The sequence below is a fragment of the Triturus cristatus genome, chromosome 3_1 (genome assembly GCF_964204655.1).
Source record: "Triturus cristatus chromosome 3_1, aTriCri1.1, whole genome shotgun sequence".
Classification (NCBI taxonomy): Eukaryota; Metazoa; Chordata; class Amphibia; order Caudata; family Salamandridae; genus Triturus; species Triturus cristatus.
In genome coordinates this window covers 369,550,724-369,839,081 of record NC_140583.1, presented here as the reverse complement: position 1 = coordinate 369,839,081, position 288,358 = coordinate 369,550,724, and the positions used below count along the sequence as shown (strand labels likewise).

The window sequence follows — 288,358 nt, the reverse complement described above, 5'->3', positions numbered from 1 at the left end:
GGCATTATGGAGGAGTATCTCACCGCACAGGCAGAGCAGGGGAAGCCGATGGTCTCCCGACGCCCAGGAGCTGCAGAACTGCCGCAGGGCAGCAGCAGGAGGTCTTCTTGGGTGTAGTGGGAGCAGCGTCAGCACAAGCGCTGCTCCCCAGATGGCGATCTGGGTGCGACAGGATTCCCAGCACAGACTGCATCATGGGACAAACAAGGAAGTAGTCCCTACAGGAACAGATAGCGCCGAGCAGCGGAACAAAACTATAGTTGGTCGGTGCTGCTTCCAGCCGAAGGGAAGCAAAACGGAAGTGCCGCATTGGACCGCAAGCCAACCATAAGCCCGCTAACAAAATAAAAGCCACAGTTAAGGAATGGCAAGCAGCAGGAGAAACTACCGGCAAAAGGCGGAGTTTCACCCAAGTATACAGATTACGTAATGCCTCGTAGAGGCAGCGCATGCGCTGCCTATATGCGAGACCTAAAAATGAACACACACTACCAATGATTCTTTGCAGAGACAATGTGATGGCACACAGATACCATGGTCCACCTCATGACCATCATACAAAAACATTTCTCAGAGCCCTAACACATTACCAGAACACCAACTCCAGGAGCCTCAGCACCAACATCAAGTACCTAAAATGCAATAGTGTTGAAAGTAAAAATAAAGGCTTTATTCAGCACAAATATTTTTTAACAAAAATAGACTATTTACAGAGGCCAATTGCCAGTCCATACGGAAAGTCCAAGGGGGGACGTAGGGGACCGCGTCTACCCCTAGCTTGCCTGCACAAATGAACCTCCAGGTTCGTCGGCGGGGGCGCATCATCTGTGGCAGTAACAGGCACCGCAGGGACAGGAGGGGGAAGGGTAGGTGTGGTGGGTGCAGGGGTGGACGTCTCCACCACAGGGGGTGGGGCAGCGCCGAAGGTGGAGGTGAGCTCGGCACTGCACAGTACCTCCATCCGAACCCCTGCACCTGAGGATTCCCCTAGGTCAAGGGAGGGTGTGGTGGGTGAGGGATGGGGTGCAGCGCTCCTGGGGGAGGGGGTTGATGTTGTGGGGGACACAACTCCCGTGCCCGGGGACTTCCTCGCCCGCTTGTGGGGTGGTGGCTCAGCGGGGGCGAGGTCCAGCACACCCAGAAAGTGCTCCTTGGGTGACCGTTTCTCAGGGGAGCCAAAGGGAGTGGTTTTGGAGGGACAGGGTTGTGAGGACTGCGGACTGCGACTGTGGCTGCGTGTATGTCGTCTGTCCTCAGACCCTGTGGGTGTGCCTACATCCCCCTGAGTGTGCGTGCCAGGAGGTGTGCGCTTTGCCTTACTTGGGGGTGTGCTGCCTGTGTCTGGTGGGGTGCGTGATAGTGACTGTCTGGGTGTGCGTTGGACAGGTATGGGAGAGGGAAGTGTGGATGGGTCTGGGGTAGGGGGGACGGAGTGCTGCAGGAGAGTAACTGCTGCCGTCAGGGAAGAGTCCATGGACCGCAGAATCCTTCGTTGGTCAGACATCGTTGCTGACATGCCCTCCATGAACGACACCATCTGTGTAAGCAGTTTAGTGTGGCCATGGAGGACATTCAGCACTGATGCCTGCCCAACCTGCAACTGCCGCAGTATGTCCACAGACTCTTCATTGAGGGCAGCAGGGGTGACAGGGGCAAGGGGTGCGGTGCCTGGGCCGAAGGAGACATGGTGGGCCTCTGCACGGACAGAAGGGACGGGAGCAACTGGGAGGGTGGAGATGGTAACGGAGGAGGCGGGGACAGATGTGGGGATGCTGCCAGGTGGTGTTGAAGCCTCCCCCTCCTCGAGGAGGTCAGCGTCGGACCCGTCGGCGTCGCAGCTGGTATCGCCTCCAGACAGGTCCTCGGACTGACTCCCCTCGCCCTCCGTGCCACTGCCTCCTTCTGACTCTACAGCACTGGTGGCACTGTCGCTGGGTCCCTCCTCCAGGTCCGTGCAGGTGTCTCCTTCGGTGTACGATGATGATGCTGTGGTCAAGGAGAAGAAACAGAAATGCATCAGTCACCTGTATACGTCTGACACATGAGCACAAAAACAATAGGTCACAGTGCATATCAGGCAATGCATCATGAGTAAAAGCTAGATTACTCCGCACATATGTAAGCCCTGTACTGCCCAGTTGGTAGACCCACTATGCCACTTGGACACAAGGAAAAAAAGAACGCACCAGGCCACAACTTGAATGAGAAATACACTGAGAAGCTAGTGTCTGTGAACAGGTGAGCACAGCAATACAATGAAGTCATGCCACCTCTTGTTTACCCTGAAAGAAACAGTAGTGGTGCACCCAACGTAAACTAATACAACTCACTACTCAAGGTGTCACCACACTCAGAGACCTGTAAGTACTTTGGAACACAAAACAGAAAAATGTTGTTACCATGGGACGCTCAATACTTTACACAATCGACATGTATTGAATGTGGCAATTCGCAATTTCGTGAAAAGAACACTCATGTGCCTGCATGAAAGATATCTCCCAAGGAAGTGCACACAAAACTACATTTACACTGTCATTGAAGAAGCTGGCACCTTTTTCAAAGAAGCCACTGTTAGAAATAAATGGTGTTGCAGAAAGTACATATACATGGGCCCACGGAGGTCTTGATGTCTTGACACACGTTAGTTTGTATCACCAACAACAAAGCAGTTTCACAAAATCAAGACCACTGTGGGAACATGTATACGGAGAATCTGCAACACCATTTAATTCTAACAGTGGCTTCTTTGAAAAGGTGTCAGCGTGTTCCATGAAAGTGGAAATGTTGTTTGGTGTGCACTTCCTTGAGAGACATCTTTCATGCAGGCACATTAGTGTTCTTAACACAAATCATCAAATTGCCACATTTAAAACATGAAGAACTGTCGACAAGTGCTGTGAGTGCCAAGGTACAAACATTTTTGACTAACAACTTGAATTATGTCAGTTGTCACATGGCCATCCGTTACCTGATGACACAGTTGCCTACACATATGACCCACTGCCTGTCATGTAGAGTGGCACACATGTCCAAACCCAGGACAATGCATAAGCTAATGGGCTTGCAATTGTGTTGTAAAAAAACATCGCTGTACTGTGGAGACACCCTCATGGCAAGCCAGAATGTCCACACAGATGCCTGCACACAAAGACCAAACTGCGTTGCATCTGAACCACACACATGTGCCAATAATTTATGAGCAGTATTCATGTTGTTAAAAAAATTACACAGGCTGCAAAGCATGAACAATAAGCACTGGCCACCATCACAGGGGCACTGCACGGTGATTCTTTGTACAGCCAATTCTCACACACAGGTCAGACCTGGCAAGGAGAAATCTGGGGTGCCCATGTAGGCCTCTTCCGCACAACCCCCATACCTAAGTCAATGTGATTGATACAGATCAAGAAGTGACACCTCTTAATCAGGGTTTCAAAAACTGTGCAGCAACAATTGCTAAATTGACACAGCATCACCTCATGGGGCTGCCAACACATATTTGTGACAAACAACCATCAACAGATTGTTGTGAATAGCCACACAGGCACTGCCCAGTGTGAGTATGCACAAGCCAAATGGTGTATCCCTGTCCAGTGGACACATGTAGCACACATTGGAAATATACAAACTAGGCCAGGGAACAATGCCACAGAGGCAGACCTATGCTGAACCCACAGAGAATGTGCACAGTGTTGGATGACACACATGATTAGGAGGCCAGGGTGTCTCAGGGGATTGTAGTGGGCACACTGCTCCGTGTTCCTGGAATGAGCTGACTGTACCATGAGCAACCGTCATGGCACTATGCATATCTCCCACTCATGCACATCATGTCTGAGGCCACAACATTGGTCATGCATGCTGCAAGGGTGTTCAGTTGAAACCTCACACTCCTATGTTGAGACTCTTCATCAGTGCCAACAAATATGGACACCCAACATAGTGGACAGGTCATGGCACAGGCAAGGTACCAGCACATGTCACAGACCACCCTCCCACATGATGCGGAAAGCAATGTGCACTTTGATTTTCTGGCACCCTAGATGACCATGTGCAAATGTGATTACACACAGACCAGGGGACACATGTCAAGGAGGGGAAGGGATGAAAAAGAGCACCAGGTGACACTGGAGATTAGAAAATGCACTGCACACATAAACTCTGGGAGTGTATCCAGGCTACAGAGCACTTCCAAAAGCTGGTGACACATAACACAACAAACAGCCATGTACCTACCCCCTCGTTGCTGCAGTCTCTCCTGTAACTGCCTATCGAGGTCAGGGAAGACCACCGCCAGGACACGGGTCATGTGGGAGGTCAGGCGTCGGTGCCCGCCGTGGGGGCGAGGAGTGTCGAGCCCCAGCTGGACCCGGACGATCCGCCGGGTCCAGCACCGGATGTCCTGCCACCGTTTTCAGACCTGTGGTAGGCGCCGACTGCGATCCCCCGCCAATCTCACGGCCCTGACGATGTCCTGCCAGATCGCCATCTTCTCGTAGGCAGTTACCTGTCAGGATGACAAAGTGAGACAACATCACTACACCTGCTCCATGTCCCAGAGACACACATTTGAACATCTTTGATATGTTGAACAGGGCATAGGATGCTGACAGGAATGGCATCATTCTCAATGAGAAATTTGCCTGTGTGCAAGCCCCAATGCACTACATGGCATTGAAAGTCAACAGGTGGCATAAGGGGTGCGACACACTCACTGATCATGGCACACACTGTGCAGCACATGCAACAGCAGGCAGATGGACAGCACGTGCCAAGCAGTCACATGTCCCACTCCACTGACGCACCCTCAGCAGACGAGACAGACACACCCAGGCACAGATCACTCGCCTGTCAGTCACAACAGCGGATACAACCCTCACTCTGCACATGTGCCACTTGCCTGTGGGGTGTCACAGGTGTTGTGCTAGCTCTGCAAGTCAGACACACAACACGGCTTACTTGTCACATCAGATGGGTGGAGCTGTTTCCTCCTCCATGCAGCTGTGGTGCAACACTTCACATAGACACTCACCCACATGACAAGGAACATTCACACACATCAATGTCCATGAGGTCGTACACATCATTTGGACACTCTCACCACAGGTCCACTCAACTCATACACATCTGTGGGTACAGTCACCTGTCACACCGGGGGGGACCACTGAATCACCTCAGGACAATGGGAAAAAAGCCACCAAGGATTTGCCAGGCTGAATGTGTCATGCACTATGCAGTGAATGTCACAGTAAGCACAATGCAAGTGAGGAGTGCACACAGGAACTACCTCATGCTCTGCATGAGAGATATAAGCATGTCCCCCCGGGACCCACTCTAAACAACATTGCATGTCTGTCATACCTGGACACAATGCCAGAAGTGACAGTCACACAACAGGTGCATAGGGAAAGGTAGTGGAGTCAGCACTCACCTGCTCCCCTGGTCTCCTATACAGCTTGGGGTACTGTGGGAGGAGGACGTCCAGCAACGCCTCATTCTCCTCTAGGGTGAATGGCTGGGCCCTCTCCACAGTACGCGTCATGGTCCAGAGGAAGCAGAGACAGCAACAGTGTGGTCGACTGGAAAGTTGTGCAGGCAAGTGCCCTCTCATGGGTTCTGGCTGCCTTATATCTGTCTTGCTGAGGGGCATTCATTTAGAGGAGTACATAATGATTGGTCAGACTCATTCGCATCATATGTTTACTCCAATCCCTTTAAACATACACCAATGACTTTAAACATACACCAATGACACGCATTCGCATCGTTCAAATTTTGAGCATCATGTCAAGTCAACAACCACTTTGCAACATTGTATTATTTGGCCAACTGACTGTTCCAGGACACCTGATGGACACATTGCAAATGAAAAATCTGTATCCATGACAACCAGCATGTATTTTGGGCTTAATACTTGTCCCCTATGTGTCCCCTATGTAATTTTGAAATCCACACATGTACGGTGCGTTTCACACGTACCCCTACGGCACTAGTAGAACAGTGATACGGACCGTACACACGCAATGAATGCGTGGGTACGGTGCATTTCACATGTACCCCTATGGCACCAGTAGAACAGTGATACGGACCGTACACACGCAATGAATGCGGGTGTACGGTGCGTTTCACACGTACCCGTACGGCACCAGTAGAACAGTGATACGGACCGTACACACGCAATGCATGCGTGGGTACAGTGCGTTTCACACGTACCCCTACGGCACCAGTAGAACAGTGATACGGACCGTACACACGCAATGAATGTGGGTGTACGGTGCATTTCACACGTACCCGTACGGCACCAGTAGTACAGTGATATGGACCGGACACACGCAATGCATGCGTGGGTACAGTGCGTTTCACACGTACCCCTACGGCACCAGTAGAACAGTGATACGAGGCGAACACACGGCAGGAATGGAGGGCTACGAGTCGCACAAGGATGTCCATCAAGTACTTGTCATTTCATACTTTCATGTGCAGGCCCTAGGTGTGTCAGCCAGTGATATTGCACAGGTCCACTCATCTAGTTGCACAATTGATGTGTGATGACCTGTGTAGACATGTCATGTGTGATGGGGCACTATGTGGCACACATCACCTTGACACTTGCCACATGTGTGTCTGTAGTCCAACTGGGTCATGCACAGCAGCAGTGGGATGGCACAGTCATCACCACCCACAACTGTCTCCTGATGCCAGGGACAGGGACACTCTATCAACTGACATGTCACGATCAGCGTGCCCCTATGTGACTATGTCAGGTGTGTGTCATGTGTTCCCATGAGCTTGCTGTTAGTGTTCCGTCAACTGCATCTGCTGTTGGTGCATCCAACATGGGTCTGTGTGGAGATGGGCATGGCACACATCTACGCAGACCATGCCACATGTGGATTCCCACGGCTGTAGGGTCTGTGTGCATTGGATATCATATTTTCCCAGGCATACATGACTGCGTCGTCTCAATGGCTGTGTTTATTTGTTGTCACGTGTACCCCTTCATCGCAATGTGTTTCATATGTACATTTGACATTCCATGTGACCTGTGCGTGTGCCTTGCAGTCAACTGTCTGGATGAGATGACATCCTTCCAATGCTGCTATGTGGATGTGTGTCACTCCGGTGATATCACTGGCTGTTCACTCAGACTTGCCCCCAGCTCATTTCAGGGCATGTCATGTAGACTTGACAATCAACAGGTGTATCTGGATTTTCGTAGGAGTGCCAGCAAGCTGGCATATGTGTCCTGGATGAATTGCACACACCAGACTCCATAGTTACCTGATGTTTAGTAGCAGTTTAGCATGTGCTATGTTCATTGACATTGATGTTGGCAGACTCTCAATCTTCATTATTCCTACCAATGTCTTGCAGGGCACCGCCTGTCCCAAGAACAATGCCAGACTTGGCTGCCATGAGGGAACGTGCCTGCATCCGACGTTATAGATTCACTCAACAGTTGATTGAGGACTTGACCGACAAGCTGGTACCACACCTCCAACTGCGACACAGGTATCCTTCTGCGCTGACCCCAAAGATGAAGGTGATGGCAGCCCTACATTTTTTTGCCACAGGTACGTTTCAATTGACCATAGCTGATGTTGGTGGGATGTCACATACAATGTTCAACCGTGTCCTGCGTGATGTTTTGGCAGCCATGTTGGAGCACCTTGATGAATTCATCAAATGTCCTACTCCTGAGGAGTTGACAGATGTGAAGGGTGAGTTCTATGCCCTGGGAGGGATGCCCCATGTCATTGGGTCCATTGATGGGACACATGTGGCTTTGGTACCACCACAGGCACAGGAGCAAGCCTATCGCAACCTTAAACATTACCACTCAATAAATGCCCTTGTGGTGTGTCTTGCTAACATGCTGATTTCCCATGTCTGTGCAAGTTTTCCAGGATCAGCACACGAGGCCTACATCATGAGGCGTAGCAGGGTGCCACAAATGATGCTGCGGCTGCACAACGAACGAGCATGTCTTGTTAGTGGGTATACTCTGTTGGTCCTGTGTGTTGCGGTATCTTTGGCTCTTACGGCATCTCCTGACCAACTTATTTACATGATGTTTCCATGTAGGGGACTCTGGATATCCCAACATGCCATGGCTAATGACACCTCTACGCAACCCAAGAACAGCTGCAGATCACAGGTACAACAATGCACACGGGCAGACCAGGCGAGTGATTGAGAGGACGTTTGGCCTCCTGAAGAGCCGATTCCGGTGCCTTGACAAGACAGGCGGGTCCTTCCCATATGCACCGGAGAAGGTCTGCAAAATCTTCATTGTGTGCTGCATGCTGCACAACATGGCTGTTGAAAAGGCAGTGCCACTCATCCTTGATCCTGATGAGCAGCAACACCCACCCGTGGAGGATCCAGGGCTTGGTCACGAGGCAAGTGATGAGGAGGAGGAGGATGATATCCGGAGTCAGCTCATACGCAACTTCTCATAATGGTGAGTCACTGGGTATGAGTGTGCAAGCTTGTAGCATTGAGTGGCATGTGTTGCAATGTGTGTGTCCAGCTGACTGAATGTAAAGTGACTTTGATGTGTGTACTGATGTGTCACTTGAGTGATGATGTCATGCCACACAGTTTTGCGGAGATACTTTCTTTGAAATGTGCATGTGTCCAACATTGTTCATGTTTCGTAACTGACCATGTGTGCGGCGAGATTTGTTTTAGGTGACTTCTTGTGTGTCTGTCATTCCCAGGTTTTTGCGCCTGTTGTCTGCTCGTGTCATCTTTGTCCTCCTGCTATTTCTCATGAGGATTGCAACGTGTGCTGAATCAGCGTTCCATGCACGGACATGTGGAAATGTCAGTTTGGGTAAGGATTGCAGCAAGGCTTTTTGGTGGTGGTACGGGTTGGGAATGTGTGGGGACTGCTTCTATGTATGTTGTGGTACCATGCATACATGTCTTCTCACCATGGAGCATATAACATGTAGCATCACTCCCATGACATGATAGTCACCCTTCTTGACTATCATCTGTAGTGGAGTGTGGAGTCTGATGAAGGCATCAATGTGCGTAAACCTTGCCTCTGAAACATTGCTGATGCTACGGGTGGACATAGTGTGGGACATCACAACAACAGGCTCTATGGTGATTTGCAGCCTCTCCGTGTGCAGCAGGATGTGTTTGGCTCATCCCCTTAACTTTTTGCCTAGTTTCTCACCCCTTCTGCCTGCTGCTGCCTCACCTGCGGCACCGCCCCACCGAGTGCCCTGATTCTGCAACCCACACGCCTCCAAAATGCTCCTCCCGTCCCCCTTTCACCCAGCAGCCAGCAGCTCGTCTGTGCCACTGTTGTGTCAACGCCGTGCCAAAGGCAGGACCGTCTGTGCCTGCAACATGCACAGTGCATGACCCACTGGTCCTTGCATGACCCACGTCACACAACAGGCCCATGCTGCAGCCATCCCTCCAAGCAATGTCCACCAGACAAGCAACCACCTGCTATCAGGCAACCCCTAAGCGCACACACAACACCTTTGCATGCTGAGTGTGCAACTCCATCTACCTACACAGTGCTGCCCCACCTACCAGATCCTGTCATGTGCCTCCTACTCCACACCCGCTTCGTCCACCTGCATGCCATTGGACTCTGTTACCTCCTCAACACAACAGCCCCACACATCACCTTCATGACAGTAACCTGGATAAAAGCATCCTCAGCACACAACTTCTTCATTGCCATCTCTGACGGATACAAGATCACCCGTAGGGACGGCACCAACAATCCCGGCGGATGACTTGCAATTTATTCACAAGTACACCCTCGGAGTCACAAATCCGGTTTTGCACCAACCCCCTGTCAACCCTCAGAGTAACTCTCATCTACAGATCTCCAGACCTACATCCACAAATCCCCAAAGCCATCAACACGTATATCTGCACGCACGCCACAGCCCTGGAAAACACCACACACAGCCATCACCATATCATCAGCAAGGACAAGTGGAGATCCTTCAGATAGGACCGAGGCACCACAACACACGACATAAAGGAGCTCATCAGCATTGTGAGTGGACTGACAGCAGCTCTCCATCCAAAAGACACCCCATCCTTGCAAGGCAGATCAAATCCCTTGCAACTTTCTACCACTGCAAGCTCATGGACATACACGACAGCCTTGGCACACAGAGGCAGACAGCACTATTATCCGCGGGACAAACCCCCCTCAGGTTCTGGACTCCCGTCAGCAGCAAATACACCACCTGGCTTATGTACACCATCTACTCTGGCTCTCCATCAGGCCCCTTCCCAGACAACATCTCAACCACATCATTCCCCATCCTTGAAGCCCACATCCAGCACATCATGAATGTCTCCTTTGAGTTTGCAACATTCCATGGGAGCTGGAGGCACGCAGAGACCCAGGCCCTTCTTAAACAACGGACGGCAGTACCGCCGGAACTCCTGGAACATCACCCTGCTTCCCTACCCAGCAAATGTCATCAGGAAGACACTTAACGAGCAACTGACAAACTTCGTCCATGCAAACAGCTCCAGGCAACCGGCACCAGACCATCTTCCACAGTAATCACACCACTGCAACCAACAAAATTGCCACGACCAACGACAACTTTGCCCGCTCAACAATGGTGAGACACCCCTCTTGACCTCTCAACGGCATTGTACATCATGTGCTACCACACTGTCAGCTCACACATCTCCAACACTGGTATCCAGAGGAGGGACCAGGATTAAATCAACAAGTAGCTCACCAGCAAGGCCCAGGGAGTCGGCCTCCACCCTTCCGCATGTGGTACACTGGGGTCATCTGGCCCATGCCACAGGGCTCATCTCTCAGCGTGACGATCTTCAATGTCTCCATGACCCCCCTCTCCACCATCACATGCGCACACGTCCTCATCATCATCTCTTATGCCATTGACACCCAGCTGCTCCTCACCCTCACCAAAGACCCAGCCATTGGCAGATCCAACCTTCAAGAAGGCATGAGATCCGTTGACGAATGGCTGAACATCAGCCACCTGAGGCTGGACTTGGACAGGACTGAGGTCATCATGTGAGGATTGTCCCCTTATGGCTGGGTCAACTCCTTGTGTCCCACCGGCCTGGGCACCGCACCAGCACCCAGTGGCCACGCACGCAAGCTGGTGTTCATCATGGACTCATCGCTCACAATTACCATGCAACTCAACACCATCTGTACCTCATGCTGCAACACCCTCCGCATGCTGCAAATGATCCACAGATAGATCCATTCCAAGGCAAGACAGACCGCCCCCCAGGTCCACGACACCAGCCGGGTCAACTACAGCAACGCCCTGTACGGAGGGACAACAGCAAAACTGCAGTAGAACTTGTCCACATCCAGGGTGCATCCGCACACCTCATCCTCAACATCCCCCACCCCAGCCACATCACCGTCCACCTGAGATAGCTACAATGGCTCACTGTCTGCTGCAGGATCACCTTCAGACTCCTCACCCACACTCAAGAGGCAGTCCACAACTCCAGACCCAAAACCGACCTTGGACGTCTGTCAACCAACACCCCGTTGGCCCAACTCCGTGCAGACAACCTTACCCTGGCCACCATTCATCACATCCACAGAACAACTGCATGCAGCAGATAGTTCTCCCACCTCGCCAAACAGACCTGGGACTCCCTACCCGGGCACCTCAACATGACCCATGAGCTCTACGCCTTCATGATGCTCTTCCAAATTGGTCTGTCCGAGCAGTATTGCAAGCCCCCCCTCAGCAGCTTAAGGCCATCACGGGTGAGTATTGGGCTCCATGTCTGTATTTGATGATACATTGTGACCCAGGTGTGTCCTCGATACCAGTGTATGGATGGCTGGAGTTAGTTCCACACTAAGGCATACTTTGACATATCCCCACACTTATGTTGTGGACTCATGCGAAATGACTGCAACATCAAATTATTTTTTTTTGTTTTTATTATAGGTCTGGTCCGTGATTTGTGCAAGAAAAAGGTGCAATACAGGGACCATAGAATCCAAAGTTCCCAGGGGGAGGTGGGATCCTTGGCATTTGAAAGCAGCAGAGTCCAGACCACAGTGTTTGGTATCATTGGTCAGACTGTGACCAGCAAGTCCATGTGGCAGAGAATGTCTATCAATGAGGTGATGCTGTTGCACATGAAGGCCAGGTGCCAGGCCAGGTGACCTGGGAGATGTGGATGGCCCGCTGCCTCTCACGGTCTTTTCCATGGACGACCCACCTTCCTCAGGGGACCCTCAGATGCAGGCCTTGACGATGCTTGGGACGCTCCGTCGGACAAATCATCCTCCTCCTCCCTTCCTGTGGCTGGTGGTGGTCTTCGCCTGGTGGCACAGGGAGGGTTGCCCATGTTGTGTGCGATCCGACAGAGTGAATGGCTTATGTCCCTTTGCATCGCCAGGAGCTCAGCCAGTCTTGCCTCCATCCATCCTTGGTGTTCTTGTTGACTGGCGTGTTGCTCGGCCTGCTGGTTCTTCATCTCTGTGATGGTCCCCTTTATCTCTGTGAGTGTCCCAACTACCTGGCTGATCTCCCTGGTGCCACGCCGGTATGCCTCCATGATGTTGTGTATGTGTGACATACCGGTCTCTTCAGCTGGCTGGTCAGGTTCTCGCCTCCGCCTGCCTCCACTCCCACCACCCCTGCCCACACGAGCCTGGCCTGCCGTTGTGGGTACATCGGGTCTACGGGACCCCTGAGGGATGGCAGTGGTGGTGTTGTCTGCCTCCTCCTGGGTGCCCGGCGAACCTTGTCCCTCCTGGTCAGACTGGCTCAGTGGTTCACTGCGGGCAGGGCTCCTCGGTGTCTCCTGGGATGTGGCAGGAATGGGGGGGTGATTGGCACAGATGTTCCTGAACCAGGTGCTGCAGGGGCTTGGACAGCAGAGGGTCCAGGTCAGTCAGGGTCATCCGCAGAGTGTTGAGAGGCGTCACTGCCGGTGGGATCAGGTTCCTCTCGAGCCTAGGACTGTGATTCTTCACCCCCATTGTTGGGGGGAGATTCCTCATGTTGCCCTGTGTGTGAGAGACAGTCAATGTTAATGCTGTTTCATGCAACATCCATGTTTCATACACATTCTAGTTGACACTGGTCCTCCAGGTAGTTGTATGAGCCTAGCATTCTACTCAATGTTCACTTGTGAATGGGTTTGTTGCGGGGGACAGATTGATATGTGTTCCTGAGTCTTTGACTTGTTGATTATTTGCTTGGATGCTTCTTCGGCTATGTATTGGTCTTGTTGTGTTACATGTCCATTGTGACAGTGGGTAAATCCATTGCCTGTCCCGGGGGTGTCTGCTTGTGTAAGGGGTGTGTGTGACAGGGCCGGCTGGTGGGTGTAGTGTGATTTTGCACTGGGGCTCCCAGGTGATGTAGCTGTCCCCCCATGGAGCATGCTGCCATGACAGTGAGTGTGAGTTCCTGTCCTAGATATCTGTCCTTGTTGTCTTGGTGTTTGTGTTTGCACTGGTCACAGGAGGGCCTTGTGCTGCCTACACCAGGGCCCAGTGTCAGCTATCTTGTCAGTACTTTCGCAGTCCCTGTGCATTGAGCATGGTGCATGGGTATGTACCTGGGCCATATGGGATGAGGGCAATTGTGTCTGATTTGGAGTTCAACAATGCGTTATGTGACACCCACCCTCCCAGCGTACCGGACATCCATTCTTGGGTTAGTGCTTCGTGTATCATGGGACATAGCATGGTGTTGCTTTCTCAATGGGGCATACACATGTTAGTGGCATTGGCGTTGTTTTTGACTATGTTTCTGGCCAGTGAGTGTTTGGAGGTAGTTGCGTGCATTTTGTGTAGTTGGGGTGTGGATGCCATTACCCTCATGTTACATAAGTTGTTTGTGTACTCACCAGGCTCTGGAACTCCTTGTAGTCCATGTACTCCCACCTGCGGAAGCAGGGCCATCACCTTCTCCTCCCAGGGATGGAAATGTACTGGTCTGCGGGGCTCACCACCTCCAGTGATGTTGCTCTGGGCGTAGTCGTCATTCATTTTTCGCTTGACTGCCCTCCGCAGATCGTACCACCTGGCTTGGCATTCAGTCCTGGTCCTTCTGATGGGTGCAACAGCATTCACCCTATCGACGATCCTCTGCCACAGGCGTGATTTTTCGGCTATGCTGGTTTGTCTGACCAATGTTCCAAACAGCTGTGGCTCGACTCTGATGACTTAATTGAGAAGGATCTCCAGCACCTCCCTTGTGAACTTTGGATTCTTGTCTGTGGGCATGGTGTGGGGTGAGGATGGTTGTGGGTGTGTGGGTCTGAATGTGAAGTTGTATGTCTGAATGTGAAAAGGGGGTATGTGTGAAGGAGGTTGTGTGAAGGTGTATATGTTAAGGTGAATGGGAGCAGTTGTTGGTGTGTGCTCTCTAGCTGCAGTGAGTCTTTTGCAAAGGCTCATGGTTTGTGTGTGTGGGCCCTTTTTATTGGCTCATTTGTGGGTGGGCCTCAGTTTCAATTTTTGGTGGGTGTGTTATAAGGGGTGGTTGTGAGTTTGGCACACTGTTCGCCTGTTTGGATGTGGCCAGGTCAGTCATTTCCATGTTTTGTGCACTGTAGACGTGTTTTGTGGTGTTGTGCGAGTCAAATAGACTCTGCTTGTGCTGTTTTACATTGCCAATGTACGGTGCGTACATACGGGATGTTGTTGTGAGGTGCGTACATACGCGATATTGGGGTACGCACCGTACATACGCGATGATGTTGTTGTGGGGTGCGTACATACGCGATGTTGGGCTACGCACCATACATATGCGATGATGTTGTGAGGTGCGTACAAACGCGATGTTGGGGTACGCACCGTACATATGCGATGATGTTGTTGTAAGGTGTGTACATACGCGATGTTGGGATACACACCGTACATATGCGATGATGTTGTTGTGGGGTGCATACATACGCGATGTTGGGGTATGCACCGTACATACGCGATGATGTTGTTGTGAGGTGCGTACATACGCGATGTTGGGGTACGCACCGTACATACGTGATGATGTTGTTGTGAGGTGCGTACATACGCGATGTTGGGGTACACACCGTACATACGCGATGATGTTGTTGTGAGGTGCGTACATATGCGATGCTGAGGTACCAGTGGCGTAGCTAGAGCTTGTGGCGCCCTGGGCTATCCCTCAGATGGCCGCCCCCACCCGCCCAGGGGGGGGCATGCACTTCAAAGAGGTCCGAGAGACACGTAGTATCGCCCCTAATAGTTACCTTGATCATGCAAGTTACATGCACATACATGACACGGTCCAAGGCTACACAGTTGAATACACCGGTGACTGGCAGTACAAAAGAGAACACTGCATGATCTATCTGGGGACTCAGAAAAACTGCATGTGACATCCATCAGAGAGCTGTGTGAACAATTACCTGGTAATCCCCTCAACACAATGCAAACATGCACATACATGACACTGTTCATGTAACCTTCATCTACAGCTGTCATTAAATGACCATACATCATGGTCCCCCCCATTAAAGCAGTGGGGACCTGCACAAATGTGATGTGCTCTGTGGACCCAAAACCAACTTAACAGTGTCGAAGCCTGTGATTCTTTATCTTTCAAAAACAGCAAATTAATTATTCACAGGGAATGACTCACTGTGTGCCCTTAAAACTAAACGCAGCACAAAGGGGTCAGTCAGCTCCACCTTGCCAACACAGACCGGATACAAAGCCCACTCTGGTGGACCAAAGGCAACAACCAGGGGTCACTCCCTGTCAAGCAGCAGCAACCAACTCCCTGGGAATGAAAAGACATGTGCTCTTGGTACCCAAAACCAGGTTGTATCTCTCCTTCACAGCAGCCTCAGCACACACATGGTGCACAGCCTGCCTGGGGGCCCAAAGCTAAAATACAGGGAGGGGCGACACATTATGATCACAATCCTTAAACACAGTTGTGGGGGCCATGGGAACTTGTTCAACTCTATCCAAGACCCGGGAATAACTGTTCCGGCGCTGCGGCACTCCTTGAATATTCAGAAGAAACAAGAAAAATAGGACCAGTAAAACTCACTCTTTTCCAAATCTCTTTCTAAATATTATCACTTTCCATGTAATGTTCCTTTGATGGGAAAATGAGGTTTCTGAAGTGGGAGTATCAGGCAAGTGATACTACTCAGGCTCCATCTGTTCGAGCCTTCATGGAGGATCCCTCTTCATTACTACCTCCACCTGACCCCGGACTCTGCAACGCACTCCCTTACAGGCTCCCTCTGTGCGAGCCTTCAGGGAGAATCCCTCTTCATTACTACCTCCACCTGACCCCGGACTCGGCAACGCTCTCCCTTACAGGCGTGATTATCCACTCCTCTCTCCAGTGCACCTTATCTCACAGCTGACCTTGGGCCCCAGCCCCATATCAGGCACCATCGGGCCCCACTTTGCTTTTTCCCGGTAAAAACATTAGTAAAATCACCTTCAAACTTAAAACATTGAATATAGCAGTAAATATAATTAGCATGCACTTTAAAGTATGTTCCACAGTAGCCCTTATGACCCGACTGCTAATTAAATAAACAAAAACAGAAAGGCCATGACAGGGCCGGCTTTAGCGCTGATGCGAAAGTCTTTTTTGGCACCACACTAATAACCTCTTTCTCCGTAAATACCTTTACTACCACCTTCCAACAGGGCCCCTCATCGCTCTATGGCCCCCCTAGTGACCTCCTCCTCAGATTCCCTCACTGCCTCACGCCACAAGTGCCCCTCATCTCCCCATAGCCCCTCCCCCTCATGACCTCCTCCTTGAGACTCCCTCACTGCCACCATCCACCAGTGCCCCTTATCTCTCTGTAGCCTCTCCCCCTCATGACCTCCTCCTCAGACTCCCTCACTACCACCCTCCACCAGTGCTCCTCATCTCACCCTAGATCCCCCTCCACACCATGACCTGTTCCTCGGATTCCCTCACTGTCACCCAGGGCACAAGTCCTAAAAAAAGAAGTGGGGGACGCTGACGTCACAACAGCAAGTGATGTCACGAAAGGTGGCTTGCACCATCAGACTCATTGCCTCCCCTCGCACACCCCTTAGATGCCATTGCATCAGAGAAGCCAGCGCGTGAGCAGCGTTCTGAATGAGCTCCGATCTCGCCCCAGAGAGGCCAAAGAGTAAATGTGTGGCTCCATTTGCTCCAGTAATCGAGCTCCCGTTAAAATAAGTGAGGGGACGCCATCCACCCGCCTGGTACCCCGACTCGAGCCCTGCCGTCACCCTCCACCAGTGCCCCTCATCGCTCCACAGCGCCTCCAACTACCTCCTCCTCAGATTCCCTCACTGCCACCCTCCACCAGTGCCCCTCATCGCTCCGTAGCCCCTCTCTCATATGCATTTGTTGTTTAGCGCTACACATATCAGTGTAGTGTGTCAGCACTTTACACCACGAACACATTATACAGAGACAATGAATCATACAAGTATGTAAATCAGTCTACAGGGAATGTCACATAAGCCAATGAGGATTACAAGGTGTAGGAATCACATGTCATCCATACTGGTGGGCAGTATATTTTGAGAGGGTTTGGTCTGGGGAAACACAACCTTAGGATTTAAAAGAGTATTCCATGGGGGTCAGCTTTACTGTTAAAAATGTTCTCTGCCCAAACATACTCATTTTAGCAACATTAGAATGATGAAAGACTGAGGAAGTTCTAACTATATCACAAAACAAATCTATACCATTCATGTTTGTATGCAGCTCTTTGGTGACAGTTCATTGGTCACTGTCCTATGTTAGGATTGTAACTTCTGAACTGCAAGTAACACAAGGATCTCTGTGGCAAAGGCAGCAACCCACTGAGCTTCCACACAAAATACAGTTCATCTGTATTTAAAAACTACTAACAGACAAATAATTGCTCTCCAGCGGATCATTAATCACCAGCGTTATTGGGGCATCTTTTATTGTCTTATTGTTGTCCTGCATCGGCCATGATAATGATAAAAACTATTTAAATAAAGCGCACACGAAGTACGTGTCCTGCTGGACCTGCGCATTTTTTTTAAAAGAAAAGAAACACATTCTCTTACCTACTACTGCACTAAAACGAATTATCCACGGAGTCGGACGCAGCAGAGCAGACTCCCCCAGGCCACAAGGTCCTCACGAGAGTGCCTAGTGGTGAAGCGCGTGACGCGTCACCGCTACGTTCTCATCGCGAGGGCCGGGCAAAAATGTAGCCCAGGGCCGTCATTGGTAGCGCTGGCACGCGCTCTCCAAAATTGACAGCCCTGGAGCAGGCTGGGATGGGACCAGTATATGCGGGCGGCGCCGCGCCGGCAGATTAACGGTCATCAATCATCATGGTGGCAATTGCAACAGCAGGCGCTGACGCACTGGCACACTCAGCACTACAACCAAGTAGGTCAGTGTGCGCAGTGCGCAGCGAGCTGCATGCACTCAAACTGGGCCGCCCGGCCGCGCGCGCCGTTGCGGCCGCGGCGGACTTTATAATTTATTTAGTGACACTGTGTCCCTAAATAAATTATAAAGGCCGCCGCAGCCGCCCTAAATATAGTGTCGCCTGGGGCGGTCCGCCCCCACCGCCCCCCCTAGCTACGCACCTGTGAGGTACGCACCGTACATATGCGATGATGTTGCTGTAAGGTGCGTACATACACGATGTTGTTGTGAGGTGCGTACATATGCATTGGGGGCCTGTACGACTCGTACCCCTGTACGACTCGCACCCCGGGAACTACTTTTCCCGGGATACGAGTCGTACAATGTTTGCTTTGTAGCGGGTGAAGTCATTCTCCATGTACGGGACGTTTTCCACACGAATCCTAAATCGGTAAGCCGGTCCGGATCGTACTTGTATGGTCGAACTGTATTTTTAGGCTTCGTACCGAAAAGTGTCCGGGTCCGTCTCGTACAACTTTTCCCGATCGAATTCATACGGATCGGGCCGATCCGTATGTATTTTTCCCGTACGAATCGTACTTCATGGGTGGGACGGGACTTGTACGATTCGTACGGGAAAACTTACGGATACGAGTCGTATGGAGAAAAAAAAATACAGGATCGGAATCGACCCCCAAATGTGCTTTTTCACTTATACCAGTCTTGTATTACACATTAAATATATGTTATGCAGAGGTAACCATCATTATTATTGCTTTCAAAAAATGAACCTCTTGCTTTAAATGTCTCTTGGGGGAGGTCAAGAAATCACTCTATAGAAGTAGGCTTCCATATTTTTCACTTTGCCCACAATATGGTTTCTGATTCAAGTCTGCACTCCCCAAGTTTATTTGTCAACGTGTTTCGAACCCCTTCCTTGTTTATGGGTTCTCCTTCGGACCCTGACTGGTTTATCTTCTCATTTTTCTTATAGTTCACCTTGCGTATTAGGTTTCTTCAGTCATGATCTACAAATTTTGACAAGTTATTAACAGTTTGGTTATTTGCCCGGAAACCCCGAAAGGCGAGAGAGCACCTGCCAGAGAGACGCTGAACTTGACCCAAAGATAATAAAAACCATGACAGAAGTTATTAACTATTTGCTAAAATTGAAGAAGATGGATGACTGAAGAGACGAGGGACCCCACTGCGTGACTGGGACCAAGGCAGCTGCTCCTCGACCTCGGCGCATTCTTCGGAAAGGTACTGTTGTCAGCGTGCCTGCATGGCTTCTGTATCAGATCTACTGGCTTCATTGACAAGGTTGCCCGATTTCAGCTGAACCCTGTGCTCAATGTTTTCAATAAATATAAGCAGGGCCACAGGAATTATGTGGCAGGGGAAGGCCAGATTATGCGACAATGTCCTTTAAATCATGCAGCACTAAAAGGTAAATTATAGGGAGTAATCTGGCACAATTTGTGATAGTATTGCTTCATTATTTCGTCATTTTTACACTTGTTGACACTGTCTGAGCATCAGCTGTACTTCATTAGTAGCAGTTGAGCACTCGCATTTAGCAAAAAGCAACAGAAAGGTGACCAGTCAAAATTTGGGAAGGGCCTTCCACTGCGCGACAACGCCTGTTGCTTCGTTTTTTAGTAACTTTTTAACTGTTTGAGCTAGAAACTAAAACGTTGCGTGTTAAAATCTGCAAATTATGCTGCAGATGATGGATTGAGCGTCAAATCCATAATTCCAAGAGAAACGCCGCGGCCGCACTATCCCATAATTCCAGTGGCCCTGGGAGAGAATCCGCGTCCGGCTCTTTGTCAGGTACGCCACATTTTGTCTAATAATTGGTTCCATATTTCGCTCCTGGTGCTCATGATCTCGAAAAAACAGCATTCTTGCTCTTCAGAAACCCGTCATCGGTTTTGAAAACGCAGTCCCCTCTGAGTTTCTTTTTAAAACCAAAATGATTTCTTTAGTTATTAAAGGAGAACGATCAGCAATTATTTTCCCTCGCACCTTGTGCCCGGCTCCGAGAAGCCTATAATAATCAGAACGAGATTGCGCGCGTGGCTGCAGGCCACGGCGCCACCGCCTTCAGCCCGAGTCAGGCTCGTGGCGTCCCGAAGCTAAAAGCGATCAGAAAGGGAAGATGAAAGGCCTCATTTCTTTGACGTTTATTAATGGTTGTTTATGCCGGAAGGCAGCCGGCTCGCATAGTTCCGGATCAACCCTTCACTGTCCAGGCAGGGGGCGGCACTGACAGGTTTTTTCCTGGTTTGTGAGGTGATGAAGACGCCTGGACCCGTGGGGCTTTCTAAAGACATCAACCCATGTGGGAAACAGGGAACCGAGCTGACAAGGGTGGCTGCTTCTGTTTGCACTTTGAATATTGCACATGGCACTGCCACACTACACAAGAAACGATATGAAAGCAGCTGCGTATTCGGTGATTGTCGAATGGATGTTTCTGTGTTTATGGTATTGTAGCACTTACATAGCGCTTCATAGCCCGGTGAGGGACGCCAAACCTCGTTTTCAGATAGGTAGCACACTCAGAGAGTAAGAGAGTGTTTTCCAGAGTGTTACTTTTGTTTCGAACTCATGTGGGAAGTGTTTTGGTGTCAGACCTCATAGAGTCAAGAGGTGCATGTGTCTCGTTTTAGCCCAAGTCTGCAGCAATTACTGTGACTCCGCGGCCTGTGCTGCCATCTGTTGGTTGTAAGCCTTCTCTGCAGGTAGAAATGTGCACTAAACGGTGTATTTGCAGCCCAGCAGAATCTAATATGCTATTCATTACCATTGTTGAGTGTGGGGAGGGGCCCTGACTCAACAGAGGTGTAGCCCGAGTGATGATGCCCCCCCTCCTTCTATAATGCTAACAATAAATAGCATTTTATACTCTGTGGATCTGCATATATGGTGTATAGCATGGCACTGTTTATGTGCATTTGCTTTATCGAAAGGTATTTAACAATAACCAGGATTCAGGGGGGTTACATTTGTGCAGGAAGAGGCTATTAGGGGAGGCATTTCCAGTGTAAAGTAATTGTAAGGTGCAATCAGAGTGGCAGTAAACGGTGTTTTCCTAATGAAAATGTTGCTATAATGTCATGATTTCAAATTTGATCTGTGCACTGTAGTAATGAAGGTGTTATTATTAGTACGGTTGCTCTAAATAACGTGTCATTGGAATAATGTATTTTTACTACCATGGCATAAACACGTGTATTGTCACTGGATGTCATGCTGTCCCTACAGTGAGCCTACAGACACCCGAGGGTATGTCTGGTAGTTCATCTCCACATTCGGCTACTGTGCCCCTCCCCTGGTCTGGAGTAGATGTTCCATCTGTGCATTTTGAGAGTCCAGCTAAAGTGACCATCTGATACTTAGACTTCAACTTAGATGGTGGTTTTGCAGCAACGTTGCTTTCGTAGTATCAGTTTGTTGGTCGTTCCTGTTTCTCTGCTTTATTCTATACAATATTTACCCAAACAGTCACATTTTCCCTGCAAGGTTTTCCTGGGAGCATAGTGTTTGGGGTTTACTGCTGATTTTTTTTTTTTTTACTTCATTGCTGTGAAACATTGGCGTTCTAGTCCTTGACTGTGGCAGCAGACCTAGGTGTAGCCCTCAGGGAGAATTATGCATGATCAATCCAGTAGGCTAAAACAACAGTTGATGAATAGAATGCAGAACAATGTCATACATTCACCCCAGTACAGCAATCTGGGCCTAAATCCATCGTTTTTTTGCTCACCATGCCATTCCAGTTTGAACCCAGCCATATGCAAATCAGTCTTGACCCTGTGCCACAAGGGACCAGTCCAGTCCGAACTGCCAAGCCAGGTCCTCCCTGGACTGGAAACAAACATCCTAGGACCGATTTGAGGGTTTCACCCCTTTTCAGCCAGGATAGCTTGATTCCAGTGGCATGGAGAGCACGAGACCCACGTCTGGGCATACCCGTCCCACTCGGGGTGACAAATGCAAAAACAACAGCTGATGGACAGAATGCAGAACAATGTCATATATTCACCCCAGTACAGCGATCTGGGCCTAAATCCATCATTTGTTTGCTCACCATGCCATTCCAGTTTGAACCCAGCCATATGCAAATCAGTCTTGACCCTGTGCCTCATGGAAACAGTCCAGCCCGAACTGCCAAGCCAGGTCCTCTCTGGACTGGAAACAAGCATCCTAGGACCGGTTTCGGGGTTTCACACCTCTTCAGCCAGGATAGCTTGATTCCAGTGGCATGGAGAGCACGGGACCCACGTCTGGGCATACCCGTCCCACTCGGGGTGACAAATGCAAAAGCAACATTTGATGGACAGAATGCAGAACAATGTCATACATTCACCCCAGTACAGCGATCTGGGCCTAAATCCATCGTTTTTTTGCTCACCATGCCATTCCAGTTTGAACCCAGCCCCCGGTCCCAGGATGCTTGTTTCCAGTCCAGGGAAGACATGGCTTGGCTGTTCGGGCTGGATTGTTCCCATGAGGCACAGGGTCAAGACTGATTTGTATATAGCTGTGTCTGAACTGGGGTGGCAAAGTGAGCTGAAGAACGATGATGGATTCAACCCAGATCTGTGACTGGGGGTGAGTGTTTGAAAAGTTTCAGCACTCCGTCCATCATCTCTTTGTGTTTACTTTGTTTGCCGTAAGTTGGCAGGGTATTCCCAGACGTGGGTCCCTTACTCACTTTGCCACTGGATTCAAGCTAGCCTGGCTGAAGAGAGCTGTTAGCCCGAAACTGGGCCCAGAATGCTTGTTTCCGGTCCATGGAAGACATTGCTTGGCAGTTCGGGCTGGACTGTTCCCATGAGGCACAAGGTCAAGACTGATTTGCATATAGCTGTGTCTGAACTGGGGTGGCACAGTGAGCTAAAGAACAATGATGTATTCAACCCAGATCTGTGACTGGGGGTGAGTGTTTGAAAAGTTTCATCACTCCGTCCATCATCTCTCTGTGTTTTCTTTGTTCGCCCTAGGTTGGCAGGGTATGCCCAGACATGGGTCCCTTGCTCACTTTGCCACTGGATTCAAGCTAGCCTGGCTGAAGAGGGCTATTAGCCCGAAACCGGTCCCAGGATGCTTGTTTCCCGTCCAGGGAAGACATGGCTTGGCAGTTCAGGCTGGACTGTTCCCATGAGGCACAGGGTCAAGACTGATTTGTATATAGCTGTGTCTGAACTGGGGTGGCAAAGTGAGCTAAAGAACGATGATGGATTCAACCCAGATCTGTGACTGGGGTTGAGTGTTTGAAAAGTTTCAGCACTCCGTCTATCATTTCTTTGTGTTTTCTTTGTTCACCCTAAGTTGGCAGGGTATGCCCAGACATGGGTCCCTTGCTCACTTTGCCACTGGATTCAAGCTAGCCTGGCTGAAGAGGGCTGTTAGCTCAAAACCGGTCCCAGGCTGCTTGTTTCCGGTCCAGGGAAGACATGGCTTGGCAGGTCGGGCTGGACTGTTCCCATGAGGCACAGGGTCAAGACTGATTTGCATATAGCTGTGTCTGAACTGGGGTGGCAGAGCTAAAGAACGATGATGGATTCAACCCAGATCTGTGACTGGAGGTGAGTGTTTGAAAAGTTTCAGCACTCCGTCCATCATCTCTTTGTGTTTTCTTTGTTCGCCCTAAGTTGGCAGGGAATGCCCTGACGTGGGTCCCTTGCTCACTTTGCCACTGGATTCAAGCTAGCCTGGCTAAAGAGGGCTGTTAGACCGAAACCGGTCCCAGGATGCTTGTTTCCGGTCCAGGGAAGACATGGCTTGGACGTTTGGGCTGGACTGTTCCCGTGAGGCACAGGGTTAAGACTGATTTGCATATAGCTGTGTCTGAACTGGGGTTGCAAAGTGAGGTAAAGAACGATGATGGATTCAATCCAGATCTCTGACTGGAGGTGAGTGTTTGAAAAGGTTCAGCACTCCGTCCATTATCTCTTTGTGTTTTCTTTGTTCGCCCTAGGTTGGCAGGGTATGCCCAGACATGGGTCCCTTGCTCACTTTGCCACTGGATTCAAGCTAGCCCGGCTGAAGATGGCTGTTAGCCCGAAACCGGTCCCTGGATGCTTGTTTCAGGTCCAGGGATGACATGGCTTGGCAGGTCGGGCTGGACTGTTCCCATGAGGTGCAGGGTCAAGACTGATTTGCATATAGCTGTGTCTGAACTGGGGTGGCAGAGCTAAAGAACGATGATGGATTCAACCCAGATCTGTGACTGGAGGTGAGTGTTTGAAAAGTTTCAGCACTTCGTCCATCATCTCTTTGTGTTTTCTTTGTTTGCCCTAAGTTGGCATGGTATGCCCAGACGTGGGTCCCTTGCTCACTTTGCCACTGGACTATCATTTCTTTGTGTTTTCTTTGTTCACCCTAAGTTGGCAGGGTATGCCCAGACATGGGTCCCTTGCTCACTTTGCCACTGGATTCAAGCTAGCCTGGCTGAAGAGGGCTGTTAGCTCAAAACCGGTCCCAGGCTGCTTGTTTCCGGTCCAGGTAAGACATGGCTTGGCAGGTCGGGCTGGACTGTTCCCATGAGGCACAGGGTCAAGACTGATTTGCATATAGCTGTGTCTGAACTGGGGTGGCAGAGCTAAAGAACGATGATGGATTCAACCCAGATCTGTGACTGGAGGTGAGTGTTTGAAAAGTTTCAGCACTCCGTCTATCATCTCTTTGTGTTTTCTTTGTTCGCCCTAAGTTGGCAGGGTATGCCCTGACGTGGGTCCCTTGCTCACTTTGCCACTGGATTCAAGCTAGCCTGGCTAAAGAGGGCTGTTAGACCGAAACCTGTCCCAGGATGCTTGTTTCCGGTCCAGGGAAGACATGGCTTGGACGTTTGGGCTGGACTGTTCCCATGAGGCACAGGGTTAAGACTGATTTGCATATAGCTGTGTCTGAACTGGGGTGGCTAAGTGAGGTAAAGAACGATGATGGATTCAACCCAGATCTCTGACTGGAGGTGAGTGTTTGAAAAGGTTCAGCACTCCGTCCATCATCTCTTTGTGTTTTCTTTGTTCGCCCTAGGTTGGCAGGGTATGCCCAGACATGGGTCCCTTGCTCACTTTGCCACTGGATTCAAGCTAGCCTGGCTGAAGAGGGCTGTTAGCCCGAAACCGGTCCCTGGATGCTTGTTTCAGGTCCAGGGATGACATGGCTTGGCAGGTCGGGCTGGACTGTTCCCATGAGGCACAGGGTCAAGACTGATTTGCATATAGCTGTGTCTGAACTGGGGTGGCAGAGCTAAAGAACGATGATGGATTCAACCCAGATCTGTGACTGGAGGTGAGTGTTTGAAAAGTTTCAGCACTCCGTCCATCATCTCTTTGTGTTTTCTTTGTTTGCCCTAAGTTGGCATGGTATGCCCAGACGTGGGTCCCTTGCTCACTTTGCCACTGGATTCAAGCTAGCCTGGCTGAAGAGGGCTGTTAGACCAAAACCGGTCCCAGGATTCTTGTTTCCGGTCCGGGGAAGACATGGCTTGGCAGTTCGAGCTGGACTGTTCCCATGAGGCACAGGGTTAAGACTGATTTGCATATAGCTGTGTCTGAACTGGGGTGGCAAAGTGAGGTAAAGAACGATGATGGATTCAACCCAGATCTCTGACTGGGGGTGAGTGTTTGAAAAGTTTCATCACTCCATCCATCATCTTTTTGTGTTTTCTTTGTTCAATCCAGTAAGCTGATATAAAACTTGTGAATGGACTAAGATACACAAAATCAGATAATGATACAGAGAGTGCTAGTAGGTACCCTGACTATGGTGTCGGGGTAGTAGATGGAGCCTTTGTGAATCAAAGCCAAAATGGTTGTCCCATAGGGTTTGCTTCTAAGCATTCTCGGTGGCTTAGTGGAATAATACCTCCACTGTAAGGGTCTGTGTACGACCTCGTGGTCACAGGTTCAAATCCCTGTTGGTCCACTTAGCCTTTCCTCCTTCTGAGGTCGATAAAATGAGTACTATTGTCTTGGGTAACAATCACCATCTGTTATTCAGCGCCAGGAGGCCTACGAGGAAAATGTGCTTTACAAATACACTTTATGTAAATCTCACTTCAGTATGTTTGGAAGATGAGGGTGAGTAAGAGTGGTTGGAAATGTGGGATCTGAGAACAGGAAGGCTGAGCGCAAAGTTTGTTGCGGGCAAGCAAAGAGATTGAAATATAAATAGCTCTATCTTTACTATGGTAAATCTTGAAAGTGCAGTCTTACACAAATGTAGTTCCTATACGTTCAACCATTAAAGCCAGGCCTATTGGCCTTGCCAAAGGTTGTCCTTTGATGTAATTTTCTCTAATATACCCTCATTAGAAGTAGGGACTTTGGTACTTTTTGCTTGGTCTGACCATCACCTAGTACCTTTTACTTACAGTTGTCCCTCCCTCAGGGTCCCAAGAAATAGAGGGCTTCTTTTTTTATTTTTTAGTTGGCTGTGGCATTCCATCTCTGACTTAGCCCTGATTATGGCTTGCATGCAAGTTATGGTCGATGAGTCAGTAGATATAGATATGGCAGTCACATCATTCAGCTCAGACCTAAGTCGAATTTTGATAAAATAGTGCCCTTGAGAATGAACAACAGTAAAAGGACTTCCACCTCAGCTTCGTGGTTCTATGCCATGCCTAAAGCTGAAAAACTGAAGTGCAAAAGGCTACAGAGGAAATGGTAACATAATTTCGCTGAAGTAGAAAAACTTACTTATAAAGTTACACTCAAACAGTTCAGGAAAAAAACATAAAAAGGCTAAAGTCTACCTGTTTGTAAAACAAATTGATGAAGCTGAAAACGCCCCTCGAACAATCGCCAACATTAAAAACTCCTTTCTGAATTTCATTGCAGGAAATCAATCAACCATGTCATCACAGGAGTTTGTCAACAATTTGCCAGAATATTTTCACGACAACGTTTTTAACATTTATTCTAAATTTAAAAACAACAAAGAAGACGTTCCCATTATGCTTCCACCGAAACTTCAGAGAAATTTCCCTCAACTAACTTCCTTTGAGAAGATTTCTTTGAAGGACTCTTATGCCTCTATTCTAAAAGCCCATTCTGGTTCCTCACTGGACAAATGTCTGCCGCACATTCTCAGACGGGCAGCCCATTCCATAAACCAGTAGATCAATTCCCTATTCAACCTCTCCCTCTATTCTAAATCAGTTCCCACATGTTGGATAAAGGCCTTAGTACTTCCTCTCTTGAAAAACCCAACCTTGATCTATTTATTGTTCCTGGGTAACTAGACCCATTTCTTTACTTCCTGCTTTAGGGAAGATGCTTGAGTCTCTGGTTAATCAGATTACAAGATTTAGAGGAGGCTAATGCTTTACATCCCTCGCAGTCCAGATTCCATGCTGGTTTCAGCACTTAGTCAGCTCTCTTAGAAGTGACTGATTTCCTTAAAACCAAACTTAACCTAGGAACAAACTCTATAGTCATTTTGCTTGACTTATCTGCCGTAATTGATACGGTGCCTCTTGACATCTTACTACAGCGACTGGAAAAAGCTGGTATTGTTGACACCATTTGGAAATGGCTTAAATACTTCTTCTCGAACAGAAAGCAAGCAGTACATTTACCTCCCTTTACCTCAGGCAATCAAGAGGTCAACTATAGAGTGCCACGTGACGCGGCTCTTTGCCCCATTTTGTTTAACATATATATATGGCCCCCCTTTCTTCCATTGTACAATCATGGGGTTTCAATGTGGTGTCCTATGCAGATGATCTCAGCTGATGTATGCTTTCAACCATCTGGATGATTCTGTCATAGCCAACTTCCAGGGCTGCCTATTGGCAGAAGCTGAGTGGATGCATAAAAGCTTCCTCTGCCTGAACTCGCAAAAATCTGAGATTTTAGTATTTGGCACATCTTCTACAGTTGACTTGACCAGAATGTGGCCTACAGAATTGGACAACCCACGGCCCTCACAACCATTGCAAACAAATCTAGAGATAAAAATAGACACTGAATTTTCTTAGAAGCCAGATGTGAAGGATATTGCAGTAGTTTCCCAACTGAAATCCTTGAGAAAGACAATTACATTTCTGCCTGGACACACGTAAAAGATCATCACCCTTCCTCTAATCACACCAAGACTTCATTATGCAAAAGTTCTGCTTCTTGGATCTCCACAAGAGTTGATCAACAGACTACAGCGGGTACAAAACGCAGCAGCCAGACTAGTCTTGAACATTCCAAAACGCCATTCAATATGAAAGGGCTTGAAAGCACTCCATTGGCTTCCTATTAGCCAAAGAATAAAATTAAAAACTTTCATGATCACATTCAAGGCGGCTCAACAGATGGGCCTGGCCTACATCCACGACAAGATTAAAAAGTGCTGCCCCCTGAGAGCCCTTCGATCCATTAACCAAAATGGGTTATGCATCCCTGGGATTCATAAATCAAGAATAGGGGGCGATCTTTCACTTTATTAGCCCCTAAGTTGTGGAATTCTCTCCCTGAACATCTTCAGAGCGTATCATCAGAAGCCACCTTCAAGGCCCTCATGAAGACACACCTCTGTAAAGAAATATGATCTAGCCTGATGTATTTTCCCCTAGCACAATAGTCCAGGATGGTACTAAATCTTTTGTATCTACTACGACCTAGCACGGGGCGCTCCTGTTTGGACCAGCTGTTGCACTGTGTAAAACCTGCTCATTCATTCATGCATTCATGCAATTCACTTCTGAAGTTTATGCTTCCTCCGAAAGGATTCTGCATACTTGCCTTTCACCATCAAATAGCCCAGTAAGTTTACTGCTTGCCACTAAAAATTGCATCACTTTAAAAGTCCTAAACTCCCTCATGGAAAGGCAAATTCAGCCTTTCATCTATCCAAAGTCAGTGAATTAAATACCATAATTATATATATGATATACAATGAAGGGGGAACTTATGGGATCCAATAGGGACAAACCTGCTAACAGCACATGGCTTAAACCTAAAAATGGATTCTTTAAATGTACAAGCTGCAGGGCATGCAAATTCGGTCAAAACACCACCGAATATCGTGTACCCTTTAGCCCCACTGTAAGACAAATCAAGGGCCACTATACATGCAAGTCAGAATTCGTGGTTTACGTCCTAAACTGCACATGTGGGTTAAACTATATTGGCAGTACAAAACTCCAAGCCCACACCAGAATCCTTCAGCACCTAAGAGCAATTGTCAACAATGACTCAAGCTACCCCGTAGCGCGACATTTTAAAAAGTATCACAACAATGACCTGAATTGTCTCAAGTACTTTGTTATTGACCATATTCCTGCACAACGCAGAGGGGGCAATAGAGAAAAATCGTTAAGACAGCTCGAAACAAGGTACATCCTTGAGTTCGACAGTAAGGCCCCCACAGGACTCAATAATTATGAGGACTTGTACAATTGTATATGATAGTATCAGATTGTATTTACGTGAACATACACATATACATCCTTTCAGACCAAAATCTGAAAGAGTCAAATGAGACATCCATCAACATCTGTTTTGTGTTTGGTCACCTGTTCCTTGATTTTAGTCTCCTTTATGCTATTTCAAATTTTAACCATAAATAGTTGGTAAAACAAGGAAGTAACATTACTTATTACTGTCCAAACATTACAATGAGGGTTTATAATTGATGGACCATTTACTAATTTTAAATGCGTATTTGTTTCTTGTTTTTTGGTTCTTTTTCTCCTGCCTCTTTCCGCCTTCTGTTTGGTTACTTTTGCTCAGTCTACTGCCATCTCAACTGTCACCCATATTCCTGCTGGAACCGATGTTTGCAACATCTTCAATGGAAAATACACCCAATGTAGCCTCTACAAAGTCCATAAGCCATCATATGTTTGGGAACGTCGCGACTGAAGAAATTCACATCACAATTTTGATGCAAACGCCCATTAACCTATCCCTACAATTTGAAATTGGACTTTGATTTTGGACTTATTTGATATTCAGGCCGGGACATTCCATGAATTTCCATTGCCAGACACATGTAGGTTCCTTTCTCGTGTTCTCCTATTCTATCACTTTGACACATTTTGCACTTGTTTTGAAAATCAGGATTCATATGAAAAATATATTGTCATTAGTCTTTGAATTTCTATTTTTTGCTTGTCAATTATTGAACCTTGTACCCATGATCATTTGTAAATTAGGTTGAGAGTTCCTTTTTTTTGATCAGTGTGGATATAATCATTGCGTATTTTGCACATAAACATCTTGATATTGTTTTATAAGCGATTAAATTCGAGGGCTATTATTAAATGTATTTTATACTTTTAAATAGTTTTATAGCTACCCCCTATTTATAATTAAATATCCTATGCAACTATTTGCAGTTTACACTTTTCAGCATATTTTGCACATAATTTGCATTTTGCACTTCAACCTATGCACTTTAAATAGCTAGTATTTGCACCTTATTACTGATCATGTATTTGTACACCTCCATCAGGCTATATAATGACAAACAAATCACGAGTATCTCTTCCATATCGTTCAACACCAATCATCACGTGACTTTAAAATGCTGTATAAAAGGATGTTCAGTATGGTTGTTACTTTATGTGATCAAGGCCACCTGGTGGCCGAAACGCGTAATGACATGCCTCGCCGTTACCAACCTTGAATAAATCTTTATGAAGCACGTCTGGTGTCCGTGTGCTTTTCCTCCTCGCCCGCTGGGAAGTGGAAGGATGCGCTTGATATTCATATATATATATATATATATATATATATATATATATATATACATACATATATATATATATATATATCAATATATATAATAAAACTAATGATCATTCTTTACAATGCTTACCATTCTTTTGAGTTTCGAAAAATGTTTTGTTCAGTTAATTACAACCATTACAATAATACATTCAATAATTCAATCAAGATCGATATATAGTTAGTAATCATAGAAACATGGGTGCATATAATAAAAAAGGTATATGAAAACTAAAAAACAATCCTATGCAAAATTGCATATGTAAACATTCATGGCCAGCAGGCCCAAACCTCATGTACAGGTTTCCATTTCTGGAAAGCTCAACACTAAGGCCAGTCCCATCATAGTTGTTATGTTATATAATCTTATGTTATTCCTTCTTATAGTGCACGTGTTCACCAGCGGTTTTTTGGCACTTGATTCTAAGCTATCCTTGACCTGTAGAGCCAGGCCACAAAATGTAAAGCTACTTATCAACTGGGCTTGACGTAAAGCTGCTCCATCGTATTTGTGTCACGATTAACCAAAAACAGATAGTATTCAAATATTTTGGGAATATCAGGGCCGGCTTTAGGGTGGTGCGACCAGTGCAGCTCCTCGTGGCACTGACTTTGGTTCAGGACACTGTGTTTAAACATAGATTATGGGTTTAAAAGCACTGTGAACGTCCTTGTACGACCAGCAGTTTTAAGGCAACAATAAAAATGTCAATATAACTCTGATGATTAATGTTACTGCTGGTGAGTGATCGGAATTATGTCTAGTGACAGTTTTTACTCATCATAAAGTTGTTCAGAGGGCTAATGTGCTTGCTGCAATGAACGTGTACTATTCAGATCACAAAACGGTGTGAGTGAAATATGGGTACCGCTTTAAAAAAAAATTAAATGTATGTCAGAGAGGGGCTATGAAGAGGTGAGGGGCACTGTTGGAGAGTGGTTGCGAGGGAATTTGTGAAGAAGGAGGTCATGGCGGGGTGCAAAAAAAACTGTCGCACTAGGCGCCACCAGTGTTAAAGCTGGCCTTGAGGAATGTGTGCCAAACGATAGCCATTCAAATAGAGATTGAGTTTCAAATGGTGGCATTGTCCTGCTTTTGTGTGGTTAATAGAGCTCATGAAGCATAATCCATACATTTCACCAAATTACAATTCTCTTGTTTATGCATGCTATCAGACATTATATAACTGCTTGTCTACAAGATCTTATTTGTATAGATAGAGAACTAAAGAATCTTCCAAGCAGTTTTCTTCTTATGGGAGTCAAATTGGAGGAGAATCTCATATATAAAGTAGTGATTTCTCTTTATATCGCAAAACATGCAGTTCATAGTAGTCTACATTTGTTTACACCATAGAGTTAAGTCCTGCATTGTGCAGCACACATAGAAGTTGCAAATTGTGATTTTTCTAATGATTGTTTATGTGCAGGAAGGTTTACCTTCCTGCACATAAACAATCATTCATGGTGATTTTCTGTTTCTATGTGTGCTGCACAATGAGCACACATAGAAACATCAAAAACTAGGAGAAATTAAAAATTTCTCCTCATTTCACCATGTTGAGACCTGGCTTTCCCTGGTCTTAATTTTGGCGTTGCCCCATATTTACGCCAATCTTGTAAATAGAGGGCAGCATCAAAATGTATGATTTACACACAAAAATAAGATTAATGTGTATTATAATGTAACATATAAATATAAATGAAACTAAAATAATTAATATTAACATAGACCTAATAAAATAAAAAGTGACAGCACTTTATCTCCTCAAATAATTTTGTTTATCAGATTTTAGAATAAATAAACATTAATTTCATTTATAAATTCTTGGGGCCCGATTCACAGAACTAACTTAAGACAAAATCCTAAACTTACTACCATTTTGGTATTCACAGAAGACACTTACTCATTTTGGTATTCACAGAAGGCACTTACTCATTTCGGTATTCACAGAAGTTAGGAGTCCTAACTTTAGGACTCCTAAATGCCTTCTGTGAATACCGAAAGTCTTAAAATTAGGATTTTTCTCAATTTAGTAGTCCTAAATTTAGTAGTCCTAAGTTTAGGACTCCTAAATGCCTTCTGTGAATACCGAAAGCCTTAAAATTAGGATTTTTCTCAGTTTAGGAGTCCTAAGGTTAGGACTCCTAACTTTACAACTACTAAACTGAGAAAAATCCTAATTTTAAGGCTTTCGGTATTCACAGAAGGCATTTAGGAGTCCTAAATTTAGGACTACTAAATTGAGAAAAATCCTAATTTTAAGACTTTCGGTATTCACAGAAGGCATTTAGGAGTCCTAAAGTTAGGAGTCCTAACTATACAGATAGTATTCAAATATTTTGGGAATATCAGGGCCGGCTTTAGGGTGGTGCGACCAGTGCAGCTCCTCGTGGCACTGACTTTGGTTCAGGACACTGTGTTTAAACATAGATTATGGGTTTAAAAGCACTGTGAACGTCCTTGTACGACCAGCAGTTTTAAGGCAACAATAAAAATGTCAATATAACTCTGATGATTAATGTTACTGCTGGTGAGTGATCGGAATTATGTCTAGTGACAGTTTTTACTCATCATAAAGTTGTTCAGAGGGCTAATGTGCTTGCTGCAATGAACGTGTACTATTCAGATCACAAAACGGTGTGAGTGAAATATGGGTACCGCTTTAAAAAAAAATTAAATGTATGTCAGAGAGGGGCTATGAAGAGGTGAGGGGCACTGTTGGAGAGTGGTTGCGAGGGAATTTGTGAAGAAGGAGGTCATGGCGGGGTGCAAAAAAAACTGTCGCACTAGGCGCCACCAGTGTTAAAGCTGGCCTTGAGGAATGTGTGCCAAACGATAGCCATTCAAATAGAGATTGAGTTTCAAATGGTGGCATTGTCCTGGTTTTGTGTGGTTAATAGAGCTCATGAAGCATAATCCATACATTTCACCAAATTACAATTCTCTTGTTTATGCATGCTATCAGACATTATATAACTGCTTGTCTACAAGATCTTATTTGTATAGATAGAGAACTAAAGAATCTTCCAAGCAGTTTTCTTCTTATGGGAGTCAAATTGGAGGAGAATCTCATATATAAAGTAGTGATTTCTCTTTATATCGCAAAACATGCAGTTCATAGTAGTCTACATTTGTTTACACCATAGAGTTAAGTCCTGCATTGTGCAGCACACATAGAAGTTGCAAATTGTGATTTTTCTAATGATTGTTTATGTGCAGGAAGGTTTACCTTCCTGCACATAAACAATCATTCATGGTGATTTTCTGTTTCTATGTGTGCTGCACAATGAGCACACATAGAAACATCAAAAACTAGGAGAAATTAAAAATTTCTCCTCATTTCACCATGTTGAGACCTGGCTTTCCCTGGTCTTAATTTTGGCGTTGCCCCATATTTACGCCAATCTTGTAAATAGAGGGCAGCATCAAAATGTATGATTTACACACAAAAATAAGATTAATGTGTATTATAATGTAACATATAAATATAAATGAAACTAAAATAATTAATATTAACATAGACCTAATAAAATAAAAAGTGACAGCACTTTATCTCCTCAAATAATTTTGTTTATCAGATTTTAGAATAAATAAACATTAATTTCATTTATAAATTCTTGGGGCCCGATTCACAGAACTAACTTAAGACAAAATCCTAAACTTACTACCATTTTGGTATTCACAGAAGACACTTACTCATTTTGGTATTCACAGAAGGCACTTACTCATTTCGGTATTCACAGAAGTTAGGAGTCCTAACTTTAGGACTCCTAAATGCCTTCTGTGAATACCGAAAGTCTTAAAATTAGGATTTTTCTCAATTTAGTAGTCCTAAATTTAGTAGTCCTAAGTTTAGGACTCCTAAATGCCTTCTGTGAATACCGAAAGCCTTAAAATTAGGATTTTTCTCAGTTTAGGAGTCCTAAGGTTAGGACTCCTAACTTTACAACTACTAAACTGAGAAAAATCCTAATTTTAAGGCTTTCGGTATTCACAGAAGGCATTTAGGAGTCCTAAATTTAGGACTACTAAATTGAGAAAAATCCTAATTTTAAGACTTTCGGTATTCACAGAAGGCATTTAGGAGTCCTAAAGTTAGGAGTCCTAACTATGCTACTACTAAACTGAGAAAAATCCTGAGAAAAATCCTAATTTTAAGACTTTCGGTATTCACAGAAGGCATTTAGGAGTCCTAAAGTTAGGAGTCCTAAATTTAGGACTACTAAATTGAGAAAAATCCTAATTTTAAGACTTTCGGTATTCACAGAAGGCATTTAGGAGTCCTAAAGTTAGGAGTCCTAACTATGCTACTACTAAACTGAGAAAAATCCTGAGAAAAATCCTAATTTTAAGACTTTCGGTATTCACAGAAGGCATTTAGGAGTCCTAAAGTTAGGAGTCCTAAATTTAGGACTACTAAATTGAGAAAAATCCTAATTTTAAGACTTTCGGTATTCACAGAAGGCATTTAGGAGTGCTAAAGTTAGGAGTCCTAACTATACTACTACTAAACTGAGAAAAATCCTAATTTTAAGACTTTCGGTATTCACAGAAGGCATTTAGGAGTCCTAAAGTTAGGAGTCCTAACTATACTACTACTAAACTGAGAAAAATCCTAATTTTAAGACTTTCGGTATTCACAGAAGGCATTTAGGAGTCCTAAATTTAGGACTACTAAATTGAGAAAAATCCTAATTTTAAGACTTTCGGTATTCACAGAAGGCATTTAGGAGTCCTAAAGTTAGGAGTCCTAACTATGCTACTACTAAACTGAGAAAAATCCTGAGAAAAATCCTAATTTTAAGACTTTCGGTATTCACAGAAGGCATTTAGGAGTCCTAAAGTTAGGAGTCCTAAATTTAGGACTACTAAATTGAGAAAAATCCTAATTTTAAGACTTTCGGTATTCACAGAAGGCATTTAGGAGTCCTAAAGTTAGGAGTCCTAACTATGCTACTACTAAACTGAGAAAAATCCTGAGAAAAATCCTAATTTTAAGACTTTCGGTATTCACAGAAGGCATTTAGGAGTCCTAAAGTTAGGAGTCCTAAATTTAGGACTACTAAATTGAGAAAAATCCTAATTTTAAGACTTTCGGTATTCACAGAAGGCATTTAGGAGTGCTAAAGTTAGGAGTCCTAACTATACTACTACTAAACTGAGAAAAATCCTAATTTTAAGACTTTCGGTATTCACAGAAGGCATTTAGGAGTCCTAAAGTTAGGAGTCCTAACTATACTACTACTAAACTGAGAAAAATCCTAATTTTAAGACTTTCGGTATTCACAGAAGGCATTTAGGAGTCCTAAAGTTAGGACTCCTAACTTCTGTGAATACCGAAATGAGTAAGTGCCTTCTGTGAATACCAATATGAGTAAGTGCCTTCTGTGAATACCAAAATGGTAGTAAGTTTAGGATTTTGTCTTAAGTTAGTTCTGTGAATCGGGCCCTTGAACACTAATTTAAAAATAAAATGTCCTTTCTTACATTTTTTATTAGGTCGAGCCTAGAAGCAGTGCGCATGCGTTGCTTTGCGAGGCATACTGTAATCCCTCTGTGGAGTTTAACACACACTTATCACATGCCCTCAGCTTTCCATTGATTGCTTGGTCCGCCTTTATAAATTCCATACTTTTAGTTTGTGAATAGAGTACATTTGTCCCACCTTGTGGCTGTTTTGCCCCTTCTACATGGATGCTTTCAATCTAGACCATATTTTTGGGTACGCACACTACTTTTTCTTTTGCCTCGGCATGTTTTGTAACTTTCCTGTTCATGTTTCACTTTGCTGCCGCCCCCTTCCGTAGTCCGTGTTCAATATGCTGCCACCCCGTCACGTTGTCCATGGTCACTTTGTTCTCGCCCCACTCCCACTGTATTTTGTGTTGTCTTTCGTTCCTCCTCCTTCCTGCCGTAGTTTGTATTGTCTTTCTTCCCGCCAGGCACCATGATCTAGCTGGGGAGAGGAGGCCGGGCCACATGTTGAGTCTGCCGTACAGGCATATTTAATGAGTGGTAACAACTCGCGACTTGTTTTCCAGTCTTATCCAAGTTGCATGGAAATTGTATTTATATACCCCTTACTACCGCTGACGTATTTGAAAGATCAAAATGAGCAAAGATCATTCCTTGTTAAAATGAAGAAAATTTTGAATCATCCCAAATTCTCAAAAGCCTTGCCCAGTCCAGTACGAAGTATGACCCATGTCCTACGTTTAAAAACAGGCTGCTTGGCACCTAGATTTAATCAAAACAGTTGAGGCAGGTCCAACCGGACAGTATGGGGCCAGGAGTAAATTCCCTTCCCGACAGAAGAAGCACTGCAATCAGCATAGACCCTGCAACGGCATCCAATCGGACTCAGAGAATGACTCTGTCACCCAATCTCTGACTGGCCATAACAAATCCTGTTGTCCCACCCTACTGTGCTTGGAAGGCAGCGACTGCAATACGTCTTTTGACTGATTGTCCCCTATGCAGTATTGGTTCATGGTGATTTCTTTCTTTTGGCAGAATGAGCTCCCTGGATTCTGCAGGTTAGAGTTGCTGATTTAGCGTCAGCTTGGCATACCCCAAAGCCCTCCCAATGAGGGGGAATATTTTGGATAGTTGCAGAAAGACAAAAAATGCAACGACGTTTCTGCTTCCACTGCCGCCAAGTTTCAGACTGTACACACAGTGGGTTGTGATGTTTTAGTTGAGTGTTTCCATGTCACTAGTGCACCACTAATAGATTTTACATATCGCTATTAAGTGGGTTAGTACAACTGGCTCAATTAAAATGAACCAAGACTACACTATCAGAATCCATTGATATATTAAACTAAGTTCAGGAATGGTAAAAGTGATGTCCTGGTGGCATGAAGTTACCCGGTCACTATATAGCTGCTCTGTTCCTGCTTTTGGACTGATAAAACTTTCTCAAGGTTATCCTGTGCAAATGGACGTTGAGCAATGTTCTCTATTTTGTGTATCAAATTTTACTTCTGATTGTTCAGCGTCCAGTTATATATATATTGTGTAAGAAGTACTTGGTATCTTTGTTTTTCATTCAAAAGAGGTTGATATTTACAGATATGGCTACAGCGTTATGCTTTGGTCACACTGTATTGAAAGTGCCTTAACGGTGCGTGGAAAACACATTTGTAAAATACATTATCCGTTACAACTCCAATAGTTCTAACTCTCACAAGTGCAAGACCTACTGTATTGTAAATGCTTGTTTAATTTGCCCCAAACTTGGTTGAACATTGCATTTATTCAATTATAAAATATTTTATTTGTAAAAATAGTTTAAAACTTCAAATTTGTTTTTTAAATTAAGTCTATTATTACAAGTACTTAAAAATACATTTAATAAACAAGTATACTTAATTTTTACAGCTAATCAAAGTTTAAAATGAATTTAACATTAATTTCTATGAGTTGTTTGATTTATTTCCTGCCTCCAATGTTTTATTTGGAAGCATGTTGAAATCAAACTGGTTTGCCTTGTCTGGTGATTGGCATACTTCAAGGAAAGGTTGGAGTGCATTTAAAAATGTTTTAGCATTAGTTGGGCTGTTGTAAATTTAGAAGTGTATTTTGTGAATTGCAATGGTTTCATACCTTTGTGTGGGTATGTTTTGTATTAGTATATCCTTCTCTAAACCTCTCCTTAAATTCTCCTAATGCCCCACCCACTAAGTAGTATTTATTCTTCATTTCTCTACCACTTCTTCTTCTCCTACATTTGCTTCTTATACATATACCTATGTGTGTAGAGATCTCCAGTCCTAGGTGTGTAAATTTCATTTTGCATTGAAGTAATAATACTAGCATACACCTTTATGTACTCCAAAAAACGTTTTGTGAAATGGCCCCAAAATATTTATTTCCCCTTCAAAACATTCTGCCCATCTCTGTGTTTGCATATAGATTGGGAAATCAACTACAGATAAAATGTTCATAAATGTTGGTCTTTGCTTCAAAGACTTGCTCTTGTCTATGTAGGTGGTACATAAAGCTATGGTTGTCACTTTTAAGAAGTCCCTGTTTCAGCAACTGATGATTGTTGCCAAGAATTTATAGAAAGAAAGCACTGGAAATGTAATCCTCTTTGCCCTCAGTCACTAAGGGTCATTTTTACTAGGATTTAAAGCTGCTGTGGTGTCTATTTTTTTTTGCTATAGCAGCTTTTTTTTAATTGCCATATGTACAAGTTACCACAAAGCCCAGTTATCTGCATTTTTTAAGCGTTAACGTCAAATTTTCAAAGCGCCACTTCGCTTAGCGTGACTTACTGAAAATGAGTTGCAAGGTAGGCGTTCCCGCGAAAAACTCCAGCGAAACACACAACCCGATATTTACCAGGATTTCCTTGTACGTTGCAAAAATAGAAAAACTGCCGCCAAGTCACATTAATGGCAGGTTCTTACTGCTAGGAATTACCTGGTCTTTAAAATGACGCTAACACACATGTATAATGCGAGCCTCATTTATGAGGTTGTGGCGTTAGGCAGTGCCGCAAGGAATCATGCTGCTCTGTCCTACCTCAAAAGGAAAGGGCAGGAATGCACTGTATCTACAAGATATGGCACATTCCTGCCCTTTTCCCCAGAGATGGCGCACAATGGGATGCCATGCGCCAGCGCAGGCCCCCTTGTACTATGGTACAAGGGTGGCTGCGTTGCTGAGCTGATTGATTTTGTGCAGGCAGGGACACCTCTCTGCAGAAAATCAATCACAAGAGGCGATTTTCTCTTTCTATGTGTGCTGCAGAATGAAGCACACATAGAAAAAGGAAAAAATTATGAGAAATAAAAACATTTCTTCTTGTTGCGCCTCTCTAACACCACCCCAGGGGTGGCGTTAGATTCTGACGGATTCCCAGGTGTGCGATTTCTCATAAATCTGGGAATGCTTCAGATTCCATGGGTGTTGCATGGGAACCAAAGCAACACCCATGAAAGGCCCATTTCACGCAGTGTTCTGCGTGAAAGGGGCACATATTTGCAAGGCTATGAAAAGCCACGTAAAGTGACTTTACTTGGCCTTGTAAATATGCTGTGGCACATTGCGCCACTGAAACATCAGTAACAGGAACCTGGAGACAGGGAACCACAGAAAACAAGAGACTCTCTGGAGCTGTTGGGAACTGTGGAAGAAGGTGAGATGCACAATCAGAAACCGTTGGGGGAGCAGAGATGCCCAGCTTGGAAGATCGACGCTGAAGACAGGAGGCACTCAGGTAAGGTAGCCCTGACGAGGACAAGCGCATGCAGATAGTTTGAGCGTCTTTTATAGCCTCGCACTCGAGCTATTGCACGTAGAGGTGTGCTGACAAAGTGTCACCATCAATTAGCCCATGTGTGCGTGTGTATGGTTGGGTGGACACCTCCCATGGTTGCATATGCAACGTGCTTAATGTCTTTCGGGTAACTAATGTTCCTCATGTATACAATCATTGTTGGACATATCCAGAGTGAGAAAGATTGCTGTAATTGATGGAACAACCACTGTCACCAGGGATTACTCAGTTCAGTAACACACATGATACATTGGGACAGTTAAACTACCAACATGCGGGACAGTTCCATAATACTAGCACTATTTACCCTCCAGGTTGGACAAGTGTGAGTGTGCACAATGTGCAAAGACAGGGGGAAGCAGGGTCATGGTAACCACCACCACCACGGCAGTGCCGTAGAAGGGAGCGGATCTACCGTCAAAGGATCACCCTCATTCAACTCTGGCAAGAGGAGGTCATTGTCCATTACATGTTTAAGAAGGGTTCCATTGTCCGCCTCCTGAACCAGATAACCCCTGTCCTGCAGCCCACATTCCAGCGCTGCACCAACATCCCTACACAGACCAAGCTACTCGCTGTCCGCCACATGCTGGTTTCAGGAACTTTTCAATCTACCACCGCCAGAGTGGCAGTAGTATCACAGGCATCCGTTTCCAGGTTCCTCCCCACTGCCCTGGATGCCAACATTAGACTGGCAGCTAACAACGACGTCTCCAAGGGCATATCGTGTGTGTCATGGAGGAAATCTGCACTGCTATAGCCAGTGCAGACACACAATGAATGGATACCAAATACTGTCAAAGCTATGGCCTACACTGGCCCCAAGGTGTCTTGCATTGCAGTGTACACAGGATACTTGTTCAATGATACTCTGCAACCTCACAGCACATCTACTAACTTCTGTATAGTGCACATTGTGCACCACCATGTGTCGTAAAACATATCACAGGGCCACATACATCCCCTTTCATGTCTAACCCTCACACATTGAAACAACAAATTCCCAACCTGAAATGTTAGGGGTAATTTATGATGAAAGGTCTGAGGCTGGTGCTTTGCAAAAAATTGTAGCACAGCGCTTTGTCTTGTCGTGACACACAGGGATGAGGCATATATACCATATTTATGTTGCATCCCTGTGCATGCCCTTGCTCTGGCGCCAACAAGTATGGGCAGTGCCAGTGCTGGCACACTTGTGCCTTGTGGCAAGGGTGACTGCATTGCATGGTTATTTATTCTGTGCATGAAGCGACACCTTACATCACAAAAATATTCTAGAAAGGTGGTTTGCCTCATCCATGTATGCTGCAAATGCACGAGAACTAAATACATGTCTCTTAGTCTTGCCTGTCTAACGTCACATTTTCAGAGCTGTCAAATTTGACACAGCACCAGATATGTGAGCCTGGAGCTGCATCAAAAGCTATGGAAGTTGTGGTGAAACGTCCAACCCAACACCAATTGCCCACCCCTTTGCTGTAGAGGACTGCTGTAGTAAGGCCAATATGAACAAGGTGGCGTAAATCAAGTTTAACTGGTTTTGCTCAACCCTGTAAATCTGGGGATGTTTTTAACATCACAAGAACATTAAAAAAAGTGACGTCCCATTGGCGTTTGTGCCTTGAGTGCATATCCCCAAATCTCTGACACAAGTAGTACATGCTTGGTTGAAACATATGTGTGTGTCTCAACCCCATGACACCTTACTGGAATGCGGTAAGTACTTCCCATATATAGGGCCATATGTAGGTAAATATATTTTACCGATTCTTAAATACCGAATTTTACCGAATCGGTATTTATGAATCGGTAAGTTACATGTAGGTAATCATTCGGTAATAATTACCGAATCGGTAACATTCGGTATTCAAGAATCGGAAATTACCGATTCGGTAAATACCGAGGTGGTATTTAGCGAATCGGTATATTTCGAAGTGGTATATACCGATTCGGTAAATACCGAATCGGTATTTACCGAATCGGAAAAACGAAAACACATGACTGGATGAATCAGCCAATCCTGTGCAACCAAACCCCACCCAACCAGGAAGTGGCCACACCCAGGCAGGTTCACACAATCAACAGACTCTGGAGAGGCTGGGAGTGCAGAGGAGAGGCAGGGAGCCAGTGCCTGATTGTGCAGCTCAAACTCACAATGTACAGCCAGGAGACACACAGAGATGGAGGGGAAAGGAGGAGAAAGCAGAAATTTAGCCCCAAGGAACTCCAGGTACTAGTGGAGGAGGTGGTGAAGCAGCACCAGAAGCTGTTTGGGAGGCAGTCCCTGCAAGTGCCAGAGTCGGAGAAGCGGAATATATGGCTGGGAATCCAGGCGCAGGTCAATGCTGTTGGAGTGACCCCCAGGGACATTGAGGTACTTAAAAAGCGCTGGTACGACCTGAGGATTGTCACAAAGAGGAAGATGGGGGAACTGCAGAAGGAGGCCAGCCAGACAGGAGGTGGAAGGAACAGGGCACCTGCCCTTACCGAACTGGAGGAGCTGGTGGAGTCCACAATAGAGCACGAGAGTGTCGTGGGGCTTCGGGATGCCGACAGCTCTGCCAGAGCCGCCACCCAACAAGGTAAGACGAATGCACAGCAATGTAGCCCCCCGACCCCTATCCCACATCCCCCATTGTGAAATGAGTATCCCACTCCAGTCCATGTGTTAGTGCAGACTGGTAATGCATTATGGGAGATGTAGTCTGGGAAACCCCAATCATGAACTGAATAGCACAGAACAACAAGGCATGGTACACACATTAGTGAAAAGCAGGCAGAGGACAATGTGAGAGTGTTACAGAAATTTATTGTGATGCTTGCAATGCAGGCCTTCAGGTACACTGAGCTGATGTTGCATTTCTGTCCACAGATGTAACATCGCGCAGGACTGCACATGCAACAGGAGAGAGGGCACACCGGCAAGACAGTTCAGGGCTGGCCAGCACAAGTTCTGCCCAGAGATCATTGCCACAGCCAGCATCACCACTACCACAGCCAGCATCACCACCACAGCCCGAATCAGCACCACAGCCAGCATCACCACTCATGCTTGAGTCACCGGCCACATCACCGCCTGCATTTGTGAGGTCGAGGAGGCGCGCTGCTGCCAGGTTGCGAGTGTTCGAGACCTCATCTGACGACAGCAGGGGCCCGGAGCCAAACACTATGCCCCAGGATGGGAGCCACGCCACTGTGCCCTCCACATCAAAGGGAGCACACACAGGTGCCAGACGGCACCGCAGGTCTCGGGTGCAGAGTCCACCAGCACACGTTGACAGCCATGGGGTGTTCTCGGGGCTCGAGGGCCACATGGTGAAAATACAGCGCCTACAAACAAAGGCAGTGATGTCAGTTCAGCGGCAAATGCGGGGACTGAAAGCAACTTTTGACAACATGGACAGGGGCATCAGCGCTATGGCGGTGGGGATGAGTGAGATGGCTGCGGGCATGCGGGACATGTCCCAGTCCATCAAGCTGTTGTGCAGCAAGTATGATGCAGACAGAGCTGCACGGCGCCGGGAACGGCAGAGGAGAGACAGTCACACCAGGGCACTCAACCGGCTGGCAACTGCCACTTCACTGCTCTGCAGGCGCTCTGTTGCTATGCAGGAGGGCCTGACACACTGCAGCAGCGACGTTTCTAGGGGGATGGTGCAGGTCACCAGTGCACTGGAAGTGCTATTGACAAGCCAGGCGGCCACAACTGGTGCTGGGGATGCTGCGGAAAGCATTGAAACCAGCAGCAGGAGCAGCATAACCCCCCCGTCCCAGATACACGCAGGAGCAGCAGGCGGCATGGGGCTGCCACTAGTGAGGAGGCACAATCCGTGGCATCCCACACTGTAGCGCGTGGCCGCAAACAGTAATGCTGCACGGCATAGCATAAGACAATTGGGTGACGTAACCCTGGACTTGCTAGTAGTCATTACGCAATGTTGCCAGAATGGCATTTTCTTGGTGTTGTGGCGTAGTGCCGCATTATTAAACTTCGTCATGACATCCAACAAATGGCTGTGTCCCCTTACTTACTCAGAAATAGTTGCATGTGATCTCTGCCCGTCTCTCTCTCCCATCTGTTGCTGTTGGCACTCCAGCTGCGTTGGCCTCTGGCTGACCTGACTCATCCTCATTGTCCTCAAAATCTGTTAGTTCCACCTCTGTACCTCTCTTCGTGGCAAGGTTGTGCAGCATTGCACAAGTGGCAATGATCTTGCAACAGATGATGGGTGTGTACTGGCGTGCGCCTCCACTTTTGTGGAGGCAGCGGAACCTGCTTTTCAATAGTCCAAACGTGCGCTCCACCACGTTGCGTGTAGATTTGTGTGCCACGTTATATCGTCTCTCACAGTTCAGGGCTGGCCAGCACAAGTTCTGCCCAGAGATCATTGCCACAGCCAGCATCACCACTACCACAGCCAGCATCACCACCACAGCCCGAATCAGCACCACAGCCAGCATCACCACTCATGCTTGAGTCACCGGCCACATCACCGCCTGCATTTGTGAGGTCGAGGAGGCGCGCTGCTGCCAGGTTGCGAGTGTTCGAGACCTCATCTGACGACAGCAGGGGCCCGGAGCCAAACACTATGCCCCAGGATGGGAGCCACGCCACTGTGCCCTCCACATCAGAGGGAGCACACACAGGTGCCAGACGGCACCGCAGGTCTCGGGTGCAGAGTCCACCAGCACACGTTGACAGCCATGGGGTGTTCTCGGGGCTCGAGGGCCACATGGTGAAAATACAGCGCCTACAAACAAAGGCAGTGATGTCAGTTCAGCGGCAAATGCGGGGACTGAAAGCAACTTTTGACAACATGGACAGGGGCATCAGCGCTATGGCGGTGGGGATGAGTGAGATGGCTGCGGGCATGCGGGACATGTCCCAGTCCATCAAGCTGTTGTGCAGCAAGTATGATGCAGACAGAGCTGCACGGCGCCGGGAACGGCAGAGGAGAGACAGTCACACCAGGGCACTCAACCGGCTGGCAACTGCCACTTCACTGCTCTGCAGGCGCTCTGTTGCTATGCAGGAGGGCCTGACACACTGCAGCAGCGACGTTTCTAGGGGGATGGTGCAGGTCACCAGTGCACTGGAAGTGCTATTGACAAGCCAGGCGGCCACAACTGGTGCTGGGGATGCTGCGGAAAGCATTGAAACCAGCAGCAGGAGCAGCATAACCCCCCCGTCCCAGATACACGCAGGAGCAGCAGGCGGCATGGGGCTGCCACTAGTGAGGAGGCACAATCCGTGGCATCCCACACTGTAGCGCGTGGCCGCAAACAGTAATGCTGCACGGCATAGCATAAGACAATTGGGTGACGTAACCCTGGACTTGCTAGTAGTCATTACGCAATGTTGCCAGAATGGCATTTTCTTGGTGTTGTGGCGTAGTGCCGCATTATTAAACTTCGTCATGACATCCAACAAATGGCTGTGTCCCCTTACTTACTCAGAAATAGTTGCATGTGATCTCTGCCCGTCTCTCTCTCCCATCTGTTGCTGTTGGCACTCCAGCTGCGTTGGCCTCTGGCTGACCTGACTCATCCTCATTGTCCTCAAAATCTGTTAGTTCCACCTCTGTACCTCTCTTCGTGGCAAGGTTGTGCAGCATTGCACAAGTGGCAATGATCTTGCAACAGATGATGGGTGTGTACTGGCGTGCGCCTCCACTTTTGTGGAGGCAGCGGAACCTGCTTTTCAATAGTCCAAACGTGCGCTCCACCACGTTGCGTGTAGATTTGTGTGCCACGTTATATCGTCTCTCACTCTGGGTTGATGGGTGTAGGTAGGGAGTGAGGATGAATGACCGCACGGCACATGCACTGTCGCCTAGGTGAGTATGAGAGAACCATCAGTCATATGCCTCAATACACAATGATTTGCACTTCGTAGAATGGAGCGTCACTGTTACTTACCTAGCAGGTATCCTTCTCCAAATTCTCCGGCAAGCAGTCATGTGTAGATCCCACTGTTCTGGAAGATGTAGGAGTCGTGGGTGCTCCCAGGAAACTTAGCTACGACATCAGTGATGATGTTCCCTGCATCGCAGATCACCTGCACATTTATGGAGTGGGTGGACTTTCTGTTCCTGTAGATGTGCTCAGTGGCAGCTGGTGGGCAGATTGGAATGTGTGTGCCATCAATACAGCCTATGACATGGGGGAACTGTGCCATGTGATAAAAGTCTGTTTTGGTTTTCTGCAGTTCAGCCTGTGTGTTTGGGAAGCTGATGTAGTGGTGCATTCTCTGCATCATGGCATCCAGGAACTTCCTGAAGAAACGGGACAGGCAACTCTGGGATACACCACCCACCGCAGCTATCACCCCCTGGTAACTGCCAGATGCGAGTAGATGTAGGCTGCAGAGCACCTGCACATGTGGTGGTATGGCATGCGCCCTTCTTGTTGGCTGGTCCAGGAGTGGGTGCAGGTCCCTTATCAGGTCCATGATGGTTTGGGGGTGTAGCCTGTACCTTTCATGTATCTCAGCGTCAGTCTGTTGAAAGAGTGTGATGCGCTGTCTGTAAATGCGTTCCTCCCATCTCCAAATCCTCAGACCTGCTGCCTGTAGACGTAGGCGCCTTGCAATGACATACAGAGCGGCCATGTTGTCCACGCTGTTGCATTTTGGGATTGCTTATATGCACTGTTGATGCTTACCACCTGCTTTCAATCTGTGTTAATTACCGACTCTTAATTACCGAATTTCATGGATTTCTTAATTACCGAATTTACCTACATATCTTTTCCCGTTTTACCACTTCATATTTACCACTTCATATTTACCGATTCGGAAAATATGTATTCGGTAAATATGAATCGGTATTTTAGAATTCGGTAAAAATGAATCGGTATTTACCGATTCATATTTACCGAAAAGTGGTTTTTGGCCTCCTACATCTCACTTGACTAAATACCGGTCGGTAACGGGATATTTACCGAATTTCGGCCATTACCGACCGGTATTTAGCTACCTACATATGGCCCATAGAGTCACATTTGGAAAACAGAGTCCCTTTTACCATTGCATGCATTGCCAATCAAACATTGTGAAGTATGGCACAGCATGCATCTTTGAAGGTATGCTTGTTGAGAGCCCAGGCACATTTTGAACCAAAGACATCTGATCAATGAAAGCCACATACACAACATATGTCATATGCCGTAGCCATTGACTGTTGCCAGGCACAGCAAAACAAATGGACCAAATACAGATCAGATACGACTTAGGTGCCGATCACGATCCGGTAAAAAAATTCCCCGTACGACTCGTATCCGGTCTTTTTACCGTACGAATCGTACAAGTGGCGTACAAACTGGCAATCACGATTCGCATGGGAAAAAGTCCATACGAATCGCATTGGGAATCATTCCCCACACGTCCTCGGGTCGGAAAATGTGTCCGACACGTCCCCGGACGATTTACCGTACAAATGTGAAAAGTGAAGTCCGACCGCGGAATTACGATCCATCCCGTGCGTCCGATGTTACAACCGTATGGAAAAAACACCGTCCGCACCGAACTCCCATAGCAACCATGGAGACATGTGCCCGCATACTCGCCCAACACCCCCCCAGCCCTCCTGTGTACGAGTCGAATCCCCACCCGTGTATGTACACCCGTGTATGTACGAGACGTACCCCCACCCGTGAATGTATGGAGCGTACCCCCACCTTGAATGTACGCCCCGTACCCTCACCCGCGTATGCATGGAGCGTACCCCCACCCCAACCGTGTATGTACGACCCGTACCCTCACCCGCGTATGCATGGAGCGTACCCCCACCCCAACAGTGTATGTACGACCCGTACCCTCACCCGTGTACGTATGGAGCGTACCCCCACCCCAACAGTGTATGTACGGACTGTACCCCCACCCCAACCGTGTATGTATGACCCGTACCCCCACCCGCGTATGCATGGAGCGTACCCCCATCCCAACCGTGTATGTACGGACCGTACCCCCACCCCAACCGTGTATATACGACCCGTACCCCCACCCGCGTATGCATGGAGCGTACCCCCACCCCAACCGTGTATGTACGACCCGTACCCTCACCCGCGTATGCATGGAGCATACCCCCACCCCAACAGTGTATGTACGACCCGTACCCCCAACCGCGTATGCATGGAGCGTTCCCCCACCCCAACCGTGTATGTACGACCCGTACCCTCACCCGCGTATGCATGGAGCGTACCCCCACCCCAACCGTGTATGTACGGACCATACCCCCACCCCAACCGTGTATGTACGACCCGTACCCCCACCCCAACCATGTATGTACGACCCTTACCCTCACCCACGTACGTATGGAGCGTACCCCCACCCCAACAGTGTATGTACGACCCGTACCCTCACCCGCGTACGTATGGAGCGTACCCCCACCCCAACAGTGTATGTACGACCCGTACCCTCACCCGCGTACGTATCGAGCGTACCCCCACCCCAACAGTGTATGTACGACCCGTACCCTCATGGGCGTACGTATGGAGCGTACCCCCACCCCAACAGTGTATGTACGACCCGTACCCTCACCCGCGTACGTATGGAGCGTACCCCCAACCCAAGAGTGTATGTACGGACCGTACCCCCACCCCAATCGTGTATGTACGACCCGTACCCCCACCCGCGTATGCATGGAGCATACCCCCACCCCAACCGCGTACGTACGGACCGTACCCCCACCCCAACCGTGTATGTACGACCCGTACCCCCACCCGCGTATGCATGGAGCGTACCCCCACCCCAACCGTGTATGTACGGACCGTACCCCCACCCCAACCGTGTATGTACGACCCGTACCCTCACTCGCGTATGTATGGAGCGTACCCCCACCCCAACAGTGTATGTACGGACCATACCCCCACCCCAACCGTGTATGTACGACCCGTTCCCTCACCCGCGTATGCATGGAGCATACCCCCACCCCAACATTGTAAGTACGGAGCGAACCCCAGGCCCCAACACCAGCACCTTCACACAACATCGCGCATGTACGAGTCGTACCAAGCCAGACACAAAGACAGCACTGTACAACAAAATTCCCGAAGTACACACCGTACACACGCTAAAAACGCACGTACACAACCAGGACAAAGCAAAACAACACAAGAATACACCATTCGAATGGCACAAAGCCACAAAACATGTCCAACAAGCACAAAAACAACACATTCACTGACCTGCAACTGCCAAAATCCAAAACAGAGGGCCAAAACACAACCACTCCTTATAACACACCCACCCAAACTTCAAACACAGCCGCACCCACCAATGGACCAATAAAAAGGGCCCACACACACAAACCATGAGCCTTTGCAACAGACTCACTGCTGCCAGACCCCACAGACAACCTACAGCACCATACTAGAACCTTTACTACACCTTACACTTGCACACCTTCACACACACACCTTTACAAACACCCCCTCATCACATTCACACACACACCTGCACAACCACACCCACACACCCACAACCATCCACACACCCCCCCCATCCACACCCACACCCCTCACCATGCCGACTAACAAGAATCCAAAGTTCACTAGCCAAGAGTTGGAGGTCCTTGTCGACGAAATCCTCAGAGTCGAGCCACACCTCTTTGGAACATTGGTCAGACAGACCTGCATGACCGAAAAAACAGCCATGTGGCAGAGGATTGTTGATGCTGTCAATGCTGTTGCGGCCACCAGAAGGACCAGGCATGAATGCCAAGCCAGGTGGTACGATCTGCGGAGGAGGGTCCGAGCCAAAATGACCGACGACCACAACCAGGCCAACGTCACTGGAGGAGGGCCGCCCCGCAGACCCGTACACTACTATCCCTGGGAGGAGAGGGTGATGGCCATACTGCCGGTGGTGTCAGTGGACGGATTAGACGGACTCCGAGACCCGGGTGAGTACACAAACAACTCACCTCACATGGGGGGAACGTCATGCACAACCAAACTCACAAACAGGCACGCAACCACCCCAAGCTATCGCATGACTCAACCACACTCCATGAACACGCACATGCCACTGGCGCCACCATGCCCCATGCACCCAGCTGGACAATGCAAAGTCACAGGCCACAGAAAACACCAAAACAAGACACGGTAACCCGGATGGCGGGAGTGTGGGCCACAAAAATCGCATAGTGCAACTCAGAAGCAGACAACATTGCCCCCTGCCCATATGGCCTAGGTCACAGCCAGACAAACAGTGTGTCCCCACACAGGAAAGACTTGCCAGCAAATGGCGGACGCCTTGCATTAACACATGGGGGGACGGCACGTTTTTGCACATGACAGCAGCTAATGATGAACAGCCAACACTGTGAAAGAGTGGCAGCACACACCACCACAGCAGCAGCGCAGACACAGACACTACACCCAATGGGTGCCTGCTAATCAGAAACAAACTCACATCAACAAGCCAAGGGCCAGTCAAAGATCTGCAAAAAGTGTGTGCCTAGGAAGCTGGGCTGAGGTGACAGAGGGTGACACACAGAGGGAGGGAGAGGGGGAGAGAGAGGGAGGGAGACACAGGGAGACGGACAGAGGGAGGAGGCTGACACAGGGAGGGAGGGAGAGTGGGACAGAGAGGGAGTGAGTAAGGGACACACAGGTAGACCAATTCAGCCGTGGGGGGTGTGGGAATGTGCTCGTCAGCAGGTGGACTGCGTGCATGTAGACAAGGGTGGCCAGTGCCTGAATCCTCCCTCTTCTCCATGGCAAAACACTGGGCCATGTGTCAACCTGTGCACGAGCACAACGCCAGCTACCTGCATTATCTAAGTGTGTGGAACAACTCCATGTGCCCACGTACAGTGCAACACGGAAGGCGCCAGTGCATGGCTCGCCACACCTGCTCATTCCACTGCTGACTGCAGTCACAATTGACGCAGCAAGTAAGACTGTGCCACACATAGGTAAAGTCTCAAAAGCTGTGGCCAAGGGACATACCCATGCACAAGTGCACTGTGAGTGGAATGCAAGACATATCCAAATTCCCAGAGGGAATGTGCCAACTTAGAAACGAATGAAACATGGATATTGCATGGAACAAAAATAACATTGTCTCTCTTACACACAGGTCAACGTCGTGGATCACAGGACCCGGCTCGGCGGGATGACGGACCCACCGGCAGCGACGACTCTCACCACTCTGTGGACGAACCCGACCCTGACCAACCTGGCCCCTCTGGTGTCCAACCACCTGCAGCACCTGCGTCAGGTACTACTGGGCCAACCACCCCCCCACTCCTGCCACATCCCAGGAGACACCCAGGATCCCTGCCCCGCCACCACAATGCAGCCAGGCTGGCCAGGAGGGACACGGTGTACCGGGCACCCAGGAGGAGGCAGGCGACAACGCCAATGCCACCCCTCAGGGGTCCCGGAGACCCAATGTGCCCACAAGGGCAGGCAGGTGCAAGTGGGCAGGGGTGGTGGGAGTGGAGGACGGTGGAGGCGCGAGCCTGACCAGTTGGCTGCGGAACCGGTATATTCCCATGTCAGAAACATCCTGGACACATACCGGCAGGACACCACGGGCATGGCCCAGGTTGTGTCCATCCTCGAGGAGATCAAGACCCAGCAGGCCCAGCAACATGCGGAGCAACATGCCTGTCTACTGCGACACCAACGGCGGATGGAGGACAGACAGGCTGAGCTCGTGACGGTGTTCACGGGAATTCACAGTACACTCCGTCGGATAGCCGACAACATGGGCAACCCTCCCTGTGCCAGCAGGCGTAGAACATCACCACCCACAGGGAGGGATGAGGAGGAGGAGGAGACATCCGATGGAGCATCCCAAACATCGTCACGGCCTGCTTCGGAGGGTCCCCGCAGGAGGGCGGGTCGTCCACGGAAAAGACCGTGAGGGTCAGCGCAACAGCACCTTCTCCCAGGACACCTGGCCTGGCACCTGGCCCACTGGACCAACAGCAGCACAGCAGCAAAAGACATTCTCTGCCACATGGACTTGCTGGTCACTGTCTGACCAATGTTGACAAAGACTGTGGCATGGACTCTGAGGATTTCAAATGGCAAGGACATCTACTCCCCTAGTGAACTTTGGATTCCACACACCCGGAAAGCCCCTCATGTCATATCCCCCCCGTACCCCAACCAAAATAAAAAATTACACCATAAAGAGAAGATGCCTACATATTGCATTATTACCTTACATGTGTCTTGTAAAGTCTAACCATGCCTGAATTCTCATTTGACTTCAACCATCCACACCCTGGGGCCTGAGTCTGGCACAGGACACACATGGGTCACATTGTATTAGGCAAGACAGACATGGAGCACCATACACACCCGTGATGGGCCCAACCAGCTGAGGGGGTGGCCGCACAACCGTGCCGACAGACATATTGAGTACAGCGACAGCCATGCGCAGAGGTCAGGGATCATGTGGAGTGTCCTGGGGGGCACCCAGGTATGTTTGGACAGGTGGCAGAACCATGTCCTGCAAGCTTGAGTCAGGTGGATGCAGAGAATGGTGGCCTGGCCAACGTTGGATGCATGGGGATGGCACATGTCACATACCCACACAGTCATGGACATCATGCACAATACACAGTCTAATCCCACACAAACAGCTTGCATCTTGCTACTCTACACATAGACACATAGCCACTATCACGGAAAACCATGCCAGACATGCCGGATGCACCGTGGCAACACACCAGCATTGACTGAGAAGAGGCACCTTTGAGGCATAGGGACACCTTTATTAGTCATGTATTCGGGATTGCAGAGGCAACTCGGAGTACACATGAACGGGTCATGTGGAGTAACATGTGGGTCCAACACTGGAACCCCCCTTCTGCAGCACAAATGCGTGATAGCCATGGAACTGGCACACAAGTGTCGGCTAACAGCTAAACACCCCCTGCTGCTCACGGAGAGGCTGCCATACACCATTGATCCGCTGATGTGGAAGTCCCACACCATGTCAAGCCAATGCAAACCGTATGTGTCCGAGGGCAGTGTAACACACATTGATGCCATCATCACAATCCCCAATCCCATCACTGATGACTGTCAACAAGTCTGACCATCCATTCAGGTGTACCCAGATGCATGTCATGTGTCCCATGGTGATGCGACATGTCTGCAGAGGAACCAAACATCGACAGGGGCAGTGTGCACACATCGTAAACAACTGCCACACCCAATACACCCCTGATGCATCCCTTACCCTAAGGAGACTTCCAAACTTGTCCGTGCGTGTAACGCTGAGTCAGCACACGATGACGTGTCCATGAGGAATAGCAGTGCCACAACAATGCAACCAGCAGACGGCATGCGCAAGTACCTGGGGATGGGAGACACACAAGAAGTCAGCCACAAAAAGCACAGCCACTTGCATGTGCATGTACTTGACACATGTAAGGATGACAACATGCTAGGTCACAATTATGACTGGGGAAAAACACCCATCACTGGCACCATCATTCCAGTGACACATCCACACACACCTCTGACTCACGTGCCATACATGCAGATGGACACACACATGGCAACACATGGCACATGGGGACCAATGCGTGCACACACAGACACTGGTACTCACCACTAAGCAAAGAAGTTGCGTATGAGCCGACTCCGGATGTCCTCTTGCTGAACCACATCCTCCACATCACTAGCCCCATTGCCAAGACCTTGGTCCTCCACAGGTGGATGGTCCTGATCATCTTGATCCAGGATGAGTGGCACAGCTTTCTCAACTGCCATGTTGTGCAGCATGCAGCACACCATGAAGATTTTGCAGACCTTCGCCGGGGCATATGGGAGGGCGCCGCCGGTCTTGTGGAGGCATCTGAATCGGCTCTTCAGGAGGCCAAATGTCCTCTCTATCACTCGCCTTGTCCGGCCATGGGCGGTGTTGTAGCGGAGCTGGGCCGGCGTGATGGGGTTGCGGAGAGGTGTGATCAGCCACGGCATGTTGGGATAGCCAGCGTTCCCTACATGGAAACCACATGGACATAAGTAGGACAGGCGAAGCGGTCGTGCTGGAAGTCTACGCAAAATACAGGACAGACAGAGTGTACCCACCAACAACACATGCTCGTTCGTTGCGCAGCTGCGTCATCATCTCAGGCACCCTGCTACACCTCATGATGTAGGCATCATGTGCTGATCCTGGAAAACGAGCACAGACATGTGAAATCACCATGTTGGACAGACACACCACAAGGCATTGATGGAGTAGTAGTGCTTGCGATTCCCTTACGCTACCTCCTGTGCCTGTGGTGGTACCAAAGCCACATGTGTCCCATCTATGGACCCAATGACATGGGGCATCCCTCCCAGGGCATAGAATCCACGCTTGACCCCAGTCAACATTTCAGGGGTTGGGAAATGGATGAACTCATCCAGGTGAAGCAACATGGCCTCTAAGAAATCATGCAGCACACGGCAGAACATGCTCTGGGACATGCCACCAACATGAGCTATGGTATTTTGAAAGGTACGTGTGGCAAGAAAATGTAGGGCTGCCATTACCTTCAGCTTGGGTGTCAGTGCCGTAGGATACCTGTGCAGCGGTTGCAGGTGTGCTGCCAGCCTCGCCGTCAACTCCTCAATCAACGGTTGTGGGAAGCAGTAGCACCGGATACAGTCACTCTCCCGCATGTCAGCCAAGTCCGGAATTGCTCAGGGAAGAAGCGGCGCTCTGCAGTAATTTGGAAGTGACAAGGAAGAGTGAGTGCACTACAACAACAATTTTTTGGTGCTGAGCACATGTTAATCTGACAATACACATATGCGACATACGGAGTCAGGTATGTGCCACATGCCCTGGACACGTATGGCTGCCAGGTGACACTCCTACCAAGACCCAGCTACACACGGAGATTGTGCACCTCCACATGCCATGGCATGGGATTAACTGTGTCCCAGTGTAAGTGAACAGCCAGACGCAACACAGGAGTGACATACATCAACACATCATCTGAAATAGGCAGTCGATTTCAGAGACTGGTAGCGGAACACTAGAGCCACAGGTCACATGACATGACACTAGGACAGCCCACACACCTTGCCAATAAGCTGTACATGTAATGACTCCCCACACATTCATAGAGAGGATGCAGACATGTCCTTGTTACGCTACTCCGTGTCCCATGCATACATACGCACCTCACATCCGATACCACGTGTGGCCTGGTGTGCGTAACAGTGTGCCATGTCCATCGACACACAGACACATGTTGGTTGCTGCAACAGCTGATGCTTTTGAGGGTGCACCAACATCAAGCTAATGGGGACACCCCACACATACATGACATAGTCACATCGTGCACCGTGGGTACTGACATGTCTGGTGTGGTAACCCCTGTAGCGGGCATCAGGGGACACTTGCGTGTGTTGTTGACTGTGCCATGCCAGTGACGCTCATCCCAAGTGTGCAGTACGACATGCACACATGTCAAAGGAGTTAAGGGCATGCCTGGCACACATTGCACCGTCACATATAACATCTGTACACATCTCATCATACATCTGGTGCCTTCTCGACTCAGGAATAATGTGCCACATCACAGCCTTTCACACCTGTGCCCCACATATGTAGTACTGCCCAGACAATGCCTTGATGTCCATCCATGGACAAGTATGTCAGCCCTATTCCTTCCGGTGTGCTGCCTGTCACCATTGTGATGTGTGAAAGGCACCGTACATTCGCTCAGAGGGCCTGTGTACGTTCCCTATCACTATGGGAGTGCTGCCGTATGTGTACCCATAGTGATAGTGAGCGTACGCACGCTTGTACGGTCCGTATCACTATGGGTACACAAACGCGAGAACACCCATAGTGATAGTGAGCGTACAGGCGTGTGTACGGTCCGTACCACTATGAGTACGCATACGCGAGCACACCCATAGTGATACGGACCGTACACATGCCTGTACGCTCACTTTCACTATGGGTGTTCTCGCGTATGCGTACACTAAGTGGTACGGACCCGTACACACGCCTGTACGCTCACTATCACTATGGGTGTTCTCGCGTATGCGTACTCATAGTGGTACGGACCGTACACGCGTGCGTACGCTCACTATCACTATGGGTACGCATACGCGAGCACACCCATAGTGATAGTGAGCATACAGGCGTTTGTACGGTCCGTACCACTATGAGTATGCATACGCGAGCACACCCATAGTGATACGGACCGTACACACGCCTGTACGCTCACTTTCACTATGGGTGTTCTCGCGTATGCGTACTCATAGTGGTACGGACCGTACACGCGTGCGTACGCTCACTATCACTCTGGGTACGCATACGCGAGCACACCCATAGTGATAGTGAGCGTACATGCGTGTGTACAGTCCGTACCACTATGAGTACGCATACGCGAGCACACCCATAGTGATACGGACCATACACACGCCTGTACGGGCCGTTGCTATGCATTTGTGGTGCCCTAGGGCCCCGGTACGCACCGTACCTGTGTGTGAAACTCCAAATTACATAGGGGACACATGAGGGACAAGTATAAAGGCCTACATGCATGCTGGTTGTCATGGAGACCAAGTTTAAAGTTTGAATTTTTTTCAGCAGGTGCACAGCAGTAGTCAGTTTGAATGAATCTACTTTGTTGCAATGTGGTTCTGGAGTTGACATCATGCTCAAGAAAAAAACACAATAAGAACCCTCTGACTGTGCTAGGTTTGAAGGGATTGGAGGAAACATAGGATGCAAATGTGAGTGACCAATCACTCTGTACTCCTGTGCATGAAACAGGCCAGCAAGGCAGATATAAGGCAGCCAGGTCCCATGAGGGAGCACTTGCCTGCACATCTTTGGATTCGACGACCCAGCTGCTGCTACTGATTCCCTGGAACCATGTCAAGGTCTGTGGAGAGGTCACAGCCTTTCACCCTGGAGGAGAACCTGGCTTTGCTGGATGTGATCCTCCCACAGTACCCCCTGCTGTATGGGCGACCAGGGTATCAGGTGAGTGCAGAGTCTACTAGCACAGACTGTGTCCCTTGTTTGTGACTGTGACTTCTGGCATTGTGTCCAGGTGTGACACACATGCTATGTACTGTAGAGGGGGTCCCAGGGGGGGGAATGCCTGATGTGTCCCAGCCAGTGCATGCTGTGGTGCATGTCTGCCGTCCTCACTTGCATTGTGTTTACTGTGACAATCACTGCATGGTGCATGCCACATTCTGCCTGTCTTGTCCTCCTGGGAATGTAGCCTCTACAGTCCTCATTTTATTATGTGGTCAGCCCAGTGTGACAGGTGACTGTACCCACAGATGTGTGTTAGTTTTGTGTACCTGTGCTGAGAGTGTCCACATGATGTGTTCGTACCCTGGACATCGGTGTGTGTGTAAGTCCCCTGTCATGTGGGTGGGTGCATATGTGGAGTGTGGCACCCGGGCTGCATGAGGGATATACCCTGCCCATGTGATGTGAGCAGGGAGTAGTGCTGTGTGTCTGACGTGCAGAGCCAGCCCCACACCTGTGAGCCCCCCCCCGTCTAGTGGCACATGTGCAGAGTGAGGTTTGTCGCTGCATTTGGCAATGGCAGGTGAATGTCCTGTGCCTGTGTGTGTCTGTGTACTCTGCTGCGGTAGCGTCAGTGGCCTGTGGCATGTGACTGCTTAGAGGTGCTGCACATTATCCTGGTGTACCTTGTGATGCACAGTGTGAGCCTGGATCATTGATTGTGTCGTTGCCCTCATTCCACCTGTGTACTTTCAATGGCACGTACTGTTTTTGCCCTTCCCCAGAGGATCATGTCCCTATGACAATGGTGCAATGTGTTGGATGCATACTATGCCTTGTTGTAACCAGCAAATTTGTTCTAATATGTCTCTCTGTGACATGTGCCTGGTGTATTGATGTAGTGTCACTTGTTGATCCTCACAGGTAGGCGCCTCTGCCAAGAAGCAGATATGGATGACCGCCGTCAGTGCCGTGAGGAAGACGGAGGGTCGCAAGCGGCGCCTGGCCCAGGTGAGGAAACGCTGGTAGGATATCCGGTGCTGGACGCAGAGGATCGCACGGGTCCTGCTGGGGGACTCACCTGAGACCATAAGAACCGCGGGCGCCGCCGTCTGACCCACATCCACAAGCGTGTGCTGGCGGTGGTATTTCCAGACTTGGACAGGCGCTTACAGGAGAAGCAGCAGCAGGAAGGGGGTAGGTACATGTGTGTTTGTTGTGTGTCACCAGCATTTGTAAGTGCACAGTTGCATGGATACACTGCCAGGGTTTAAAGGTGCTGTGCAGATCCAGTTACCCACAGTATAGCGGTGCTCTCCTGCCTCCCTTCCCCTCCTTCCAATGTGTTCCCTGGTCTGTGTGTAGTCACTCCTTCACAAGGTAATGTAGGCTGGCGCTTTCTCCACGTGAACTATGCCTGTAGCATCATGTGTGGGGGTGGTGTGTAACAGGTTTTGGGACCTTGCCTGTGCCCTGTCCGGTTCAGTACATGTGGGTTCCATGTCAGTTGGCACTGATGCTGAGTCCAGACATGGGAGTTAGTCTCTCAAGTGTCATGCCTTACAGCACGCATGTCCTATGTTGTGGCCTGTGACATGATGTGCATGAGTGTGCGATACGCATAGTGCAGGGATGGTGGCGTGTGTTGCAGTCATTCCCATTCAGGACCATGGAGTTGTGTGGCCACTACTGTCCCCTGGGGCATATTTTCATAGGTGTCATGTGTGTCATCACAAAACGTGGACACTCTCAGTGTCTACAGCATAGGTTGTGCTCTGTGCCATTGTCCCCTGGCACCATGTATATTGACGTAAAATGTAGTACAAGTGTCCACTGTACAGCCTGACCTGATTTTCCTTGTTCATACTCATGGTGGCCAGTGCCTGTGTGTCTTGTTACAATCATCTGATGATGACCATTTGTACATGATTATTTGGACAGGCGCACCTTGGGTATTTGGCGTCCAATCTTGCATTTATGCAGCCCCTGTGTATTTCACCCAGACTAAGAGATGTAAGTGCTTCCTGTGTCTCAACAAATTGTCTCATGTAGGGGGTGGTTGGTGCGGGCAAAGCCTACATGTCAAAACCTGAAATCTCCTTGCTAGGTCTGGCCAGTGTGTGATGTTTGTCTGGACATACACTCAAGGTGCAGTGAGCCAGTCATGTTGGGCATGTTTTCAGTATTACCTATGCAGCATGTGCCTCAAGTTCATGGATATGGTCCCTGCTCATCCCTATTTTCGGCAACGCTGTGTGGTGCAGATGCAGTGCTGGATTGTCCCCAGGGCCTGGCTCCTCTGTCAAACTCCATTTCATGTAATTTGCTATTGTGTCATGCTCTCCATGGATTTTCAGTGGCATGGTGGGTCAACCAACTGTGTGTTGCATGCCCTACATCTGTACCTTGTTTTGTAGATGTTACTGATCTTCCTTTTCAGGCTATGCACTGTAACCTATGTAGATTGGACTCATGTGACATATGAATACAGGTGTGTGATTAATTGCTGTCTCTTCACCTTGCCCACAGCATCGTCGGGGGACACGGAGGGAGACATGAGCACAGACGGAGCGGAGGGACCGAGCACCAGTGCCAGCGTTGACATCGTGGCTGGCACATTGAGTGGAACTGAGGCGGAGGAGAGTGAGGCCGAGGACCTGTCCACTGGCATGACAGAATATGAAGCTGACGGGTCCGAGGATGATCTCTCTGAGTGGACAGAGGCTGCACCAGCAGCCGACAGCGGCACAACATCTCACCCCGCCCCCTCCATTGCCATCAGCCGCCTCCCACTTGCTCGTGTCGCTTCCCAGCGTGCCCGGTCACCACATGTCTCCTTCCTGCCAGGCACCGCACCCCCTGCCCCTGTCTCCACTGCTGCCGCCAATGCCGAGTCTGTGGACATCCAGCGGCAGTTGCAGGTTGGTCAGGCTGCGATGCTTAATGTCCTCCATGGCCACAGCCAAGTGCTGAACAACATGGAGGCATACTTGGAGAGCATTTTTTCATCACAGGCTGACCAACGCAACTTGCTGAGGTCCATTGACTCGACACTGACTGCAGCAGTGGGTCTCCTGCAGCGCTACGTCCAACCCCCTACCCCTGACCCATGCACACTTCCCACTCCCATGCCTGTCCCAAGTACACCTACATCTGTACCTTGTTTTGTAGATGTTACTGATCTTTTTTTTCAGGCTACGCACTGTAACCTATGTAGATTGGACTCATGTGACATATGTATACACCCACGACGCCTACCCTTCACCCTCATGTCCCTGCGGTGCCTGGTCCTTCCCCCCCACATGATGCCCTCCCCGCTCTGGAAGATGAAGGAGTGTGACTGTGCAGGCAAGCTAGGGGACACGCGTCCCACTGTGTACCCCACCTGGATTGGAACTTTGCATTGCCCTATGGGCATTGTACTTTTTGAACTGTCAATGGACAAACATATTTTTGGATGCTGATTAAAGCAATTTATTTTTCCTTAGTACACTACTGTCTGTCTGGTATTGCTGTTGGTCGACCTGCCCTGGTGGTGATTATGTGTTGGGTGTGTGGGAATTGTCGTCTTGTGCTGGTCATAGGGTGGATCCTGGTATCTGTGTGCCATCACAAGCTGTTGGCTACATAACTTTGTTCATGTAAGCTGTTACTGCATGGTGACATCGTCCCAAGGTGTGTTCCTTCCTCTGTGTAACCTGACTTCTTCCCTGCAGGGTATTTTCAATATGTGGTGCTGAGCTGTGTCTACATTGGCTGGGTGTGTGACGGACTCGTTAGACTTGGCCCATGCATGCTGAGCGATGTCTCCACCTGCATCATTCGTGGCGTCCTTGGTGGTTACTGTACTTGTGTATGTAGACTGTTGCCATGACTTCATGTGTACATGTATTCTTTTAGGCGCTATGCATATGTATACTTCCAGCCTCGCACACATGTGGTACATGTACTGCAGGATCTTTGTGCACCTGACTGACATTTGTGGGCGTTGGATCTGTGGGTACTCCACCCTTTTCTTTGCAGGGGCACTGCTGTGAGTGTTAGGCACCCACCCCTCCTGTGTCTGGGCACTGCTGGGAGGACTCTGCACCCACCCCTCCTGTCTCTGGGCACTGCTGGGAGGACTCTGCACACACCCCTCCTGCGTCTGGGCACTGCTGGGAGGACTCTGCACACGCCCCTCCTGTCTCTGGGCACTGCTGGCAGGACTCTGCACACACCCCTCCTGCGTCTGGGCACTGCTGGGAGGACTCTGCACACGCCCCTCCTGTCTCTGGGCACTGCTGTGAGTGATAGGCACACACCCCTCCTGTGTCTGGGCACTGCTGGGAGGACTCTGCACCCACCCCTCCTGTCTCTGGGCACTGCTGGGAGGACTCTGCACACACCCCTCCTGCGTCTGGGCACTGCTGGGAGGACTCTGCACACACCCCTCCTGCATCTGGGCACTGCTGGGAGGACTCTGCACACACCCCTCCTGTCTCTGGGCACTGCTGGGAGTGATAGGCACACACCCCTCCTGTGTCTGGGCACTGCTGGGAGGACTCTGCACCCACCCCTCCTGTCTCTGGGCACTGCTGGGAGGACTCTGCACACACCCCTCCTGCGTCTGGGCACTGCTGGGAGGACTCTGCACACGCCCCTCCTGTCTCTGGGCACTGCTGTGAGTGATAGGCACACACCCCTCCTGTGTCTGGGCACTGCTGGGAGGACTCTGCACCCACCCCTCCTGTCTCTGGGCACTGCTGGGAGGAATCTGCACACACCCCTCTTGTCTCTGGGCACTGCTGGGAGTGATAGGCACACACCCCTCCTGTGTCTGGGCACTGCTGGGAGGACTCTGCACACACCCCTCCTGCATCTGGGCACTGCAGGGAGGACTCTGCACACACCCCTCCTGTCTCTGGGCACTGCTGGGAGTGATAGTCACACACCCCCCCTGTGTCTGGGCACTGCTGGGAGGACTCTGCACCCACCCCTCCTGTCTCTGGGCACTGCTGGGAGGACTCTGCACACACCCCTCCTGCGTCTGGGCACTGCTGGGAGGACTCTGCACACACCCCTCCTGTCTCTGGGCACTGCTGGGAGTGATAGGCACACACCCCTCCTGTGTCTGGGCACTGCTGGGAGGACTCTGCACCCACCCCTCCTGTCTCTGGGCACTGCTGGGAGGACTCTGCACACACCCCTCCTGTCTCTGGGCACTGCTGGGAGTGATGGGCACTCACCCCTCCTGTGTCTGGGCACTGCTGGGAGGACTCTGCACCCACCCCTCCTGTCTCTGGGCACTGCTGGGAGGACTCTGCACACACCCCTCCTGCGTCTGGGCACTGCTGGGAGGACTCTGCACACGCCCCTCCTGTCTCTGGGCACTGCTGGGAGTGATAGGCACACACCCCTCCTGTGTCTGGGCACTGCTGGGAGGACTCTGCACCCACCCCTCCTGTCTCTGGGCACTGCTGGGAGGACTCTGCACACACCCCTCCTGCGTCTGGGCACTGCTAGGAGGACTCTGCACACACCCCTCCTGTCTCTGGGCACTGCTGGGAGTGATAGGCACACACCCCTCCTGTCTCTGGGCACTGCTGGGAGTGATAGGCACACACCCCTCCTGTGTCTGGGCACTGCTGGGAGGACTCTGCACACACCCCTCCTGTCTATGGGCACTGCTGGGAGGACTCTGCACCCACCCCTCCTGTATCTGGGCACTGCTGGGAGGACTCTGCACACACCCCTCCTGTCTCTGGGCACTGCTGGGAGGACTCTGCACACACCCCTCCTGTCTCTGGGCACTGCTGGGAGGACTCTGCACACACCCCTCCTGCGTCTGGGCACTGCTGGGAAGACTCTGCACACACCCCTCCTGTCTCTGGGCACTGCTGGGAGGACTCTGCACACACCCCTCCTGCGTCTGGACACTGCTGGGAGGACTCTGCACCCACCCCTCCTGTCTCTGGGCACTGCTGGGAGGACTCTGCACACACCCCTCCTATTTCAGGATATGTACGCTTAGAACATACATGGGTGTGGGTTCGCTCCATGCATACGAGGTGGGGGTAGGGTCCGTACATACACGGTTGGGGTGGGGGTACGATCCATACATACGCGGGTGTGGGTACGGGTCGTACTTACACTGTTGGGGTGGGGGGTACGTTCCATACGTACGCGGGTGTGGGTACGGGTCGTACTTACACTGTTGGGGTGGGGGGTACGATCCATACGTACGCGGGTGTGGGTACGGGTCGTACTTACACTGTTGGGGTGGGGGGTACGCTCCATACGTACGCGGGTGGGGGTACGGGTCGTACTTACACTGTTGGGGTGGGGGTATGCTCCATACGTACGCGGGTGGGGGTACGGGTCGTACTTACACTGTTGGGGTGGGGGGTACGTTCCATACGTACGCGGGTGTGGGTACGGGTCGTACTTGCACTGTTGGGGTGGGGGGTACGCTCCATACATACGCGGGTGTGGGTACGGGTCGTACTTACACTGTTGGGGTGGGGGGTATGCTCCATACGTACGCGGGTGTGGGTACGGGTCGTACTTACACTGTTGGGGTGGGGGGTACGCTCCATACGTACGCGGGTGTGGGTACGGGTCGTACTTACACTGTTGGGGTGGGGGGTACGCTCCATACGTACGCATGTGAGGGTACTTGCATACGGGGTGGGGGTACGGTCCGTACATATCCGTCCCCACGCTATGTGATGCTTGTGCGGCCCTTACCCAGGCCTTTGCCACGTGGGTACAGCCGTCCCGCCATTGTTGGGATGACGTAGGTGTGGGCGTGGTACGACTCGTACCCACGCTCTTAAGGCGTGGGTACGGGACGTACCTGTATTGTTGTGTTGCCGGTTCGCGTCGTCAAGCACTTCCGTTGTGGCGGACGCTGGCTTTGCTGGACACGCCCCCACCCCCTCGTAGTGACCAGGGCCTGGGGGTCAGGTATGTCCAGGGCATGTGTGCTGTGTGACTTTGGTGGGGGTTTTGTGGCCTGCCCCTGGTCCTGCCCCCCCCTTTCCCCCCTCCCTTTGTTGTTCTGACCTTCTGCGGCGTCTGCGTCGTAACCTGTAGAGGAGGTCGACTGCTATGAGGGCTGGGATGACACGTAGGTTCGGGTCCATGTCTGTCTGTCGCGTGCAGGTACTCCTTGTTCGCGTCGTCCTGATATCCCGGCAGTTTTTGGCTGCCGGAAAATATTCACCGTGCGGGATGACGTCGGTGCGAATCGCAATTCCTGGTTCGTGAATGGCAGGCTGCGTGCGTCCCGACGTCACGTCGGCGCTTTCCCGGATCACATTTGTATGTTTATTTTCGTCGGTCGGGGTTTTGTACGATTTGTAAGGAAATGGTATTTCCGTGCGAATCGTAATTCCATGTTTGTATATTTTTTCGACCGGGTACGCGTCGGACGGAGAATATGCTCCGTCCGACAGTTCGTACCCGGTTTTTGCAGGATCGTGATCGGCACCCTGGTATTATTCTATTAACCGCATTACATTTTAGCGTGAAGTTTTCATAACCGTAAAGTACATAAGTTGTCAATGGAAATTCAACTCTTAACCGTTTGCGACACAAAAATTCAAACAAGCTACACTTGACTGCCACCTCCGGTCTGCAATGCTGCCTGTCGATTGCACACCAGTCTCTGCTTAGTTTGCACTTGGCATCATGCCAGAGCTTCTTGTAGTCCGTCACTGTCCTCCTGACTTCTGCAATGGAGTTCAGTTTGTCTTCAATAGACTGTCATATAGCGTTTGTGGTCCCCAGTGACACCTTGGAGGTGACGAAGGACTGGTGTTGATGTACTGTTACCTTCGCAATCAGGATTTCATTCTCTGACTGACTGTGTCTGTTTTCTCTTCCTCTTCCCCAGGGATTCTGGCTTGTCATCCTGGCTTGTAGGAAGAAGGGGGGGCATAGGAGGTGGTTGTCCTGTGCTGAACTTGGTCCTGGCTGCTACAATCTGCATTCGGGTCATATAAAAAAAAAAATCGTTTGCGTCGTATTTGTAAGCTCATTTTGCCACTAGACACTAAAAAGTGACGTTGGGCTGATTAGCCTGAACTTTTTCACCACTATTTGGTCGTCCATCATTTTTTCACAATAGCGTGCATTTTTATATCACCGTGAAACTAGCCTTAGCGTTAATTTTCAAGGCCGCTAGTTGATTCTAATGCCATGTAGCAACGTATTGTAAATACGTCGCAAACATATCGTTAAGATTTGGCGATCAGCAGCAATAAAAAGTTGCCGCTAAACAGCATGAAAACTTAGCAGCATTTCTTGTACATATAGCCCTAAATGCTACATCTTTTACGAAACAATTGGCGAAACAATGTGGGCAGTCCATGAACATTATTAAATCAAGAGAGAGAAGATTATTTGCACTCTTAATAGTTTGTAAGTGGTGTATAATATTTATCCAGTGTAATGTGTGGAATTTTCTTTTTTTAGCATTTGTTGTACACAGAAATATTTTCTTTGAAATGAATACTTGCATATATTATAGAACATTTACACACTTATTTGCATTGTACTTCAAGAAAGCATTTGGTAATAAAACAGAATGTGTTGCTTTTCTAAGGGAAAGTCTTACTTTCTAGAAAAATTCCGAATTGACCAATTAGTCTCCCCAAAAAGGACATTTGTGATTATGCTTACTTGGTATTGTTGTTGGTAAAGTCAAAGACAATCAAGGAAAATGATGAGAAGGATCATGGAGTCCGGGAGCAGAAATATTATGAGCTGTTGTCATAGTAGTGAATCAGACTGTGAGGAAAAGTGCGCAAAAGGTTAGATTATGGCAGACTAATATTGAGAGAGGCAGGCAAAGAGAGGTCCATAGGTATGACGGTTGTTGAGGGCACATAAAACTAGAAAAGTAAATAGAAGGCATAATATATAAAATGATTACATTGCTAAAAGGAACAAATAGCAGTAAGAGAAACAAGAGAATAAGAAAAACACAGAAAAGATTAAGACACTTTATTTTAACCTGCCATTTGTGGCTAGTCCTCTGCATGTGGACATTTAGGAAGAGAAGAGGTTCAAAGGTAGACATATTTGTATTTTAATTTTACTTGTGTTCACTGCCAAATGCAGACAGGTTGCAGGAACCAGCGTCAATGTAGGTGATGGGTGAGAACCCACATGCAGGGTCACACTGTTTTAGACTCAGCCCTCTCTGCAAGGTCATCCCCAAACATTTTACCTTCACCCTCCCGTTTTCTGAACCCGTTTTTGTTGGTTTTTAGGATTCTCCACACTTTATTATTGCTAAAGTGGTAAAGTGCTTGAGCTCTCTCCCTTAAACATGTTAGAGTTGGCTTACACCCAATCGGTGTATTAAATTTACTTGTAAAACCCTAGTAAAGTGGTACTACCTGTATCCAGGGCTGGTAAATTAAATGCTTCTAGTGGGCCTGCAACAGTAAGTGTACCACCCACTTAAGTAGCGTTTTAAACATGTCTCGGGCCTGCCATTGCATCCTGTGCGTGCAGTTTAAACTGCCATTTCGACCTGGAAACAAAAGCATTTTGTTTCAATAATATGTGTATTGTGCACTCTCTTCTTGTCAACTTTTTTGAATCAACAATGTTACTTGCTTATCAGTTGCATGCTTGACTGAAACGTATGCTGTCCGCCATATGTATGTCAAAATTACTCCATTAGACAAGAACTACTGGCATCCTGGACTCAGTCAGCAGTGCTAAAGGAATTTATCATTCAATTCACTTGAGACTTTGTCCCGGTCCGGCGCAACCAGATATCTGCAGTTGGTACTTCGTGCATTTTGAAGCTATTTTCACTAAAAAATTTCAAATGGCATAGCTGGTGTTTAAACCTATGCCAGTTAGGTCAACCCATACATCCAAAAATGACATCTTGGTCAACCCTAAATTAACCTGTGCTCCACCGTCTGGTGGCTTATCAAAGAGCAGTCAGGCTTAACTTAGAGGCAATATGTAAAGTTTTTGTGCAACACTTCAAACAGCAATAAAGTGAAATCACCATGCAAAGAGGATCCCCACCAAGTAAGAAAAATAGACCTTTCTTTAATTAATAAAACAAGACCAAAATGACAAAATTCCAATCAGTTGAACCGGAGCTATGCCATTTGAAAGCTATTAGTGAAAATAGCTCCAAAAAGCACAAAGCACCAACTGTGGATATCTGGTTGTGCCGGATGGGACAAGTTCAGGCCTATGCAACAGAGTGTGGGCTGACTGCAGGGTCCCAGTGAGGTCTGCTGAAAAGAGTACCATAAACCCTAGTTTGCAGAGCATTCTAAGGATCTGCATCACTGCTTCGGTTCTGAGATGCGGCGTGGCTGCAATTTGAGGGCCTGCTCGTTGTCAAATATCTCCTCGATGGGGCTTCTGATGCGAAGTCCAGCATTGAGCATGCAGCTGAAGTCAGGGTGATGCTTCAGTTCTGAGAAGCTGCAAGGCTGCGTAGTGTAGTCTGGTGATGTTGTCAAGGCTGTCGTCGATGAGGCATGTTTCGCATTAAACCGAAAAAATTTCCCAGGGCTCAAAGTTGTGCTGAGGAGGGTGTCGTAACTGGTGAAGCGGTAGATCCCCCTTCTGGGGTCTCTATTTATTCTGCGGATGCTGTTCCAGCGGTTTCGTGCTCCAATAGGTTTGCACCATTATTAAATGAGCTAGGGGAGAATAATGTTGATCCTATTGCCTCTTCCTTGTCCGCACTACCAAGCCCCTCATGTAACATTGCTAAAGTGTATGATGATCCTCTTCAAACTCTTGTGCAGTTAGTTTATTCACTTCAGGAGGAAGTGAGCGCTTTGAAAGTTGTGATTAATACTCTGACTATTGCTGTTGGAAAATGTACTTTAGAGCAGCCTCCTCCTCCTTCTATCCCTAAGAAAGTTTTTAGGCCAACCGGGGATGCCAGGTTTCACCCCCAGGGTACTTCCTTGGGATTGTTAAATACAGGCAATCAAGGGAGAAAGGAGGTATTGTACAGTGATGTGGTTAGGGGGGGGAATGCACGTCGCCCTGGGGGTATCCTTGCTGATGCTCCGCAGTTTAATTCGCATCACATGAGGAATGAAGACATGAGAGGGGTCCCTAATAATATCCACCAGAGACCGTGTGTAGAAAGAGAGTTGTGTGACGAGCAGCCCACGATTACTGATAGCAGCTGTACAAACAATAAGATTTTTATGACCAATGTCCCGAAATTGTGTCATAATCAGGGCTATGAGAATGCTGACTCGTTGAAAAACAAGGCGATCCATTGGCTCAGGCACGTCAGAGGTTGCCGCTCTGTTATTAGAGACGACATTATTAGAGCAACTAAATTGTCCTCCCCAGTGTCCCCTACTGATTGTATTGAATTAAGGTTAAATACTACCGAACTTGTGGAGAATCTTTTTACCCTGGAGTTTAGGACGTGTCCCCCTAATGGCTCTCCTATCCAGTTAAGGAAATCTATTCCGTATGGCTCAGGGTGGGTAAAGTGGGATCAACAGAGTAGCCATAACAGAGTGGCTGGGTCTGCATTGGACAGTGTTGATTGACTGAATGCCTTGGAAGATACAGATTTTTGTTGCCCTACCCCATGGGAATTAGTCGATGGGACACTTTGCACAGTACTAATAGCTCTTGTACTGGTTCTTGCAATTTCTCTGCCCCACATATGGTTTCAGGTTCTCATATCTGCTCCTCAACTATGGTTCCATAGCAGACCTTGGACCTTATTTTTCCGACGAATACTGTTAGATTTGCCCCCCCACCCTCTACTCCTATTAATACATTTTAATCAGTGGAGGGTGGTTCATTATTATCCTGGAATTTAGCGGGATTAAATGCTAAGTTGTCCATTGAAGAATGGGTTGCATTTGTTAATAATATGGATATTTGCTTATTCTAGGAGACTTGGTTGCTGGAACCTAGGTTTTGTGTAGGTTACTTAAACTACCATATTCCAGCTATAAAAGGGGCCCATGGCCATCCATAGGGGGGATTAACGATATGGCTTCGACAAGCTTTAAATTTAAATAGTAAGTCTATCCCTACTGGGTGTTCTGATATACAATTGCTTAGATTAGAACTAGCAACTGAGGGTACAATTGATATTTATAATATCTATGCTAGGGGTTCGGGTGGGGCAAGATCCCCAGTTTTTGATGAGCTATTGAGGTTGCTTGATTTCTATTCAACTGGTTCGCAGGTGATGGTAGTACGTGATTTTAATGTTACCTTTGATCCTCTGGTACTATTTGCGGGAGACGATTTTGAGAACGAAGGTGCATTTTGGGGAATCCCCACATTAAAATTGCCTCCTGTAAAAAGATGGACGGAAATAATAATTCAGATCAACTCTTTCTGTATGGAAAAGAGTTTGAGGCCACTGAATGGCAGGATGCCTAGTGATCGTGACGGAGCATACACATTTAATAATGGACAAAATAGGAGTCGCATTGATTATATACTTGCGGCTGTGAGTTTGTGGCATACTCTTGCTGACATGAAGGTCTTTGAATTGCCCGAAAGTGACCATAACCCCCTTTGTCTATCCCATAAGTGGTGGAAGGGAGATTCTGTTGTTCGGGCGGTTGGAGAGTTGTCCGCCTCGAATATCGTGCTATCTAATGATGTGCGACGCCTGAGGTGGTCTTGTATACTCGAGAATTCTATTACTCTCCAGAGCATTTCTAGAGAGGTCAATAGTTCTATTCAAGAAATGGAACAGATTTTTTCCTTAAATGGGGAGATAGGGGACATAACAATTATTCAAACAAGTCTTTTTGCTTCCTTAAGATCTTATTTTATAAAGAAAAGGATTCCTGGCGCAAAAGCGCCCTTGAGGCGAGTCAACTGGTATAATGAGGACTGCAGACAGTCACGACTACTGCTGGGGAAAACTTTAAAGGAAGGCGATGTAGGCGCTGTACGCGTTAGTAGAAATAACTATAAAAGCAGTATTACTAGGGCTAAACGTCAATGGGATGAACTCAAGTGGTTGGATTTATTGGAAGCAAGCACTAAGAATAATAGTAAATTGTTTTGGGGTATTGTGAAATGGGGGTATGGTGGCCAACCAGAGAGACCGCAGAACAATGTTGCTCCGGAGCGGTGGGTAGAGTATTTTAAACCTCAATATGCTTCCCACCAGGTTATAGCAGCTAGTGTAGATACTGCTGCTGTGATTTCCTTAATACCTGAATTCAGTACTGCGGAAGTGACTCTGGCTCTTACAGGTGTAGCTCCAGGAAAAGCCCCTGGTCCAGATGGGGTTCTTGCAGACCTCCTCTTGAGTGATAAAGTTAAGTGGGGGAGATATATCCAATTGGTTGTAAATGCCTTGGTGTATGGTGCTCCTATTCCCAGTGCGTGGAAATTGGCGGAGATAATTCCGGTCTTCAAAAAGGGGGACCGATCGCTGCCGGAAAATTACAGGCCAATTAGCCTGATTGATGCTACCCAGAAGATTGTAGGAAGGCTGATTTTAAACCGTGTCCATCTGTGGGTAGCCTCAAACAATATTTTGTCTCCATTTCAAGCAGGTTTTCATGAGCATATAAGTACAGTTGACCAGGTATTTCGCTTTGTCCTCGTATACTGGAAGATTGTGATTCTGGGAAAGGGGAGTCTTTATGCGGTCTTTGTGGACCTAAGGGCAGCCTTCGATTTAGTCCCTCGCCTTAAATTATGGAAGGTCCTGAAAGATCTGGGACTTCATCCAGGACTGCTATCTTTAATACAGAGGCTCCACGAGGATAATTCCGCTAGAATAAGGTGGGGAGGGCAGGGCGAGATAACGGAGGCTTTCCCGGTAGAAAGGGGGGTTCGTCAAGGGTGTGCAATGGCCCCTACTTTATTTTCTCTATACATTAATGGCATCGCTGATCGTCTTTTAGCAGAAAATATTGATGCTCCTTCTCTTGCGGGTGATAAAATTCCGATTCTAATGTTCGCGGATGACACGCTTTTAATTGCTAAGTCTCCAAGCGGTCTACAGCGAGCGTTAGGTATTTTTTTGAGTTTTTGTGAGGAACGGGGACTTGAAGTAAATGTCAAGAAAACCAAGTTCATGGCTTTTAATACTCACCGGCATTTTAAAAATTCGTTTTCATTGTTCAACCAATCCTTAGAACAGGTACAGACTTTTACTTATCTAGGGGTTAATATCCAAAATAATCTTAAATGGACCAAACAGAAGGAATTGGCAGCTCTAAAACATAGACAGCTCACTGGAGTAATAAGTGGCGAATTTAAGAAATCATTAACTAAACCAATCAAGCCTGTACTCCAGGTTTATAGTGCTAAAGCAGTTAGCGCATCATTATATGGAGCTGAATTGTGGGGCTTTGAGGGCTTGTCCTCTTTAACCATCTCGGAGAACAGATTCTTTCGAGGCATTACATCACTTCCCCAGAGTACGCCTCTGGTCCCTCTTAGACATGATTTGGGAAAGAGTTCCATCGCTGATGTAGCTAGATTAAGACCAATTTTATACTGGCGTAGACTGTGGACTACCCTGGCATTATCCCAGTATGCAGCAGGTTTTATGGATGTTCTGTCCATGGTTGGATCTCGTAATATTGGGTGGTTTAAGGATCTTAGAAAAACCCTCGAGGCGCTGGGTATGAGTGATCTATGGGAAAAGCCCTCGGTTGTTTCTTTTCCGTCAAAATCTTTTTTGAAAGAAAAATACTGGGAGATGATTAATTCAAAGATAATGATCGATTGTAAAACCCCTTCTTTAACTGATGATTTTCTGAATATAAAATCTGTCCCAAGGCTGGAGATCTTTTGGGACTTTGTTACCAAAGTATTAGACAGAAAGTTGTATTTCCAGTTGCGGGTGGGATCTTTGCCCTTAAATTCTTTTACTGCTCGGTGGTCTAAAGCCCCCATGAGCCAAGCTAACTTATGCCCATTGTGCATGTCTCAAGATGAAACAATAAGCCATATGCTTTTTGTATGTCCCGCATATTTATCTCCTAGGAGGGTGTGGTTGAGACCAATCTGCAAGCAATTGGGCACTAGGTTAAGTGGTGAGGCAAGGAGGATCCTATGTACTAGCACATCATCGGTTATTGTTGTAGCTGTGGCAAAGTTTCTAGTATGGGCCTGGATTATAAGAAAACGCAGCATCTGTGACTAATGTGTTAGCGGTCCCTGGATATGAAGTAGTATTTACTGTGAGAGTGTTGTAATGTAAATTTTTTAACCCATGTATATATTTTAAGGATTGCTTTTTTAAACTTAAATGTTAATCAAGTTGTTTTTAGGGACTTTTAATGATTATGACTTGTATTTATGTTGTTTTTGTACTTGTTCTATTGCTTTTATGACAAATGTCGAATAAAGCTGTTTTTGGATTGGATTGGGAAATATATTTTCTATATTAGCAACATTTGAGTCTGTCCTAAGCATAGGAACAAAAACTGTATATTTAATTTAACAATCAGCAAAAGGAAAATTGGGACATTTCGGTCTCTGTAGTGATGAATCTGTGATACCATATTCAGGACAGTTGGTTCAATTGAAGATTCAAGATCCCCTAGAAAACATATTTAAGAATACAGATAGTCAAAACATAACCTACAATAATTAATTTAAAATAGAAGAGAGACACCTGACAGAGGTGACGAAGGTCCAAATGAAATATGAAGTATGTAGGAGTGGTTCAGAATTTTAAAACTAACAGGCGGTAAAAGGATGAAAGAAACATTGCAAATAATTAATCCAAAACCAAAAAAGGGATATACATTCCAAGGAATGAAAAAGATAAAAAATGCTTACTAGCCTGTGAGTCTCTCTCTGTTCTTGTAAAGTATAACACTTCTAATATACATGGAACAGAAAATCTTTAAGAATCCCAATGAGAGACATTAGGCTAATCGTTGCATGTTACTATGATGTGTCATAAGGAAATACTTACATAGATGGTATTAGAGTTAAGATAATTTCAGGGAGAACATTTCATGACCTCTCCTGTGTAAGAAGAAATTAGTTAAACCTATACAAACTTGCTGTAATAAATGTGTAAGGGGGATCAAATGAGCCCAGTATGTAAACGGATTACTTAAAAACTACGCTGCCTTTGATGTAATCAAGTGTGATATTAGTATAAGAGTGAAGAAAGGAAAATGGATATCATCGACAATATACACAAAAAAAGAAACATATTATATCCAGTTAGGGCACCTTTACTCCTTTCAGCGAAAGAGACATTAACAAGATTCTTCAGAGTATCAACCCATCCAATCATTTTACCACCCTCCGTCTCCAAAGATATCAAGGAAGTCGTCACCCCCCTTTAGACAAATATTATCAATGCTTCACTGTCTCAAGGTACGATCCCTGATTGCCTAAAAGCAGCTCAGGTTTAACCTATTCTAAAAAAAACTAGTGCTGACTTTAACAATTTCCGCCCCATCTCCAACATCACTGTTCTGGCCAAACTCCTTGAAAAATGCGTCCAATCACAACTTTGCGCTTACATTGAGAATTTCCAACTCCTAGACCAAAACAAATCTTGTTTTCGGAGTGGTCACAGCACTGAATCCGCTCTCATTCATGTTATCGGTGACATTTTAAAAATGCTCGATGTTAGACCCGGCCTCGTAGCATGGCTCTTCCTGTCCTCGCACTACCTAACCTGGTACCTGGGACCCCAAGCACACGGCCCAGCCGATCCTTCCCACCAGAACACACACGCGCGACCCGGGCATCGCCGTCCATGGGCTCTCTCCTTTCGGCCACCCCGGGCACGCGTGCCCACTTCATGCACCAAGATGGCCGCCCGGCCCCAGCACAACCCGGACCTAGAGGCGCCACTCCGGCTGGAGGACATCACGCTTCCAGGGGATGAGAGAGGGAGGAGCCGTTTCTATCGCACCTCTGAACTCCCCTGGGACGATGGGTTTCGATGGGCCCTCCGGCCTCCCTGAGGGCTGGCTCCATGCCTGCTGGGTGTCTGGGACTCCTCCCGACCCGGCCCTGAAAGGATCAAAAGACAATGGCAGGAAACCCCGACAAGCGACCCCCAGGTGACAAGACCCCTGCCTGCACAGACTCCGGACATCAAAGAGGGGTCGACCTATAACAAGGGGTGCTCTGGGACTGTCCGGCAGATTCGCCTTGGAACATCTGAGCCCTGCTGAGTGACTCGCGGCTCCCTGAAGATCGTAAGACCTCCGAACTTGTGCTTGAGCCCTGCTGAGTGACTCGCGGCTCCCTGAAGATCGTAAGACCTCCGAACTTGTACCTGAGCCTGCTGAGTGACTCGCGGCTCCCTGAAGATCGTAATACCTCCGAACTTGTGCTTGAGCCCTGCTGAGTGACTCGCGGCTCCCTGAAGATTGTAAGACCTCCGAACTTGTGCTTGAGCCTGCTGAGTGACTCGCGGCTCCCCCAGACTCTCTTTGGTCCCGCCGGACCCCACGACGACACGCGTATCCCCCAGCTCGAGGATTGTGAGCTGTGCGCCGGGTACGCTCCTGCATTTGATCCATATCCCCCAAAGACTGTCCCGCTACCTCCTACCCCCGCCAAGACTCTGTGAGCCCACGCTCTGCTTGTAAATATCTGCCTTGCTGATCATAAAGATCTTACCACTTCGATTTGATAAAGCTTGAATCCTAAGAACCCTCGGTGTGGTGTCTCTTTGTCGTGTGGTGCCGAGTGTACGATCCTAGATACGAGATTCCTCCCCTGCGGAGTCTCCCGCCAGTGCCCGGCTATGATACTTTGAGGGTGGGTCTCAGGACAGTCAGGGCCCCCTCCGGGCCCCTCTGAGGTCGCCTTCTAACATTGGTGGCAGCGGTGGGATTCGGGCCCATAACCTAGAGATCGTACCGTGAACGACTGACGCACTACCGACAAAAATGGCAGAAGGAAGCGCCATGAGCCCCGCAGAAACCAACGCCAACAGGGTGTTCCAGGTGGAACAACTAGAAGAATACACGCACAAAGAACTGAAGCAATTCTGCAAAGAACTTAAAATCGCTACCACCGGTCTCAACACCAAAGAAGATTTGCAGAAAGCACTGAAAGCTTGGGTGGATGCCGGGGCCTCCCGCCCAGAAGGCATGGGGGAGCGACACGACGAAGCAGAACCCCCCCAAGGCGAAAGCAGCAGCAATCAGGTGCGAGGCTTCGTGCCAGACGGGGGCCTTTCCCCGGAAGAACTCGCAGACAGAGAGAGAAGTCGCAATCACGAACTCGAGTTAGCCAAACTCAAAATCGAAGGCGAATTGAAATTAGCGGAAAAAAAGCTAGCAGTAGAGCAAATGCGCGTACAAGGCGAATTGGAAGAGAAGAAGCTCCAACGGGAGCACGAAGGAAGGAAGCTCCAACTAGAGCACGAACGCAGCTTGAAGGAGATCGAGCTCAAAGCCAGAAACGAGGAAGGGAGGCCCCCGGGAAACCGAGAGGCGGCCTCCCCGGCGGAACAGAAGGTCCACATCCTCAAGGACGTGGTCAAAGAATATTATAAAAATGATGACATTCAACAATGGTTTAGGGCCTACGAGGTCGCCATGACCTCTCATCGGGTCCCACAGAAGGACTGGGGGGCAGGGCGGTGGGGACGGTTTCTGAGCGAAGGAAGGGACACCCTGCTCGACCTACCCATCTCCCTGCAGACCTCCTACAGCCACATGAAAGAGGCTCTCCTCACCAGGTACGGCCTCACCCCAGAGATGTACCGTCAGCGATTCCGGGACTGCAGGAAGATCCCGGGCACCACCTGGGTGGAGTATGTAAACTTTTTCAGTCGGGCCTTCGATGGGTGGATCAAGGGCAGCAAGGTCACCACCCTCGAGGAACTCACCGACCTCCTGTTGTGGGAACACCTGGCTGCGAACTGCTTTGTGGAACTACGCCAGCATCTGCTCGACAGCAAACTCACCGATCCCAGGAAGCTGGCTGTGGAAGCAGACCGCTGGACCAACACCCGGGTCCCCCGGAGCATTGTAGGAGAATACCCCCGAGCCAGTCAGGGACCACCCCGCCAGAGAGGGGGAGGGAACCAGGGAGGGCAGAGAGAGTCCCAGTCGAGTCCCCCGAAGACCCAACCTCCACCTTTCCCGGCGCCCCCCCCCACCAGTCTCCGGACCCCCCGGGAGACGGGGGCACCGGGTAACCATCACTTGTTTCCGTTGTCAGAAGCCCGGGCACTACGCCAATGACCCGGAGTGCCCCATGGCCCCCCAGGTCCCCCCTGCTGCAAACCCTGCTAGACAGATAGCCAACGTAGCCCTGGGGGAGGAGGTTGAGGACACCGGGGAGTGGGAACCGGCAGCTATGGCCCTAGTATCCCTGGGAGATAGAGAGATGGTCCCTGGTAGCCTCCTGCCCTCCAACACGAAGAAATACGGGCAGCTCGTGAAGATCAATGGCCACCAAATAGAAGCCCTGCGAGACACCGGGGCCAGCATCACCGGTGTCCTCAGGCACTTAGTCCCCGAGGAGCAGATCCTACCCAACGTCTTTTGCCCCGTAATTTCCGCAGATAATAGAGAGAGTATGTGTCAGGTAGCCCTGGTGCCGTTTGAGTGGGGAGGGGTGATAGGTAAACTGAGGGTTGCCGTAAGAACCTCCCAGCCGGTCGACTGCCTCTTAGGGAACGACCTGGAGAGTTCTCCCTGGAAGTACGTCGTCGCAAGGCCCACCTAGGAATGATGGGACTCCCCGAGTGGGTGTGCGCCACCACCCGATCTATGTCCGCCCGACTCACCCCCCTGGGGGAAGTCGAGGACACCCCGACCGAGGGAGTCAGAGCAGTCCCCGCCGAGGGTCCTCCCGTCCCCCCATCGGGAGGGTCAGTCGCCAGCGACGAACCCTCACCGTCCGACACCTCCCCGGTCCCCGAGTTAGGCGACCTGCCCGAATTGGCCCCGTGGCGCCACGAGGGCGGGCCCAACCGGGAGGAGTTCTGCCGGGAGCAAGCCACCTGTCCTTCCCTGGTCGGACTGCGGCACCAGGCCGGGGGCCAAGCCGCAGGCGACCAAACCGGAACGCACCGAGTTTATTGGGAGAATAACCTCTTGTACAGTGAGCAGAAGTCGGTGGAGCTAGGATCCGGCCGGGTGCTGGTGGTACCCCTACGCTTCCGAGACTTTCTCCTGGGCTTGGCCCACGACGTCCCCCTCGCCGGCCACCTGGGTCAGGACAAGACCTACAGCCGTCTCGTGACTCACTTTTACTGGCCTAGAATGAAAGCAGCTGTAGAAGCCCACTGCAAGTCCTGTCCCTCGTGCCAGGCTAGTGGGAAGAGTGGGGGGAAGCGCAAGGCTCCCCTCCAACCCTTCCCGGTTGTTGGACCCGGCCTCGTAGAATGGCCCTACGTGCCCCCGCACCCCCGAAACCTGGTACCTACAGCCCAAGCACACGGCCCAGCCGACCCTCCCCACCAGGACACACGCACCGACCCGGACGTCCCCGTCCATGGCCTCTCTCCTTTCGGCCACCCCGAGCCCGCGTGCCCACTTCATGCACCAAGATGGCCGCCGGCCCCAGCACGACCCGGGCCTAGAGGCGCCACTCCGGCTGGAGGACATCACGCTTCCAGGGGATGAGAGAGGGAGGAGCAGTTTCTATCGCACCTCTGAACTCCCCTGGGACGATGGGTTTCGATCGGCCCTCCGGCCTCCCTGAGGGCTGGCTCCGTGCCTGCTGGGTGTCTGGCACTCCTCCCGACCCGGCCCCGAAAGGATCAAAAGACAATAGCAGGAAATCCCGACAAGCGACCCCCAGGTGACAAGACCCCTGCCTGCACAGACTCCGGACATCAAAGAGGGGTCGACCTATAACAGGGGGTGCTCTGGGTCTGTCCGGCAGATTCGACGCTGGAACAACGAGAGCCTGCCGACGTGGTCGCGGCTCCTGGAACTTGGACCCTCCTGAGCCCTGCTGAGAGACTCGCGGCTCCCTGAAGATCGTAAGACCTCCGAACTTGTACCTGAGCCTGCTGAGTGACTCGCGGCTCCCTGAAGATCGTAAGACCTCCGAACTTGTACCTGAGCCTGCTGAGTGACTCGCGGCTCCCTGAAGATCGTAAGACCTCCGAACTTGTACCTGAGCCTGCTGAGTGACTCGCGGCTTCCTGAAGATCGTAAGACCTCCGAACTTGTGCCTGAGCCTGCTGAGTGACTCGCGGCTCCTTGAACCTCGTAAGACCTCCGAACCTGCACCTGAGCCCGCTGAGTGACTCGCGGCTCCAACGGACTCTCACGGTCCCGCCAGACCCCGACTACAACCACGTAGCCCCCAGCTCGAGGATTGTGAGCTGTGCGCCGGATACGTCCCTGCCTTGAACCTTTACCAGAGACTGTCCCGCTACCCCCTACCCCTTCCGAGACTCATTGAGCTCGTGCTCACCTTGTACATATTTGCAGTGATAACCTACTTGATAAAGATTGATTTCTAAGAATACCCGGTGTGGTCACTCTGTGTCGTATGGTGCCAGAAGTACGATCCTAGATACGAGATTCCTCCCCCTGGGGAGTCTCCCGCCAGTGCCCGGCTGCGATACTTCGAGGGTGGGTCTCAGGGTAGTCCGGACCCCTTCCAGGCTCCTCTGAGGTCGCCGTCTAACACCGGTCGTCAGTACCCCATTCGAACGAGTCGGGATCGACATCGTGGGGCCCCTGGATCCCCCCACCTCCCAAGGTCACCGTTTCATCCTGGTCCTAGTGGATCACGCCACCCGATACCCTGAGGCTATCCCCCTACGCACCGTCACGGCTCCCGTGGTGGGCCGAGCCCTGATGGGGATCTTTTCCCGGGTGGGTTTTCCCCGCGAGGTCGTGAGCGATCGCGGCACTAATTTTATCTCAAAATACATGACGTCCCTGTGGCAACAATGTGGAGTGTCCTATAAGTTCACCACCCCGTACCATCCCCAAGGGAACGGCCTAGTAGAAAGGTTTAACCGGACTCTGAAAGGGATGATCAACGGCCTAGAAGAACCCCTCCGGCGTAAGTGGGACGTCCTGCTCCCCTGCCTCCTGTTCGCTTACCGGGAAGTCCCACAGAAGTCCTTGGGGTTCAGCCCGTTTGAATTACTCTATGGACACCCCGTCCGAGGTCCCCTCAGCTTGGTTAAGGAAGGGTGGGAGGCAGCACCCCAGACCACCCCACGAGATGTGTTCCAAAACGTTCTGGCCCTCCGGACCCAGACCAGGAAGTTCCGAGAGCTGGCCGAGGCCAACCTGGAGGCAAGCCAAGAAGAGATGAAGCGCTGGTACGACCAGAATGCCACTCTGGTCGAGTTCCAGCCGGGCCAGCAGGTATGGGTCATGGCCCCCGTGAAGCCTGGCGCCCTCCAGGACAAGTGGACCGGGCCCTTCAAAGTGATTGAGCGGAAGAGTCCAGTCACGTACTTGGTGGACGTCCAGTCGCCCCGGGATCCCCTGCGGGTCCTACACGTGAACCGCCTCAAGACTCACTTCGTGCGGACAGAACTGAGCCTCCTGCTGGCCACCGATGACGGGGCCGAAGATGAGTCCGATCCCCTCCCGGACCTCCTGTGTGTCAAGGAGAAGGATGGCTCCGTGGAAGGAGTGAACCTCTCCCCATCCCTCACTGACCAGCAACAAGCGGACTGTCGCCAGCTCCTAGGACAATTCTCCGACCTCTTCTCCCTGATCCCCCGAGTCACCGACTGGTGTGTCCATGACGTGGACACCGGGGACAGCCCGCCAGTAAGACACCGAGCCTACCGAGTCCCTGACCGGGTCCGGTCCTGCATTCAAGCTGAAGTCTCGAAGATGTTGACCCTGGGGGTGATCGAGCCATCCGATAGTCCCTGGGCCAGCCCCGTGGTCCTAGTTCCGAAGGCAGCGGCCCCCGGTGTCGGCCCCGAGCTCTGATTCTGCGTGGACTACCGGGGGCTCAATGACGTCACCCGGGCCGATGCCCACCCCATTCCCCGAGCCGACGAGCTCATTAACCGACTCGGGGCGGCCCGGTTCCTCAGCACATTCGACCTCACCTGCGGATACTGGCAGATTGCGCTCACAGAGGAAGCCAAGGAGCGGTTCGCCTTCTCCACCCCAGATGGGCATTCCGCGTAATGCCCTTCGGAATGAAAAATGCCCCGGCCACCTTCCAGCGACTGGTGAATAGGGTCCTGGCCGGGATGGAACAGTTCAGTGCGGCCTATCTAGACGACATCGCCGTTTTCAGTTCCGGATGGAGTGAGCACCTCCAGCACCTCCGGAGGGTGCTAACCGCCCTGCGCCAGGCAGGCCTCACAGTAAAAGCCAGCAAGTGCCAGATTGGGCAAGGATCAGTCGTCTACCTGGGGCACCAGGTCGGGAGCGGTCAGGTCGCCCCTCTACAGCCGAAGATCAACGCCATCCTAGCCTGGGAACCACCCACCACCCAAACGGAGGTCCGAGCCTTCCTGGGCCTCACTGGCTACTACCGAAGATTCATCCGGGGGTATGGCAGCCTGGTTGGCCCCCTCACCGAACTCACATCCAAAAAACAGCCCAAGAGGGTGCAGTGGACGACTGCCTGCCAGGAAGCGTTCGATGCCCTAAAGAAGGCCATGTGCACGGCCCCCGTCCTCCAGGCTCCCGACTACTCCAAGGAGTTTGTAGTCCAAACCGATGCCTCCGAGCATGGCATTGGAGCCGTCCTGTCCCAGGTGAATGACCAAGGCCTAGACCAGCCCATCGCCTTCCTCAGCCGGCGGCTGTTGCCCAGAGAACAGAGGTGGAGCACCATTGAGCGCGAAGCATTTGCCGTAGTCTGGGCCCTCAAGAAGCTGCGCCCTTACCTGTTTGGCACCCATTTCAAAGTCCAAACCGACCATCGGCCCTTGCGATGGCTCATGCAGATGCGAGGAGAAAACCCCAAGCTACTGCGGTGGTCAATCTCCCTCCAGGAGATGGATTTCACCGTAGAACATCGCCCTGGTACGGACCACGCCAACGCTGACGGCCTCTCCCGGTTCTTCCGCCTCAGCGAAGAGAACCCCCCAAGATGATGGGTAGTTCTCTCCGGCTTTCAGCTGGGGGGGACGCGTGTTAGACCCGGCCTCGTAGCATGGCTCTTCCTGTCCTCGCACTACCTAACCTGGTACCTGGGACCCCAAGCACACGGCCCAGCCGATCCTTCCCACCAGAACACACACACGCGACCCGGGCATCCCCGTCCATGGCCTCTCTCCTTTCGGCCACCCCGGGCACGCGTGCCCACTTCATGCACCAAGATGGCCGCCCGGCCCCAGCACAACCCGGGCCTAGAGGCGCCACTCCGGCTGGAGGACATCACGCTTCCAGGGGATGAGAGAGGGAGGAGCCGTTTCTATCGCACCTCTGAACTCCCCTGGGACGATGGGTTTCGATCGGCCCTCCGGCCTCCCTGAGGGCTGGCTCCACGCCTGCTGGGTGTCTGGGACTCCTCCCGACCCGGCCCTGAAAGGATCAAAAGACAATGGCAGGAAACCCCGACAAGCGACCCCCAGGTGACAAGACCCCTGCCTGCACAGACTCCGGACATCAAAGAGGGGTCGACCTATAACAAGGGGTGCTCTGGGACTGTCCGGCAGATTCGCCTTGGAACATCTGAGCCCTGCTGAGTGACTCGCGGCTCCCTGAAGATCGTAAGACCTCCGAACTTGTGCTTGAGCCCTGCTGAGTGACTCGCGGCTCCCTGAAGATCGTAAGACCTCCGAACTTGTACCTGAGCCTGCTGAGTGACTCGCGGCTCCCTGAAGATCGTAAGACCTCCGAACTTGTGCTTGAGCCCTGCTGAGTGACTCGCGGCTCCCTGAAGATCGTAAGACCTCCGAACTTGTGATTGAGCCTGCTGAGTGACTTGCGGCTCCCCCAGACTCTCTTTGGTCCCGCCGGACCCCACGACGACACGCGTATCCCTAGCTCGAGGATTGTGAGCTGTGCGCCGGGTACGCTCCTGCATTTGATCCATATCCCCCAAAGACTGTCCCGCTACCTCCTACCCCCGCCAAGACTCTGTGAGCCCACGCTCTGCTTGTAAATATCTGCCTTGCTGATCATAAAGATCTTACCACTTCGATTTGATAAAGCTTGAATCCTAAGAACCCTCGGTGTGGTGTCTCTTTGTCGTGTGGTGCCGAGTGTACGATCCTAGATACGAGATTCCTCCCCTGCGGAGTCTCCCGCCAGTGCCCGGCTACGATACTTTGAGGGTGGGTCTCAGGACAGTCAGGGCCCCCTCCGGGCCCCTCTGAGGTCGCCTTCTAACACTCAACCACAATCAATCTTGCCTCCTAATCCTCCTTGACCTTTCCTCTGCAGTTGACACTGTAAATCACGACAACCTCTTATCTATTTTGGTGCACAGGATGGGCCTCTCTGGTCTGGTGTTGCAATGGTTCAAGTCCTTCCTCCATCACAGATCCCAAAGAATAAAGGTGAACAACTCTCTTTCCCAGCCCACACCAGTATCCATGGGGGCCCCACAAGGGTCCGCCTTATCCCCCATACTATTTAACTTATTCTTGGAACCACTAGCCAATGCACTAGACTCAATGAGCATTCTCTTCCAGATGTACACTGATGACACGCAACTTTACCTGAAAATCTCCTCCCCTGAACATTTTATATCACTCAACACTACCCTCATGAATACTCAAAACTGGCTAACCGAGAAACACCTCCTTCTCAACACTTCCAAAACCGAATTGCTGCTCATTTCTCCTCCGAATCATACCCCAAGGTGGACCTCTCAATGAACCATCTCACTGCCTTCAACTGCCCCCCCCTCATTATTGATTCAGCCAAATCTCTCGGAATCACCCTGGACAAGCATTTAAATATGAAGAATCATATTGTAATTGTTATTTGTAAAGCGCGTTATCACCGTAAGGTCTCTAAGCGCTGTGAGAGGCTGCTGCCTTAGCCCGGGTGGTAGTGGAGTAGGTTACCATGTGCCCCAAGTCTCCTGAAAGAGTACTGTCTTGAGCTTTTTCCTGACTGGGAGCAGAAAGTGTTCCTTTCGTACATTCTCAGGCAACTTGTTCCAGATTTGAGGGATGCAAGTGGAAAACGCTCTTCCTCCAATGGAGGACAGGCAAGAGTGGGGGCAGACCAGCAGACTGGCCTCCGATGACCGTAGCATTCTACTTGGGTTGTATTTCGCTAGACTGTCTTTAATATATCTCGGGGCTTGGCCATAGATGGCTTTATGTGCGATGCAGAGGCCTTTAAACTTTGTCCTCTGCTTGATTGGGGGCCAATGTAACTGGCGAAGGAGAGGTGTGGCATGCGTTTGTCTGGGCACTCTAAAGATCAGTCTGGCGGCATCGTTCATTACTATCTGCAATCTTGCCAGTAGCTTTCCCGGGAGGCCGAGGTAGAGGGAGTTGCCATAGTCTAGTCTTGCTATAATTAGAGCTGATACAGCTAGTCTAAGGGTGTCAAAAGTGAGAAGGGGGGCCAGTTTACGTAGCTGTCTCAGCAAGCCTATACAAGTGCCCACTATTGCCGACACCTGTTGAGTCACGGATAGCTTGGCATCGATTTTAATACCCAGGCTTTTTACAGCCAAGGCTGGCTCTGGGTATTTGCCTAGCTCTTGTGGCCAAAAGAGATTGCTCCAAGGGTTGGCATCCGTGGTGATGGCCAGCACCTCTGTCTTATCTGGGTTGATTTTCAGGGAATTGGCCGTCATCCAGTTGACTGTGAATTTAAGAGTGTTCTGAACTCTTGCATGGGCAGTTGGAGAATTATCAATCTGAATGATAATTTGGGTATCGTCAGCATAGTTGTAAATCTGGCACTCCGTCTGATTCAGTGTGGCTATCAAGGGTTGAAGATAGGCGTTGAACAGGAGGGGTGACAGTGCCGACCCCTGTTGGACCCCGCATGGAAGTGTGCCTGGGCTAGACACAGCGCCAATCAGCTGTACTCTCTGGGAGCGGCCATTCAGAAAGGACGTGAGCCATGCTAGCGCCTTGCCCTGAATCCCTAGATCAGAAATCCACGACAGGAGTAGGTCATGATTGACCGTGTCAAATGCCGCGGATAGATCTAGCAGAATCCGGGCGCATGTTTTTTTTGCGTCTGCCTTCAGTCTTAATCCATCTAATACCGAGAGCATAACCAGTTCCGTGCTGTGGTGGGCCCGAAATCCTGCCTGGTTAGTTTGTAAGAGATGATTGACTTCCAGGTGATGTGATAGCGAGAGTAATACATGCTGTTCTAGAATCTTTGAAAGGAATGGGAGTTGGCAGATTGGCCAGAAATTCTTCAGGTTCTTTGTGTCGACCCCAGATTTTTTTAGGAGCCGAATGACACGTGCCTCCTTGAAGTCCCTAGGGACTTGTCCTGTTTCTAGGGATAAGTTGAGAAGTGATAGGATCTCGGCTTTTATCCCAAGGAAAGCCATCCTAAAGATCCTTGGGGGGCAAGGGTCAGCAGGTGAACCTGATTTCACACGCCCTATTAGTAGAGCCAAAGAGTCAGGTGTAAGCGTAGGGAAGGAGGTGAGGGGTTTGTCAAAAAGGGGAGGCTGGGGTGTCGGTTCTAAAAGGCAGGGAAGTATGGGGGTGCGCTGGATTTCAGTCAGGAGATCCTTCACTTTTGATGTGAAAAAGGCTTGAAATTTAATGCTATCTTCCCTACAGAAGGAAGGCTTCTGTTCCTTCACTTATATTAGTTCTTTCAGGATCTTGTAAGTCTCTTTCTGTGTATTTTTAGCAGATGCGATCTTGACTTCATAGAATTCTGATTTTTTTGTTAAAATTGCTTTTTTGTACGCAGAAATTTTTGCATGGTATTCTAATCGAGCGTCGGGGTCATAGGCTTTCCGCCAGGCTCTCTCACTTTGGCGAAGCTCTGGTTTCATACTTCGTAGGGCGTCACTAAACCAAGGAGCCCCTTTCCCTTTGTCCCTTATTCTTTCCCTTTGTGCAGGTGCGAGTATATTGATAGCGCTATTCAGCTTTTGCACCAGGGTGATACTTTGTACATTGGGGTCTCCTAAAGAGGGACTGCGGGGACTGGATTTAATGAGGTCCTCAGCTCTGATTTTATTCCAGCTCCTAAGAACTTTCCATTCTGGGGGTGGACGGGTTTTAGTGGGAGACGGCCACTAATGATATAGTGGTCAGACCAAGAACAGGGCCTGATGACCGAGGGGATTGGTATGTGGCTGGGAGGTCCAAACCAGGTCAAGTGTATGGCCTTTCTCATGGGTGGGACCTATCACAATTTGGTGGAGTTCCAGTGCGGTCAGTGCCTCATCCATTAGTTTAACTTGGCTCTCTTTGGGAGATTGCGCTCAATGGAAGTTGAAGTCTCCCATTACTATTATACATTGGTATTGTGAGCGCATGTCGTGAGCCAGTTCCATCAGACATTCGACGAACTTGGGCGATGTTCTCGTGGGGGCGGTACACAATCAGCGTGACAACGCAAGCCGACTGAGAACAGAACTTTGCCCCTAGTACATCCACCCCTTCAATGCTCTCTGCAAAGAGCGTCTCAGCCTTGAGGAGGTGATTGTAGAGCAAAGCGACCCCGCCCCCTCTAGTGCTACCGGGTCTATTGTGATAGAGAGCCGCGTAGTTTGGGGGCATGGTGGCTACCAAATCCGGAGTTGAGGATTCCTCAAGCCAGGTCTCGATGACACCTAAAATAGCTATGTTGCCATCTTGCAGTAGGGAGAAAACCTCTAAGTTGTGTTTTTGCAGAGACCGGGTGTTCAGGATGGCAAATCTAAGTCACGGGGGGGTTAGGGGGCCCGAGTGACCTTGGAGAGAGATTTGCGTAATTGTGGTACACCGTATGTTTTTGTGGCCTTTACAGCCCTTCTGATTTAAGTGTGGCTGCTACTATGTTGTCAAGCGGCACTATATCATGATTTAGGCGATGGAGTTCTGCCAGGGAATAAAGGTGGCCAGGGCCAGCTGGTCCCGGTCGGGCATGGACGGGCGCAGACGGGCTTGCCCTGCGGCGTGCCCACTGCGAGCGCGTGCTGCGCGCTAGCTCCAGCTTGGTAAATATATCCTGAGGCTCCACCCACCCACCACTCAGCCCTGCTGTGCAGCGGCTGGCTATTCTGTGCACTAGACCGGAAACAAACCGGAAGTGCTTGAGCAGGAAGTGGGGGCGCGCTGTGGAGCGGAGATCACCAAATGCAGGATACAATCAGTTAAAAATTGAGCAACACAGATTAAAAATGCTTTTAAAATTTTCCTTTTTAAAATGAATCAAACAATGTGCAAAGAAGCGGTATTTCAGTATTACAAGAGAAAAGGCGGCAAGCGTGGCAGCGTTGCAAGTGACCCACCATAGACCTGGGCAGGACTCTATTACCAAGTTGTGCAAGGGAGCGAATCACCAGATGAGATTACTCAGGAACCTCACACCTTTCCTTCCACAAGCTAACTTCAAGCAGGTGGTCCAAGTGCTGGTTTTGCCGAGACTTGACTGTGGTAATGCTATGCTCTGTGGCCACCCGAAATATACTTTGGCCCCACTTAGGGCTTCATTGAATGCTGCGGCCAGACTGTCCACGGGCAAAAAAAGAGATGCGCACATTTACCCAGTCTTTAAATCTCTAAATTGGCTACCTTTTGAAGCAAGGATACAGCTAAAGATTGCCTGCCTGTCTCACAAAGCTCTCCATTTCAAAACCCCCAAGTATCTAGTCCAAAAGTTAGAATTATATGGAGGTGGTAGACCCTCAAGAAGTGCTAACTCCTTCCTCCTAAAACCACAGATCTTTCGCAAAAAGTGAACTTGACAAAGAGCTTTCTCTGGCTCTGCCTCGAGGATCTGGAACTCTCTCCCTCCTGAAGCTCGCAGACTCACCTCCACGGTTGCTTTCAAACTGGAAGTAAAAAGATTCCTTATGAGCAAGTTCTTACCTTAATTTGGGTTTGGATCATCTGCTGTAAGATACTGGACTTACACCTTCACGTCTGGTACTGATTTGCTATATTTCCTTAATTAATCTTTTCTTCCCCTCCCAGATCCGCTATTCTTGCAACTGTGATGTTTTGATGCACCCTTTGTAACTGTTTAGTTTGTTATATATTTGACGCCTGTACATTCCTGATCATCCTCCCTCCCGTAATTGTGAAGTGCTCTGATATCTCTTAGGATCATGTTTGCGCTATATAAAACTTTATAAATAAATAAAAATATGACTGGAAGGCCTAGACTGTCGGCTGTGATACTTACACTTGATCTATGCCTTATTTACATTGGGATATTTACTTTTTGTTATTGTAGATGACAGAAACTTACGCTATCTGATATAGATATACACATTGCATGGGCATGAAAATATATATATTGAGGAAACTCGAATCTGGAGGCTTCATATAAGTGCAATATAGAGATCATAAGGTGACATCGATAAGCTTCCCATATTCATTATACTTATACTTTATAAATGTATCACAACATTCTAAAATTAGGCTTTAAATGTGATACTATTGTTACACAGAATACGTACTAAAGGGAATATCCGTGCAGTGTTTGCCGGGACGGAAGTAGAACTAGCGTGGAGGTAGGATTGTTTATGAGACTTACGGCATATTCTTGTGGTTTAAGCTTTGGGAGCATTTGGAGTTGATAAACTGACTGAAAGTTGCTCATTTTACAATCTAGGTATAAATAAGCGATATTCCAGGAAGACAGATACGCGCTGCATTCTTTTAACATACTGCTTGATTGTACATCACTAGTTCATACTTTATGGGAGACTGCATTGACCTTTACAGAGAGGCGTAAATAGTCACCTATTTAGAGGTATGATTTCACTGCACCACGTCCCACTTCACTCCATCGAAACACTTGATTTCAGTTTTGATATTGTATAAAACATGCATGCTTATATACAGCTTTTAAATGTGGTGTAATATGTTCTATGGATGTGACAAAGAATTCATTTGATTTGAATTTCGCAGCGCACCATTTACCATGTACTTGTAAGGAAGGTTTGGGTTTGCTCAAAGACAAACACATGTGTATAATGTGTGGTGTTCTCACACTACACTACAACTAAATGTTATTTTCCAGCCCTGAGGAAGTTGTAGGGAACACCCTAAAATGACGAAAAACATTTTGGCTGGCTGGGCAAAAGAGAAAGAAAATTAAAGACCAACAGGATATACAAGAAATGTGTCATAATAATTGATCTGTTTGATTGGACTTAGTGTGTAATTGGGCAATGTATTGTTATTACGGGGAGACCAGTTATGGTCTCATATAAGGGGGTTTGGTGAACCCCCCTTCCCTTGGAGCACTACTGTTCAATCGATCTCTTAGATGGTTTAAACACATCTACTACCCACCTGGTCATCTGCTTTTCTGAATGTTTATGTTGTACATAATGTCCAATCAGTGGTGCATGCTCAACTTTGCATCAAATTCTTGATTGATGCTGTACAATGCATTTGCGTGTCTGTTGTGTGGTTTTGCCTATATAAGGCAAACCTCAAGGGCAGACAACACAGTATATAACATTATGCGTATTACAGTAGTAGTAAGTTTTCACTACAAATTGTTGCCCATTGATGTAAAAACTCTTTGTTGTTTTGCTTGTGCTGCAGGCAATTCAATTGCTGCATTGAAAATAACCTGCCATGGGTATATGGTGAAACATTTGTTGAATGGTGGAGGGTGTGGTTCTTTCGTATGCTCAAGAAAGTCAGTTTCTTAAGTATGAGCTTCTCTTAAAAGTGAAAAGTGGTCTGTCTTTAAACATTGACACACCTTTTTTAAAAGACTCCAATGTTTGTATACTATCTTTTTGATCCTATTGGATAAGGTGCCATAAGTCGAAACACATACTAGACGTGACTCTGTAGGACATTTTTTTATTTCAAAGAGAGCTTCTCTATTATTATACCATGCATGTTTTATTGATTCTCTGAGAAGTTTAGAAGCTTTCATTTTCTCTTTCAGTATGTGTGCCTCTAGGAAGTAGTCCTCTATCTTAAAACAATTTTGTTGTCAGTAAAGAAATTGACCAAATGGTAAATTATCTTTAAGGGCCTGAGGGTGATGACTATCATACAGCAACAGGGTGTTGCTGGCAGTTAGTTTTGTGAACAGGGTTGAGTAGAGTTTATGATCTTCTGTTTTTACTGTGATGTTCAAGAAATTCATACTATAGTGGTTGTAATCTACAGTGAATATTAGATTGGTATTGAGTCCCTTGATCCAATCATGGAAATTAACAGACTTTTAGAATTTCCCTTCCATATATTTAAAATGTTGTCTATATATATTATCCACTTACTTATTTGTGGTTTGTATGGATTGTCGATACAATTAATATATTTGGTATCAAAGTTAGCTACGGATATGTTTGCTATGTCTAATGCAAAAACTGCCCCCATTGCTACACCTTTAACCTGCTCATAAAATTGTTTTTCAAAGATATAGAAGTTGTTATCACCTGTAAGTTCTCAAATTCTGACCCACTCCTACATTACTTAGTGATGGTTTTCACTATATTAGGGATAAAGGGGATCTATCCACATGATATTTAATATGAACCTTTGTGACCTCTGTCAGGAGTCTTTCTTCTTCTTCTAATAAATTAATTTAGGTTATGTTTTGACTATCTGTATTCTTAAATGTGTTTTCAATGGGGTCTTGAATCTTCAATCGAACCAACTGTCCTGAAGATGGTCTCACAGATTCATCACTAAAGAGATCAGAACGTCGATGTCAAGCCCAATTTCCCTTTTAGTGAGTGCTAAATTAAGTTTACCAGTTTTTTTCCCTATGGTTAGGGCAGACTCTGTTGTTGATAATTCAGGAAATGGGTTTCCATACATTGATGACTAGTTACCTAAAGACTTACACCCATTTGTTTGAATTTATTTCATTACCAAAACAGTCAAATACTGTGTATTGATTAATTTATGATATCATTGCTAGACATCCTTAACATTTGATAAACTAGTAATATTTCAGACTGAATTAAATCCCTTGTTGGCACCTTACCTGTTACAACTTTCGAAAAGTGGCCTTTTCAGAATTGCAATTTGAATCTGACTTTACCATAAGTTTGGATTTTAAATTGTGATTCCAGAGACACCAAACATTAACTAGTTATTTCTTCCCATTTGGCAACACCAATGTTATCCTAAGGGAGAAACTTTTTGCAGTGGTGAAAACAAAATGTAAGAGTTTCTTACTACCAGAACATGTAAAACGTAAAAGTACATGTCCAACCTTTTAACTAAAATGCATCCTGTCCTCTGGGCTGTCCAAAGCCTACCCTAGTGACGTATATGTATTAAAAAGGAAGGTCTGGGCCTAGCAAAAGGTTTATTGTGCCAGGTCAAGAAGGCAGTTTAAAACAGCACCCACAGGCTCTGCAATGGCAGGGCTAAAGCATGTTTAAAGGGATACTTAAATGGGTAGCACAATCAGTGCTGCAGGTCTGCTAATAGGGTATAATTTTCAGGCCCTGGGAACAGGTACTGCCACTTTACTGGGGACGTACAAGTAAATCAATTATGCCAATTTAGGTATAAGCCAATCTAACATGTTTTAAGGAGAGAGCACAAGCACTTTAGCACTGGTTAACTCTTCAGTAAACCCTTTGGACCTATTGATACTACAGAAGAAGGACACCCTGCTGCACTGCTACTTGAGGCCTGCCCTGCTTGGTGGGAATTTAAGACTGGACTTGAACCCTTCATCCCAGGCTGAAGTGACTCCAAAGGTCAGCTGACTGACCACATATTCTGACCTATAAGGACATGAGAAGCTCCTGAGGACTCCCTGCATCTGCCCATCTTACCTGCTGCCCGGACCCGCAACTGGAACTGTATGAAATCCTCTGGCCTCTGCCGGAAAGAGGTCCTGATGCCCAAGAGGTCCCCCTAGGTCCTGGACTCTTGGTGTGTGTTAGAAATTGGGTCTCTAGTTGGCAGAGGTTTGCACCCTGTCCAAGTAGGACCCTCAATCCTAGCCTAGATATGTCAGATACACAACCTAAATTGTCCTGTGCTCACCCTTTGGCAGCTTGGCACTTAACTTAAGAGGCAGCATGTAAAGTATTTGTGAATGAAAACACCACAAAAGACTCCACACCAGTTTAGAAACATAGGGAATATTTATCTGACTAAAACAAGACCAAAACCAAGCAGAAATCCAATAAGTAGAACTTGAGATATGATTTTTTAAAGAATAAACTGCAGTATAATGCTTAGAAGTCATAGCGCTTAGGGTTACTGGAGGTCGCGCTCGACCAGGGTGAATCCAAAGTTCAAGCCAACCACGATGGAGGGCAGGCCGGCCACAAGACCCACACAGGACCTGCTGAAAAAGTACTTTGGAAATGAGCAAGCCTCGGTGTTGAAGACTCGACACGTCAGTTTCAATATATACAATTAGGCCTATGCATCATCGTCAAGCCTAGCTGGCAGATGCCATGTCGCTGTAAAACTCTTTACAATGCAAGTGCTGCATCGTTGTCAAGCCTCATAGTCGGGTCCTTTGTCATCGTTGTGTTCCTTATGATGCAGGCGCTGCGTTGGTGTTAAACCTCACAGTCAGGTCCCGTGTCATCATTGAGCCACACAGGGATGTCTTGGAAGTGGCTCAGCATCAAAGGGTACTGTGTCGGTCCTGATTGGCACAAAATCATCACTACGTCGATTTTTGTGGGAAAACAGATGCAGACCCCACTTTCAAGGCCCGGGACTGATTGGCACCTCTTGGCAGGGCGGGACTGGCAGTTGGCAGATTCCAGCAGCTGAAAAGAGTTGAAGGAATTATTTGATGGCCCTGAGACTTCAAAACAGCAAGCAAGCCAGCAAGCCAGCAAACCCTTGGAGAAACTTGTGTTCAAGGATATAGAGAACAGATCCAGTTCTTCTCACTCCCATCCAAGAAGCAGCAGGCAGGCACAGCAAAGCAGGTAGCAAAGTGGCAGTCCACCCTCCTTCTTCCCTGCAGAATGTCTTTGGTGCCAGCAAAGTTCTTAAATCATGGTGTCAGAGGTCCAGTACATATACACAATTTGGCCTTTGGAGTAGGGAGACTTCACAGAGATGTTTTGAAGTGCACAAGACCCTTCCTTTCCTACCCTGGCCACAGACTCACTACAGGGGGGTATGCAGTACTTTGTGTGGATACAAGCACAGCACTATTCAGGTGCAGGTGTCAGCTCCTGCCTCTCATCCTGCCTCAGTATGACCCATCAACATGCAGATGGCTGCTCAGTCACACCTACTCTGCCTTTGTGTGTGGCTATCTAGAGGGAATGTAGTAAAACAAATGTCACCCACCCCGGACGTGTATTCCAGGGACAGGCAGAAGACACCAAATGGCTTACTAAATAAATGCCAACTTTCTAGAAATAGCATTTCCAGAACTGCAATTTAAAAACCAACTTCGCCCAAATTTGATTTTCCTATTTTGTCCCAATGGGAAAATACACTTATAAGATGTTACAAGACAAGCAGAAGACACCAAATAGTTTAAGTAGGAAAATGCCAACATTCTAGAAGTTCCAAAAAGGCACATTGCTCATGCACCCAACTGTCTCACTGCGGTGTGTGGAATGTTCCCAACAATAAACCACTTGTTTCTTAGTATGGTCCATTATTTAAACCCTGTTCTCAATTATGTTCCTAATTAAACCTGAGGTTTCCCCAATTAACTATCCTCACCTGACCTATCCACCCAATAAACGTGCTTCATTTCTCAAACATTCTGTCAAAGAACTCAATCACCCATAATGCACTTCCCCGAGCCTAAATGAAAAATGTAAATGACAAGCCATCCTATCATGCTGAACCCCATGTAACAAAAAACCCCAAATGACATATGACGCAATCACAAAATTAACTCTGATTCATGAAACCATACAGTTGTCTCTGTAAAATAAAAACCGCAATAATGTCTCTGAAAAAATGAATACATGAGCCAAAAAGAGAAAAGTGTCCACTGAAACACACAAAATCAATACTACTGAAAGAAACCAAACAAAATAAAATTAACTGTCTCTTGAATCAACTGCTGTTGTTCCCACTCAGTGTTATCTCGATCGTAGAACCCACTCCAGTTTTTCACTGTCTCTGAGGTGATGAAATACTTTCACTCAATAATTTAACCAAACTCAACTTTCTCCTTGGGGTGCAATCCTTTTTGGGACGATATTAATTGCGAAGCAAAAAACATTTCATACAAGATTGCACTCCTTCCCATATTATCTATATTCATTCAAATATAGACTGTAATCTGTAGATGCGTGCGATCAGCTGCTGTGAAGCATAACAGTCACAGCTATAAAACGAAAGTTCCAAAAAGGCACATTGCTCATGCACCCAACTGTCGCACTGCAGTGTACGGAATGTTCCCAACAATAAACCAATTGTTTCTGATTAGTCCATTTTAACCATATGACACCAATATTTTCATAATTCCTTATTTCTTCAATTATCCTCATGTTTTGAATCACTACGGAGACAGTGGGATTTCACCAAGATTCTTTATTGAACTTTTCTCATGCTTACTGCATGCCCATCCAGGCTTTATGACAGTGACACGTCCAGGTCAATCATACAACGGAGTAGGTTCATAAGATCATACCCAATGCATTTCAAGCCATACGGCTCTTCGTCAGGGGTCTCTAGAACAGATAAAAGAGACTATTAAACTGTCTGTACAAATAAAACCTTCAATATGCTGAACTGTGTCCCAACGATCATGCTCGACACCCACATCACCCATTAACCAGCAGTCCCCCACTCTGATCTTAAAAAACTCCTGTGCACTAACCAAATACACATCCTAACACCCACCTTACCCAAACCCTTCTACCCCAAACTCATTTCTAAGATGTCTACTACACAAACTAGTGTGATTCAACTAAACTCCTGTACGATACTGTCCTTCCCCATACGAGTACTCCCCAATCGCACGCATCTACAGATTACAGTCTATTCTTGAACGATTATAGATAACAAGGGAAGGAGTGAAACCTTGTATGAAACGTTTTCTAACATTCTAGAAGTGGCACTTCCAGAACTGCAATTTAAAAACCAACTTCACCCAAATTTGATTTTCTTATTTTGTCCCAATGGGAAACTACACTTATAAAATGTTATAAGACAGTTCCCATAATAAACTATGGGAGAGATAGGCCTTGCAGTAGTGAAAAACTAATTTAAGAGTAGTTCACTACCAGGACATGCAAAACTTAAAAGTACATGTCCTACGTTTCAAATAGACAACACCCTGCCTGTAGACCTGCCCAGAGCCAATCTTAGGGGTGACTTATATGTAAGAAAAAGGAAGTTTGGGGCCTGGCAAGTAAGTTAACTTGCTAGATCAAAATTTCAATTTAAGATACCCACAAAGGCTTTGCAGTGGCAGGCCTGAGATGTGTTTAGAGGGCTACTAAAGTGGGTGGCACAATCAGTGCTGCAGGCCCACTAGTAGCATTTAATTTACAGTCCCTGGGCAGATGTAGTGCACTTTATTAGGCACTTATAAGTAAATTACATATCCCATTTGTGGATAGGCCAATGTTACCAAGTTTAGAGTACAGAGCACATGCACTTTAGCACTAGTTAGCAGTGGTAACGTACCCAGAATCCTAAAGCCAGCAAAAATAAAGTCAGCAGATCAGAAGGTCAGAAGGCAAAAAGTCAGGGGAAACTACGCCAAGGATGCCAGCCCTAACAGTGTGGCATCTGTTGAACTCCGCCTCCAAGAAAAGGAGTAATCCTGAAGTTTTGGGCTTTTTCGGCTGTTTGGGACCATGAACAGGCCCATTTGTACAAAGTTATTATGACTGCCAACACGAAGTTCCGGTGTACCCAGCTATTCATGCTACAGCAACGGCTAGCAGCAACAGGCAATACGAGATCTACACTTCCCGCTACAGCATCAACAATTCGTGGTGACCATCAATGTGAGTCTCCTGCAATGACCAATCATGACACCCAGCCTGTAACATCAGTCCCCACAGTGCGGGGGACTCTGAGCTCCCAGGCCCCCCGTAGCAAAAGTGGTAAGTGGTGGGCCGTAGAGGGGGGGGCACTCCTTGTACTTTGCCGTGGGCCCCCTTATATTTCGTTATGCCTCTGGTGTCAAATAATAATATTACATTTTACTCTATCTTTCTAAATTAGTTTTGGATTTTTCTTGTGTTGTGTTTTCACTTTGTTTCTGTTTGAAATGCTGCATAAATACTTAATACATTGCCTTTAAATTAAACCTAACTGCTTTGTACAAAGCTACCAGAGTGTTAAGCATAGGTTAGTTTGGGGTTTGCTTGTGTTTCACCCTGACACGACTTGTGGTTTCTGCTTGAGTAGGGTTTCACCCTCTCTCAGCCAGTAACCCAATTTCCTACACACTGTTTTAAGGAAAGCAATTCAAGAAAGGCAATTCAGTGTCCATGCAGAGAAAAAGAAGATTGAAAAAACTTGACAAATGGTGAGGAAAATGAAGTGCAGACCACTAGACTAGGAAGTGAGAAGGATTACTTGCATGGCAAGTGGGGCTCATGGAAATGGTGGGGCTTAATATTTTAGTAGTGATAGAAGAATAAGAGAGTACTCTGACAGTTTGTGGGTAAAGATTTGTGTAAGGTTTTGATGCACACCTTCAGCAAGGGTTTTTAACTGCCTTTTAAAGGCCCAATACTTTAATATTTAGCAAATAATTTGGGATCAGCCAAAGACAGCTTGGGGTTCTTATGGAAACAAATCAACTCTCACTGGTCCTCTCTCAGAGCTAACCTATCTACTTTTGTTTTTAATTATGGGATGATCATAGATCTGTCCATTGGTCACAACCTCAAGGTATCTGAAATATATATCATTCTCTCCTAATACAAGACAAGATCACTCCAACTTCATCTCAGTCTATCCTCTACTTTCTCTTCCCTCATCACACCTTTACCACTGAATCAGTTATTCTTTCTCAATTAATAATCCTGATTCTCCCATGCAAACTCCACTGAGTGAAAACTACTTCTCATCATCTAAATACACATCCACCTCACTTTCATCATCGCTACTATTTTCCTATCTTCCACCATCTCACCTCTTATTCCTCCTTTTTCCCTTCATCATGGATCATCTTCTTTATTCCATCCTCTACTACTCATCACTCATCTCATCTCTCCAACCTTCCTACACTTCCCTTTGCCCTCCTACCTTAAATCCACCCTCCTTACCTACTCTAAAATCATATGCTCTCTCTTTGTCAGCCTCACACTACATTCTTTCAAGATTAATTTACACTTTAAAGCCCTCAACCCTGAACCTACACGCTACCTTGTAAAAACAGCAAATAATAAAAAAAAACTGATTGAGGTCCAGAGCATCTCTTCCACTTTGGGAAAGAAACCAAACTATCTCTCAAATGCCTCTTCTACAATTATTGATCTGCAGCCAAACATTGAAATTGCAGGCGCCATCTTAACACAACATCTAGACATTATAATTCTCACTGAACCCTGTCTAAACAAAACATGTGAAACTATCATGGGTCTTTTATGGACACCTGATTACTCAATCATCTGTCTTAAAAGAGAAGGCAACATAGATAGAAGAGTAGGTCTGACACACAAAGGGGAGACCTGCTCTCTCAACAGTGGAAACTGAGAGATTTTTAAATTTCCTCCTGAGGTGAATATGTCTGATCCTGTGGATTAACGTGTACTTAAATTCAGCAAAGAAGGCTTGGAAGTTGTTGATAGACTCATCTGTGAAACTAATGGGGTTGCTATTCTAAGGCATTTCCTGTGGTATTGCAATAAACTCCTCGAATGACCTGTTACTGTTGTAAATGTGAGGTTTGAAGGTAAAATGGATTTTAAAAGTATCTAGAAATGTATTCAACTTTTTGTTCCAGCCAAACCAGCCAAAACCTTGCTGTAAGACTGCCAGATATTTTATGTAAAGTATCATTTTTAATGTATAAGTATGTTTTTTGTATTTATATTATTTAATTGGTAGTTATGCAATTTAGTTTATTATCTTTTATTTTAATGATTTGTTGATCTTTAATTAATTGGGTGTAGGATCAATTTATTTATTTGTTTGTGTTTGTTAGAGGTATTATTTGTAATAATTTTAAGTGTTTTTCAAAATGTTCATGAAACCAATAATTTATGTTTCTTATTATTCATTTTATTTGTTTGTCAGTGTTTTAATAGAAAATAGTTTAAAAAAATTGTAAACCATTTTTATTTTTGTTTGTAATATAAACTTTGTATGTCTAATACTTTCTGTACTTACGTTGCAGTGAGAATAGTAAATCTGACCCCACCAAATGCCCAGCACTTTCCTTATCATTACTAAGATTGGAGGAGGAATAGTAAATTTGACCACTGCAAGTCCAACACTTTCCCTATTATTGCTTAGTTATGAGTGGTAATACGTCTTTACTTTTTCTTCTATTTATTTAAATATTAATTGAATTTCTTTTATTATTGCCTTTTTTATTTCTTATTTAAATTTTTATGTTTTTGTTTTTATATGTTTATAATGTTTTATTGTTATTATTCATTGTAATTCAATGTATTTTTATTGATTGATTAAATAATGTTTTAATTTAAAAAAATATATTTTTTAATGTTATATTAATGTTTTTAAATGGTATACTTATTTAATTTTGAATTGTATTAATATAATTGTAGTCAGTCATTACAAAGTCAGGTGATGTCATCTCGCGGCTGGAACAAAGAACAGGAGAGTCCTTGAAGGCTACTCCCACCCACCCAACTTGGGTGCCATAAAGGGGAATATCACTCATGGCTCCTCCTGTTTCTTGTTTCCTGTGACGGGACGAGTTTGGGGAGCTCCTGGCTGGGTTGGGGCTGTGCCTTACCTGGGGCCTGACTCTCCTTTCCTGCCAGGCTCAGAAGATGACAGACCTCCGTCGGGGGAGCAGCCGACACTAGGATAGAGGATGCATAGTTCTCTCCTAGTGTTTTTGTCCTGGATTGTGTCTTAGGTTGCAGGGCAGGGAATGCAGAATGCGGGCATCTTTTTGCATCATGACTCTCTCTCCGATAGGATGGGAGGGAGAGTCTTTGATAAGTGCATACACGATGTGTGGAAGCTTGTACATCCCCAGTATGGTAAGCAGTATGGCAAGCCCCAGTACACGCATGCATGTCTTTTCGGTTAGGAAACACTGGAAGAAGGGTGCTTTGCATCACCATTTAAAACAGACAGACAGGTCTGCTGTTCTCTGGGCACAATTAGAAAACGTTTAGTAAAGAAGATGCATGCTACTACTCCTCCTTTTACTGCTTCTTCTTCTCCTGCCTGGTCTCCTGTCCCAAAGGACAGAAGAAAGCATGGGGAGGAGGGGGAGAAAATCAGGCAGATTGTTTTGGAAACCTTGGCTGCCCTCAAGGATAAGACTCATCCTGCTGATAGACTGATAATTGTCAGAGGAGGTGTCTGTATCTGGGGACTCAGAGTGTTCAGATGAAAATCCTATCCCTACTGATCTCATGGGGAAGTATATTACAAAAGAAATGCTTGGGGACTCATTGGCCTATATATGGAAAAATATGGGTTTTCCTCCTATTTATAAGCCTGGAACCTCTCATGAATCCCTGTTGTGGCAATTCCAATGGCCATTTAGGTCCAGGATGCCTATCCCTCAGTTTGTTAAGGATGCCATCAAACAGGAGTGGAAAAATCTGGATAAGATTATGTTGCCCCGGTTTATGTCAATATTCCCTCGAGGATATGGACTCTGTTTTGACGGACAATATCCAATGTCAACTCCTTGGTGCCAGCCTTGTGAGTTGCTGTTCCATGGCAGAGGAGAACATTTTAAGGGACTCATCAGACAAAAAAGTGGATTCTGCCTTAAAAAAAATAATAATAATAATGCTGGTTCCCATGTGGCAATGAGAGCAGGAATTTATGGGGCATCCACGGCACAGTCCCTCAGTCCCTCATTACTGATTTCAAGGCACCGCATCCCTACTGAAGAACCACGCCAACATCGGACTCAAGCAGCTAGTCACCACACTGACCCACACAGCCGGACACCCTCTCGGCCCTGTTTTCTCCAGCAGCGGGAACTTCACCTACAGCCAAACCATCAAACTCCTCTGGACCGACCACCACTGTGTATATCTCACCTTCACCATGCCCACCACACACAACCGCACAGAATCGCACTCCATCGTCCCCCAGCTTCACTGCACCATCAACTGCTCTATATAAGCTGCCACCTTCTCTGATGACTGGAAACACGCCAAGATCAACCCAATGCTGAAGAAACCGTCCGCCGACCCAACTGACCTCAATAACTTCACCGACCGACCACCACTGTGTATATCTCACCTTCACCATGCCCACCACACACAACCGCACAGAATCGCACACCCCATCGGATCTGGAACTAGGCTACCGAAGAATGTCTCATCGACTTCCTCAGCACAACCACTCTGCCAACAACAACAGACACCAACACCGCAGCGCACAACCTTCACCATTCTCCAATTATGCCGATATTCTGGCATCTCTCAAGAAGACACCAGGCAAACAACACTCCAAGAAAACCAGCTGGTTCACTCCCGCCCTCCATGAGTCCAGACGCGCCTGCAGGCATCTTGACAGGAGATGGAGGAACAACAAAACCTGGAAAACCCACACAACCTTAAAATCCACACCACCTTTTCCTCAAAACCACAAAGAAAATGGCCTACCAAGACATAATCAACAACACCAATGCACACAACAGCAAAGAGACTCTCCGCCATCATCAAGGAGTTTGCCAGGCCCAACAGCTAGAACACAGATGTCCCACCCTCCCAAAACCTCTGCAACAAACTTGCCACCTTCTTCCACCACAAGATCAGGAAGATCTAAGACAACTGTGACAACCAAGACCCTGCCACTATGCCCACCACCGCATGCAACAATGCCGCACCCCAACAGATCATGCTCAACTGGACTCCGTTCACCACAGATGACACACTCAAGACCATGAAGAGCATCCACTCAAGAGCCCTATCGCATGCCTGCCCGTACCACATCTTCCATAGATCAGCCGCCTCCATCGTCCCCCAGCTTCACTGCACCATCAACTGCTCTATATAAGCTGCCACCTTCTCTGATGACTGGAAACACGCCAAGATCAACCCAATGCTGAAGAAACCGTCCGCCGACCCAACTGACCTCAATAACTTCAGACCCAACTCCCTCCTTCCCTTCCCAGCCAAGGTAATCGAGAAGGCCATCAACACCTAACTCTCCGAGTTCATCAAAGAGAACCACGTCCTGCACACCTCCCAGTCTGGCTTCTGAAGCAACCACAGCACCTAGACAGCACTCCTCTCCACCACTTCTGACATCTGCTCTCTCTGCTCTCTCCTCAACCGGGGCGAAACCATAGCCCTCATCCTACTGGACCTCTCAGCCACCTTCCACTGTCTCCCACAGCACCCTAATCACGAGACTGCACGACACCGGCATCCATGATAAGGCACTGGACTGGAAGCACACCTACCTGACCGGCCTCCCACAGCGAGTCAGATTACCTCCACTCCTCTCAGAACCTGCAGAGATCAGCTGAGGAGTACCCAGGGCTCCTCCCTGAGGCCAACCTCTTCAACATCTATATGGCCTCCCACGCAGCCATCGACAGAAGCCACAGACTCAACATTGTCTCCTACGCAGATGACACCCAGCTGATCATTTACCTCACCAACGAACCCACTGCTGTTAGAATCAACTTTCACAACGGAATGAAGGCTGTCGCTACCTGGATGAAAGAAAGCTGCCTCAAGCTCAACTCAGACAAGACCAAAGTACTCATCCAGGGATCCACCCCCTCAGCCTGGGATGACTCCACGCGGCCCGACGCACTTGGAACCCCTCCCACCCCTACAGACCATGTATGCAACCCCAGCATCATACTGGACTCCATGCTTACAATGAACTGTCAAATCAATGCAGCATCCTCATCCTGCTTCCACACACTCCGCCGGCTTCCAAAGACATTCAGATGGATCCCCACAGAATCCAGAAAGACGGTCACCCACGGGCTCATCCCCGGCAGACTTGACTGCGGCAATGCACTCTACACCGGCGTCACCCAGGAACAGCTCAGGGAACTACAGAATGTCCAAAATGCCACAGCCAGACTTGTCCTCACCATTCCCTGCTACAGCCACATGACACAACACCGCCGACAACTCCACTGGCTCCCAATCAACAAGATAATAACCTTCAAGCTCCTCAAACATGCCTATCCATGATGCAGGACCAGAATATCTGAACCACTGCCTCACATTCCACACACCCACCAGACAACTCCACTGCCCTCAGCTCACCCTGGCCTCCGTCCCTCGGATCCACAGGACCAGAACCAGAGGAAGATCCTTCACCTGCCTCGCCACCAAAACCTGTAACACCCGGCCCCTCCACCTCAGGCAATCTGCGTCATTGACCGAGTTCAGGAAGGACCTCAAGATCTGGCTCTTCGACTGAATCTCCACTCTCAGACAGATCAGCAGCCCCCCTTTCAGAGCCTTGAGTCCCTCACGGGTGAGTAGCCATGCTATGCAAATCCTGATTGATGGATTGAATGCTTTGTTTATTGCAGTTCAGAACGGGTCAGATTGCCTTTCCTTGCTGGAATACATTGAACCAGCGGCAGCCGGTGACATTTCAAAGTAGTGGGGTGTAAACTTTTTATGTAGCAAGCAAGCTTAATGGACAAGCGTGTGGTCCAGGGTTGGTCCTCCTCTCAAGAATAAATTTAAAACAAGATTGGTAAATGGTGCATTTTAATGCAAATTAATTTAGTGAGAAAACAAAGTTTAGAAACCAGTCTTGAAATATTAAACACATTACAAACTGCCCCATATCTTACTTCATTAATATGTTCAACAGTTACTGTAATGTGCAAATTGTATAGCATGGCAACTTCAGCCATTAAAGTGTGTGCTTGCCCAGTGTCTTGCACTGCATGCGTCATCAACTTTGGAAGAAAATCTTCTAAGCAGGCTTTCTAGAAGCACCCACAGCTGCTGGCTGCCATCAGTCATTTAGAAAAATGTGCAGACATGTCTTTAAGTGGCCTGAAAAAATCTCTAGAAGGGAACATGTAGAATACATTTCTGTGATTCCCATAGTGTGCCGCCTGTATTTTGATTTCTCTCTGAAATGCTATTGCATTCAGATATATAGCACAACAACTGACATACGCCTAAAACCTGTAAGTACGATTGGCTTTGTCAATGTTGTTAGCTCTTTAACCTCTTGCGTGCCCCGCCCTTTCCCCGCCCTGTGCCGGGCTTTCTATTAGCGGGCGGAGTTCATGACGAGATGGTCTCGTCATGGGCACAGCGCAACCGCGGCCCATGACGAGACCATCTCGTCATGGGCACTGAAGGGGTTAAGATACATGAGTAACAACAATGATTTGTCATAAATAATTAACATTGGAAACATTTCATTCTGAAATTGTGAGTCTGTTAAATGAATATTATTGAGGCCTGTGGAAAGGGTAGTGTCCTTCAGTTATGGGCGCTTAATGCTAGATAAGTAGGCCCTTTTTCTCTGCACATCTCGTCCAACTGGACATCTTCAACCGCTTCTTTTTCCTCTTCTTCACCCTTTGTTCATTCTCCACCGAATGCACTTCCTCACATCTCTCTCACTTCACCACCCCAGCATACACTGCTCTCACTCACATTTAGGCATTTTATTTCCTTTCGCATTCACCTTGTAAATTATGATATCTGTGTATCCCCTTCACAGACATTTACACAGAAATTCAGTTGCACCTAGAATACATGACCATTGTTCTGTGTGCTTTGTAGAGAGGCCAACCTACTGACAGGCACATTGCTTTGCCTTCAGCCTCAGCGCCAGAGCTCCCAACTAAAGCTCCTTATAAACACCTAGCCTGACTCGAAGTCAGAGTAATAAGATCAACGAAAAAAATACAGAAACACAACATGATGAAATAGCTAACACTTGCAGGGAATGCAAGATTAAGTAAAATATATGAAATAAACAGAATTAAATTGCTAAGTACATTACCATAACATTTTTAACATTCATTATTTGTAATCAATACATGTTTATGGCATTACTGTTAAGGGCATGAAGACAGGGTCAGTTTTTAACTATCAGATAATTGTCTTTACTATAAGCACATATTTCTCCCTTTGCGCTTAACTCTGATATTTCGGATCAACTTCGCAAGGGAACAAAAACCCTGCTCCTCTTTTGGATCAATTTTGCAGGGGAACAAATACAGCAGTTCCACTTCTAGAAGGGCCAGAGACCTGCAGCCAGGGCCTGGTGTGTCAAAGTGGGGGAGGGAAGAGTGAAGAGGGGTCTCAGCACAATAAACATAAAAAAAGATTGCCATTATAACACTTACCATTACCAAGGACAAGGCACCAAATCACGTGCTTGCACACACTCCTACCGTGTGACGAATGGGAAAGGGTGGGATCTATGCCTGTGAATGATAGACGCCTGCTCTAACACACAGGGATGGAGACACCAATGCCCAAAACTGTGACGTTAACTAAGACACTGGCCTACAGTGGATACCACTGTAGACTACAGTGGCACTGAAGGGCTTTAGAAAGGTAAGCCCTGCATTGTGCTTCACAGTGCAGTTGATTTACTGCCTGGCTTCTGTGTCCTGCTTTAGAGCAAAGTGGGGCAGGTAGCCTGGGACATTCAGCCCATACTTAAATTAATCTATTTGTTTAGAGATACAATCATATCTCTAAATAATTTGATCTATTTAATATTTTGTGAGTTAAATGTTTAGGAATTTCAGAGGGGCGTAGCCTGTTAGCCATAAAGAAGAAACCTTCCCTGCATAGAACTCCAGATTGAATTCCTGATATTTCCTTTGTTGATGTTAGATCTGCAGCTCTCGCAGGAGTGACATCCATTGCTGAAAGAAGAAATCTCTATTTGAAGAGTTGGAATATTGACTCAGCACAAAGAGCTGTCACACTCAAAATATCATTTGAAGGCTCTCATCTAGATGGTGTTGTGGTGATGTCTTTTTGGGCCCACTTTGGTTCTCCATTTTTTTGTTTATATTTTACATGTTTTAGGCTGACATTTTTTTTTCTTTTTCCTCATTCGCCTCCAACCCCAGACAACTAGGAAAATTAGGAGGTTGCCACTGTTACTCAGTTATGAGATGTAGGCCTTAGAGGTAGAAACCCAGCATATCTATCGCCCGCCTACCAGTAGCAGACCAACCTCCTTCCTATTGCTGACCTCTTGTTGTTGAGGAGAGGGTGGTCGCGCTCTCTTCTGATTACTTAAAACCGGCGACTGTTACTGAAGGCCCACCCAAGATCGAAACTGGGGACCAAGAGGACACAGCGAGACGCAGCACAGTCTGAGAGCTTCCCATGAGGCGTAATCATAGGATCAAGAATTATCTGGCTGATCTTGTTAAAACAGAACAGTTTGTAGCTATTTAGACTGGAGTTCAATTCTTCAGGCAATCCCAGATGACTCTTACTACTATTTTTCAATCTAGCCAAATCAGTCTTAGAAGTTTTATACAAAGAGGATAACCAATCTGAGTATGTGGGGGGTAAGTCCTCAACCCATCTCTTACATATTTCCCATATAGCCAGCAGAATGGCATAGAATAAAAAACCTCTGCTCGAGCCTGTGATTTCTTTTGATATACTAAAAATGATGAGTCTAAGGGAGATTTGTACTGGACATCCTAGAATGATCGTTAGAGTGTTCCCGACTTTCTCCCAAAATTCAGAGATGGCTGGGCAGGCCCAAAACATATGTGTGTCTGGGGCATTTTCCATATCACATTTTTTACCACTAACAGAGGGGCCCTTGGTCATTTTAGAAAGTCCTGCCGGAGATAGGTAGGCCCTATGTGTGGTAAAATAGTGATTTCTTCTGAACCAGGCTGGCTTTACAACTGTAAACAAGGTGTTAAAAGAAGGTTGCCACAGGTCTGCCCAATCTATCTCTGGGATAGATCCTCCCCACAACTCTTCAACTAATCTGAAATCACCATCTTTTGCCTCTTCAATGGCCCAGTAAAAGAACGATACTTCTTTCTTTCCTACTGGCTTCTGTACCAAATGTTCTTCCAGAGTATTCCCCAAGCCTATCGGTTTTTTAAGATTCTGGGACCAACTCTTTAGTTGTAGGTATTTAAATCTGGATGACATGCCCTCCTCCAGTTTTTCATTAAATAATGCCCAAGCCAAGAGTGAACCTTCTACAACTAGAGCTCCCCACACTAGAAACCCAGCTGTTTTTAGAGGGACTGCCAGTTTATCCTTCAAACAACTTGGTGCCCCCGGGCTGTCCCACAATGGAGCCAGCCTTGAGAAATACTCTAAGCCTGTTAATTTGTTAATAGTGGCCGATATATGAGGGCTTTTAGCCTTACTTTCTTGAAGAATTTCGTATCTCCGTATTTAAAAAGAAAACCTTCATGTGATAACCACTTGATCCAACATAGCTAGAAACATTTTCCCCCTTACTGATGAGTCCGGGGATTTTAATAACATTCTTGAATGTGTTAGCTGGAAAGCCCAGGCGTAATATTGTATAGCTGGGAGTGCAAGACCACCTTTTTCCCTCCTGTGTGGCTTTATAATCCCACACAAATGATTTAATGGATTGCTGAAATTTATTGATTACTTGTTTCTCAAAGTGTAAAGGAATGGTGTTAAAAAGAAAGGTGACTTTTGGTAGGATTGCCATTTTTATCACGTTAATTCTACCTAAGATGGACAGGGGAAGGTGGGCCCAGGATTTCATGAGTTTTTGACACTCTATTAAGATGTTTAAAAGATTGGCCTTCGCAATCTTATCTATATCCTGGACGATCTTCACTCCCAGATACCGCATCTCATCTTTGGTTTGATGTCGACACCCCGGCAGATTCCAAGTCATGATTTCAGTTTTCTCTGCATTGATCTCATAACCCAAAACCCGACCGAAATCCCTCGCTAAACTAATGACATGAGGAAAAGATAACTCCAGATCTGACGAGAGAATTAGTATATCATCAGCATATAGGGCTACCTTCCTCTCCCATGTTCCACTTTTGAATGGTGTGATATCTGTCTCCTCCCTAAGACGTTGAGCAAATGGTTATATGTACATGTCAAATAGGAGGGGGAAGAGGGGGCAGCCCTGTCTGGTTCCTCTCTTAAATCTAAAAGGTCTGGTCAGTTTCCCGTTAACCACAAGCCTTGCCGAAGGGTCACTATATATAAGACTAATAGTTCGGCGGAATTTTGGCCCAAAATTGAACTTCTCAAGCACGGCCGCTAAATAATTCCAATTGACCCTATCAAATGCCTTAGTGGCATCCAGTGTCATTGCTGCCAGAGGGAGTGAAAAGGTAGAGGCGAAGTGGATCGCACCTATAAAATAATGGGTGAGGTCAAAAAGATTTCTATCTCTCAAAAAACCCTTTTGGTCTGCATGCAACAAGCCTCCTGCTACCACGCCCAACCTATCTGCCAATATCCTGGTGAAGACCTTATAGTCAGAGTTTAGAAGTGAAATAGGTCTGTATGACCCACATTTTGTTGAAGGCTTGCCTGGTTTTAAGATCAATGTTATGTTGGCTTCACCCCACGAGGTAGGAGGTCTAACCCCTTCAACTAAAATGTTGTTAAAGATGGTTGTCATGAATGAAATTATCGCCTCTCCCGGACTTTTATAAAGTTCTACAGGAAGGCCGTCCGGCCCTGCAGCCTTACCTGCCTTGCAAGCGAGAAGCGCCTTCCTGACCTTCTGTTGTGATATCTCAGATTCTAAGTTTCCTCGTTGGGCGGAATCTCAGGGGGTGAGATTGATCGAATTTAGCCATTTGCGTGCCAGTGTACTATCTACATCATTGTCCTCGTTATATAAATCTTTAAAAAAGGTGTAAAAGGCTTCTCCTATCTCTTCATCCTTAGTTGTCGATGAATTAGTATGCGCGTTGTCAATTTGTTTTATAAGGTTTGTACCCTGTTAGTTTTGGCCTTCCATGCTAATAATTTTCCAGCCCTCTCACCATATTCAAAATGAGCAAGTTTGCTCACCTCCCATCTACCCTAGTCTTAATAGTATTCTCCAGTAGGTCTTTCAGAGTTTTCAATTTCGCGACTTGTGTTTGGCAAATAGCTTGATCGGTTTCATTATTAATCTTCATTTCCACCTCCTTCATTTCTCGCTCAGTAGATGCTATTTCCTCCCTATACTGCCTGTTTTTGTAGGAGATCCTATTTGTTACTAAGCCTCTCAAATATGACTTCAGAGCATCCCATACCACTGAAGGTTCTGCCGATCCTATATTAATATTTAGGAAGAACTCTGTCTCCTGAGATAAGAAGCCGGCTTCAGCTTCATCTAGAAGAAGTGTGCTGTCAAATATCCATACCTTCCATTGTTCTTTTTCTGAAAGATTTAAATCCATCCATACAGCCACACGATCCGAAAGGTGGGGAGTCAAGTAACCTATATCTTCGACTTTACCTCTTAAATAATTCCTGATCAGGATGTAGTCATTCCTTGATTTGTGTCTATATTTCTTATTATAAAAAGACACACCCAATTGAGTACTTGATCTTTCCCTCCAGATGTTGGATAAAGCATTTTGCCTCATCATCATCTTTAGGTATAACCCAGATTTAGATTAAAGGCAAGTTACCCCTTGGTTTCTAATTAAAACAATATAACTGTTTAAATAAATTCCATCCTGATTACAAGTATTGTATATACACCCTGTTTTATTTTTAATAAATATCTCTATTATAACCGCCAATTAGATCATGTTATTTTATTACACACTCTTGTACAAATTTCTAAACATATAAAAGTCACATTAGATATGTGACGCAGTCTTTTATATAAAAAAAATTCCATACATATAAAAACAGTACATTAAAAACATTATACAAAACAAAATTGCATAAACAAAGAGAGAAAAATGTCATTAGACACAAAGATTTGTCATTGGTCAAGCATATCACATGGGACAATTTCTTCACTTAGCCTGGGTACACTATATTTTACCATATACAGGACAAAGTGTTCCCATAGATTATGCCACAGAAAAAGCGTTGACGCGTTTCGATGGTTTCTCTTTAATATTCCATCTTTTTCAAGACTAACATTTCAAAACTCTCTGTTGTTCATCATTGTTTAATCACTACAATTGTCCAGCGTTATTGTGCCTCTAACTCCTGTTAATATTAGGCACTGGTATAAACGTAAAGCAGTCTTTCTTATAATCTGCAGTAATCTGTTGCAGCTTTGAACAACCTCTTAAAACGATCCCAACTGCAGTCTGCTTTTTGCGGGGTATCTTGATTTTTAGTATATTCCAAAATTCTCCTAATTTGGCACTTATTGGCTTTAATAGACCTGAACTTGATAATCGACCGTGGAAAGAAATTATTCACTATCCCCAGTGGCTCGTCACCCCAGTTGCGAGGGGCTAAACATTTCTTGCCTCCTCAAACTGTTGTCTCGATATACTTAAGACTCGTGCAAAGTAATGGAATCGTACGTGCGTTCTCTTCTGTCCATTGGGTGGACAGAACCTTAAATGTACACCATCCTTCAAGTTATTGACACCAAACCAAAAACAGTAGCCAATAAAAAACAGCTAGGTTGGAGGACGAATGAGAATTTTATTTTTATTTCCCTTTTACCCCTATGCTCCCCCACCCGTGCTTCCCCATCCCCTCCCTCTCCCCCCTGGAGAACCCAACCCCCATTTACCTGGACTGAGTCCAGATTCTGCCTACCGGTGTGCTCCACTCTGCCCTACCTTTAACTATTGCTATTACTAGTGCTGTTTCCAGTATCGTATTACTATGTTTCATACTATAGCTCGTGTATGTTTGAGTCGGTTCAATTTAGAAGCTTAATTGCTTCATACCATGTTTTTATACTAATGTCTATGGATTTATGAATGCTTCTTGTCGCAATCAAGTTTCTACATCTCAATCTCTCGTAAATATATGGAATAGTATTACAACTGGGATTTCTCTTTGAAGGATTATTTTAAATTTTCCAAGAGCTCTTCCGCCTCCTGCACTGTTTTCAGGTCATACATTTTATTATTGAACATGATTTTCAGTTGCACCGGCAATTTTAATTGGACGACAGCCCCCAATCTCTTAAAATCCTCAATTTTCCTACCCAGCTCCCATTGTCGATCTAAAGTGACACGTGAAAGGTCTGATCGAATCTCAAAGGCAAAGTCTCTGGGTTTCAATGATTTCTGTTTAAGAGCGGCTGTTAATATTCTCTATTTCAAGGAGAAGGTCAGGAAATTAATTAGGAACTTTCTAGGTTTTGTTCGATTGGGGTGCCTCCTGAAGGGATCTCTATCAATTCTTTGTATATCCCTCTTCAGATCTTCTTCAGAATCCTCGATCTGAACCGATTCTTTAATGAGGGTTACAATGAAGGTTTTAAGATCCTCTCCCTCCTTTCCTTCAGGTACATTCAGGAGGCGCAGATTGTTTCATCTGGAATTATTCTCCAGAGATTCTAATCTGTCTTGGAGCACAGCCTCATCTTTCCTGAGTGTTGTGATATCAGCTTTAACTGCTCCTAGGTCTTCTTTAAGCCCCTCCACAGAGTTCTCTAGGACCACAGTCCTAGAATTTAGGAGATCAAATTTTTTCTCGAGAGATTCACAAAAAAGTCTAATCTCTCCCTGGTTCGACTCCGAGACAGCAAACCCCTTTTTGATATCGGAAGACATAGTGGAAAATAAAACCTCCAGAGAAACCTCAGAGGGACCTTCGCTCTCCAGGATCCTCCCCATTTCTATACTGCTCTTACCGCTACCCTTCTCGCCACCACTAGCTCCTGTACTTTCTACCATAGAGTTTTCTCCTCCAGTGTACTCCATAGTTAACTTCGAACTCATAGCTGTGCTTACTTCTGGAATCTCTGGGATCACAGAATCGCCTGGCGAATCCATTTGCTTGGCCAATTGCTCAGCTGGATTAGAGGGTTTAGACGGTTTAGGGGATATAACTGGTATGAGTGTAGGTACAGGGGTAGTGATGGAGGTAGAGGAGGAAGAAATTCCTGAGTCGATACCATTAGTCTTAAAGGAGGCTGTCTTACAGTTTCTGTCTGCCCGGAATCTTTCCTAAGGGCTTCTCCCTGTTTTACCACGTCCAAAACCTGTGGGAGGACCTTAACATATGACCTTAACGATGGAGTGATTTTTACTTTGGCATCCACAGGGAGACCCTTCTTTCTGCTGGTTTTTGAGCCCTTGCCTTTATACTCCCGACAAGGGGAAGACTTTCCTTCAGGGCTACCCTCAGGTCCTTTTTCTAATGTGGTACCCCCTCTCTCATGTGTTTTTATGATGGCTTTGCTTTCTGGGGGTGACTTGATACTTGATAGTGTCCTCACAGGATACCCCTTTTATGGTCCCCTGTACTGTAGACCCCTGTGCTGCACCTCGTTTCCTGCTTCTCTTTACTGTTTTGCTTTTTGGAGTTTTACCAGCTTTTAATTTAGTCCCTTGCGTAATTTTGCTACACTGTGCTGGGCTGGTTACAAGAGAATCCCCCTCCTGGCTCGTAGGTCTAAGGCGGCCGGGGGAAAAAAGCTTACCGACTTCAGAGGCCTCACAGATGCCCCCGTCCTCGTCCTTCTGGTGCCCAGATGCCTCACACTCCTCTGACTGCTGACTTGAAACCGCCAAGCCAGATCCGCTCCTCTCCACGGTCAATCTCCAATCCGTCTCCGTCTCCGTCTCCTTCTCCGTCTCTCTCCTCATCTCCTTCCGGATTCACCTTGTAAGAGACTGCCTCGGAGGAGACCGCGAGTGGCAATCTTTTGACCCCTCCTTAATTCCAGGGCAGCCAGTAAGCAGCGCGGGAGGTCCGCAGACGCCCCAACACACATTCCCAGGTGGGTTTCAGGAGGGGTAGAGCCTGGTTAAATGCTCGCTAATCCCCGCTTACAGCATTCTGCACGAGGCAGAGTGGGAGCGCTACCGGTGGCAAGCGACCGCTCAACTCACGGCCGCCATGTTCTCCTCCCCCAGGCTGACTTTGTTTTAGGAATGCTATTTTATTAGCTTAGACTTGAACAATTTTCTGCGAAGACACTGCACTTGTAGTTTGTTTTTAGAAAGCCTTTTCTGCTACATTGTCTGTACTCTTCGTTCAAGGCTAAGAACAAAACAAGATATCCAAGTGTTTGTGTTGCTCGTTCGGAGGCAGCTTCTAACATCTACACACATCATTGTATCAGAGCTGTACCTCTAACACATTGGTTTTATTATGTAAATAATAAACTTTCCCTTTATGGGTCAGAGGGGCACTCCAGCCATGATGGTCCTGGAATGACAGCTGTATTCGACATGGAGCTCTGCTTACGCTGATCTTCTATCCTGAGGAGAGGGATTGCCAATTCCACATCAAGCTAATTCCTTGGTCCAGTTATCCAGGTATGGGGCACAGGCTAACCTAAGAGATCAGGAAGAGGGTACACCCACGATGCTCTTAGAGTAGGGTAGAGATAGGTAGAAATATATATATAGAAATCAGACTGCCATAGTTAGACTTTTTATTCTTTTCACCATACTCATAATGCTGGTTACATTGCTTTGTTTTATCTGCCTTATATTTGCAGCTCATTCTTTCGATCAAGATTACAATGGTTTCAATAAATGTATTGAAAACCGTATCTATTTCTTTCCTTATGTTTTCCATGGGCATGCATAAGTAAACAACAAAAGGTTTAAGACCTGTGTCCCTGATTCCCTTGGGGATCAGTGTCATGTTCAAAGTTGCCAAAATCAGCTGCCACCACAGGAAGGTTAGGGGTTTGGGTGAGGCACTATGAACTAGTCAGGGATTGGCCAACAGTCTCTGACGGTGTTGATGAACTTAGTCTCTGTATTCTGAAGTCCTGTTGTCCTAATACGCAGTCCTACCTTTTCTAGTGGGAACCGTATAACAGTGTGGAGCTGGAGGTTAGACTGCATTCTATTTTTAAGGAACTGAAATATTCTTCTTCATTCCAATGCTGTTCGTCAAAAGGGGCGAGTTCTTCGAAATTCAGATCATCATTTCACCAGCCCTCAAGAAGGCAACAGAATCCAGGCCAGTTAGCTAGGTTTCATCCTAGATCTTCCAGCCAATCCAAACTAATCAGATATGAACTCTAAAGAACAGCATTCCTGACTATGCAGGGTTGCAGGCCTCTGTATTATGGGTTGGTGGAAGGATTCAACAGTTCACTTCTCAGTGGCAACTGTGGACAACAGATCAGTGGATGTTTCAGGTGATAACGAGGGACTATCTGATAGACTTTGTGTCTTCCAATTTTTTACAGGGATCATTCGTACTCCCTTGCCTCTAGACCCAAACAAGAAGGGGGCATGGTTAGAGGGAGTTTCATTGCTTCAAAAGAAGGGTTCAATTGTTCCTGTCCCCAGAAAGCAGTGGGGTCAGGGAGTTTACTCAATTGTCTTCCTTGTTCCAAAGGCTTCAGGGGACTTTTGTCTGGTCATCGATTTGAAGAATCTCAATTCCTCCATTCAGGATATCAGATTCAAAATATAAACCAAAGGATTTTTCACCTTATCCCATTCAACCACTTTCTAATAGATGCGTACCTGCACATTCCCATTGCCACCCAACATCACCGATTCTTGAGGTTTGCAGTGGGGGATCTCCATTAGCAAATCATAGTTCCTCCATTCTGCCTGAAATCAGCCCATCAGGTCCTTACCAAGATGATGGCACCAGTGGTAGCTCACTTGCATCTTCTGAGGATTCCAGTTTTTTCCTACCTAGATGATTGGCTCCAGCATGCGCCAAGTTTAGAACAAACTCATCTGTTCTGGAAAAAGACGAAAGGGGTTATTTCAAGTTCAGGCCTTCACCTGAATCTTCCCGAATGCCTAGTTGTCTCCCTCAAGGAATCTAATCTTCACAGGAGCAGCTTCAGAACGGATCTAGGGAGAGTTTTTCTGCCTTAGAAAAGGATTTTGCATTTGCAGATGACAATGCAGAAGCTTTGGTTGGAAGTTGGCAGCTACAGTGCATACAGTCCAGTGGGCTTAATCTGTGGCCTCTGTGGCATTCCTCTGTCTCAGGAGGTCCGTCTCAGTCTTCTTTAGTGGTTGGACATAAGGAATATGTCCAAGGAAAGGCATGTGCACCTGGACCCTCTAGTAGTCCTTACAACAGATGCCAGCAAACTGGGCTGGGGTGCTACTCTGTTGGACAGGTCTTGCCAATTCAAGTGGTCTTTCCTGAAAACGCCCAGAGCATCAAATAGGAGGGAGTTAATGGCAATCTTTAGGATTTTGAAGATTTTGTATCACCATCTGTTTCAGAAAAATGTGCTGATAAAGTCAGACAACACAGCAGCAGTCTCTAACATCATCAATGCAATAGCAGAGCAATTGGGCTCCTGGACAGAGATCAATGTGTTGCATTTGTCAGCAGTTCACATCAAGGGCACTGACAATGTTACAGCAGACAGCCTCACCAGAAGGTTTCCAAATTTATACGAATTGAATCTATCCAGGTCAACCTTTCAAGAAATATGTGGACAGTTCGGGAAACACTTACTAGATCTCTTTGCATCTTCACAGATTCTGCTCCAGGTTTCCAGGATCAGGGAACTTGGGGAGAGGATGCATTGGTGATGGAGTGCCCAAGACATATTCTCCATGTATTCCCTCCTTTTCCATTGATTCAGAAGGTTATTTCCAGGTTCAAGCATGTAGGAGGGGACTTGATTCTTGTAGTCCCTTATTGGCCATGGAGGGCATGGTTTCCGCTCTTCTACCACCTTGGGTACTGCTGAAGTCTCCTTCTCCTCTCAGAACTTCGCCCCAGATCTTCCGGCTCCAACTCACTCTATCGTTTTAGAGGTTGAGAAGTCTGGACTTCATACAAAGGGTCTTTTCCCTGCCTTGGTGGAGGTAATTCAGCACTTAAGAAGTCCTGCCACTTTGAAGTCTTATTCAAGTCTTATTCAAAGCACTGGAAGCCTTTTGACACACAGCGTTCTGCTCATTATCTTTCTGTACCTAATTGTAGTTTTTCTCATGTTTTGCACTTTCTTCCGGATGGTTTTCACTTACAGCTCTCTCTTTCCACTCTGAAATCTTAGTGGTTTGTGATAAGGGCTTTTAAAGACTTTCCTGAACCTTCTTCAGTAAAACATTATTTGCTGTGTAGGCTATTCAGAAGGTTTTCACGGGTAAAACCAATACAAAAATCCCCTTTTTCCGGCTTGGGATCTTCCTACTACTTTGCAGGCTTTGTAATTCCATCCCGTTAAGCTTCTGGATACTGTTGACTTAAAATTTCTTCCGATAAGGCTTTCTTCCTATTTGCTATCACCTCAGCAAGAAGAATTAGACAGCTGCAAGCTTTAAAATGTTGCCCTCCTTTCATTCGATTTTTGGAAGATGGTGTCATTTTATGACCTAAACCTACATTTCTGCAAAAGGTAAACTTTTTTTTTCATGGATCCCAGGAAATAATTCTTCCTATCCTTCTTCCACTAGATGTTAAAATAGCTCTTTTGATTTAAGCTACCATTTATCAGCAGTTCAGTAAATCTGACTCCTTGTTTGTGACTTTGGGACACTCTGGAAAATAAAAGAAGGCAACTTCTATGATTCTAAGTAGATGGATTAAGTCTAAAATGTTGCTGGCTGTACAGGACGTCTCAAGAGATCTTCCAGTTCAAGGAAGACTCACGTGAGGAATGTCCACATCCTGGGTGGAGTTCCAGGGAGTATCAATCCAGGAAATCGGTGGGACAGCTACTTGGTTCTCAGAGCATACATTTGTCAAGCATTGTCGTCTTAATAATGTTTCTGGTTCGTATTTGACTTTGGGTACAGGTGTTCTGAACTCTGCTTTATATACTGCTGTTACAATTTTGTTTTGTTTCTGGTATTTACATGCATTAACCATGGTGTTGCATTAATACGTGATTCATTGCGTTCTTTTCTATTAGTTTGACAATTGAATTTTTGGCTTTTGTATTCCTCACTTTGTAATGACTGGGACGAGGTTTAAGGATGTAGAGGTAATACCCCAGTTAATTACAGGTAAACTTCATTACCCTTAGTCCATCTTGTCCTTGTCACAGTCATTACATCCCGCCCACCCTCCTGTCAGTCCTTTGATTAGGGCTTTGGTATACACTGAGGAGCCAGGAGTGACAGCCCCCTTTATGGTGCCCAGGTTCGGTGGATGGGGTTAGCCTTCAAGGATCCTCCTGTCCTTTGTTCCTGTCACACGGTGACTTCCCCTCACTTTGTAATGACTGTGACAAGGACGAGATGAACGAAGGGTAATGAATATTACCAGTTATTAACCGGGGCATTATTAAGGAGGTAGAATTGTGGATGGGAGGAAAATAACTGGAGACCCAAAAAAACTTCCAATGTCCAGGCCAATCAGCACAACGAGAAGCAAGAGGGAAACCCAAACTGGCCCAGCAGGTGAGCAACAAGTGAAGTTGTCTGTGAAGTTACAGTTACGCTTCAGACACCAACTAACAATGCTTTCCTCTGCTGCTGCATTACAGAGATGTCGCATATGAGAGCAAATCAGTCTCGTCCCCGTAACCATGAGCTCACCAAGCCACGCTCACCTCAGTAGGTAGTGACACGAATGCCTGTGTCTAACTAGATCACATGCCTTCACCATAGCTCCCTCCATGCATTCCTGGAAGGAGACAGAGTTAGCATGAGTGCTGTAGCAACAGCCTGTGGCATATAGTAAGTATGAATCATCAAAATTGTTGCAGGCAATAACAGAAATGTTGCAATTGTAAAGCGTCTACGGCATTATCAGGGTACAGATGTTGGTATACTCCATGGGTTCAAAAGTGTGAGGCAGGAACCTTGCAGGGCTGAGAATGGACATCCTGGATCTGACAAAATCCCACACAGAGCTTGTAACTTACAAAAGGGATGCCATGATGCACATCCAAAGCTCTTGGGAGAAGTAAACAATTCATGCTGGTCATATACCACTGGCCTTCATTACCTATATGGGTACCTTGTAATAACACATGGACCAGGCTGCAGAATCTACATCTGTGTCATTTACCTCTTCTCAGTTTTTAACTGCAGTTGCACCTACCACGTGGAATAGGACATGTTAAGTATGTATGTAACATGTAAGATTAGAGGATCATGCAAGATAGGAAATTGGTTAAACACCTTCATGTCAAGATACCAAGAACCTGCATGTCACAACCAATCAGCAACTGCGCTGCAAGTCCAGACCATCCGTAGATAAAACTGTCATGGTTAGAGCCATGGTATTGTACCAACTTTCATTATGAGACCACCAGAATAATATAGGATCTACTGTTAATAGAATGTCAGCAGTTTTAGTTGCAAAATTGGAGCTATGTTGTCTGTGGGGGCTGCAGTGTAACATGTGAAATCAACAAAAATGTTACAGCAAAACAGAGCTTGGACAAGATATTGCCTTTCCTGTACAGTCCCTACCATATTGATGTAAGTAGGGTCATGCATTATGGTGGCATTGAGTGCCCGTTAAACATCATGATTGGCTGGACAGGGGTGTGTCAGTAATTATGACACTTGTCTACTGAAACAATCCAGTAGCAGCAAAAAATGCATGCAGAGTGCCAAGTACCTCTGCGAATGTGGGGATGGGCTCTAATTTAAAGTTAAGGGATAGTAAATGCTGTTGACACTCACTCACCATCTTATTTATGATCTCTAATTATAATTTGTACCAACTCTCTACCTGCCCATCTGTAATCCTATGTAAGGATGCGCCTCTCCTAAACACTCACTGCATCTTCCTCCTTCTCTTGCCTCCATCATCGTTGCCCTAATTTGGCCACATGGCAAGGACAAATAGCTTTGGAGCCTGTATGATGGTAAACCCTACTTCTTGTGAGAGGCTTTATTTTATTCCAGTCATGTGACTAACAAGGTAATGACTCATAGTCATATTTGACAGTTCAAAGGTGGATTATTAGTAGGGGTAAGTCTGCACCTACGACTAGCAATAAGGCCACCAAATCAATGTAAGGGCCAGACAAGGTCTCAAAAAATTATTACCTTGCTCACTCCTTTGGTAGCTGGCAATGAGCAGGCAAGCTTAACTTAGGAGACAGATGTGTGAAGCAGTCTAAAACGCCAATACATTAAGCCACAGCACAAAATAAAACTCCACAACCACTTTATAAAAATAGGAAATATTAGTTCATGATTAAAATGACACCAAAATGACAAACATCCAATATAGGGAAACTGAGATATGAATTTTAAAAGAAAACACTTTTTATTACTTAAAAACATATAGCGCCAACTACGGACATCTGGTCGCACTTGACCGCCGCAAAGTCAAAGTTTGAGGATGGCTGCGATGGAGCCCTGGTCGGATACACTAAGAGGGAGGCCTCTATCAAAATGTTACCTTTGCACTTAGAAACTTTCCTGGAGGATTTTCTCTCAACGTCGAGCTGGACTCTCCAGCAGGCCAGATTCGCAACGGCTTTGTCGGCTTGGTTTATTGGGAGCCCCCTGTCAACCCCTTTGAAGTCTTGAGCTCTGGAGCTTTCAGGAGGACGAACCTAAAATGCCGGCCGGGTCACAGTGAGAGGTAGTTGACCTGGTTCCTGGCTTGACTCTTAATGTTGGGGCAGTCACCTTATGGAGCTTTTTCTAAAAGTTGCTCTAAACGTCCCCAAACATTGGAAACTCCTCTATGTAGCCCAGTTTGATATACCCAGCTCCTGTTCTGGTCTGTTCTCTGCAGCTGCAGAGCTTCCCCCCTCTGTCCTGCCTCTGTCACTGTGCAGACCCGTATCAGCTCATCAAAGCAGTTTGGCTAAGCTTGTCAAGGGCTGGCCAATCATGAGAGGCTGCTAGAAGGCTGGATTTTGGCTCACAGAAAATAAATTCTATAACTTATTTTCTGTATTAGTTATGATAAATTCATCAGTGGCAGGTTGTTGGATTTATCATTACAAATCTTTCAAGTCCTTTAAATATTATTTTAGCTCACTCTAGTTAGTAGTTACACTGTATTATAGTATTCCCATGTTAGCCTATGGAGCTAATAGTGCTACAATGGAGAAATGGAGAAAAAACGAAATTGGTAGTTTGTTTCTCACCAAGGCATATAAAATATATTTTAAAATGTCCCTGCTTATTTTTACATGGCACCCTACCCTGAGGGCACCTACGGTAAACCTTAAGGGTGCCTTTTATGTAAACATAAGGTAATTTAATACTTTGGAAGCACGTTTAACTCCAAAGTCGAATTTGCATGCAGCAACTAACAAACTAAACAAGCATTTGCAATGCAATAGGACTCACATTTACGCGAGACCTATTGCATTGCATCACAGACAACGGGGGGTGGCACAGACAATGGGAGTGCTGGCGGGGGAGGGGGAGATGGGGGCGAGAAGGCACGGAAAAAGTAGTGCTCACAGTCTAAATAACAAGTACTGTACTGTGTAACACTTGAAGTAAAGGGGCCAGTAACCATGGGAGGGTACAAATGACGACATAGCCATAATAAGGAGGGACTAACAAGCCTCATAGTCAATCATACGGCAGCATTTATGAAAGACAATGACACGGGCTAATTAAAAACATGGGCGGAGAGTGGGCGGAACTTCCACGGAGCTTCCATTCCATACTCGATTACTCAATGCCTCGCAAAGCGAGCAACGCATGCGCACTGCCGCTATAGGCTCGACCTAAAAAGAAGACCTGATTTCACAATGAAACTTGAAACCCATTCAAGGACACCATAAATCACAGACAGATAATAGATGGTTCCAAGTTTACAAGGGGCCATATCCAATGAAAGCAGAATTGCAGGACGAAAAACGTTGTACATTCGATAATCTGTCCCTGTGACAAAATGTATATCAGAAAACCAATCAGGAGATCAAACATTGAATTGTGCAACACAAATCCCACATAAAAACAAAAACGGTTTCAGCTCCATTGGTAAGTCACTTTAACTGCAAAGGGCACACGGAGAAATATTTCAGATGAACGATGCTAAGTGTCATCGAGCCTAATCCTAGAGCAGGTGATTCAGGAGTGAAGCTGATGAAAAAAGAAGCGCACCTAATTTTAAAATTTAACACGGTTAAACAGTGACTCAATGAAATGTTAGAAGTGAATAAACTAATTGTATGAACCCCCAGGCTATTTTTAAGATCCACCACAATATATGCAAAAAGTTTTTAGCGCAGTTTAATCATATCATACAAACAACCACAAATACCAGAATGCAGTGGGCAGCCAAGACAGCTGTTGATTACTCTGGTTTTGCTATATTTGCCAAAGAGGACAAGGTAACTACTTTCCATAAGTCACTATGGCGACAGAGATGTGAGCACGAAAAATCCAAGAAAAGTAAGTGCGAGCTGGCAGACCAAGATAAAAAAACTTGGCACACGCGCATTTATTACATTTTCATATGGAAGCCTTTAGCTGAAAGGAGGAAGTCCATCTGTTGAAGTCAATTCCCACGGCCCCACTTTTCACATTAGCAAGATACAATGTTGAAAAAAGTTTCAACGTGTCCCTTCTCTAGATACAGGCACAGGTTATTCCAACAAAATGTCAGTCCCATTAGAAGTTGCCTCCGTGCACAAATAAAATTATAAACGCAAATTAACATACAGCTTAGCTGACATAAGAGATAGCCCGACATAATGTAGCGAATCTGTTCCAGCGCACTTGATTCAACCACATCTGCTAGAAACGAAAGCCTTCCTTGCGTCCTGTTTTGTCATACCTCCGAACATTCACAGACTGCAGGCTACAATTCCAACTGATCCTTTCTTTCTGCAACAAGCATGACCAGTTCCAGTGCTCTAGTGTAGTTATAAACATATTTCACACAAGGATATGTCCTCACCTCCAATATACAATCGAAAAGAAGTCAACACACTGGGCAGGTAAGTGCTTCTTTTTATTTCCGTCCGTTACGTCCCACGTCCGACAGCAACTGCCTTCCAGCTACACTCCCTAATTCCACACAGGGAACTCCCAAGCCTCCTGCATTGAACACTCACGTTCTACAATCAACCTGCACTTCCATACAACCCAACACCCCCCCCCCCCCCCTTCCTTCACAAAACAGAGAAAAAAAGCATAGGAAAAAACTGAAGAAAAAAAACAACAATAAAATTAAAGATAATAAGAATGAAAGTTAGAATCTGTAGTAATCCTTGAAACTGACAGGAGCAGTCTTAACCCTGGTAGACACTCTGCTCTGCTGCACATGGGAGTCTGCACGCACATGATCTTTGGAAGAAACACTCGCGTGATGCGCAGGGCTGATGTCCCCCAGTACACCCAATTTAAGATTCACATATGCAGCTTTGGATTCAGGCACCACTGAAACAGCACCCTTATTCCACACCTTACCATTCTCCAGGAAAACCACGCAATCCTTCACCTCTCTCACCCGAACGGGTGCAGAAAACTGTGAAAGCCCCTTACAAATAAAACCAGGTTTTTGAATCTCACCCAGTCACCAACACAAACAGGCGACGCCCTGCAACACTCGTCTCTGGTGCCATACTTCCTTTGCACAGCAACGCTCACGTCCACCACACCTTCCAATTTCCCCATCTCAAAAGACTTCCTGGACATCCAATCCTTGTTCAATTTAAATCCAGCAACTCTACCTCTCAAAAGCGTAAAAGTAGAAACTTAAGTGCTGACGTGAGGAGTAGTCCTCGAACGCCCATAACAAGTCCTCAACAGCTTTCCTCTAATGCAAACCAGTTACGAGAGCCAGTTGCAACTGTTCCTTGATCACAGGGTTCAAGCGCTGCACTAAGCCATTATTAATGTGTGAACATGTCTTATTCCGTTCTCCACTAGAAAACTTTCCATCTCCCTGGACACCAATTGTGTCCCATTATCCGTCACCAACTCCTCCGGAAATCCTTCCCTGAGAAACACCTCCTTAAAAAATTGATCACCACTTCAGCATTCACACTGTCCCACAAACTTTACTTCAGGCCATTTCGTCATGTAATCCACTAACACTAAAACATACTTTGGTGAACAACCCGTGACCCCAAAAGGTCCGGCAGTGTCAAAGGCAAGCTTGCACCAAGGGTTATTCTTCACAACAACCGGATCAATAGGGGAAGGGCACGTAAACTGGGTCTTATCGCTAAGTATACACATGAAGCAATCACGAGCGTGCTGTTCGATAGCCTTGGCTACCAAAAATCTTCCCTTACTCTCTGTTTCATGGCCCGGATACCCAGATGGTCCTTGTGGGCTAGGTCTAAAATGTTCTTGCGCATGCAACTAGGAACCACTAACTGACCACACCTGCGCAAGATTCCCTTCACCGCGAACAATTCCTCACCAACCCTCCTGTACGGAATTAACTTCCAGGGGCGTGTCCTTAGAATTGGGCCAACCACCGCCTTGAGTTCCACATCCTCCGACACCGCACTCAACCATTCTTGTTCAAATAATGCACCTTTTGCCACATCATTCACAGAAGATACCAAACACATGATCTCCAAATCATCAATAGACTCCTACCCTTCAACAACGTCTGTTTGGGGCAATCTCGATAGACAATCAACCACGAAGTTCTTCGCACCGGCCACGTACTTAAGTTTGCATTGAAATTCCTGCAACCTGTACTGCCACTTGGCAATGTGCGGAGTGGTTCTGCCGCCCCCTTTAGTGGTAAAAAGATCCACCAGTGGCTTATGATCAGTTTTGAGAACAAATGTATTTCCCCAAAGGAAATTCCTGAAATGTTGCACACCCTACCACAACGCTAAAGCCTCACTTTCGTTGGTGGAATAAGTGCCTTCCGCTCCTTGCAACATGCATGATGCAAACGCAATAGTTTCCACAGAACCGTCATGCCTTTTCTGCATGAGGACAGCACCAAGACCCACATTGCTTGCATACGCAGACACAATAGTCACATCATTAATGGTCCTTGTCAGTACGTCTGGGTGCATTTTGAATGGCCTCCAAGATCTTCATTTTAGGCTCCACACCCTTGGCTGAAATGTGGTGACCCAAGTAGTCCACACCTTCTTGGAAAAACTTGCGCTCGTCCCTTCTCAGGGTTAATCCACTCGATCTCACTATATCCAAAACTACTTTCACTCTCAGTATATCATCTTGGAAAAATATAACCCCAACAGTATTTCCAAATAAATTCCCCATCAGGCATTGGAATACTGTTGATGCTGACGCCAAACCAAAAGGCATGCGGACATAGCGGTAACCCCTTTCGGGCATAACAAAAGACGTGAGGTGCCTGGAATCCTTACTCAATTCAACCTGATGGTAAGCTAACGAGATATCTAAAGAAGTGAAAATCTTTGCACCCTCCAACGTAGCCAACATCTCATTGATGTTCGATAAAGTTTGGTGATCAACCCACATTCTGGAGTTAAGATCACCCAAGTCCACACAAAGTCCCATGGACTTGTCGGCCTTGCGCATCAAAACTATAGCTGCCAACCAGTCAGACCCCTCGATGGGTTCAATTACACCCATGTCACAAAAGCTTTTCAACTCCACAGGTTAATCATTTTGCAAACTTAATGAGAAACCGCTTGTGCACTTTCCTTGAGAATGATTTTGTGCTGAAAACCTTTCAGCTTGTTTAAACGTTTACCAAACACCTCAGGGTAGTTTTGAACCCGTTCATCGGCCCTCAAATGCCTAACCACACCAGTAATGGGCGAATTAGTTGACAGTGACACACTACTAGATTCATTCATTTTCCGACTGGATAACACCATGTCCAGATGATTAGGGTCCACGATTTTCCATAACTCCCTGTGTTCATGACACTCTAGCAGATTTGCACCCTTTTTCAAAACATGAATTGATCCAGCGGCAGAATTTCCATCAAACTACAAACTTCCCTCAAATTTCCATAAAACACCCACCATTCTTCCTCCATAGGCAAACATTTTTATACTAGATTGCTGTAACTGAATGTCCTCCAACTCTCCAAAATCCTTCTGTTTTATAAGTGTGAAAGGAGAGCCAGAATCAGCCAAGTAGTAAATTTTTCTGTTGTTCACCACTACCATGCAAACCATAGCTTTCCTTTTTACGTGATCGCAGCAAGGCAGATACCTCTACTTCCCCATAAGTTTGCACAGTTGAAGAGGACTGCATTAATAAAACATTGTTCTCCTCGTCCGTTCTGTCCAAACTATCTTCAATGGCCTTGACAGTGTGCATGGGATTTTTCGTGGTCGATGTTGCTTTGCAGATGCGAGCAAGGTATCCTTTTCTACTGCACTTGAAACAAGTCTGATTAAGGGCAAAACAGAATTTAGCGTTCCCCAGATGCGACTTGCTACCACACCTATAGTATACGAGCTCCGATTTGTTGAATTTTGCCTTACTGTATACTGTTTCAGGGTTCCGTGCTTTACTGGGCACAGTTTCAAGATTGTGATTTGGGCTACAGTTAACACTCTTGGCAGGTTTGGCTAAATGTTTGGCACTCAATTGTTTAACTTCTAACTTGGTAGTTTCATTCATTTCGTGCATGCACAGTTGGGAATGTTCAACGCTCCATGCAAGTCTAAGAGCAGTTTCGAAATCGGGATCCTCAGAGGAAAGTAGTTCCTCTTACACCTTTTTGTTGATCGTTCTTTCAATTAACTGATCACGGATGATTTTATCTTTGAACTCTCTGTAATTACAAGTAGGGGACAAGATCATCAATTGATTCCCCAGGAATCTGTACTCGTTACAAAAATTTGTGGCGTTCCAATACAACATTTTTCTTGGGGGTTAACCTCTTGTTGAGTGTTGTTGAGTGTTCTGATGATAGATGTAAAATCATCAATTAATATGGAATCACAGTCGTCACCACCACTGACATGAGTGCTAACAACCTCTAAGGGTAGGGTTTTCAAAATATTCCTACCTTCAGAACCCACATTTTAAACTAAGAGTGCTTTCTTTTTTTTAGAAGTGAAAGTATCACCGTCAATGGCTTCTCAATATGCCTCAAATGTGTATGTCCAATGCTGCCAGATTATTGGAGGGGTGCCAGAAGTTTTCAGAAAAGGAGGAGGTGCCAGAGTTCGATCCATTGTGTAATTTGCGTGGGTGAGTTGCTGCCACACAATAAAGTTTGCTTATAATGTTTGTTTAATATTTCAGTAGACCAAAGTTCAATAAATTACTGATTTTTGCATTATAATATAGATCAAAGATGTCAAATGCACAAAACACGTACTGGGTATGAGGTGCAATTACGTGAAATAAGGTGTGCCTATCACCGATGTCACGATAATAAAGGTGCAGGCTTAATAAGGATGGTGTGCCTGTCAGAGAGTTTCACAATCGTAAAGCATTAAGCATTAAGCATTAAGCACTAAGCAAAGGTGCAGTCTTAATAAGGATGGTGTGCCTGTTACCGGGTTTCACAAAACTGTATGTTGAATGCCTCGAAAACGCTGTCTTAGGCATTCAGCCCCAATCCAAGATGGCAGCTGCGTTGCACACGTTACGTGTGTTTCATTGGGAAGTCAGGCGCGGGGCAGGTGGGGGCGCGAGCGTGCCGTCATGAGGCAGGAATGACAGCGCATGTCACCCCACCATTGCAGCCCTCAGCCCAAGCCGCACTTCACTTTATGGCACTGTACCTGCACACTTCACCCACAAGGCGCCAATAGGCATCCTCGGCAGAACGACATTGTGCTGAAAATCATTTCGTTTGGGCACATTTCAGCCGCATGCAACAGGAACTGCCACTCAGCAACAGCACGCCGGTCGCAGCTTGCCAGGAGAACCGAGGTGCAGAAATAATGGACCTGGCGAGCAGGGACGCAAGAACGAACAGACCAGCTCGTCACCAGTGAAAAGAAGCCAACACGCTGGGCAGATAAGTGCTTCTCTTTATTTCCGTCCATTACGTCCCACGTCTGGCAGCAACTGCCTTCCAGCCCAACTCCCTAGTTCCATGCCGGGAACTCCCAAGCCCCCTGCATTTCACACTCATGTTCCACAATCCACATGCACTTCCATACAACCCAACAACAATACATCAACTTAATAATTAAAATAAGCCCCAACCAATTTCTTCTCTTCTTCTCTTTTAATTTATTTAGACAGAAGGCCAGCACATTGAAGGAATAAGGTTGCTGACAGGAAGTAATAAGGAATGCATGAACAATACTTGGAATCTGTCCATCACAGATGATAAAAGGTAGACTCCCTTGTGTGCGGAGTCTAGCTTGAGTTAATTTATGGTCAGCAACAGTTAACATATTCTACATAACATTCCTACACAGAAATTACCCAGCCAAAGTCCTGATGAGAACTTTAAGTCCACAGTGGTTCGAAGTGCGTTGACAATAAATCCTTGGATACTCCTTCATCATAATCAGCTTGGACAGTGGGAAAATTCCCTGCATGAAAATATCACCCTTGCCAAATACTTGGGAAACCCCCACAATATTGTGAACAACTGTGATAGGCACCTCAGGTTGTGAATCATTGGAATGGTTTCAACATAATTTTATTAAAGCTTTTGACGATTATGTGTCACTGTATATGTAATCACCACTTAGGCTGATGTTTTTTGTTTTGATGTACAAATTTACAGTCATTTGATTTTTTTATGTTGTATTATGTATGTCTAGTTCTGTGGAGTATATTTGATCTAAGAAAAAGTTGAGAAGTGTACTTTTTCATAACACAATGAGTGTTTATAATATGCTTATTGAAAATATAATTGAGTTAACCGTGAAATAAACACATGAACTTTGAAAATTTAAAAATGTAATTGCTTGACCTTGTTTTTCAAAAGAGGATACTTGAATCACTAGCACGAGCACTTTAGCACTACTTAGCAATGGTCCTAAGGCCAACAAAAATAAATCCATCATCTCCATGTGTGTGCTTTGTTCACCCTAAGTTGGCAGGGGATGCCCAGACGTGGGTATTTTGCTCACTTTGCCACTGGATTCAAGCTAGCCTGGCTGATGAGGGATGTTACCTCGAAATCGGTCCAAGGATGCTTGTTTCCGGTCCAGCGAAGACCTGGCTTGGCAGTTCGGGCTAGACTGTTCCCATGAGGAACAGGGTCAAGACTGATTTGCATATGGCTGGGTCTAAACTGGGGTAATGAAGTGAGCTAAAGAATGATGATGGATTCAACCCGGATCTGTGACTGGGGGAGAGTGTCTGAAAAGTTTCAGCTCTCCATCCATCACCTCCTTGTGTTTGCTTTGTTCGCCCTATGTTGGCAGGGTATGCCCAGATGTGGGTCTCTTGCTCACTTTGCCAGTGGATTCAAGCTAGCCTGGCAGATGAGGGGTTTTACCCCAAAACTGGTCCCAGGAGGCTTGTTTTCGGTCCAATAACGACCTGGCTTAGCAATTCGGGCTGGACTGTTCCCATGAGAAACAGACTCAAGACTGATTTAAATAGGGCTGGGCCTGAACTGGGGTGGCGAAGTGAGCTAAAGAACGATGATGGATTTAACCCAGATCTGTGACTGGGCCATGAGTGTCTGAAAAGATTCAGCGCTGCGTCCATCATCTCCTTGTGTATGCTTTGTTTGCCCTAAGATGGCAGGGTATGCCCAGACTTAGGTCCATTTCTCACTTTGGCACTGGATTCAAGCAAGCCTTGCTGATGAGGGGTGCTACCCCGAAACTGGTCCCAGGATGCTTGTTCCTGGTCCAGAGAAAACCTTCCTTGGCAGTTCGGGCTGGACTGTTCCCATGAGGAACAAGGTCAAGACTGATTTGCATATGGCTGGGTCTTAACTGGGGTGGCGAAGTGAGCTAAAGAATTGTGATGGATTCAACCCAGCTCTGTGACAGGGGGTGATTGAAAAGTGTCCGCGTTCTGTCCATCATCTCCTTGTGTTTGCTTTGATAGCTTTGGAGCAGAGGAAACTGGGAGAGGGAGAAGGTAACAAAAAGAAATGGTGGCAGTGAAAATGACGAGGAGTGTGATATGTCCAGGAGTGGTGGATATGACCACAAACTTTCTAAGGGTATGGTACCCAGGTGCACAGAGGAGGGTGATATTGAAAATTGGTTGTCTGCATTTGAAAGGGCACTCGAGATGTTGGGGGTCCTCCCCAAGCATTGGGGTTCACCCTTGTGGGAACTGATTCCCTTGGCTGGAAGAAATAGGTTCCTGACCCTGCAGGGAAAGGAGGCCAAGTCCTATACTCACACGAGGCAATATTTAGTTGAGAAATTTGGTTTAACCCCAGAGCAGTACAGGTTGTAGTTCAGAAACACCCAGAAAGTGAGTACAGAGTCATAGGTAGACTTTTTGGGCAATTCCTTCCAGAAGGCACTAGAAGGCTGGAGTGTTGGTAACAATGTTGACACATATGAGGGATTATGTAATTTGTATTTGAGAGAACACTTTTTCAATCATTGGGCTGGAAAGACGTTTTGCCAGGACCTACAGGACTCAAAGCTGTCTAGCCCTAGGGACCTAGTCAAGGCAGCTGATGAGTGGGTGAAAACCCTGGTTTCCACTCAGCACCAGGGTTGACCAGAAAAAAGGAGAACAGGTTCCTCCTTAGGGGAAAACCCAGGGAAAAGAAGGTCAAAAGCAGAAGGAGTCCTCCAAAGACCCACAAAAACCTGAACAGGGGGAGAGGCAAGCCAATCCAAATTCAAATGGAGGGGGTATCAGGGAAAGAATGGTAGGTTATTTTATCCCTCAAAGGTGGCCAGCCAGGGCACAAAAAGGGAAATGCTGTTTACACCAAGAAGCCCCCCACTAAAGTGCCATCCGCCAGGGAATTGCCAGTGTATGTGTGGGGGTGGAGAGTGCCCTAGAGAGGGCTAGGCAGGTGGTAGAAGTAACCTTAGTGTCCCTTGGTGGGATAAACATTGTAACCCTTGCTGCCTTACCTCCAAACATGGATAAGTACAGTGTGGTGTCAACTGCAATTTCACTACCCCCTATTACCTCCAGACAATTGGTCTGGTGGAGAGGTTCAACAAGACCCTGTAGGGCATGATCAATGTGTTGTCTGAGAAACTCAGGAGGAGATGGGATGTTCTCCTCCCATGCCTACTGTCTGCATACAAGGAGGCTCCACAGAGAGGAGTTGGTTTCAGTCCCTTTGAGTTGTTGTTTGGACACCCTGTGAGGGGGCCATTGTGCCTGCTGAGATGAACCTCTCAAAGAAGCAAAGGACAATGTGCTTGATTGTTTGCTAGGCCTCAGACCAAAAATGGCAGAGTACATGTACAAGGCAGCTTGAAGGAGAGCCTTAGTTAGTCCCTCAATAGATAAATATTCTCTCCACAATCATTTATCATTTAAAGAAGCACTCACACTGGTCTGAGATCCAGATGTACATCTCTGTATATATATTTTTATTGAACAACATATCAATCACAGTAATATACAAAAACCAAATACAAACCAAATACAAAAAAAGTTTTTTTGTAATACAAACAAATACTCACAATTATATACATATAAATTCGACATACGTAAAACGATCATAGAATGTCATTTAACTTAAACACAGAATCCTTGTTTCCCGAATTAGTCTATGGGGCTGCGATAAGCAACTTTTTTAAAGCTACTATGGGTCGCAACGCTTGTCATCAAGATAACCCTTATGTTGACACCAATCGGGGTAATAAAGAGTCTCCACACCTTTTCCTATATCAGATGGTGTCGTAAAGTTCCTTTTTATAAGAGTCTATATTTTATCAGGGCTTCTTTAAGGTATCAAGCCGACGTATTTCAGGCCGTTTCATCTGGGCCTCATCAGGACTGAGGGCTTAAAGGAAACCTAAAACACAAATACGATCCTTCATATTTACATATACACATATGTACAAATATATACAGGTTATCATACATAGGAGATTTATCACACCCTTAGATGTAACACCTCTGAGGTAACCACACCTAATCATTTCTGTGGATAACAAAAGAGCATATGGAAGTATAGACACAAAGGTTGTGTCAGAAAAACAGAATAGCTCCTGCATTCATTAGAAATAATTTAAAATTCATACCTAGAAAAAGCCACAGTAAAAAAGGCAAAGTAAAAAAGGCCCCAAAACAATAATTTGCACCACCGAGCGTGTCATACTACGTCTCAGATAATTAAAGTGCAAAGTACAGTCCAAGTGTACACCAACCACTCGGAAAAAATCTCTAACCTTCGTAACTTTCCAGTAATCCTGGATACAATTGGACACAGTAAACTGGAAACTGTTCCAGAAATGCTGAATAATTCTTGCAAGGAGTAAATCTAAAGGGACAAAACAAAACTTGTCACAGTCTACATAAACCTTGAATGTAACTAAACCACAACAAAGTTCAAGATTACAAAGCTGAAATGAGGGCGGTAGAGACCTCCGGCGTACCTACTTGAAGGTGGGGACTATTAGGATTCCTTCGCTGGTACGGGGGAGATAAATCTCAAATCACGCCTAGCCCGGTTTCGAATGAATCGCTTCGGGGAGATCTGAAAAAGAAGCGCGCGCCAGAATTATAGTCCTGGGTGCCATGGCCACATTTATGCAGGCGAAATATGTACCTCAAACTAACAAAAGCTTACCCAAAAACGAAGTTTAACACCAGCAGATCCTATTCATCTTAACACTTCCAACGCCGAACAGCAAGTAACGCGGACGGCAACGTCACCGCGTAATGAACATTGTATGCAAATGGAGACTGACAACAGACTAAGGGGCATATTATCAAGAACGGCGTTAAAATTATCGCCGCTTTAGGGCTTGATAATTTGGCGCAGAGAATTCCCATAGAAGCCCATGTTGACACCAGAACATGGGCTTCTATGGGAATTCTCAAGGGCTATTATCAAGCCCATCATCAGTTTTCTGCCGCTAAAGCGGCGATAATTTTAACGCCGTTTCTTGATAATATGCCCCTAAGTCTCACTATCTTGGAGGAAATGATTCCATATCCTGCCTATAGAAAGACAGACTCCGGTCCTCTCTCTTTTTTATGTAAAAATAATAATAAAGATCAAGAGAGATAAGAAACGAAAAACACCAATATTGTGAGTGAAAATTAAATAAAGTAACAATGAGTGAATAGAAAACGCTACCAGGACCTGGCACCCAGTGTTGAAATAGCTCTATGTTATCCCTCACAATCTGTGTTGGTGTCTAAGCATCATAGACATACAGCGTCTCGTCTGATGGCACCGAAATTCATGTCTTTTAGAGCAAAGCTTGTATCATGTCCCAAACTTAACAGGTTTCATTGAACCCATTTAAGATGGGTCTCATTATTAACTCTTGCTGGGAAAAATATATTTACATCATATATCCTGACAACTATATAGCGATAGAGTACTGCTGACTCAGATTATATCTAGCTCATGCTCATCAACAGAGGTGTCCCAGGCTAGTCAAATAGCTGTTCATTGTTATATCAAGGCCCACATTTCATCCCTATCATTAAGGCCTGTGGTTGCTGTATTATATTTTTCAATGAGCCTGGCTTCAAGTCTGTTCAATCTTGTCTGAATATTCTTTTGGGTGACGTTTTGTAGTGTGATCAACACCGTCCATATAATATCATTTTCAGTATGACCATGATTGTGATAGTGCTCTACTAAGGGAGCTCCTAGCTTCTTACACTTTATCTGTGATTTATGTTGGAGCTTTCTATTTTTTATCGGTTGTGTCGTTTGTCCGATATAATGCCTATTGCATGAGCATTTTAACAGGAGACCCCATTCTTAGTATTACAATTCGAAAAAGTTCTTTGAATATGTTGTTGGCAATTGATTGTAACTTCTTTTGAATCTGTTGTAAATTCGCACGTGGTGCAATTTTGGCACCTATAATGTCCCACCACTGGTGGTAGACCTAGCATTCCTCTTAGATTATGTCTCTTGTCTACAGGTTGTATAGCTTTTACTAGTTGTTGCCGCAGATTCTTTCCTTTGCGGAATGCAAAGAGCAGTTTGAGGAATCCTAGATGACTTATCATCCTCCAATTATTCAGGATAATCTGTTTCACTCTGTTGGCTTTCGGATTATATGTGAGTACACATTTCATTTGCGATGTTTCAGATCTTTCTTTTTGTCTAAGCAGATCTTGCCTCAGTGTGTAATAGGCTCTTTTGAGAGAATGTTTGACTAACTTGCGGGGATATCCTCTGTGTAACAATTTGTTCTTTAGGACTTCTGCATTAGTAAAATAGTTATTTTTGTTTGTACAATTTCTCCGTATTCTCAAGAATTGGCCATTTGGCAAATTCACTTTGAGACTTCTTGGATGGCCACTGGTGAAGTGTAACAAGGTATTCCTATCGGTTGGCTTAGTATATAAGCTGACTTCTAGGACATCGCTATTGGTTTGAACCCAAACGACAAGGAAGTTGATCTTGTCTTTATTACTTGACACTGTGAATTTGAGGTCGGACGATCTCGTATTCAACCAATTATGGAACTGTGTCAAAGTCTCTTCTTTGCCTTCCCATATCATAAAGATGCCGTCTATATAGCGACACCAATATTGAATACAGGTCTTATAAGGATTGGTGTCGCTATATATCCGGTATTTTTCGAATTCATGCATAACAAGATTCGCTATTTCAGGGGCGAAGCTGCACCCCATAGCAACTCCCTTTACTTGAAGGTAAAGGGAGTCTTTGAAGGCAAAGAAATTGTTCCTGAGACAAATGGTGGCTAAAGAGACTATAAAGTCCGTGGGCACATGATGTGGTTGATCTCTTCGGTCTAGAGTGTTTCTTAGCACTATTAGTGCCTCATCCTGCTGTATGTTAGTATACAGTGACTCCATGTCAAAGCATACTGAGTTGTTTGTAACTGTCAAACGGTAGATTTTCAATCTTATTTATAAAATCCATGATATCACAGACATATGAATCAGTTCTTTTGACAAAAGGTATCAAGAAGGTATCCATATATTTGGCGAGTGGTTCCAGCAAGGATCCACAAGCCGCAATTATGGGTCTTCCGGGAAGATTGTCGATGCTTTTATGAATTTTCGGCAATACGTATATACTTGTTGTTTTGTATTTATCTACATTGAGAAAATCAAATTCGTTTTTACAAATCCACCCTTCCTCCAACGCTTCTGTGGTTAAATGTAATATTTGTGTTCTTAATCTGTCAGTTGGGTTGTTATATAAGGGTCTATAGTGGTTTTTATTCGCCAATTGTTTCATCACTTCACGCTTGTAATTGTCCTTATCCCAAAGGACAATTCCACCACCCTTATCTGCTGGCTTAACTACAAAGGCCTGGTTGATAGACTCTTAAGTGCTGATACTTCATCTTTAGTACAGTTATTATTGTAAAAGATCTTTTTTTCATTTAAAGAATCTAGTTCTCGCCACACTTGATCCTCAAAAGCCAAGATTTCTGTTGGCATTAAGGAATTTTCAGGGCAGAAGCGGGATTTATTCTGAAGTCCACTGGTATTAGTAGTTTCTTCGGTGTTCCTGTCTAAGAAGAATGTTTTTAGTTTAACTTTACGTAAAAATTGTAACACCTCAGTTTTGGTATCCACTGGATTTTGCAATGCAATAGGCACGAAGGACAAACCTTTGGACAATATTGACATTTCAGTTTCAGTAGGAGTATATTTTGACAAATTATATACTGGTATGCATTTATCACTAATGTTAGCCCTATCATTGATCCTCAGTGTTAGACCTGGCACCTTGGCGTGAGTCTCTCTTCCATTTTTTGTTGTTGCCTCGTGTTTTTGCTGCTGTTAGATGCTTTGGGCACTGTGCCACTGCTGTCCAGTGCCACAGTGCAAGTGCCCCCTACTTTAAATTGATGTATGAATTGGTGATTCCATGATTGGCTGATTTGGTTTACTTGTCAGACCCTAGTACAGTGCACCAGCAGTGCCCAGGGCTTGTAAATCCAAATGCTGCTGGCGGGCTTGCAGCACTGGTTGTGCCACCCACAGAAGCAGCCTGTAAAAGTGTGTCTAAGGCCTGCCATTGCAGAGCCTGCGTGCAGTCTGGTACTGTCATGCTGACTGGGCAAGTGCACCCACTTGCCAGCCCCTAAACCTTCCCTTTTCCTCATATAAGACACCCCTAATGTAGGCCCACGGGCAGGGTGCATTGTAAGAATAAGGTAGGACATGCCCTGGTGTGTGTGGCATGTTCTAAAAGTGAATTACAGCCATTTTCGTTTTTCACTATTGCAAGGCTACCTGTTCTCCATAGGCCAGAATGGGCAGTTTGATTATTACATCCTATGATCCTAACTGGCTCAGGGAACATGGTAGAAATTCGAATTTAGTATGCCTGAACTCAGAATGATAAAATACATCTTTTAGTGGAGTTGGTTTTAACATTCTGTGTTTGAAAATAACGCTTTTATAAAGTAGGGATTTTCTTGTCTAACCATCCAAACCTGCCTCTGCTAGGCTGTGTATTCCTTGTCTGGAGTTTGAGTGACAGGGGCTGGGGGATTCAAGGAGACAGGGTGAGTCAGCACAGGGCTAAATAGAGAGATCTGCATCTAGATGGGTGGGAGGAGTTCCACCTGGGACCTGAATAGGGCTGTGCCTTCCCGCCACAATGCTGGCTCCACCTCCTGTGGTGCGTCTGATGTCTTTGCCCTGCACTCTGAAAGGAAAGAAAGAGTCTTGTCAACAAAGTGCTCCAGGACTGACAAGAACTGGGTTGGACTAGGCAAAGGCCCCTCTGCCTTCAGAGAACAAATAGAAACTTAGTATAAATATTGGGACCCAAACCCAAGAACTTTAGATCACTTTGGGAAACAAGAAGAAACCTTTGCTGAGGAGTGGAACCCGAAGAAACTGAGTGCTGCTTGGGGGATTGGCCTGCAGTGGCTGCCTGACTGCCAAAGAAAGGAGAAAGGACTTTGTGTGCACTTTATTCAACTTGTGAAGGATCTCCAAGGGCTTGGAAAAGAGCTTGCCTCCTGATGAAGTCTCAGGGCCAACAGACTTTACCCACCAGCTCTCCAAGAGTTCTTTTGAAGTGCCTGCAGTTGTGCTGGACTTTTTGAGGACTTGCGTGTCGCAACGAGCTGGAAGCACGACTCAAGAACAGGAAGCGTGTTGCCGAACTGCCGCTGCTGCTTCACAACACAAAGCGCCTCGCATCGCCGGAGAAGAGGATCAACGTCGCATCAGATGCCGCCGCATCACCGGGAAGCGTGTCGCAGGGTCTGTCGCGGCTCATCGCCGGAGAAGAGGCTCGACTTCGCATCAGATGCCGCCGCATCACTGGGTAGAGTGTCGCAGGGCCTGTCGCGGCTCGCATCGTTGTGGAAGCAACTCGCATCACCAGGGGAGAGGATAGACATCGCCTCAGACGCCGCCGCATCACTGGGAAGAGTGTTGCAGGGCCTGTCGCGGCTCGCATCGTTGTGGAAGCAACTCGCATCACCAGGGGAGAGGATAGACGTCGCATCAGACGCCGCCGCATCACTGGGAAGAGTGTTGCAGGGTCTGTCGCGGCTCGCATCATTGTAGAAGCAACTCGCATTGCCAGGGGAGAGGATCGACGTCGCATCAGATGCCGCCGCATCACTGGGAAGAGTGTCGCAGGGCCTGCCGCGGTTCGCACCATGAGGAAACATCTCGCATCGCTGGAAAAGAGGATCGACATTGCATCACCGGGAAGCGTGTCGCATCAAGAAGGAAGCGCCATCTTTGTTTCTTTGCACCAGATCTTCAACGCATCACCGTCCTTGCGTGTAAAGGACTACCGCATCACTTTTCCTGCAACACTTTCATTGCCCTGCATGTCGCATCTTAAGGTACATTGAAGTCTGAGTGTCGCATTTACCATCTTAAGAGAACTACGCTAAATTCTACCATTTTAAAGTAACAATATTGTGGAGTTTTGTCGTTTATGGTCTTGTGTCAAATCTATATAAAGAATACTTATTTTTTATATAAAACTTGTGTGGTGTACATCTGTAGTGTTGTCACTTGATTACTGTATGTGTTCACAAATGCTTTACACCACGGTTACTCATAGTACGGCCCTGCAAGCCTTCCTTGGCGGCCCGCGGACCTTGCAGACATCCTACCTGTGTTTTTAAAAAAACAATTAAATAGTGTTAGCAAACACTGCCGGGTGCAGCAGCCCAGACTCTGAGACTCTGCTCTGTGGGGGCAGGGGGATTCCAGTGATTGTCAAAGTGGAGATGCAGGGGCCTAAGAGGTGAAATACAACAAAACTGTATTAACATGTAAATGGTCTTTTAAAGACCTGTGAAGTACTCGGGTGTGGCTGTGTGTGCGCGCGCTGGGAAGCTTCCTCAGCCCAGGCTGAGGGCTGACAACACACACAGGGTGAGATGACAGAGGGTGATGGAGGGAGGGAGAGGGAGACAGAGGGAGAGGGAGGGAGACAGAGGTTGACAGAGGGTGACAGAGAGAGGGAGACAGAGAGGCGCAGTCTGGGGGAGACAGAGGGAGGGAGACAGAGGGAGAGGGAGAGAGGTAGAGGGAGGGAGAGGAAGGGAGACAGAGAGAAACAGAGAGAAACAGAGAGAGGGAGGCAGAGAGGGAGGAAGAGAGGGAGACAGAGGGAGGAAGAGAGGGAGACAGAGGGAGGAAGACAGAGGGAGGGAGACGGAGGGAGGGGGAGGGAGGGAGAGGGAGACAGAGGAAGGGAGAGAGACAGGGAGGGATGGAGGGAGACAGAGAGAGAGAGACAGAGGGAGGGAGACGGAGGGAGAGAGATGGAGAGAGATGGAGGGAGACGGAGGGAGACGGAGGGAGAGGGAGGAAGACGGAGGGAGAGAGACAGAGGGAGAGGGAGGGAGAGAGACAGTGGGAGAGGGAGGGAGACAGGGAGGGAGACGGAGGGTGACAGAGGGAGGGAGACAGGGAGGGAGAGGGAGACAGGGAGGGAGACAGAGGGCGAGAGACAGAGGGAGAGAGACAGAGGGAGAGAGACAGAGGGAGAGGGAGGGAGATGGAGAGAGAGAGACAGGGAGAGATAGAGGGAGGGAGACAGAGAGAGAGATGGAGGGAGGGAGACAGAGGGAGGGAGACAGAGGGAGGGAGACAGAGGGAGGGAGACGAGGGAGGGAGACGAGGGAGGGAGATGGAGGGAGATGGAGGGAGGGAGAGGGAGGGAGAGAGAGGGAGATGAAGGGAGAGGGAGGGAGGGAGACAGAGGGAGGGGGAGAGACAGGGAGGGAGACAGAGGGAGGGAGACAGAGGGAGGGAGACAGAGGGAGAGAGACAGGGGGAGAGACAGGGAGAGATAGAAGAGATAGAGGGAGGGAGACAGAGAGAGAGAGACGGAGGAAGGGAGACAGAGGGAGGGAGACGGAGGGAGGGAGACAGAGGGAGGGAGACAGAGGGAGGGAGATGGAGGGAGAGGGAGAGAGGGAGAGGGAGACAGAAGGAGAGGGAGGGAGAGGGAGGGAGAGGGAGGGAGAGAGACAGGGAGGGAGACAGAGGGAGGGAGACAGAGGGAGGGAGACAGAGGGAGGGAGATGGAGGGAGAGAGACAGGGAGAGAGACAGGGAGAGATAGAGGGAGGGAGACAGAGAGAGAGAGACGGAGGGAGGGAGACGGAGGGAGGGTGATGGAGGGAGGGAGACGGAGGGAGGGAGATGGAGCGAGGGAGGGAGAGGGAGGGAGAGAGAGGGAGGGAGAGGGAGACAGAGAGAGAGGGAGGGAGGCAGAGGGAGGGAGAGAGACAGGGAGGGAGACAGAGGGAGGGAGACAGAGGGAGGGAGACAGAGGGAGAGGGAGGGAGAGAGACAGGGAGAGAGACAGGGAGAGATAGAGGGAGAGAGACAGAGAGAGAGACGGAGGGAGGGAGACGGAGGGAGGGAGACGGAAGGAGGGAGATGGAGGGAAGGAGAGGGAGATGGAGACGGAGGGAGAGGGAGAGGGAGGGAGGGAGAGAGACAGAGGGAGGGCGACAGAGGGGGGAGACAGAGGGGGGAGACAGAGGGGGGGAGACAGAGGGGAGACAGAGGGAGGAGGGAGACAGAGGGAGACAGAGGGAGGAGGGAGACAGAGGGAGGAGGGAGACAGGGAGAGAGAGAGGGAGGGGGGAGAGGGAGGGGGAGAGGGAGGGGGGAGGTTCAAAGTTTCTATGACCGGTATCTCCAGAAAAGAGGAGTTACAAAAGGCGCTGAGGACCTGGTTTGAAGCAAGGAGCACCCCTGAGCATGTGGAGGGGGCATATAATGCAGATGAGCTGTTAAAGGGGCCATTGGGTCCAGGAGGGAGGAGAGCAGTCTCCCCAGCAGGTAGCAGTGTTTCTGCCAGAGGCCTGTCCCCAGAAGAGCTGGCAGACAGGAACAAAAACAGGATGCATGAGATGGAGCTGGCCAAGCTCAAGTTGGGTGGGCAACTGGAGTTAGAAAATAGAAAATTGACCCTAGAGGAAAAGAGAATGCAGTTGGTTCATTAGAAAAGTTTGAGGGAGTTTGAATTGAAAGCCAGGAGCTTAGAGATTGCTCCCTCTGGTGGCAGCACACCGTCTATGCCTGTTGCAGCTAGAGTGTATATTCCCAAGTATGTGGTAAAAGAATTTTACAAGAATGATGATATTGGGCAGTGGTTCAAGGCCTATGAGGTAGCCATGTCTTCCCACCGGGTCCCTGAGAAGGATTGGGCAGCGGGGTTGTGGGGGCGGTTCCTTAGTGAGAGGCGGGACACACTGTTAGACTTGCCTTCTGAAGTCTATAACTCATATCACCACATGAAAGATGCTTTAATGTCCAGGTATGGTTTAACTCCTAAATTATATAGACAGAGGTTCAGGGGTTGCAAGAAGATAGAGAACAGTACCTGGGTGGAATATGTCACTTTTTTTCTGCAAAGCATTGGATGGTTGGGTGAAGGGTAGCAAACTTGATGATTTTCAGGGGCTCTTTGATTTGATTGCATGGGAGCACTTGTCAAGTAATTGTTTTCCAGAGCTACGCCAGCACCTGATTGATAGTAGGCTGACTAATCCTAGGAAGCTTGCTGAGGAGGCAGACCGCTGGGTCAGTACCAGAGTCCACAAGGGTCACGTTGGAGATTAAGCCAAGAGTGGGCAGGGTCCCCAGCAGAAGAGTGGGGGGGCAAGGGTAAACAGAGGGAGTTCCAACGAAGGCCCAAAGTAGTCCCCAAGGGAACCAGCCTCCCACCCAGAAACCGTCAGGGGCCCCAACAGGTCCACCTGTTCAAGGGGGACCCCTGAGATGCTACAAATGTGGGGACCTGGGTCATAGAGCGAATGATCCCAGGTGCCGCCAGTTTGTGAAGACAGTCACAGCACCCCCTGGTGCAGCCCCCCGGCAGATGGCTAGTGTAGCCCTGGGTGAGGAGATGGGTGCCCAAGGTGGGTGGGATCCCACAGAGATGTCCCTTGTCTCTTTAGGAGACTGTGAGGTGGTCCCCAAGACCCAGCTGCCTGATAACACTAAGAAATACAGGCAGTGGGTGACCATCAATGGCCATAGAGTGGAGGCTCTTAAAAAAGACAGGAGCCAGTGTGACAGCTGTCAAGTGTCACCTGGTATCTCAAGAACAGGTTGTCCCCAATGCATTCTATCCAGATGTTGCCGCTGACAACACAGAGAGCCACTGCAAGGTGGCTCAGGTTCCCTTTGAATGGGGGGGGTCTCTGGTACTCTTCAGGTAGCTGTGAGGCCCGCCATGCCTGTTGACTGTTTGTTAGGAAACGATCTGGAGAGCTCACCTTGGGCGAAGGTAGAGTGAAGTGCTCATTTGGAAATGTTGGGTCCGCCTGACTGGGCGTGTGTCACCACACGGTCCATTGCAGCCAGTAGGGGTTCTCAAGAGGACCTGGAGCCTGAGAGGGGGCACAGGTACCTGCCTTAGAGAGAGGAGGCAGGGGGTGCGGGATACTGGCCCCGAAGTTACCATGGTCCAGGAGGAAGCAGACTCTGAGGGGGATGCCCTGCAGCCTACAGGGGAACAGGTAGCTGAACTGGGGGACCTACCTGAGCTGACCCATTGGCAGCAAGAAGGAGGACCCTCCAGGGAGGAGTTCTGTGAGGAGCAGAACAAGTGCCCTTCTCTCGTGGGTCTGCGGCAGCAGGCTGCAGACCAGGCAGCAAGTGATCAGTCTGGGTCACATTGGGTCTACTGGGAGAATGGTCTCCTGTATTCTGAGCCTAAGGTTGCTGAGCCTGGGTCAGCCTGTGTGCTGGTGGTACCCCAGCGCTTCAGAGCCTTCCTACTGGGGCTGGCTCATAATGTGCCATTGGCAGGACATTTGGGGCAGGACAAGACCTTTGAGAGGCTTGTCACCCACTTTTATTGGCCCCAAATGTGCAGGAGTTCAGACATTCACTGCAGGACATGTCAGACTTGCCAGGCAAGTGGAAAGAGTGGGAGGAAGCGCAAGGCTCCCCTCCAGCCATTCCCTGTGGTCAGCACCCCCTTTGAATGGGTGGGTATTAACATTGTGGGACTACTGGACCCCAAGACAGCCATGGGCAACAGGTTCATCCTGGTCTTGGTGGACCATGCCACCCGGTATCCGGAAGCCATAGCTCTGAGGACAGTGACGGCCCCCGTGGTGGGACGAGCACTGATGGGAACTTTCTCCAGCGTGGGATTCCCTCGCAAGGTAGCCTCTGACCGAGGTACCAACTTAATTTCCAAGTATATGAAGTTCCTGTGGCAGGAGTGTGGGGTAACCTACAAGTTTACCACTCCTTACCACCCCCAAGGAAATAGGTTGGTTGAAAGGTTCAACCGAACCCTTAACCCCTTCAGCGCGGCGCGGATTCCCGCGCCACGCTGAAGGTTCGTTGCGCGGGCGGGCTCATGACGGAACGGTTCCGTCATGAGAACAGCCCAACCGACGCTCATGACGGAACCGTTCCGTCATGAGCGCCGAAGGGGTTAAGGGCATGATTATGGGTCTTGAGGAACCTATGAGGCGTAAGTGAGACGTCCTCTTACCAAGCCTACACTTTGCATACCGTGAGGTGCCACAGAAAGCTCTAAGGTTCAGCCCCTTTGAGCCTCTCTATGGGCACCCAGTGAGAGGACCTCTAAGTTTGGTCAAAGAAGGCTGGGAGCAATCTCCCAGGAAACCTCCCCAGGATGTATATAGCTACATGCTGGCCTTTAGTAACCAAACTAGGCGTATCAGGCAACTCGCTGAGGCGAATCTGGAAGCCAACCAGGAGGAGATGAAGTGGTGGTACAACCAGAATGCCACTCTGGTAGAGCCTCAGCCTGGTCAGAAAGTGTGGGTCATGGCCCCAGTGGAGGCCTGCATGCTCCAGGATAAGTGGACCGGACCATTTGAGGTTGTGGAGCGCAAAAGTACGGTTACATACTTGGTGGACTTGCGGTCTCCCAGGAACCCCTTGAGGGTCCTGCATGTCAAACGCCTGAAGCCCCACTTGGAGAGGTCCCAAGTGGGCATGCTCATAGCGACAGATGGTGGAATGGAGGAGGAGACCAAGCCTCTTCCAGACCTCCTGTCGGCGACAGAGCAAGATGGGTCAGTGGATGGTGTCAACATCTCTTCTACCCTGACCCCTGAGCAACAGAATGACTGCCACCAGTTGCTGGGACAGTTTTCTGATCTGTTTTCCCTGATTCCCGGTGTCACTGATTGGTGTGTCCATGATGTGAACACTGGGGATAGTACACCTCTGAGGCACAAGACCTACAGGGTGACTGACAGGGTGAGAGCTTGCATCAAGGAGGAGGTCTCCAAGATGCTTCCGTTAGGGGTGATGGAGTCCTCTAACAGTCCTTGGGCCAGCCCAGTGGTCTTGGTCCCATAGGCTGCTGCACCGGGTGCCACACCAGAACTCCGGTTCTGTGTGGACTACCGAGGGCTCAATTCAGTCACCAGGACTGACGGGCACCCCATCCCCAGAACTAATGAGCACATAGATCGGCTAGGGGCTGCACGGTACCTCAGCATGTTTGACTTAACGTCTGGATACAGGCAGATCGCCTTGACTGATAGGGCAAGAGAAAGGTCAGCATTCTCCACACCAGATGGGCACTACAACTTCTGGGTTTTGCCCTTTGAGATGAAGAATGCACCTGCCACCTTTCAGAGGTTGGTCAACCAGGTGTTGGCTGGACTGGAAGAGTTCAGTGCCGCCTACCTAGATGACATTACAGTGTTCAACGCCAGTTGGGAAGAACATCTGCATCACCTCTGGGAAGTGTTGATGGCGCTGCGGAGGGCAGGCCTCACGATCAAGGCGAGTAAGTACCAGATTGGGCAGGGTTCCATGGAGTACTTGGGACACCAGGTGGGGAGCGGCCAGGTGGCACCCCTGCAGCCCAAGATTGGAACCATCCTGGCTTGGGAACCCCCCAAAACCCAGACAGAGGTGAGAGCCTTTTTAGGACTCACGGGTTACTACAGGAGGTTTGTCAAGGGGTATGGCAACATTGTTGCACCCTTGAGCGCTGTCTTCCAGGAAGCAGCCTAAGAGAGTGATTTGGACTGACACCTGTCAGAAAGCTTTTGAGGCCCTGAAAACTGCTATGTGCACGGCACCCGTGCTCCTGGCACCCAACTTCTCCAGAGAGTTCATAGTACAAACAAACTCTTCAGAGCATGGTGTGGGGGCTGTTTTGGCACAGATGAATGAGTTGGGCCTAGATCAACCCGTAGCCTTCATCAGTAGGAGGTTACTTCCACGGGAACAGAGGTGCAGTGCTATTGAGCGTGAGACATTTGCTGTGGTCTGGGCACTGAAGAAGCTGAGACCATACCTGTTTGGGACTCACTTCCGGGGTCAGACAGACTACAGGCCCCTCAGATGGTTGATGCAGATGACGGGTGAGAATCCAAAGCTGTTGAGGTAATCCATTTCCCTACAGGGGATGGATTTCACAGTGGAACACCGCCCTGGTACAGAACACGCCAACGCTGATGGTCAATCCAGATTTTTCTGCCTTAGTGATGAGAACTCCTAGGAGGTAGGGTAATTCTCCCTACATTTCAGCTGGAGGGGACACGTGTTAGACCTGGCACCTTGGCGTGGGTCTCCCTTCCATTTTTTGCTGTTGCCTCATGTGTTTTTGCTGGTGTTAGATGCTTTGGGCACTGTGCCACTGCTGTCCAGTGCCACAATGCAAGTGCTCCCTACTGTAAATTGATGTATGGATTGGTGATTCCATGATTGGCTGATTTGGTTAACTTGTCAGACCCTAGTACAGTGCACCAGGAGTGCCCAGGGCTTGTAAATCCAAATGCTGCTGGTGGGCTTGCAGCACTGGTTGTGCCACCCACAGAAGCAGCTTGTAAAAGTGTGTCTAAGGTCTGCCATTGCAGAGCCTGCATGCAGTCTGGTACTGTCATGCTGACTGGGCAAGTGCACCCACTTGCCAGCCCCTAAACCTTCCCTTTTCTTCATATCAGACACCCCTATGGTAGGCCCAAGGGCAGGTTGCATTGTAAGGACAATGTAGGACATGCCCTGATGTGTGTGGCATGTTCTAATAGTGAATTACAGCCATTTTCGATTTTCACTATTGCAAGGCTACCTGTTCTCCATAGGCCAGAATGGTCAGTTTGATTATTACATCCTATAATCCTAACTGACTCAGGGAACATGGTAGAAATTCGAATTTAGTATGCCTGAACTCAGAATGATAAAATACATCTTTTAGTGTAGTTGGTTTTAACATTCTGTGTTTGAAAATACCGCTTTTAGAAAGTAGGTATTTTCTTGTCTAACTATCCAAACCTGCCTCTGCTATGCTGTGTATTCCTTTTCTGGAGTTTGAGTGACAGGGGCTGGGGGATTCCAGGAGACAGGTTGAGTCAGCACAGGGCTGAATAGAGAGATCTGCATCTAGATGGGTGGGAGGAGTTCCACCTGGGACCTGAATAGGGCTGTGCCTTCCCTCCACAATGCAGGCTCCACCTTCTGTGGTGCGTCTGATGTCTCTGCCCTGCACTCTGAAAGGGAAGAAGGAGTCTTGTCAACAAAGTGCTCCAGGACTGACCAAAACTGGTTTGGAATAGGCAGAGGCCCCTCTGCCTTCAGAGAACAAAGAGAAACTTAGTATAAATATTGGGACCCAAACCCAAAAACTTTAGATCACTTTGGGAAATAAGAAGAAACCTTTGCTGAGGAGTGGAACCAGAAGAAACTGAGGAGAGACTATCCCTAAGCTGAAGTGCTGCTTGGGGGATTGGCCTGCAGTGGTTGCCTGACTGCCAAAGAACTTTGTGTGCTCTTTATTCAACTTGTGAAGGATCTCCAAGGGCTTGGAAAAGAGCTTGCCTACTGCTGAAGTCTCAGGGCCAACAGACTTCACCCACCAGCTCCCCAAGAGTTCTTTTGAAGTGCCTGCAGTTGTGCTGGACTTTTTGAGGACTAGCATGTCGCAAGGAGCTGGAAGCGCGACTCAAGAAAAGGAAGCGTGTCGCCAAACTGCCACTGACGCTTCACGACACGAAGCACCTCGCATCGCCCGAGAAGAGGATCGACATCACATCATACACCGCCGCATCACCGGGAAGCGTGTCGCAGAAGAATCGTTGAGTCATCGCAGGTCCACCAAAGCGCCTTGCATCGCCGGAGATGAGGATCGACGTCGCATCAGATGCTGCCGCATCTCCGGGAAGCGTGTCACAGGGCCTGTCACAGCTCATTGCTGGAGAAGAGGAACGACGTCGCATCAGGTGCCGCCACATCTCCGGGAAGCGTGTCGCAGGGCCTGTCGCGGCACATCGCCAGATAAGAGGATCGACGTCTCATCAGACGCCACCGGATCACCGGGAAGAGTGTCACAGGGCCTGTCATAGCTCGCATCGTTGTGAAAGCAACTCGCATCACCAGGGGAGAGGATCGACGTCGCATCAGATGCTGCCGCATCACTGGGAAGCGTGTCACAGGGCCTGTCGCGGCTCGCATCATGAGGAAACATCTCGTATCGCCGGAGAAGAGGATCGACATCGCATCAGGTGCCCCCGCATCACCGGGAAGCATGTCGCATCAAGAAGGAAGTGCCATCTTTGTTTCTTTGCACCAGATCTTCAACGCATCGCCGTCCTTGCATGTAAGGGACTACCGCATCACCTTTCCTGCAACACTTTCGCTGCCCTGCGTGTCGCATCTTAAGGTACATTGAAGTCTGAGTGTCGCATTTACCATCGTAAGAGAACTAAGCTAAATTCTACCATTTTAAAGTAACAATATTGTGTAGTTTTGTCGTTTATGGTCTTGTGTTAAATCTATATAAAGAATACTTATTTTTGATTTAAAACTTGTGTGGTGTCCATCTGTAGTGTTGTCACTTGATTACTATATGTGTTCATAAATGCTTTACACACTGCCTCTGAGATAAGCCTGTCTGCTCGTGCCAAGCTACCAAGGGGGTTATTTTAGGAGTGTACCCCCTTACCCTGACTAGACGCAAGGGTCCCTATTTTCCACAGGTACCTACCTATGCCAACTAGAGACCCCCAAATCTAACACTCAGCATCTGTAAACCCGTCTCCTCATTCTGAAAAAAAACAGGATCTTGGTTTTGGTATTGGTTGGGGTTTGGATTCTGACTCTGTCCTCTCCATATTCCTCCTTCTCCTCTCCCTCTGTTTCTGCCTTTGCCTGAAAAAGGTTGGGCTCTTGGATGGGGAAAGTATGGTTGGTAGCTAGTATAGGGACCCGAATCCGAGTCTGAAGAGGTATCCGAGAAAGTAATAAACTTTCTACGAGAACGGCCTCTATATTGTAAATTGAGAGAGCTTGGATTATTATTTACAAAGAAATCTTCTTTTAGGAAGGGGTACACCTGTTCGATGTTGAAGTTCTTAATATCTCTTGCTACTTTTGTTGATTTCTGGTTGGTGGTATTAAACCTTGAATTCAGCGATGGTTTTTTCGACTGACTCTAATAATGCTTTCGCATTAGCTATGGTCGAATCACCTAAGATTTCCTCTTCTAATTCTTTTATCTCTTTCAATTCTTCTTCGTTGACCCTTAAAGCAGTTTCTATTGATAATGCAATCCAATCTCTGGAGCACTTCGTGCCCACTCCACTGAATTTATTCAGGTAGATCTTATCAAACACAAAAATCACGGGTATATTTTTGTCTTGTAACCCGTCAGGTATAGTATTGTTCTTAAGATGTTCTATACGGACTTGAGCATGTAACCGAGTTCGGGTACATCTCCGATGTATGATAACCTGTATATATTTGTTCATATGTGTATATGTATCTGTGGCAACAACTAGTAAAAGCTACACAACCTGTAGACAAGAGACAAAATCTAAGTGGAATGCCAGGTCTACCACCAGTGGTGGGACATTATAGGTGCCAAAATTGTGTCGCGTGCGCATTTACAGCAGATTCAAAAGAAGTTACAATCAATGGACAACAATATATTCAAATAACTTTTTCGAATTGCAATACTAAGAATGTGATCTACTGTTTAAAATGCCCATGCAATAGGCATTATATCGGACTAACGACACAACCGATAAAAAATAGAATCCTCCAACCTAAATCTAGGAGCTCCCTTAGTAGAGCACTATCACAATCATGGTCATACTGAAAACGATATTATATGGACAGTGTTGATTACACTACAAAACGTCACCCAAGAGAATATTCAGACAAGATTGAATAGTCTTGAAGCCAGGCTCATTGAACAATATCACACAGCAACCACAGGCCTTAATGATAGGGATGAAATGTGGGCCTTGATATAACAATGAACAGCTATTTGACTAGCCTGGGACACCTCTGTTGATGAGCATGAGCTAGATATAATCTGGCAGTACTCTATCGCTTTATTGTTGTCAGGATATATGATGTAAATATATTTTTCCCTGCAATAGTTAATAATGAGACGAGATATACATCTTAAATGGGTTCAATGAAGCCTGTTAAGTTTGGGACATGATACAAGCTTTGCTCTAAAAGACATGAATTTCGGTGCCATCAGACGAGACACTGTATGTCTATGATGCTTAGAACCAACACAGTTTGTGAGGGATAACATAGAGCCATTTCAACACTGGGTGCCAGGTCCTGGTAGCTTTTTCTATTCACTCATTGTTACTTTATTTAATTTTCACTCACAATATTTGTGTTTTTCGTTTCTTATCTCTCTTGATCTTTATTATTATTTTACATAAAAAAGAGAGAGGACCGGAGTCTGTCTGTCTATAATCAGGATATGGAATCATTTCCTCCGAGATAGTGAGACTTAGTCTGTTGTCAGTCTCCATTTGCACACAACGTTCATTACGCGGTGACGTTGCCATCCGCGTTACTCGCTGTTCGGCATTGGAAGCGTTAATGAATAGGATCTGCTGGTGTTAAACGTCGTTTTTGGGTAAGCTTTCGTTAGTTTGAGGTACATATTTCGTCCGCATAACTGTGGCCCAAGGCGCCCAGGATTATAATTCTGGCGTGCGCTTCTTTTTCAGATCTCCCTGAAGCGATTCATTCGAAACCGGGCAAGGCGTGATTTGAGATTTAGCTCCCCCTTACCAGCGAAGGAATCCTAATAGTCCCCACCTTCAAGTAGGTACGCTGGAGGTCTCTTCCACCCTCACATCAGCTTTGTAAACTTGAACTTTGTTTTGGTTTAGTAATATTCAAGGTTTATGTAGACTGTGACAAGCTTTGTTTTGTCCCTCTAGATTTACTCCTTGCAAGAATAATTCAGCATTTCTGGAACAGTATCCAGTTTACTGTGTCCAGTTGTATGTAGGATTACTGGAAAGTTACGAAGGTTAGAGATTTTTTCTGAGTGGTTGGTGTACACTTGGACTGTATTTTGCACTTTAATTATCTGAGACTTAGTATGACACGCTCGGTGGTGCTAGTTATTGTTTTGGGGCCTTTTTTACTTTGCCTTTTTTACTTTGGCTTTTTCTAGGTATGAATTTTAAATTATCTCTAATGAATGCAGGAGCTATTCTGTTTTTCTGACACAACCTTTGTCCCTTCACTTCTACACCGGGTGAAATCAGCACGGGAGACAGACGTAAAGATACGGTGTCTATACTTCCATATGCTATTTTGTTATCCACAAAAATGATTAGGTGTAGTTACCTCAGAGGTGTTACATCTAAGGGTGTGATAATTCTCCTATGTATGATAACCTGTATATATTTGTTCATATGTGTATATGTAAATATGAAGGATCGTATTTGTGTTTTAGGTTTCTTTTAAGCCCTCTGTCCTGATGAGGTCCAGATGAAACAGGCTGTAATGCGTCAGCTTGATACATTAAAGAAGTCCTGATAAAATCAAGACTCATAAAAAGGAAGTTTGCGACACCATCTAATATAGGAAAAGGGGTGGAGACGCATTATTACCCCGATTGGTGTCGACATAAGGGTTATCTTGATGACAAGGGTTGCAACCCATAGTAGTTTTGAAAAAGTTGCTTATCGCAGCCCCATAGAATAATTCGGGCAACAAGGATTCTGTGTTTAAGATAAATGACATTATCTGATCGTTTTATGTATGTCGAATTTATATGTATATAATTGTGAGTATTTGTATTACAAAAAAACTTTTTTTGTATTTGGTTTTTGTATGTTACTGTAGATATGTGATTGATATGTTGTTCAACAAATATATATATACAGAGATATACATCTGGATCTCAGACCAGTGTGAGTGTTTCTTTAAATGATAAATGATTGAGGAGAGAATATTTATCTATTGAGGGACTAACTAAGGTTCTCATTCAAGTTTATTACTTTCGATCAATCCCCCTTTGTTTGCTCCATATTGTGCACAGTGCCCAGGTGTGGGCGGAGGATTAGGGCACACCCCTTTCTTATTTAAACTACATGTACAAGGCAAGCAGAAAACTGAAGGGTAGCCAGGAGCTCATGAAGCACTGGGATGATCGGAAGGCTACCAGGCCTGAATATACTCCAGGGAAGTTGGTGTGGTCGTTGGAGCCTGTCGCTCCTAGGGCTCTCCATGAGAAGTGGAGTGGGCCCTTTCCAATCTTCGAAAAGAAGGGTGAGGTTACCTACCTGGTAGACCTTGACGCCCCCAGGAATCCTCATAGGGTCCTCATGTGAACAGATTGAAACCCCACCACGACTGGTCAATGATGAGGGAGTGGAGGAAGAGACTGGGCCAGTGCCTGACCTCCTGACCAATTATGTGCAAGATGGGTCAGTGGAGGGGGTTGTACTCTCTCCCAAATTGGTAGACCAGCAGCACAAAAACTGCAAGCATGTGCTGGAGAAGTTTGATGGCCTGTTCTCTTTGACCCCAGGTATCACTAGGTGGTGTGTCCACCACATTGACACTGATGACGGCTCACCAGTCAATAATAAACTGTACCGGTTAACTGACCATGTCAGAACCAGCATTAATTCTGAGGTAGCTAAGATGCTGGAGTTAGGAATAATTGAACCGTCTGAAAGTCCATGGGCCAGTCCAGTTGTGCTGGTGCCCAAACCTAATCCCTAGAGGGACCGAGAGATTTATGGTTCCGTGTGGACTATAGAGGACATAATGCAGTCACAAAGACTGATGCTTACCCTCTACCTAGAGATGATGAGCTAATTGACAGGTATGGGGCTGCTAAGGACCTGAGTACTTTTAGCTTGACTTCAGGCTACTGGCAGATTGCACTCACAGATGGAGCAAAGGAGAGGTCAGCATTCTTCACACCAGAGGGACATTGGGACATATTATCAAAAACGAGCGATAAATATCGCTAAACGCGTCTAGCGCATTTCTCATTATCGCCGTATATCGCCGGATCACCTCGCCATGTTAGTGGCATATTTGCAACGATTTGCTAACAGGCGATGTGAAATCCGGTGATATACGGCGATTGTTATCAACATCGCATGGAAACCAGCGATGTTTGAACAGCGCTTAGGAAAATGTTGTTAATAGGGAGAAGTGGATGTAACCTTACAGTCCACCTCCCATTATGTACATGGCGAAGTCGAGAATTTAGCAGACGTTAGTATTAGGCGATATCCGTGCTTAGCGCGGATTTTTACATCGCTGAGCTTTTTCAAGGCCGGCTTGTAAATACAATGATGTGCGGTCAGCGATCATTTTCCTGTTGTTTCCTGAAGGTACGCCTACTTTGCATCTCATTAGCGATGCAAAGCGCGGCGTTACTAAAAAGGCAGCAAACATGCGCTAATGCACGTTTGCGCTGCCTTGTTAATAGGGCGATGGCATTATCTCCGCCTTAGCGTCGAAAAATGCTGCTAAAGCGGAGATAAAGCCCTTGATAATATGCCCCATTATCAGTCTCAAAGTTACGGGAGACCTATTGCATTGGCAAATTGGCATCACGGATGGCGTGGGGGGGAGAGAAGGCACGGACGTTGGTAGGGAGGGAGGGGGGAGAAGGCACAATCAACGAGGGTGGGGGAGAGAGGGGGAGGTACAGACAAAGCTGCGTGACTCTACGTATGCACGAAAGAAATAGTACACGCCCGTGTAATAATGATGTAAAGTGGCCAGTAACCATGGAAGGATACAAATGATGACATGGCCAATATAAGGCGGGACTAACAAGCCTCATAATCAATCAGACGGCAGCATTTATGAAAGACAATGACACGAGCCAATTAAAAATATGGGGGGAGAGTGGACGGAGCTTCCACGGAGCTTCCACTCTATACTAGATAACTGAATGCCTCGCAAAGCGAGCAGCGCATGCTAGATGCGGCTATAGCCTCGATCTAATTATGGGAGCATTGTGGGGCCCCTAGAAGAACTGACTCCTAAGAAGAGGCCCAAGAAGGTGGATTGGACCCCAGAGTTTCAGAAGGTTTTTGACACTCTGAAAGCTGCTATGTTTTCAGCAGAAGTGCTGCTGGCCCCTGACTACAGAATGAAATTTGTGGTTCAGACAGATGCTTCAGATGAAGGGATTGGGGCAGTGTTGTCACAGTTAAAAGAAGAGGTCCTTGAACAGCAAGTTGCCTTCATTAGAAGGTGAGCAGAGAGCAGAGTTGCAGTGCCATTGAGAAAGAGGCTTTTGCTGTGGTTTGGTCCCTGAAAAATGTATGACCATATTTGTTTTGGCTTCACTTTCGTGTTCAAAATGACCACAGCCTCTCAGATTGCTCATGCAGATGAGAGGGGAGAATCCCAAGCTGTTAAGGTGGTCCATTACTGTACAGGGAATAGATTTTACTGTGGAACACAGACCTGGTGTTGCCAGTGCCAATGCTGATGGACTTTCCAGGTTTTTTCACCTAGCTGATGAGGACTACCCATCACCTTTCGTTTGGGGGGCCTATGTTGCAAAGTCATGCTTGTGCCCTGGGCATCCCCAATTTTGCTTACTTGTTGGAAAGTGGATTATTAGTAGTGGTAAATATATGTCTACCACTGGCAATAAGGCCACTAACAGCTGCATGTATATTAGTTAGATAGCATGTAAGTTATGCTTAGTTATTGTCTAAGTTGTTTGGATAGCGAATAAAATTTATATTGAACAAACCATATGTTGTGTGATACTGGTGTGGTTCTTGCTTTGTGCAGGATATATTATCACATTTTATTTTGTGTTCCATGGGTATATGATGCAAAAAGAACAATTGATGGACAGAAGGCTGCACAATGTCAATCATTCAACCCAGTACAGAGTTCTGGGCCTAAATCCATAGTTTTTTTGCTCACCATGCCATTCCAGTTTGAACCCAGCCATATGCAAATCAGTCTTGACCCTGTGCCTCATGGGAACAGTCCAGCCCGAACTGCCAAGCCAGGTCCTCCCTGGACTGGAAACAAGCATCCTAGGACCGATTTCAGGGTTTCTGTTATAACCTATTGTTGTTGTGGTGCATCTTCCTTATTAATGTTCTGTCTTTCATAGAAAAACAACAAGAGAGAGAGGGTTGAGTCACACTCTTATTCCCCCTGTGCTAGAACTTTAAACAAAAAAAGAGTGTGTACGAAAATTACCAGTGGTAAAATAATCTATATGTATACACATACAGACACAAGCTCTATATACACATATACATATACGCCTATACAAATTAATGAAGTGCTACCGAAAAATCAGTCAGATATTTGCATAGAACCCTCACTCACCGACCTAGTCGGTGACATGCTTCATCATAGGGTTCCACCAGGGGTGCCGAATACACCTCTGGTGTGCTTCAACGCTTTGTTTACAGCGGAGCACAGATATCAAACAGACAGAATTCTTGTGTGTGATATGTGAAAGGGAAAAAGTGCAAAATTTAAAAAATGGCCAACAAATCGCCAAAGATTAATTTTAATAATGACGAGTCAGGCATTGGTTAAAAACAGTGTGGGATGACTAATACTGATAATTATTGATCAGATACATTCTTTTTAAGTGTAAAAGCAGTTGGTCGACATGTTTCAGCTTGTTATTGTTAGTCACAAAGCTTTCTTCAGGACCTAATAGACAGTACACAATGACACCTTGGCGGTATAAGCACTCTAAGGCTTACCCTAACCTAAGGTTCAAAGAACCGGATACACTCACGGTTTTGCACGGGCCCTCAAAAAGTCTGCAAAGGCCTCAGGGTATCTAGAAAAAACAGAATATTATCCAGGATATTTCTATATTTTACATTACTAAAGCGTTACGTTTTATATCCGCTTAAGTATATTCTGAATGAACACTCAGTAGCACATGAACAACTGGTATCTTAACCATAGAGAGTAAGATCTGTACATTGACAACATCCCTACGTCATCAGTGCTTGCAAAATCTTAACAGAATTCAAGATCGTATTTGTAGAATCGTACAAAGAATTCAAAACCTTTTGTAAGAAGACATTTCGATTCTTATTGCATAAAATGAGTCAGTCTCTCCTTTTTCGCCAATTAACAGATGAGATAGACCTCGTAATGCACATTACGGTAGAAATGAAAATACTTAGACTCTGGCACAAAGAACAAAATGGAGAATGAGGCTTACGTTTGAAAATTCAAAACTTAGCTCCTTAGGCAAGAAGGTGGGTGGCGGGACTACAGAACAGCTAAAGTCGGGAAAGAAAGAAACAGGGAAAACACGTAACATTACTAACCCTGTAACATCTAGAACCGACAAATTTTGCTGTTTTAAAAGTGAAAAAATAGTACTCACTTCATCCAAGTCCTCTGCCTGGCAGCTCAACCTAAGTATTACCACCGAGCCTGGAGTCACCGAATAGTGGGGAGTCCGAGTTTAAATATCACTAAACCACCCCTCTTTAGCCAGGATAGCTTGATTCCAGTGGCATGGAGAGCACGGGACCCACGTCTGGGCATACCCGTCCCACTCTGGATGACAAATGCAAGAGCAACATTTGATGGACAAAATGCAGAACAGTGTCATACATTCACCCCAGTACAGCGATCTGGGCCTAAATCCATCGTTTTTTTGCTCACCATGCCATTCCAGTTTGAACCCAGCCCCCCGGTCCCAGGATGCTTGTTTCCGGTCCAGGGAAGACATGGCTTGGCAGTTTGGGCTGGATTGTTCCCATGAGGCACAGGGTCAAGACTGATTTGCATATAGCTGTGTCTGAACTAAGGTGGCAAAGTGAGCTGAAGAATAAGACTTATTAGCAAACTGGGGCCCGTGTCTTCGACTGCATCCGATGGAATAGCCACCAGCCATATGCAAATCAGTCACGACTTTGGTCCTGGGACCGGTTTCAGGGCATCACCCCTCATCAGCCAGGCCAGCTTGACTCCAGGAAATGTAAATGCCAGTATTTGTAAAGCGCACAACTACCTCGGGAGAGGTGTCCCAGTGCTGGGAGCCATCCGGAAGATTAAGCAAGCTATTGCCCAGAGTCACATGGTGCTGGGCTAACCTGCCACTGGAGCCAGGGATCGAACCGTTAACCCTGTGGTCCGGAGTCAGGCACCCTGGCAGCTGCACCACAACTCTTCCACAAGGCATGGAGTGGCATGGCGGGCACGGGACCCACGTCTGGGCATACCCGTCCCACTTGGGGTGACAAATGTAAAAAGAACAACTGATGGACAGAATGCTGCACAATGTCAAACATTCACCCCAGTACAGAGATCTGGGCCTAAATCTATCTTTAACATGGGTAAATGATGACTCAAAATATGCAAACATGAATAGAATACACTTTTTTATTCGATTATTTCTAGACCTTTAACACAATCGTACTAAACTTAGTGAATTTCAAAAAAACATATACACAGCAGTTTGTTAAGAACTCATTGCCACTTATTTCAGTGGTAAATCGAAATTTTTCCTTTGTGAATCAGCCCCTGCGTTTAGAGAAAGCTGAATGAAATACAAGCATCATTCCTTGGTGTTGAAAAATTACGGATTGATAAATATGTAACTTCGAAACATTGACAAATACGAAAAAGTACACAAAAACGAAATTTCGTGCGCCAAGATTAATCAGAAACACTATGGAAAACTATAGAAAACTATTTGCCATAAAACATAAAAGGCATGCCAGCAAAATTTGCCGAACGAACTGTAACGTAGAGAAAATTCTATTTATGGCACTCGCGCAACTTTGAATTTGTAATATTTTGTCTGAGGCTTATACCTCAATTTGGTCAGTACCTACCAGCGTCACAAACAACCATATCGCCAATGAATGACACTATTTTCCCAGCATCTTTTAATTGTTTAACGCTCAATAAAAAACGCTGGATGCTATGTAAAATAAAATACTTCACTTCCATTGTTAAATACATTACGTTTGGGCATGTATTTAGCAGCATGGCATGGCCCTTAGGGATTTATTTTCAAACCAAATTTAGCATGGCTGCACTTTGCTTGGAAAGGTCTGCAAAATCCTTTGTCCTATTGGAATGGTAGATAAATTACGCTTGCTGTGTGGTGAGTGGTACTGGAACTATTGCATGTGCACCAAATGTTATTTACTCTGTTGCAATGTAATGGGCCTGCCGAAAATGACGTCCCTTAATTGCTGTTTTGTCCTACACGAAGACGCTGCTTCGTAGACCGAGGTGTTTATTTTTCAGTCTCACGTACCCCAAAATAAACAGTGAGGAACCAAACGAGAACACAATTAGAGGTTTTCGTCTGCCGCTTATTGGTTTCTCCATCTTTGCCAGTCAGGGCAGGGCCCTGTGTTCAATATGTGGTGAGCTCCGGTGCGGCAGCGAGATTGGATTTCTCACGAATGCTGCTGTAATTAAGAGGAATGGAGCTCGCGGGAACCGCGGGAAGACCCTGGAGGCGGAAGAATTGAAACTGGTGTAAACTGTCTGCATTCGTTTTCCTGCCCTCCGCCCGAATACCATATAATCCAGCTGACATGTTCACAGCTATGTTGCTGAACTTTGCTCTTTACATATAATGTGTCCCGTTTGGTCTACGCGGGTTATTACAAAAAGTACAGTTTGTGTCAACAGAAGATGTCACGTGCCTCTGAACAGATCTAGCGGCCAATTCCAAAGGCAAAAAAAGAATTTTCGCAAAAGTGCGATGTACTTTTTCGGAGCATATACTATTCACAACAAGCATTGAAAATGCAATAGGTCTCGTCTTTCATTAAGTTAAAGCCATTTGCTTTGCTATACAATACCATTAGCAAAGCAAATGGCTTTAACTTAATCAAAGGCGAGACCTATTGCATTTTCAATGCTTGTTTAGCCTTGAAAAAGCCCCAGCCTCACAAGGCACATATGAGGTGAAATTTGTGTTGGCTAACAAAACGAAAAGCTTCTAAGAAATATACCACGGAAATAATAATCTGCAAAAATGATATTTGTGGAGAACTGTGCAAAATAAATACAAAAGTGTCAAAACATAGGAAAACATTTTTCCTCCAGAAACATCAGTTAAAAGGAGTCTTTGCTCAGTCTAAAGCAAAAAAAAAAAGTAATTAGAAATACTTGACTGTCACAGACTAAAAGCAAAGGATAACAGGGAAACTGACACTCGACACCGTAACATGATCTAAACATTGTTTTGTAATCTGTGTATGTGTAAGCATAGTTGTGAAATTATGTGTTTTTTCAATTGCCTGCTTGTACAGATACGCCTTCAAGGCGTGTGATCGTTAATCTGCAGGCCTGTGAGCAGTGAGTTAAATTAATCTGTATAGTAGCCATAGCTTTAGTTACTGTGTATGTGGCACTTAATCGGGGCTACTGGAAGTCTGCGATGGGGGAGAGCCAAATTATGAAGCAGGGCTGACTAAATTATGCAGCAAGAAAGGGCAAATTATGAGGAAGGCAAACTATGCGGCATAATGCGAAATTTTGTGATTGTATTACTAAATTATTTTATCGTTTTTACACAATTAAACACTGCATGGGCAAAGGTTTTGCGGCATTAGTGCCAGTATGCCACCCAAATACAGCAATAAGCAATAGAAAGGGGACCAGTCAGGTTTGGTGAAGGGCCAACCACTGTGAGGCAGCACGTTGCCAAGTTACAATAACTTTTGGTCCCTTTGAGGTAGACACATTTTTGTGTGAAAAACTTCAGATTATGCAACAAATGATGGATTATTAGGCAAATTAATAATTATGCAGGAAAAGCCCCAAAAAATGACAATTCCAGCGGCTCTGTACTTAATGTAGGCCTGTACAAAGAGTAGTCACTCTGCGCGCATGCACAATTGAACCCATTTAAAGGCATGCAGGAGTACGTGGAATATTATTATATGAGCACTACTTCACGTACTTCTAAATCATATCCGGATTATAAAAAGGTACAGTCCTTTTCCATTTCTACTACCTGTATATGAATATTTCCTAAATATTACCTTTTTATTAGATATATTCAAGCAATTCACAAAGGCAAACGTAATCCTTCATAAGAGAGGCGTACGACTTCAGGTACTCATAAAAGGGCTTGTGAATCGCCCCCACGGTGCCAGGCAGTTGTGTTCAGTGTGCATGTAGTGCAAAGGGCGCTGATCCAGGTAGACAGACCACGATCAGGGGGCGTGCTTGTGAACACAACTTTGTATTCACACGCACAGGGCCGGCCTTCAGAGGGGCGCAGGAGCTGCCTGCAGCAGTCTCACACTGACCTGGCTGCAGAGAAAAGGCTATTTAACACTGGCACCGTGTCTACACGGTCTGTTTTTCTTCTCATGGCCCTCTAGTTCTCTAAGCCCTCACCTTCTCTACCACCCCTCTCTAATTTTTCCAACACACTGACACCAGGTGGGAGGAGTGCCAATATTTTTGTTGCCCAGGGCCCTACCTATCCCAAGGCTACCTCTGCACAGGCACACCAGCCTGTGAGAGCCTCTAACACAGGGGCCGCACTGCGGGCTCCGTTACCACGGACCAAGGTAGTGGACACAGAGACAAGTCTCTGAGAAGGGTCAGAGTGCGGCGCCCCGACCTCTCTTCATCACATAAACATTAGTCGTTCCCAGGGTACAGGTACATCTTTCCGCAGCTGCCTCTAAAGCCAGAGAATCCGCGGCATTAAATTACACCAGGACCCCGCCCCCTCATTGGTCCTGACAGGACTCACCCCATCCGCCCTTTCCCTCCCTGGGCTTTGAGGTCTGATCACATGCCCCTCCCAGGACATCTGTACGTGCCCCCTCCGTCTAAAGTGGTCGTAGTGTGTCACTTCTAGATACAACTCAAGCCCCGGGAGGGGGGATGGTAGAGTGCGCAAAACAGACCAGATGTCAAAGTGTGACAAATAATGTGGTGAGATACCACGCACACCGGGGTTTGATACGATACACCAAATTTAAGAAACAGGATAATAGCGTGCTGAAGAGGAGTCGTCCTCTAAACCAAGGCGAAAAGATACTGACAATATTTGCACTACTCAACAATGAGTTGTGTCCCTCTTATAGCACGGCAATGGTAAAGCGACGAGGTCGCAAAGAATCCAGGTGATGTTCAACAAGATAACTCTTGAATTTTTATTGAACAGAAATATCCATTTTTGGCATGAAAATCAGAGCGATTAAACTTGCTTGAATAATCCCAAAGCACTTTTTAGAGGAAACCAAAGGAAAGTCCCCGATGCATTTCGGGTAAATGACCCTTCGTCAGGAGGAATCCTAAACAATAAAAGGTAGGAGTAAATGTCACGACCCCCAGCAAAAATGAATAACTACGAACAAGCTGTTGTCTAAATAAAAGACATGCAGTAAATTCTGTCATTAACATAGAAGAAGAAATCAAATGTGAAGAATAAAGAACCTGGTGCGCCAAAATGTAGTTGTGAAAATCACCGTGAAAACGTAGTGAGACTGAGTAAGTGAATTAACGAAACAAAAATGGCGAAAGCGAACAGAAAAAGGAACCGAAGGTACTCAAAATAACGAAGTAAAAGAGCAACCCACCGTGCTGACAAATAAACACATAATTATTGTTGTTATTAGCACATAAGAACCATACAGAACTGTTGTTTTGTGTGTCTTGGGGGCGCATGGGTGATTGCATGCATCTGTACGAGTAGGGAGGGGAGGGTACTACCCAGTGGTTTAATAAAATGTGTCACTTGCATAGTGTTCCAATGCCGCTGCTGAGACCTCACAGCGCTATCCATCCAGATGCAAGCGAGGGTGCATCATTTCTCTGTACAGGAACAACCTTCCCTATTTGTGTACAAAATCTTTTTCAGTGTGATATCTGACTCAATTTTCATGGGTCATTTGTTGTATTCTCTCCTTGCTACCTTTAAGCGTTTCTAATCCATTGCCTCCTGCCTCATGTTTGCTTTTCCTGGCGTTTCCGCTTCCTCTACATTTCCGGTCTCTTCCTCCTCATTTTTTAATTATTATTATTAAATTCAATTTATAAGGCGCACAGCTACCCGGAGGTTTCCCGGCGCCCATGCTCCACCTCCAAATTCCTCATCTCTGTCCCCTCAATATCCGCTCTCCTACGCTGGCCCTGGAAAAGGTGTCCAGGCTAAGCAAGACTCGCATACTCAAGCCAAATGTCTGGCTCTGGCTCGGCTCTTGTCCCAAGAGGACGTGAAAGCCAAAATAGAGCAGAGCGAAGCACCCATTGGGGACTGGGCTCCGGGGTGCAATGCTGGAGGATTAACAGCATTATCAGTTCTGGAACGGTCTTGCTTAAACTGTTAATGTAAAACTGAAAGAGTGTGAACATCGCTCCCATTAGCCCCTGCCCACTTCAACCACTGTACTGAAGACTATTGTTAACTATTGCAGACCTGTTATGTTATGTAACATTTGTTGCCGCCTCTATGTGGAGGCAGTGCAGCTGAGAAATTATTTATTTCCTGCAGTTTTAAATAGCGCGAACTCGACCCGAAGGTATTGGAGCGCTTTTCATGAGCACCAGGTATGTGACACAAGGACGCATTCATTTTTGTTAGGCACGGGGATATTAAGGGATTTGCCCAGAATCAGAGGATGTTGAGCGGACGCCGAGACTCGAACCTGGTTCCCAGCGCCAAGGTCGGCAGCTCAGCCCGTTACGCCACATCCTCTCCCTTGTTGAGTATTTCAGACATGACAGATGGGATAATTTGTGCATTACAAATACAGGCATGTGTGTGAATGAAGGCTGTGCCGCCGAGTATGGATTGCCGACATGCCTTAAATTCTCGGCGTCTGGGTGTGTGTGTCACAGCTAGGTCTGAGTGCGAGGCCCAGCTGTTGGTGTTTATTACTGGCCTGTGTGTGACGTGCTACGGGCTACATTGCGGTAGATTACAGGACTGCACGCGGTGTGCGCAGGGGAAAATCATTTCCAGTGTGATATCTGGCTCAATTTTCATGCGTCATTTGTTGTATTCTCTCCTTGCGGTGTGCGCGGGGTTCACCGTCGGCCCCTCCCAGGGAGCAGGGCTTAGTTTGAAAAGGGCCCTGTGTGCCACATGCTGGGGATGCTGCAGGTCTCACCGAGGCGCTACATTCCCAGCTCTTGTCTTCTCACCCTGTTTGCATGCGGGACTAGCTGCTCACTATCCCCGGCTTCCCCGGTGGAGGGGGCAGAGGAGCGACGGGAGGCCACTGACACAGCCAGCTGGGCCAGGTGGCGGCGGGTTTACCTTAATCCCTAGCGGCGGCTCCTCGAAAGTGACCAACATGTACCTGCACTAATTTATCACATGGATGATGTCATCAGTGATGTCATTTGAGATGTCATCAGTGATGTCATCAGTGATGTCACTGACCATGTCATGAGTGATGTAATATGTGACGTCATCAGCAGTGCATTGCGGGGGCGCGAGTTATAGTTAGCTGAACTAACTATAACAGGGGAATTTCTAGGGTTTTGTACGAGGGAAATGTCCAGCTAACTATAAAGCCCATGAAACCTATGGTCTTTTCAGTGAATTTCTAAGGTTTTTTAAATGCCAATTCCTAACTATAACGCCCCTGAAACCTTTGGTTTTTTCAGTGAATTTCAAAGGTTTTTTTAAATGCCAATTCCTAACTATAACGTGCATGAAACCTATGGTTTTTTCAGTGAATTTCAAAGGTTTTTTAAATGCCAATTCCTAACTATAACGTGCATGAAACCTATGGTTTTTTCAGTGAATTTCAAAGGTTTTTTAAATGCTAATTCCTATCTATAACTTATCTCTGAAGATATCATGAAAAGCATTCTTTTTAGGTCTCGGCTGCGAAAGGCTGCGCTTGCGCAGTCTCGCTCCGAGATTTAATGAGTTTGAGTGACTTTGAGAAGAGGGGCTTGCACCCGCCCCTCTTCTCTCCTGTTCTCCATTGGCTGGCCTCTTAAATGCTGGCCAGCCACTGGAGAAGAGGTCCAGTCACTCCGTTGAAGCCCCGTCCTTTTCGGATCGGGGGGCGTGTTTTTTGCGAGAAGTCTCAGGGAGGAGACAACAGCAAAACACGCCCCCAAATCCGAAAAGGACGTGGCGTTTCTCCGAGGCATTTTCTGCTGTGCCTCGGAGAAAGGCGGTGGTGTCCCGGCGTTGCTCCCTCACCTGATCTCCTGGGCAAGGATTTTATAGTGCGGCCTTTGTAGTGTCAAGGCTGCTGTGCTAGCGCTTATTAGGGGTATTATCTTGGCGGTACACCGGCAGGCTCCTATATTTTTCATGTGAATAGCGCTGCTTCTGGTGTGCAGTTTTATAGAACGAAGACTCGGCCTGGGGCATCGGAACGTTTTAAACGAGCACTGGTTACATTACACAAGATCGGGTGTTATTTATTTTATTTCTAAGCCCAGCGAGATTGAGTGAGTTGTCCAGAATCCCAGGATGCAAAGCTGACGCCGGGACTCGAACCTGGTTTCCTAGACCCGTAGTCACCTGTTTTGGCAGGAACGCCAGATCTCTCATTGTTTACTCGGCACTGCCAGACCCTTTGGCGTAGGTTGCTGTCCTGTTTGGCACTGACTGGCCAGGTACAAGCTGGAGTCCTGCCGGGCGCCGTTTACCGTTTTAATTGCTTGGGGAGTTGGTCACTCCCAGCAGATACACCGATCCGCACGCGGTACGGATCCGGTAACCCTTGACTGGTAACGCCCCGCAATGAAATGCCGCGTGTGTTTCACAACTCCACATTACGTTGAGGGATGCTTCCTTATCTGAAACCCGAGACTGCCCCGCGACAACCTCCACTCTCAAGATGGCACCCGCTGCCGGCCAGTATAACTCCGCCCTGTATCCAACCTTAGACTAGGAAACGAGAGCAGAGCTGGGAATGGAAACCGAAAGTGCTCCGGGGCTGAGCGGGTGCCTGGGCTTCTCGCTGCCTCACTCGATGCAGGCGGGCACAGGCCGGCATTCGGCCTAAGAAGTCACCCGGGCCAACCATGGCCACTTAATGATTCCATCGGCACAAAACCTCTAAGCCCCGGACCTCCAGCGACTCGCGGAAGCCGTGGCCTATCACCAGCCTCCCGCCGACCCACCCGGCCATGGTCTATGGCTGACATCCGGTTTGGGGAACCGGGAACCGAGCGCAGATTTGCATTGGCCCGGACACGCCCCGACTCGGAAGCAGAGAGGGGCACCGGGGCTTGGATTCCAGCTCCCCGAGGCCGCCTCCATGACTTTCATGACGCCGCCACACACTGTAAGAGCTCAACAGGTAACTGGCGCGTGGGCGGGAAGTAAACTACGAATGCAGAGGGTACAAAATGTATCCTAAAACCAATTCTTGTTTTGGTTGCTGGGTCGCCCATCCTAACCCAGAGAACCCTCGTCATGCTTGTAGCTTAAGTTATAAACTTAATCCTCCACCCTGTCCACCTCACCACCAGTATCCACCCACAGTTCACAGCAGTGCTTCTTAACTTATCTGTGGATCCCCACTTCACTATTGGAAGTCCGGGACTCCAGCCACACCAGTTTCTACGAATTGATCCTCAAATACACTAAACTACACAAGTATCCATCAAGCAAATACACAAGCTATTAACTGCTTTCTATAATTCACACTAAAAATGACACAAAACGAAATTGTATTTATTGCACACCTTGCCCTACACTACACCCATTCTTATCAACCCGCTCACCCCCAATCACCTATACCCTTCCACCAACCACCCCACCTGCCGTGACCGCGCCCACTCTGGCAGAGTGTGAACATATCACCCCTTTGAATCGAAAGGGGACCCAGCTCTCCCTGTCTTTTGTAGTATTTGTTTATAAATGTTTATACATTTTATTAGTGTTTGCGTAACATATGTCAACCAGAAAAAGTGGCCCATAAGGGAGCTCCATGCACTCATCTGAAAGGAGGTCTCTTTATCTTAAGCTGGCCCTGCACTCCACAGATACATCCACCCACCAGCCGCCTTGCTTCCTTCGGAGGGAGGCAGGCAGGCCCGGCAGCGCCCTCCTCATCCCCCCTCCTCTGAGGCCACAGGCCTGTTGCACCCACACGAAAGAGGCGTGAGATACCCGGCACCAGACACCATGAACATTCTCCAGAAGCTCTCCGCGCTGGGGAGGCAGATGAAACGACACCCTGGGGTGAGTGCGGCCTATCACCCTGTGCCCCTTGCTCCAGGCTTGGTCTCATGACCAGCTGGCCCTGTAAGGTAGCTGTAAGTTAGCTCAGTGGGTTCACTTACTTGCTGACGAGATTGGTCTGTAAAGGGTCGATCCCGGGTGGTACTGCTCAGCCTTTCATCCCCACCTATCCCATAAAGTAAGCCACCTACCCCATAAAGTAAGCAAACAGTTTGCTGGGTGATTATATTCCTGTTAACTGCGGAAAGCAGACCAGTGGGTCTGCGTGCCTGCTGCGCAGATCAGTGCCATCAGAGATTTGAGTCCTTCGGAAACAAACAAATAAATACCATGACCAGGAGCTTTCGCAGTCAAATCTGCAACCAATCGCAGGAAGACAATTTAGTGCGTAGCATGAACTCTTGAAATGGTCATTCATGACATTAAAAAATATGAACCACCTGTCATTTGTAGCGAATTCAGCCAAAGCACCCTATATAGAAAATATGTATATCGGCAGTGATCACTGGCGTTATTTCACCTTCTTCCCAGACCACTTTCTCCCTCTCCCCTATTTTGCTTTAATATGTCATATACAAATTTGTCCTCGATTCACACAAAAAACATTCTGTCCGCCCAATGTTACTACATCCAAAGGACGTTCCTCTGAAGCTTAATTTTGAGAAACGTGCTTATTCTATTTTTAAAAATGCAGGCACCACGCATCATCTCTTCTTTGTCAAGTATGGTATTAAAGGTAATTACTTTAATTTAAAAAAAAAAGTAAATAAATTGATTTGTTTTACCGGAACATTAAAAAGCGGAAGCCCCATTGCTATCTCTTTGAAAAAGTTGCTTTTAGCTCTTTGAGACGTGAAAACGCTATAAATAGCAATTTCCACTGTGCGTATCATATTATATGGTAGTATATTATATTACCTCAAAATGTTGTTCTCATTTTGTTCATCTCAAGTGGCTCTGTGTGTGGGTGCAAATGCAATAGGTCTCGCATTTGAGAGTGATTAAGCTATTGACATTGTAAATAACAATGCCAATAGCTCTAACTTTACCAATGCCGAGACCATTGCATTGTAAATGCTTGTTTAAAAGTAGGGTGCACATTCGTTTTGTGGAAAAGCATCTTTGTGATTGGTTAAGAAAAAGCAGTTTCAACGTGGAGTATATATCATAGGATAAAATTTGCTCAGCTCAACCACACCTGCTACTTGCATTTGGAAGGCACTGTTCGAACTTAAAACAATCGTCAACTTTTAACCTGCACGTGTCGTTAAATGTTCAAGAAAATGTTACAAAAAAATATCGTAAAGTTTAAAAAAATTGATGAACTTTTAACCTGCGCGTATTGTAGAATGTTCTAGAAAGTGTGTTGATAGAATACGTTACACTTCTGACTTCTATGTGTTGTTGAATATTAAAAAAAACGGTTCATATGGAAAATTCATCATCATCATCATTAATCTTTCTTTCGGCAATATTTCAGCCATAAAAGATGCAAGTAAAATCGTGATTACAATAAGATAATAAAACATTGAAACAGTACATACAGATTCAAAATCCAGTGTAAAAGCCACAGGCGCTAGCCACTATTCGCTATTAAAAAACTCCTTTTAGACCACATGGCGAGCAGAAACTTCGATAGGACAAACACAATATATCCTGCAGTATCAGATTTAAAAATTCTTAATGCAGCTGAACATTTCTGGAAGCCCAGGTTTTTACAGATTGGTACAATCCAGAACTTCCGAGCTCTACTATAGGCAGGGCAAAAGAATAAAATATGGCATTCATTCTCCATTTCAGCTCCACAGCCTGGGAAAATTAAAAAGAAACCAATAGAGAAGTTTTGAAACCTAAAAGAATAAAGGAACTATTCTAATTTATTCTTTACATGTACTTATGTGTGCAGCAACAAAAGTATAGACACAATAGCACTAGAAAGAGGAAGAAGCAGGGAGTGGGGGGAGGGGAGGAGATGGGCAGAATGGCACACACGCACAATTAAGTACAACACACATATAGACTAACAATGGCCAAAATGAAACACACCAACAAGGAGCACAAGTCACACAACCTGCCAACATCACACCACTGAACGAGCATAGAAGTGAAAACCACGCTGCATTCATACAGGATGTGTACAAAGGCCAGTCGTTGGTGTTGTGGGATGTCTGCGACCGTGGTCATCATGGATGAGATGCCCAGCATGCGGCACATGGTCGAGTCACTGTGTGTTATGTTGCCAAACGGCTGCTCCTCCCTCCCACGAGCCCCCACACTTTTGTACGGTGAGCTGTTGTATCTCGTGCACTCGTACGGCACGCCATTGTAATGCCTATTTGCGCATGTCCTGCTACATTCTAACTACAACATCACAGTGCCGTTTGGAGGTGGTGCATGCCACTTTACAACATCGACTGCTGCGGCTCTTGTAACAGGCCACACCAGAACACAGAGACACACTTACCTGGTGTGGCTCTTGGCTGTGTTCCCTTTCATGGTGCAGGTAGTTGTCCTGCTTAACACCAGCAGAAAGCAGGTGTAAAATCCCTGGTGCTAACGTGTCTTATCGCCGGAATTTGTTTCGCATTGCAATTGGTGTGAAAGTTGTGATGTGATTTTTTTCGTGTACACAACAATATACGAACTGAGCAGTGTATCTCGTCAAGATCCAGCACCTGACGCACTATTCCCAATCAATATAAATACAACGAGATTTCTTAATAGATTTTGTGTGTACACTGTAAGTGCAGCCAATACCTCAGTGCAAAACAATACAGGATTTTAGTATTTAGAATAAATCGCAAAGGTGCACCTCGTGTCTTTTTGCACGGGAACGGCTACTCTCCATTTCATTATCAGCACTTTAACGGAAGTAAAGTTGAGATAAATCTAACACACTCTTCAGAAGTTGGTGCAAACTGCAGATATCACCAGTATTCCAGCGATAAGTGCCCCAAAATTTAACACCATGGTGGACTCCATCAAATAACAGTAATAAGAACAAGAAAGAGTCACACAGCAGTTAAGAGAACAACCAAAAACGTTATTAATTATTTTTTCAAACTTTATTTTTTATAATAATAAATATATAAACGAAAAACTATTTTCAAACTTTATTTTTTTATTAACATATATATGAACAATAAACTAATAAACAAAATGTAAGAGCAATAACAAAAAACAACAAGGCGGAACACTACTGTGGGGACAATGGATGTCGACGACAGACCTGGAAAATAAGAGAGATTGTTAAAAAAAAAACAACATGGTATTCTCAACAAAATACCACAACAAACAAATCACAGATATATAAAATGCAGACAGCTAACAAAATTTTATAAGTTTAACTTACAAAAACTATAAATGTTGCCGCTTTAAAATATTTACCGAATCTTAAGAAAATGTTTTGCAGAAGGCACCACACCAACAACATTTTTCTTCAGTGGTGAGGAAATTTTTTACTTTTTCCAAGGAGCAAACAAAGACCAATGCACCTTCTTCACTCGCAAGATTTGCCAAAGAGTTCTGTTACGAGGGGATCCTAACAAAAAATACTCGGGCGGCACAGCAAGTATGATGAAACACCTAAGGACCCTTCATCCAAACAATCTTGCACGAGAAGAGTGCAAACAGATGAGAAACACTCCTGTTCTGTATCTGTAAAAAAGAATCACAAATAAATGTATATTAATAACTTTCAAATTTATACTATTCCATTACTGTAGAAACAGATTTTATATAAAAACTGACTAAGAAACTACAGCCCTAAACCACAAGTGTGACGATCGTTAAAACACTACATGCATAGTGCATACTCAAAGGGCAAAACAAAGTTAGCGGTATCCCTCTAGGACAGCACCGGATTCAGAATTAACCCATCCTATCTAGTGGTGATAATTTTTTCATTCACCAGGAGTGTGCAAACTTGATTAACACCCGCCAACACAGTGTTATTCCAAGTACTGGAATGAAAGTAGAAAACAACAGCACAAGTTGCACCACTCAAACTGTCCAAGTGTAGTGTAAATCAGTCCATATCCATGAGGTTTCTTTTCAGAGCAATCTTCTTTATTTCAATTGTTATGTACACATTAAAACAGCCAAAGCAGCCGATGCGTTTCGTCCAACTCTGGACTTCAGGAACAGCTGACGGGAAGGATGACTCTTCCTTAAGCAGATGCGGAATCGGGCATCTGAACAAGTGACATTATTAGAGGGAGTGAGATTATCATTCGCACTCTTGGACAGAACTCAAACAGGATTAATGATGGAAGGATAGGATCCATTTCAGTTACTTAACTACAACTCTTTTCCTTTGACATTGGAATCGAGGTACACACCTCTTTGAATGACATAGATAGATGTTTTCGAGATCATGACCATTGAGATACAGAAAAAGGAATATTAGCAACCATTCTACTCACTAATACAGCAATTCTCTTGCCCTGAAGAAGTCCCGAGTTGAACGAAACGCGTCGGCTGCTTTGGCTGTTTTAATGTGTACATAACAATTGAAATAAAGAAGATTGCTCTGAAAAGAAACCTCATGGATATGGATTGATTTACACTATACTTGGACAGTTTGAGTGGTGCAACTTGTGCTGTTGTTTTCTGCATAGTGCATACTACTTTGAAGCAGTTCATGCCCTAAAGCCTACCTCACTAAAAGACTACATGCTAACTGACTAAATGATTACAGTACTATAAGGAGACACACTGGGTGAGTGACAGGGTGTTTGCTAGAAGAGTATGAATACTAACTAGGGAATTGAAGGTGTGAAACACAACTCTGTAGGTGATTAGAGGACTGCATCCATACTGCATAGGCATTTAAAGCAGTCCATGTGCTAAGGCCTGGCTCACTGCATGACTACTTGGGTACTGACTGAATGATTAGAGTACAGCAAGGAGAGTGCCTAGGTGAATTTATAAGTGCTAGGCTTTTCGCACAGGGAATGGATTAGTACTTGGTACTGAATGGGTCACTAGAGGAGTGCAAAGGCAGTGTCAAGTGATGGACTGTATGGATACTGACTAGGAAATTGAAAGTGTGAAAGACAGTGTCTAGGTGGTTAGAAGACTGCATGCATAGTGCATAGGGGTTTGAAGCAGTCCATGTGCTAAGGCCTAGCTCAGTGTATGAATACTTAGGCACTGACTGAATGATTAGAGTACTGCAAAGATAGCATCTTGGTGAATTTATAAGTGTTTGGGTTTTAGCACAGTGAATGGATTAGTACATGGTGCTGAATGGGTCACTAGAGGACTGCAAAGGGAGTGACAGGGTATTTCCTGGAAGTACATGGATACTGATTAGGGAATTGAATGTGAGAAAGACAATTGTGTAGGTGGTTAGAGGACTGCATGCATAGTGGATAAGGGTTTGAAGCAGTCCATATACTAAGGCCTGGGTCACTGGATGAGTACTTGGGTACTGACTGAATGATTAGAGTACTGCAAGGAGAGTGCCTGGGTGAATTTATTAGGGTTTGGCGCTGTGAATGGATTAGTACATGATGCTGAATGGGTCACTAGAGGAGTGCAACGGCAGTGACAGGGTGTTTGCTGGAAGTGAACGGATACTGACTGGGGAATTGAAGGTGTGAAAGACAAGTGTGTAGGTGGTTAGATGACTGCATGCATAGTGGATATGGGTTTGACGTAGTCCATGTGCTAAGACCTGGCTCAGTGCATGAATACTTAGGCAGTGACTGAATCATTAGAGTACTGGAAAGAGAGTGTCTAGGTGAATTTATAAGTGTTTGAGTTTTGGCACAGTCAATGTGTTAGACCTGGCATCTTTGGCGTGGTTACCCCTGACTTTTTTGCCTCTACCTCCTGTATTTTTGATGCAATGCTGGATTTCGTTTTTGCTGGTTTAGATGCTTTGGGCACTTTGCCACTGCTGATCAGTGTCAAAGTGCAAGTGCTCCCTTGGTCAATTGTTATATTGATTGGTTATCCATGATTGGTATATTTGTTTCACCTGTTAGCCCCTAGTAAAGTGCACTGCGTGTGCCAGGGCTGGTGATTCAAATGCTACTAGTGGGCTGCAGCACTGATTGTGCCAGCCACAGGAGTAGCGCTAAAATGATGTCTTAGGCCTGCTTGCAGTGCCTATGTGCAGTCCAGGACTGCCATGTCGACCTGGCCAGCGCACCCACTGACCAGGCCTTATCCTTCCCTTTCTGTACATGTCAGGCATCCCTATGGTGGCCCTAGGTACCCCCCTGGGCTGGGTGCAGTGTATCTGAAAGGTAGGGCATGTACTGAGGTGTGTAACATGCCCTGGTAGTGAATTACAGCCATTTTCATTTTTCACTGCTGAGAGGCTATCTTGCCCATAGGATAGAATGGGGAAGGCTGTTTACATGCCTATCTCCCCATAAGGGCAAGATAGAAAATCCAAGTTTGGTATCTCTGTGTTCAGAATTTCATTATACATCTTTTTAGCAAGATGGTTTTTAAATTCACTGTGTGAGAATAGCACTTTTTAGAAAGTAGCTATTCTCCTGTTTAACCTTCCTGTGTGCCTGTGTGCTGGTTGGCTGACTGGTGTCATGTGATGGGCAAGGTGGCTCCAGGAGCCTGGATGAGTCAGCAGCAGGGTGAATAGGGAGATCTGCTTTAGATGGGTGGGAGGAGTAGTCCCTGGGTTTGAATAGGGCTGCCCCTGCCAGCACAATGCTGGCTCCACCCACTGCTGGCCAGGCTGAGGACTCTGCCTCTGCTGGCACAAAGAAGGCTCCACCTCCTGCTGAGCGTCTAATGACCCTGCCCCTCACTCTGAAAGGAACCAGGTGCTCCAGAGCAGAGCACACCCAGGAACCGGTTTGAGCAGGGGAATCCCCCCACTGGAACAAAGAAAGACAAAGACTTGGAGGGGTATAAGAAGAGGACCCCAGACACCTAAACTTTAGATCACTTTGGAACTAAGAAGAAACCTCTGCCAAGGAGAAAGCTGAAAAGAACTGAAGAGGAGAAGACTGCCTGCTTGCTGTTTTGCTTTGCTGCCAAGGAGAGGGGAAGGACTTTGCTGTGTCCCCTTCTTTTGATTCTGATCTCCAAGGGCCTGAGAAGAGCTGGCTCCCTGTTAAGAAGTCCCAGGAACAAAAGGACTTCACCACCAGCTCCCCTGGAACTCTGCTGAAGGAGTTCTGACCTGCCTTGGAGTGCTTGCCCAGTCTTGGGGCCTCAGGAGGTCGTTTTGCTGTGTTTGGGAGCTGGGAAGCAGAAGCGTGAAAAAGAGTAACTGGTGCCCAACGCATCATCCGATTGCGTGTCGCAAGAACGAGAGTGCGAGGAGAATTTCATCGCGGCGTCATCGCAGCACCCGGAGTCCCCACATCGCCGAGTGCGTCGAGCATCGTCCCGGTGCGAGAAGATTCCTGACGCTGCGAGGGTCGTTGCAGAACCAGTTTGCGGGCCGCACCACTGCCGGTGCGTGAAAGTATCCAGTCGCTGCGTGTGTCGACGCAGAAGTCCCGTCCCGTGACGCATCGAGGGTTGCGGCGCCCGAAGTCGTGACGCATCGAGGGTTGCGGCGCCCGAAGTCAACGCTGCGCCGCGCACCGCGACACATCGAGGGTTGCGGCGCCCGAAGTCAACGCTGCACCGCGCACCGCGACGCATCGAGGGTTGCGGCGCCAGAAGTCAACGCCGCGCCGCGCATCGCGCCGCACCGAAGATCGTCGCATCGTACCTGTGCGTGAAGCTTCCCCCTAAGAAACCTACGCAACGAAAGCCAAAGTCATCGCATCCTCCCCCTACAGATCGGAGCCGGCGCATCCACCTCTGCTGCGTGAAGCAGGGCTGCTGCAAAGCCTCCCCAGGATCTCAGGAGTATCGCATCACCTTTGCCATCTTCCTTGTGATAGCTTTTGGGAACCTTATCGCAACTACAGGTACTGTTGGGCACGAGAGTGTCGCATTTTGTGCATTGAGAGTCGCATTGTGCAGGACACTGACTTTTACATCCTGGAGTACTTTCTGCAAACTCTTGAACTATCTTTGAAGTAATCATTTTAATTGTATGTTGGTTTGTCTGTAGTATTTGGTCTTGTGAAGTTTTTAGTAAAGATACCTTATTTTTCTAAAACTGGTGTGGAGTAAATCTGTGGTGTTTTCACTGTGTTACTGTGAGTGTTGGTACAAATACTTTACACATTGCCTTTGATAGCCTAGACTGCTCAGGCCAAGCTACCTAGAGGGTGAGCAGGGGTTATCTTAACAGTGTATCCCCCTTTCCCTGACTAGAAGCAAGGGCCCCTACTTGGACAGTGGTACCTACCCTGCCAACTAGAGACCCCCAGATCTAACACAATGGATTAGTACATGCTGTTGAATGAGTCTCTAGAGGACTGCAAAGGAAGTGACATGATGTTTCCTGGAAGTGTATGGATACCGACTAGGGAATTGAAGGTGTAAAAGACAAGTGTATAGTATGTCAGAACACTTTTATTTGAAGCAATCTATTTGGTACTTAGAAACTGACTAAATAATCAGACTACTTCTAGGACAGTGCTTAGGTAAAACTTTAAAATTTTCAGTTCTGCCACAGTGAACAGAATAGTACATGGTACTGCACCTTAGTGTCAAACCCTGACTCATTTTATCAATGCATAAGCAAAGACTAGCTTCTAATGCTACTAAAACTTGACAACATGAGAGGTTTTAAATTAGTTATCTGTCAGCAAATACACGATGTTACCAAATGCTTCTCTCACAGTGGTTCTCAAATGCACACAGACTCACAGTGTGATTCTACACAACAACCACTTTACCTAGGAGTTTACCAGCGAACTGCACACAATCTTCATATTTCAGGACTGCACTTTTATGTCAAAGTCTGACTCATATAATCAAAGCATAAGCAAAGACTGGCTTCTAAAGCTACTAAAACTTCACAACATGACCGGTTTTAAAACAGGTATATGTCAGCAAATACACGATGTTACCAAATGCTTCTCTCACAATCCTTACCCAAATGCACACAGACTCACAGTGTGATTTTAGACAACCAACACTATCCTAGGAGTTTACCAAAACTCATTCACTACTCTGGAAGAGTTAATGGTACTGCACACAATCTACATATTTAAGTACACCACATCAGTGTCAAAGCATGACTCATTTAATCAACGCATAAGCAAAGACTGGATTCTAATCCTACTAAAACTTCACAACATGGCAGGTTTTAAACCAGTTATCTGTCAGCAAATACATGATGTTACCAAATGCTTCTCTCACAGTGATCCCACATACACACTAACTCACAGTGTGATTCTAGACAAGCACCACTATCCCTATCAGTTTACCAAATCTCATTCACTACAGTGCAAGTGGTAAGGGAACTGCACACAATCTACATATTTCACAACTGCAATTTACTGTCAATGCCTGACTCATATAATGAAAGCATAAGCCATAACTGTCTTCTAATGCTACTAAAACTTGACAACATGACATGTTTTACAACACTTATCTGTCAGCAAATACACAATGTTACCAAACACTTCTCTCACAGTGGTTCCCAAATACACACAGACTCACAGTGTGATTCTAGACAAACAACACTATCCCTAGCAGCTTACCAAAACTCATTCACTACAGTGGAAGTGGTAAGGGAACTGCACACAATCTACATATTTCACGACTGCCCTTTAGTGTCAATGCCTGACTCATTTAATCAACGCATAAGCAATGACTGGCTTCTAATGCTACTAAAACTTGACAACATGACAAGTTTTAAAACAGTTTTCTGTCAGCAAATACACGATGTTACCAAACGCGTCTTTCATAGTGGTTCCCAAATGCACAAAGACTCACAGTGTGATTCTAGATAAGCACCAGTATCCCTAGGAGTTTACCAAAACTCATTTACTACACTGGAAGTGATAAGGGAACTGCACACAATCTACATATTTCACGACTGCAATTTATTGTCAATGCCTGACTCATATAATGAAAGCATAAGCCATAACTGTCTTCTAATGCCACTAAAACTTGACAACATGACAGGTTTTAAAACAGTTATCTGTCAGCAAATGCACGATGTTACCAAATGCTTCTCTCACAATCCTTACCCAAATGCACACAGACTCACAGTGTGATTTTAGACAAGCAACACTATCCTAGGAGTTTACCAAAACTCATTCACTAGTCTGGAAGAGTTAATGGTACTACACACAATCTACATATTTAAGTACAGCACATCAGTGTCAAAGCATGACTCATTTCATCAACATATAAGCAAAGACTGGATTCTAATGCAACTAAAACTTCACAACATGACAGATTTTAAAACAGTTATCTGTCAGCAAATACATGATGTTACCAAATGATTCTCTCACACTGATCCCAAATACACACTAACTCACAGTGTGATTCTAGACAAGCACCACTATCCCTATGAGCTTACCAAAACTCATTCACTACAGTGCAAGTGGTAAGGGAACTGCACACAATCTACATATTTCACGACTGCAATTTACTGTCAATGCCTCACTCATTTAATGAAAGCATAAGCCATAACTGTCTTCTAATGCTACTAAAACTTGACAACCTGACTGGTTTTAAAACAGTTATCAGTCATCAAATACACGATATTATCAAATGCTTCTCTCACAGTGGTTCCCAAATGTACACAGACTCACTGTGTGATTCTAGACAAACAACACTATCCCTTGCACTATACCAAAACACATTTCTTCATCTAGAAGTAGTACTACATTTTAGTATAGAAACATAACATAACTCATTTCACAAATTCATAAACAATGACTGGTTTCTAATTCTACCAAAATATAAAAACTGCAGATATCTGTCTACAAACACATGAAAAACACAAATGCCTATCACAGAATGGTTTTTACATGCACACACATTGTAGAGAAAAAAAGTACTCCCTACACTTTAGCAGGAAAAATACATTAGTGAAATGAAATGAAATGAAAAAAATATTTAATAAAGCGCACTGCGGCCAAGCGGCTTCCTGGCGCTGAAAACCTGATCAGGACTCACAGAGATCAACCCAAGGGGCTAGGGAGAAAACGCCTGAGAGAAAAGAAAGGTTTTAAGAGCCTTGCGGAAGTGAGAATAGATGGGAATAGAACGAATAGAAAGAGGAAGACTATTCCAGAACTGAGGGGCCAGGACTGAAAACCGTGTGCCCCCCGTTCTGGATTTGCGGAAACGGGGGATGTGCAAAAGAGACAGAGAAGAGGAACGAAGAGTGCGACAGGGGGCGTAAGAAGAAATGAGAGAAGTGATGAAAAAAGGGGCAGAGCGGGAATGAGCCTGAAAGGCTAGACAGGCCAATTTAAAAAAGGATCTGAAACGAACAGGAAGCCAGTGAAGGGACTTAAGCACGGGTGTAATGTGAGAAGATTTAGGGAGGGAAAGGATGAGGCGAGCAGCTTGATTTTGAATGGCCTGAAGTCTGCGAGATTCGGAGGCAGGAATGCCTACATACAGGCCATTTCCATAGTCGATGCGAGAGATGACGAGAGCCAAGACTATGGTTTTGAGTGCGTCGATGGAGAAGAACCGTGAAATCTTCCGAATAAGACGGAGGGACAGAAAACAAGAAGATACAACAGAGCTAATCTGGCTGTGCATCGAAAGATCATGACTGACTTTGATACCAAGAGTGCGGACAGAAGGAGCGGGCAGAGGAGGGGGACCAAAAGAGAGGGGCCAATGTGCTGGGGACCAAGGATTAGAAGGGCCACCAGTGAGGACAAGTTCCGTCTTGTCCGGATTGAGCTTCAAATGGTTGGCACTCATCCACTCAGAAATAAAAACTAGAGTGGAGCAAAATTTAGGAAGAGAGTCAGGAGAAGAGGACAAATCAAAAATGAGCTGAAGGTCATCTGCGTAATTATACACAGAGACCCCCAGCTCAAGAAGGGAGGTGATGAGAGGTTGGATATAGAGATTGAAAAGAAGAGGGGAAAGAGAAGAACCCTGAGGGACGCCACAAGTTACCGGGCGGGAGGGGGCAGAAAAGCCAGAGAGTTGAACCGCCTGGGACCTCTCCCGAAGAAAGGACGCTAGCCAGGAAAAGGCCGCGCCCCGGATGCCAGCTGATCTGACACGGTCGAGGAGGATGGAGTGGTCGACCGTGTCAAATGCAGCGGACAAATCGAGGAGGACCAGGGCTTGGGGAAGATTGAGATCGGCTTTCCCCTTGAGTTCATCCAGAACCGCAAGAACCACCGCCTCCGTGGAATGGCCCGGACGGAAGCCCGCCTGGTGGGATGCCAGTAAGCCGTTCTCCTCAACATAAGAGGAGAGGCAAGAGGTGACATGGGCTTCGAGAATCTTGCCAAGATAGGGAAGAAGAGAAATGGGTCGAAAGTTAGAGAGAAGAGAGGGATCCAAACCAGTTTTTTTTAAGATAGGAAAGACGATAGCAGATTTAAAGGAAGAAGGGACAGAGCCAGAAGCCAGAGAAGAATTAAGAAGAGCAAGAGGAGGAGCAGGACAGTTGGTGAAAAGAGTTTTGAGAATACGAGCCGGCGCACAGTCCGCAGGGGAACCCGACCTGACTTTGGCCAGAAGTTTAAAAAATAGTTCCAAGGAAATGGGAGGGAAGGAAGCAAAGGAAGAGAGGGGAAGGAGAGGGGAGGAAATAGAACTGGGTTGAGGCACAATAGGAATGTTAGCTTTGATCTTCAGAATCTTATCTATAAAAAAATCATTAAGTGAGGAGCAGAGGGACTGTGAAGGGACAAGACCGGGGGTAGAGCGATCAGAAGTGGCGAGATTGTGGACCAGGGAAAAGATTTCCCGAGGTTTATTGGCGGCAAGAGTCACTCTCTCAGTAAAATATGAAGTTTTAGCCACAAGGATCGCTTTTTTGTATTCGGTGAGGAGTAATTTGTATTTAACGCGCAGGGAAGGGCTATAGTTGCGTCTCCAGTGGCGTTCCGACCGCCTAAGGTCGAGTTTAAGCGCTTTAAGCTCTGGAGAAAACCATTTGTGCGCGTCATAAGAACGAACCGCTTTGATCTTTCTGAGCGGGGCGACTAGATTACAAGAAGAAGAGAGCCAGGTGCTAACGGCCTCAGCCTGGGATTCAAGGGGAAGATTGTTAAGGTCCGGAGCAGAAGAGGCCAAAGTGAGCGTGAGGGAGTCAAGATCAATCTGATTCCAATTGCGGGCTAATAGATTTTTAGGAAGAGGGGGCTTATCAACCGCACCCAAGTGAATAGAAAAGGAAATGTTGAAATGATCCGACCAAACACAGGGGAAGATGGAGAGAGAAGAGATGACTGAACGAGAAGACCAAATTTGGTCCAGGGTATGACCCTGAACATGAGTAGAAGCTGTAACAAAGGGGGTGAAATTCAGACATTGGAGAGTGGCAGAGAAGTCTTTAGAAGAAGAATCTTCCCTGGTATCGCCCGGCCAAAAGTTGAAGTCGCCGAGCAAAAGAACAGAAGAGTTGTTGACCACCAAAGTGGCCAAAAGGTCCTGGAGAGAAGCTACAAAAGAAGGCATAGATTGGGGGGGGGGGGCGGTACACAAGGACGACAGTGAGAGGAGCCGAAAGATTAAGTGAGCGGGCCACCAAGTAGTCCACATTAGGTATAGGAGGGTAAGTGAGGAGTTGAAATTTGAGAGACGACCGAATGATCATCGCCACACCACCTCCAGCTTTGCCGACCGGGCGGTCGGCTCGAAGGGCATAGTAAGAGTCGGGGAGGATGGCCAGGAGATCAGGAAGGGAGTCAGAAGAGAACCAAGTTTCGGTCAGAAACAAAATATCAAGAGAGTCCGTGGTCAAGAGGTTAAAAAGAGCCGTCTGATGCTTGACCGCAGAGCGGGTATTAAGAAGATGAGCGAGGGCAGTAGTAGGAACTGGAGGGGGAGGGGGGGCAGGAGGGGGAACAGAAGAACAGGGAATAGGACAGTGAGTGAGAGGTACAGGATAGAAGGGGGGAGAGGCAAGGATACCGTGTGCGTCGAGATGTTGCAGCAAGGAGAGAGGGGGAAGAGGGGAGGATGACAGAGCAGTAAGCTGAGCTGAAGTGTAAATCACAGTGGGAGCAAAGTGTATGGCCCCTGGTCCCGGCCTGTCGCGGACGGGCACAGACGGGCTTAACTTAGGTGAAACTTCGGCGCGCCTTCGTCACGCCCGCTGCGCTCGTCCGCTGCGCTGCCGAGGGTGAGTAGTCATGTTATAGGGACACATGGAGAGTGATGGTCAATAGGGCGTGGCAGGGGGTGGAGGAGCCAAAGAGCTGCAGCGCGGCCCCCGGACCCGCCCAAGATGGAGGACCAGCCCGTCCCACACCGAGAGCCAGGTGAGGAGGGGGCGGTCAACTGCGGCGGTCTGGGTCGCGTGCGGGAAAAGGGGCAGCAGGGGAGAATCCTGGAGCGCTGTGTCAGGAGCGCGAGGAGTGCAAATGCAGGCGATCACAGTTTAAAATAGACGAACAGTCTCGTTAAATGAGCGTTGCTCCCGGAGACGCCTCGGGAGATCAGGAAGTAGCAGCAGGAATGGCCGCGCTAGCAGCCGACTGTCTGAAGTACCCTGCCAGGGGGGAGGAGCCAAAGAGCTGCAGCGCGGCCCCCGGACCCGCCCAAGATGGAGGACCAGCCCGTCCCACACCGAGAGCCAGGTGAGGAGGGGGCGGTCAACTGCGGCGGTCTGGGTCGCATGCGGGAAAAGGGGCAGCGGGGGAGAATCCTGGAGCGCTGTGTCAGGAGCGCGAGGAGTGCAAATGCAGGCGATCACAGTTTAAAATAGACGAACAGTCTCGTTAAATGAGCGTTGCTCCCGGAGACGCCTCGGGAGATCAGGAAGTTAGTCTGATTAAAATCAAAATAGTCTACATACATCCCCTCACAATTAAATAACTCATTTTTCAAGTTCCTTTGTAGATTAAGGAGTATATCAATCACTCACCATATTTTCTTTTACAGAATCTCTGCACTGTGCACCTCTCAGCAAAAGCAAAGAATGGAAAAGTTTCCCTTTCATTTTCCACACATATACATGTAAACATCAAATCACAATCCTTCGCACATAAACTCAAAAGCAAACACACATTTCTATTGGTTAAACATTTCAACCCTTTCCAACTGAAATACATTTCAACCCTTCCCCCAATCTGTCTTCTGCCTGTTACCATAGAAACAGGTCATGGAACACTGCACTGAGCTCAGAGGTCACAAGTTCAGCACACAATGTTCCTACACGAGACAGGAAGTGTGCTTGACTTTTCAACATATCAGCTTATCATATATAATGTTCCTTACAATCTGTTTTTGTTAACCAATAACAATCATACCTTTAAAAAACAAAAATATACACCCTACCTTTCAGTGTAGAAAGTTGTTATACAACCAATGATTTCTTGTCGTTTTTCAAAAAACGTTGCTGTGGATCCGCCCACCCACCGCGAGAGAATCCGTGCATCCAACGCGATAGGATGTGCGCACCGCGAGCGCATTTCGCCGCTTTTTTTTTTTTAAAAAGGGGGACCACAGGGGGTCCTTCTGGGACCCCCTAAGCAGATCTAGAGGGTCAGAGTATTTCCACTCTGCCCCCTTTATATCTTTTACACACTTATTCCCCTTCCATCTTCAGCCTCGCTTCTACCGAGGCAGAAAATGGCCGCCAACAGTTCCTGGTTTCGAATGTAGAGAGACGCTCGACAGCCAATTAGCATTCAGCGCGCGATCGGGAGGGTGCGCGCTCCGTTCGGAGAGGGTGCGCTTACGGTGCAGGATCCTCCGCGGCCATAGATATCACTAACTTTTTTACCGTAATTTTCTCAGGAACTACTGAACAGATTCACACCAAATATGCAAAAGGCACGAGTCCGAACTGAGGACTACCTCTTTGCCAAATTTGGTGTCATTCCGTTCAGCGGTTCGGGCTGTAGCTGCGACAACAGATACTATGGGAAATTGCATGGGGAAAACGCGTTTTGGGACCCCCCTCTTTTCTCGGCCCGCGCTTCACGGATCACCGCAAAACTTTCAGGGGAGGAGCGAAGCGGAGCTGGCCAAAAGTTTGGAGAATTTCGCGAAGATTCGTCAATCGGCGCCAAAGATATTCCCAATAGAATGTTGCGGATTTCCTATGGAAAATAGGTCCTAACTATAACTATCTACTGGCGACCGCCAGTAGATAATATATACATTATCTACTGGCGGTCGCCAGTAGATAGTTATAGTTAGGACCGTGTTTCCATAGGAAATCACAAAACTCTATTTTGAATAACTTTGGCGCCGGTTGACGAATCTTCGCAAAATTTTCAAAACGAATGGGGCGCTCCGCTCAGCTCCTACCCTGAAAGTCTCGGGGGGATTCGTCAAGCGGGGGCCGAGAAAAAGGGGGGTCCCAAAACGCGTTTTCCCCATGCATTTTCCCATAGGACCTTTAGACGAAGGTACAGCCCGAACGGCTGAACAGAATTACTTGAAATTTGGCAAAGAGGTAGTCCTCAGGTCAGGGAAGTGCCTTTTGCATATATGGAGTCAATCTGTTCAGTAGTTCCTGAGAAAATTGAGTTAAAAGCACATAAATATCTATAGCCGCGCACCGTGCGCGCACCCTAAAGTGCGCGAGCGTAATTCTGATTGGTGGTTAAATGTCAGCCAACGTTCGAATCGGTCGAATTCAGGAAGTGTCGGCCGCCATTTTGTTTGTTTTGAGTGCGAGAGTGAAAAAGGAAGGTGGCGAACGTGAAAAGGGGGCAGGGTAGAGAGTCCCTGACCCCCTAGCCTTTGTCAGGGGGTCCCTGAAGGACCCCGAAGGCAGAAAAAAACATTTTAATTTTTTTCAAAAAATCGCGGGGTGCGCGCACGGTGCGCGCACCGTGAAAAACCCTAAAAAAAAACAACTTTTTAATACGTAGTTTATTGTAAAATAAATATATAAAAATATAATAATACATACATAACTTAGCATTTAAAAAACCGTACAAATTCACTGAAAAAACCATAGGTTTCACACACATTATAGTTAGGAATAAGCATTTAAAAAACCTTGCAAATTCACTTAAAAAACCATAGGTTTCACACATGTTATATTTAGGTGGACATTTCACTCGTAAAAAACCAATGAAATTCCCCCGTTATAGTTAGTTCAGATAACTATAACTCGCGCGACCGCCACTCTATCACAAGGATGATGTCATCAGTGATGTCATGAGTGATGCCACTGACCAAGTCATGAGTGATGTAATATGTGATGTCATGAGCAGTGGATTGCGGGCGTGCGAGTTATAGTTATCTGAACTAACTATAACGGGGGAATTTCATTGGTTTTTTACGAGTGAAATGTCCACCTAACTATAACATGTGTGAAACCTATGGTTTTTTAAGTGAATTTAGATATATATATATGGATATTGTCTGAGATATGTTAAGTTCTTCAATCAAGGTTTTATTAATATAATTAAAACATAATGACCTGTTACCCTCTGCTCAGGAATCATGGGGTGAATTATACACTAACCATAAAATTATATATTTAATAAACGCTGTTTTATTGTGAGCCTCTTTGAATATTGAATGCACAGGGGAGAAGGATTACATAATTGTATGAACATTTGAAAATGAAAGTTGCGATCATCTCCTTTACTTTTCCCACACTCCACACATGTGAAGTTGTAGAGCATAGCAGCAGTATCCATCAATGGTGTGGCAGGATCACAATCTAGAATACAGGTGTCATCACAATGTCCATTGTACCACCATAAGAGTCACCGGACTGTTTCCAGGGCTGCATGATTCTTAAGTCTTGCCTACTAGACAGCCCATTTTGCAAGGCATAATATTAGTTTGTGGCGGGCTAACAGCCCATCCATTGCATACTATTGGTTGGCTTTATTGTCATTCTGCCAGTAAGTAAAAAGAAACAAGCATTGGCATAGCCAACAGGTCTCGCCTTTGAGACCTTATACGTTTTTAGCGAGGCAGCATATTACCCTGGGTGCTGTGCTGTCAGGGATTGAGGAGCTATGTAATTACAACACACCGGGTTATGCAGTCTGATTCACAAATACATGCTTGCCTCAGGAAACAGAATTAAATCTTGGTTGGTGCAGTGGAGAATAGTAACTTGTGTATTTTTAGTTCTGCAAGGTCAGAGCCTGTGTGAATATATAACATCAAGACAACTCCCACTTGTAAAGCTACAAGCCCATAGCTCCCCTGCCTTACAAGTCATTCACTGGCTCCCCATCAGCAGAAGATCCACCTTAAAGGTCCACTGCATTACACAGAAGGCCAAAAACACTAAGGGCTTAGTTTTCTACAAGTAAATCTCAAGAGATGCTCTCAGGAACGGGCACTTCAACCCGGACTGGTCCTTAGGTAATTATAAAGACCACCTACAAGAATGGTTGGTACAAGGTGAAAAAATCTGAAACTCACTTCCAATAAAGATAAGATCAACTGACAACCATCCAGAATTCAAAAGGACGGCAAAGACCTTGCTCTTCCCTAGCCAATGCCACAAAAAAAATTGACAGGCCAGACCTAAACATTATCACCCAATAAGGATAGGAACAAATTTGCCAGTGCAGGTGAGTTACACAACACACATCCTTCCACATAAATAATATAATTAATCCATACAAGAATTGGAAAAGGTGGCAAATAATTTATCATCCTCAGACTCCGATCGAGAGCCACTTAAGGAGCAATGGCCATAATGACTGAAATCGTGTTCAGTGGCGCTGGCAGTGGCTGAGCTTATGGGATGTCATGAATAATGGTACTCCTCAACAAGCATAAGGTTTTATTATTAAGAAAATACAGTTACATTTTACCATAGCATCAAGGTAAAATGTGTGAATTATTAGTACCTCATGCATGTTCCTCACATGGCCGAATTGCACAAGCGCATCCGAGAACACTAAGCTTCAGCATGAGCTATTTCAGTGGAACAGCAGCAGGGATGAGAGGCAGTGGCAAATAAAGCATGCACATGCTTGCATCCCGGCATAGGGGGATTGTTGTGGCCCTCAAGGGGACCTTCACAAGCACTACCCCTGCACAGGTGCGCACCATCTTGCTAGGTGGTCACTGAACTATCTGATAGTGTGTGGTGTGGTGCTCTAGCACTGAGGGAGTTGGGTTCAGTCTCTCGGGAATCCCTGAGGACCACATCTGTTGATAACGCTGCTGCCCCTCCCCGGGTGATACCACAAGAGACTGGTGTGGCCCCCTCACCATGCGAAAACAACAGTCCCGATTCAGCTTCGATTCTTGCCACTCAGCCTGAACACAACAACATGCCCTATCAAACTCGGATCAATAAATATCCACTCCGCCAACTTCATCCTTAGAGACCACACTTCTAGCAATGCAGCAAAGTTTGCAGTCCATTGATGCTAGAATAGATACCTTGAACCTTAGAATGGACAATATGGTAATGAAGCTGGATAAGCAAGCAGCTGTGGAACAGCGCATATCTGCCATTGAGGACGACGTGCAGGCCATCACTACCAAATGTTTAAATATGGAAAAAGTGTCAGAGCTGCTCAGGACAAAAAAATGAAAACTAGCATGCGCGCTCGTGCCGCAGTAACTGTCACATCACCAGCATACCTGAGTCAACTGTAATGTTGTCATGGTGGGCAGTCCCACAATGTTGCACTGAGGAAGGGTGGTCCTAGTTTAACCCCCTCAGACGTGCAGTAATGGGCCAGCCTGGTGTGCTGCCGGCCCGGGCGTGGTTAAGTTATGCACTGGCCACTGAAGGTTAAGTGTCATCAGGCTCCTTATGTCCACACCATTAGGCCTGATCAGCAACTCTACACTGGCGACGAGGTGGTCTTTCCACCCCGCCATGCCGCCGCACGTCTGCTGTGCCTGCCGCCTACACCGCCATCCAGGAGCGCTCCAGCCGCGTCTCCTGTGGCCTTCACACATCGTGCCCTGCCAGGCGCCTGATGCCCGTGCGGTGGAATTCCGGCGTCGGCTCCCAGTGCCACTTCCCACCTCCCAGTGGCTGCTCAACATACCGCACACGCTCGCGGGCGCGTGCTCACCAGCCACGAGCTTACCGGCACCAAGCCTGCCTCACCACGGATCTCCTGCAGCCCTGGTGTCTGGTAAGAACAGTGCCAGCTACTCCACGCTGCTTTCCTACCGGCGCCCTCGTCACCACGCGCTTCCTGCCAAGTGCCTGCCAGAGTGCCTCAAGGCGTTTGACGCCTGCCCTACTGCCTCCGCGACAACCATGTGGCTCCACACGTTGCCCAGTCTCCTACTGCCCATCCACGCGGCGCTGAGCTGTGCTATCCTGACTTCTTGCTAGGACGCCCTGCTGTAGCAGTGTGCACCCACCTATTGTGCCTCTCCCATCACAGCCACACCGACAGAGCCAAGAGCTCACTGCCTGCCCCACCTGACAGGGCCCCTCCCGGTGCTGATCCTAAGTGCATGCTCTGCCTGCTGGCATGCTGCAGTGAGTAATCCGTCCGCCCAGCCACACCTGCTGCCTTACCGACATGACGTCCATCCCACATTTGGAGCCTTTCACCGTCGCAGGTCTCCCACCCTCCCAGCCAGCGCGCTGGAAGGCATGGGTCAAGCGCCTAGAGACTCTGAGAAGACGACCCATGCTCCTTCACCTTGGGGGTGCGGGTATCCATAAAATATCAAAGACTGTGCGGGAAGCTGGGCCTCCGAGGAACTACACTATGATGCGCGACGCCATCATGGCCTATTTCGAGCCTTTTGCCAACCCCGACTATGAGCGTTTCCTGCTCCGCCAGGCGCGTCAACAGCCGGAAGAGTCAGTGGATGTTTTCTATTCAAGGCTGAAGAAGCTAGTGAGCACCTGCACCCTCCCGGACGAGGATGACGAAGTCCGGGCACAGTTCATCAAGGGCTGCGCGTCCTCCAAACTGCGCAAACATGTCCTTCAGGAGCACAACATGTCGATGAGGGACATCTTAACGCTAGGCCGCTCCAAAGAATTGTCCAAGGCCAGAGCGGCGCACATGGACGCCAAGCCAACTGCAACGGTTAAAGAGGAGCCGGTCTGTGCCATTCGAACCGACGATCAGGAAACGCAACAGATGAGCACCAGGCCAAAGACTCTGTCCACCCAATAGAGCTCACGAAGTTGCCCATGCGGGTGGTGTGGTGGTCCGCTCCCCCACGAAGGGGCCTGCCCCGCACATGGCAAGACCTGAAGAGCGTGCGGAAAGCTGAACCATTTCTCCAAGGTACGCCAGTCGACACAAAGGAGGAGGCAGAATGGCCCGCCACGGCGAGTTAGCACAATTGAACTGCCCCCGATGGTCCCCCCGACAGTGACATGGACGACAATGAGGCTGACGGTGCTACCATCCACCTAGTCAGAATGCTGAATGCTCTATCAGGTGCCCAACATGCCGCGCCCGTGTGTAAAGTCAACGTGCAGGAGCATGCCGTAGCTGCACTCATCGACACAGGAGCCCACATCAATCTCATGGCTGCCAGCGTCTACAGGAGCCTGCCCAACCCTCTAGCGCTATGCGCTACCAAAGTACAAGTCTATGCGATCGGCACCCATTCTCCACTTAAGCTGTGCGGTGTATTCCAAGCCAATCTCTCTCATGAGGCCGCACACCAACAGGCAAAGGTCTATGTGTCGCAAGAAGGATCGGGGCTTCTACTCAGCTGCCGCACCGCACAGAATCTTAACCTGGTCCACTTTGCATTCACCGTGCATTCACCGTGCATGCCCACAACCTGGACCACCTACTGCAAGGTTTCAAGGCTCTATTCAAAGGAATTGGATGCCTGAAGGGCCCAGCCGTCCAACTGCACATCGAAAAGTCAGTTGTCCTGATCACCCTCCACCACAGGAGGACTGCCTTCAACCTCCGCCCCAAAGTAGAAGTAGAACTACGCCTTCTGGAGAGGGCAGAAATCATTGAACGGGTGAGAGGCCCACTCCATGGGTGTCACCCATCGTCGTCGCAAAGAAACCGAAGCAACCGGAAGCGGTCCACATCTGTGTGGATATGAGGGTCCCAAACCTCGCCATCAAACGTGAACGCCACCTGACCCCCACAGTAGATGACATCATCGGGGAGTTAGCTGACTCCAGGTGGTTCTCGAAGATGGACTCCACCCGGACTCTCGCCCCATCACTGCCTTCTCCACCCATGCAGGACTCTGGCGCTACACTCGCCTCAACTTCGGAATCTCAAGCGCAGATGAACTGTTTTAAAACATCATCAAGAATGTTCTCCATGGGCTGGAAGGAGTGCTCAACGTGAGCGATGACATCCTGGTGCACGCACCCAAACTGGAACAACATCTCCAAGCCGTGTTCTCCCGCCTCCAAGACAGTGGACTCACCATCCACCGCGAAAAATGCAAATTCCTGAGGAGAGACATTAGCTTTTTTGGCTACCGGTTCTCAGACAAAGGCATTGGCCCTGACCCAGACAAAGTAAAGGACATACAAAATGCCCCTGCCCCAACTTCAGTGTCCGGTGTCCGAAGTTTCCTCGGCATGGTCAGATACTGCGGTCGTTTCATCAAGAATCTCTCTGACCTGACAGGGCCTCTCCGCGACCTCACCAAAACCACCAGCCACTGGGTGTGGGAAGCGGAGCAAGAGGAAGCCTTCCACAACACCAAAGCTGCTCTCTCAGCTGACACAATGCTGGTGCATTTCGACCCCCGGCATGAGTCCCAGTTGGTCGTGGATGCCAGCCCCACGGGCTTAGAAGCGGTCCTAGCCCAGCAGCAGACCTGTGGAGAATGGGCCCATCGCCTATGCCAGCCGGACGCTTACGCCCACGGAACAATGCTGTTCTCAAATCGAGAAAGAGGCCATCGCCATCCTGTGGGGGTGCTGCCATTTCCACATTTACTTGTACGGATACCCGTTCACAGTCATAACCGACCACAAGCCTCTTATCCCGCTGTTTCAAGGGTCATCATCACGCCCTCCCCCGTGGATATAAAAATGGGTGCTGCAGCTACAAGAATTCCAATTCACCATGGAGTACAAACCAGGAACCCGGAATCCGGCGGACTTCCTATCCGGACATGCCCGGCCTGTCACTGAGCCTGAAGCTGCTGAAGCGGCAGCGACAGAAGACTACGCGCAAATGATCATCGAACGGTCCAGACCACTCCCAATCTCGCTGGATGAAGTGATACAAGCCACCAGAGAGGATGACTGCCTCCAAATCGCCATCCAGGCAATCACCTCAGGAGACTGGAAACCGTTACAAAACCCGACACCATTCCGCACAATGGAAGCCCAAACCACTTTGAAGGCTCTTCATCAAGTACACCACGAGTTGTCTGTATCCGTATATGGCTGTCTCCTGAGAGGCCCACGCCTCGTCCTGCCAGAACGCCTTACTCACCAGGCAGCCTTCCTCGCACATGAAGCACACAAGGGAATTGTCAAGTCAAAGAACCGCCTCAGGAGCAAAGTCTGTTTCCCCGGCCTAGATCAACAGATCGAATCGATTGTCCAGCGCTGCCCAGTTTGCCTTGCAACCAGCCTACCCAGTAGACCCACGCTAGTGATCACTGAAGCAGGCCCCAGTGCCCCATGGGCAAGAGCCAGCGCGGATTTCGGCAGCCTACCGGGAGGGAAGTACATGCTAGTAGTCGTGGATGACTTGTCGCGATACCCTGAAGTCGAAATTGTCTCCTCTACGTTAGCAGGAGAAGTAATTCCCAAGCTAGAGAAGACAATGGCCACCCACGGCCTGATCGGAGAACTCCGGACAGACAACGGTCTGCCATTCACCAGTGCTGAGCTACTCGAGTACCTGACCTCCCACCGGATCAAGCACCGCCGGATAACCCCAAGCTGGCCCGGAGTGAATGGAGAAGAGGAACGTCTGATGCGGACTTTAAACAAGAGAATCCAAATAGCATTAACCGATGGCCACATCCTAGAACAAGCACTATACCAGTTACTCCGAGAGTACCGTCTCACACCCCACTGCACTACTGGCATCTCCCTGAGCCGCCAGTGTTTTCGTCGGGCAGTGACAGACACCATCCTGAACCATCCATTGTGGGCAGAGTCCCTGAACCTATCACTAGCAAGGCGGACGAAGACCAACCATGAAGCGTCCCAGAGGAGACATGCAAAAGAGAGCCCGATTGCCGTCGGTGACCGAGTGCTTGTGCGAGACCGCCACCCCGGGGGAAAGTTCAGGTTGCCCTTCGAAAGGGACCCGTGGACAGTGACCGAAATTAAGGTAATTAAATGTTGACAGCCTCACGAGGACACAAAAGCATGACCAGCAATGTTTTGTTCTTCAAGAAAGTCCCAGAAGACGAAGCTGAAGAGTTTCTGCCACCTGATGAACCAAGGACAGTTGAGCCAGGAAGCCCTCATGGTTCCCACGAAGAAACCAGTCAACACACCGCCTCCACTACGGACAATGACCAGGACACCCCAGCTCAGGAGAAGGCGGGAGACAAGGAGCTCGAGGGTGGTCAAGCATCCGGAGACAGTGACAGTCTGCCTGAGTCCTCAGCCACCCCTTCTGCGAGAGGCAGTCAGAGTCGATACTGCCTGAGGCCTTGCCCGAAGCCATCCCAGAAGTACCGAGACTTTGTAGCCTGCTGTCGACCTCGGAGCAGTGAGAGTGGCTGTGTCTGCAGACCAAGTAAGACTGTTCCATAAGCATCCTGTTGTTAAGGACTGATGTGTATCGCTTTTTGTTGTTCCCGTTCTCTTTGGTTATTCTGTATGTGTTCTGCTGTTCTCCTGGTAAACGAGGAATGTAATGTTGTCATGGTGGGCAGTCCCACAATGTTGCACTGAGGAGGAGTGGTCCCAGTTTAACCCCCTCAGACGTGGAGTAATGGGCCATCCCGGCGTGCTGCCGGCTGACGTGTGTGTGAATTAATAAATAGCCCGGGGAGCCCAGGCGTGGTTGTTACGCACTGGCCACTGAAGGTTATGTGTCGTCAGGCTCCTTATGTCCACGCCATTAGGCCTGATCAGCAACACTGCATCAACCAACCCTGGTAGACAAGAAAACTATGCGGAAATAGTGCTGCGAGAGCTCTTCGGACCGGCGGGGCTGTCCTCAGTACTCATTGTGGAAAGGGCACACCGATCACTGATGGCACCAGCACCAGGTGACTAGGCCACACACTACGCTGGGGATACTCTGGCCTTTCAACTGGCCTAGCCTCAGGATACACTAATAAGCTCCCTGCATTAACACTGGTGACCAAAATGTGTTGGTCTCTTTAGGCGCTAGCTGTCCTCCATAATATTTGGGCAGTAAAATCAATTGGTGTTGGCCTGCCCACATGAGGTGAAGTTATCTGTAATAGCCAACATGCCATTCCTGGCAACCGGAAGGGGCCTTTGGCCTCTAACAGCCCTTTGAGAGTATACCCCACGTGACAAAGACACTTGTTGATTTTATTGCATTTTGCTCTTTGATATGCTTTCTATGTTCTCTTGTCTCATTTTCTCTTTCTCTTTGTTGTTACAGAAATGGCTTTAGTATGGTTGAGATGCTGAAGTTGGAGGGGAAGGGAGTTGTATATGTTGTTAACTAACTAACCAGTGTATCACTTTAGTGCTATAGCGATTGTCATGTCACATATTTATGATACAATTGTGCGCATTGACACATGAGCTCACACAACCACCATGACCCACACGTTAGGGCATATTAGATTCCTCAATTGGAATGTGTGAGGCCTCAACAACTACAGAAAGACCAGACAGGTGTTTGCCTACATGGACCGGCACCATGTCCAAGTCGCATTGCTGCATGAAACGCACTATGCACACTCCACTGGGCGGTCGGTGGGCGCAAAATGGGCCAGCACTCACATCGCCTCTTCACACTAAACCTATTTCCAGGAATTCTTATTACTGATTAGGAAGGGAGTTCAATTTACACCTACACACTCCGCATCAGATGACCAGGGCCGTTACGCTATTGTCAAGGGCACACTGGACAGAATTGCAGACACTATTATAAACGCATGGGAAACAACCTTTACATCGCGGTAATTAGACCGCGATGCCTTTACAACGCGGTCGTTACAACGACTGTGTTGTTACAAAGCAATGCCATTACTACGCAAGTCATTACATCGACTTGCAGTAGATGGCACTCTAACATAAGGAATAGTATAATTTACTATTCCAACACCTTCCCTACTGTTGCGTAGACTGGAGTTGGAATAGTAAATTATACATTCCTAATGTTACAGGGCCATCTACTGCAAGTTGATGTAATAACTTGCGTAGTAATGGCATCGCGTTGTAACAACACTGTTGTTGTAACAACCGCGTTTTTACGGAATGCGATGTATTTGCATGCGTTGTAGCATGCTATGTTCAAACACATATATGCCAAACACAGACGATCCGAGTTTTATACTCAGATACAAACAATTTTGCTACAAACAGCATACCATAGACTTGAAAGTTCACTCGAATTGCAACACAACCGATGTGATCTATGACATTCTGTGCCCTTGCGACAAATTGTACATTGGACAAACTAGACAAAAAGTAAAAACAAGAATACTACAACATTGTAGCATAGCAGGATCAGATGCGGAACAGTAGGAGCACCCCTAGTTGAACATTTCACCACTAAACTACACAAACCTGAATCAGATGGCTGGTCCTTGAGAAAGTGACCATGGGTAACAGGGGTGGGGACATCAATTCCATTTTGAACATAAGGGAATGCAAATGGATGTATACATTGGACACACTGAACAATAAACTGGAAGGTACATATGCCCAAATGTCTATCCTTGCTGCTGAATAATATTGTTTAAGACCACACAGAGTTACTTTTGTTAATAATACTTCTGTATTTACATGGTTATGTCTTTTTCATCAACCACTTACTAGTTTCTTACCAGAAGGCATTTGTTCTACATGTTAAAACATTTGTATACAAAATGTAACTTTCTCCTAAGAGGCTTGGTGAATACATCTACTTCTATGAGGGTTATTTCCATTTGAGATTTATGCAGGCTACATGTAAACTATTCTGATCCATCCAGAATATCCTGTTTATGAGCACGATCCATGTGGGTTTTTAAGAAACTGTTGGACCTTTTTTCATTCTTCAATTTTATTTATACACACAGACATTTGGCACAACAGTAAATCCTTGCATTTGTCACAACGTTTATGATCTACATACAGACCGCCGGAGTAATCAGGTTTTACACGTCCTCTGACGTGCAGTCATTCAGCTGCTGCACCCAACGTGCACACTCACCCTCCATGTCCATTTAACGTAATTTGTAACTGCCAGCTCATTTGGTTACCGGATTTGGAGTTGTACGGATGTTTAAAGAGGTGAGGGGCCCTTTAGCATTAGCAATCCTTTTCGCTTTAGCTTGATTAATTTTGTCTTTAAATTCACAGCGCATAGTGCCAATATCAGCCACACTCACCAGTCCTCTTGCAGCAACATACGGGTAGCATAAATAAGCAGACAAGACAACTTTTGGTGGAAAAAATTGCTGCAGGTTTATTAGCATACCAAATATGCCAACATGGTGGGTTATCTTACAGGCGATCCAAAGGCAAGCCGCCCCTCGCGGCCTACCACCTGATGGGCCAACTTGCACCGTGGTCTTAGCCAATCGGTGCTTAGCGGTTGTGGTGAGGGGATAGCCCCTCCCCCTTACGGTGAAATCTTGTTCCACCATATAACTCACGGCCCCCCCCACGAGGGGCGGAGCGTTCAAGCGACCCCTGGTTGTACAGGTTTCCAACCGCCCTTAGGACAGATGGGGCGCTGTCGCACCCCAGGGTCCACCGCACAGACTTCCTGGGGATATTGGGCCTCAGCACCCTCTGTGCTCCAGAAGAGGGTACCCCTGAGTACCTTTCCGCCTCTGGATCGCCATGTAACTCCGCCACAGCCCTGGGTGTGGTGACCGTCGCAGCCAGGGCCCCCCACCAAGGCCGGCGCTCCTATTTGCATCCTGATATTTCTAGGGCCTCCCCTAGGTCAAGGAGGAACAAGTCCATGCCTATTCTGGAGAGATGTTCCCCATCGTCGTCGAAACACCCTATGGATTTCACATGAAGCAAACCATGCCTTGTGAATCCGAACCCCATTTGTTCGGTGAATTTACACATTGCGCAATTGACTCTCCTGCGAGCAGCCTCCATTGCTTCCCCAGATCGTGCTCCCTGCCACAGGAGCCGTGGGGTGATCTCCGACCACCACAGTTCACATGTCCCTAACTTATTGCTTAATTGGCAAAGAGTGGCTTTCATATCTTGAAGCAATGTCCTCTTACCTAGTGCCATCAGGTCGTTACCCCCCAGATGAATGACCAGCACGTTTGGGGGACTCGGCACTCCCCCCAGTCTCTGCTGCAGTTTGTCCAACAACCCATTCCATCGCATGCCCTGGTAACCCAGCCAAGTTATCTCGGTGTTTGAATAGCCATGCCTCCACTTCCTGTTCGCAGCCCACTGTGCCAATCTGCTGACGCCAGAATGGCCAATCACCCAGACCTTTGTTCCTGGTAAATAAAGAAATGTGAAGTTTGTAAAACGTTTATTACCACACAGCACGCCATAATGAAACATGTAAATTACACTAACTCCCGCCAGTACCCGGGAAACCGGTTCCTGCAGGCAAGCCAAATAACGTGGCACATGGCCATACACAATTGTACACAGTAACTTAAAACACAAAGCCCCCGTCCCACACCATGACCGGGCTGCAGAAAAGCACATAAAGTTTGTGGGCTCATGGACGAATGTATCTTTTGAAACAGTGGAATTGCCAGCGCCCCACTTGTTTGATACCCTCTGCTGGCAAGCCTTCCTTAAATGCTGTAGTTGCTGCCCCAATGCGGAAGGAGTGGCTGCAAAAACGCTTGCTAGGGTCCTTGTTACCAGATAGCGCCAGGCACGCATGCATGATGTGTTGCACCTGGTACTTAGTAAGGGGCGAGCTGTACGCGTGTATGAATAAATAAGCGTCTGCTGCCGGACGCAGGGCCGTGTAGGCGGAGAGCAAGCTAACTGGGCAATACCTCCCGTCCCCCAAACTGTGCAGCCAGAAAACCCTGCCCTTGCCGCTCTGATCTGTCTTCGACCTTCAAAGGGTTACTTTAAGGGAATCCCCAGCGAGAACCACATCCTTCCAATTCAGAGCCACCCCAGACTCATCATTCTTCGCTCTGGCCACCAACTCACTAATGCGAAGTGCCCCAAAGAAAGCCAGGCTGAACGCGGCAGCGAACAATGCTGCCTCAAACTTTGAGTGAGTGGCTTCGTTCATCCAATCTAGCATCCCCTGGAGTGTCTCAAAGTCTATAGGGGACCTGCTATCCGGTGCCTTAGGTTCGCTCCTGGCTCACCCTTTTAATGCCGCTCTGACTACAAAAGAACTCGTTGGGTCTGACTCCTCCTTGAGTCTAGCGTGGTGGCTGATTGCTGCAAGGTAGCCCGCTATCCAGGAATGGCTCTTCCCATTGTCTTTAGCCCACAATATGAAGGACTGCACTCTGGCTGCTAAAGATAGATTGCCTCCATCCCATGGGCCCGTCATTGAGCAGAATTTTTTCACACAGGATTTATATCTCTTGTTAGTCCCCGGCGCTAAGGATAACTCGCCCAGGCCCCTCATACATCTCGCCACTTCAACAGGAACCACAGGTGTGCTGGGAAAGGTGTCCCCTCCTCTCTCGCTCTCGGCCATGCCTCCCGGAACCGGTGCCACTGAAAACGAGAGAGAGCATCAGCCGCTGTGTTCTGCACCCCCTGAATGTGTCGCGCCCTGCATTCAACATTGTTGTAAAGACACGCCCGCACCAACTCCCTCAAGAGGCACAGAACCAAGGGACAACTCGCTGACTGAGAGTTGATGGCCTGCACTACCGCTAGATTGTCAGACCAGAAAAGGACCCTTTTGGCCGACAGAATTGTTGGCCATAAATGGAAAGCCACCACAATGGGGAATAACTCCAGCACTGTGATGTTGGACGTGATCCTTTTCTTGTGCCAGGCATTGGGCCATTTCTCAGCACACCATTCCCTGTCTAGAATGGCTCCGAATCCTTCCCTGCCTGATGCATCTGTGTGTAAGGCTAGGTCAGGGCTGCCTGCCCAGGGGGCCCTCCAAATTACTGACCCGTTAAAGTTTGCCAAGAAATCCGCCCACATGGCCAGGTCAAGTCTCATGCCTTTACTTAGCTTGACCATGTGGTGCTTTCTTAAGACCCTGGCCAACCTTCTGCCAAATACTCTTCCAGCTGGTATGACCCTCGCTGCAAAGTTCAGTTTTCCTAAGAGCCCTTGAATGCATTCTAGAGTGGCTTTGCCCTGTGCAACCACAGACTGAATGTGTTGTGCGAGGTCGCGTACCTTGTCTGTAGGTAATCTGGATTCACCCGAGATGGTGTCTAGCTCTATCCCCAAAAAGGTCAAGACCTGTGCTGGACCCACCGTTTTACCCGGTGCAAGGGGGACCCCCAAATGCCTGGCCAGCTGTTCAAAATCCTCGAGGGCTTGCTTGCAGTCCTGCGTGCCCTCACTCCCTATGAACAGAAAGTCATCTAGATAATGAGTCACCCCTGCCACCCCGTAGGTATCCTGGAGGGCCCATTGCAGGAAGCAACTGAACGCCTCAAAATAGGCACAAGACACCGCGCAGCCCATGGGCATGCATCTGTCAAAAAAGTACCTGCCGTCTAGCCTGAAGCCCAGCAGGTGATGGCTGCTCGGGTGGACTGGTAGCAAGCGAAACGCAGATTCAATGTCCGCCTTTGCTAACCAGGCCCCTCTGCCTGCCCTCCTGACTAGGTCCAAGGCCACGTCCAGAGTACAATAAGACACAGAGCAGGTGCCCTCCTGCAGCCCATGGTTGACTGATGCCCCTTCTGGGTAAAAGAGGTGGTGAATGAGTCTAAAGGCCCCTGGGTCCTTCTTGGGCACCACCCCCAGGGGAGAGACCACAAAGTTGTCGAGTGGTGGTTGCAGAAATGGACCCGCTACCCTGCCCAAAATCCTCTCCTTCTCTACCTTTGCCCTGACTACCTCCGGATGCTCTCTCGCAGACCTGAGGTTGTCGGCCTCTCGCCTGCCCAGGGGGCCCACGTAGGGGATTTTAAAACTTTCATGAAACCCAAAAAGCAGTTTGTGGCTATCTGTTGCGTTGGGGTATCGTCTAAGAAGAGGCGTGATGTTCGCCAGGCTGACAGGGGAAGGGCCTTTGGAGAAAAGCCCGAGGGAAGTTGGACTGACAGCGGGGAGAAGACAAGTGCGGAGGGTGGGGCATAGAGATGTTGTACTCGGTAGTGTTCCTGCCTCAACTTTATTGCCCGCCTTTGTCGGCTGGCTGCTTATCCCACTTGGAGTGGCAGGAAACTGCTGTGTGGGGCCCGCCACATGTGCTACACTCATGCTGGAACTTGCAGGTCTTGCCCCAGGAGCAAGATCCATTGTTAAACAGGCGGCATGAACCCGGGGGGGACCTCCTGAAACCTCCCCTCTGTCCCCCTCCCCTACGTGCCCCGCGAAATGACTGTTTGCCCCTTCCGGTTGTTGGAAATGACCCCTTGGAAGACGATTGTCCCCCCTGTGTATTTCCCTGGGTGCCTACACTTTGCTGTGAGCGTGAACCCATATGGTCCATCCAAAGCTGGACCTCTTTTTGGTCCCCCCCCCCCATCTCCGGGCACTGAGACATCTTCCTCCTGAACTCCCTGTCATAGTTCAACCATCCAATGCCACCCTACCTCATTGCCTCGTTATGGATGGTCCTGGAGTACTGCACCAACCCTGGTCCCTGTTCCGGAAATTTCTCCATAGTGACGGATGCTAGGATGGAGAAGGCCTCTAGCCAGTTAGCTATGTTCTTCTCCGGCCACGGCTGATATTTTACTTTTTTGTCATCCTCCTTAGCCCCCATTTTCCTGGTGTCTAACCCTTCTTGTCCCAGCATTAGCAAGGTAAAAATGTCCACAAAATCCCTCCTCCAAATTCCCTCTTTGGCTGCCTGGGGTACTTTCCAGGCTAGAGAAAAATGCCCACACAGCAGGGGTGCAGTCGTTAATTGCTGTACCAAGTTGGGCAAGGGAGTGGCTGTGAGAGCAGTCGTAGGTTGTAGTACCAAGGTGGGCAAGGGAGCGGGCGAGATGGAAGACAAAACAGCTGTGGCCCCCAAACTTGTATTGACTGTCGAAGTACTTGGGCTGGCCGCTATGGAGGGGAGCGAGACGGGAGTTGGCGCTGTGCTAAGCACCCCAGACGTAGGTGTAGGAGGAAAGCCCACTGCCGGAGTATGTCTAACCTGCCCCCCTGGCTCACCCACACCTCCTGCCCATACACTTGTCGCCGCTAAAGTGGCTCCTTCCTTAGTGCCCCCACTGGGGCACAAAAGTGCGGGGCTGGTAGACACAGAACCTGCTTGAAGCTGAGTCATGAAACTGTTCATAGTGTCCAAGAGTTTGGCAAGCTCATCCCTAGTGGCGTAGTTACCTTGGGCCGCGGTACTGTCCAACGGGGTAAGCGGCCCCGGGGGCGTGGGCGTACCCAGCGCTGCAACGACCTCCTTGGGGGATTTGAACTGCTCTGCTCCTGGGTGGTGGCAGCGGATCTGCTGGGAAATCCCTGGACGTGGGTTTTGCGGACCCGCTTGGGCCTAGATGGGCCTGCCTCAGCACCGGGCTGTTGTTCCGCAGGAGGTGAATCGCCGACGATCCCAGAGTCCTCCTGATCAGGGGCGTTCAGGATGCCATTGGCCCATGCCAGGCCTTTGCTCTTGGCCATCTCAAAGAAATTGGCCCACTGTGCGTCCTGCGAATTGCCCGGCATCGTGTCGTCCACCTGGGATCTCTCCGGAAAAAGGGGGGGGTGAGCCCTGGCTATCCATGGCGACCTTCGACTCCACACGGGCCCCTGATCTGAGGAGATAAATTATGGGATCAAAACATGATACTGCTTGGTTGAAAATTGCGGACACCTCGAGCCCCCTGCTTCCCCAGACGCTCCTTGCCCCCCAATCCCCTATACTTACTTATTGTGCGATAGCGGGAGTGGACCTGAGGCATGATGCGCCCGAAGGCTGCTCAAAGTATGCCCTGCGTGTGCTGATGACAAGTGGGTGTGCTGGGGGGAGAAAATGAAACGTTAGCGGGGGACTGTGGTGCGCGAGCGAGACACTAAACGCCCGCCCTCATAGAACCCGGTGGTCCCCCGTGGGACCCGGACCCATCTCTCCTGTTTCCACCCAAAGGTGTAATCCCTGACCAATACCTGTATCTCAAGCTGTCCAACCTCTTGCGTCCGACCCCTAGCGACGTCGCAATCCTTAATTCTTGTTTGACCTGGAATAAAGAAAAGATTCATTATTGTGCACTGGACGAGGCCAGCGTCCATGACCCAAAGTGCCCTGTCGCCTCTTCGCTGCAGACCCCTGGGACCCAGGACCCTGCTGCGGCCGTGGACCCAACGTACCACCGTGCAGCTGTCCCCAAATGACTGACAGCACCTGCAAAAGGTACACATATACTATAGCGTCCCACCACTATGTCCATCCTGCGTTAGTCCCCTCCCATAAATGGCCATTACCCAGCACAGAAATAGCGTCCCTAATACATATAAATGACTTTGCTTTCCAAATATGTTATAATTGCAAAACGTAATTTTATGGAGAAACCCCAATGATACATTGCTGCCTGCCTTAAGGTCCTATTACGCCCATAAAGGTTGCCCTCAACTCGTTCCAAGGCTGTAGCAACCTGGTGTTCCCATACGGCCTCCCATCCAAGTCCAAACCAGGCCAGACCCTGCTTAACTTCAAAGCTGGACCCTGCTGGCCCTGCACTCCCGCACACATAAACACATTACCTGTGATGCACACACTCCCACGTACACCAGGCACGCCAGTGCTGCACGTGTCCCACGCCCCGTGCGGCGGTTTGTAGCTATCCTGCCACAGCTGGCTTGCCGACCTGTGAGTAAGCACGCACCTCCCTGTCCAGGGTAACTCGCCCTGCCGCACAACATTTAAAACATGTGCCCCGCAACCCTCAGTCAATATAATTTTGTTATCACAGGATGTGGGGCCCAAACCAAGGATCGAAACGGCTTTCTCGCGCGCCAAAGGGCCGCAGCTCTGACCGCCAGGCCACAACCCCTCCGTACGCAAGCTCGAGTTATGCTAGCATCGCGCATGCTCACTGGTGCGAACGTAGGTAAGGAACGCTTCCTCGGCTGGCCGGCCCGCCCCAGGTAGCCCCTACAGGCTGAAAACAATTGCGGCACACAAGCACTGTTGCTGCCGAATGGCATGGGCGCAACCGAGCAATCGCGCAAACATCTGGGCACAAGCGCGCCGAGTTAGCACACAGGCCCCCACTCCCAAACCGATGCGGGCGGCCATGCCCGCCCGCATCGTGCCGCGGGCACAGGTGGTGGCGGGCCTCACCGGGACAAACTCAAGCGGTCCCCGCCATCCATGAGCCCCCGCAACCCAAGCGCCGAGTAGGAGGCCATGGCCTCCCCCAGACAACCTGCACCCATGCGGTCTCCGCAATACATGCCACGACAGGAAAATGGCCGCTCCCTCCGCTCACGCAAGGCCTCAGGAGTCCCCCCACATCACCCAGGCTGGCTACCCGTACCGCACACAGGACGGATGGGAGTCGACCTACTAGCTTTTTCCCCCTCCCGCAAGGCAGCACATAGAAGGCCCTACTGACCCTCCCCGCAACTGCTGCTGCAAAACACATCGCGGTCGGGCCCCCACCCCTCAAATCATCGACAATCGCAGTGGAAATGGGTGGCGGGAAGGCCTGCTGGGGGAGGAAAGGACCCCGGAGATCAATCGCGACCTCGGCAGCCGCCGCAGGCCTGGCTGCCCTCTTCTCCACCTATCGTAACGGCCTAGTCAGACCTGGGCCCCCAGAGCCCGCGAGGCAGGGGACCCCGCAAGCCAAACACCCGGAAACGCGGGAGAGGATCCGGTCCCTCCGGTGCTGTGTCTGCCGGTGGGCGAAGGAAAGTGGGGGCACACGGAACCCAGCTGCCCCCCACATTCCCCAAAACCGGCAACCCCAGGGCCCGCTCTGGGCCTGGGTAGCCCGCAGAGATGCCCGTCAACAAATGGGAGCTGACCGAACCCCACCAAGGTGGCCCACCACAGCAAAGCCACCCCGCCCTGATGCAACTCCCCGAAGGGGAGGAAACGGGCGAGAGGGGGGATATGCACTCACCATGCTAACAAAGATCGGCAGCTCCTGGGTCGCGTCCAGTTGGCGTCAGGGCGAGGGAACAAAGAGGTCGCAGGGGGGCGGGGGAGGACAATATACCTTTCCCCGACCCCCCACCGGACGAAAATGACGCGCAGGGGGACCCCAACCGGGGTCTCTGGAAACACTAGACTGCCCAGTGTGCCATCTTGTGGCACTAAAGGGGCTTCCCTCTTATGAGGGTCCCCTGCGTGGACAGTCGGTCAGCCCGCACTTTATTTAACAGCGTACAGCGCGCAATATCATGGTTTCCGCGGACCGATTTTGGCCGCTGGCTTCATTTGTGTTATCCTCTCAAAGTGAGGCTGCGGTTGCAGATGAGAGCCGTTCACAATTAGAAATACTAGTCTCCATACTGAGGTATTTGATCTGTTTCCTATACTGCCATGACAACTCGACTCTCGGTGGCCGCTTGAGGATCCCCCTGGTCTCCCTACTGGGACACATGACCTTTTTGACATTATGGTTTTATTCCACTGTTCTTTTTTTTCAGGATGTTTCATCTCAAACCATTTCTTTTTAAATATCATAGACTACTCTACATTGTCCATTTATTTTAGATTCATCTGCAAGATGCCAGTGATCTTTTAACCTGCCATCTTTTATGTACGCGCACGGATGGCCGTACGCTCACCTTTTCGAGTAAGTGTCTTTTTGCACAGTGTGCACACGTAGCCACTTGCCGTTATTCTCCATTATTCACGAAGGCATTTTCTCTACGTCTAGGAGCCCTGCTGAGCCCAAACCTTCACTCAATCTCCCCAGCTGCAAGGAACACGCTGGATGCAGTGGCGTAATTAAACTTGAGGGGGCCCTCCTGCAAAGTACATGGAAGGGGGGGCTCCCAGCGGCCCAGCCCACCACCTACCTCTTTTCCCCACCACCCAAAAACCTGGTATATTTGTATTTGAAAACGCCAACATTTAATTAAATGCCTCTCGTTCAAAGTTTTAATAAGAAAGTGGGAAACACTCTTAATATATAAACTACACCATTTGTAACATTATTGTCTAGAGCAGATTATTTAACTGAGACAACAATTAGAACAATGCCAAGGAGTGGTCCTATTCGCTTAGAAACTGCCTATCGCTTAATAACAAAGAACTATGAACATCTGTTGCCATATACACCCCTGCTTCTGCACCATTCCCATAACATTACATAAGGACACATTCATTGTTGTTAGGCACAGGTAGATTAAGTGAATGGCCCAGAATCACAGGATGCTGATCCGATGCCCAGACTCGAACCTGCTCTAAAGTAGGCAGCTCTGGTCGCTACGCCACACCCTCTTCTCGCTTCTGCAGCCGCCATGGGTTCAGACACCGGAAAATGAACATAACTTCTGCAGCGCTGTGAAAGGGAACTAGAAATGAAAGGGCAGTGGCCTCGATAGGAAAGTAATTAAGAGTTTAATGCCAGGAAGGGCGTCCAGTCCGTTACCCATTTACCCGCAAATATCGTCATTCACTGGTGGGGCAGGGCGGCTGAGGACACTGGTGTAAAACGTAGTCACGCGGCGGAGGCAAGGCACGCGAGGGGGAGGGCAGTGAATCAGGTCGCACAGCTGGGGTACCTCGGCTCCGGGGCGCCCAGCATCTGGACATAACAGTCAAAGTCTTCCTGAACTGCTGTTAGGGTGTCTGGGCGCTAGAAGTGGTGTTTCTAAATATGCAGAGCGCCGATTTGTGATGCTGACATGTCTCATGTGACTGTGGCACTTTGAAGATGTGCCATTTCAGCTGCCTGCCTTGGCGCTTCTCTGAAGTTTAGGTAGTTCTGTAAAGCACACGAAAGTCACAGTTCTAATGATATCCCGTGTTATTGTGTGGCTCGAGCCACGCAACAGCAACCCTGGGTAAAAGCTGCCCGCGGAATGAAGAGTAGTGAACATTCCATACCTGAACTTAACACACTGTCAAGTCAAGTCAAATGATCTTTATTCGGATATCTTAAAAACATCCATAAAAGTACATATAAATCACAACAATCATCCATATTAACAATGAAAACAACATTTGGTGGCTATAATATATACAGTGGGGCAAACGTTAGTGCAAATAAGCAATGTGCAAGTTATACAGAGGTAGTTCAGGCTTAACAAACCGTGTTCATTATTGCTCAAAATCAGACAGCAAAAGATAAAAAGATGGATAACTCTAAAAATTGCATCCATAAAAATATATGTAAATCACAACAATCATCCAAATAAGCCAGTAAAAAACAAACATTATTAACCATAGCATGTACAGAGGAACAGCTACTGTGCAAAAGTGCAATATGCAAATGGTGCAAAGAAATACTACAGCCTTATCAGGCCATATTCATTGATGCTCGGGAACGGACAGCAGTTTGGAGAAAACGACTAACTCTAAAAATTACATCGTCTGAACTTAACATCAATAGGTCTCTAAAAGCCACGTTAAAATCCGTCAAAGCACTATCTCTAAAATAGGGGATTAGGAAGTGTTTGGTATATTTGGCATAAAAACCACAAAAGAGTGTAAAATGTAACAAACTTTGTTTACCACCTAGGTTACAGGGGCAGCTTAAATTTCCCAGATTTTTGATATAACCTAAGGGAAAACAGAGTAAATTTACCACACTTCCGTCCCTGAACCGAAACAACAGGCTCCTGTTCCATCTACCCAGTTTCTTACGCAAGTAACCCTGAGGCATATTGTAGGGCCTACCACATGGTTCCTGAATGGGGATGTACCTGAGGATAACTGGCTTTACAAACTCGATCTTTTCTCTATTTTCTCGGTACAGGTCGTATAAAGCCCTTTTTACTATGTTCTTATGCGAGCAATCTATTTTCTGGGGTGCTGAAAATAGATGCCCCATTTCCACACTTTCTAAACTCTTCTCTACTGCCCTGAGCCAAGGAATATAATTGGCCCGCTCGCTTTTTAGGCAGTCTGAGATAATATCGCGGGTCAGGGAGGCAGTAGGGTTCCGCCATATTTTCAACCAGAACAAAGCGGGTCTTGATTTTATAAAGTCCTCTATATAGGGGAGATTCAGTTCTCTATGGCACACATAGGATGGGGCCGAAATGACCCCCCCAGGGCCTTCCTACAGAATTTATTCTCTTCCGTCTGTATATTGGTACAATTTGAATATCCCCACACGTCAGCGTCATAGGTTCCTGTGGGTAGGCACTGGGTTCTATAAATTTGTAAAAGTGGCGAAATGACCTCAGCATGTTTTGGTTGACGGAGGGTGATTATAGAGTTAATGGCTTTACCCAATTTGTTCCTCCCTCTGGCAACGTGGGGTTGCCAGGATCCGAAGTGAGAAAACAACAGGCCTAAGTAGGGGAAAGTGCAAGTGCATTTTAAAACGTTGTTCCCTGACATGATATGTTGAATTTTGTGTTTCTTTGGGCCGCAAGACATTATATAGGATTTTTTTAAATTGGTGCATAAGCCGAGATCGGCCATGTAAGAGACAAATCCTGAAATTAAAGTGCACAGTGCATTGGGTGTGCGTCCCATAAGGACCGCATCATCCGCATAAAGAAGTGCAGGAAGTGGATTACCATTGATGTGCGGGACATCGGTAGTTAGTTTGGCCAGAGATGTGCTTAGTTCATTTATGTATAAAATAAAAAGCAGGGGGGCCAAGACGCAGCCTTGTCTTACCCCCCTGCCTATTAAAATATCGTCCGAGATCTCACCGTCATTGTTTATTCGAACACGGGCTTTTAAATCACTGTGTAGGTGGGCCAGAAAGTGGACCAAAGGTTCATCTAAGCCATAACTCAACAGAACTGACCATAAACGGGAGCGATTAACAAAATCAAAAGCAGAACTTAAATCCATAAAACCTAAATAAATTGGGGATTTTTTAGCTATAGTGTATTTGGCTAGAATAAGATTTAGGCATTGCTCCACGGTCCCTACATTACTTCTGAAGCCTAGCTGGCATGGGTGTAAAATCGTGTTTTCTTCGGCCCAATTACTGATTTTATAAAAAATGACCCTGCCCAAGATTTTCAAAGTATTATCGATTAACAATATTGGGCGATAACTGCCAGGGTCAAGTCTGTTACCTTTTTTAAAAATTGGTACGATAGTACTATTAGACCAAGAATCAGGCAGTAGGGTGTTAGATAAATTATTAAAAACATTGCAAAATAAAGGTGACCAAAAGTCAGGCTCTGATTTAATTAAGTCGATGGATAGTCCATCAGGGCCAGGAGCTTTGTTCCCTGCACTTTGTGAAATAGCTTCCTCCACCTCCATTTTGGAAATGTTCGGTAACTTGGGGGGCTGTAAATTTACCATAAGAGGAGTCGGTGCCATATAAATATATGAAAAATGCTCCACCCACACATCCCCTAATATGCTACAATTTATGGGGGTGATATTAGATCCAATCGATCTCAAGTTCTTGACCTCGCTCCAAAACCCAGCAACGTCCTTCGTTGCTGCTGTGCGTACAAGGGATTCCCAATGGGTTTTTAGAAGCTCTTCAGATCTTGTTTTTAGGGTACGCTTGTATCTTGACCTCAGAGTCCTCACCAGTAACTGATCTGGTGGATCAGCTGTGAGGGCAGCCCTTAGTTCCCTATTAGCCTTGGAGCATAGGTTGTCAAACCATCTTGGATTTTTGTTAGTGTTGACTGGGGCTGGTTTGAAAATCTCCTTTTTTATTGCCTTACACAGCCCAGAAAATGCTTCAACAATGGCATGTCCGGGGTTGTCGGTGGGTAAGCAGGTGGATACTAGTGAAGGCTGCGATTTTATAATGCGAGCTAGCACCCCCTTGTTGTCAATCCCCTTCCAGACCACCCTAAGTTTGTCTGTCGACACGGCTAAGTTTTTAGCCCCGATTTCTCTCCGATTCACTGTTTTTTTAATAGATTTAAAACAGGATAAAATCGGGTGATGGTCACTGTATATGGTACTAACGACTGTGGCCTCTAGTAAAAGATCCGCGAGCAGGGAGGTTGTAAATACGTAATCAATTGTAGATGCACTCCCACGCCCGACGTAGGTGGCCACAGGGCCTTTATTTGCGTCAATATTTGCCTTTTCCATAACATTTACTAGGTCCCGTGTGGCTAGATGGTTAGACAATTCTTCACCTCTTTTACGAGGAGGAGTTTTACGGTAAATATGTGCATTAAAGTCTCCTCCTAAACATATGCCGTCAAGTTTACCAAACTTTTGACCATCTGTGATTTCATCTATAAAATCAAACAATTTTATAAAATTCATATTAGGATGTGTTGTGAAGTCGTTATTATAAAAATTAATTAAACATAGTCTTATTCTACTGATGTAAAGCATGGCCTGAAAACTCGTATCATTTGTTTCCAATAGTTCTATTTTAACTTCTGCCCTAATTTTAACCCAAATGGATAGTCCCCCGCTGGGTCTGCCCATGGCCGGGATTGGTACAATTTGATTATAACAGCTATGACCCTCAAAAAGTAGAGGACTGGTACACCAAGTTTCTTGAAACATTAGGATGTCAAAGTTAAAAACCCAGTCCACCCAGTCCCTAACTTTTACTTTCGCATTAAGACCTGCTATATTCCAACTCAAAATTGTCAAATTATAATTCAAGGATGGCGTGGCGATGGAATGGCTAATGGTTTTAAGGTGAGATGACAATGTGGGCGCTTTAATGCCATTGGTGCCCTTTGTAATGGGGTAAGTTGACGATTCCCCCACTGTGCCAGGTGTGTTACTATGATTCCTGGTTACTGAGTCTGGGATGGTAACTGATGGTCAGTCCAGGGTACCCAGCTCAGACAATGCGCTGAACCTATTATGCAGTGGGAAAGGTGGTGGGACAGGGCTGGGTAATCTTTGATGGAGTCTATAGAAGTAGCCCAGTGGCAAAGAGGTTATAACAGTAGGAGGGGAGAAATAATTGTTAATGCTGCCGAGGATGGATTTGACTGTAATGGGATTTCTGAAGTTAATTACGATACAGTCTCCTGCTATATTCTTAGAAGATGGACCAACCCAGCACACCCGTCGGACGGACAACATTTCTCTCGATATGTTAGGGCCTACCCCTTTGTGTTTGGACAGCCAGTCTAAGCACTTGTTGTTTAGCTGAACCCATGACTCACTCTGACCATCCCTTAGCTGTGGTACGCCTGCCAAAATTATAACATAGGGGCAGGCATCGGGAGGCAGATGAAGGGCAGGCCCCAGGTGTTTGGTCGGCCTAGTAGCAATGGTTTGGCCCTTATCTGGCCCAATATTAGTGGGTACCTCCAGCCTTATAGAAGGCAAGGTAGAAGCGTCCTTTAGCGTGTTGGAGGCCATGCCAATAGGACAAACTAATTCCATTGCTCCAACCGGGGTATGCTGAGGAGTCATTACAGTATGATTACTCTCTCCATTGACTCCTTTTGATACAGTGTTGGATGTGGCTGTACTACTTATAGTATTGGACCCTCCACCCAGGAAGCCCTTACTAGCAACTTCCAGCTCTTTCAAAAGGCGATCTCCCTTATTAAATCAAGGCTAATAACCCCTTTCCTTTTCGCATCTTCGTTTTTTATCAAATTTTCTAGTCTATCTAATCTTTTAAAAATGTTATTAAACTGTTTGATCATTTGACTTTCCATCTGTTTAATAATAGTATCAACTATAGTTTCCATAAAATTCTCATTTGACTTTTTTAGGGTGGCGCTTTCGATTACAGGATCAGTCTGTGTGCATGCGCAATTATGTCCTTCTTTGGAGGGAACAGTGTCCAAGAGCCCTTCAGCGAGTTGCAATGCTTCAGTCATGACGCTGCTATCCCCTGGCATTTTTTGCTTCCCTCTAGTCCACATACTCTGCGGGGTTGGTTGGCTCTTGTTGCGTGAGGGTTGTTTCCTTTTGTTGGCTGATGGTTTCAAAGAGCCTCTTTTTCGTTTTTCCCCTGTAGTTTTGTTATTCGGGGACAGAGGAGGGATGAAGGCATGCGTATTGCGATCAGACTGTGAACCGATTACAATTGTACCACAGTTCCCCCCTGATGGTGTAGGTACTAGGTTGGCCGCATTAGGTTTGGCAACTGTGACCACGGGGGACAGCGGTAAATTATATTTTGGGCTTAATTCCTGCGACTCAGAATGTAAGCGTGTATGCTCCATAGACATTCTCCTCTCGGTGTTGGCTATTTCATTTGTAACCATATTGCAAGCATTGTCCAGCATGCTTTCTAAGGATAGCGGGATAGCAGAGTGGACCATGGATGACTTTGTGGTTGCATTGGCATTACGTTTCCCCATGTTTGACATATCACTGACCTCACCTTAAGTAGCAGCTTAGAGGGATGGCCCGCCCGACCACTGGTGACCTCTGAGGGCCTCAGAGGGCCCGCCCTTTGCCCGGGCTTCGCCCGGCGCCACCCGCGCGCGTCCCGCGACGCGGGGGCTCTCCTCGGTTAAAGTAGTCCTCCGGGCGCCGAGGGGGCGTGTGCGGCTTCCTGCCGCTAGTGCTGTTGGGGGATGTAGTCCTCCCCTCACTGCGGCCGCGCCTTGGTGCAAGACGGCGTCGGCGGCAGGGGAGGCTGGCAGCAGGTGAGGAAAGCAGTTGTAGTGGCGTGGCCCCACAGGACAGCAATGAACTTAACACACTGGTGAGCGAGTGGACTACTACTGCCAGTCATGACATCGCCTTACTCTCTCTTGCCGACTCCCCTGAGACCCGCAGCTTCGGTGGAAGGCACAGGCCGGCACCAGAAGCCCACAGCTGCCAATTCCATTTTGCTTAGGTATGACACGGACCCATCGGCCCCTTCACGTGTAGTTTACACTGCGCATGACAATTCTGTCACACCAGCGCAGCTCTGCCCCCACCCTATGCCCTACCCTAAGGCTGACGACAGCGCTGAAGGCAGCGCGCGCGCGCAGAATGCAGTGAAAAGCGACGATCATAACTTTAAAACTACTAGTTCCTAAAGATGGACACTTATAGTATTAGTGTATTGTGCGCTGCAGGGGGCCCCTGGAGCTGCCCCCCCCCCGCACCACTGGGGCTGCGGGGGCCTTTGTTACGCCCCTGGCTGGATGCCTAATTAGGTAATTCAATTTTTACATTGCTTTCACATTCACTACCGCGTTAGAACAGTGCCATCGCCTTAACACACAGTATCCCATTGCGTCTAGGTGCTCTGACATAGTCCTGATGAAGACCCCACCCTAAGGCTGGACTCACCTAGTTAATTATATAGGGGTCGCAACGTCAACAACAACCTGATTACAAGCCTGGATGACTTTAATTTATTGACAGTGTTCATGTAAAGCTATGTAACATATGTGGAACAACTGACCTTTGTTAAGGCCGGATCAGTATCACCATGTAAATGTGATGGATACATGTCACACTACCCTGTCCTTGTCCGTGACCCTCACATTTCCACATTTCTCAACAGCCCTCCTTTTTCCTGTTACTCAACCCTGAGCTCCATTTAGTGTAAATATTCGGAAATATTTGTAACAGTTTAGGAGTATTGAGCAACTGCGTTGCCATAAACCAAAACAATAATTGCATTGCAAAAATAAATTGCATTACTCATATATTGGACCTTACAACTCAGTACTGTGGATGTGAATTATTGTATGTGTTTTATTTGTTATGTACTACTTGACCATTTTGTTACCGTACTGTACTAATAACCCGGGTCTGGTAGTCCTTCGGGTATCCCCATTGATACACAACGCTGATATTTATTTGTCACAAGCTGCGGGAAGCTGTGAGAACGTTATACCCACAATTTCCAGACAAAGCGTCCGCGCTGGGTATGCTACAGACACTGCTCACACACTATACATGTAAAAATCTTAGCACCAGGCTATATAATGCCTCACAGGCAGATACACTAACAATCCCTAGCGCCGCTGTGGAAAAATGGAACAGCTTGTTAGAGACCTCACTCATGCTGGAGGACTGCAAGTTTTTCTGTGAGCCTTTGCAACCTAAGAGATATTCACTTTAAATACCTACAACAAGTATGCTACACTTCTCTTCAGCTACACAAGTAAGGGCTCTGTTTAGACACGGCATGTGCCAGATGCCATGACACAGATGCCGACTTCTTACACTGGGCCTGGGCTTGCGCCCAAATTCACCACTTCTGAGTCAAGGTAACACAGGCTGTGTCTGCACTGGTGATGGAAGAGATTGATTACCCCCCCACATGTGTCTACTAGGCCTAGTCAAGCTACTACAGCCGGTCAACCGCAGATTGGTAGCAAAAAGGCGAGTGGCCATCTATTGGGGAAAGTGACTGGCCCCTAAATTCGACCAATGGCTAAAGATATGACAAACTGTAGGGAACGACTCGAACTATATGCTGAGGAAATTCCATGGGCCTCCAGGACTAATGATATATGGCACCCATTTACTTCATATCTTCTGGCATTGTCTGATGGGACATAATTCAAAATTTATATTTTGTACTGCAGTCCTTGTGCCACCCCACATAATGTGTTGAACAGTATGCTATGCACTAATCCATGAGGAAAATGTTATACAAGCTGTATTAATGATATGATGACACTGGTGTTGCCTTTGTTTTTGTAATACTGAATATTCTAATAAATAAAAAAGTTGAACATGTACTATTAAGTTTTGCATGTCCTGGAAGTGAAAAACGCTTAAATCCTTTTTTTTTCTTCTGCAAGTCATATCTCTCTTAACGGATAACACTGGAGTTGCCTTATTACATTTTATAAGTCTCATTTCAAATGGGAAGAGAACTGGTCGATGTATGCTGTCTCTGGAATCCTAATTTAAAAGCCTAACTTATGGTGAAGTCGGATTTTAAATTACAATTCTGAAAATAACACATTTAGAAATTTGGCATTTTCTTGCCTTAGCCATTTGGTGCCTGCAGCCTGTCTCTGGTCACATGACTGGATGTAGTTGGCAGTTGGACTTTGTGTGTTCCTCTTAAACAGCCACACACAATGGGAGCTTAGGTGTGTGTGGGAGGGCCATCACTGACAGGAAGGGAGGGAGGAGCTGGGCATAGCCCCACTAACACTTGAATAGGTTGTGTCCTGTCTCCACACAAAGGGCTGCATACCCCCTGTAGGTAGTCTGGAGCCTGGGCAGGGGAGGAATAAAATTTCATGCACTTCAGAGCCATTGTCGAGGAGCTTCTCCCACCTCCTAGAACCAGGGCATCAATGTATGAAAAAAGGACCTCAGGCACCCACAAGCTCTTAAGCACTCTTCTGGACCTGTGGATATTCTGCCAGGATAAGGACTGCTATGCTGCTACAAGAACTGCCACTCTGCTGGACTGCTACTCTACAACCTTCTAGAACCAGGGCACCAATGTATGAAAAAAGGACCTCAGGCACCCACAAAATCTTAAGCGCTCTTCTGGACCTGTGGATAGTCTGCCAGGATAAGGACTGCTATGCTGCTACAAGAACTGCCCCTCTGCTGGACTGCTACTCTACAAGGAGCTGGCGTGATGTGCTGACCTGCTGCTTGCTGCCTCTTGCTTGAGGATAAAGAACTGGACCTGCAACTTCATCTTGAACCCAGGACCCCTGAGAGACTCCAAGGGCTAGTGTGTTAGCCTCCTGATCTGAGCCTCAGGGACATGAAAGGCTCCCCAGCAGCTCCTGGACCATTCTTCAGTGAGTCCCTGACACCCAGGTGATGCTGCTCAGGTCCTGGACCCTTGGTGTGGCTCTAGAACTCTTGAAATCAAGCATTTGGCTCTTTCCTACCGCGAACGGGCCCGTTTGCACCAGAACCATTTTGCTTGCACCTAAATTCTGCGTGAGCCGCCGCCAGCCCTTCTCTTCACCCAGCAGCATCAACAACCCGTGGGGGACTGCCAACGCAAAGCTCCAGCCAGCCCGTCCACGACGCGCGGCCTGCTCTTCGCACAACATTGACCACCACATAAACGTTCTCCTTTCTGCCCACGATCCTCTTCAACACTAAAGGGACTCTTGGCACAAAACTTGTGAAGATAAACCTTAGGCTGGACTAATCTAGAACTGTATCAGACCCGTGCTCCATCGCTGTCAGCCTGAACTTTTGATTTTGACTTGGTCCAGCGTGGCCAGTTAGCCGCGACTGGCACTTTATGCTTTTAGGCACTATATTGCAGTTTATACTTTAAAAAGTCATACCTCCGGTTCTATTGATTGGATTTTGTCATTTTGGTCTTGTTTTATTTATTGAACTATGCTCTATTTTTACAACCTGGTGTGGGATCTTTTCGAATCTTGTTTTAAATGTTTTACTGTCAGAAGTAATGCACAAATACTTTACACATTGCTTGAAGTTAAGCCTGAATGTTCTGAGCCAAGCTACCAGAGGAGGAGCACAGGTTAATTTGGGGTTGCTTGTGCTTTACTATGACTAAAATTGTGATTTCTGCTTGACTGGGGCTCACACCCCAGTCAACCAGTAACCTAATTTCTAACACTGGTGATTAGCAGTGAGGATAGAACTTGAATTTGGGCAGTACAATGGAATGATTTTGTGTACACTGCCATCCCATATCTAAGACCAATTTGAGTTTAAATTCTCCTTGATTGGCCTATTTGCTTTTTTCTAAATTCACTTCCACTCTACCTGACTGTCTATGTCTGGGGCCGCAGAATGGGGAGCTCTAAAAGGCCTTGAGGGCATGCACAGAGGCCCAACAGTCTTCAACAGAGGAAGGAGAGGAGGATGAGAAAGGATCAGAGCAGGATGAGCAGGCAAATCTTGGAGTGCAGTCTGTTGAGGAAGGTGGTAACCTACTAGGCCTGGGTGTAAATATATAATCACTCAGAGAGTCGGCGGAATTTGGGTACTCTGTATTATGCATGTAATGCGGAGTTCCCGTTAAATTCTGCTATCCGTGCATGGTGAAATTATTTTTCTGTTGGAGCACATGAGCCGAGTTTTGGTGCACAAAGAGATTTGCTGGTCGCTTGTGAGCAAAATTTGCAGGCTGCTACCTTGGCTTCCAGTCGCTACAGTGCCTTCCAGCACCATTTTCGTGACGCTGGTGTGCCAGAGCAGCCACTACGGAATCTCAAACAGATTCTCTACTCTAGGAACAGCTACATCTACTCGAAAATACATTTTCAAGTTAATATTCTACTCCAACGGACCGCTCAGTTTACGTGAGATGCATTTTTTTTACTACTACTACTAACCTAGTGACAGGACAGAGGAGTCTGCATGACTTCTTAAATAATCAGACAGAGCGTTGGCTGACAAGTACAATTAGGTAGCTCTGAGTGCCTGGCTAGCTCAAACTGGATCACATAATATTCATAACATAAACTTAGCTTAACTCTGAGTGTGAGCAGCAAGTTATTTGAAATAGAATTACTAGCATTGCACAACAAATAAATAATTACTCACCAAGTCCTGCAGCCTCGACATCCAGCAGGTCTTTTTCCCAATTGAGTACATTGGCTTAGCGGTGCAACAGATACTGCATGATCAGCTGGACGCAAGGGCTCAGGGTCACACTCTAGCGCACCTTCCACTTCTGTAGCTGACGCTCCCGCAGGGCATAGCCCTCCCAGGCCTGCCGCCTGCTTCCAGGAGGGTAGGTGGCGCTACACATAAAAAACAAGAAGGTTACTTCTGCTTCAGAACAAATGGGGCAGGGCTGCACCCCTTGTCAGCACCGGTGGCCACAAGGTGTGTGGGTAGCTGCCACACTGGCTCTTCCACTCTGGCACTGCTGCTCTGGCATGGCGCTCTGTATGAAAAGAAAGGAAAAGGAAAAGTAGGAAGGAAGGAAGAGAAGAGAGCGAAGCAGAAAGGAAAAACTCAGGAAGTAAACAAAGAAACTAAGGAAGAAACCAAAAAAAGTACACAAAGTCACAGAAAAAGTAAAAATAAAATACACTGATAAAATAAAGGTAGATGAGGGTGGATGGGTGGGATAGGTGGTAGATTGGAATAGATGTAAATGGATAGAAAACCCAGGCCCAGCACCATGATCAGAGCAGTACCAGCAGGAGAATATTGTAGTGCACACTGTTGGAGAGAGTAGTAACCTATTAGGCCTAGGTGGAAATATATTTCCACTCACGGAGTTGGCGGAATTCAGGAACTAATCACCATGGGGCAGATTTACAACTTCTGGCGCATCCCTGCAAATCAGCAGGGATGCGCCCAGAAAGATGCGTCACACAAAACTACCCGTGCGCCACCATGGATGCGCCACATTAAAATGCGGCGCACCGTGGCGCACGGAAAGGCAGATGCATGACATATCTGCCAGCGTAAGGTTGGAGCAGTGCGAGAGTTGTGTCGCGGACGCGACGCAACTCCAGCACTGTTCCAACCCAGCCTAGCTCCAACATGCTGCGTCACGCCATACGCCTGCTTCAAGCAGGCGCAAGGTTTTGACGCAGCGGCGTCGGAAAAGTGACTGAGTGAAATCTTGTAGATTTCACTGCATCACTTTTCCGAGGCTTTCCTCTGACGGTACGCCCACACTGTGACGGAACGCCCACATGAAACCTGACGCAGTTTTCATGTGGCGCAGTGCTTTACAACGTGACGCATCTTCCTAGATGCATCACATTGTAAATAAGTCACAACATGGCGCATGGTTTACGCCGCCACTGCGTCACAAAAGTGATGCAACGGCAGTGTAAAAGTGTTGCAAGGGGCTTATAAATATGCCCCTATGCGTGTAATGCGGAGTTCCTGCTAAATTCTGCTATCCGGCCCATGGCGAAATTTTGTTTTCTGTTGGCATGCGTGAGTTGTGTTTTGATGCACAAAGAGATTTTCTGGCTGCTTGTGAGCGAGATTTGCTGGCTGCTACCATGGCTTCCGGTCGCCACGGTGCCTGCCAGCACCATTTTCGTGACGGTGGGGTGCCTGAGCAGCCATAACGGCATCTCAAGCAGATTCTGTAATCGGGAAGCAGCTACATCTACTCAAAAATACTATTTCGAGTTAATATTATCATCCAACGGACCATTCAGGTTGTTTTTTAGTGTGAAAAGCTTTTTTTTAACTGCTACCACTATCTTAGTAACAGAACGGAGGAGTCTGCATGACTTCTTTAACAATCAGCCAAACCGAGCACTGACACGTAGGATTAGGCAGCTACGACCACCTGGCTAGCTCACACTGGATCACATAATATTTGTTTTTTTATTTTAAAAACAAAAATTACCATTTTTAATGCATATACAGACATATACAATTATTCAACAAAATACCATCTTTACCCACCCTCACCCTCCTGAACATCCCCCCCCCCCCCGGCCCTACACAGATCAACAAATGGCTAGCAAAAGTCTGCTAAGTTTAGTATACCCTCTTGCATTCACAGCTGAATTCATAGTATAAGCTAAACAAATTACCAAAATAAAGTGTACAGACGACATAAAGTGCTAAGTGCCAAGTGCAAACTGCATATACAGCACGGGTTGGCCCGGAAATATTCTTTTAGACATGCTTATTCTACCTGACCGCACATTACAATATATTAGAATAATTTTGTGCATGCAGGGAACATACCCCAAATTACCAGAGATATATAAAGTGTCAAGTGTAAAGTGCAAAAGCGTGGTCAGACTAAAGTCCCATAGGGAGAGCTTTTGAGCTTGAGGTTTCCAGATCATAAACCCCACAGATTTCATTATGGGTTCAAAACACTCTTGGGGCCTCCCTCAAATGGATAAAATTAACAAAAAGTATTCAATAATACAAAATATGCAGTACAGGTAACAAATTTGCCATTTCTGGCCCGGGCTGGCTGTTTAACCCTCTGGGTTCAGTTCCCCCCATATTCCTAAATCGAGTGGCAAGTCCAATTGGTCAGCTGGTCCTAGATAACCAATCCCTTTTTTCTGGCACAAATTCCTTTCTTGGCGTAGATTGCTTTTTCCAGGTTATAAACTGAAAGTAGCTGGGCCAACCACTGCTAAAAAGAAGGGGGATTGGGGTCCAGCCATGCCGAGGCGATGCACAGCCTGAGTATGGCCACAGCGATAAAAATCAAAGCCCCTCCCTCATTTCTTTCTATAGTATCCTGTACTCCCAATAAAATCATAGGAGAGGTTAGAGATATATTCCGAGATAGGATTACTTTTAAAAAGTCCGAAATATCTTCCATCAAAGGTCTAAGCTTCCCACAGGTTGAAAACATGTGCACTGAATCACCCCCATATTCATAACAAAGAGCACACTTGGTACCTTTGCCATGAGCCCATTTCGCAATTTTGCTTGGGGTATAATGCAAAAAAAAACAGGTTTTATAAAACTGGGCTTGGAGATTAGCAGAGAGTAAATAAGTTTGTGCAAAGAGGAAGGCTTTTTGGAAAGCGTTATCCGTAATTCCTAATTTCAGCTGCCATTTCCCAGGGATCTTACTCAAGTTGTCAGGCATCAGGCTATTAAGAATATCATAGAGAGTCCCCATTCGTGGCACATTACTCTCGGCTAATTTCTCCATATATTTGCATTTGGAAAATCCCAAAGGCCCTCCTCCCTTACGTTGTAAAAAATTCCTACTTGATAAGTATTTGAAGAACTCCTTATGGCTGAGGCCAAAATGTATCCTTAAATCCCCAAAAAGCTATAACCCCATCACAGGAATAGAAAACTTCCAGTTTGTTAATCCTAGCCTTAAACCAGGTTGCAAAATAATGTTCCCCGAATATTTTTGGCAGGTTCTCGTTGTTTCATGTTGGAGCATAGTAGTTCAGTCTGCCGATCCCAAGCAGTTTGCGGACAGCAGTAAAGGCCTTATAGGTTTCCATAAAGGTCTTGAACCTCATTCTTTTATAATATCTGAGTTCTAAATGACACCACAGGCAGCCCCAAGCTTCTGGACTGACCAAGAATTAGAACTGAGAAGGAATTTCCGATGTTTAATCTTGGGAGCGATCCTGCAGCACTACGGGCAATGTTGCTTAATAGTTGCCCAATAGTACAGCTTTAACTTTGGGAGAAACCACCCACCTCTCTCCTTTGGTAGAGATAAAAACTTGAAAGATCTCTTAGGCTGAGAATATGCCTACAGAAACTGTGCAAAGAGATTATTGAAAAAAAGATCATTTTTAAAATATTGCACCTACCCACTAAAAAGAGGTGCAGATTATTTAGCCAGTGAATGGCCTCTTCATCTCTGTGCTTAAAGGAGCTAGATTTTCTTCCATAATCATTTCGCTGTTGGACAAAATGTTCACCCCGAGGTATCTCGCCTTGTTAACAACCCTAGAGTCAGCCCATTCATTTTTCTCATGCAAAATAATCTATGTTTTTTTCTTTATTTAAAGCATAACCCGAGACCTCTCCGAAACCTTGAGCTTCTAATTCAGTTGCCTCAATTGACCTTGCCGGATCAGGAGTAACATGCGCTATATCATCCCCATAAGCCATGAGTTTGGTATCGTATCCGTGCATATGTATTGGAGGGATACATGGATTTATTTCTAGTTTCTTGATGAGCGGGTCGATATACATACCAAATAGCAAGGGAGAGCAAGGGCACACTTGACGAGTCCCTCGTGTTATTGGAAATTGCTCTGTCAGTACCCCATCTATCAAGACACTAGCTGTAGGATTAATGTATAGTGCCTTTACAACCTGAATAAACCTGCACCCTATCCCCTTTTTCTACATGATGGACCACAGGAAAAGCCAGGAGACCCTTTCGAAGGCCTTCTCAGTGTCAAAATGAATCAGCGCCATCAGGCCTCCTGTGACCTGCACTACAGCAAACGCTGTGTTAGACCTCCTTATATGGTCAGTAGTGCTTTTTTTAGGTATAAACCCATGCTGCCATTTAGAAACGAGTCTATCGATTACTTGAGATAGGCAAGAGGCTAGTATTTTAGAAGAGATTTTAGAGTCACCGTTAATAATTGGTTATTGGTATATGATCCCATTTCCTAGAGAGGTTTATCTTTTTTGGGGAAGATGATGATTTTTAGAAATGACCAAGATGGAGGAGGAGCAGAGCCATTAAAGATTTGTTCTAACATAGTTTTAAATATCTCTTTGATTTTGTCAATAAAGACTTCAGAAAATTCGACCGGAATAAGGTCAGAACCCACAGCTTTCCCAGCTGGTAGGCTGGTAAAAGCAGTAACAATCTCCTGCCAAGAAGGGGGGCCTTCTAAAATTCACAATCCTCCTCACTCAGTCTGGATATCAAAATTGGATCCAGAAACGTATCAATGGCGCTCTGTCTCGTTGTTACTTCGCTGACCCCTTTCTCGGTATACAATGCTTGATAGAACTGAAGGAAGACTGCTCTAATTTTGTCCAACTCTGATACTACCCCGGCCACCAGATCTCTAATTGACCGTATCCCATTATTAGTGACTTGTTGTCTAGGTCTCATAGCTAACTGATGGCCAATTTGCTCACTGAGCTCATAAACCTTTTCAATGGAGGCGGCTCACTTGGAGGCGGCTTTCACAGCCAAGATTTCCCCAATTGCTGCCTTGCCAGTCGCAACTTCCAATTGTGCCGAGTCCATTTCCTTCTTTTGTTGGACTGCCCAAATAAGCTTTTCTTCAGAGCTTGCTTATTTCTGTTTCTATTTCTATTTGTGATCTGACATAAACTGAGGAACAAGCTCAATGTTAACATCCTGGATCATAGAGGCAGATACAAAAAAATAATCTAACTGGGCATGTGACTGATGTGAGACAGAATATTAAGTATACTCATAATTGTGTGGTCTCAAATAAGACCATACATCAATGAGCCCATGGATATGACATAGGGTTCTAAGAGCTTGCAGGAATTTTGGTTTCCGACCTGAATAAGTCTGATGGCCATCCATGACCCAGTCACACCGTAAACTAATGTTGAGGTCTCTGCAAATTATGATAGGGAGGGGCCAGTGTGCCAACTCACTAGTGAGCCAGTTAAAAACCCCAGGGTCATCTGTGGTGTTACCATATATTGAGCATAAAGTGAACGAGGACTTTGATAAAGGCCTACATACAGTTAGAACCAATCTCCCACGAGGGCCCACCTTAGTTTGGAAAGTTTGAAGTGAGTTACTATGGGTTAAAATAGCTACCCTTTGGATACATGTGCTCTGTGAGGTCCCACCTATCAAAGTATATCCCAGCATGTTTAAAACATCCAACTGCGCCCATTCAATGTGCGTTTCATGAAAGCAGACTAAATCTGCCCACCAACAGTCGCAATCCCTGGGAGACTTTCTGCCTTTTCCTCAAGTCATTTAATCCACAGACATAAAGAGTGGCAATTCTAAAATACATTAAGTTTGACATTCTGACTCATCTGGGTTTTTCCTTGCCATGTCGAAGATAAAATGCACAAGTCTTCCTCTTGTCGCCAAAAAAAAGGGACATAGCAAAACAACATTTCTACACAGGCATACATGCTTCATTGTGTGGGCCACTCTGTCTTGCCCTCTGCCCTCCCTACCCCCTCTAATCCCACCGGAGCCCCCACACCACCCACTCCAAAAACCGAGCAATCAGGCCTCGTCTTAATGATGGACGCCTAACTAGGACCCCGCCACCCAACCCCACTGAGTTAAACAAAGAAAGAATTATTTAAACATTTGGCTAAGCACGATCAGATTCATTTGGTTTGAATTTTTCCTTCTTTTTCTCTTTTTTTTACCTTTTCCTTCCTTCCCCTTCAACCTCCCTTTACTTTCCTTCTTTCCCCCTTTTTCCAATTTTTCCCAAATCCCCCCCTTTTTTTTTTTTTAAATGGAAAAGAAAAAAAGACTATCAATCCTACAGCATCAGAATTAAAATCTACTTGGGGTGCTAACGTTGTCCAGATTTTGACTAAATTTAATTGGGATATTCCTGAGCCTTAATTCCAGACGTAAAGCTGTGAGAATAACCATTTCAATTAATTTTAAGCTTTGCCGGGTTCATTAGATAAACTTGGGCCCCAATCTGTTAAAAAGGGACAAACAGCTAGCAAAGACGCCATCTGTCTTCAACTGTTGCGTGACTGGAGTCCGGTTTAGCAAAAAACAACACCCCTTCAAATGTTTTTTATGAGTTCGGACGAGCATGTTCGTATAACAGCTGTCTTAGCAGGAAGTGACCAAAATAGACCAAGATGACTCTAAATTTCTCTCCTTTATTGGAAGAATGTTTCTTAATCATGAAAGGAAATCGGTGAGCCCGTTGTATCTCTTTATCCAAGTTCCAGTTTGGATCGTCGGGGAATGCTCCTTTAAAAAGATTCACCATAAACTGTTGAGGTCGTCTCCATCAACCCCTTTGGGGATCCCCAGGAGTCGAAGGTTATTCTGGTGCTACCTGTACTCCTGTATCTCCAACTTACCCATGGCATCAGTCATACAAGGTCCTTGGGAGATACTTTGCATTTTTAAGGTATTGACTTCTACTTCCAGGCTCTCAGTACGGTTTTCTATCATTGTGACACGTTCAGCAATGTCTAGGCAAGTCTTGTTCAGTTTCCTGAACACCCCCTGGAGTTTCTTGACCACATCTTTTGCTTGTCTATTGTCATTCCACACCTCTTCTTGAAACTGTTTGATTGAGTGAAAAATGGTGGACTGAGAGGATTCTTCCGTTTCCGTTCTTGGCTTGCCTCTGTCCGAACCGGCTTCTCTAAATGGCTCATCTCCATTGGGGAAGGCAAGCAGCATGCCGGAATAATCCCATTTTAGGTGGCTGTGGCTCTCAGTCCGCTTCCCCTATCGTTTGTTCTGTGGCACGCTTCTCCGTCGATGCGATGACCACAGCTGCGGCGGCAACACGCTTCTTCTCGGTGCGTCTCGCTTCCAGTTCCCAGCGACACACAGGCTTCTGCAGATAGAATTCCCAGCAAGGAAATTCAGAGGGGAGCTGGTGGTGAAGTCTATTGTCCCTGAGGCTTCAGTAGGAGGCAAGCACAAGTTCAAGCCCTTGGAGAAATATTCTGCAAGATGATGAAGTATACACAAAGTTCCTTCTCCTCTCCTTGGCACTGAAGACACCACTGTAGGACAACCCAGCAACACAGCACACTGGCAGGGGGGCAGTCCACTCCTACAGCTTCCTTTGGTTCTTCTCCTTGGCAGAGGTTTCTTCTTGTTGTTCCAGAAGTGATCTAAAGTCTTGGGGTTTGGGCCCCATAATTATACTACTTTTATCTTTGTTCTCTGAAGGCAGAGAGGCCTTTACTTAGTCCAAACCAGTTCTGGTCAGTCCTGGAGCACTTTGTTTACCTGACTCCTTCTTTCCTTTCAGAGTGCAGGGCGGAGGCATCAGACACACCACAGGAGGTGGAGCTAGCATTGTGGAGGGAAGGCACAGCCCTATTCAGGTCCCAGGTGCAACTCCTCCCAACCATCTACATGCAGATCTTCCTATTCAGCCCTGTGCTGACTCACCCTCTCCCCTGGAATCCTCAGCCCCTGTCACTCACAGAACCAGACACACAATACACAACCTAGCAGAGGCAGGCTTGGACAGTTAAGCAAGAAAATACCTACTTTCTAAAAGTGGTATTTTCAAACACCGAATGTTAAAAATAACTTTACTAAAATATGTATTTTATCATTCTGAGTTCAGGCATACTAAATTCGAATTTTTACCACGTTCCCTGAGTCAGTTAGGATTATAAGATGTAATAATCAAACTGCCCATTCTAGCCTATGGATAACCGTAGCCTTGCAATAGTGAAAAACAAAAATGGCTGTTATTCACTATTTGGATATGCCACACACACCATGGCATGTCCTACCTTATACTTACAATGCACCCTGCCCTTGGGCCTACCATAGGGGTGTCTGATATGAAGATAAGGGAAGGTTTAGGGACTGGCAAGTGGGTGCACTTGGTCAGTCAGCATGGCAGTACCAGACTGCACGTAGGCTCTGCAATGGAAGGCCTGAGACACACTTTACAATCTGCTTCTGTAAGTGGCACAACCAGTGCTGCAAGCCAACAAGCAGCATTTGATTTACAAGCCCTGGGCACACATGGTGCACGGCACTAGGGTCTGACAAGTAAATCAAATAACCCAATCATGGAGTCACAAATCAATACATCAATTTAACATAGGGAGCACTTGCACTGTGGCACTGAATGGCAGTGGCACAGTGCCCAAAGCATCTAACCCAGCAAAACATATCAAAAACAGAGGAGGCAATCAGAAAAAATGGAAGGGAGACTCACGCCATTGGTACCAAGTCTAACACATACTAATGCCAGTATCGGATTTATGACAACAGGATCCAAGCGGGGCCTTAGAGGTGCTCCCTGTAGCCCTACTAGTCTCCTAGTGTGTTGGCTGACTGGCTTCTTACAGCCTGCCACCACAGACGAGTTTCTGATGCCCTGCAAGGGAGAGCCTGCACTCTCAGAGGTCAGGAAAAATGCCTACTCGGCAGAAGGTGTTCTCACCTACTCTAGCAGGATGGCTGGTGATTTAGCATATCAAGGCCAGAGGCTTCAAAGCCTCTGCCACCTTTGATAAGCGATCCTGGCTCCCCCTAGACCTGGAGAATGCTACCCACCTGCTCTGTGGCCCATATGGCACCAGAGCAGGCGGGAAATTTGATATTCAAGAGGCGTGTTACCCTCACAGTCTACTCACATCCCTAAGGTGGGCTACGTAAAGTTGACAGCCAATGAAAGGTTCCGCCAGCTGGGTTCTTGGTGAAATAGAGACTTCTGGTTCAGGGTATGCCCACTCCTCTCAAGAAGTGGTCATATAGGGGTGTAGTCATCACAGAGGTAGGTAGCCCACTGGCTATTATGATATACTGCCATAAGTGCCCCTATATTGCGTATTTAGGGATCATCCGAACACCAGACTGTCAGATTCAACTTCCTGGGAACTGAAGAGGACAAAAAATGAGACGTCACAATGAGAACTAAAGACCTGCACCAAAATTGGTGCCAAACCCTGCCTGGCTGCTTGCTCCTTGACCATTGCGAAGACTTGACTCATCTTGCAGCTGTGCATCATCCCCAGTACTTGGAGGACTGCCCAGCACTTCAACAACCAGCTATCATTTCTCTTGGGGTGAAGGAGCCATCCTGCTGCATCTGCAGGCACCAACTACATTTGTCCAGTTCACTGTTTTGCTGGCCATTGGGCCGATCAAGAGAACATCACTTCAGGAGGAGGTCTTTGTGGCTCTAGAAGGACAGCCCTATCTCTCAGCTGAGTTCTGAGACCTAGACCCTCTAGGAGCTCTAATACCCTGAGTACCGGGGTGCTTGAACCTGCCAACGTGTGTTCTTCATCCAGCCCAGACACCACTGCCTTGGAAGCCTTTCTGCACATCGCGGGACTTCAGGACAGATGAGATCCATGACAAGTGTGGTCCTGATGTTTTGATGTATTTCCCTCTGCAGAACGGACCGACAAACCATGAGAGACTCAAAGTCTAGTGGCCAGCCAGGCAAGATCCTCTGCACCCAAGCTCCACGACCCAGAGCCGTGACTCCTGACTGCGTCCCCTTGGCCTATGGGTCCTCAGGACCGGAGTATCCCTTTGGGTTCATTCGGACTCCGATCAAAACTCACCTTCATGGCAATTTACTTTTCTTGTAGGCTCTTACAGGGGCCATATTAGGAAGTGCCTGGCTCCTAGCATTTATGCCGTATAGAAAGGCTTTTATCACTCTTTATATTGGTTTTATGCTTTTTGCACTGTTTCTCCCTTTTGATTTAACGTGCGTTTAGCTACCAGTATTTCTCACATGCAGGGAAGCCTGTTTCGTGGGAAGGATGCTGCTGGGCCCCAGTTTGATCTATTTCTTTCTCCTCCCTGCTTTAGAAATGTTCCGAAGCTTTCCATTGCACCTCGGAAGCCTGGCCACGCGACCCCTTGATGCCGGCCCTTCAAAAGAACTGTGCAGCATATCCGCGCAGCAATACGATTACACCCCACCTTCATGGCAATTTATTTTCCTTGTAGGGTCTTACGGGGCCATATTAGGAAGTGCCGGGCTCTTAGCATATGTCCTGTGTGGAAAGGCTTTTACCGCCTCATTTTATTGGTTTTATGCTTTTGTACTATTTCTCCCTTTTGATTTAACTTGCTTTTAATTACCAGCATTTCTCGCCTGCAAGTGAGCCTGCTTCATGGGAGGGGGGTTGCTGGACTCCAGTTTGATCTATTTCCTTCTCCTCCCTTCTTTAGAAATCTTTGGAAGTGTTTCATTGAACCTCAGATGCCTGGCCACGCTTCCGGCCATGCCCTCCTTGATGCCGGCCCTTCAAAAGAACTGTGCACGTGTCCCCAAAGACAAGCCCTTCTGTGCCCGTCCGCGGCTGGACTGCACCCTGTTCCAGGACCCCTGGCAGTTTTTCCATTTCGGCATCATCTAGGGAAGTCCTTCTTGAATTTCGCATTGGTGGTAAGCATGCTTCCTGCAATATTCATGATTTCACTGGTAACCAGAGACACTTCCTCCCTGTTGGGACAAAGCATTCCTCAGCCTGTCACTGCTGCGAAAGTTGAGCGGGAGGTCCTACCTCGGGTGATTTCATGTGCACTTTAAACACCAGCAGGCACATGCATCAACCTTTTTTGCGAGCGCAAACGGTGCGATTCGCAAAAATCGGCTGTTTGCACCCGCATAAAGGGCCTCTGCCATGCATAAAACTGAAAGGCTCCTGCAATTTAAGAAATTGCAATTTATTGCGATTTCTTAAATTGTGTTTGCATTTAAGGAATCTCAAATTGAGATTCCTTAAATGCAATGCATGATCAAATCTCAAATAGCGATTTTGCTAATAGGGGGCCCAAATTACCATCAATTTGAACTTGATGGTAATTTGCAAAAACTTTGAAAAATGCACTAAAGTGCATTTTTCAAACTTGTAGGTTACACACACACATGTTCGCAACATGTGTGCACAGTTCAATTTCAGGGGTGCAACAGGGTGTCCTTTTGACACCCTTGCACCCTTGAAATTGAATGCGCAATTTGCGAGTACCTATTGGTAATCGCAAATTGCGCATGCAATCTCCCATTCATTCCTATGGGCCTGTGGGCCCATAGGAATGAATGGGAAGGCATTCCTTAATTGTGACTCGCAATTTGCGGGTTGCACTTAAGGAATGTTTGGGAATCGCTAATTTTATAGTGATTCCTACATGCATAGGCTTTTGCAATTCCTTAATTGCGATACCTTAATAATCGTAATTAAGGAGTCGCAAAAGCCTACATTGAGGCATGTGCCCCCAAGTCCTTAATTAAGACTAAATACAAATTTTCTGATTTTGTGCAACATCATGCACTAGATGTTATATTTCTCACAGAGACTTTTGGCTGAGGTGTCTTCAGATCCTGACCTCAAAATTGCCATCACCGAGGGTTTTAATATTGAAAGAGTCTGCCGACATGATAGGAGGGGCGGTGGAATTGCGATTGTTTATCGCAAGCATATAAAGGCTACCTTCCAGTCCATTATCCAGCTTGACTGTGAAGCCCTTATGTTCAATCGTAAACTCAACACTATCAATTCCTTTCTGGGCCTCCTTATATATCATCCATCTGGCTCTAGGGGCAAATTTATCAAAACTGTGCAGGACTACATGAAATCTTGAATAGAACGCCCCAATTTTACCATCATGGGGGATTTCAATTTTCATCTAGAGTTTCTTTGAAATATTGATACTCAAGATCAATAGTTTCCACCTTACTTAGATCATAAACAAACCTACTCGTCAGGCCAATCATATTTTATATAGAGTATTTACCAACAATCCGGATCTAAGTCTAAAAAAATTACTGGCTCTAGAATGGTCTGACCACAAGGCCATTTTCTTACACCTAAAGTTCCCACTAATAATTGTCTCAGTTCTAATACCCCTAGTACACTTAAATATCGCCCTTGGAAAAACATTGACTCTAGGGAACTTAATAACATTCTCAAAAGCCCTCACCCTGATTTGGACAGTAATGTTGAAACCGCAGCGGTGAGTTTTGGGAACTGGATAGATTCTGCAGTCTCATCAATAGCGCTTGAAGAAAGAGTAATAAACCACAAGAAGAGACACTCAGCCCCCTGGTACTCCCAGGAACTAAAAGATCTGAAACAGAAATGTAGAGATTAGGATGTAGGTGGAGGAAAGAATATCATTCCAAAAAAAGAAAGAAAGTGCAATTCAATCCTTAATGAGTATAGGGTTTTAATCATCTCAGCGAAATCCAAAAACTTCACTGAAGAAATTAGTTCTACCAAAATTTCCACTCTGGAGCTATTTAAAATAGTCAAATCTTTGTCAAATTTTACTAATAGCAGTATCTTCAATCCTGATCAATCCTTTTGCAACAAAGTGACTGAGTTTTTCCAGTCCAAGGTGAATCTTATCTTCCAGGACTTCCCTTCCAATTATAATGTTTCTTGTGCCGGTGTGCATATTTCCACTTTGTAACAAAAAATATAGGGGGAGTCAGAGGGGTAGGCTGAGTGCGTCCTCCTGAATAGATTTTGAACACAAAACAAGCACCCAGTACTTCTGAAAGGTCTAACTCTGTTTTTAGGAAAAAAACAAAAGTTTTTCCTAAAACCCTCACCCACCAGCGTTACCCCTTGGTGGCATCCTTCATCATTGGGTCCATCCTGTTCCGCTGCGGAATAGGGCATGCTGCGACCTACGGATTATGCAGGAGCACTTTGAGTGACTACGCAGAGACAGAAAAGAAGATGGATTTGGAGGGAGGAGTGGGGTGTTGGATGGTTAAGTCTTTTTAAAAATACCTGGCTAGTGGGTTTGGTTCTTTATTCTGACCCCTAGTCGGTATGGTTAAAAGCAGGGGGGATTCTCTCAATCTTTGCAGAACCTCCACTAGCTACCAGTCAGTGAAAGGATACATTTTTAGTTAGACAATGCCCAAACACTCATACATCAAAATTACTGTTGCTCATTACAACATATATAACCATAATGCTTTTCAAATGTTGGTTTCTTGTGATTTTATTTTCTTCATTTGATTGTTCCAGCCAACACGTGTTTCATCCTCCGGGAGTACACCCACTACTTCCTCAGGGCTGGAATGACAATTATACCAAACATATGCTGGTATCTTGTACAGATATTCATACATTGTGCACATTTTGTGCCAAAGGTGGAAATCCTTTCAGTAGCACCAAAGATCACACTATAGTTTGTGATACAGTTATTGTCAGAAATGTTGGATGATTCCTTATAAATTGGTGTATGCCTATCTGATATCTGTAAACGACACACAATTGATGGACGGAATGCAGAACAAATCAAAACATTCACCCCCAGTCAAGAGATCTGGGTTAAATCCATCATTCTTTTGCTCACCATACCACCCCAGTTTAGACCTGGCCATATGCAAATCAGTCTTGACCCTGTGCCTCATGGGAACAGTCCAGCCCGAACTGCCAAGCCAGGTCCACTCTGGACCGGAAACAAGCATCCTAGGACCGGTTTCAGGGTTTCACCCCTCTTCAGCCAGGATAGCTTGATTCCAGTGGCACAGTGAGCCCAGGACCCACGTCTGGGCATACCTGGCGCACTTAGGGCAAGAAAGCAAAAGACACACAATTGATGGACGGAATGCAGAACAAATCAAAACATTCACCCCCAGTCAAGAGATCTGGGTTAAATCCATCATTCTTTTGCTCACCATGCCACCCCAGTTCAGACCTGGCCATATGCAAATCAGTCTTGACCCTGTGCCTCATGGGAACAGTCCAACCCGAACTGCCAAGCCAGGTCCTTCCTGGACCGGAAACAAGCATGTTAGGACCGGTTTCAGGGTTTCACCCCTCTTCAGCCAGGATAGATTGATTCCAGTGGCACAGTGAGCCCAGGACCCACGTCTGGGCATACCTGGCGCACTTAGGGCGAGAAAGCAAAAGACACACAATTGATGGACGGAATGCAGAACAAATCAAAACATTCACCCCCAGTCAAGAGATCTGGATTAAATCCATTATTCTTTTGCTCACCATGCCACCCCAGTTTAGACCTGGCCATATGCAAATCAGTCTTGACCCTGTGCCGATAGGGAACAGTCCAGCCCGAACTGCCAAGCCAGGTCCTACCTGAACCGGAAACAAGCATCCTAGGACCGGTTTTGGGGTTTCACCCCTCTTCAGCTAGGATAGCTTGATTCCAGTGGCACAGTGAGCCCAGGACCCACGTCTGGGCATACCTGGGGCACTTAGGGTGAGAAAGCAAAAGACACACAATTGATGGACGGAATGCAGAACAAATCAAAACATTCACTCCCAGTCAAGAGATCTGGGTTAAATCCATCATTCTTTTGCACACCATGCCACCCCAGTTTAGACCTGGCCATATGCAAATCAGTCCTGACCCTGTGCCTCATGGGAACAGTCCAGCCCGAACTGCCAAGCCAGGTCCTCCCTGGACCGGAAACAAGCATCCTAAAACCGGTTTCAGGTTTGCACCCCTCTTCAGCCAGGATAGCTTGATTCCAGTGGCACAGTGAGCCCAGGACCCACGTCTGGGCATACCTGGCGCACTTAGGGCGAGAAAGCAAAAGACACACAATTGATGGACGTAATGCAGAACAAATCAAAACATTCACCCCCAGTCAAGAGATCTGGGTTAAATCCATCATTCTTTTGCTCACAATGCCACCCCAGTTAAGACCTGGCCATATGCAAATCAGTCTTGACCCTGTGCCTCATGGGAACAGTCCAGCCCGAACTGCCAAGCCAGGTCCTCCCTGGACCGGAATCAAGCATCCTAAGACTGGTTTCGGGGTTTCACCCCTCTTCAGCCAGGATAGCTTGATTCCAGTGGCACAGTGAGCCCTGGACCCACGTCTGGGCATACCTGGCGCACTTAGGGCAAGAAAGCAAAAGACACACAATTGATGGACAGAATGCAGAACAAATCAAAACATTCACCCCCAGTCAAGAGATCTGGGTTAAATCCATCATTCTTTTGCTCATCATGCCACCCCAGTTTAGACCTGGCCATATGCAAATCAGTCTTGAGCCTGTGCCTCATGGGAACAGTCCAGCCCGAACTGCCAAGCCAGGTCCTCCCTGGACCGGAAACAAGCATCCTGTGATCAGTTTCGGGGTTTCACACCTCTTCAGCCAGGATAGCTTGATTCCAGTGGCACGGTGAGCCCAGGACCCACGTCTGGGCATACCTGGGGCACTTAGGGCGAGAAAGCAAAAGACACACATTTGATGGACGGAATGCAGAGCAAATCAAAACATTCACCCCCAGTCAAAATATCTGGGTTAAGTCCATCATTCTTTTGCTCACCATGCACCCCAGTATAGACCTGGCCATATGCAAATCAGTCTTGACCCTGTGCCTCATGGGAACAGTCCAGCCCGAACTGCCAAGCCAGGTCCTCCCTGGACCGGAAACAAGCATCCTAGGACCGGTTTCGGGGTTTCACCCCTCTTCAGCCAGGATAGCTTGATTCCAGTGGCACAGTGAGCCCAGGACCCACGTCTGGGCATTCCCGGCGCACTTAGGGCGAGAAAGCAAAAGACACACAGTTGATGGACGGAATGCAGAACAAATCAAAACATTCACCCCCAGTCAAGAGATCTGGGTTAAATCCATCATTCTTAAGCTCACCATGCCACCCCAGTTTAGACCTGGCCATAAGCAAATAAGTCTTGACCCTGTGCCTCATGGGAACAGTTCAGCCTGAACTGCCAAGCCAGGTCCTCCCTGGACCGGAAACAAGTATCCTGTGATCAGTTTCGGGGTTTCACACCTCTTCAGCCAGGATAGCTTGATTCCAGTGGCACGGTGAGCCCAGGACCCACGTCTGGGCATACCTGGGGCACTTAGGGCGAGAAAGCAAAAGACACACATTTGATGGACGGAATGCAGAGCAAATCAAAACATTCACCCCCAGTCAAAATATCTGGGTTAAGTCCATCATTCTTTTGCTCACCATGCACCCCATTATAGACCTGGCCATATGCAAATCAGTCTTGACCCTGTGCCTCATGGGAACAGTCCAGCCCGAACTGCCAAGCCAGGTCCTCCCTGGACCGGAAACAAGCATCCTAGGACCGGTTTCGGGGTTTCACCCCTCTTCAGCCAGGATAGCTTGATTCCAGTGGCACAGTGAGCCCAGGACCCACGTCTGGGCATTCCCGGCGCACTTAGGGCGAGAAAGCAAAAGACACACAGTTGATGGACGGAATGCAGAACAAATCAAAACATTCACCCCCAGTCAAGAGATCTGGGTTAAATCCATCATTCTTAAGCTCACCATGCCACCCCAGTTTAGACCTGGCCATAAGCAAATAAGTCTTGACCCTGTGCCTCATGGGAACAGTTCAGCCTGAACTGCCAAACCAGGTCCTCCCTGGACAGGAAACAAGCATCCTAGGACCGGTTTCTGGGTTTCACCTCTCTTCAGCCAGGATAGCTTGATTCCAGTGGCACAGTGAGCCCAGGACCCACGTCTGGGCATACCTGGGGCACTTAGGGCGAGAAAGCAAAAGACACACAATTGATGGACGGAATGCAGAACAAATCAAAACATCCACCCCCAGTCAAGAGATATGGGTAAAATCCATCATTCTTTTGTTCATCATGCTACCCCAGTTTAGACCTGGCCATATGCAAATCAGTCTTGACTCTGTGCCTCATGGGAACAGTCCAGCCCGAGCTGCCAAGCCAGGTCCTCCCTGGAACGGAAACAAGCATCATAGGACCGGTTTCGGGGTTTCATCCCTCTTCAGCTAGGATAGCTTGATTCCAGTGGCACAGTGAGCCCAGGACCCACGTCTGGGCATACCTGGGGCACTTAGGGCGAGAAAGCAAAAGACACACAATTGATGGACGGAATGCAGAACAAATCAAAACATTCACCCCCAGTCAAGAGATCTGGGTTAAATCCATCATTCTTTTGCTCACCATGCCACCCCAGTTTAGACCTGGCCATATGCAAATCAGTCTTGACCCTGTGCCTCATGGGAACAGTTCAGCCCGAACTGCCAAACCAGGTCCTCCCTGGACCAGAAACAAGCATCCTAGGACCGGTTTCTGGGTTTCACCTCTCTTCAGCCAGGATAGCTTGATTCCAGTGGCACAGTGAGCCCAGGACCCACGTCTGGGCATACCTGGCGCACTTAGGGCGAGAAAGCAAAAGACACACAATTGATGGACGGAATGCAGAACAAATCAAAACATCCACCCCCAGTCAAGAGATATGGGTTAAATCCATCATTCTTTTGCTCATCATGCTACCCCAGTTTAGACCTGGCCATATGCAAATCAGTCTTGACCCTGTGCCTCATGGGAACAGTCCAGCCCGAACTGCCAAGCCAGGTCCTCCCTGGACCGGAAACAAGCATCCTAGGACCGGTTTCTGGGTTTCACCTCTCTTCAGCCAGGATAGCTTGATTCCAATGGCACAGTGAGCCCAGGACCCACGTCTGGGCATACCTGGCGCACTTAGGGCGAGAAAGCAAAAGACACACAATTGATGGACGTAATGCAGAACAAATCAAAACATTCACCCCCAGTCAAGAGATATGGGTTAAATCCATCATGTTTTTGCTCACCATAACACCCCAGTTTAGACCTGGCCATATGCAAATCAGTCTTGACCCTGTGCCTCATGGAAACAGTCCAGCCCGAACTGCCAAACCAGGTCCTCCGTGGACCGGAAACAAGCATCCTAGGACCGGTTTCAGGGTTTCACCCCTCTTCAGCCAGGATAGCTTGATTCCAGTGGCACAGTGAGCCCAGGACCCACGTCTGGGAATACCTGGAGCACTTAGGGCGAGAAAGCAAAAGACACACAATTGATGGGCGGAATGCAGAACAAATCAAAACATTCACCCCCAGTCAAGAGATCTGAGTTGAATCCATCATTCTTTTGCTCACCATGCCACCCCAGTTTAAACCTGGCCATATGCAAATCAGTCTTGACCCTGTGCCTCATGGGAACAGTTCAGCCCGATCTGCCAAGCCAGATCCTCCCTGGACCGGAAACAAGCATCCTAGGACCAGTTTCACCCCTCTTCAGCCAGGATAGCTTGATTCCAGTGGCACAGGGATATCTGTGGCATAAGAGCAATTTATTGTAGGATGTGGTGTACTTATCGGTACCTCTGCCAGTGTCACATTGATCGGGTCATCGAGTTATCATTGATGGGAGAGTGGGGAGAAGTGCTCATATCCTTAAGTTTAATGGTGAGAATGACTATGGTGACATTACATAGCCCTTATCCTGTTCAACATACCTGTCACGTAGCAAGTTATTTCTGTCAACCTACAAACGGCAATATAAGTACTGAGTTGCTTATTCACAAACAGCCATTTAATCTGGTTTATCAATTGATACCAATATGAGCTATCAGATAATCTCATACCTTTGTGCCGGTTGTAATTCCGTCCCGGTCAGTAGGGGATAGGATCAAATGTTTTACTGGTATTCCAGGTTGTGCCCCTATTTCTACGTACGATCTGTAATAACATGCACAGGTTGCCCATATTAGAGCCTCAGGCAAGTGTAGTACAATCATGCTGGATCTGAATATATCATCTCATTGCTATTTATGATGGGATGCACATTGAATATTGTTCAGCACATTCATTAGTATCATGTTGTTCCACAGTGTGGGTGGGGGGATAGGTATAATAACAACGCGGATAACATAATCCAAACTCACTGGGGTCAAGATCCGTATGTCTGGAGTGCTTCATTGTTGTCAATTCTATCTATTCATTCACCAGAGAACGTCATGACATCCATGCGCTCTATAAAATAAATAAATGCCTTTCCATTCCATATCTCACTAAGGGGTCTCTTTGTGAGTTTTAGGGGCTCAATGTGTATTTACTCTTAACTTCCAAATGGTAAAAGCATTTGAGTATAGGTATAATACGATGTCATCTTACCTGCCATCCATGTCAATACGCGTGGTGTCCAGTAAGGCAAGATACAAAGGGAATTTAATATATTGTCCATGGATCCCGCTGTATGGGACAGAAATACCGATTACTTCAAAGAAAAGTGATAGGGAGGCTTGATAGTTGGAAGGTCAATCACATATGATTTACGGGCCTCTTTTACCTTTTCAACACGGATGCCGATCCACATCCAACACGGCTGTACGTATGGCTGTTGTGTGTGGAACGATCCCGGAAGTGAAGTTAAATGTAGCGCGAAAGCAAAAGAAAGGCTAGTCTGCATCCTTATTTACTAAGGAGCAAGTCACAACGCCATATTGGAAAATTCTCATGTATTCCAGGAGCCGATAGTCTCACCACCATCATCGTCACATGGCAACAATTCCGATCCCGGAAGTTAAATTATATGTAGAGCGAGAACGGATGAAAGGCTAGTCTGTGTCCTTATTGAGTAGGGGGCAAATCACAACGCCATATTGGAAAACACTCATGTATTCCAGGAGCCGATAGTCTCACTACCATCATTGTCACATGATAATGATTCCGATCATATTGTAAATATCGTCTTCTGTTTATAAGCGGGGAATTTAAAGGGTCACCCTTGAAGTATTGCGTGGGGCACACGTCGACATTGATAAGTCACCCGCATTTATCTTTGTATGGCGAGTTATAATACATATTAAGGCATTGAAGTAAAGGCTGCCCAGTCCCAAGTCTGTTCGAGCTTGAAGGGCATCAAGTCTATGGTGTGGCATACATCATATTCAAGCGGTATATATTCTTAAATTGTGGACAACACCTACACCTACACAACGTCAGGTCTAAGAAAGGAGACTATGAGTAGAAAAAGTCAATTTTGAATTTGTCATTCGATTTGCGGTATAGAAAAGCCATGGATAATAGCAAGGTCCAAAATTTGATCGGTACCGAGTCTGTTAGAGCTTGTGGGCGTCAGGTGTGTAGAGTGGCATATCATAAGCCATATTCAAATGGTTTACATTCTTAAATTGTGGACAAAATCTACATTTACACAACGTCAAGTTCAAAACGGATATTATGGGTATAAGAAGTCAATTTTGAATTCATAAATGGATTTGTGGTAATTCATAGCCGTGGATATTGGCAAGATCAAAAAAAATGGATCACAAATGTATATGGTTGATACTCACAGATGAATTTGGGGGGGATAAGGTATCAAGTTACGGCTAGGAAGGATATGATATTGCATTGCGTCTCTCAATATGTCATGCCATCCATCTCATATTTGCGTAAATCCTGGAAGGTCACATTCAAATTTTTTGCTCACACATATTTAACCATTGATATCTTAGTGTGGAGTCAAGATATAATACGTAACTGATTCTGGTATAACATGATATGTGACATTGTGAGGACATGGCGTATAGTAAACGTATATCATATTTATCCAATATTACTATATCCTGAAGCCAACCTGTGCATGGCAGGAGTTGTTATTCCCCCAGAAAGTAGTGTAGTTCCTGGTCCAAATTTAACCACATTCAACCGCTTATATACTCATGATCCAGGTAGCCTCTCTCCATCTCAGGTGGAGTTCCTTATTACCCCCTCTAGGATCAGTCTCCTCATGGTCTATGCCACAAAAAGTTAGGGGTATATTCACAAGAACGTGTGATAACTACCGCAAGAGTAGCATAACGCAACTTTCAATATCGCAGCCTATCGCGGGAAAATAACCCCGTGACAACGTGGGATTCACAACAAGGCGGTAGCATGCGATAGTCACCAGATAACGCGCCAAACGTCCGCATCAAAATCAACGCCATGCCGCATAAATGCGATACGCGAACGCAAAAAACATGCGATGAGGCCAATCGCGGTACAAAAAGTAGCGAAAACCAGCCACAGACCTGCAAATCCCACGCATCTGGCGGAACTATGCACTATAAAAACCACAGAAAAAATACACCAAAAACAATCCAAAGTGCGTAGCAACATGGATGTACCCTGACACAGCGCAGGGACCAACCCAAACCCCACAACCCCCAAAGACTACCAGCAAGGAACAACGGGGCCGGGGAAGGCCAAGGGGAACAGGGAGTGGAAGACGGGGTGCAGATCACAGGAAAACTTGACCAGCGTCATGGAGGTGACAGAACACCACCAGCAACTGACCCACAAGCAGACCACCTGGATTGCAGGCAGAGTGCCGTGAAGGCCAATCCAGGAGGTCAATAGGCGCCGGCCTTACGTGACTACCTAAACCAGGCACAAACCCGCTGCCAACAGGAAGGCAGCAATGGTGACAGGAGGTGGCAGTCCAGCGCCACCGGAGGAGCTGAAGGAAACCCAGGACACAGTCATCAGTGTGGAGACGGTGCAAGGAGTAGGGAGTACGGACACCGCTCAAGAGGACCTGACACAACATCAACAGGGAGTGCAACGAACAGGGACTGGAGGGACGGGGGGAGTGGGCACAATGGTATACATGCACAACGAGGTGTACCACACTACACATCCACAATCACACAGGTCCATGGCCCAGATCCCCTTGGCACACTGCAGCACACACACATAGCACGAACAGCACATCCACATTGATGACAACGAGGAACAACGCGCATAGCTGACACTGCAGAACAGAGGACACAACTGGCTCCGCACATGCACAGAAACATGCCTACTACATCTGACGGAGCAGGAAATGTACGCGTACAACCTCACATTAGTCATGTAGACCAAATGTACACTGTCCCGCAGAAGAATCCTGCACCCCCCAAACAGTCACAATGTCATTGCCATACAGTCTGCATGCAAACCTGCTCAATGCGCCAACATATATGTCAGCACAAAGTCAATACGCACCTTCCCTTCACATCGCAGAGGGGCACACAACACATTTAGCAGAGCACAGAATACAACACATCAGTGATGCAGGAGAGGACCACCACACCGTCGACACCGACGCCCTACAACAGCACATGGATATCCCACGCAACCCCCCACTAGGACCCGGACAGCCAAGCTACTCAGAGGAGAACACCGAGCTGGCAACAGACCACACAACAGGAAGCACCCACAAGTACAGCTGGCTCACGACACTTCACCCACCCACACATCGCACCCAATGCCATGTTCCTGCACGCCAAAAGGAGGTGGCCCAACAGGTGTGGGTGGGGTCGAACCCATGGAAGGCGAACCAGGACACAAGCGTAGGTGTCCATCACCCTTAAGGGTCCATCAACACCCCACCAAGGAGACCCACACTGCCATAGAGACACATGCAGATGCACATTCACAGTACAGAACCACGGGCAGGAGCGCTCAAATAGAATTCACACACCCATGTTAGCTCTGCATACGACAGCCCTGGACACTTCCCTTACGAATTGAGTTTGTGACGACAAAGCTACATGTACAGGCTACAATTCGCTGCCTGCGGTGACACGTCTGCCTCCGATGTACACAGCACAATGTAATGTCGTAGGGCCCAGGGCCCTCATGCATACAACAAGACCACAGGGACAAATGCCGATATCATGTTGAACTGGCTAAGGGCAAATGCGCCCGGCCCCTTTATTAGCAGGGCCACATATATAGTGATGCCTGTGCTGGATGCGTGTGGGGTGAGTGCAAGCCAGCCCGCACGGAATGCTTGGTGCTGGCAACAACTTGAACATTGGACACCAGTGCAACGGAAACAGAAAACACATGCATAATAGAGTCAACTACACAGCAACATGGAGGAAGCCGGAGTAAGGACAGAGTTCACCCGAAATTCAGTCAGGAGGTTCCGTGAGTTGCAGTGCACTGAGGTAGGGGCACTAGAGATGAGCGCGCTCATGTGAAGGTAATGCTAGGATTGTGTCCCTTCATGTTAGACCTGATACAGATGCAGTGGGGTGTGTTACACCTGCATCAACTTCCTCATCAACGTCAATGGTCTCCTACACTGTCTGAGGTGACAGTTGCGTGCGCAGTCCACAGCGCAATACCCAGTAATGGTTCCGGGTGTGTGGCTCGACTACCATCTCCAGTCTGCATTCCTGCCTTGGGGATGTTGCCTCCTGCCCTCCCATTGTCTGTGCCATCTCCCATCCGCACACTTGACACATCTTCCTCATCATAGTCCCAGCTCTTCCCCACTGCATGAGGTGACATTGCTACGCAACATCTCCACAGCACAAATGTCAATCAGTAACAGATAATGAGTCACTGGCACCTGGAGTGCTGAGCAGGGTATCAGGCCGATGATGGCATCCGCGACTGGTCTGAGCAACTCTGTAAGTCTGTCAGGACCACTGTGTCGACTGTGGCAGATGGTTGTTGGAGGTGGTCCTTGTGGTGGTGGTGTGTGCCTCCTACGGTGATGCCACGTCAGGGCCGGTCAGGACTTGATTTGGTGTGTGAGCCCTGCTGGGACGCTTTTGGGCCCGGAGGCTGCGTACAGCGCAGGGCCACAGAGAAAAGGCGTTGATGACCCCAAGGCCAACGCCTCAGGGGCCATCCAATTTCTCAGAAGAAGGGGTCCCGGCCCTGACTAGTACAGAGTTAGTGGCCCCGGATGCACAACGGCCGACACAGGCACCCAGCCACGGGACGGTGACTTACGATGCAGTCAGATGGGCCATGCAACCTGAGCGGGTCACCATCAATGTCCGAGGTGTATGTTGCGGAGGGTATCGGGGGACAGTGGAAGTGTCAGCCTCGTTGCCACCACCAATTCGGTATCAGCTACATGAGGATGAAAACTGCCCCCTGGTCCATAGACTCAGACGCCACCAAACTTAGACCAGAGAGTGTCCATGATTGTCGGGGAACAGACTTAGTGGCACCGGGGCTGAGAGGGGATGCAGTCTGCGATTATGCCGATACGCTGACATGAACTCAGGCAATGCAAAATGAAGAGTCTGTGACCTATTGGACTGCAGTGTAGGCTGGAGGCAGCAGTCAGCATGGGCCATTCACAGAGTGTAGCCGGCATAGGTTGGATGGCCCCACCGACCTGCGTAGTTCAGGTTCAGTGGCACCATGTGTTCGCTCACCTCCGTGACTGTGACCCGGCTTTCGTCCGGACTGAGCCGCATCTTCCTCTTACTCCTCTCCGTGCAACCACCGGTGTGGACTCTGCCATTCGTGATTTGCGCCAAGATGCTCGATGAGGGACCTACTGGTCTGCAGGGTAGTCCTGGTCCCTCATCCACGTGTCGCAGGCTGGTGTTGAACAGGGTTAGTGGCACCACGTGTCTCAGACTGGCGTTGAACAGGGTTAGTGGCACCACGTGTGGCAGGCTGGTGTTGAACAGGGTTAATGGCACCACGTGTCGCAGGTTGGCGCTGAACAGGGTTAGTGGCACCAGGTGTCACAGGCTGGCGTTGAACAGGGTTAGTGGCACCACGTGTCGTAAATAGCCCATATGGAACTATGCCTCACTGATCGGGGTGGGTCTGATGCTGTGGCCGCTGGCCCGGAATTGGGGTCACTGCCATTCATGAATCTGGACACATTTTCACACATGTGACTAATTGGGCCAAAGAGTAGTCCGAAGGCGGCAGTAGAGTACGTCAACGAGAAAGGACTGTGTCGTGGAGGCTGTGATGGACTGAGGAGGCTGCCAAGGTCACGGCCCTCGGGTTTGGAGCTTGCACCAGCATGTGGTGGGCCCACCTTGACACACGCCGGTGTCGGCAGGTGATGGGGCGGGCCTGACGGGTACGTGGTCAGTGTGCCAGGGTCCGGCAGGCGCATTGCATCGCAGGCAACTCTGCTCACGAGGATGGCCTTGGCATTGTGGTGGGGTGAGAGGTGCCGCCCTGGCAGAGACGTTGTGATTTCCGGAAGAGAACCACGCCCAGGGCTACGTGCTTTTTATTCACACCCCTACGCTGGCGTGGCGTACGCCGGGCCATCCCACTCCGGTCACGCTTGGGGGGAGCATAATAGTCAAAATTTCCGCAAGGTCCCCCACTGGCTAGGGTGAAATGGTTGCGTCCACTGTCCACTAGGCTCCATACACCAGAGGTGTGTGTTTCCATGAATATGGGTGTATTCTGCATAATGCGGTCTGTCCAACACATCTCTTGGCATTGTGTATTTTCCCAATCATGGTTCTGCTGCATCCTTCACAAATGCCTGGCTGCCACCTCTCCCCACATTCGGATGTTGTATGGCTGAGGTGCCATGCTGTTGATGGCTCATGTTCACGGCTTGGCCAGGTAACCATTGTGAGTTGTTCTGTCGTGTCTGGCGGGTGGTCATGTTGTTGTGCATGTTGGTAGTGATTTTCTGACGTGTGCATTGCCAGAGTTGTGAGTTGCATGGTTGTGGATTTGAGGTGAGTAGGGTGTCCATTTGAAACTTGCCATGGGACTGTGCATTTCTATTGTTTCCATCCTGGGTAGGCTGGTTGATGATGGACAGTCGGAGGGTGAAGGAATCATGCACACTGGCTGTGTTTTTGGAGGCGACATTGTTGGAGGTTCCACAGTGTTCTGATGTTGCTTGCACATTGATGTGAGATGTGTGCTTCCTGTTGCGGTGATTGTGTGCTGTGACACGGGGGCACAGGTGGGACATGTGTACTGTGGATTGCCCCCAACACGTGTGTGCATCCTGCTATGGTGTATGGTCCTTGCTTGGTCTCCAGTGGATCCTGCGCATTGTGTTGGATGTATGGGGACTGGGGTACCAGGGTGATGGTGATGTCCAGGACAGGTGTGGGGGACTTGGATGTGGCTGGCTGTGAGACTCCTCCGACTCTGGCGGTTGTTGTTTGGTGGGTACCAGGGGCTAACAAGTGCAGCCAATCCAGCAGCTTGGTGTGAGGTGGGATGTTGGTTGTCCGCTATGTTGGTGCCGTAGGCCTGTTATGCAATGATGGTCAGGATGCGTAGGATGGTTGTCCCTTTCAGCCTGTAGTAGACGGTGACATTATCAGATGTTGGGTCTGTGAGGCTGCTGCGTTTCCTGGTGGTCCGCTGTCTGTGTCTGCCTCTGTGGCTGTCCGGGGAGGGGGGGGTTCGGGGTGTGGGGTGGTGTCCTGCAGATCTATCGGTGGGTGTTGTGGCCCTCTTGGGTGTCCGGGCCGCATGATGAGTGGCCCCATGACATCTGTTGCATTTCCGATGTGGCCCTGGGCTGGTCTCCCTTTTGTGGTGCTGGCTACCATCCGACTTAACACCAGGTAGGAGCAGGTGTATATTTCCTGGTGCTAACGCGCCTTATCGTCTGTTTTGTGTTTTTATCACCGATCTGTCTGGTCGTTGACAATGGTGAGGTGTGGTGTGGTCACAGATTTTGGCACGGGGACGCCCACTCTGCATCTCATTAGCGATAGTTGGGGGGTCTTCTGTGGTGATGTTTTTTGCGGCTGCTATCACGGGTAAACTGGTGCTGTGGGACGTTAGCACCAGCTTGTGAATGGGCAGGTAAATTTATCACGACTTTGGCTGCGATAAGGTGCCGTTAATTCGGCGATAGCTCCTTGTGAAGATGGCCCTTAGTGTCTTATGTATCCCTTGTGAAATACATTCAGTCATGTGTATGGCAGTTGGATATCTAGCATCTTGATTCTTAATGGCTCTCACATGTTCATTGATTCGTTCTTTCAGCGGTCTAATAGTACTGCCTATATAGAATTTGCTACATTTACATTTCAGCAAATAAAGATGCAGACTAGCCTTTACTCTGCAACATTTAACTTCACTTCAGGGATCAAGCCTCCCTATCACTTTTCTTTGAAGTAATCAACATTTCTGTCCCATACAGCAGGATCCACGGGCAATATATTCAATGTCCTTTGTATCTTGCCTTACTAGACACCACGCAGTTTGACGTGGTTGTCAGGTAAGATGACATATTATTATACCTATACTCAAACACTTTTACCATTTGTAAGTTAAATGTAAATACACATTGAGCACCTGAAACTCACGAAGAGACCCCTTCATGAGATATTGATGTCATGACGTTCTCAGGTGAATGAATAGATAGAATTAACGAAAACGAAGCACTCCAGACATAGGGTTCTTGACCCCAGTGAGTTGGGATTATGTTATCTGTGTTTTTATTATACCTATCCCCCCACACACACCGGGGAACGACATGATAATAATGAATGTGCTGAACAATATTCAATGTACATCCCATCATAAATAGAAATGAGATGCTATATTCAGATCCAGCGTGATTGTACTACACTGGACTGAGGCTCTAATATGGGCATCCTGTGCATGTTATTACAGATCGAACGTGGAAATAGGGGCGCAACCTGGAATACCAGTAAAACATTTGATCCTATCCCCTACTGACCGGGACAGAATTACAACTGGCACAAAGGTCTGAGATTATCTGATAGCTCATATTGGTATCAATTGATAAACCAGATTTCATGGCAGTTTGTGAATAAGCTACTCAGTACTTATATTGCCGTTTGTAGGTTGACAGAAATAACTTGCAGAAATAACAGGTATGTTTAACAGGACAAGGGCTATCTAATCTCACCATAATCAATTCCACCATTAAACTTAAGTATATGTGCACTTCTCCACACTCTCCCATCAATGATAACTCAATGACCTGATCAATGTGACACAGGCAGAGATACTGATAAGTGCACCACGTCCATGGGCATACACCAATTTATAAGGAATCATCCATTGGACAATGACTATATCACAAACTATAGCTTGATCTTCGGTGCTATTGTATGGGTTTCCACCTTTGGCACAAAATGTGTACAATGTATGAATATCTGTACAAGATACCGGCATATGTTTTGTATAATTGTATAATTGTAATTCCAGCCTTGAGGAAGTCGTGGGTTTACTCCCGGACGACGAAACATGTGTTGACTGGAACAATCAAAAGAAGAAAATAAAATCACAAGAAACCAAAATTTGAAAAGCATTATGGTTATATATGTCGTAATGAGCAACAGTCATATTGATGCATGAGTGCTTGGGCATTGTCTAATTTATAATTCAGATCCCTTGGGATCACATTTTTGGGGCACGGGTGATTTCCCCTCCCTGGAGCACCATAGTAACTGCGTACCGTCTGCTATCAGACTGCCAAGAGTGAGCGCCAAAACCACACGGGAGATTATCACCCAACATAGAGTTTGCAAAGGATACATTTTAAGCACTATGCCTGGTGGACAAAGCTCTTCATTTGACAGGACCTGAATATTTTCAGAAACTTTTTTTCTGGCATTCATCTGGACGTACACTTACATCAAGCTCAGCTAAACTATCAAGCAATCAATCAGTCAATCAGGGTTTGTAAAGGGAACTACTCTTCCGTTAGGGTCTCAAAGCGCTGGGAGGGGGGTGTATGCAGTTCCCTTGGGGTCATTCGAAGAGCCAGGTCTTGAGGTCTTTCCTGAATTGGTGCAGTGCGGGGCTTCGCCGGAGGTGAAGGGGGAGATCGTTCCGGGTCCTGGCTGCAAGGTAGTAGAAGGACTTTCTTCCCACTCTGTTCCTGTAGAAGCGTGGGGCGTGGGATGGTGGCTAGTGAGAGGTCGGCTGAGCAGAGGTGTCTCTTAGGGGCATGGAAAGAGAGGCGTTTGTTGCGGTATTGTGGTCCAATGTTGTGGAGGGCCTTGTAGGCGTGTGTGAGCAGCTTGAAAGTTATTCTTCTTTTGATGGGGAGCCAGTGGAAGTCGCAGAGGTGTTGAGTGATGCGGTTGCGTCGTGGGATATCGAGGATTAGTCTGGCCGTGGCGTGCTGGACGGTCTGAAGTTTGAGCAGGAGTTTTTTGCTGATTCCAGCGTAGAGGGTGTTGCCGTAGTGGAGTCTGCTGGTGATGAGGGCGTGAGTGACAGTTTTCCTGAAGTCAGAGGGTATCCATTTGAAAGTTTGGCATAGCATACGGAGGGTGTTTATGCATGTGGCAGAGATGGCATTGATTCATAGTGTGCCATAAGTCCAGTATGATCCCAAGGTTACGTGCATGGTCTGCCGGTGTGGGTGAGTTTCAGAGGGCAGGGGCCACTAGGTGTCGTCCCATGCGGAGGGGGTGGGGCTGAGGATGAGGACCTCTGTTTTCTCTGGGTTGAGCGTCAGGCAGCTGCTCTTCATCCGGGTTGTGACAGCTGTCATCCTTTCTTGGAAGTTGCGCCTGGTGACTTGGATTCTTTGGTGAGGGAGAGGGTGAGTTGGGTGTCATCGGCGTAGGAGACGATGTTGAGCCCATGGTTTCTGACGTATGGGCGATGTAGACGTTGAAGAGGGTGGGGCTGAGGGAGGATCCTTGGGGAACTCAGCATCTGGTCTCTGTAGGTTCCAAGAAGAAGGGAGGGAGTCTTATTCTCTGTTGTCTGCCCATGAGAAATGAGGGTATCCAGTCTATGGCCTTTCCTTTGATGCCGGCGTCATGGAGTCTGGTGGTAAGTGTGCAGTGGGAGACGGTGTCGAAGGCTGCTGATAGGTCCAGGAGTATGAGGGCTGCCATCTGGCCTTGGTCGAGGAGGGTGCGGATGTTATCTGTGGCGGAGAGGAGGGTGGTCTCAGTGCTGTGGTTGCTGTGGAATCCGGATTGGGAGTTGTCTAGGATGTTGTTGGCTCCGATGAAGTATGCTAGCTGGTTGTTGACAGCCTTTTCGTTGAACTTAGCAACAAAAGGAAGCAGCTTTGATGGGCCTGAAGTTCTTGAGGTCCGTCAGGTCTGCGATGCGTTTCTTAAGGAGGGGTATGACTTTGGCACGCTTCCAGTTATCGGGGAGTGTGGCGGGCAGGGGTCTGAGGGTGCTCCGGAGTGGATGCTCTTCATGGTCTTTAGTGTGTCTTTAGGGTGTCTTCTGTCGCGAGTGGGGTCCAAGTGAGCAGGGTTTGTTGGGTGTCATCGCTGGGGGTGGGGGTTGAGGCAGTGCAAAGGTCTTAGTCGTCGTTGAGTGTCTTGATCTTGAGCTGAAAGAAGGAGCTGAGTCTGTTGCAGAGGTCTTGTTTTGTAGGCGGTGTGTGTTTCCGGAGTTTTGCTGTTCCTCCATGTCTTTTCCAGTCGTCGGCAAAAGCGCTTGGATTCTAGGAGTGCTGTGGTGAATCAGTTTGCTTTCTTGTTATGTAGTAGTCTTCATGAGGGGGGCAACTGTGTTGGCGCAGTTGACAATCCTTTGGTGGAGGTTGTTTGCCGTGGTGTTGGTGTCTGTCATAGTTGGTGGTGGAGTGCAGGTGAGGGCGGAGGTGAGGTGTTCATCTGGGACTTTTTTCCAGTTTCTGCGTGGGAGGCAGCGTGTGTGCTTGCGTGCGGTGGGTTTTCTGAAGGAGAAGTGGATGCAGTAGTGGTCAGTCCAGAGGAGCTCCATGGTGTGGTTGAAGAAGATGCTGTTTCCTCGTGTGAAGAAGGGGTCGAGTGTGTGCCCTGCTGTGTGAGTGGGGGCGGAGACAAGTTACTTTAGTCCTATGTTGGTGAGGTTTTATAGGAGGGCGGTGGTGTTGGGGTCGTAGTGGTCGCCTCAAGGATAACTAAAGTGAAATGGGGTGGCAGGAGCTTCTTCTTCTGTTTGTGCAAACTTTGGAACTCCTTCCAGTTAAATCTAAGATCTCAATCTAATTTACTGCAGTTCTGGAAAATGTTAAAAACCTGACTTTTTTCACACGCTTCTAAATAATGTTTCTATCTCTGGTTATGTTCTTGTTTTGGACTAGTGTCAAGACACTTTTTGCACCCTTTGTTTCAGGTCCCCAATGACTTCTGCGGTGTAGCGCTCGAGGCTACCATCCCGACCAGCACCTCTGCACTAGGAAACCCCAGGGACTTAACCCAAAACTGCTGGTGGTTTTGGGGATTTTGACCCCATAGCACCAGAAGTCCAAAGGTCACCCTCGAACTCTAACTGCAAGCATCTCTTTGCTGTGATTGTTTTACCACCCATAGGATAACATTACCACGTTTGAGGCTCATACCTCCAAAAACTAAATATTTGAGCATTTTACTGTTTCTTTAAAAATCGAGAATTCCGAAAACGGCCGCAAAAGCGGTGCTAATTTTATCCCCTTATCAGCAAAGACACCTTATCACGTTTTTTGCTGATTTTGCTCCCGTTTCCAGCACGCCTAACTTTGCATCGCTAATGAGATGCAAAGTAGGGGTGTCTGTGGAAACAACATGGGTAATTATCGCGAAGGCAGCTTCGCGATATTTACAATGCGTGGGAGCGATTATTTTAATCGCGCCAAGTATGCTTTAACGCAGGAATTTAACGTCTGTTAAATTCCTGACTAAGGCATACCTAACATGGGCGGTTGATTCATGTGATACAACCACTGGGTCGTATCATCAAGCATATCGCCGTTTTACATGGAACATCGCTGCAAAAACAGCGATGTTCCATGGAAAAGGGCACTATCGCTGGAATATACATCGCCACGGCGCTAAGCGTTGTTAATACAACGCTAGCCTGGCGAAATATTCCAGCGATAGAAAAAAATGTGGTATACAAGGTCAGCGACAACTATCGCTGCCTGTTGCAAATATGCCCCCTGGTATCTAAATTCATTTAAACATCTACTTTATTTTTATAAATTGTCTCATATTTCTTATTGAGTGTGGGAACCATTTATTGACTGTGCGTGTACAACAAATGCTTAAAACACCTCTAAGAGGAGCCTAGACTGCTTGACCACACTACCACAAATAGAGCACTTGGGATTATTAAAGTAAGTCCTGTAAATCACATGAGGGGCGTCTGGACTTTTTGCATGCTGTGCCCTTACATTGGCAACACTACATAAAAAAGCCAGCTTCCTACAATTGACTTATTTAATTTTCTTACCAGCCCCTAGTAAAGTGCACTACATGTGCCCATCGCCTGTGAATTAAATGCCACCTGCTACTAGCGGGCCTGCAGTACTGATTGTGCAACCCACTTAAGTAGCCCTGTAAACATGTCTCAGGCCTGCCATGGCAGAGCCTGTGTGCACAGTTTTAACCTGCCATGTCAAATTGTCAAAATAAAGCTTTTGTTCGGCCCAAACCTTCATATAAGTCATCCCTAAGGTAGGCCCAGATATCCCCAAGGGAAGTGTGCAGTGTATTTAAAAGGTTGGGCATGTTTTTTTAAGCTTTAAGTTGGACATGTCCTGGTAGTGAAAACTCTTACATTTGTTTTTCACTACTACAAGGCATATCTCTACCATAGGATAACATTAGAGTTGCCTTATTACATTTTATAAGTGTAATGTCTAAATAGGAAGAGATAACTGGTTCACTTTTGGTGTCTCTGTAATCCTAGTTTAAAATTCTAACTAATGTTGATGTCGGATTTTAAAGTACAATTCTGAAAATGCCACTTTTAGAAAGTTAGCATTTTCTTATGTTAGCTATTTGGTGCTTGCAGCCTGTCTCTGGTCACATGACTGGGGGGAGTTGGCAGTTTGGCTCTGTGTATTCCTCCTAAACAGGCACATTCAATGGGAGCTTAGGTGTTACTGGGAGGGCCATAATTGGCAAGATGGGAGGGAGAAGCTGAGCACATACCACCTGCATCTGAATAGGCTGTGTCCGTCTTCGCACAAAGAACTGCATAACCCCTGTAGTTAGTCTAGAGTCAGAGCAGAGGAGGTAGGAGATTCCTTGCACTTCAAAGCCACTGTCTAGGAGCTTCTCCTACCTTCCAGAACCAGGGCACCAGTGTTTTAAAAGAAGGACCTCAGACATCAACTCTTCAATATATTTTTGGGCCTGTGGATACTCTGCCAGGAAGATGGACTGCTGTGCTGCTAAGAAGACATCCACTCTGATGAACTGCTGCTCTACAGTGAGCTGTTGTCCTGCTGTACTAACCTGCTGCTTGCTGCCCTCTTGCCTGGGGAAGAAGAACTGGACCTGCAACTCCATCTTGAACCCTAGAGTGACTCAAAGGGCTAGTCTGCTGGCCTCCTGATCTGAGCTCCAGGGACATAAAAGGCGCCCCAGCAGCTACTGGACCCATATTCAGTGAGTTCCTGACCCCCAAGTGGTGACTCTCATGTCCTTGATCTTGAAATCAAGCTTTTGTGCTCTTCGCGAATGGGCCAGTTGCACCGGAACCACGCCGCTTGTACTGAATTCCAGAGCGAGCTGCCGCAAGCCAATCTCTTCGCACAGCAGCATCAACGACCCACTGGGGACCACCAAATTGAAGCTGCAGCCTGCCCTTCCACGATGCATAGCATGCTCTTCGTGCCATGCCGACTCCAACCCGTGGTTCTCTCCGTGCTTGCTGCGATCTTCTCCTACACGAACGTGACTCTTGGCACAAAACGTGAGAAGGTAAACCTTCAGCTGGACTAACGTGGGACTGTATCCAGTCCACGCTGCATCACGGGCAGCCTGAACGTATGATTGATTGATTGATTGGAGTACTTATAGAGCGCAACTATCACCCTACGGGCATCTTGGCGCTTGCATTGGGAACCCGTCCTGGTTTTTCCCTGTAAGATAACCCGTACTGGGCATCCCCAAGCTGAAAGCCAGGCATCCCGCCGCAGGGGGCCGTTGTGGAGATTAAGCAGGCTTGTTGCCCAGAGCTGCATTGTGTGAACTCGTGCTTAGAGTGGGCACCGAAACGAGAATTATCAAGTCCGTGGACAATTGGGTTCTGGACCCTGCCGCGTCGGGAATCGAACCCAGGTCCCGGGCCTGATCTCTGCTTCAGGGTATGCCTCCTCTAACCAGTGAGCTACACTTGACCAGGTCTAGCGCGACCAGATAACCGCAGTTAGCAATTTTTGCTTTTAGTTGCCAGTTTGCAGTTTATTCTTTAAAAATTCATAGCTCCAGATCCGATTGGATTTTTGTCGTTTTGGTCTTGTTTTATTTATTAAATTAAGATCTATATTTTTACCATGATGTGGGAATTTTTCACTGTTTTACTGTTTGAAATATTGCACACAGACTTTACACTTTGCCTCTAAGTTAAACCTGGCAGCTCTTTGACAAGCTACCAGAAGGGGAGCACAGGTTAATTTGGGGTTTGCTTGTGCCTTTTCCTGATTAAGATTGTGGTTGCTGCTTGATGAGGGGTCACACCAAAGTCAGCCAGAAACCCAATATCTTTCAAAGAAATTTTATTGGATTTTCAACAACACAGCTTTCATCGACAGTACAGAGCATATCAGTAACCTAATTTCTAACAAAGCACACCAAGCTACTCTCGAAGATAACGGAACAGTTAAGTATACACAAAACCTCACTTATGAAATATTTTTAGAGGCTAGTAAACTGGATCTATATCCTGAGGAATGCCATAGACCCCCTAGGGGGCTATAGAATTTGGCAAGAATCATTTTGACATAATGCAGAGAAGGTGAGAGGGACTCTAATTCCCTAAGTACACGTACAACATGCATGTTTAACCCTATCAGGAAGGACCCAGGAAGAAATTAATATAGAGGGTATCCTCACAGATAGTTTTCAGTGAATTACTGCTTCTGCAGAAATGGATCCCTATAGTGTTTGAAAAAAAAAGGTTGCGCTCCACCCTGTATGTTGGTCTGCAGCAGGGTGTAGAAGTGGCCCTATGATGAAGTATGCCACTAACTATTGGGTGAGGGCAACATTTACAAACCTGCCGGTTTTCCCGAAACGCAGATTGTTAACAGCAAAAACTAGAGCTACCTGGTGGTGTTAGAGCATCTAGAGGCAGTAGTTCACTACTGCTGAAACCACCAAAAGTTTGTAAAAAGACAACATATAACTGTACCTTTTCTGGTATTGCCCTGAGAATATTGAACGCACTACCCCCTGAAATCAGAATGAACCCCTCTAATGCTTCATTCAAGAAAGAAGTTAAAAAGGATATTTATTAATACATTTCTACTGTAAAATGCATGAACTATACTCCAGGACAAGATGTATCTCTAAAGTCTGCATGCATGCTTATTTCTCGCAGCCTATGTTCCTATTTTGGGGTTTTTGTCCATCTGGTACCTTAAATGTTCTCTCTGGGGCATTCTCCCATACTATATCCCTTTATTGATGATGATTTTGTTTTTATACATGTCATCTTGAATATTGGAAAGCGCTCTGATATCCACAAGGGTCATGTTTAATCTATATAAAAATGTATAAATAAATAAATAAGCACAGGTTAATTAAGTGAACTTTTTGTGGTTCACCCTGCAAAGGATTGTGTCTGTTGCTTGACCAGGGCTCACTCCCCAGTAAACCAAAACCCCATTTTCTCACACATTGACAGGTTAGAATCAATGTTAACCCCTAGGTTCCATGCCAGAGTAGTCTGAGGGAGTTGGTCCACTGTGATCTGCATTCCAGACCCAAACTCGGAAAAGGAGACCAAAACAGCAGAATTTCAGTTCCCAGTATTACACTGGAAATTGCTAGTGCATATCCACTTGGAGACGCTTTCAAACACTTTGTGAAGGCTATTCAGGCCTCCGGGGGGTCCTTGTCCATAGAAAGGAAAACCTGAGTGTCATCAGAATACCATATAATCTGGACCCCAAAAAATCCACTAATGGAGCCATGGAAGCCATATAAATGTTGAAGAGAGTAGGGCTTAAAACCGAGCCATGTGGCATGCCGAACGTAAGTGTTTTTAGGGTCAGAGGAGTGTAGAGCTTGTGGAAATGTGCCTTTTAATGAGCACACCGGTGCAGGGTTCACCCTTCTCTGTCCACGGGTCCTTAGACCAACAAAATAGAGATTGGCACTGATGCTGGAATTCAAATAACAAATTTATTAATCACTCATGAGTGGGACTACTTCCACACAGCACTCTCATGTGCTGCCTGAGGTAGTACATTGAAGTCACAGAACACAGGCCTTATATACAGCTTTTTCTGCACTGGTAAGCATGTGGATACAAATAGAAGGTACAGGCCTACACAGGAATAGTTACCGACAAACATGGGCAGATGGGAGATCACTTAGTCAGCAAAATGGGAGGGGGAGCAGGAGTGCTTATGGCAGCAGTAAATGATTGACAGTTGAATCTGAGACCAGGTGTTCTGGCAGCTACAAACTCTTAGCATGCATATTGTTTTTAGCTGAGTCAGGAAGTCAACTAAAATAGACAGCACAGGCAGGGATAAAGACGAGCAGCAGAGGATGGGAGAATTACAAAGCCAAGAAAATGGATGTCACAACCACAATGGCTTCAGCTTGTGCTAACGGAAATTATTTCAGATTTCCACAGACGACCATTTTAGCATATGCTGAAGACATTTTCTTATGCTTTGAGGGAATACGAAAAATATTGTTTATATCGATCTGCACCATTTCATTAATTTCTTGATCACTTGCTAATCGGGCATTTATATTCTTAACATTTTGTTTAGTTGGTATACATGAGGTACAAGTAGAAACACAAAGGGAACAAAGGTAGGACATTCCATGCTTATGTTCATGATAAGGAAGAGTAAAATAATAGTGTTCCATAGGGACAGGAGTAGTAGCAGTCAGTAGATTTTGGACAGGAGCTACTTCCTCTACAATCCATGTTATTATAGCAACAATAACAACAGTCAAAATAAGTCCAGTAGCAATTATTGTTCGTTTGCTACAAACTCTTGCAGCAGTTGGTTTCTTCTCCTTAGGCATATTCATTTCATCGACAAATAACAAAACAGATGGTGCCCTAAGGTCCTCGGCAGGCATTCATTTCTTCATTAACATTGAGACGAATAGTCACTAAAAGACTACCCCCCTTTGGAGTCCGTCTTTAACCACCCAGGACAATGGCTCAAACAGTCTTTTTCAGCAACGAAGTGTCTTTCTTCCTGGGTCGCAGCTGATATCGGAATGTACCAGGAATCGTGTGGTCCGGGAAGACTTCCTCAGATCCTTCAGGTGACGTGGTTTATCCTTTCTCGGTGACCAGGATATCGCGGTGATCTGCCAACGCAGCTGGGCTCACAAGGTCTTGCAACACTTTTCGACAGTGTGTCGCATGGACCCGGTTCTTCCGGTTTGTCACTCAAACTGCAGTCCTGGTAGCCAATAGTACCTGCTCCGGTCCTCGCCACTTCGGTGCTAGGGAGCTGGTCCTCTGGAAGGACTTGATTACCACATAATCGCCAGGGCACAAGCAGTGGCCCTCACCTTGCGACCTGTCTGAAACAGTCCCCCAAACCTGTTGATAAATAGAAGACAAAGTGTCAGTCAACTGAGACAAATAGTCATTCATTAATACATAGGGTACATCATGTATAGGGCGTGGCTTAGGAATCCCCCAAATATTAATTGGCCTTCCAAAAACCACCTCATACGGTGTGAGGCCAGATTGTGTATGTGGTATCGATCTAATGGATAGCAATGCTAAAGACAGTGCATTAGGCCATTTCAACGATGTAGAAGCCTGTATATTGGCCAATTTTAATTTTAGGGTAGAGTTGTAATGTTCCACTAGCTCTGCTGATTGTGGGTGAAAAACAGCATGAAACTTCTGCTTAATTCCCAACCCTTTCATGAGATACTCAACAACTTGCCCAATAAAATGGGGTCCGTTGTCACTCCACAAAACTCGGCAAATGCCGAATTGGGGAAAGAACTCCTTTAGGAGCACCTTTGCTGTAGTAAGAGCTGTATTATCTTTCATAACGTATGCCTCCACCCATTTACTAAAGGCACAAACCACTACCAAGACATACTTTAGGTTGTTACAACGCTCAAACTGGATGAAATCCATTTGCAGGACCTCAAAAGGTACAGTAGGTATTGCAAACCCTCCTGTTGGAGTTCGTGTTCCCTTTCCAGGATTATACTTGAGACAGATCAGACAGGACTGGACTATTTTCTTAGCCATACTGACAATATCTGGATGATCCCAAACTTGCATAAGTTGCTTTGCTATTGAGGATGCTCCAACATGTGCTGGCCCATGTGCCATATGAATCATAGGGTGTAAATAGGCTGTGGGTAGCTTCCATTTGGTCATTTCTTTATTCCTCTAACAGCCCTCATCATCCAATGCTCCCTCCTTGGACCATTGGTCTAATTCATCAACAGAGGCAGATTGTTGCATGTCCAGGACCTCTTGCCTGGCATCATGCCAACGTTCAGTCTGTGATTTAACTACATACATAGATGTGGTACTTCGCTGTATTGCGGTCTCCCGAGCTGTGTAATCCACAAAGGCATTGCCTGCTCCTATTTATCGGTCACTTTCTTATGTGCACTACATTTAACAAGTGCCACTTTCTTAGGGTAGGTCAAGGCAGTACAGAGATTATGTACTAATTCCCCATGCACTAGTTGTGTCCCATGTGAAGTGAGAAAGCCTCTTTCTTTCCATAGCTGCCCGAAGTTATGAGCCACACCGAAGGTGTATTTGCTATCAGTGTAAATTTTAACAATCAAATCTGTACTAAGCTCACATGCTCTTGTCAGTGCTATCAACTCGGCTGCTTGAACTGACTTCTGTGGGATACAAGCTGTCTCAACTACTGTCTGAAGTGTTGTAATTGCATAAGCAGTAGATGTAGTGCCATCAGGCAACTTCAAGCAGGATCCATCAACCCACAATTCCCCATCAACACTAGAAAGAGGTGTATCTTGTAGGTCAACACGACACTTTGTGTGTTCTTCAGTAAGGGATATACAATCATGTAGCTCTTGTGACTGAGACTGGGTAGCTGGAAGTGGCAATAATGTAGCAGGATTCAGAGTCAAACATCTTTTCAACGTGATATGAGGGGCCAAAAGTGTCAATTCATATCCTGTCAAGCGAGCACTAGTCAGATGCTGTGTCTTTGTTTGATTTAGCAAGGCATCAACTGAATGAGGTACTAACACAAACAATCTATGTGACAAGACTATTTTCACTCTGACGTATGGACACAGCCACATCAGATACCGCTCGGAAACAACCAGGCAGCGCATGAGCAACTGGATCAAGGACAGCTGAGAAATATGCACAAGGACGTTGTTTATCACTGTGTGTCTGTGTTAAAACCGAGAGGGCACAACCTTCCCTCTCGTGTACATAGAGTGTGAAAGTATTAGTGTAGTCTGGAGTTCCTAATACAGGTGCAGAACAAAGAGCTTGATGTAGCTGTTGGAAGGCATTCTGGCATTCAGTAGTCCATGGGAGAGGCATCGGAGTGTCTTTAGTCAAAAGGGCCAACAAGGGTTTAATAGCTAAAAGCTAGGGATCCACTCACTACAGAAAGAAGTAAGGCCAATCAATGCACGGACGTCCTTCTGAGTACGGGTCACAGGAGTATCTAAAATGGTCTGAATGCGGTCTGGTGTGAGTGCACGTTCCTCCTTAGACAGGAGGTGACCTAATAGGTAACCTGCTGTCTACAAAATTGCAATTTCCTTCGAGAGACTTTGTGATGATGAGAGGCAAGAAATGATAATAATGACAGTATTCCTTCTTCCCACTCTTCAGGGGTATCGGAAGCCAACAAGATGTCATCGACATATTGAATAAGTGCCAGCCTGTAATGGTAGCAATACTGTAATGTTGATAACACACTGTAATGTTGATAACTCTGTTCATCGCGCGCTGATGGTGTTATTCACGTGGTCAGCTCGCGATGCTTATTTATGATGTTGTATTAATTTGAATGGGGTTCTATGCGCTCAGGCATGGAGCGTCCGTCGGAATGAGGTTCGAATGGCACCAGGCAGTTGCAATTCGATCGTCTGACCGAGAGGACGCTCCATGTGTTGGGTGAAGTATTTATTTGAAATAAACTCTACTACTTTGAGAAGACGCTTCCGCAACTTATTTCATCTGGCGACGACTGGGAACCGCTCCACCCACACACCCACGCATTATCCGTACCTGTAACAAAAAACCCAAAGGTGCACCACATACACAATATAAGAATAAGAAAGTCCTTTGTAAATAACAATTTTCTTCAGAGGTCACTTATTGTAAACATTTTTAATTTTCATTTAAATAGAAATTCCAAAACATATAATCAATCCATCAGTGTGATTTAGTGAACAGTCCAGCCGACGCGTTTCGTCCTGTAACAGGACTTCTTCAGGGCTGTCAAACAATGAACAGAGAGATATATACATATAAATAACATATATACACCAATACATAAATATACAATTATAAAAACACTAAATACATAAATATAAACACCCTAAGAACAACAACAAGACAGAACGACATTTTTACTAAAGTGTATGGAAAATAGTTCCGATATGGGGTATATTCAATCCTATTGAACATTGTAATTTATTGTAACATAGAGCATTCGCTTGAGGTAGCCCGAGCGACGTGTTGGATCTATTGATTGTCCAAACAAATTTGCAAAAGGGAAGAGGGTAAGACAAGAAGAACAAGAAGAGGGGGCAACGGAAGAGAGAACCTCACCTACCATAGATTGATGATGTAATTCATAAATGGCAAAGTCCTTATGGATTAGTTTAATCCTTGTGACGAGTAAGCAAGGGTCCAGTGTAAGATTCTATCAGCTGTACAGTCAAAAAGAAAAAGGAATAAACATGAAAAAGGCGGAAGGGTAGGAAAGTGGGAAAGGGAAGGGGAAAAAGAGAAAGAGACATGACTAAAATCAGTCATAATCACAGAATAGTAACCAAAAAAGGTTGAAGGTAAGGGACTAATGCTATCATTATGATAAATATAAACCAATTGGGCTAGAAATGACTTACATAAAAGCGTCAAAAGCAAGTGAAAAGCTCCTCGTGGATATGTATCATTCCAAAGCCTCTTGTAATAGATGGAAGTGTTGTACTGACAGGGCTTGAGATTATTACTAAACAAGAAAAAAGGAAGAAAGAGGGGGAGACACGTATATATAACTATCAAACAAAAGAATGCAGCAAGAAAAACAAGCGGACTTTAAAAAACCCTCATTATAAAAAATATATACAAGGGAAGAAGATAAGTACAACTTACAAAAGACCGCCACGTCAAAGTAAGCAATGTAGCTGCCAACATCTGGGGGGTAATAATCCCAGGGGTTCCACAGTCAAAATAGATCTCAGGCGGACAACATGTTTGTATTAAACATCATTCCAAGGTTCTAAAAAAGGAATGAATAATGTGTATGTATAAGAAAATAAAATAACGAAATCAATTGATTACATGAGACAAAACATGAATATGTCTAACTGAAAATTACTTCCCAGATGGAATGAGGAGACAGGAAATCATGAAATAAACAAAGACTTGTCATAAAAACAGAAATACCCAGGGTTAAGATAACCCGAGTGAAAAGGAAAACAGAACCCGTGAATATGCAATTGAAAACCCTATCTGTAAAGTGATACAAAGAAGCAAGAGACCCGGAGCCGTAAAGTGGTACAAACAAGCAAGAGACCCGGAGCCACCAAAGCATGTATATAGACTAAATATATAGTAGTACCCAGAGAAAGGGGGGGGGCCGAGTCAGGGGGAATGCGGCGCCCGACACAGTGTGCGCGAGTGCATCGATTAAAAACTAACTAACTAATAATCTCACCGTATATAAGAAATTGCCGATAAGCAAGGTTGCAGGCATCCAACACCGGAACGGGGCAGCGTCTGATAACGCGTTGAATAACCTTGGCCATATTGCCGGAAACTTTAAATAGTGAAACGGGTGGCGGGTTAAACAAGCCACGTGGGTCGTTTCCATGGTAACCAAACGCACTGAGCTTTAACTGTCAAAAACGGCGGCCATTACGGAATGGCTTATAATAGGTCTAGGAAGTGTCCCAAACAAAGTAATATCAGTATATATGATCAAAATGAGATCGGGTAAGCCATAGGAAAATTATAAAATCAACATTTTAAAAATGATGGTTAATATCTATGTGTGAACTCAACAGTGGGCAATCTATCACGTACTAATGTATAAGTCTTCAATAATTGAAATGGACAGTTGATATGTGTGCGAAAGCTCAAAGTAAGGTATATATTTGTCTCATAATTGTGCGATATATGTCTATAAAAAACCGCAAACGAGAGCAAGGCAATTCACGTAAGTGGTTGTCTTAGAAACCAAAATATAACGGATTCTGCGCGTTCATTGGTTAGAACGGCCATTTGAACAAAAAATAAGACTGAGTATCTAAAAAATAAGTAAATTGTAATTATTGAGCAACCCGTATTAGAGGAGGCATAGAAAAACAGTTCTATGCAAAGAGCACAGCGGGAAGAATAAATGACTTATTCTGATTCATGATTCCACACTCTATGAATACCGCGAGAGGAGCTGGGAAACACATGATTGTAACCCGTTTGTCAATGACAGTGGCCACAATACTCAAACATATACTTGCATAGATACTGTGGACATCGAAGAGTTTCCGTCCCATAATGGCCTATTAAAGCATAATTAATATATAATTAAACGGAATCTCAGGGGCAATCACCACCTAGAGAATAAATATCAACCACTGAGTGGTGATGATCGTGGGAGAAGCAGTTAAAGTATATTATTGACCATATACCTGCGGTCCTATCAAAAATGGGCCCCGTGGGTGGTTGTTATAGTCATATAAGAAAGGGAACCACTCACATATGCCGATGGCCAGTATGAAGATAAGATAATTCCTATAGATAACAGGGCATCCAAAGAATGATTGTGCTAAGAGAAAATCTAAAACCATGACCGCCATACCGTTTGTGAAAGAGCATATTTGTAAAGAGAGGTGTACTTAACCCTAATTGAGATCTATATTGAAATGCACACAAAGTGCATGATGTATACATGTTCAACAAAAAATTGGTTATGATCTCCATGGAATAAGAGGTATATATCCCTGTATTTGGGGGGAATGAGTTAGATCCACAAGAGGGAAGTATTACAGTATAACGATAATGTATGCAGCTCAGCACAAGGAAAAGAGGATAGGGTGAGGAAACGGAAGAGGTGAATACACTAACCATACTTTTTCGTGATTTTATCGAATTATTTTATATAATATCAGATCAAAGTCAATCAATGTTGACATAACACGCAAAGTGGAATCAATGCTTTTTGCTCTAATGAAGGACAGTAGAGTTAGTTAATGAAGTAAAACAAACATAATTCAAGGAACATATGGATAACATAACATCAGTAAAGAACAAATGCAGAGTATTTATACATTTGTCCCTAATAGTCCAACTAATTTTTTCATTTACGGCGAAACAGGAGCCGATATCAGTTTACAGTTTCATTGATGATCACAGAACAGGAAACCATTGATTATTCAAGAAAATAATGCATCTCATCATCGCTGTTGAACCCAAATTCCAAACTACGCAGTTTACAAATCCACCCTGCCTCATTTCTTCTTAACAAAAGTTCCCGATTCCCACCCCTCGCATTAATAGGTATGTTATCTATTCCCATGAACCATAATTCCTCCTCCTTTGCGTGATTTTCCTGCATATGGTATGTGAGTGGGTATTTCAAGTCACCATTTCGACGGGCCCGAACATGTTCCTGCATTCTGATTTTCAAAGCCCTTTTAGTGCTTCCCACATAAATCTTATTGCAGGGGCAACCTAGCACATATGTTACGTATTTGGAATTACAATTGATTAGGTGGTTTATCGAGTAACTTCGTTTGGTATTAAAGCTGAAAAGTTTAGTTTTATTTCTCCCCAGTTTACACATATTGCATTGATTACATGTGTAAAAGCCAACCGTCTTAGATTGGAGCCAGATTTGGGGGTTTTCCGTAGTAACGTAGCTAGGGCACAAGATGTTACGCAGGTTTTGCCCTCTTCTATATGTTACTTTGGGTTTTAACGGTATAATGTCCTTAAGGTCTGGTATATCGGTTAATAAGTGCCAGTGTTTCCTTAGGACATTATATACCCTATTGCTGCGATCATCAAATTGGGTTGCAAAAGCAATAGGAGCTTTTTGGAGTTTCCTCAATGGTTTTGTTGTTAGGGTCTCTCGTCTTGGGATCTTCAATGCCTTAGTGTAAGCTTTCTTTAGCACTGCTTCTGGATATCCTCGATCCCGGAAGCGTTTCTTGGTTTTCTCTAAATTACAGGCAAAAGTGTCATCTGTACTGCAATTACGGCGCATACGAATCATTTCCCCATAGGGGATGTTGGAAATAACATGTTGGGGGTGTGAGCTTAGGTAGTGCAGTGTGCTATTGCACGCCGTGATCTTCCTGTAAGTGCGACTGTGTATATAGTCATCTTGGATAAAGAATGTGATGTCCAAGAAGTCTATTTCCTGCTGATTGTAATCTATGGTTAATCCTACATTGTAGGGATTATTATTCAAGTAGGCATGGTATTCCATAAGAGAGGCGATAGGTCCATCCCACAACATAATTACATCGTCGATGTACCTACCCCAGAAAATGACATGTTCCATCCATTTTGCCGCATGTCGGCCCCAGGCATGCTCCCGCTCAAACCAGCCCATAAAGAGCCCGGCGTAGGCGGGAGCAAACCTGGAGCCCATGGCCGTACCCTGAACTTGATGAAACCATATCGAGTCGTGCAGAAAGAAGTTTTTGGAAAGAATGATGTCAGTCATTTCCACTAGTACCTCATTATGGGCATAATGATCAGCTGTTCTTTGTCCCAAGAAGGATTGAAGTGCTCTCATCCCAAATTCTTTTTTAATACAGGTGTATAAGCTGGCGACGTCCATTGTCACAAAGACAAGGGACTCCGACCACTTGAAACCTTCAAATTTACCCAAAATATCTTTGGAGTCCTTAATATATGCGGGCAAGTTCTGCACTAGTGGTTGAATAAAGGAATCCACATATTCGGAAAGTCGTTCCGTAGGTGAGTTGACTCCAGAGATGATTGGGCGGCCCGGTGGAAACTGGCCGCCCTTGTGTATTTTTGGGAGGATGTAAATGCACGGGAAAGTTGGTTCTGAAACTGTTAAGTATCTGAGTTCTTCCTCACTAAGCAGTCCAACTTCACCCCATTCATTAAGTCTCATATTTATATATGTATTAAGGGTGTTGATAGGATTTGTGCGTAGTTTAGTATAGCAAGATGTATCAGCCAATTGACGATCTATTTCCTTCAGGTAGTCTTGTTTTCCCATAATGACTACGTTTCCCCCTTTGTCAGCCTCACGTATAACAATGCTAGTGTCTGATCTAAGATTTTTTAGCGCCGCAGTCTCCATAGAGGTGAGATTGAAGTTTCTTTGATTGGGGGGTATAGGGTGCTCCAAAAGACGGTAAAAGCCTTGGGTAACTCTTTGTTTAAAAATGTCTATGTTGGGGTGGGTGCCAGCAGGGATAAATTTGGACTTTGGTTTTAAGCCACTATTGACAAATACATCTTCCACAATTTCAAGCTCATGTCTGACAAGTTCAATATTTATAGATGTTTCAAATTCAACAGACATCATGCTTTGAATCGCATTTATTTCATGAACAGTGTGGGTAGGATGTGCAATTTCAACATTAGGCATGTTACAGGTAGACGGATTCCGTACAAAATGATCCTTCAGTTTTAACAAACGAGTAAATTTGTACAAGTCAACAAAAATATCAACCTCCCTACATACCTGATTGGGGCAGAACCCAAGTCCCTTACTAAGTACAGAGATTTCATCATTAGATAGAGTCCTAGTTGACAGATTAACAATCATAAGTTCCTTCTCTGCGCTATTCGTTTCTTTTTCCAAGTTTGTTAGTTCTCTGGTTTCCGTGATCTCGTTACTCTGTTTACTGTTTCTGGCCTCGTCTTTTTGTTGGTGTTTCTGTTTAGAGTCCTGCCATCTCCTCCCGCCCCTTCTGGTTTTTGATCTTTTACTCCTACTCTTGCACCTAGTCTCAGTCTCTCCATCTCCAATAAAAAATTATTGGGCCTGTTTTCAGTTTCCGTTGCTTCCACGGGATCCTCAGTTACCACTGAGCTGGCCACAGATGACAAAGAGTTTATACTACTAGAGGAAGTCAACTCCGAGGTGTCCTCCCTTGGTCTTTTACCCTCTCCTGGGATTTTGACATTATCATACTTATGGGAAAAAGTATACACTCTCCCATCCCTGTAGTCCTTGTCATCTCTTCTGATCTTTTTTACCTTTTTGTCCCTCAAGTATGTTTGATATCCCTCCAAGATCTCATCCAATATCACATAATTTTTCTTCACTGTTTCTTTTAGGTCAGAGTTTGCTATCTCCTTCTCTAGAACTTCAATCTCTTCTTGTAATTTGAGTCCCTTTTTCTCTGCGTTTTTGATCAAGATACGCATCATATTTATAGAGGCATTACGGAGGTTTCCCTCCCAGTCCTCTAGTTGTTCCTTGTCTAAATCCTCAAACGTTGGAAAAATCAGGATTCACAAGCCTCGTGGTATTTTGTCATTTTCAATATACTTGCCCAAGGTGGTTCCGTCCCACCACCTGGCCATCTCATGTTTTTTTAACTTTTTCAATCTTTGAAATTTTAATTTTAAGCCCTCTGTTTTAGGGGGATTGGTATCTGTACCTTTCGGTCTTGAACTTGTGGCAAACAGGTCCTGGGCCAGTTCCTGTCGTCTGTCTTTAAAACCAGGCATTGCTCAACTCTAACTGTAATGTCAGTGACTGAGCTTATGTTGAAAAATTTGGTCAGAGTGGGTTAGTGCTATGTTCATCTCCGGTAACTGCTGGGTCTCATCTGCCTTCGGCTGGTCTTCACTCTTTTATCCACCTGTGTACACTAGTTCAGTTTGGAGTCGTGAGTACACCAGCTCAGTTTGGAGTCGTGAGAACACCTTAAAGGTACGTGTGTTTCATTGGATTTTTACACGGGTCGAGGCAATGAAGCACCTTCCTTCACTTGAATATGCACTGGTGGAATAACCATTTGTCCCACATCGGTATCTGACGTAGCCCATAAAGTACTAGATAATGATGCCAAAGCGATATCTTCTTTAATGAGACGAGACCTGTCAACCATTGGATAGTTATCATTTAAAATAATATGCACACCTTCTGGGGAACAACATATTGTATCACGAAAATGTTTGAGCACATCGATACCCACAATGTTATCCGGCGTGGTAGTGGAAAGCAAAAATGGACATGCTGCAGTGAATTTATCAAGACTAAATGCAAGTGGCTGTGACAGTGGGCTAGATGTAGGTGTCCCATTGAATCCTATCGATGTTATCATTGCGCCAGACACGGGAGCCCTAGGAACCAATTGTTTAGACAGAGCACTGCGAGTAGCTCCTGTATTAACCAGAACCCGATCAGTAGAGCCCAAGACATTTGCATCAACATAAGGACCTTTCTGATCTACTGGGACCTCAACCGGTCCTTAACCCATCCTAGGCATTCCTATGCATAATCAGCATCCCCAAGACCATTAGCCGAAAAATCTGACATTTGATATTGATTTCGTCTATCAAAAGTATTAGAATAATTGGGCCCATGTTCAACTGCCTCAAACCTGGGACAAGTTCCTATTCCTCCCCTATTTCCTGAATTTCCTGGGCGTCCTCTCATACTTCCTCTACCCCGTTGATACTGCTGACCCTGCAAAAGGGGGCACTCAGAACGCCAATGTCCAATCTCTTTACAATAAGCACACTGATCAGAAGACAAAGTTGATCGAGAGAAAGGGGGTACACCAGGGGTATATACTACACGTCTGCCTCCACCACCACCTCTGAGTGGTGGACCATATACTTGAGCCAACATAACTTTTGTTTTTAACTCCTTTACCCTCTTATCCTCTTTGCCTTTTGCTTCCAATTCCTGTCGCTCATAATACTGGGCCATAGTCAAAAGGGAGACTGGGGAAGATGTAGTCCATGAACTCTCGCTAGCCTTTAGGCGACTAGCTATTTCTGGAAACATGTTAGCGACAAATTTGTCGACGAACAAATGCTTACCCGTGTCATCTGTCAATGACTGTCCACTAAAGTCATGGAATGTCTCTTCAAATCGTGGAAAGAAATCAGAAACTGACTCATCCGCTTTCTGTTTACAAGATGCTAACGTTGTACAATCTATTTTCTTAGGGAGTATAAGAGTTTTTAACTTAGTTACAATAGCTTTGGGAAGATCTAATATCTTCTGTTGTGGTTTCTGAGCAGGCTCTCTAGCCGTATCTATTTCTTCTAAATGCACCCAAGTATCACCATATGCTACATTATCATCTATTTTCTGAATTGTTCTCCACACATCACGGGGCAAAATAAGTCCTAAAAACATATCAATATCTGGCAAGGTCATAGTGCAGGAGCTAATGGCGCCTTCCACTTCTTCATAGAAAGTGGCCGGTTTTTCAGCGGGTCAGGCAAAGCAGCTTTAAGAGCCATAACATCTGTTCTACTCCAATAAGTATAGACCCAATTATAGACAAATTATCTCTTTGGATCATCTGAATCTTTATCAGCACTTGTTCCCGTACCTTTCGGAGGACATACAAAGGCGCAGCTTCAATCATTGGTTTTACAGTAACTACAGTATCACTAGGGTCATTGTCTGTCTCCAAAACTTCTTCTTTCTGCACTGAGGTCTTGAACTGTTTGTGCAGTTTTAACTTTACCAGCTGATTTTTGCTCCGCTTTTAAACATAGTGTATCATGTCTTAATTTAACAACTCGCCTAATTAGATCAGGTATATTTGACAAAAGGAAAGTTCCATCAGTTAATTGTTTATGATCAGAATTGATATTTGTGGGCTCTAAGTGTTTAGAAATGTTTCTAAAACCAAGTTTCCTTAAAGTCTTTGTTTTTTTTCAATGTTTTTCCAGAGAAAATGAATTTAATCCCATGCGTGTCGTGGCCTTTTACTCCAGTTGCCCCAAGACTTGACCTACTATGGACCCTGAGAAACTGGGGCAAGTACTACTCCTTTCAGCACTTGACTTTCAGTGGTAACGCTGGTTGGGAAGTCCAAAGCTCTTCGAATGGAAGGTAGTTGTGAGGCATACACAGACACAAGACTCAAAGTACAAGTAGCTCCCACACAGGGGTGTAACACAGGCCCCCGCAGCTCCCGCAGTGCGGGGGGCCCCAGGCTCCAGGGGGCCCCCTCGGCACTGCATTCTGGCCAGAGAGCTCCTGATTGAGCCTGGAGGGGGCCCCTCTTCGTACCGTGCAGGGAGGCCCATTCAATTTTCATTACGCCAGTGCTCCCACAAAAGGTGATTGTACAGTCAAATGCTCGCTTTTATGACAAAAGTAGTACTTTAATACAAGCACACAAAGCATAGAGGCAACTCACTACATAACATCCATGATCTCTTAAGCTTAGCATGCTAGCGTCGTCCTGGGCAGTATCCTGGAGTCCCTCTGTTCTTTCTAGTTCAGCTGTTTATTCTACGTTCGATACTGGAGATGACTTTCAGATGCGGCCCCCACTAGTCCCTGTATGCCAAAGTCTAAATTTGGCCTTAAGAGTCTACTTCAGTTGTGCTATATGCTAAAATCATGTGAGTCCCCAACAGGCATGCCTATCTCAAACAGTCTTACCCGACCTGATGGCAGCCGGCAAGTGCAGGAGGACTAGGGTGTATCTCTGTAGGCTATGATCTCCCGATGCTGAGGGTTCGTACCCTCTTTTGGTCTTTCGCCGACGAGATTTCAGCAGAGCTGTACTGGGAGCCCAAAACAGCCCTGGCAATTTTGTCCATGTGAAGCACTGCTGCTTTTGTTACTGGGGGCCGATTTTGCAGCACTGCTGCAAAATCTGCCCCCAGTAACAAAACTGGCCTCCACCAACAAAACCAGCCTCCACCACTGGAAAAATGACCCCCACCCTCCCGGGAAAAAACCTAATGCCAGTCCAGCCTTGAATTGTGGGCTGTCTCAGTCTCAAGATGGCCTGCTTTGGCCTTCTCTGAAACTAACAGACCGTGATCCCTATTCCTAGTTCCAGCAGCTAAAAGTCTTGGAGATCGTCTTCCCTGATTAACAGTGCTGTTGAACAAAGTGTGGGACTCATGCTCTCATCTTTATAATACAAATCTGGGCACAAATGTGACTCAGTGTCTGGTCCTTTGAAATTCAGGTTGTGGGTGTCAGCTCCTTTGAAGTGCTCTCCCCTCTGCCCTGTATTTTGTCAAATAAAAAGTCTGCTGCTCCAATTCTGATTGATCCACACACAGGCCAAAAAAGTAACCAAGGATCACAATAGGCCCGGGATCCACTGACCAGTAACTCTTCCTGGAATCAAAAGGACCTTTAATATGTACAGAGGATGCTCTGATCCCTTACTTCCAGTGAATGTTTTCCCACCCTATCCCTCTGTGGTAAATAAAATAAATATTACCGGACTGAATTTCATGCGGAATCTTAAATTAAAGTAAAATAGCTCAAAATAACGAGAGGCAGAATCCGTGGTATAAGAGGTTTCTAATGGGCTTTATTCCATTCAAAATGGCCGACTCGAGTGGCGGCCCTCAGGTTCCGTCACCACGAAGGTTCAGGAAGTGAAGTACAATAATTTATTAACAGACATGTATTTTTATAATAAGTACATTACAATGAAACGAATGTAGAAGGCGTAACATTTGATAAGAAAAATGACGTGACAGTGACATAATCGAAACTAGGCGTAATAAGGAATAAAAGAAACATAATTGGTTAGAATTATCAGACATAGGTGGATCTATAAGATAATACTTGGCATAGATGCGCGCGCGGCAGCATGACGTGTAATTGACGTGCAACTAGGGGGTGAAGGGGACTTGACATTTAGCTCTACATGTGGAGACGAGAAGTCTGGGGTCAAGTCATCCTAATCCCAAATCATATCTAACATCCTATGTTTAAAGAACTATGTTATCCACAAGGAAGAGACTCTCGGACAGAATCTATTCTATACTGACTGTGTGCGTGTACAAGCGTCTAAGTGTCTATATGAGATGCGAGGGGCAGAAAACTTTCCATGGCAACAGGGCTATGAATCACTTGCAGGAGGACGGAAAGACTGAGTCCTTTGCTTGTGAGCTAAAGGAAATGTTTACCTAAATCACTGGACAGGAATGCATCGGCTGGAGAGCAAAATAGATAATTCGAAGGTGAAATACAACTTCTTGGCAGACAGGCGAAAACTGGCCGAGGCAGGCACCGTTAGCTGCACAGGGAGTAGGACAAAGTTCATGGATACAGATGCGAGCTCAAGCTGAAGCTGTCAGAGACAGAGAGCAGGGAAAGGCTTTGAGGACAGAATCGGGCCTACTCGCCTGAACTGTAAAAATGGAGTAACTTAGCCATATAAAGTCGGTGGCCTTTCATACTTAGGAATCGAATATCCAGCCCATTGATGGCGGATCTGACAGAGAACATGTTGACAGTAGACACACATATGTTTGCGTCTTAGAAACTGGAACTGGAGGGAACATACATGTACTTGTAACATGCATATAGAACCGTTGGGGTCCAAGATAGGGGACATAACTGACCAGGGAAATCCACTTTTCCACATTCCCTCCTTGTCCCCTTCTTGCCCTTCACGAGACATCAATCTTCATCATTCCATTGATTTGCTCATGGAGCATCATTTCTTCTTCTTTCTTCTTCCGGGATCTTGAGCGAAAACCTTGATGTGGAATACACGATGTGGCACACAGACCACAAATCGCTGGTCCACATTGCAGGCATAGACAACAACTGAAGAGCATAAGAAGGCCAATACCTAGGAAGGATAGAACTCTCCATCCCCAGGCTGATATCACACTCCAAAACCACCCGGACCACGTCCAAGTGTCTGGATTCTCGTGTATCTGGCTTACAATCTTATGAAGGCGTGTTATAGCTTTATATACAGATGGCGAATTTTCTGGTATGAAAATGCAGCAGCTGGATCCGATGACCCTGCAAGCTCCGCCCCTATCGGCCAGGATGACGTCAAGGACAAGGCGATTCTGGAGAACAACAATTCTCATCACTGATTGTTCCTCTGTCAGATTGCCTAGGGCGGCTATAGTCTCATTCACTACAGCTTCAAGAGTCTTGATGAGTCTGCGTATCAGCTTACTATTTGATATTGTACCTATATAGGGAAAGATACCTTTATTGAAATCTACATACTTGTCCCATGCCGTCTCAGTATAATCGACAACTGGGAGATCTCTTCGCTCTCTATTGTGTACTAAATGAACATTTCGATAATAATCAGGGGGAGCTAGGAAAACAGGTGGCAGAAGGAATGCTATATAACAGGTACCATCCCAATCTAGAGGCAGACGCATATATGCAGTCTGACCACATATGAAGTAGGAATGGCGAGAAGCTCTAAATGAAGATTTACCTTGATCACTATATTCTACTGTAGTAACGCATTGGCTATGGCCCATGTATTTGGAACCAACTTTTCTCACACATAATTCACCCTTAACTGGAAATACTGACATAGTGGGCAAAATTAGTTCAACTTCGGATTTGACATTCAAAATCATAAGATTAGGTGTAAAATTACCTAATTTATACACTTCATTTTCTAAATCAGTTCCTGTTCTACTGGGGTGACCCTCCTTATTAGGGTGACAGACTTTGAATAAAACTAGATTCAGATTTCCCCATATCCAATGTTGTTGATAAACTGCTGTGTCTGGGTCTATGGAATTTAATAAACTAAACCATGCTCCACAGGAGCCATTGTGTGTGAATGGATGTGGAAAGAAAGGCAGAACTCCTTTGTTATTCTGATAGGGAGGGAGTCGGCCACACACCCAACAATTGGTCGCATTACTAGTCTGATGGGAATGATGTAACATACTAATGAATGTGTTATTTCGCAGCGCAAGTCTATAGGACAACTCATGTGGCGGTAGGTCACTAAAAGAATGTTCATCAGTTATATTGAAAACACGTTTAGAAACAGGATGATATATGTGCAAAATCATACTCGTAATAATTACTAAAATACTCAATAAAAACAAAATTAATAATGTCACAATACAGTGGTTACGCAGTAATTTACAATAAGCATGTCGTTTCATTATGATTCTGGACTCTACATGATTCAGACCTAAGGGATACATGTCGGGACAGATTCAACCGCTTCACCTTGGAGAGGACTTAAACAATCAAATCGTCCGACAGTTTAGATCTGGACCTGAGTTTCTGTTTATAGCACTGAGAGTCATTCAGTTCAACAAAAGGAAGTTTTGAATCAGTCTGTGAGGGAGTGCAGGGCACAGTGTCTATATCTGAAGGTAGTCCATGAAATTTTTTTATATGGGTGGAATGCACCCATCCTTTCCGTCCTTCGATCTTCACAGCTGTTCTGGTCGTCAGCAGGACCTGCTTAGGCAACTTCCACCTAGGATCCAATTGGCTTTTCCTATCAAAATTCCGAACCAGGACAAAGTCCCCGGGGACCACGTCATGGGGTTTCGCCTCAGTGTTGTCGGGAAAGGCTGCAGCTACCTGTGAACGAGAAGATTGTAGTGCAGACATCAAGGAAGCCAGGTAATCTGTCAGCATATTACAGTCAACATCAGTTATTTTACGGGGTATAGGCGTCCCCCACATATTCGGTGGTCTACCAAAGATCACCTCATACGGGGATAGCCCTGTTCTAGAGTGTGCTACCATTCTCATGTAAAAGAGTGCAACTGGTAATGCTACTATCCAGTCGACACCTTTCTCTCTACATATTTTGGACAGTCTGATTTTCAGTGTCTGGTTATGTCTTTCTACGAGACCTGCTGCTTCGGGGTGTCGGACACAGTGGAATTTCCACTGATATCCCAACAAGAGTGAGACATGTTTCATTAATTCGGATGAGAAAGGCTGACCGTTATCTGAATATACAACACGTGGTAAACCGTACCGTGGGAAGAATTCTCGAACTGGCTGCTTGGCAGTAGTCGGGGCAGTGTAATCTGATACGGGATACGCCTCTGTCCAACGGGAGAGAGCGCAGACAACTACGAGGACATATTTGAATCCTCGACAACGTTCCATCTGAATATAATCCATCTGGAGGACTTCAAAAGGATGGTCAGGAGGCTGAAATCCACCCTGCTCTACGGGAACACTCTTTCCTGGATTAAACTGACAACATATCATACAGGTACGAACTTTTTGTTTAGCTGCTGCTCGTAAATGTTTGTTGAACCAAATGTGCTGAATGCTGTCTAGCATAGCCTTCTCTCCTAAATGTGCTGGACTGTGAACTGTAGCTATAATGGCTTGAACCATGGAATCAGGGAGAAACCATACAGATTTCTCCTTCGTCATCCATCCTTGGTCTGTCTGGATCCCTCCTAGTTCAGTCCACTTCTTTATTTCTTCTGCTGTGGCATGTGTCTGTATGTCAATTACGTCAAGTGCGGGATCCTTAATTGTCATACACTGTGTTGGTGTCTGAACTATTGGCTTTGTCATGTCGGATGTGCGATTCTGAGCAGTCTGTTTGGCTGTTCTGTCAGCTAAATCATTGCCTTGAGAAATGGTATCAGTAACCTTCGTGTGTGCTTTACATTTCATAATCGATATAGCAGTGGGTAGATGTATTGCGTCTAACAAGGCATGAATGAGGGGTCCGTGCTGAATGTGGGCACCATGGGACGTTAGATAACCTCTCTCTCGCCACAGCACGCCGAAGTCGTGTACAACTCCGAATGCATAACGTGAATCAGTGTATACATTAACTTTCTTATTTGTGGCTTGAATACAGGCTTGTGTTAGAGCAACAAGTTCTGCTGCTTGGGCTGACAGAATATCTATACAATGTGTCTCAATAACTTCAGTGTCTGTTGTGACTGCATACGCGGCCACTAAATCTCCTTTACTTGTTCTCATGCATGATCCGTCTACATACAACGTCAGGTCTGGATCTAACAATGGAACGTCTGTCAAGTCTTGTCTAGGTTTCGTCTTTATTTCAATGATTTCAACACAATCATGAGCTAGTGGGTCTGTTCCAATTACAGGTAATAGTGTAGCAGGATTCAATGTATTACACCGTCGGATCTCTATGTGTGGTTGAAACAATGTCAGTTCATAACCGGTAAGTCTTGCTATGGTCAAGTGTTGCGTTTGTGTTCGGTTCACAAGAACCTCTACTGCATGTGGTACTTGTACTGTCAATGGGTGTCCTAAAACTATGGCATCGCTTTGTCTGATTGCTAAAGCTGTCGCTGCCACTGATTTCAGGCATGCAGGCAAAGCCTGAGCTACGGGATCTAATGTACTGGAAAAATAAGCACATGGCTTGCGTGATCCTGCTTGATCCTGAGTGAGTACTGACAAGGCAGTACCTTCGCGTTCTGTAACAAAGAGTGTAAAAGGTTTGCTATAACATGGTGTTGCTAAAACTGGTGCTTGACATAGAGCTTTCTTTAAGCTCTCAAAAGCTAGTGTATGTTCCTGAGTCCAAGGGAGAACAGTCGATGTGGCTGCCTCCTGTGTGGTTAACTGAATGAGTGGTTTTGCTAGAAATGCGTATTGGGGAATCCACTGTCTACAGTATGAAGTGAGGCCTATAAAAGCCCGCACCTCCTTTTGTGTCTGCGGTATTGGCATGTTTGCAATTAACTGAATGCGATCAGGTGTAAGCTGCCTTCCCTCCTTGGACAGCGAGTGACCAAGATAAATAACTCGCTGAACACAGAATTGCAGCTTAGAAGGGGACACCTTGTGCCCCTTGTCGGCTAGGAAATGTAAAACTGTCAGAGAAGCTTTTTCACATTCTGGCTCGCTTCTCGCGGTGATCAGCAGATCATCGACATATTGAAGCAGTGCAGTATTGACTGGCATGTGGATACTGTCAAGTTCTCGTTTCAGTGCTTGGCTGTAGATGCTGGGGCTTTCTGTAAATCCTTGGGGAGCGCGTGAGAATTTAAAGCTGCGCCCATTTAAACTGAATCCGAACAAGTATTGGCTTTCCGGATCTATTGGGACGCTGAAAAAAGCATTCTTGAGATCAATTACAGTAAAGAATGTTGCTTCGGAATCAATTGCTGTCAACAATGATGATATATCAGGGACCACAGGGAATTGTGGTACAATACACTTGTTTAGTTCACGCAAATCAATAACCAATCGGTACACTGGGGGAGCAGTAGGATCAGTTCGTTTAAGAATCGGAATTATCGGTGAATTACATACATTGGAGTCTGTTTCTACAACTACTCCCTGGGCAATTAGCTCATCAATGATTTTCAACAAAGCCACTACAGCATCATGCGGTAACTTGTATTGTCGCATTCGTGGTAATACCACTCCTGCTTTCAATGTAACTCGATAGGGTGTAATGTTCATGCAGCCAACATCAGTAGGGCCTTGTGCCCATAGATGCGCTGGTAAGTTCTGTAGTCGGGAATCCATGTCTCTAGACACATAGTGACCTTTAAAGTCACGCAAAAACAACCTTACTCCTTCCGGAGAACAACATATTATGGCTCCTAGTGCTTTCAGAGTTTTAATTCCTAACAAATTTTCTGGGCATGATTTAGTAAGCAATAAATCTGTAATTCGTGTCAAAGGTCCTATCGTAAGTGGTAGAGGCTGTGATACTTCATTAACAATAGGTTTTCCTGAAAAACCAAGGGAAACATTTTGAGAGCCTGAGAGGGGTGCCCCTGGAACTTCACTACGTTTTATGGTTGTTCGACTTGCCCCTGTATCGAGTAAGAATTTTCTATCTTGACCTAATAATTCACTATGTACATAAGGTCCTTCTTGATCTACCGGAATCTCGATAAGCGGTAAGTCAACTTCCCTCTCTAGGCTGGTTCATGCGTAACGCTGATACTCAGGGTATTCATACTGTGCAGTCTGATACATTTGTTGTGTTGTGGTTTGTGTGGCAGTAGCAGGCAACGGTGGTGCAGCTGGCACAAACTGTATGGGTTGCTGTGAGGCTGGCATAGACTGTTGCTGAACTGGCACGGACTGTCCATGCTGCATAGCTCCTTTTTCATTCTGATCTTGTCTAACTAATCGTGGTCTCTCTTTTGCAATACCTGTAGCTATATTTCGTTTCAGGACTTGACAATCATGTACATAATGGCCTAGTTGTTTACAGTAATTGCAGGTTCCTTTTACAGGAACTGCAGAATCACCAGAATGTGTCACACCCTTTTTGTGACCATCTGCTGGTACTGTCTGAGAAACTAGCATTTTCATTTTTGTATCCTTCATGCGTCTATGCTCGTGTTCTTGTTCATCCCTAATTCTATTGTGATGATACTGTAACATTTGTAGCATTTGCGACGGAGTGTTACTTTGCCAGGTACTCTCGAATTTCAATATTCTATTCTTTACTGGAGGTAATGCATTTTCCACTAATTTTGTCACAAATAAATGTGGATATGAGTCACTACTTGCTTTTATACCACTATTTATACCAAAACATTTTTCAAATCGAGCATAATAATCGCTTGTGTCTTCATCTTGCTTTTGTTTACAGGCTGTGATTGCACCCCAATCTTCCTTTTTTGTAGTTAATAAACGTGGCAGTACCTGTACTAGTAAACCTGGTAACAGTTTAACTTTATCCCCGAGCCCCGAACCTGCAGTTCGGCCCCTTTCTTCCTCTGCTAATGCTGTCCAGTCTATCTTTTGGTCTCCCACTTCCCACTCTTTTTCTTTCAGTTTTTCATAAATGCCAGCAGGCAAAAGCACCTTTAATATCGTCATAATATCAGGAAAGGTGTACTCTCCCATCAGTAACATGTCTTTAATTTCTCGGTGGAAACCCGCTGGGTCTTTGTCATGACTAGGTACTACTTTTTTCATTTCTAATAATTCCATTTTTGATATGGGTGTGTAAACAAATACACGGTGAAACTCATTGTCTTCGCCTTTTATTGGGTGCACTTCTCGTAGAGGATTTTGTCTATCCATGTAGTACGGTGCTCTTTCTCTGGGGGGCAGGGAGAGAGAATCTGGATTTACAAAAAGAACATACTGCTTACGTGACACTAGTATCTCTTTAATTAGCTTGTTACTAGAACCTTTCCATCTATACGTGAGTAGTTCCGTTAATATATCAGGTAAAGGACCAGGATCAGCATGTTGGCTCTTATATAATATGAGGAGTTGCTGAATCATATAGATTCCAGCTAAACGTTGTTCATCTGTACTGAGGTTGAGAAACGTGTGTGCTACGGTCTCATCACCGTATTTTTCAGGACTAACAATCCAGTGAACGGCTGACCTGGCTAATTCTTGCTCATCCATGGAATCGAGGAGGTGGTAACCTCTTCGTTCTCGTAGTATTTTATCTGCGGCTTGAAACGAATGTTCAGGAGACTTCAGATTTATTACCGGCGTCGGATACGTTTTGCCATTATTTGGACATACAGAGTGTATTGGATCAGAAAAACATCTAGTATTTTCACAAGATCTTCCTCTGCCTACATAGGCTATGGTCTCTGACTGTCTTGCAGAGTCCCCTGATTCGGACACTTCATCTTGCTCAAACTCGTCTGTTCCCAATCTCTCTTCATGAATACGTTCTATTTCTTTACGGATTTTTCGGCACATGGCTATTATACAATTTTGCTTATCGTGTCTCCCTTCTGATATATTCTGACTCCATCTTGTAAGAGTAAGCATTACGTTCATGTCTACCCCCGGACGATCTTGATTTCTGATCACACAGTTTATGAGGAAACGTAACAGTTCCCCTTGTATCTCTACTTTCTGGAATTCCATAGCTCTGTTAATACATCCTGGATCTCGTCCTGTTTGAACAAAATGATATATGTTATCTAGATGCGTAGCCATCCCTGGTAACCTTGCTAAATACTCTGCGGCTCGTCTGATACGTAATGATGCCAGGACCATTTCGTCCTCTTTACCAACCACCGGGTCATATCTACAATTTACAAGAAGTTCCTTAAGCGTACGTTCATTTACGAACTTAGGTGTACGTGAATGTGCTGACTCTTGAAAAACAAGTTTATTTATTCTAGGTGGCGTAAAAACACTGCTAGCACCTCCCGTGGCCCCATCTGGGGCGTCGGGTGTGAAAGGGTTCGTCGAACGTGATACAGCAACTATGGGTGTCGATACCCCTGTAGAGTCGACTGCGGAAACAGATGCGGAAACAGATGTGCTTGCCGATGCTTGTATCGGGACTTGCTGTTGCACGGGGACAGATACCTGATCCTGATGTTGAATCCCTCCGCCAGACGATCTATGTGGTGTGGCGTTAGCATACTCGGGGGCTGCATCGTCTAGATATGAGGAAAGAAAAACATCCTCTGCGGTTCTGGGATGCCCCTTTGGATGTACCTTAATTGGAAATAATGGGGGTGGCAGGTCTTTTGGCACCTCCGTAACAGCCTTAGGTAGTCCTTCGGCTAGAAGGGGATACATACCATTCATAAGAGCATTTCTTTGTCTATTTACTTGTTCTGATTTCACTCGGATACCTTCCTCAATTAATAGATTTTCTTGAACTTTATTTGAACTTTCTTTACTCCTCTCTTCTTGTCTACGTGCTTTTTCTGTTCGTCTATGAGATTCTTTACGCCATAACTCAACGGCGTCTTTCTGTGACTGTCTGACCTTTCTTTTCCATAACTCTTCCTCCACTTTCATGATGCACTCTGCATCCCAGGTTCCCGCTATGGGCCACCTTTGACTTTCCGGTAATCCTTTGGTATAATCTACCCATAGATCAAGAAACAATATGGCATCTAAGCCATGTTTATGGTACATGAAATGTCCTGGAGTGTCTCTAGGAGGAATAGGAACTGCTTCTTCAAGCACCCCTTTTCTGGTGGTAATCTGTCTTAACTTCGAGAAGAGCGGCATATTGACAACTGACCTGATACTTACTCTTGAACTTACTTAATACGAGAAACACAATAATGAACAGTGAACAATGAACAGTCATTCATACCACAATATGCAAGACATTTTCTGAATACTTTAAACATTAAACATTAAACATTATAACAATGATCGACAATGATGACAGTCTGCTTAACTAATCACCACGCTGAATTCTTGACGATAACTGAATACTTCGGAATACTTGATATACTGCTAAACAGTACATATACACTGCTAAACAGTGCAGACCGGATTTGTGTACCCAAATCCGTCTTGACCGGCACAACCTATGTGCACGTCAACACGCCTCCCCGGCGATGGTACTCACCGAGTAGCTCCTTGAAACGGAAGGCCTCAGAGAATGGACAGGACTCGATAACTGCGGACATCGGACCCTCTGCGTTCAGGATTTCGGAAAACCTGGTGGGCCTCTGTATACCTCGGATCTTGCTCTCTCAGCTAGGCTCTGGTCGGGATACTTCGCACTTCTCACCGCCTCGTCTGGGTTGATCGCAGCCTCAGTCGCCCCCGCTTGACCGGAGGGAGCTTACAGGAAATCCTGCTGGTACGCGTTTATGGTCCGTCCAGCTGTGGCAGGAGACCGGGCCTGCAACGCACCGCCGGCGCGTGAGATGAGAAAGTGTCCCTGTTCGGGCGCCATTATGTGGTAAATAAAATAAATATTACCGGACTGAATTTCATGCGGAATCTTAAATTAAAGTAAAATAGCTCAAAATAACGAGAGGCAGAATCCGTGGTATAAGAGGTTTCTAATGGGCTTTATTCCATTCAAAATGGCCGACTCGAGTGGCGGCCCTCAGGTTCCGTCACCACGAAGGTTCAGGAAGTGAAGTACAATAATTTATTAACAGACATGTATTTTTATAATAAGTACATTACAATGAAACGAATGTAGAAGGCGTAACATTTGATAAGAAAAATGACGTGACAGTGACATAATCGAAACTAGGCGTAATAAGGAATAAAAGAAACATAATTGGTTAGAATTATCAGACATAGGTGGATCTATAAGATAATACTTGGCATAGATGCGCGCGCGGCAGCATGACGTGTAATTGACGTGCAACTAGGGGGTGAAGGGGACTTGACATTTAGCTCTACATGTGGAGACGAGAAGTCTGGGGTCAAGTCATCCTAATCCCAAATCATATCTAACATCCTATGTTTAAAGAACTATGTTATCCACAAGGAAGAGACTCTCGGACAGAATCTATTCTATACTGACTGTGTGCGTGTACAAGCGTCTAAGTGTCTATATGAGATGCGAGGGGCAGAAAACTTTCCATGGCAACAGGGCTATGAATCACTTGCAGGAGGACGGAAAGACTGAGTCCTTTGCTTGTGAGCTAAAGGAAATGTTTACCTAAATCACTGGACAGGAATGCATCGGCTGGAGAGCAAAATAGATAATTCGAAGGTGAAATACAACTTCTTGGCAGACAGGCGAAAACTGGCCGAGGCAGGCACCGTTAGCTGCACAGGGAGTAGGACAAAGTTCATGGATACAGATGCGAGCTCAAGCTGAAGCTGTCAGAGACAGAGAGCAGGGAAAGGCTTTGAGGACAGAATCGGGCCTACTCGCCTGAACTGTAAAAATGGAGTAACTTAGCCATATAAAGTCGGTGGCCTTTCATACTTAGGAATCGAATATCCAGCCCATTGATGGCGGATCTGACAGAGAACATGTTGACAGTAGACACACATATGTTTGCGTCTTAGAAACTGGAACTGGAGGGAACATACATGTACTTGTAACATGCATATAGAACCGTTGGGGTCCAAGATAGGGGACATAACTGACCAGGGAAATCCACTTTTCCACACCTCAAACATGTCACCAATCAACATCTCCCGTCCTGTGTTTGCAGTCCCCACATCCATTAGCTTTTCCAGGCCCTTGGCTTCCAAAATGAAACCAACAGCCCTCCATGTTATGTACCATGAACAAGCAAACATACTTCCCAGGACGTACACACAAGTATCACGCACTGTCCAACACTACACACATTCATCATGTTGGCCAAGGGTGAGTTAAATACACAGCAATTAATTTTAAATGAGTGGCCCAGTAGGCACCACTCCTGTGGCAAAGGTAAAAAGGTCTGTTCACACTACTGACCACTACTAAACACAAAACAGGTATTCTGCCATCACCACGCTCATGTCACTTCCGGTGAGGACAGCAGGCCTCAAGCACGGTGAAAGTAGCACTTGCTGGCCCCTCCCAGTCTATCAAGACATTACCATGAGACAGGCCTAGGTCAGGGCGCACAAGCGTAATCCTTGATAGACCATGACTAAAAATCAGGATCAGGGTTCCCGATAGCCATGCAGCTGGAGCACTCAGAGCAGGGTTCATGCCTGTCACCATGCAGGGGACTTTTACTTCCCAACATGCATATTATGGTGCACCATACTATATAAACTGGTACTACCACAGACATTAATTCCATCCCCTTCCTTTTGTTATCGCTAGCTTTAATTGAATCTTGGTGCTCTGAGCAGAGGTTAGGTGCTCCTCCTCTCATTTGGTCATACCATCTCTTATTACTTCGAATTGGAAATACAGCTATTTTTCCTTGTTATGGTGCTTACTTCTCTTTCTTTATCCAGATGAAATCTCTACTTAAGTTGTTTCGTGAGAGGTCTATACGTCAACAGTATTGATATTTTGGTCCTGTGTTATTTTAAACTGCATGGAGCACTAAGACCTATGTATTTTAAAAGTTTACTGCTGACAACCATAACATAGATTATGTTATCTTCGCTGTGCCTATGTCTAGGTCTTTGTTGGACCCGGCCTCGTAGAATGGCCCTCCGTGCCCCCGCACCACCGAAACCTGGTACCTACAGCCCAAGCCCCCGGCCCAGCCGAACCTCCCCACCAGGACACACGCACCGGCCCGGACATCCCCGTCCCTGGCCTCTCTCCTTTCGGCCACCCCGGGCCCGCGTGCCCACTTCATGCACCAAGATGGCCGCCCGGCCCCAGCGCGACCCGGGCCTAGAGGCGCCACTCCGGCTGGAGGACATCACGCTTCCAGGGGATGAGAGAGGGAGGAGCAGTTTCTATCGCACCTCTGAACTCCCCCGGGACGATGGGTTTCGATCGGCCCTCCGGCCTCCCTGAGAGCTGGCTCCACGCCTGCTGGGTGTCTGGGACTCCTCCCGACCCGGCCCTGAAAGGATCAAAAGACTATAGCAGGAAAACCCGACAAGCGACCCCCAGGTGACAAGACCCCTGCCTGCACAGACTCCGGACATCAAAGAGGGGTCGAACTATAACAAGGGGTGCTCTGGGGCTATCCGGGAGATTCGACGCTGGAACAACGAGAGCCTGCTGACGTGGTCGCGGCTCCTGAAACTGGAACTCACCTGAGCCCTGCTGAGTGACTCGCGGCTCCCTGAAGATCGTAAGACCTCCGAACTTGTACCTGAGCCCTGCTGAGTGACTCGCGGCTCCCTGAAGATCGTAAGACCTCCGAACTTGTACCTGAGCCCTGCTGAGTGACTCGCGGCTCCCTGAAGATCGTAAGACCTCCGAACTTGTACCTGAGCCCTGCTGAGTGACTCGCGGCTCCCTGAAGATCGTAAGACCTCCGACCTTGTACCTGAGCCCTGCTGAGTGACTCGCGGCTCCCCCAGACTCTCACGGTCCCGCCGGACCCCCACTCCGACCACGTATCCCCCAGCTCGAGGATTGGGAGCTGTGCGCCGGATACGTCCCTGCTTTGAACCGTTATCAGAGACAGTCCCGCTACCCCCTACCTTTCCGAGACTCTTGAGCCCGTGCTCACCTTGTACATATTTGCAGTGATACCTATTTGATAAAGCTTGTTCTGAGGATACCCAGTGTGGTCTCTCTGTGTCGTGTGGTGCCAGAAGTACGAACCTAGTTGCGAGATTCCTCCCCCTGGGGGAACCTCCCGCCAGTGCCCGGCTACGATACTTTGAGGGTGGGTCTCAGGGTAGTCAGGACCCCTTTCCGGGCTCCTCTGAGGTCGCCGTCTAACATTGGTGGCAAGCGACGGGATTCGGGCCCATCACCTAGAGATCGTACAGTAAACGACGGACGCACGACCAACAAAGATGGCAGAAGGAAGCGCCACGAGCTCCGCAGAAACCAACGCCAACAGAGTGTTCCAGGTGGAGCATCTGGAAGAATACACACACAAAGAGCTAAAACAATTTTGCAAAGAACTTAAAATCGCTACCACTGGCCTCAACACTAAGGAAGACTTGCAGAAAGCACTGAAAACTTGGGTGGAGACCGGGGCCTCCCGCCCGGAAGGCACGGGGGAGCGCCCCGACGAAGCCGAACCCCCCCAAAGCGAAAGCAGTAGCAATCAGGCGCGAGGCATCGTACCAGACGGGGGCCTATCCCCGGAAGAGCTCGCGGACAGAGAGAGAAGCCGCAGTCATGAACTCGAGTTAGCCAAACTCAAAATCGAGGGCGAATTAAAGTTAGCGGAGAAAAAGCTAGCAGTAGAGCAAATGCGTGTACAAGGCGAACTGGAAGAAAAGAAGCTCCAACGGGAGCACGAAGGAAGAAAGCTCCAACTGGAGCACGAACGGAGCTTAAAGGAACTCGAGCTCAAGGCCCGAAATGAGGACGGGAGGCCCTCGGGGAACCGAGAGACGGCCCCCCCAGCGGAACAGAAGGTCCACATCCCCAAGGATGTGGTCAAAGAATATTATAAAAACGATGACATTCAGCAATGGTTTCGGGCCTACGAGGTCGCCATGACCTCCCATCGGATTCCACAGAAGGACTGGGGGGCGGGGTTGTGGGGACGGTTTCTGAGCGAAGGAAGGGACACCCTGCTCGACCTACCCCTCTCCCTGCAGACCTCCTACAGCCACATGAAAGAGGCTCTCCTCACAAGATACGGCCTCACCCCAGAAATGTACCGCCAACGGTTCCGGGACTGCAGGAAGATCCCGGGCACCACCTGGGTGGAATATGTAAACTTTTTTAGTCGGGCCTTCGATGGGTGAGTCAAGGGCAGCAAGGTCACCACCCTTGCCGAACTCACTGACCTCATGTTATGGGAACATCTGGCTGCGAACTGCTTCGTAGAGCTACGTCAACATCTGCTGGATAGCAAGCTCACAGATCCCCGGAAGCTGGCCGTGGAGGCCGACCGCTGGACCAACACCCGGGTCTCCCGGGGCATGGTAGGAGAGTACCCCCGAACCAGTCAGGGACCACCCCGCCAGAGAGGGGGAGGGAACCAGGGAGGGCCGAGGGAGTCCCAGCCTAGCCCCCCGAAGACACCACCTCCACCTTTCCCGGCGCCCCCCCCACCAGTAACAGGGCCCCCTGGGAGACGGGGGCACCGGGTGACCGTCACATGTTTTCGCTGCCAGAAACCCGGGCACTACGCCAATGACCCAGAGTGCCCCATGGCCACCCAAGTCACCCCTGCGAGGCAGATAGCCAACGTAGCCCTGGGGGAGGAGGTTGAGGAAGCCGAGGAGTGGGAACCCGCCGCTATGGCCCTAGTATCCCTGGGAGATAGGGAAATGATCCCTGGTAGCCTCCTACCGTCCAACACACAGAAATATGGGCAGCTCGTCAAGATCAATGGCCACCAGGTAGAGGCCCTGCGGGACACCGGGGCCAGTATCACCGGTGTCCTCAGGCACCTAGTTCCCGAGGAGCAGATCCTCCCCAATGTCTTTTGCCCCGTAATCTCTGCAGACAATAGGGAAAGTCTGTGTCAGGTGGCCCTGGTGCCATTTGAGTGGGGAGGGGTGATAGGTAAACTCAAGGTGGCCGTAAGAACCTCCCAGCCGGTCGACTGCCTCTTAGGGAACGACCTGGAGAGTTCTCCCTGGAAGCACGTAGAGCGCAAGGCCCACCTAGGAATGATGGGACTCCCCGAGTGGGTGTGTGCCACCACCCGATCTATGACAGCCCGACTCACTCCCCGGAGAGAAGTCGAGAGCACCCGGTCGAAGTAGCCAGCACCGTCCCCGCCGAGGGTCCTCCCGTTCCCCCATCGGAAGGGTCCGTCGCCAGCGACGAACCCGCACCATCCGACCCCGCCCCGGTCCCCGAGTTGGGGGATCTACCCGAGTTGGCCCATTGGCGCCACGAGGGCGGGCCCACCCGAGAAGAATTTTGCCGGGAGCAAGCCACCTGTCCTTCCCTGGTCGGGCTGCGGCGCCAGGCCGAGGGCCAAGCCGCAGGTGACCAGACCGGAACGCACCGAATCTATTGGGAGAATAACGTCCTGTATAGTGAGCAGAAATCAGTGGAGCTGGGATCCGGACGGGTACTGGTGGTACCTCTCCGCTTCCGGGATTTCCTCCTGGGCTTAGCCCACGATGTCCCCCTCGCCGGTCACCTGGGTCAGGACAAGACCTACAGCCGTCTCGTGACCCATTTTTATTGGCCTAAGATGAAAGCAGCGGTAGAGGCCCACTGCAAGTCCAGCCCCACGTGCCAAGCCAGTGGGAAGAGTGGGGGGAAGCGCAAGGCTCCCCTCCAACCCTTACCGGTCGTCAGTACCCCCTTCGAACGAGTCGGGATCGACATCGTGGGGCCACTGGACCCCCCCACCTCCCAAGGTCACCGTTTCATCTTGGTCCTAGTGGACCACGCCACCCGCTACCCAGAGGCTATTCCCCTACGCACCATTACGGCCCCCGTGGTGGGCCGGGCCCTGATGGGGATCTTCTCCAGGGTGGGTTTCCCCCGCGAGGTCGTGAGCGATCGTGGCACTAATTTTATCTCCAGGTATATGACGTCCCTGTGGCAACAATGTGGGGTGTCCTATAAGTTCACCACCCCGTACCATCCCCAAGGGAACGGCCTAGTAGAGAGGTTTAATAGGACTTTGAAAGGGATGATCGCTGGCCTAGAAGAGCCCCTCCGGCGTAAGTGGGACGTCCTGCTCCCCTGCCTCTTGTTCGCTTACCGGGAGGTCCCCCAGAAGTCCTTAGGGTTCAGCCCGTTTGAATTACTCTATGGGCACCCCGTCCGAGGTCCCCTCAGTTTAGTTAAGGAAGGGTGGGAGGCAGCACCCCAGACCACCCCCCGAGATGTGTTCCAGTATGTCCTGGCCCTCCGGAACCAGACCAGGAAGTTCCGAGAACTGGCCGAGGCCAACCTGGAGGCGAGTCAAGAAGAAATGAAGCGCTGGTACGACCAGAATGCTACTCTGGTCGAGTTCCAGCCGGGCCAGCAGGTGTGGGTCATGGCCCCCGTGAAGCCTGGCGCTCTCCAGGACCGATGGACTGGGCCCTACAAAGTGGTCGAGAAGAAGAGCCAAGTCACCTACTTGGTGGACGTCCAGTCGCCTCGGGATCCCCTCCGGGTCCTGCACGTGAACCGCCTCAAACCTCACTTCCAGCGGACAGAACTGAGCCTCCTGCTGGCCACCGATGACGGGGCCGAAGATGAGTCGGATCCCCTCCCGGACCTCCTGTGTATCAAGGAGCAGGATGGATCCGTGGAAGGAGTGACCCTCTCCCCAGCCCTCACTACCCAGCAACAAGCGGACTGCCGCCAGCTCCTAAGACAATTTTCTGACCTCTTCTCCCTGACCCCCCGGGTCACCAACTGGTGTGTTCATGATGTGGACACCGGGGACAGCCCGCCGGTGAGACACCGAGCCTACCGGGTTCCTGACCGGGTCCGGTCCTGCATTCAAGCGGAGGTCTCGAAGATGTTGACCCTAGGGGTGATCGAGCCCTCTGACAGTCCCTGGGCCAGCCCCGTGGTCCTGGTCCCGAAGGCAGCGGCCCCCGGTGTCGCCCCCGAGCTCCGCTTCTGCGTGGACTACCGGGGGCTCAATGACGTTACCCGAGCCGATGCCCACCCCATTCCACGAGCCGACAAACTCATTGACCGACTAGGGGCAGCCCGGTTCCTCAGCACATTCGACCTCACCTGCGGATACTGGCAGATTGCGCTCACCGAAGGGGCCAAAGAGCGGTCCGCTTTCTCCACCCCCGATGGACACTACCGCTTCCGCGTAATGCCCTTCGGGATGAAAAATGCCCCGGCCACTTTCCAGCGACTGGTGAATAGGGTCCTGGCCGGGCTAGAACAGTTCAGCGCGGCATACCTGGACGACATCGCTGTCTTCAGTTCAGAGTGGAGTGAGCACCTCCAGCACCTCCGAAGGGTGCTAATCGCCCTGCGCCAGGCAGGCCTCACAGTAAAAGCCAGCAAGTGCCAGATCGGGCAAGGATCCGTGGTCTACTTGGGGCACCAGGTCGGGAGTGGCCAGGTCGCCCCTCTACAGCCAAAGATCGACGCCATCCTGGCCTGGGAACCACCCATCACCCAGACGGAGGTCCGAGCCTTTCTGGGACTCACGGGCTACTACCGAAGATTCATTCGGGGGTATGGCAGCCTTGTCGGCCCTCTCACAGAACTCACGTCTAAAAAACAGCCAAAGAAAGTGCAGTGGACGGCTGCCTGCCAGGAAGCTTTCGATGCCCTAAAAAGGGCCATGTGCACGGCCCCCGTCCTCCAGGCTCCCGACTACGCCAAGGAGTTCATAGTCCAGACCGATGCCTCCGAGCATGGCATCGGGGCCGTCCTGTCCCAAGTAAATGACCAAGGCCTAGACCAGCCCGTCGCCTTCCTCAGTCGGCGGCTGTTGGCCCGAGAACAAAGATGGAGCACCATAGAGCGCGAAGCCTTTGCCGTGGTCTGGGCACTCAAAAAGCTACGACCCTACCTGTTTGGCACCCATTTCAGAGTCCAGACTGACCATCGGCCCTTGCGCTGGCTCATGCAGATGCGAGGAGAAAACCCCAAGCTACTGCGGTGGTCAATCTCCCTCCAGGGGATGGATTTCACCGTGGAACACCGCCCTGGTACGGACCACGCCAATGCTGACGGCCTCTCCCGGTTCTTCCGCCTCAGCGAAGAGAACCCCCCAAGCTGATGGGCAGTTCTCTCCGGCTTTCAGCTGGGGGGGACGCGTGTTGGACCCGGCCTCGTAGAATGGCCCTCCGTGCCCCCGCACCACCGAAACCTGGTACCTACAGCCCAAGCCCCCGGCCCAGCCGAACCTCCCCACCAGGACACACGCACTGGCCCGGACATCCCCGTCCCTGGCCTCTCTCCTTTCGGCCACCCCGGGCCCGCGTGCCCACTTCATGCACCAAGATGGCCGCCCGGCCCCAGCGCGACCCGGGCCTAGAGGCGCCACTCCGGCTGGAGGACATCACGCTTCCAGGGGATGAGAGAGGGAGGAGCAGTTTCTATCGCACCTCTGAACTCCCCCGGGACGATGGGTTTCGATCGGCCCTCCGGCCTCCCTGAGAGCTGGCTCCACGCCTGCTGGGTGTCTGGGACTCCTCCCGACCCGGCCCTGAAAGGATCAAAAGACTATAGCAGGAAAACCCGACAAGCGACCCCCAGGTGACAAGACCCCTGCCTGCACAGACTCAGGACATCAAAGAGGGGTCGAACTATAACAAGGGGTGCTCTGGGGCTATCCGGGAGATTCGACGCTGGAACAACGAGAGCCTGCTGACGTGGTCGCGGCTCCTGAAACTGGAACTCACCTGAGCCCTGCTGAGTGACTCGCGGCTCCCTGAAGATCGTAAGACCTCCGAACTTGTACCTGAGCCCTGCTGAGTGACTCGCGGCTCCCTGAAGATCGTAAGACCTCCGAACTTGTACCTGAGCCCTGCTGAGTGACTCGCGGCTCCCTGAAGATCGTAAGACCTCCGAACTTGTACCTGAGCCCTGCTGAGTGACTCGCGGCTCCCTGAAGATCGTAAGACCTCCGACCTTGTACCTGAGCCCTGCTGAGTGACTCGCGGCTCCCCCAGACTCTCACGGTCCCGCCGGACCCCCACTCCAACCACGTATCCCCCAGCTCGAGGATTGGGAGCTGTGCGCCGGATACGTCCCTGCTTTGAACCGTTACCAGAGACAGTCCCGCTACCCCCTACCTTTCCGAGACTCTTGAGCCCGTGCTCACCTTGTACATATTTGCAGTGATACCTATTTGATAAAGCTTGTTCTGAGGATACCCAGTGTGGTCTCTCTGTGTCGTGTGGTGCCAGAAGTACGAACCTAGTTGCGAGATTCCTCCCCCTGGGGGAACCTCCCGCCAGTGCCCGGCTACGATACTTTGAGGGTGGGTCTCAGGGTAGTCAGGACCCCTTTCCGGGCTCCTCTGAGGTCGCCGTCTAACAGTCTTTCACTTACCTTTCACCACTCATTTGCACTTAGTTGTTTTTCTCTTTGAGCGCCTTTTATTAATATATATATATATATCCTTATATATTGTTGATGCAAAAATGTTGTATGAAAACTTTATGATTGCTATGGTTTTGTCTTAAAAATTATGTGTGTTACCTTTATGAATTGTTGTGATTTGGATGACTACTTTATGGTCTCCTTAAAAAAATGATTTTAGTATTATTTCCAAAGGAACCACCATATCCTGTATTGTTTATGAAATGTATTGGGCCTTTCTCAAACGACACCTTCATTTGTGTGTCATGACCAATATACACACATCTATCTAAGGTATGTCAGAAGTGAGCTGTTGTTCTGTAACTTCCAAGACATATGGGGGCAGATTTACAAGCCCCTAGCACCACTTTTGCGTCACTTTTCCCATGTTAAAAGTGACACAAAAGAGGCGCAAGGGGCTTGTAAATCTGCCCAATGCTACTCTACTTCTCTATAATGTAAAAAAACTGATGAGGCCTAAATAGGCCAAAACCAGTCCTGGGTTGCTGATGTTCCTATTTGAAGGGGACCTGGTCTGACAGTTTAGGGTGGACTCCTTCTTTCGGTGCAGGGCCAAACCTTGTGTGCATATGGATGGTATATCTCATGAATGGCATGTGGGGCAAAACAATGATGGACTTCAAAGCACCTTTCAGTAGGTATTTATGGCTGATTTTAATTCAAGCATTCCCCCATCACCTTTCTGCTCTCTTCAGTGTGATTCCCTAAGCGCAATAGGTATGCCGAGACGTGGGTCCTGTGCTTACTGTGCCATAAAAATCAAGTGGTACCTCGCTGATGAGACATACATATCCCAGAACTGCTATGGAGTTGCTTGTGGTCTTAACTGTAAGAGATCTGCTTCACAGTTTAGGCTGTTCCAACTCAGTGCTTAATTTGCGCAGGTGGTTTCCAGTGCTCGGCACTTATGACAGTTTTCCACATGGTGGTGCTGTTTGCGTAATTTAGAGAGGAGCAGAACAACAGTTGTTCATTAATTCAATATACATTAAAGTTCATTAATACCTGCCTCCCAAGCCATTCTTGTAGCTTTGGTGGCCTGGAATAGTCTGAACTGTCACATTTGTAGGAATGTGATAGTTAGTAGTTGTGTACGTACTGTTGTCGGCAGCGCTGGCAGGAGCAATGGGTGGTGAAATCTGCAGAGGCCTACTGACGAAGGACCTGGCACTTATGTTTTTTACAAATCAAGCACTGTTCCCGAGTCACGAGTAATTACCAGCATCTGAGATTAATTCAAGCAGTCGACTCATCACCTTTAGGCCAGCTTCAGCGCAGCACACTAAGTGCAACGGCTATGCCCAGAAATAAGTGCCCATTTCGGGCCAGGATGTATTTTACAAATTTCTCTGCCTGAAAATTGAAAGCTGGAGGAAGTTAGATGCGTGCGTGAAGCATGTCACTTTGAATATGACAGATATATAGGTTTTTGTATGCAAATGTGTGTGTGGGCGTACCCAGCCAGGTATATGACAGAGGAGTGGTTAGGATAATTTCAGGTAAATGTGGTTAGCGCCTCCTCTGGTGTAGGTCTTCACTAGCACTTATAGGAGAATTTACAGCACTTTGCAGCATCGCAAAATAACACATAAAGGACCGAGGTGTGAGTGTTGCAGAAAGAGTAGCCAAGAGCACCATGTACCGTAGGTTTCACATTATGATGTAAGAAGTTAAAGTGGGAGAGTAAAATATTCTGATTTGTTATTTAATAACGTTTCCTATGTCTAAGCCATTTTTACAATGCATACCAAACGCAAACAGAAGTTTTGGAAACCAGCAATTGTGTTTTTGGTGAATATATTCACTTGTGTGTGTTTATTCTGGTAGTCTTAAACTGTGCCAGTCATAAATTATGACTGTCTTTGTAAATAGTGATTTGAGTACTTGCAAGTATAGCAAAAACCTAAACAAAGCATAAAAACTATGGTATAATTACCATCACTTTAACGAGTGCCTAGCCGGCCACTGTTTGTAGGCAAGCATTCGTGTTATTATGAGGCGTAAATAAAAATATTTCAACATTTAAAAAAAAGTGGTGTTATGCTCTCTTGCAGCGCTCTGATCTCACACTCGCCGTTTACACTCCATCTAACCCACTTTCTCCCAACTCCTTCTCAGCATTTACCTGCACCAGGGATTCAGTTCTGCATAAACCTCTAGAATATAATCACATTTCACTGTCACCCCACACCCAATGTCATTAAATCTGAATCTGAGCGCTCCACGCGTTTTTTTTCTAGTATAAGAAACCATAAAAAATAAAGTAATTACAATGTCTGTCATTACAGTTCACAAACAGAAATTTCTTCTGTTGACTTAGCACTGTCAACCCAAGATAGATACCTGCTTCTGTGCTAGCCGTGATACCTTCCCATCCCATATTCTTAACACATCCCTGTACATCACTGCCCGAATCACTATGTTACTGACGCAGTATTAGAAGTGATGGCCCCTTATCCCCTTTAATCTTAGCAATATGTCCCAACGATACGTGCAAGAGGAAAAACATAGGGGCTGATTACGACTCTGGCGGTCCATGGACAGCCAGACTCACGGTGGCGGTGGTCCGACCGACGTATTACAACTTTCTGCGTCATTCCGTAAGAACATCATGTTTGACAATTTGTTCATGTTTTGCATACAGAAATAAGCTTCATAGCATTAGAATGAGCATCATTAACTATATTGTATATCGCTGTGTTTTGGAATTTTCACATTTGGCTAACGTAAGCTGAGCATCATATAATCACACACATACCTAATACATGGTTTCCTTCACGTATCCCTTTTGATAGTATCAACACATGACATAGACTGGCTGCTAATTAGAGATGATCATTTCTTAAATGAGGTCCTCAGGCACATCATTTTGATGGAATATCGGAATTTGGATACTCAAAGTTTTCAAGTAATAATTGTATTATGTAACACCTAGGTGCCAATTACGATCCTGTAAAAACCGGGTACGAACCGTTGGACGGAGCATATTCTCCGTCCGACGCGTACCCGGACGTCAAAATGTACAAACATGGAATTACGATTCGCACGGAAACACCATTTCCGTACGATTCGTACAAAACCCCGATCGACGAAAATAAACGTACAAATGCGATCCGGGAAAGCGCAGACGTGACGTCGGGACGCACGCAGCCTGCCATTCACGAACCAGGAATCACGATTCGCACCAACGTCATCCCGCACGGTGAATATTTTCCGGCTGCCAAAAACTGCCGGGATCAGGACGACGCGAACAAGGAGGACCTGTACGCGACGGACAGACAGGACGACGCGAACAAGGAGTACCTGTACGCGACGGACAGACATGGACCCGAACCTACGTGTCATCCCGGCCCTCATAGCAGTCGACCTCCTCTAAAGGTTCGGACGCAGACGCCGCAGAAGGTCAGAACAACAAAGGGAGGGGAGAAAGGGGGGGGGGCAGGACCAGGGGCAGGCCACAAAACCACCACCAAAGACACACAGCACACATGCCCTGGACATACCTGACCCTCAGGCCCTGGTCACAACGAGGGGGTGGGGGCGTGTCCAGCTAAGCCAGCGACCGCCACAACGGAATTTCTTGACGACGCGAACCGGCAACACAACAATACAGGTACGACCCGTACCCACACCTTAAGAGCATGGGTACGAGTCGTACCACGCCCACACCTACGTCACCCCAACAATGGCGGGACGGCTCCTACCCACGTGGCAAAGGCCTGGGTACGGCCCGCACAAGCATTCCCCAGCGTGGGTACGGATATGTACGGACCGTACCCCCACCCACGTATGCATGGAGCGTACCCCCCACCCCAACAGTGTAAGTATGACCCATACCCTCACCCGCGTACGTATGGAGCGTACCCCCCACCCCAACAGTGCAAGTACGACCCCTACCCTCACCCGCGTATGCATGGAGTGTACCCCCCACCCCAACAGTGTAAGTACGACCCATACCCTCACCCGCGTATGCATGGAGTGTACCCCCCATGCCAACAGTGTACCTTCCGGACCATAACCCCACCCGCGTATGCATGGAGCATACCCCCACCCCAACAGTGTAAGTACGACCCGTACCCCCCCCCCGCATACGTATGGAGCGTACCCCCCACCCCAACAGTGTAAGTACGACCCCTACCCTCACCCGCGCACGCATGGAGCGTACCCCCATGCCAACAGTGTACGTATGGACCGTAACCCCACCCGCGTATGCATGGAGCGTACCCCCACCCCAACAGTGTAAGTACGACCCGTACCCTCACCCGCGTATGCATGGAGCGTACCCCCATGCCAACAGTGTACGTACAGACCGTAACCCCACCCGCGTATGCATGGAGCGTACCCCCACCCCAACAGTGTAAGTATGACCCGTACCCCCCCCGCATACGTATAGAGCGTACCCCCCACCCCAACAGTGTAAGTACGACCCCTACCCTCACCCGCGTATGCATGGAGCGTACCCCCCACCCCAACAGTGTAAGTACGACCTGAATCCTCACCTGCGTATGCATGGAGCGTAACCCCCATGCCAACAGTGTACGTACGGACCGTAACCACACCCGCGTATGCATGGAGCGTACCCCCACCCCAACAGTGTAAGTACGACCCGTACCCCCCGCGTACGTATGGAGTGTACCGCCCACCCCAACAGTGTAAGTACGACCCCTACCCTCACCCGCGTACGCATGGAGCGTACCCCCCACCCCAACCGTGTATGTACGACACGTACCCCCACCTCGTATGCATGGAGCGAACCCACACACGTGTATGTTCTAAGCGTACATATTGTGAAATAGGAGGGGTGTGTTCAGAGTCCTCCCAGCAGTGCCCAGAGACAGGAGGGGTGGGTGCCTAACACTCCCAGTAGTGCCCAGAGACAGGAGGGGTGGGTGCCTAACACTCCCAGCAGTGCCCAGAGACAGGAGGGGTGTGTGCAGAGTCCTCCCAGCAGTGCCCAGACACAGGAGGGGTGTGTGCAGAGTCCTCCCAGCAGTGCCCAGTCATAAGAGGGGTGTGTGCAGAGTCCTCCCAGCAGTGCCCAGACACAGGAGGGGTGTGTGCAGAGTCCTCCCAGCAGTGCCCAGTCATAAGAGGGGTGTGTGCAGAGTCCTCCCAGCAGTGCCCAGTCATAAGAGGGGTGTGTGCAGAGTCCTCCCAGCAGTGCCCAGAGACAGGAGGGGTGGGTGCAGAGTCCTCCCAGCAGTGCCCAGAGACAGGAGGGGTGGGTGCAGAGTCCTCCCAGCAGTGCCCAGACACAGGAGGGGTGGGTGAAGAGTCCTCCCAGTAGTGCCCAGACACAGGAGGGGTGTGTGCAGAGTCCTCCCAGCAGTGCCCAGTCATAAGAGGGGTGTGTGCAGAGTCCTCCCAGCAGTGCCCAGACACAGGAGGGGTGTGTGCAGAGTCCTCCCAGCAGTGCCCATTCATAAGAGGGGTGTGTGCAGAGTCCTCCCAGCAGTGCCCAGTCATAAGAGGGGTGTGTGGAGAGTCCTCCCAGCAGTGCCCAGAGACAGGAGGGGTGGGTGCAGAGTCCTCCCAGCAGTGCCCAGACACAGGAGGGGTGTGTGCAGAGTCCTCCCAGCAGTGCCCAGTCATAAGAGGGGTGTGTGCAGAGTCCTCCCAGCAGTGCCCAGAGACAGGAGGGGTGGGTGCCTAACACTCCCAGCAGTGCCCAGAGACAGGAGGGGTGTGTGCAGAGTCCTCCCAGCAGTGCCCAGACACAGGAGGGGTGGGTGCAGAGTCCTCCCAGCAGTGCCCAGAGACAGGAGGGGTGGGTGCAGAGTCCTCCCAGCAGTGCCCAAAGAGGGTAGGGGTAGGTGCAGAGTCCTCCCAGCAGTGCCCAGAGACAGGAGGGGTGTGTGCAGAGTCCTCCCAGCAATGCCCAGACACAGGAGGGGTGGGTGCAGAGTCCTCCCAGCAGTGCTCAGACACAGGAGGGGTGGGTGCCTAACACTCCCAGCAGTGCCCAGAGACAGGAGGGGTGTGTGCAGAGTCCCCCCAGCAGTGCCCAGAGACAGGAGGGGTGGGTGCCTAACACTCCCAGCAGTGCCCAGAGACAGGAGGGGTGTGTGCAGAGTCCTCCCAGCAGTGCCCAGAGACAGGAGGGGTGTGTGCAGAGTCCCCCCAGCAGTGCCCAGAGACAGGAGGGGAGGGTGCCTAACACTCCCAGCAGTGCCCAGAGACAGGAGGGGTGGGTGCAGAGTCCTCCCAGCAGTGCCCAGAGACAGGAGGGGTGGGTGCAGAGTCCTCCCAGCAGTGCCCAGAGAGAGGAGGGGTGGGTGCAGAGTCCTCCCAGCAGTGCCCAGAGACAGGAGGGGTGTGTGCAGAGTCCTCCCAGCAATGCCCAGACACAGGAGGGGTGGGTGCAGAGTCCTCCCAGCAGTGCCCAGTCATAAGAGGGGTGTGTGCAGAGTCCTCCCAGCAGTGCCCAGACACAGGAGGGGTGTGTGCAGAGTCCTCCCAGCAGTGCCCATTCATAAGAGGGGTGTGTGCAGAGTCCTCCCAGCAGTGCCCAGTCATAAGAGGGGTGTGTGGAGAGTCCTCCCAGCAGTGCCCAGAGACAGGAGGGGTGGGTGCAGAGTCCTCCCAGCAGTGCCCAGACACAGGAGGGGTGTGTGCAGAGTCCTCCCAGCAGTGCCCAGTCATAAGAGGGGTGTGTGCAGAGTCCTCCCAGCAGTGCCCAGAGACAGGAGGGGTGGGTGCCTAACACTCCCAGCAGTGCCCAGAGACAGGAGGGGTGTGTGCAGAGTCCTCCCAGCAGTGCCCAGACACAGGAGGGGTGGGTGCAGAGTCCTCCCAGCAGTGCCCAGAGACAGGAGGGGTGGGTGCAGAGTCCTCCCAGCAGTGCCCAGAGAGAGGAGGGGTGGATGCAGAGTCCTCCCAGCAGTGCCCAGAGACAGGAGGGGTGTGTGCAGAGTCCTCCCAGCAATGCCCAGACACAGGAGGGGTGGGTGCAGAGTCCTCCCAGCAGTGCCCAGACACAGGAGGGGTGGGTGCCTAACACTCCCAGCAGTGCCCAGAGACAGGAGGGGTGTGTGCAGAGTCCCCCCAGCAGTGCCCAGAGACAGGAGGGGTGGGTGCCTAACACTCCCAGCAGTGCCCAGAGACAGGAGGGGTGTGTGCAGAGTCCTCCCAGCAGTGCCCAGAGACAGGAGGGGTGTGTGCAGAGTCCCCCCAGCAGTGCCCAGAGACAGGAGGGGAGGGTGCCTAACACTCCCAGCAGTGCCCAGAGACAGGAGGGGTGTGTGCAGAGTCCTCCCAGCAGTGCCCAGAGACAGGAGGGGTGTGTGCAGAGTCCTCCCAGCAGTGCCCAGAGACAGGAGGGGTGTGTGCAGAGTCCTCCCAGCAGTGCCCAGAGACAGGAGGGGTGTGTGCAGAGTCCCCCCAGCAGTGCCCAGAGACAGGAGGGGTGGGTGCCTAACACTCCCACAGTGCCCAGAGACAGGAGGGGTGTGTGCAGAGTCCTCCCAGCAGTGCCCAGAGACAGGAGGGGTGTGTGCAGAGTCCTCCCAGCAGTGCCCAGTCATAAGAGGGGTGTGTGCAGAGTCCTCCCAGCAGTGCCCAGAGACAGGAGGGGTGGGTGCCTAACACTCCCAGCAGTGCCCAGAGACAGGAGGGGTGTGTGCAGAGTCCTCCCAGCAGTGCCCAGAGACAGGAGGGGTGTGTGCAGAGTCCTCCCAGCAGTGCCCAGAGACAGGAGGGGTGTGTGCAGAGTCCCCCCAGCAGTGCCCAGAGACAGGAGGGGTGGGTGCCTAACACTCCCAGCAGTGCCCAGAGACAGGAGGGGTGTGTGCAGAGTCCTCCCAGCAGTGCCCAGAGACAGGAGGGGTGTGTGCAGAGTCCTCCCAGCAGTGCCCAGAGACAGGAGGGGTGTGTGCAGAGTCCTCCCAGCAGTGCCCAGAGACAGGAGGGGTGTGTGCAGAGTCCCCCCAGCAGTGCCCAGAGACAGGAGGGGTGGGTGCAGAGTCCCCCCAGCAGTGCCCAGAGACAGGAGGGGTGTGTGCAGAGTCCCCCCAGCAGTGCCCAGAGACAGGAGGGGTGGGTGCCTAACACTCCCAGCAGTGCCCATGGAACGCAAAGGGTGGAGTAGCCACAGATACCATGCCCACAAATGTCAGTCAGGTGCACAAAGACCCTGCAGTACATGTACCACATGTGTGCGAGGCTGGGAGTATACGCATGCATAGCGCCGAAAAGAAAACATGTCCACATGAGTCATGTCAATAGTCCACATACACAAGTACAATGACTACCAAGGATGCCACGAATGATGCAGGTGGAGACATCGCTCAGCATGCATGTGCAAAGTTGAAGGAGTCCGTCACACA

At 47.3% G+C, this 288,358-nt stretch overlaps 1 protein-coding gene across 4 annotated transcripts; it reads right to left on the bottom strand.

Annotated features, from left to right (window-relative positions):
* Nucleotides 1–93,711: 93,711 nt before the first annotated feature.
* LOC146860290 (uncharacterized) lies at nt 93,712–229,555 on the bottom strand. Of its 4 annotated transcripts, XR_014979127.1 has the most exons (7): nt 229,376–229,555; nt 229,201–229,278; nt 228,672–228,765; nt 222,244–222,390; nt 209,760–209,959; nt 195,413–195,483; nt 189,663–190,668 (listed from the first exon to the last, which is right to left on the bottom strand). XR_014979127.1 is itself a non-coding variant. In XM_085646332.1 (6 exons), exons 2-5 carry the CDS (start codon nt 229,209–229,211, stop codon nt 190,458–190,460), a joined length of 516 nt encoding a protein of 171 aa, XP_085502458.1. In that variant the 5' UTR covers nt 229,212–229,278; nt 229,376–229,555; the 3' UTR covers nt 93,712–93,979; nt 190,441–190,457. The 4 variants fall into 4 exon arrangements, 3 of the variants coding, with proteins under 3 accessions (XP_085502458.1, XP_085502459.1, XP_085502457.1); XM_085646332.1 differs by lacking the exons at nt 195,413–195,483; nt 222,244–222,390 and adding an exon at nt 93,712–93,979 and having other exon boundaries at nt 190,441–190,668; XM_085646333.1 differs by lacking the exon at nt 222,244–222,390.
* Between the last annotated feature and the right edge of the window lie 58,803 nt (nt 229,556–288,358).

Bases quoted from the DNA above. Each gene is read 5' to 3' on its own strand.
- LOC146860290 (XM_085646332.1), bottom strand. The intron at 209,960-228,671 runs GTATGAGATTAT...TTTTATGTGTAG, and splicing joins GAATTACAACCGGCACAAAG to CGCCACCTACCCTCCTGGAA. The intron at 190,669-209,759 runs GTGAGTAATTAT...TTTATTTACCAG, and splicing joins TGTCGAGGCTGCAGGACTTG to GAACAAAGGTCTGGGTGATT.